Raw genomic sequence first — 281981 nt, 5'->3', positions numbered from 1 at the left:
GATGTGTCAAGACAGATGAAGAAACCACACGACAGGAAGACATGAACTTTACCAAAATAAAAGAGGAAGTGAAAATTAAACACACACCAAAGGTGACATGAACTTAACGTGACTTTAAACACAAACACTAACAGATCTGACGCCTCGTGACAACTTTGGGGACTAAATGCCTGTAAAATAACTACTTGGCTAAAAGAAAAAGCAGTAATTTTTAAGTTTAAAGGATGCACAGTAAATATTAACAGTACAAGCACGTATCTCATTTGTCTTCGTAAGGAGCTGCTGATTAAAGACAACGTCCACATTATTGTTAGCTTAAGGCAGCAAACGTGGGTTCTTGTTTCTGACTGAAGACATTTAAGAAGATCAAGTTTTGGCCCAAATATTCTATTGCTTACGAAACAAATTGGCCACATTTATCCACTACATTTACTTGCCGATCCCTGCTGTAGTCGATCAGATAAAAAAACAAAAACAAAAAACAAAAGCTTGACTTCATCGACATCCTGCAATTGAGCTAAACTAGACAAGTGTAATAAATTGGCGCAAGACGCCGGGAGTTTGCTGTGGGTTGAGATTTAGCAACTCGTCTGCCTCTAATTTGCCACAGTTAAACTATTTATGAAGGCAATTTTCAAACACTCTAAATATTAACAACTCTTATCCGACTCCACACACACACACACAGCAGTTTACACTCTTTGTCCCCCCCCCCCGTTCGCGGTTCAGCTGAGGTTCAGCTTGTGCTGCCTTTCCTGCATAATGAACTCAAACATTTAAAACATTATCTCTCGTTGTAAACAGCGAGCCTCTCAGCTGTATTGTATTAAGAGCCTGAAATAATGGAAGGATCACAATATCAAATGTGTTTATATCTAATATAAACTCACAACTGTGAAGAAATATATGATCCGACGGAGATACTGGACCAGCTGGATGCTGTTATGCAAATAAATTACATTACACACCCCTTTCATTTCTTCCCTGGAGCTCTGAGCCAGAATTGTTGTGCAACTCAAGACCTGGCAGCTTTGTGCTTCGGGAGAACCTGCACTGCTGCACATATGACTTTGCTTAAAAGATAGTTTTCAGTTTGGGCTGCTCAAAGGTTTAAGTTACCACTCTGGAGTTCTGATACAATACTGTTATTATCAGCTATAATCTGACAGAACAGCGATGTAGTCGCTGATCTGCTGTCGGAAATATAATACGATTGACGTCCTGCATGATTTGAATCATTGTACAGTTTGTTACTGAAACACATCCGTCCCACGCTTTCATACACTGCTCTAATTTGATTGAAAGTTGTGCTCGCACACGTCTTATAGATGTCAGTTAGAAAGAGGGGGAAAAGCAACGTGAGTTAAAGACGTCCGTGAGTCTAATGCGATCAGATATGGAGGACATAATCTTGAGTTTAAAGTTTATGGTTGTTTCTTAGTGTAGTGTAAATCCAAAAGAAAGTATATACTATATATATATATACTATAAAAAACGTTGTCAAAGTTCATAACTGGTGTCATGATGTGATTTTTAAGTCTTTTACAGATAAAGATTACTACAAAGTGCAAATTGTTTCTGTGCATTTTACCCCAAAATGAAAGTAATGTAAACGTAGTATGTTTTCATGCAGAGGTGGAAAGAGTACTGAAATATTCTACTCCAGTAAAAGTACAAGTAAAAGTACTGGTCTAAGGTTGGGGTTCTTTCTTGTGTCGTGCAAAAAGGACAAGGGGACACAAATCTCACATGAATTGTTTTTAATTAAAGGTAAACTTTTACACATTAATATTTTTATTTTTACACAAAATAAAATATGTAAACACATAATGTGTCAGTCAAAAATGGGTCAAAGGTCACAAATGCTATAACTTTCTCACTCATTCTGGGACCTTAATTAACGCCAGTTCACCTGTCCTCCTCATTCACTTGTCCTCATCATTCATTCACCTGTCCTCATCATTCACTGCCAAAGTTTCCGGTGCATGATTTTTATTTATTTATTTTTATTTCAGGCCAAAAACACACTAACATACACATTTTAAAAATTACACATTTTAAAAAAACCTACTAAATTACAGTAAAGTAAGCAAATGTAATTCATTACTTGCCACCTCTGGTCTTTTGTCATCATCATAATTATTATTATTATTATTATTGTTATTATCATTATTATTATTATTATTATTATTATGATTATTACCATTATTACTACAACAACAAAATGTTGTTTCGGGGCAACCTGTGGCCAAGAGGAAAGGAATTGGGCTTGTAAATGAAGGGTCACCAGTTAAAATCCTGGGCCAGGGGTGCCCCTGAGCAAGGCGTCCAATCCCCATTACTAATTCACTATCACAAAATGTGTGTGTGCAAAATTAATTCATTCTAATTCATGAGGGCATCTCTCTGTTGTGCAACAAGGTGTTGTTGCTGCATGTGACCACTGGAGGGCAGCAGCACTCAGCCTCTCAGCATCACAGTAACCTTCACGTCTGTCTTTAACAGTGATTAAAAAAGTAAGTGCACAAGTGCAATGGATATTTGAGAACTTTGTTGTGCCTTTAAATAAAATCAAATATAATCAAACCTCTCCACAGAGTTCGTCCTTTGGGGGGAGGAGGGGGGAGATGATTTTTGATTTTTACATCAAACACCAAAAGCTCAAAGCCTGAGCAACAACAAAGGGAGAAGCCCTAACTGAGACAAGTCTAATGTCTGGTTAAAATTCTTTGTCAATCGTGTCACACTTGACTGGAATATAAATTGGGACATGATAATGGTGGACGTGTGTGTGTGTGTGTGTGTGTGTGTGTGTGTGTGTGTGTGTGTGTTTGAGAAGAGACACCACAACCCGCCGTGTCCCTCACGAGCCTGGAGGAGGAGGAGGAAGAGGCCGCGGTGGCGGCCGACAGCCAGGTTCACTGAGAGGTCTGAGTGGAAAGTCTGCGAGTACACAGACACCGGGTGACACACACACACACACACACACACACTCACTGTATTCATGTCACTTTCACAGACCCCGGCTGTGCATTTCCACCCCCAACACCTCCAGAGAACACTTGGCCACGAGCAGCAGCAGCAGCAGCAGCAGCAGCAGCAGCAGCCTCTGCCGCCTGTTTCATGTCTGGACGTCACAGCTTGTATTCGCTCGGTATAAAACAGTGCTGCATTTAGAGCCTGCTCTCGCCGGGGCAGTAAATAACAGATGATGTTCACTCTGGACTCAGGTCTACATACCACAACTCTAAACACTTTCTCCCTGAGTTATAGCTGTTTACTAAAAGCCCTCGCCTTTGTTATTCATGTAGTATATGGCAGGATGTTAGTCATGTATACTATTGTGAGGATGGATTGGGTTGGACGTGTGAGAGATGGCTGCCTCTCTGTTCTTTAACTCTTGTCCAATTTGACTTGGGGAGGAGGTAATTGCACTGATGCGTCCTCATGTCCTCATGTCCTCCCTCCCCTCCCCTCCTCTCGTCTCCTGCTTCTGAACCAGAGTGACTTCAGTCTCCTGCTGTGCATAAAAATCTGATAAAGATTATAGCTGTGAAATGGAAACCGGTCAGTCTTAATTTCATTTTATTACAGTCTCACTCAAATGCCAAAAAAAATGAAATGAAAAGAACAGGCACAAGTGACTCAGACTTTGACTTTATTTACCAAACATGAACAAAACTCTGAAACATCTCAAAACATAGAATATAAATCCCAAAGTCCAGGAAACCAAAGGTACTGAGCTCGATTTCTATGTGCACAAAGCTCAACATCACAGAGGTAACGCCGTCTTCACCACATCACAAAGTCAAGAGAACGGCAATATGCACAAAATTTAACACACATCATTTTTCACCAACTCATATTTGTGCCAATTCTGAACATTATTATTCCTTCCATATTTGTTGTTATAATTCAAATGTTTTACGTTTTTGGGGAAATACGCTCGCTCTTTGCAGAGAATTAGATGAAAAGATGCCTTTAGCATAGATTTAAATCTGCAGGTGGTTACCTTAGCGAAGCTTAAGATACATTTGTACAAACATAAAATCCACACAAAAGAAATAAAAGTGAGACGAGTGCCTGTGTTGGACATTGACTCAGGTCCATGTGCTGATCCAACATTAAAAGACACAAATAGATGATGATTGTATGAAAAAAATTATATATAGCTACTATTGTTTGACTGGTACTGTCCAGGGTGTGACGTTGCCTATATCGCCCTGAGATTTGCACATCACCCCCCCCCCGTAACCCTCCTGTGGAGGATAAAGCGGTAGAAGATGGATGTTTGACTGGTTTCAGATAAACCTTGCTTAGAATAATTCTGTTTGATGTAAATTGGGTCATTGTGCAAAGTAGTTTTGTCATCAACAAAGTGGTGGACCATGGAGAGACTGGATTAAGAGTAGGAGTGTAAATGTTGGATGATTCAAAGGACGTGAAGAAAAAATAAGCATTCATTTGATGAGGGCAGGTAGTGGGAGTGTCTATTTTTGACTCAAACCTCTCCCTCTGAGTGATTCCAGTAATAAAATCTCATTTCTGCAGGATCTCAATCAGCCAATCACGCTGAAACAAGACTGCTCTCTTGTCTCTGTGATTCCCGTGATCATTTCATTGACCCCCTCCTCCTCCATCACATCCACAGCTTTGGTCAATCGTCCACTCATCGTCTCCGTCATCATCTCATCACCTGATGGGCTGAGTGGATGGCGGCGCTGGTTTTCAGCCGCGGTGACATCACGCTGTGCTCTGAGCACAAAAACTGACCCATTTATATCACTTTCTCCTCCTCCTGTCAAAGCTGTCGATAAAACCTGTTCCCTTTGTCAATTCACGTCTCTGCAAAATGAGTTGAACTAGATAAATTGAGCAGACGGCGACACAGAGCAACAGCAACTGTCCACCCGGTGACTCTGATTACAATATTACCGCTTTTTCAGCTCCGTTTTGTGGAGGAAAGTCCGTCTCTTTATCTGCTCATGCTGCACTCTGTTGTCCTGTCTGTGTCCTCTGGTGCTGGTGGTATCAGATCAGTGCTGTGATCACACAGTGAACCAAAACAGAAAAGTTATGGACTACCAAAACCTTAGATTACAGCTCACTGAAGCTGCAGGTGAAGGTGAAACTTTGTATAAACACTTAAGTTACGTAGCTAAGCGCTCTGACATTGGGTCATTTTATCACTTTATTCTGATTTATATCATTGTAATTTCTTTTCTGAGATTTTGTAACCAGATTATTCCAGAAATTTAACTTTGTTGCTCTAAATTGACACACTGCAACTGAAACTGTCAATAAATCACCAGTTTTTGTATTTTTAATGCAAATCATCCCTGGACCCCCATGTGTGTCATGGCCCCTAGTTTGGACACCACTTCTCTAAGTTGATAAAGTGTCCTAAATGTGAATCCAACAACTACAGCCCTCGAGTGAATGTATGGGACTAAAAATTAACATTTCCTTCTGAATTGTAGTGTTTAATTTGGGAATACAGTTGGAAATAAAGTACAAATACATAAAAATAAAACCGTAGAGAGTGAAGGCACTTCACTTGTTAAATCCCACCACTGAAGACAGATATTGACTGATCGTCTCATCTAATTCTCCCACAAATTAGCATATTTCCCAAAACCAATCATTAAAAACAACCATCGCTCGTCCTTCAAGTGAAAATCAGCTGACACGAAAAAAAAAAAATGCTCTGTATTATTCTTCGCCTGTTTGTTTTTGACGATGCAGCTCAAGGAAATTATTCTAAAGTCATACACATACAACCCAACAGTGATAGTTCTTTATAGTAGCATTGACAAAAATAAATAAACCTCATAATGTACAGCTAAACGTTATATCCATCAATACCATCATTTTCTATCAGAAAAAGAACAAAGCACAACATGTTATTAATGGTAGGTCATATTTGGTCAGGAAGAAAATAAAACAGAAGATAATATAAAAGTATTTGGGGGCAGGAGAGGGGAGGGGGAGGGGCTTCTGAAGCACAACAAAATTCCAGTATAATGCAACGCAGTGACAAACAGGACAAGGCAGCATTAAAGCATTTTAAAGCATTTCATCTCGGGCATCTTCACGCACTGATATTTAAAAAGGGATCATTCTGGTTTTGTGTGGTTGAAAACGGCTGGAACCTGAAGTTTAACCTCCTGCACCAAACCCCAGAGAGAAAACCAGTGTTTTTAGCTCACAGGAACACTGGACTCGTTGGTCTACTGCTACCTAGTTTTGGTAAGTTTATGTCACGTAGTTAAATCTAAACAAGAGATTTCAAACACAGAAGTCACCAAAAACACATTTAAACTTAGAGATGAAGGCAGCAGGGCGTTACCAACCCCTGTGTGCTGTGATGTAAAATTGCTGATTTTCTCTATGGAGTTTGGTTCCTTCAGTAAAGACCGCGTTACGTCGAGAATAAACCAGAATGATCACTTTAGGCGCAGAGACCTCAGAGACCTCACAACCACGCGAGAGCGATGTTAACACATGACCGTCGACCTCCTGATTTTTATGGCGAGGAGTGTCGTCGGTCCAGACTTCTCTTCTCAAAGGCACACGAGGAAACTTCACCGCTGTACGACATAATTGCCAGTCAAAGCGGCGAGTTGACGGAGCTTAAAACGTAAAAAAAAACCCAAAAACAATTAGCAATTACTACTTAACAAACTACGGAGTAATGGTTCAGCGAGGCCAAAACAACACCTGGAAATAGCGCGGCAATTTAAATCAGTGCATAATGCACGAGATTAGTCGAGTGGAAATGTCCTTGGGAGTTTATTTATATCGACACGAGCAGCAGCAGCACTGACAAAGTGATTCTCACAATGTCCCGCAAACAACACGCTACATCATCGTCACCGAGTTTTACGGGTTTATTTTCCACCTGGAGACGCAGTGTACAGAAATAATGTTCTTAATGAAAGAGGAGTGAGTCACCTGAAGTACGCACAGCCATCTGTGGCTTCAACAATTCATCACACAGCCTTTTCAGAACCAAAGGTTTATTATTTATTTGACTTTTGTCTCTGAGCGGAGCGTCCAGACACCAAACCTATGCATGTCCCACATTTGACAGGCGTTCGTAACGACAAACCTCTGCTGCGTCTGGTTTGGCCTGTGAGAGCAAACACTGTCTCTGCACCTAAACACTGTCCGCAGACGTGTAGCAAAGGTTCCCCCTCTTCCTGCAACTGTCCGCGTCCTAAACTTACAACATCCTCCCTCATCCCTCCCTCGTCGCTGATTTACGTATATCCTCATTTCACCGCCAGCGTGACCTTCTATGGCGACAACACTCACACTTCTTTTTTTCTTGTTTAGCCTTCGCACAATCTCCCCCTGCTTTAAGTTCACTGAACAGAGCTGCTCGTGTAATATATGCCAGACATCATTTCATGTATTACACAACTGAGAAGTTAAAGCTGCAGTGCGTAACTTTGTCAACAGAAAGGATGAAACACGATAAACTAACCCTAACCCTAACCCTAAACGTCTTATCTTGACTACTCGAGCTTCATCAACTCATTCAGTTCATTTTGTGAACTGTTAATACTCAAAATTACGCACCACAGCTTTAAGGGCTCGGGTTAAACCATTTTCTTGTGTTTTGTGGCAGAAGAACCACTTTCTAACTCCTTCCTCTCAACCCTCACTGGAAAGTGGAACCTTCCTGGGGAATCAAATACAACGATCTTATCTTGATTTTTCTTTTTTTTTTCCATGTTCCACTTTTAGGGGACAATTAATTCTTCTTGTAAAGCAGCATTTGTTTTGACCCAAAACGCTTCGTGACAAGCGGAGAAGAAGCAGCTGGAGAAACGGTGGATTTACTCTCCCTCATTTCTTCCGCAGCTCTGGACAATTTTACTTCCTCTGAAACAGACGCGGGAGAATATTGTGTCTGCATGTGGGACACAATAAACAGCCTTTATCAGATTTACCCTCTCTCTCTTCAAAGCATGCACAGAGTCACTCGTGGGTCGTAGTTTCAGTCGACGACTCTGTGGTTTTTCATGGTCTCCAGTGGAGTTCATGAGTGTGGGACCACTATGAAATGTCCAGGTGATGGCGTTTAAAGTCCTGCTGTTGTGTACCTGAGCCAAAACAACCACGCTTTTCACGTGTGCTGCGTCCATCTACGCAAAGTCTTTCATGGCTTTGACAGTCGCCCAGCGCCGATTTCCTGATGGTGCGAGAGAGACTACATGCTCCTGTACGTCTTGATGATGTCTTTGATCGTCCTCCGACAGATGGGACAGGACGCGTTGTCCATCTTCTTGAGTTTGAGGCCGCAGGAGTAGCAGAGACACATGTGTCCGCAGGCGTAGAGGACCGTGTCCACCACGTTCTCGTAGCAAATGGTGCACTCGTCGCTCCACGAGCCCGAGCACGGGGGGAAGTTGGGTGACTCTGGGTGGCCGGAGAAAGGAGAGCTCGGGGTCGTACCTGCGGTGATGAGCGAGAAAAGACATTAGCGAGGTGTGAATGAGTGTGAAAGGAGAGAAACCAAATGGAAAAAGGTGCCAAAGGGAGACGGGAGGAAAGCTTTCAGGTAGTTCAGGCGGACAACGCGCGCCGACACCCTCTGCTCACTGCATCATATACGTGACACACCTTTTATTTACTCTGTCAATACGCCGCCAACTGCTACTCCCTGCTAATGAAGTGTCAGGACGACTTTATCGAGGAATAATTGTCCCTGCGCGGCCTCCCGCACCCCTCCTCCCGCTGTCATTCCGTCTGCAGCAGTGTCAAGAGATCAGTGCTTCACATCGCCGGGGTAAATATTTGCTCCATGAGATAACTAGCATATCGCCCTGGTGCTGTTGAGTCAGCGCCGCCGGCTGCATTTTAATCAGTTTCATAAACAAAAATCTCATAAACACAGAGAGAGAAAAAGGACAATCAAGACAATTTGGGTGTGGAATGCACAGCACAGAAATCCTTGAACTCAGAGGCCAAGGATGTGGCTTTTATAGATTTTTCTCATAATGAGTATGTGGTTATTATTAGGACGCTTTGATTGTGGGGACCGTTGGACATTAACCCAGGAGGAACTCACGGAGAGACAGAGAGAGGATGAATACATCACACAAACCTGTGGAGGAAGAAAAGACTGCGTGGTAGCTGGAGTTGAAGCTCGAATTGAGGTTGATGTTCAGCGGCGCGTCGAGGCTGGACTCCGAGTTGCCACCGCAAAGCATTGTGGGGGTGTTGGGTGAGCAGGACGGGGAGCTGGGTATCGAAGGACCACGCGGATCTGGGTGCTGAGATGAGCCTGGAGGTACAGAAGAGACCATTTACGCAGATGAATTAATTATAGTAAGTGTAATAACTGTGTAGTTGTTGGGTGTACTCGCTCAAACAAAAACAAGAACAACAAGAGTAAACACTGACAATGGGGAGAACACCCTTGGCTGACGGACAGCCTCAAACTTAATTTGATTGCCCAAAGTCTTTGCTGGAATATTTACAAAAAAAGTTTAACATTTCTCAACTTGTACTCGGCGTGCAAAACACAAACAATGCATCACATTACAGATCTGGCAACCCACGGCGTAAAAAAGAAAAAAAAATGACATCAGCCAATTCCAAGTGAATGAGCAGCAGTTTCAGTTTGAAACACACGTGTGAAAAGTCTTTGTTTCCTCAGTGAAGTCAATCAGGAAGTAAGGATATACTGAACAGCCACCAGGAGGCAACAATGCTGGTTGTAAACTAATAAAAAAACAATTAGTCTACTTCTCACCTGATTTAAAACGTCAGTAATATGATGATTAAGTGAGCACACATGAGTGGACACTAGGGGTGGGTCAAAATATCGATTTGGTGAGATATCGTCGTCCTTCCTCGTGCAATGAATAAATTAAGGCCAGTTTCACTCGTCAGGGGGCGTCACTACTTCACGTCACCACACGGCGGCGCTGCTCAAATGAATGAAGGGAAACTTGGGTGGAAGTTACCTGGCCGAAGAGGAGGGAGTTTACAGTGGGATAATGCTAAGTTAAGAGATGCATACAAGAATGCATACAATAGATCCATCCATAGACTTTATGCACTTTGTTCTCTATGTTGTGAATAAACAGAGAAGTAGTGCACTTTTAACTTTTCATGGACGTTTTATTCATGACTGTCTTAATATATATTGATTATCACAGAATCGTGATATTATTTGATATCGTGGATCATAATGCGAGGGACCCTGTGATTCCAAACCCCTAGTGGACACCAGTAGGTACCAGTGACAGCTGGTATGGTCCAATAGGAGCCCGCCTGCAGGTGACGCCTCTAAACTTTCCGCAGGCTTCATATGGGAGTCCAGATTCTGTGTCGTCTCATCAGAGAAACCCAGCACCCATTCCTCCGTCCTCCCTCATGAGCCCCTGATCCCTGTGGCTGGGACACAAAATGCCCCGGCGGTCAATCCGTTGTCTTTCCCCCACCCCCGGTTTGATCCGTCCTGAGCTGCGTCCCCCCCACCCCCTCCCCATAACCACCCAGCTCTGGCATGAGATCACATATTGGCAGCTCATGTCTCCTCACAGATGAACATACTGACCCTGATTCCACAAACAAAATTCTGAACCGCTTTGGCCTGCCAGTCACACTGCATCATTGTTTACATATTGTCCTTCAACTGACCATGGCGGAAATAATCCTACACTGCCCGCCTGGCTATTCGCTTGGCACCGGCCTCCTTCCATGTGTCAAACAAACCAATATCGGTAGTTTACATCCGATGCCACAATTGTGTTCTCCTACAATGACTACAGTGTGTATTGGACCACAGACGGTGAGAAATTACAGGGAAAAACAGAACAGAGAGAGACATCAGTGTGGTCCGCACTTGGCAAGAGAATGTACACAGTTGCGTTGCATAACTCCGGCTATGTCATGTGACCTCATCCATCGCGCTGAACTGTGCTGCCTTCTCTCTGGACCACTTCAGCTACCACAGTCTCAGTTTTCATCTACATATATAAACAAATCATAGTAGCTTTTTAAGTCCATGCAACAAGAGTCACTCTGCGGCGAAAGCAGTCAACAGTTTCTGCACGAGCATAGCACCTCTGGTAATCCATACTAGTCAAGACTGTATATTTATTTATTCTTCCATTACCCACTTAACATGACCAATGTGGCAGCCCGGCGATGAGCAAATACCGCCGCCATCTCTAATAAGGCACGATGGATAACCTTCGTGTCTATTCATGCACCCTCTCATCAGGGATACCTCTCATCTTTTACCCCCGTGTTATGAATTTATCGCTGCCTTTGTGAGTATGCGAGTGTCTCTAGCTGTTGCAGGACGTTTATTTGTGGCGGAGCATGTGCATGGAGGCTTTCACCACTCACTTATCAAAGAGAATCTCGGAGAGAATTCGCCCTCGAGGGACCCCCCCCCCCCACACATCAGGCTGTTTTTGTTTCAGATTAATAACTGGATTATTTCTAACGCTCATCAGCTGATTCTTTTGGTCACTTGTGATCTATGAGGAGAGCCACGTAAACACACCACAGACAATAACATCGCTGTGACGGCTGCTGCAGAAGGGCGGACGCAATTACTCGATGAATAGATGATCAGTTTGAGTGTTTTTTTTAAAGAATTTAAACCAAGTTTTCTGATTTCTTCTGCTTCTTAAATGTGAATATTTTCAATTTCGAGATTTGAAAAATGCTAATCAATATTTTTCAACATTTTCTGGACCAAACGATTACTAAATAATCCACAGATTAACGCTTATGTTCTCCTCTCACTCCACTGGCCCTGATCTCGTCTTCAGTTAATATCTTGAAGTGCTTGAAGCAGTGAGTACAAGGACCAGGAGCAAGTGCTACAGTGACCTTTCCAAGACCTCACTTTTGCTCCCAGTGGCAAAATGTAACTGTACTTTTCTTCTTTATTGAAAAAGGTTTTTTATTTCTGCTTGAAGAAAAGTGTTACATTTCTCCCAGAAAAAGGTCAGAGGTTGTGGTTTGGGAAACGAACAAAACACTGCAACAAATGGGCCATTGGGTGGTGGAAGGAATAAAAGTCCCAGTGATGCTATCAAAATGATGGATGAGCAAAAAAACTGGACCCAAAAAAGAGAGAGAAAAAACACAGAGGGAACAAAATAAACGACCGTGAGGAAAAGCACACTTGCAAAAGACAAGCAACTCTTGATTTTCATTCTAAACAGAAACACAGAAGGTGTGTCGACCTTCTGGAGCCACAAAACCCAACAGAGCAGAGAATCTCCGCCTGAATATATAACCTCCCTCCCGTCCAGGGTGATTGTCCACAGGTGTGGCAGAGAACACAGGTGAACCCAATCACTCCTGATACTCAAAAAACAAAGCAGTGGCCTGGATTCTGTTTTCCTTACATAACGTTGTACTGGAAAAAAGTGGTCTTTGATGGAAATATCATTTTACTAAGAGGAAAATGGTTACAATACAGGTTATGTAGGTCACTTCCACATTAAATGTCAAGTGTAGTGCAGCCAGATTTAGTCGAGTGTTTAAAAGCAAGTTTTAATAGATATTAACTCTGTTTTTGAGGTATTTATATCACTGAGAGGGACAAAAAAGAATAAGCACTAAACACAGAGGATAGTACGAAAGCATCTTACACATGGAGATCAACTCTACATGTTTACTAAGTGCATAAAAGCACAATAAGGTATTTGTTTTTGTTGACTTGCTCTCATCTTTGGTGCAAATGTGGGAACAAACATCAGCCAAAACAAAATATGACGTTTGACAAACTTTGTTTGAATGTTCTTTTTGAGTTAAATTCTAAATTATAATAACTCATTTCCATACTTGTGAGCACTGTGGCCTGACTTCAGTTCTGAACGGACTTTTCTGCCGCCCACAACAAAACTTAATCTTATCACAACTCTTATAAACTCACACATTCCTCTCTCTCTCTCTCCACCATCAGTCACTCGTGCCAAACCCAGCACATAATGAATTAATGAATTATTCCATCATTTGGTTCCCACCCTATTGTCAGAGAGATTTTCCGGAGTCAACACTTTAGTGACACCTATTATACTGAGATTGTTGCAAAACAATCTGGATAAAGAAGAATATAAAGCTCCTTTTTTAAAACAACTTTTAGTGGCCTAACGACCCACTTGCAGTTCCGTCACAGCCCACTAGAAGGCAATGGTCCACACTGTGTGAAAATAATGATCCAAACAATGAACAGAAAGATTGATTTGGGAGCTGCACAGTTTGGATGAAAGTTTCCTTCCTCTTTCATTTATTACATAAAAAGCAGCTTCAGCAGGACACGTGTCATGAGGGCACCCACGATTACCACAGAGGCCATCACATGACTCTCTGATGGAATCATGAAATCTTTAATTCCTGCGACAACACTGACAAAGATGACCGAGCGAGAGTCGCAGACTCCCATCTGTTCCACTTCACAGGCTCCGACAACGCCCCAGCCATGACAACCTGTCACTTGCCTCGGTGGATGGATGTTTCCATGGCAACTCGTGGCAACGCGGCTGCAGCGCGTGGGCGAGCGGAGACGTCACAAACCCATTCCCCCCCCCCCCCACAGATGGATTGGGTAATGGCTCAAAGAGCGCTCACACCCCATTGAATCGAAGGGGGGGAAATGTAAGAGGAAAAGAGGACGGACAGAGCTCAGTGGAGGACCAATGATAAGTGGAAGGACTGTGGGTGGAAAAGCCAGCATCTCAAACCTCCCTGCATTTACATTTTAATAATACATTATAAAGAACATCATAAGGAGCTATCACGGACCCCCTCCTGATACATAATGCTGGGTGTGAGGAACCCACGCAAGACAGAAATAACCTCGTCAGCCCGGTCTGACTGACTACATGAAAGAGAGAGAGGAGGAGGAGGAGGAGGAGGAGGAGGAGGACGTGAAATCCAAAAATGAATTATGAGAGAAAATAAACCCAGAAACTTTGATCATCTGTGGAGGAAAATCTTCACCTACAATTATTGATTTCTTGCAAAAAAATAAATAAATAAAAAAAATCATAATCAACTGAACCAGAATAGAAACGAAACACACGCTTTGGAACGTGAATGTTTTTCAAAGACTTGAGATGAACAAACGCCTGAAGCCGCGGCAACTGTAAACAAATCAAAGGCAGCCACATCTGCTCGCGGCCCTATTTCACACTCACATGGTCAGATACTGAGTTCAAGTCATGCCTCGGCTCCATCTTATGAAAAATAGAGAATTAAAAAAAAACCTCTTTAAGTGTTCAAACTTACCATGTCAGAGTAAATGTTTTATTTAAACTTCAATTACACTTGCAGAGCAGAATGTGGGGAAGTAAAAGCATTTTCACGTTGTTGCCAACATTCACACCCGGGGGATGAGTGGTCTAATTGGTTGTCTTTTAACTGCAAGGTTGGGAGTTTAATCCCCAGACCTTATGCACATATGACAGATGTGAAATGAGAGGAAAAAAAACACATACATGTGCTTTATGAATGTGTGGTGTTTGTGGTCATCAAGGCTAGAAAAGAGCTTTATAAACACATACATATTTACCTTTTCACCAAAGCTCTACGTCTCTTTATTTTTCTTTTGAAATTCTCTAAACTGGTCTCTAAAGTTGCCACAGCGAACTGTAATTACCGCATGCACAAATAAACAGTTTAACAATAAAATAACCTGTCGATCGTCACTGAGAGACAAAACCAGAAAAGCCTGTTTGGTTCCACACATCATCTAAAGCATAATCTTCCACATGTTTGTATTCCGGGCCTGTGATCACCACCGCAGCGTTTCGACGGTACATGTATGGTTTGACTTAGAGACTGAAGAATAAACACAGCGCGGGACGTCTTCATGAGAAGGAAATTATCGCACGGCTCCTGAACCTGTTAGCCATTAAATGTTCTTATTCTGCTAGTTTTCGAGTCAGACAGTCATAAACTGTGCATGCAAGGCTGAGAGAAAGCCTTCTTAACCACAGCTTCAAAGTCAACAGTCGTATGCAAACTGCGGGGGCAGAAGTAAATCCCACAGATATAAGAGTTGATAAAAAGAAAAGTCAGAGAGCTCAGCCATTTCATGACTTGGCCGAATGAATGCTCCAAAGGTCGTTCAAGGACAATGGACCGCATTATCTCCTGAATGGCTTTCCAATGACATAAGGTCTGAGGAACATGTTTCAGATTCATCAGTTTATTCAACTATTAAAGTCACTTTAAAGATTAACATTGATGAAACCTGGTATTTCTTTGTTTTGAATAGGTGAATAAGTGACATTATTTATTAAACTGAACACTGCATTTTCTCAATTAATCGATGAGTTATTTGGTAAAATGTCAGAAAATGTTAAAAAAAATGTTCATTAGTTCTTCCCAAACCTCAAAACAATGACGTCTTGTTTTGTCCACAATCCAAAACTATACAGTTTTTAATGATTTACTGATTATGTGGAGCAAAGCTGTTAATTACTAAAAACACTCATCATTTATCAAAAGACTTATGAATTGTTGCCCTAGCAGGTACCATGTTGTGCTGTGTCATAATAAACATCCCTGTGTGTAAAAAACACAATAAATACCAGGTGAAAGGTGTCGTCTTCTTTGTTTTGCAGTTACCTTGAGCCATAAATCAGATTTCTGCCACCATCCCAGAAAATATATAAAAACAAGGCTAACCAGGGATCAACATAAACATGATTTGTGTAATTTCTCTATTACAAAACCATAAAACGTTGTCTTGTCTTTCTTCAAGTACATCTTAGGTTAAAATTGTGTTTTTCTTACATGTCTCCGTGTCCAAGAACATAGGAAAGGTCACGCTATTGGTCTCCTTTAAAACTAGAGCAGCTTTTGTTGTGGGTGTGTTGCTTTCCCAAGCTAGTTCTGTCCCAATCACAGTCTTTTATTGCACTTTCCTTAAGTTTCACATCTAAAAAGACTTGTTTTTTAATTAGAAGGTTAGAAATCTGTTTTATTCATTCATTTACTACTGCTTATCCTCTTAATGGTCACAGGGGGAGCTACAGTCAATCCCAGTATTTTACTGGGCCAACACCTGTTTCAGGTTGTAATAAATATATTACTACGACTTCTAAAAGAGAAAAGGTGAACATACCTAAAATCCTGAGTTGTGTGACGGTGCCGTGTAGACCGTAAAACATCCACAGAGGTCTGGAGTTGTCGACACACAGCTGCATCCCTGCGCTGACGCCATTATGGCTCATTACGACCTCCCCGTCTGAGTTCACCAGAAAGCCCAGGATATCCCCACTGTGGAGCGGCACCCCGACTCGACACATGGCCCAGAATTCCTTGCGGTCAACCAGAGACTCTGGGTTGGATGGGAGGTCGCTGGGCCTCAGGGTGGCCGGGTCACAGGACGTCACGCCGTAAGAAAGACAAGCGGGCCGCGAGGCGCCGGACTTCACCTTCAGGAACACAGTCTCGGAGCAGCGCATGGGCCTGCTGGTGAACACCAGGGTCCTCTCGTCACCGCGGTGATCCAGCCGTGCGACTGTATGCTTATCCAGCGCGGTAACATGGCTGCCATGCACCGAGTGGAAGTGGAGATCGGTGTCCAAATGGCTGGGCAGCAGCGAACACTGCTGCAAGTTCTGAGAGTTTTGGGGAACATGGCAAGAGGTGGAGCTTAAGGGTTGTAGTCGCTCTTCGTCCTCTTCATTATCTTCCTCCAGATGCTGCAGGCTCAGGTCACACAGGCTGATGGAAAGGTGAGGCTCGTCGCTGCTTCGCTGAATAGACGCATGGTGGGTGGTTGCAAAAGACCGAGGGCGCAGGCAGTCCAGAGGGACCATCTCGCTGTCTGTGAAAACAAACAAAAAAAAGCACATAGAGGTTATGTAAACCCTTGTTGTGTTTAGAAATGAATAATCCTAAATACATTTTTATTTGGATAAAGCTGTATTTGGAAGTGGGCTATTATTAACTGTGGAGAAAATCTAACCCATGCACCTGCTATGTATTCTTCATTTCCCCTTGTACAACACTCTGTATTCATTGTCTGCACACTGTTCATTCATCATACCTGTCACTGAAAAGAATCTGTGGCCTCTGGCTTGCTCGTTGTGTAACTGTAATGCACTCAGTGCGTGACACTTAGGCTTGTTGCTGAGCAATATAAAGAAAACATGTCAGAGTTTATACGTTTTAAATACATATCAGGGCCGTAAGTGGTGGCATACTGTAGCTGCAGGCCAGTGGCTACATCACAGTAAAAGTTTCATAATGGCTTTGTGCAGCGCAGAAGTGAGAGGAGATGTACAGTATCAACTATTTTTGAACCTCCTACTCTTTGTTGTCATTGCAAGTTCCTGTTATTTTCATTTGTGTGTTAAAAAGCACTAGTGCTAATCCCCGCTGACACAGGGCCAGTCCATCACAGGGCCACATGGAGACAAACAACCATCATCTCTCACACTCACACCTCCACTCAATTTTGAGTGTCCAATTTGCCAAATCCCCAAATCTGCATGTTTTTGGACTGTGGGAGGAAACCGGAGAACCTGGCTAGCACCCACACACACGGGGAGAACATGCAAACTCCAACACAGTTGGAAACCTGGGTCTTCTTGCTGCAAAGATTTTGTAACTAACTTTTAAAAATACTGCTCATGAAGTGGAAATAAAGAACTGACCACTATTACTATGGGTTTATTTATTTTTATATTTTCGGCAAGATTTGACATAACAATCAAAGTTGTTATTCTGGATTTGATAAAAAAAATACTTCACATTTTTGTGCAGCTGTGTGAAAAAGCTGCAGAGACACAGGGGACTTTAATTTCTAAAGGAACCCTCAGACTTAGGCAGCTACTGGAGTCTGGCTACAGTAGATGCTAACATCAACCACTGATGCCACAGTGTCTGGCTATAGTAGCTGCTAATGTCAAACAAGTGGTGCCAGGGTGTCTGGCGATACAATAGATGCTAACATCAAACACTGATGCCTTGGCGTCCAGCTACAGTAGCTGCTAACGTCAAACACTGGTGCCATGCCATCTGGCTACAGTCGCTTCTTACGTCAAACACTGGTGCCAGGGCGTCTGGCTACAGTACATGCTAACATCAAACACCGATGCCGCGGCATCAGGCCACGGTATATATGTTGTTGTCAAACACCAATGCCATGGCGATTGGCTTCATCGCTGATGCCACAGCATCTGGCAACAGTAGCTGCTAAATGTTTGCAGCTACTGTGAAACACAGATGCTACTACGCCAATGCTGTTGTTGGCAGCTATCGTACTTTGATGTTAGCAGCTAACATCTTAGCAGTAGCTACCGTCTTCAGTAGTTAACTGTAGGCAAACCTAAAGTTGGGGACACACTACACAACTTTTACTGTCGTAACTGATTTTGAAAGTACACACTAACCGATTTCAGCAAAAGAACTGAAAGACTGGGGGATCACACATTTGTCAAACCAACCAAACACATCAAACTCTTGTGAGAGTGACCATGTCTACGAGAGAGACAGTTTAATTAAAGGGTAAACAAACATAGCCATCGTTGTTTTGATATACCCGCGACTTTCCTGTCGCATCCGTCTCCTGACGCTATTTCCCGTGTCCTACTTACTGTTTATTCATTGGCTGTTGGCAACATGTGTTTGCAGTTGGGTCAGTAACCAGTAGACACTACCCGTCTGCATCCAGAGTCGGTTAAAAAAACATGTTTGATTGACTGAGGTTGGGTCAGGTCTGTACGCCTGCACTTGCCGATTTGAGTCTTTACCCATCAACAGATTTCTGTGCCAACTAGCCATACTGACTGTCACCAACTAGTGTTGACTGGTGCAGACTCTGCCGACTGTGAATTGTGGGTAAAATCAGGCAAACAAATTCTTGTAGTGTGTCTCCAGCTTAACTCAAGAAGTCAGACCAACTGAAGACATTTTGCAAATGTTGGACCTTCCAGGGGCTTCCACAATATTTCTGAATTCCCTTGTGAAATTAATGAAAATATCATTTTAAATAATACATTTAAATTTGTGGTCATAGATCACCCGTGAATCCCACAAACAAAGCTCCTTTGTCATCAGTCGTTCCTGGAAGTTTAATGTACGGATACAAAACCCTCGGTTTTAAAGAGCTGTAAGGAGCTGTCATGAGTTATAGGTGTTTATATAACCCCCCTGTTTTAGCTGCAGTGACTTAATGTGCTGTACTCTGTCCACGCACACATTTGTAGTTGTGTCTGGGTGCTAAAAGAAGACCTTCTTTCCGATCACTGAAACAGGAAAGGCATTCTCAAAACTGTATCGAGTGTCTGCTCATGCTCTATCGCCAACTCAGAAATAACTCTTCCTATGCTAATTCTGCTCTGTAAAATAGAAGCCACATGGGAACATCGCCGCGGAAATGAAAACAAGAGTTATAGCGTGTCTTTCCATGAACAAGGTTGGTACAAACGGATCAGCACCGTGCCACGTTTAGGGACGTGCTGCCAAATTTAACATAGCCCTGTAACACAGGCTAAAATTAGCCTAATTGGACATTTGAAGAGAGCTGGGAGGGGAAAGGCCGAGGGATGAGTGACACTGTGGCTTAGTTGTGGGGCTCTTAGTCTCCATGTGCTCTGGGCTTCCCCAAGTAGATGGAGAGTAGAGTGTGACAGTGAAGTAAAACATGAAAAATGGGTGGGGTAGACACTTGAGAGTAAAGGCATACCTCACAAGCTCCTCTTTATCATACAAGGGCAGCAAATCTCCGGTCAGCCTCTGATAAACTGCTTGAACGTAATTACTTCCTCTGTCAAGAGTGTCCAGAACCAAGTATGAAGCTCTTATTATTAGGAGCCTTATCATCTTCAAGGCAACACGAGCCAACTTTGGGGATGCACGAGATAATCTCTGTTCTCCCTGCTGTCATGGCTTCCTGCAGTTCACAGTTTCTGTTTATGAGTAGTGCAACAGTCAAAACAAGTTATGAAGTGAATTGCTTTAAAAAAAACAAAAAACAGAAACAACATTTTTTTTTTTAGATTGTGGAAAAAGATTCAAGAGGAATAAATATGACAAAACCATTAAATACATATGTGCAACGTTTCCCTCTGTTTGGTCTCACAGGAGTCTGGGATAGAATTTCACACATAAAACATCTGACAAATATGAAAAGCATCAAGTCCCCAGTGCTTGAAATACACAATACACTGTGTGGTTATGTGTGCACATGAACATTCATAACATGTCTGCAGCTCTCCTAGCATATCAACAAATAAACATACTGGAAAACAGAAAATGGTTGACCAAACTTACAAAGAACTACTTCAACTCAACACTCGGAATAAGTCCAGGGTCAGCGAGTTATATGAAATTGTCCTTATAAAACTTTCTAGGTTGAGTTTGTATGAACTTCATTAATTTGAATGTCACCAAGAGTTTTTTGTGTTAAGTTTGTCAACCAATTCCTGCCTGAGCACCTGCAGGTACTAACATTTAATTAAAAGAATATAGAGTCCAATGTAACACAGCACCACAGGTCCTTAGTGAACCTTCAAGAAACTTGCAATAAACGTGTGGAATGGCATAAATGTTCAGATTCTTCTCTACATGCTCTTAAGTTGCACACTTAATCAAACCAAACTTGACAATGACAGTGAAATTGCACATTGCATAAATATTGCAATTACATCCACTTCAACAGTGCAAATAATTAAATGATATCCACTTTATGGGCTGTGTGGGTTTAAAGTCGTCCCTCATTCACATGTCGCTCCCACGCAGACACGTGCTGTTCTGACTAATGTTAGGGAATTAGGTTTAAAACCCACTGAAAGACATTTGCTGTTGCTCTGATGGTTTTTCAATCCCAGGTACTGAACACAGCGCTGATTTTATTCCCCTTTAAAATGGCAAACTTGAAGACCCCGAGGCTCTTGAACAGCAAACGCAAAGTCTGAGTCACTTTTCTCAGGCACGTAAACAATACAGATGTGATTAACTGCATGGCTGAGACTGCCCCACTAAAATTAAGTGGTCTTTGAACAGTTCCAGCAACTCAATCTCAAGAGAAAAGCTTCATTTAAACAGAGGAACACATACCAGTCTGACACCGCTCTGCAGGGTCAGCAGCTGACCTCTTAACTTTGCTTTGGCTTTTTATTAAGTACAGTAAAAAAAAGAAAGAAAAAAAGACTTCTTAGGGAGGAATTTCTTGGCTTCATGGATATTAAAACACACCCAATGCCAAAACACACACATAGGAAGGGAAAACACATGGAGAGGTGTTCAAGGTTTACCCATTCAAACAACCTACAGAAACTCTCCAAACGTTATCTGGGAAAACTGGTTCCACATCTCAGCAAGGGATAATGTCCAGGATACAAGTGAAAAAAAAAACCCAAAACTGGCATCCTGTTTCACTTTGAACACATGCCCAAATGACAACTAATGCACTGAGGTTCAAAAGCTGTTTGTAAAAATGCACCACCAAAAAGAAGCAGGTTGGCTCCACCTCACACTGAAACGTATTTTGGAGAGGCCTGCATGTGTTACAGTAGACCATTACTGGTAAATTCCTACGATTTAGTTGAGGATTTTTATGAATTCTATGCCTTTTTGGTCTCAGTCATGCATTGTATTGAATAGGTTTCAGTTTATTCCTTGGGCTGGTGGAGCAGGATTAGGAGGCTTTTAGGGTTTTTGTACTGGCGCTTCAACTTCCATACAAGTTCAGCTGTACCCATTGTGTCTCTGATACTCTGATACCCCATTCCCACTGGTAAACATTAATGGATTAAATGCAGCAGACATTTTATTTTATTTATATTCAACGTTACAAACGACAGCATTAATGTTTATTCAGAACTGTTTCCTGGGGCAGTGCTCCATTATCCTTTATTCCATTAATCAGAACATTTAAACAAGATTGATTTAAAGAGAGAACGAAGTAAACAATGAAAGTAGAATTCAATGGAACATTATCACTGAGACTTATGTTGTTGTTTTTTTTGTCTTGTTGTCTCAACAAAAGACAGTACAGGGCAGAACATGCAATCTGTTGGCGGCTTTACTCAGGTTTAAAATCACGTACATACCTGCTTATTTTAGTGTAAAAGAAGCTTGAGTGTCAGCGTGTGTGTGTCTTTGGGGATTTGCCTTAACTATGCATGTGTAAGGGGCCTATCCTGGGCTTTGCCTAGAATGAGTGAGTGAAGTCATCTGTCATGAGAAAGTAGGCTGGGGGTGGGGGACGGTTGTGTGCTTATCCCAAAAAGGAGAGGGATAAGCCTTTACTTATCAAAGGAGAAAGAAAATAGAAAACAGGCTCCAGAGGGAAATCTGCATTGATGAGCTTTTAAGGAGAGGTATCCCAGTCAAGATAATGGCACAACTATACAAGTGTGAAGCAGCAGCAGCAGCAGCAGCAGGGTCTAGAAGGCACGAGTGTGCTATGATATAGTTATACAGCAGAGGTCCAACAGTTTGAGTGTCTGAGATGGCATGTGCAACAGGAGCCACGTACTGTATGTGGAGTATTCAAGAGATCAAGGCGAGTCGCTGGTTTGGTGCCAGATGTTCCCGAGTTTTTGGACCGCGATGGTGGAAAGAAGACGGAACGAGCGAAGGTGACAAATGGCAGCAGTTAAAACGACGCCCAGCAGGCACCTCAGGGATGCCACAAGATCCCCGTGTCTCTGAGGCCAGTTAAAAGACACTTGACCTCAGTTTACAGTGTCTCTGCACCACTTTACACACCAAAAAAAGCCCTTTATTTTCAAATAGAGAAAACATGCTTCATTAAAATTACATTTATATACCAGATCATTCTTCCTATTAATATAATAAAGTGTCAGTTTGCTTGAATTGATGTTAAAAGTGGAAGTTGCCAATGTTGACAATGCCATGTCCGCTTAATTGCATAGATCAGCTTTACTCCGTATTACATAATGTCATCTTCCACACGACTAAAAACACAACGGTAACCTAAAAAGTAAGACATGGAAACACACTCCAAGTATCCACACAAACACAAGGAAGTCCAGAATTGAAAAGAAGAAAGCATGATCTCATTCTATTAGTTAATGTAAGTCATTTGTAATATCATGCATACAAAGCAATATCCACATAAGTAATCTTTACTTCAATAAATCCACTTTCTTGTACTGTTATGACACCCAGAGTCACTGGTGCCAATTTTTGAAATACAATTATTACATTTAAAAAACCAAACATATGACCATTATATAAAAAGATGAACTGTTTTAGTTTTCAAGTTGTGGTTTCCAAGGTTTTAGGCACATACCTCTCACAAATGCTCGCCTGTTCAGATGCCAGACTTGTTAACTGTTACTCCAAAGAGAGGTCACTGCCTTTAATTTGCTTGGCTGATTTCATTTAATTAACTGGAAGAGGTAAATTTCACGATTAACAGCCAAGACTTGGGAGGAGGTTAAACTGAAAATCAGACATTTGTTTATTTTTCTACTTTCTTCCACCATTAATCATCTCATGACCCCTCAGGTTTATCTTGTGACACTTTTTATGGTGGCTGACGGAATTAATGGACCACTACTCAAATACACACGGCGGAATGCTTAACTGAAACGCTTCTTATTCATTTTGAAAGGAGCAGCGTCAATTGCTGCTGAACTGCATTGTGGGTCTGTTCCCGAGCGGCAGAAGTTTAGAAATGTTCAACTTTCCAAGCATCAATTAAATCATGGTATCTTGTAAATATTCCAGCAGCGGTGGTAGTACAAAGTACAAAGTACAAAGTAGCTCAAACACTAAACAGCCCAAAAATAACTTTTTGTCTTGGACAATTGTTTCCCCCCGCTACCAAGGATTTTTATTGAGCAAATGGCTTGGCTCTACTCGGTTTGGTCAGTCACGTCATTTTTCCATGACTTCATAGTACCTCCTCAATGTGGGCGTGGTCGTCATACATGATGTCGTTTTTTACAAAAACTAGTGACAGTTGTTTTTGGTGGAACTGAATCATTAGAATCATTTACTTAAAAAGATTTGTTCACTTAACTGAAATACGGCTAAACGATTGCCGGCTTTCAGCAGTGGTGTCGCTAAATACACCAAACTCCTCTGTTAAATATTGGGATTTAAGAAATGTCCTCGCTAAATGTTGTAGATGTCTTTTTAAACTGACCACTCTCTGACCATCATGGCTAACAGTCTGTTGATGTCACATTTTAGTATCGGCTCAGCTCGCTTTGGAACATCTCCAAGTACCAGGTACCATCACTAATGGAGAGTAGAGTCGTGCCAAGCTGAGCTTGAACTATATAATGGAAAAGTGCCAAAATTGCTCCCAAAAATGGCGGACATAACACCACCATCACTTTAGCAACATTAGCAACCCTTGCTATGTAGTTAGCAATGACAGACAGCACTCTGCTAACCTCTGATAGCGACCTCTAGCACCAATCATCAGACGAGTCCACCGCCAGGCGTTAACGCGACACGCACGTGTGACTCCAGTGTTACTTCCTGACATTGTTATATATGAATTATTAGTCATATGTGGCACATTCGACCGTGAAACGAGCGCTTTTACTTCTGATACTTTTGCTTGTCTATGTTGCTGTTAGCGCTGATCTCAAACACATTTCACCAATTATAGATTCATCCCATTGTTTTGGTCATGGCGTTATGAGGAAACTACACACTAAACACACACACACAATTCACACAACACAGTCACGTCCTCACTGGGACTATAGACAGCTCATCTGAAAGTGATTAGCCTCTCTGACAATCCCCCCCCCCCGAGAACAGCCCAGCTCCCAGTATCCAGACCTGACAGGCTCCATTACGATCTCTATTTTGATTTCTACGCAAATCTGTTCAATTCCATTTGGGCCGATTAAATCCCAGCTGAGGCACTATACAGTCTGTCCAACGGCATTTATTTTAGTTCAACAAATCAAATGAATTCCAAGCACTGAGATCACTTGAAACAGAGCTCTCATAAATACATGGACTCTAATCCCGGTTGTGTACATGCTGGCAGATGTTGGGTCAAAGGACAGTCCTCCAAAAGTTTTTAGTTTGCACCAGGCCTCTCATTTCACTGCAACCAACTGACAAAATGACTCAACTTCAGTTATAATAAGTGTCCAAAGGAGAAATTAAAGGAAAATCAAGATATTTTGGCAGCCAGGTTTGTGCATGACAAATTAGCTTTAACATCTGGAATGGGGATGAGGTTGCTGGTTACTCTTTGGTTTAGTTATAGCCCTGCAACCCAGAGATGAGTGAGTATAAAGTGACTACAATCAGTTTTGTCCTTTTTTCCCCCACTATGCCCAGTGGATTAAACAAATATGTGCGCTGTGTGAGGGGTTGTACATAGAGACAAGCCCACAGAGCGTTAGCATCCATCCGCAGTCCATGTGCTGCTCTTCAGAGGTTTCTGATAACTCACTGTTCTTATCAGGCAGTGGCTTTTAGTGAACAAACTCAAAAATAAAAAAAGGACTGTGCGCTATCAGCTCAGCAACAACCTGCACAGTTATCAATGATCTCTTGAACATAATGGAGCATTTAGCAACTAAAGGGCCAGATATTTCCCCAGGAGCTGGATTTTGGTAGAGAACAAAATCACAGCTAAAATTAGAGTTGTTATTGGGCCCAGATTTATCAGGTGGTTCAACACATAATTCTGAAAGAATGACAATGTTGTTCTATAAATGCAGGGTATGGCTCGTCAATTGAAATGTGACGATTCATTATGTATGGCATGTTCACATTTTGTTTTCGACAGTACACAAATGGGCTAAAGTTGGTTATTGCAAAGTTTAAAGATATAGTGGAACAGAAAATAGGATTTTTCTTGAAAACAGACGAGTCCAGAATTCAAAGAATCAGCAGCAAATAGACTTATAGATTTCTTGGAGACATTTCATCAATGACGCAAGAGGCTTCTTCAGTTCATGAGTGGACACCAGTGTAATTGAAAGCTAGTATCTTCCAAAATCTTGTCTGACGTCGGTCTGTGAACTTCTGTTTTCAAAAAAGGATTGACAACAGGAGTTTGTTTTGCAACTGGAAGACCACGCCCTCCTTTTATATACAGTATGTGACAAGAAGTCCAAATTTCAATTGGTCTCAACATAAAATACCCAAAGTTATCAGTTTTACTAGGGAACCAATCCAGATGGGCTGCTGCTGACATTAACACTGAACTCTCCCACTGGACAGTTCGAATTTAAAAGCATCTAATTTAACCAAAACCGTCCATTACTGTTACTAAACACAGGAGATGAGAGGGTGGAAGATGAGTTTCTACTGACGCCGATCATGTGTGATGATTATAACATACGTGTGGTATTTTCAGTATCCTTAATGTTGTATTTCAAATGCTTCTAATATCCTTTTACACAAGCGCAATCCTCTTTTATACTGTAAATATTAAGGTCATACTGTTAATATTCTCTATGTATATACTGTAGTCTATATCTTTCTAAACTCTACATTCATAGATGTGGACATACATGCTGCTGTGACTCTGTAAATTCTCCTATTGTGGGATGAATAATGAATTATCTTATCTTTTTTTAATCTTTTCTTAATGCATATTACAAAAACTGCTAGCTTTACAAAGAGGCTGAATATTCAGGGTTATAGATAGTGATAGAGCAAGGTGCTAGAAATAACTCTCACAAAAGCACAAAGCTACAGTTGGATGAAACAATGTTAGAATTGGACAAGGTTATGTCGGGCCACGATAATCTCTGGCCTTACACAGTTTCTACCCAAAAAAGGCATCGTCATGCCTGGGCATTAACTGTCCTCTTCTCTTGGACGTAAGCTTCTTGAACGGGCTTCACTCATTTCCAAAAAGGGAGAAGTTGGGGAAAGTGCCATAGTCTTTGCGAAATGTGAATGTGACTACAATCAGGTTTTAAACGTCCTGTCCCATGAAAAATGACTACTTTTCATGAGATTTATGAGTGCGATCAGAAAACAAAGAGAATGCTCGAGGACAGAGTAAAAAAACAGAGCGCTAGGAACTGTGTAGTATGATTCATGATTTGAGGCAAATTCTGCCAAAAGACTTGAGCTCAAGGAAATTGCTAAATGTTTACAATATGGAGACGTTGAACATCTCTTTGTGCAATTCTCCCTCACTGTCTGCTATTTGCCTTTGGCTGGAAACTGACTTTTGACAGATGACTCTGCACATTGTTATTACCATGCTGAATTTCCACTTTATTGTTTTTGGAGGATTCCGCCGTGAGCAACAGACCCAAAATTACACATATTAGTACAACATCCATTTGCAGTACTTCGGGGGTAATCAGAACCTATCGCAGATCATCAATCAAAATGAACAGCATTTAGTTTTACTTAAACAGCTCTATAATGACAACACAAATACACATGTAAATATGGCGTGAAACTTATTTTCAGCAGTTTATATTCTTCATTCTGTCCTTCACCGTGTGGTACTGAGCCATTTTTACCTGCACTGTTTCCAAGCTGACTTCACACTGTATATCTGGCCACTTGTGTCAGACTACACCCCGCTGACCTCTCTATATTTAAAACACTTTTATCCACAAATCAAAACCACATGAAACTCCACATAATCTATGTTGACAAGTGAAACAATAGGTGAGATGTGTGGTGAGTAAGTGTGAGGTGCGCCGAGTGAGCGCGGACAGAAATAGACACAAAGCAAAGGGAAGTGCAGCACAGTTCAGGCCACCTCAACACGTTTGTGCATAACAACGTGTTTCAAGCATTTTAGAAACATTTTCTTTTACCTGTTTACAATATGTGTAAAAAGTACAGCAATCTGATAAAGGTCTACATGAGTGTTTAATTTTGTCAGATTATGAAATACATTATAAAAATGCTAAATAACATGCTGAATAAAAAAAGAAAAGGGAAAGCACATCGGAAGACTACAATATCTTTGCACACCAGAAAGGATGTTGTTTGTCTTTGTTTGCGTATTAAACCTCTACTTCAAAATGGCTGCTGTAGGAACTCAAGATGGCTGCTTCTATGAAGCAACGCTCCTATGTAAAGAACATACAAATTCTACGGCAGGGGTCTCAGTTTGGTCAGGAAGTTGCTGGTCAAGTCCACTTTTCAGTAGGAACAGTACAAAATATGTCACTTTATACTCACTCATCTCTTGGTTTCAGGGCTATAACTTAACCAAAGAGTAACCTGGAACCTCATCCCCATCAGATGTTAAAGCTACTTTGTCATGCACAAATCTAGCTATAAAAATATCTTCATTTTCCTTTAATTTCTCATTTGGACACTTATTATAACTGAAGTTAGCAACAAGGACATTTGTGATGATATTTTACATCATTTCAAAATAAAAGTGATTTGATTGACATTTTCTGGACTATAAATGTTATCAATAAACAAAAAAAACCCAAATTATTTGTTGTCATTAATTAAGCTAATCATTAGTTGCAGCGTCATATTTTGAGTGTATTGTCTTAAATTTTTTTTTTAATACTTGAACAATATGGAAACTTCTATTTCTTTGGCATTTAATTCACATCTGGGGACTTATTGGCATTTTCAGCCATCTTGCTTACTTAGCACAATGTTACTATTGCGCTTCCTCCTTGCCTCCATCGGTATTAATGTTACACTAATCACTTCCTATGTGCAGCGGGGAATAGCAAATCCTTGGAACGTAAAGGACATTTCATTCAATTGTATTTAAAAGTCATGCACTGCAGCTTTAACCTGCTTTAGGCTGGAGATGAGCAAATCATGGACGTCTGTAAAGAATTTGTTGGGACGCTTTACTCACAAAAACAAATGATTAGGCTTCATCCCCTTCAGACAGTGGATGTCTGTGCAAAGTTTCATTGGCACGCAAACCTGTAAGGAGTGACATGTGGCATCTACCATTCCGCCAAGCCATTATGCAAAAACCTGCGTCTATGTAAACATTTTTCAAATATACAGACACGGCTTCCTCCATAAACCTGTTCCCTCCGTCCCCTGGAGTGGAAATGTCAGTGGTGTGTCTCTCAGAATGTTAATAAGCATGAATAGCATACAGCGGGAGGTTTTCCCTGCCATAAAGCTCTACAGGCTGAATGCATCGCAGTGCCGTGTGCAGAGATGATTGATGTCAACACCCTCCTCTTAATCACCTGAGAGCTATGCAGCCTCTTGGAGGTCTGGGAGCCATTTTGGATTCTTCTCTAATGACTGAAGAGACAGATTGCAGAGGATGTAAGCTGATGCAAGTCTCGCGGATCACTACCATCACATCAGTGATTAAGTGACTCATCTACGTCTGGTAGACAAACCCCCAGTGGAGCATCTTGTATCCATCAAAACATGCCTTTAGATTCCACTTATCTAACTTGGAAGGAATCCATCATATACCTGCACAAAACCGTGGATGCTGTGTGGTCTCTCGTGATTTTTTTCCCACAAACAAACACGTTGTGATACTGCAGCCATACATGTGTAAGTGGAGAAGAACTTTTTTCTTTTTCTTTGGGTCTATATAGAAAGGGATACCATTCCCATGTGTATCGCTTCTGGGAAACACAGTAACTGAAAACACTCATTATTAGTGACCTGATTTCTGGAGCCTTTACAACAAACAACTTGATCAAACTCAAAAAGTGAACCATCAAGAAGAAGAAGATGCAAGTGATGTCATCTTTGCCATTTTTCAACAACCGTCATGGGCCAATTCTTACTTATTTTCTTACATTTAGCCAGAAACATGATAAATGAGTCATACTTACACTAATTTTATCATTTTCATATTTGATTTATACTTTATTTTCATTTTAATTCATACTGTAAGTGCACTGCAATGCACAGATTGGAGAGACAAGACATTTACTATAGGATATTAGGAAATGTGTCTTTGTGCAAAAGCCAAGTTAACCTCAACAAAAAAAGACTTAGACTTTCATACATTATTTAAAAAAAAGTGATTGTATTTTTGTGAAAAGGTTCTACATAATACTCCCCAGAGAAATACGAGTAAACAAGGATAATTGTGAAAATACTGGAATAATCAAATCAAGCTTTGAATACAGTTCTGCTGCTTGAGACATAATATACACTTGAGGATGTAAGTCTGTAAGTCCCTCAGCAGAGACATGCAGATGCTCGAAAGGCCGTTCTGTACAAAACCCAAGCAGGGCACTTTAGCCAGTATTGATAGCCGTGTGTGTATGTGTGTGTGTGTGTGTGTGAGTCGGACAAATGTGGTGATGTAACAGATCTTTTCTTAAATTGCAAAGGCAGCATTGTTGGGTCCGGACATCCCCCGAGGCTCAGTTTGATTTTAGAGGATTCATTTGGCTTCCTCACTTACATAACAGCATCTCAGCTTTCAGGCAGCCTCACTGATCTCAGGCTCACCTTTGACTCCTTGCATGGGCGGCAAGCTACTGAACTGCACTCCCATGATAACAACTCAGAGGGGAAACACCACTCTTGAAAAGATCCTTAACCAATCGGAAAAAGACCTGATGTCAAGCAAACTGTTCAGAAACAATATGTTCCAATTCAGTTTTGGTAAGATTCTACCCATTGATGATGTCATAAAGAGATGATCATAATTTCCAGAAATCCCCATCAAGGGCAAAACTGTTGAAAAAGACACATCAGTTAAAGTCACATCTCTGTTAAAACTCATCGGATTTGACCAACAGACCAAGTTTCATCATGATCTACCATACCATTTCAATAATCCAAACCCTAATCCTGTGTTTTACGATGGGTAGGTAATCCCCCAACTAAATACTTGTTTAAATTTGGTAAGAATCTAACCACATATCATGTCAACATCAACATCCCTATCTCCATAACCCAAATCCTAACCCTAACCCTAGTCCTGTATGTCTGGCCCTCTTGTCCCAACTATTGTTAGGGCAAGGTGATTCTGAACCCAAGAGCAGGCAGTTTACTGAAGAAAGGTTTCACAGACGAGATGAGCAAAGCAGGAACCGGAGGTGAAGGCAAAGATCTGATCCAGACAGTAGAGAAGGTAAGCGTCAGTGACATCATGCAGCAAACACAAGCAGAGTAAAGTGTCTAAAAGTAAATAATTAGACACTAGAGAACTGCGATATCTTCGAGAGAGCCGTGACGTTTACCACACGGGTCTGTGGCGACAATGTGGTACGAATCCAACCCCTATCTCTTATAATGGGCAAAACAGCAAAATAAATCATATCTATGCCAAAACTCATCGGATATGAACGACAATTGGAGTAGGTATAGAGAATCAGACACTCTACCAACAGACCATGTTTCACCCAGCCAAAAACTACGATTTCCAGAACCCTAACCCTACCTCGTTAACTTTGGCCTTCTGTTAGCAACTTCCTGTCTACAGTTTTTGATGGATGAACCTGATTTTTTTGTCATGGGTAAGTATTTCCTTGGAAAGAAGAAATGCTATCTCTATAATGGGCAAAACTGTAAAAAACAAAACAAAAAACAACCCACATCGCTGATAAAATTAGTCAGATTTGGACCACAGTAGGCGATTGTATAGGATCAGACACTCAACAAACCATGTTTCACACTGCCACCCCTACCATTTCCATAACCCTAACCCTAACTCTGTAATGTTGGCCTGTTAGCACAACAGCTCTTTAAAAGACCAAAACATAAACAAATGTACGGGAATCCAGTGGACGAACAGTTTGAAAATAACCACCATTGCTTTGGTGTTATACAGAAATATTCACCCCGATAAAAGATCACAGAAACCAAATAAAATTCAAGCAAAACAATCCAAAAAGATTTTTATCAGCGGAGCAATGACGCACTGTGCACTGCAACACAAGTCCCATTTACACAGCCTGTTCAACACGACGGCACGCTGCCCTTATTCCACCCTGCCATTCCGAACAAAAGGTACAAACAGGGAACATGGGCTATTGATGTTCTGCCTGATGCAGTAACAGAGCGAGATCTGTGCAAAAGAGACACAGATGACCCAATCTATTAAATCAAACCTCACGTATCCGGTTTGTTATGCAGCAGATAAAGCTGCAGTAGGCAGGATCTTGAGAAAAAAAAAACATTTGATTGTTTTCCATCTATTGATGTTAGCACAGACTGGGGCTGTCACTTTTCCCCAAAATAATCATTCTGTATCATTGAAGATATTTGGATATTTATCTACCCACTGCACACACAGGCACACGCGTGTGTCGACAGACGTTCAACATCCATCAACTCTGTTTGCTGTTAGCTCCACCAACTCAACTACATCTAACAGCTATGCTAACAGCCGAGTCTGCGGATTTGTTAGTTACTTTGCCAACAATGGATGTAGTAGCAGAAATATTTTCACATGCTGATTTTCAGGCACTTTGGTGTCATCATTGTCTTTTGGGAGGATAGTTTGTGTCCTCCATATCGTCACTGTTGTCTTCTATCACCTTTGTGCCATCTGTTGTACAATTCTGTAATTACTTCAGAGTCTGCAGCACTTGTAAGCTGTAAATTTGGAACCCCAACAGGTTTTTAGACTTTCCTGTCCCAAATTTCATATGAAAAAAGGGGGCCCATACGACAGATGACTCAAGCTAATCTCTCCATCTCTGACAATGCTGGCACGTGTTTCATTGTGATTATTGTCCAGCGTTCCTATAAAGTAGATTCTACTTTTTTTGGGTTTCTTTGCAGTCTTTATTTCCTTATCTTATTTCTCATTTTCTACATTGTTGTGATTGTATGCTGCTGTAACACTGCAAATTTCCCCATGTGGGATGGATAAAGGATTATCTTACCTTATCTCTTATCTTAATAGAACAACCAATAGTGTGCACTTTCTCTCTCTGACCCACCTCAAGATTGGTCAGTGATTTAAGTGATTTACAGCACATTATGCTGAAAGGTTAATATGGCATTATTGATCAATATGTGGTTTATATTTGGGCTGACTAATATGGGTTCCAAGCAGGTTTGTCCTTTTTTTCCATGGTGGCCCCACCCGTGTTTGCCCTCTCCAAGCCCATTTTCGTTTAGTACCCTTTTCAGTCTCCATGGGTAGAAAGTAGGTACTGATAAAGTATGGTTTCAGTAACATTTGGTCAAACACTGGTGGGGCCACCATGGAAACAATGGAGAAACCCACTCGGGACCCATAATGACAGCCCAAATGTAACCCTTATGGGGCCCACACAGACCTGCTCGCCAACAAAGACATCCTGCATTCTGCACTGTTGAGTAAATGTAACTCTCTGCTCAATGCCAATTATTGTTTTGAAATATGTGTAATAGGTGTGTCTCCTGCGTTACACCTTTTGCAATGGAAGAGGTACCGTGACTTTTTCATCCCCATGTTTTGTGCTGTGCCTTCCTTATTTATCCCTTTTCTTTCATTATGTCATGTGTCAACGTGGTTTTCATCATTTCATTCGTTTAGTGGCTCCACATGTGTCTGACTGCTGTGTTTTTTTGTTTGTTTGTTTGTTTTATGCACTTTCTGTCAGACATTAAACCTCCAAAAGAGTTTGTGGTCCAGCCCTGGCTTTTTTTAATTTTATTTTTACTTGACTCAACTCAATGTTTTAAACTGATGATCTTCTTGTGAACACACTATCTCACTGAGTCTGCAAAGGCATGTTACTGAAGTCAACAGCCTTTACAATCAGTGATCTGTCATCATTTTTTCTTTTTTTTTACTGTGGATGTGTGGACATTTATCAAAAAAGCCAAATCAGAGTCTACAAAGCAACCATTGTCTTCGCTCCATGGAGCTCATTTACAGCTCCAAGCTCCATTAGTCATGTATATAAAAAGAAAAACAACTGCAGCAGTTCTGTAATTCCCACCTGGACAGATTGTGTGATAACAAACCCACAACAGGTGAAATTTGGCTGAAATTATCAGCTGGTGTAGCATTAAGGTGTAAGCATCATTAAGAATCAAAATCCACCCTCCCGCTAACGGAAAGTTTGCACATGTGCCAGGTTTGCAACGCCACACTTTGACGTGTTCACCCTTATTTCAGAGCTTAAGTGTCTACTGAGCTGCAGCCAACCTTCTGAGACAATACCGGAGCCTTTGATATACGCCGCGCTCTCGAGGAGTGACGGACGGTCTTTGGGCTGTAGGGGAAAGCTGATAGTAGCCAAGTGATCTGTCAGCTGAAGCTTTTCCGTGTAAGACATCAATGTGCGGATGACGGTGATCAATGTGGGAAACGCGGAGGAGAAATAGTTGGATTTTGAGGCAGCTGGTCTCATTCACGAGCAAAGATGGCATTTAAAGTTCAGCCACAAACTGCCCGAAAGTCTTGCATGATTTATACTCTGTTACACCTTTAAATGTAGCAAGCGACAGAAAAAACTTTGATACCTTTTGACCATATTTACCCCCGAGCGTATCGCTTGCGCAAGTGCACTTTGCATTGCCGTGTTTACGCGACGGTTTGTGCTATCGGAAAAATTCCACCGGTTTTGTACATTGTTACACTGTTAATACACTTTTTCACGATTTCAACATGCAGAGAACTGTAAATAACTGCCAGATAATGAAAGTTATTGAAAACTGGGCAAAAGCACTTAACACACAGGGCAGTTAATCTAAGCAAGAAAGGCTTAGGTGTTAAAGGCTTGTAGACTATTTCATTACACATTATACACATTATACACATATATCTGTATCATAAGCGTGTAATACAGATCATAAACAGTAGATATTTTATTTTAGAGTTTCACTCTTTGAGAAGCGCAAACATCTCAAAAGAAATCTTTTCACGAGTCCAGAGAAACAACCCGTGTGCATCCTTCCATCCCGATATCTCTCGTATATCTGGATATCAGCTAAGAATATCCAGATTTGTATTCATAAGCCATGTCGCCAAGCCTCACTCAACATGACTGCATGTGACTCTGTCATAGCGGTCGGTGACTTCATAGTGACCGCATGCCGAGCGAAGTCAAATTAAGACTTGGATCCACAGAGTGAGACATTCCACAAGCGCGATTGTCCTGGGGGGAAAAAAACCCACCGCAGACATGTCATTACCTGACATCACCCCTCTCCCTGCGATGACCAACACGCTCCTCGCGTTCTGCGACAAGAGCTGTGTGCCGGTCAGCGCCACAAGGCCAGTGAACCCCAGATAGTCGCACTCTGGCGCTGGATACCGAGCAGCCCATCACGAGATAGCACGCCTCCCGTTGTCAAACACACCACAAGAAATGAGGTTAAATGACACTATCTACACAATATGGTAGCCTCTTCTATTTTTATTACCGGCGCTGACAGCCTCTATTCTTTTTGAAAGAGGCAGCACAGATTCTTGGAAACAGTTATAAATAGACACTCAGGCAACTGCAGGATTCCTATTTATCTGTTTTGCATATTTTGTATTGATTCAGAAAAAAAATAGGAGGCAGCTGTTTTGGACACATTGGGGACAACATGTTTGATAAAATTTGTAAAGTGTGAATGGAAGATGGTCCAGTCCAGTTCTGTGCATTTACTTCTAAAAGATTACGACATGTGAAACATCACATAATCTACTTATCTGTTACTTCAAATTTGTTCTGCGTTGCCTCTAATCCATGCTGTGTTTTCATCTGTGCTGCTTAATCCCAGATGATTAGACACGATTGAAAAAATATTCACAGATCGACGACTCACGAGCGGTAAGTAGTGAAAATGCAAAACAACAACAAAAATAAACCCAAACTAATTTCATTCATATTCATCTTGTTTGCACCAGATTCATTTCTCACATCAACGGTCGACCAGTGATTACACTGCAGCTCGTGCTTTTGTGTCATTTTGGTGAAATGTCATAACTCTGCCTCTAATGCAGTAAAGTGTAACCAAAAGTTATTTCACACATTAAAAACCTTCTACTGGTTGGAACTTTTTTTTTGTATTAATTTGATTGGATTTGCATTGGATATTATATTCAGGAACTTATATCTCATATAATCAAGTAATAAAAGTCACTTAACACCCCTTTTTAAGTTAAATATAGATAATAAAATATCCATATCTGTGATAAAAGAATAATATTGGTTACTGGTACTGGTTTAACATTTTTCAAGGATGAATGAGTCTAAGGAGAGATCGAATAGGAAATGTTGTAGTAGCATTAACAAGAATTTAAAAATACTTTCACCCCGGTGTTCATGTAATTCAGTCTACAATTTAAATTGTCCACCTTCCGTAAAAGAAATAGCTGTAAATGATTCTGTACGACCTGTTTGCTTCCTGATGTCTCAAACCTTTTTAAACCAAACTGTGAAAGAACTTGGTAGAGTGGATTTCAGTCATTGTGAAGTTTTCTTTGATACTAACGACCGTGGTAACTATACAATCAGCTTAATCTCCCCACCATCTTTTTCCACTGAACTATTTGGAGGGTTTGTTGGGGGGGGGGGGGGGGGGCAAAACAGGGCCACTGCAACATCACCTTTAATCACTCACAGAGGAGGTACAGCAGATGCACACAATTTACAGCGGTAAAGCGTGATTGTGAAAATCACCCAGTGAAAGAAGGAAAGAAAGCCAAATACTACTGCGATATAACAATATTCCTCATTCACTATAGTTCAAAAAATTGAACCGAGTGACCTGCGTATTTGTATGTGAGTTTTTAGCGCTTTCATTACTTGTTTCATATTTCATTGTGGCTTTTTTGTTCATATACTTTCATGATGTTTTTTATACATTAGCTTTTATTTCTTTAAAATAAATGCAATTGTACGTATCTTTGGAGTGCTTCATCATGAAAAGTGCTTTACTTTGAATGACTAAGTGAACGACTAGAAGAATTCCCTCAGAATTCAGACAAGTGTTTTCAAATTTAGACCCAAATCCGAGCAGATGTCTTGCCCTTCTTTCTTCATGGAGAGAATAAAAAGGTAAGTCCCTCAGTTTGAGTGTATGAAGTTACTCCCTACTCTTAAAAAAAATGCAAGAGTGATTGGAGTTGAAGTTTTTATATATATATATATATATATATATATATATACATATAGATATATATCTATATCTATATGTATACACATATATAATAGAAATTATACATCTATTTTTGCTCAAATAATGATATGAAAAGAAAAGAGAATATTACTCACACAGCAGCTGGACTCCTCTGGTGAGGCCGTAGACGTCTATGAGAGCCCACAGAGGTTCGGCGACGTGCACCCCACTGAAGAACAGCATGGGACTTGAGTTGTTGATGCGGTAAAACACCCGGCCCTTCTCGTCCACCCAGAAGGCGATGACGTTTCCCTCGTTGGAGAGTTCCTCGGGCAGAGCTTTGGCCCAGAAGCCGCTCTGGGAGACCAGGTCGGGACAGGCGTACTTGGGCAAAGTGTCCGGGTTGATCCGTGAAGGGTCTTTGCATGTAAATCCAAGACGCAGGGCGCCACTCCAGCAACACTGCTTTTTAGTAATCTGCAGAGAACAGAGTTTTTGAAGAGGGTCAGAGTCAGATATTGTGTTGTTTTCTCTTTTGTTAAATTAACTGTAACAGAAAAAGACCAATGAAACGCCACCAAAGCTCTCTGTCGACAAAGAAGTGGTGGGAGTATTTTTATTTACAATGCTAGCATGTGCTAGTTAGCACTAAAGCTAAGTCCTTTTCCTTTGCCAAGTGCAATCTGTAAAATAAAAAGTAAAAATTGCATTATGGGAAGAAAAAGTTAGTGTCTAAAAAAACACAAAAAAAGAGAAGAGCACTTGTTTAGTTCAGGAGTTTGAAGTTCTGATATGTAAACACAAGACATTTGTTTATTCAAAAACAAAGCACTACAGCTTTAAATGTTACGACTTCACAGGTTGCACTTAAAGACAGTTTGAAGATTTGAGGAAGGTTCCATTTCTCTGTAAACAGTACCAGCTGCGCGAATCTGAATGCTTTTGCCACAACACACACTCTGATCGGTTAGATATCTACCTCACTTTAAAAAAAACAAGACAAAAACAAGCAAACAAATAAAAACCACAATATCGCTCAGTGAAATTCTGAAATTCTGCAAAAAAAAAAAAAAAGGTTCCAAATGGGCAAAGGCCTTTAATTTGTAGCCCGGGGTGAAATGTCGTTCATTTTGCAGGCTTCTGGCCACAAACCACTTTCACATGATGACAAATGAAACAAGTTCTTCTGTGACAAAAGCCTGAGGGGGGAACATAAAGTTGCTGAGATGTTGCACTGGCATGGCTTAAAAAACAACAACACATTTTCTTTTAAACTAACTTAAAAACTACCTTCGCTACCTTGGTATGTTTATCACCTGCAAGTGATTTTTGTCTTATTTGGAACCTCTATTTGCTTTGCATTTTACTGTACATGATAACAAGTATTCCTCACATGGCAATCATTGCCCTGCTCTCTCACTTTCGAGACATAGATGGGCTGATAAGTGAAGTGGAAACTTGTTCTAAGCTGCTGCCGCTGTGGCCCACACAAGAGCAGAGAGAGAGAGAGAGAGAGAGAGGGAGAAAGGGAAAGAGAAGGAGGGTGAAGAAAAACATACGGAGAAAGAAAAGTGACAGTATCACAGACTCTTCTAATATTACAAAATACAATATGAACTAATGATAACACTGATGTTTCTTGGCATTGGTGTACAAGTAAATCGGAAACTGTCTCGTGTTAAATGAAGCGATGAATTTTAGAGGAAATTACGGACGTCAACGCGTTGACTAATGTTCGTCACGCTGCCAACCTAGCATAATGTTTCAGAAATGAATGCTAATTGAATATATATGGATCGTGTATGCTCATGCATTCATTTTGATTAGTGCAACATGTCAAAGTGAGAGAGAGAGAGAGGAAATGTATCTCTAGATATTCATATTAATGTGTTTAAATGAGAAAGGGTTGTGGAGTATAGGTATAGTTCTTAAATTTTTGACTATTTTCTGACCTAGTCGGATGTTTCACCCCGCTAGGTCAGACTTCCAACTCGGAAAGTCTTAGTGAAAACACTTCACTACTTCAACTGTTAACTGCACTTCTGTCTTATTTGTTTCCCATTGACTCAGTTGTACACATATGGCACTTTTCCATTGTACTCTTCTACTTGACTTGACTCTACTCATTTAAGTATCCATTTTAATGGATTTCACTCATTTTAGTATTTAAGTATTATTTTAGTCATTTCCTGGAGATTAACGCAGGTCTTCAGGATTTTTAAGTCTTTTTAAGTGATCTGCAGTTCAGCATTGTTTTCTTTGATTCCTGTGTCGGACGTCGCACTCATGACTCTTCCATTGACGACACTCTCTGACCAATCAGTTACTGGCAGTCTGTCAACGTCACATTTTAGTGTCGGCTCAGTTCGTGTGAAACCTCACCAGAGCAGGTGGTTAGCACTGTTAGCACCAGGTTCTATCACTAATGGAAAAAGCAAAATAACCAAGTTGAGTTGAGCTGTGATACCACAGCCTTTAGTATCTTCTGATACTGATATCAGTCTGATTAAGTCTTTACATTTTTACACAAGTAAGCTTTGTGATGCGTTTACTCCCTTGTCACAACCAGTAAGCTCAAAAACTGTTGCTGCTATTATTTAATTTATTTTTTATGTTTTTGTTTCATATCAGATTCACGCTTACGTCACATCTAATGCAGTGGTTTTGACCAGAATCAGACCTATACTGAGTATGTTATGTCATTTTAAAGTGTCACAATAACAAACTGGTTTAAACAGCCAAGTTTCCACTATACCTTGAGTCGAACTTGCTCGTACACAGCAATAGGTCTGTTGCTGAAGGTGATGCCGTTACAGAAGCTTCCCTGTCTCTTGACGGTCCTCTGGGACATGTCCATGACGATCTGTGAGCCTTTGGTGGTCGGGTGGAAGTGCAGCGGGATGGACGACAAATTCCCACATGGCTGCATGGGCAGGCACCGCCTGGGTTTGTAGTGGCATCGGTGGGATGTTGCAGGAAATGGTCCGTTCAGAGTATCTGTGTAGAGGAGGAAAAAAGTGACAGCTTGGTTTGGTGAACAGTAATTTTACCAAAATTTTCACCATACTCTTTGTTCCACATTCTCATCATTTCATATACTTTTGTTTTCTCCCTGCACCTGTCACATCCAATTAAGAGAGAAAAATCATTAAAATGATCCAATGCGCTCACATTTTATTTCTACTCTCCCCAACCACACACCTACAGAAACAATATGTTAAGTAAATTACTGACAAAAATGTCCTTGATGGAAAAATAAAATCACAAAGACACAATTGCTCACTTGCTTGTGTAATTACAGAGAACAAAACAGCTGCGAGGAGTTCATACAAAATGGTCTAATTTCAGTAAATGGTCATTTCCAGTAACACTCGTCGGTATTTGCTATTCTTCCTCTTGCCAAATTCAAACTGGTGAGTGTTTATTTGTGGTTTACTTCTTTCCATGCTGGAACACGTCCGTACAATAGCAAGTAAAAAAGTGAGAAAAGTAAGAAGGAGGAGAAGGATAAAATAAAATACAAGGTGTGAACACCGCAACTGTTCTAAATATGAGATGTTATTGACCCAAATAAATTGTATTAACAATATTATTGCAATAACTGCAATAATTGAAAAATTTGGAAAAGTTTATTTGGTTTGACTGACAAAAGTTTCAAAATGATATTATTTTTGTTTGTTACTAATGTTACTAATAGTCATATTCATTGTTTTTAGTGAACATTTTAAAGTGAAAAACAAGACCACAATAAAACACGAGGTTCGGCAATGACACAGGCTCCCCTTTGTGGCACTACAAAGTAAATGACTAGGCCTGTATGATGGTGATCTAGACAAAACTCTGACACTGACAAAAAAGGTCACTATTAAAATAACATTGAGTTAATTAATGACTGTCCTGATAATGATAATTTACAAAGCCATCAATCCATCCATCCATCCTTTGAGCTGACATTGGGGCTATTAATTACTTAAATGTTAACTATTCACTCAGTGTGTTTACATGCATGTTAAAAGTCTGATTTTAGTCAGATTATGACAATATTTGTTGTCTTTTTGTTTTTGTTGTCGACACGTTAGTCCGACTAAAATCAAGCTAGTCTTAGTCGGACTAACATACCTGGAGAATGGGATTCATAGTTTTAGTCTAATTAATCTAATTTGTATCACAATTAACATGAACAGCAGGTGCGAAACATACAGAACCACAGCACGATCCATCTCACCGTCCATCTCGATGTTCACTGTTTGTTTTTCTGTGATTTACAGAGAAATACAGCTCCTCCGCATGTATAGTTGGACTTGGCACGGTTTTCTAGTTGCCTGTCTAAGTCAGACTATCTTAGCCTTAGCTCGATTAAACTGTGCATGTAAACGTACTGAGTGATATTCCCACCCTGATTCCTTGATCAACTGTTCCCATCGCACTTTTCTACACACTACAGATTTGTGACCATGCATTATGACTGATCTAATAAGTAATCGACTCAAAAGATCTTTTTTTCTCACCACCATCAGATCTATGATAAAGAATTTGCTAGGAGTCATCATGAGTCTGTCTTCACACTCACTCTCTTTCATTATGACCAACAACGCGTCCCATTAAAGCACAAAGCTGATAGGTCACTTTGGTTTAATGAGGGAGACATTGTCTCCCAGACTCTGGGGTTCTCATGAAATCCAAGTCAGGGTTATTACACGATGAACAAATATCAAGGGATTTTATAGTTTCCTTTCTTACAATGCTTTAGTCATCTCTAAAAATGACATTTTAAGGTTTTAATGTGCCGCGAAATCGAGACAATCTGCCAAGATGGGATGGCAAATAAATAATTCAGGCCTGATTAACACTTCCATGTCCCTGAGAACTGCTTGTGTTTTCACACTTAAGATTTGTGTGGGAGCTTCTCGCCTGTGAGAGAAGAAGAAGAAGAAGATGACTGTATTTATAAGCCTTTGCTGAAAGACAGCAATTCTTGTGATTCATTGTATGACCTTTAAGGGTCAAGAGTGGAGACAAATCAGTTCGGACTGTCAGGATTGGCAGTGACTGATCAAATGACTTGAGGCAGCAGGTTTGTCATATTTGTCATTGTGTTGATTCCAGAGAAGAAGACAAAGCTTATTATTGAGTGAGCTTAGAAAAAAACTGAATGATCGTCTTCATCTGACTAAATCAGACTTCTGGAATACATGTAAACACATTAGTGCCAATGGAATTGTACCAAATTTAATTCCTCAAAGATAATATGTCTGGGATATGTATTCAGTCTGACCAGAGTCAAACTCATAAGCTAGTCTGAGGGCTCAACTGAAACCCAGAAATAATAAAAACAAAAAAACACGAGACGAAAACCAAGCTATTAAGGTTTTTGGATCGTCAAGGAGACAGATTTTATGTTGAGTCAGCTTCAAAAATGTGATATTTTTAAGTGAATGGATGGTAAGAAGACTAGGGGTGGTGCTCAACATGCTAAATAGCCGCTAGCTTAACCAGAAACCACCTAATACAAACTGGGGGGAAAGAGGTGCGCCATCCCCTAGGACTTTACTGTGCATGAAAATCACTGACTACTTGTGTTAGTCAAACTAAAAACTGAAATTGTGCTAAATCAACTTCGTCAAAGTCGGACACCTAGAAAAATAATAGAAATAATAGAACAACAAGAAAAACATGGAGTTTATCTTCTGTTAGCATAAAGAATTAAATATTTTGAAGTTAATGGATGGTAGAAAGACATGAAATGGCGCTTGACAATGACTAACTGCCAGCTAAAGCTTTTGTGAGCTCAATCAATTCTCCCGCTAGTGTTTGGGAAGGATAAGGAAAGGACCTTTATTGTCATTATACAACTGGAATTGCGAAAAAAGATTCCGAGGTCAGATGCTGCTGCGACTGACCGTGCCGCCACAATGGATACAACCTGACCGAATGTGTCTAACATTTACATATAGACACGGGGACAACATCCAAACTCCGTACAGCTGTGAAGCAACAGTGCTAACCACTGATCCACTGTGCCGCCCCTGGAACAAGGTCAGTCGTCCAATTACAACGAGATTTGTAGCTCGACTGGACATGGAAACCCGCTGATAGAAACATTTAAAATCTGTCGTCTTTGCCTGTAAATCACAATCAGAGGCTCTGCCAAGTGTTCTGGGCTCAGCGCAGTGTGATTGTTAAGATCTTCAAATGCTCTCGCATCAAGCAGAACAATGCTGAATTGTACTCAGCGCATAACATTGGTCTTACATGAAGTCATAACAAATCCTTTGACCATATTACATCCATGATGTCACATCAGACATGATGTCCTCGGGGGGAAAAATACACAAAAACAGGAACGTATTGTCCTCAGCACTCACCAGACCGAACACTGTTCTCCTGTGCACTGTGAAAAAGAGCTGTAACATTATTTCTGCTGTCCTTTCTAATGCATTTACAACATTTGCTGCAAGAAGATAGGGATAAACAGTGACCAGAACACCTTGACATAGTGTCAAGGTGTTGACTCTATGTCCTGCTTGTTTGACAACAAGCAATTTAAGGAAGGGTAATGTAATTAATGCACCACCAACACCATCACAGCACACAAAACCTGACTGCCTTTGTTGTCATTAACTGGAAGGACAAACAATTCACTTTCAATGACCAGAATCCCTCCATCTCCCAACACTCGTCTGTGTTTTGTCCTCGAAACAATTGTCCTAACGCAGCGTGACGTAGGCATCAAGGTGACTGTAGCACATTGGCAGCTGCATGAGGAGCCACAGGGCAAGTCTTTGTTTTCTGCTTCAGCACATGTTATTCATAGGTTGTGCGTGATTTACAAATAAAAATGTAAAAAAGTTCTAGTGCCTGAGTAATTGTTACATCTAATGGTGAGATTGTAACAAAGGGAGGACTCTTCTTTAGGACTTTAGAGGACCTTCTCTAAAGTGCATATAGGCTACAAAAGGGCTACTTTGTAGTGGTCATACAATTACAAACATAATAAATCCTCCTAAATGTTAAATGCATTTACTGGAACTAGAACTTTAATTAAATACAATATAATAAAACAAACATAAACTGCCATTTTGAATGTGTCCAAGGGCTGTAAACCAACATTTCACAGCTGCATTTTTACAGCAGTCGTTTGACTTCTTTAGCAGTTGCCGCTTCCTCCAAATCTCAACACTCAATCAACAATGGTCCGACCCGAGGTCATACGCTGAAACATCGACAGTACAATCAGGCAGCTTTGCCAAATGTCAACAGGTGAGAGCTGAATGATTCATGAGTCCTTTTGCTGGACGGAGCCTCTGACACATGACAGGGGTTATAGATATTTACATCGTCGGGGCCCGGGCTGAGTTCTTGTCAGAAGGCCAAGAAAATCTTGCAGCGCCCCTGTCTGCACCTGCATCTACTGTATGTGGATTGGCCCGTGTCCATAAGACCATCTGGGAAATGAGTAATGTTTACCGTTACCAGGTACTGTCCTGTATAACATCAACCAGAACAAGTCAAAACTATGGATTAATTATACAGTAATACTGCATGTGCATGCTTTATAAGCAAGCCAAATAATTAAGCGTAGTTCCTGACTGTGAACAGTGGACATCCCGTAATATCACTGAAGGCCAACCTCATTAGCATTCACTAAAAGCTGCTCTGTGTCCGACAAGACGTAAGGTGCAGTCCATTAGCTCGGCATCTAATTCCACTACTTCTATCTTGTGAATATATTGTGCAATCCATGATTAAGTCATTATTTTCTTATATAAATTGTCAGAAAAAAGACAAAGTGTTGTTGTTTTGTTCAAACAAACAGACAGATACAGTAGCCTGGACTTGATTTGCAGTAATATAAATCCAAGTATAGAAAACAATATCAGAAAGCATTGTTCCCTCTCCAGAGACTTGAGGTTGTCAGGAGGTTTGAAGATCTAGTTCCACACAAGCTGAAAGATGAATCTAGGAGGAGAAGTCAGCTGACCATTGTCATCAGAGAACACAGTGTTAACTACTTTTATTTTACAATACAGTGACGAAGTCTGACATGTTGGGATCAGTAAGAAATAGCCTCTAGATCATCTGCCAAAGCTGCTCAGTTTCCCACAGTGACACGCCCCTGTCTCACAAGGTGAACAATCGTTAAAAAAGAAAAAAACCTAAACAAACTGAATCTGGATCACGACCAAAATCTGATAAGTTCTTCCACGGAGCCGGAGAATTTCATCTAAATCTGCCCCCATTTGTTGAGCAATACTGTTCACAAGAAAACAAACAGACAAACACGGCCACAAAAACATAACCTTGGCTGAGTAAAGCTATTGTGGCCTGAAAATTCAAGCCACGCCATCAACTTCAAACTGCAACGCATGAATACATGAAAGCATCCCGTGCACCTGTTACCTGTGAGACATACAGCTCATACTCGTGTGAGTTGAATCAAAAGACATGATGTTGTGACATGTGCCAACATGTTGAGCGTGATCACTTGACACAACTGAATGTGGGCCAAACAAAACAAAACAAAGAAAAACGCCAAAGAGCCAAGCAGGTGGAGAAAAGCAACCGTGTTGGCAAACAGCCGGATTCCGTTTGCTCACTGGATTATCCTGGTTTTCAGCCAAAGACGCAGATGTGTTCAACACAACTGGTGTCTGCAGAAGTTACCAAGAGTAAAAGGCTGTGCTCTGCTCTAGTTCTCTCACAACGCTTAAGTTTAAATGGCTTTTTAATTTTAGGCCATGATGAATCCCTCAGGGCTAACAACTAAAACAATTACTGTAAAATGGCACTTTTCCATTATACAGTTCTAGCACGACTCTTGTCGGTTTATTTACTTTTCCATTCCGGATGGTACCTGGTCCCTGGTGCTTTTTTTGGTAACTGCTCTGGCGAGGCTCTAAGCGAGCTGAGCCGATCGACAGACTGCCGGCCACTGATTGGTCATGAGTGCGACGTCCAATACAAGAATCAAACTGAACAATGTTGAATTGTAGATCAGTTAAAAAGACTTAAAAATCCCGAAAACATGCGTTCATCTCCAACATTTAGCAAAGGAAATGTCTAAAATCTCAATACTTAACAGAGGAGTCCGGCGATCACAACCCATTGAGCCGTATTTCAGTTCAGCGACTGTGTCAGGACTGAACGATTCAAGTGAATAAATCCTGAATAAATGAACTGATTCTAATTATTTAATTACATCGAAAACAGTCACTAGTTTGTGTCGTGTATTAAACCAAATCACAACAGTTTCACGCAGCTGTGCCATGATGACCACGCCCACATTGAGGAGGTACTATGACGTGATGAAAAACAATGTGACTGATACCAAACCGAGTAGAGTCAAGCTGAGTAGTTCTAGAATTGTATAATAAAAAAGCGCAATAAAGACAATGTAAACGTTTTCAACCTATATCAGAAATTCTAATCTCTAACATTTGCTTTCAAATTCAAATTTTCCCCTTAGCTGGTTTCTATTTTAATATGCTTTTCAAACTCACAGTATGTATACTTAAGTATACTTTAAGCCACTCGGGGTCTCTCAAAACATCCCACAGAGTTTGATGACATCAGGAAGCAGTGTGGGACTTTATGTCTTGTTTGTTTTCACTGTGCATTTGTATTTTACAGGGAAAAGTTTCGAGTCAAATGCAATAAAACAAAAAACAACAACACACTGGCTAACTCGTAGTACAGAATATTTCTTTCTTCACTCCGGAAGTTATAGCCGAGACAATTAAAGTGGATGATGTCCACAACACTACTTAACAAAATACTAATTAGTCTTGTCGCTTTTACATATTTTAATGCAGAAATGTTACATATTATATCTTATGTAACTGTATGCAAACGTCAGAAACATACATCTGAGGTGTGTCTCCTATGAGAATTGAATTTAATTGCACTGAAAGCTTCATTGTCATTGTATAAATGCAAAAGAGAGAGAAAAAACATTTTAGAGAGCTGAGAATCTTTTTTTTTTTTAAAATGTTTTCTATTAATAATTTATAAAAATTCCTTATGGCCAGAAAACAATTAAGACTTGTGAAAGAGACACATTTCACACGTCTGAGGTGAGACATGAACGCAATTATGTGTTGTAGCTTAATGTGTGTTTGCATATAAACATTATACACTGCAATGAGTCTATTAAACCTTTCTCTAACTGCTATTAATGACATAAATAAAGATAAATCATTCTCCATCACCCAATCATTTCTCACTTAATGTTACTGCTGTTTATTATGACAGTTTTTGAATTTTATAATACAATCAACTTTTTCTGCATTTCTATAAGTTGTACCATTTGAAAATGTATGATAAATGTTGCTGTTGTTTTGTTTTTTGTTTTTGTTTGCTGCGTTTGTTGTTTTATTATAGCCCAAGTGTCTCCATGGTGATCAACAACGTGATTTCCTGTGATTATTCTTTCATTCAGAGGCAGTCGTGACTTACAGTAGGTGTTGAAACTTGGCGAGAGCAGCAGCTACTTTGACTTCTCATTTATTTTAAGCATCCAGGGCGCCTGTGCAGTTTCCATGCAGGCAGATACACAGGGCTGCACGAGCGCAGGTCTACACTTATCACACCGGCTTCTTCTTCCGTTATTACATCCATTAATAAGAAGTATAAGTATATGGTGAAGTGATGCCACGCGCTCTTACCGTAGATGGTGTTTCTGGTGATCTGACCTCCCATGGCTGGATGCAAGGTGCGTTCACCGCCTCTGTCAAAGCGCCTGGATGATCCACAGTCACTCACACGCAGCTGCGCGGCGTCCACAGCGGCGACATTGTGCGCACACGACACCGCTTACGCAAAAGTCCGGACAGTCAGTCAGTGAGTGAGTGAGTGATCGGCGGGTTGTTGAGTGTGTGTGTGTGTGTGTGTGTGTGTGAGAGAGACTCGGTTGTCTGAGCCGCATCCGACATGAAACAGCAGCAGCTGATCTACAACACACAGAGAGCGCGGCTCCTTCCAGAGCGCGCATGGTTCATCATCATCATCATCATCATCATCACGCTCAAATTAACATAAAAGGTGGTGGAGGTGGAGCTTCCCAGGAATATTTACGATGGAGAACCAAAAAGAGAGAGAGAGAGAGAACTCCAAGCCTACTCAAGCTCTAAATCAACACTTAAGTGCATTGATTCCCAAAGTCTGGGTCCTGACCCACAGATGGACATGCAAAGGTTGTATGAAGGTTTTGACAAAGTAACGTTAAGGGAACGTTAGGAAAACTTTCCATATCAACCACAGGAGAACCTTCAGGGAATGTTCCCACAACCAAAAGTCTAACTTTCCCAGAATGTTCTGGGAACCAGAATTTGTTAGCTGGATGGGATCAGAATATCCCAACCCTTTAGTAAAGATATCTAAAGAAATATAAATAACACGCATAAAAAAAAGTTGAATAATTAATTTATCAAGCATCTCTTGAAAAGGATTTGGGTCACAATAGTTCGTCATTGTAAAAAAGTCAGTGTTTGGGAAACACTACCTGCAGGGTCGGTTGCCTGGGGATTAGGCAAATTGGACCCTCTGATTTGACCATAGGTGTGAGAGTGAATAGTTGTTTGTCTCTATGTGGCCCTGTGATGGACTGACGACCTGTCCATGGTGTACCCCACCTTTTTGCCCTATGTCAGCTGGGATTGGCACCAGCAACCCCTGCAACCCTGATGTGGAGGATATAGCAGTAGAAGATGGATGGGACCTGATACATGCTGCAAAGTCACTAAAACTAAATATTATCGTCCAAATATTAATTTACCACAGTTGATTTTTTTTGAGGACCTGCTTTGTGTATATTTAAAGCTTCAGTATGAGTCATACACTCAACACTGACGTCAGGCTTTCCTAACACAATGTAGCTGTTGCCTCTGTCTGTCTGTCTGTCTGTCTGTCTGTCCTGCTGTAAAATAAACAGCTTCCTGTGTGCATGAAGTAATGTCAATGACAAGCCCTAAACAAGATACACAGGAGCTCTTGAGTGTGAGTTTTGTGGAAGGTTCCATAGAAATAAACTTCACATACTCTCACTATTGTCATCTTTATTAAGCTGGGAGTTGCAGACATAACAATTACAACAAAAATAACCATACTATTATCATGTTATTATAAACTGTACTGTAGGGGCTCCTCACTGATGTATGTCCTAATTTGCCCCATTTTGCATTGTGTGCAGTCTGTGTCAAACAGGTTGTATTCAGGTTTTTTTTTTTCCCATTTCCACCACTTGATGAACCTGTTTGTTGCCCCGATTATTTAAAAGAAAACAAAAAAAACAAAAGAGAGGTGTTGTTTACATTTAGAGTCACATCTAGGAACTCAGACATGCAAGCACTTGAACCAGTGGATGGGGAGAACTACTACAGTGTATTATCTACTGGCAGATGCTCACTGAGACAAAGGAGCCAGTGTGAATAAATGAATGAAACTAGAAGATGGGTCGTGATTCTTCCCACCAGTTAATGTTTTAAGTGATAGTTTATAATTCTGAATGATGCTGAGCTGAGGAGGTACGCATGCTCAGTGATACCAGATAGTTGATGTAGATGTGAAAAACACATTTTTGTCCATTCAGGTTCCTGTAGAAACCGACTCTGTCATCACCTAAAGTGCATACTGTACGAAAACCAAAAGATATTTTTTATTTTAAAGCAGTAATAAGTGTTTACTGATATCCAATCATATCCAGCTTTATTTATAAAGCACTTTAAAACAACCACTGTGGACCAAGTATAGTACAAATAATAAAGAAAAGCTCACACGGGGGAATGAAAAACAAATAAAATAAATTCAAAGACATAAAACATGGTTAAGGTAACAACAATACAATAAAACACAACAAAAACTAATACAATGAATAAATCTAAACTTAGAAGACGACATATACTCACGGTACTATCTTCACTTTATGTTAATGACATCTCTTTAAATGTGACACACACATCCTTTCACAAAATAATCACCTAATAATAATGTATACTCCGCATACACATTTGATAATTGTTCCTTTACAATATTGTGTAGCACAATGCTTTCAAATTAACGGCCCATTAAAAACAGTAATCTTTTGTAACCGCATCACCTTCCACTGGCTCTTTCTGACAGGTACAGTCTGTTACTGGTGCTTTGTTCATTTGTTTTTAATTATAATAACTGTTGAATTGTCAGAAAATATTTTGAATTTACCGAGGACGACGGGAGCAAAACAGTTGAGACAAACAAGGAGATTAAGTTTTGTTCTTGTAGTTGATGACGAAACAAGCACATCAGCACATCCCAGATGTTTGAGTTTCAGGTTATAATATCTTGTTCCTCACTTTACTTGACTGCTCACTGACCACAAAAGGGATCTTGAGTATTTACTGATACCCATATTAGTCCGATACACTTATTTTAGACCATTTAGGAACGTATGAAGCTGTTAGCAACAATTTATGCTGAGCCATTTCAAAGACATACTTCTCCAACTTCTCCCAAAAACAAGAAATAAACAGCCCAAACATGACCCAGCTAAAAATGCTTTTACTGATTTTTAATTCAGGGACTAATAATAATAATTTCAAACACCAATGTCACAAAATAACACAATTTGAACTGGATCGACACTTCCTGCGTGCCCAGATGTAGAACTCTCACGACCACACTTCATCAAAAATCTTAAACTATGCCTATAAGGGTTTGTTAAGTATGTTATTCTCAGTGATTCAGGATTGACTTGGTCGTTTGTGAGACGCTGACGTGTATATTGGAGTTGCAACGTTGACCAAGCTTAGGCCCAGAAGACTGTAGTGTAAATATAGCTCAGTTTTAGTTTTATAATGTTGTTTCTTTGTTGGTCTTTGGGGTGAAACGTGATTATGTAACAAAACCTGTATAGTGGTCCAGCAAGAAATACTGGACCACTGCCACATATGACGTCACAATATACCATCAAAATTGAAATTTCACCTTTTCTATAAAGTAAAGCAACAACCAGCCTCCTCTTTGGATTTCTGCGAGGCGCTGTATTGGTTTGGTAGCAAACACTATATTCTTCTTCTTGTTTATACAAACTGATTGCAGTCAGTTTGTCTGTCTGTCTGTCTGTAAGCAATTTACAGCATGAAGGGTAAAGCCATACAGTACAACTTGTTTTATTTCTTTTCTCCATGCAGCATTTATGTAGTGATTTCGAGCAAAAAAGCAGTCAAGCAATCTCTGTTTGTTTTTCATAAGAAATTGAGTCGAACTAAAAATATCAGCGCAAGGAGTGTGGACAGAACACTGAGGAATTTATGAAATGGACCCTGTAGCGATGGCAGTCACACTTAATGGAGTTTGACATGCCACCTGATCACAGCCCTGTCAAAATCTGTAACACAGAGAAAAGGATTGTTCACTGCGAGGTGATATATCACGATGCCCTGAGTCCTGCTTTGATATCAAAGCAACGTGCTCTGAGAAGATTCCCCAATGTCAAGACATTAAAAAAAATATATGTTATTACAAAGTAAAAATGGTTTTATTTTATACATTCAGACATTTGAAATAGAATTCAGTATATAGTTCTTTCGTATACATCATCTCTTACCATGTCATGTGATCAGAATATCAGGCCATAAATCTGTAAGACACATGATTGTCTAATTGAAATTTCATACATTATTGGCGTTCAATAACCTGAGTTTCTAAAAACAATAGAGCAGAGGTGAGAGATCCTGACAACAAACTATTGGGATGTTCCTCTTAAGAAAACAGCAAAACTGTCTATGTTGTTGTTGTCCTCTCACAAAATAGTTTGTTGTCAAAAAGTTTTGCTGTTCTTTTTTTTTTTTACAGGTACTTCTCAAAATCAAGATTCCTCCCTTGCCCAAAGGAGATCCTTCCATGACTGGTCTTGCAGAGATGAGGCAAGACTTCATTCAAGCATACAAGGTTCCCACGGATCCTTGAAGTCATTGAAAGTCTGTCAAGTTGTAATCATTAGTGGTGTTGTGGACACTGTCCACTCTCTCTCTCTCTCTCTGCCATTGAAACATTGAACGAGTAACGTTAAGCGAGAGATGACGACGTGATGTCTGGCAAGATCTCAAATGACAAAGACTGATTTTGACCAAGATCCCAAGGACAATCACTTGTCCAGATGCAAATCAATAAAAGTGGACGCCATCATGGACGAAACCGCGCTTAAAAGTTTGTGAATTTGATGTCATCCAAGGTGTGGGAACCCTGCAGATATATGTAGATGGTAACTCTGTCTCACTGCATCACTGATTTTGACTTATTTCATATGTTGTGTACAAGCAATTTGTGGAGTATTTATGCTAACTAGCGATGTCAGCTAACATCAGCTAAACATAAGCATTACAGCTAAAGAAAGTGTCTTCTTGCCCCTTTTGCTTGATCTCCATGGAGGTAAAGTGGGCAGTGAACTCACAGACAACTTGAAACCGACATTTGACGCCATTCATTTTGCATACGTTTTTTCCTGCCACCATGGTGGCATAAACAAACCTGAGTCACGTGACGGCTGGAGCTCTACACGCAGGATATTTAACATTTAGTATGTATAAGCTTGTAGAAACTTTCACTCTGTCTTTAAGTGCTAAAAGCGAAGGCAACTGGACCTCTGTTAGGTTTCTAGAAGACATTTCGTCTCTCATGAAGAAGCCTTTTGAAACGTCAGAAGTCCGCTTGCCTTTGTTTTTAGCACTTAAAAACTACCATGACTTGAATGACTGAGAACCTTCACAGACGACTTTCACTGTGAAGGTTCTGGATATAGCTGTAAACCCTGACTATAGCTGAAAACAGACTGACATATCCTCCCATAGCAGATTATTTGTAGATGGGCGCCTGGCAGGCAGCAGCTGTCTGGTGGGGTGTTCTGGCCTGGACATCTTGACAGCCTCGTTTGAGGCAGTTATTCTCTTCGGGGATGATCCATTTTGAACAAAAACACCATTCAACTCTGAGTTTGGCCCCTCGCCCCGGAGCCATATGCAAAACATTACAGAGCAACACAAGAGCATCATATGATCCTCGACATGGGGGCGTCTACAGAAAAGGAACCCCACCCAGCAGGCGTGAACCCGAGGTCAAATCGAGTTGTCACCTTGTATTGAAAAGTGACTGTGACTCATAGGTAAAGTGTAGCAGGAAGGGAACCACAGCATCCATCTAAAATGACTGTATAGTCACGTTTATTTATTGGGAAACTATGTTAACAGAATGGTTCGCAGTGTACCGAGATGCAGTGCCAAAATGTGCAGATAAACAAACAGACGTTCAGATGTAACACTAGCAAATAGGCACACAAAAAAATCCCAGCTCACCACAAGTCATTATTACATTCCACAGTGGGTTTGAGTGGAGATTTTCAGTTTGAGATCCACTCTTATTTTCCCCCACTTACTGACATAAACTCATCCAGGGGCTTCATCTGTTTTTCTAGATCTGAGGAGGAGAACATAACAGTATTATGAGCTTGGTTTAAATTTTATTTAGCCTGGCGTACGATGGTGTGCGGCGATCCAGGAAATGTGGAGCTGATCATCGTTGGTGTCAAGCCGATCACAACTCGACTCCTGGATCGAGACAAATGTTTTCCGGCAAATGGGAAATAGAACCGCAGGGTAGATATTGTGTTGAAATATTAGGAAATTTACAGTATACCGTTGTTAACACTGTTTGGGAAAACACTGTACTGGTTGGTCTACACTTCATTTTTGTATGGGTCATTCATATTATCAATTATTTGAATATATATTGGAGGTTGTTTATACCGTTTGTAACACTCTTATTTGTGTGCCTGTGGCAACTCATGAATAAATAAATTCTACATGAAACTTTGCATTTTAACGACATTTTTACACATTTGCATCACATGGGCGAGGCTGTCATGAGACTGTGACCTGATAAACATGCTGTACTCACATGTACTTAAGTGCTTCATTCAAATCTGCTTTTAAAGGTGCAGTGTGTAAAATTTAGCAAAATTTTTTGGCAAAGTTGCAGCTGAATATCCTTCACCTCACTCTTCCCCTTCCAAGTGTGTTGGAGAACCTTTGTAGCCTTCACTTAACATCAAAATCTTTTTCTTTTTTTTTTACTTTGTCCATTTTGGGCTATTGTAACGACATAGTTGTCCAAAATAGAGCTAATCTGGCTCCTTATATGAATATGGAAAATGCAATTTTAAAATGAAAACATAGTAGCATGGATGCAGCTTGTGAGATGAACACCCAGCCTGCTTTAGAGAAAGTCTTGAGCTGCTCTCACACATGTACGGAACATTTTTCCCAAGTCCAGGTTAATTTCCTGCAAGTGCCTTGGCCAAATGCTCTTCTGGGAAGGGGGATATCAGAGAAGTATTAAAAGGTGCTTGATCGTTGGCGCCTTGGGTCACCTCCCCGGTTCATCTGTCAAACCAGCTGAGTCTTGTCTGTTAGTCTCTGGATACACAGGTCAGGGCAACCCTCACCACATTTAATTTCATGATGCAAAAAAACCTGACAGGGCAGATAGAGAATGTTTACGAGCAGCTCAATGAACTGGCGAGAATAACATCATCTGCGGCGTAAAATTGCGCCTCGGTGTGCAGGCCAAGAGGCGGCTGTGTGAGATTAATGTCTCAGTCCATCTTGTGCCGATCCAGTGAGGTGTGTAAGGCAGTGGTTAGCAGTCATTAAACCAGAGGGGGAATGCAGTCCAAAAAAGGGGATTCTTACAAATACTGCTAATGTCATTGTAAATAACGTTATTGCACCGTTCTCTTACAGCTAAGAGGTTTTGTGAATAGGCCTTTTATCGTTTGCTGGGAACTTGAATCACATCTACAGGATTATTTTTGGAAATGAAACATTTCTAAGAATTTTCATGACTTCCGTCCCTTGAATTAAATGTGTGTTCAATGAGGTTTCATGTTTGTTGCTGCAGGCTTCTCACAGGCCCGTGCTCTTTTGGATGTTATCATATTATGTCAATCAATACTATCGTTTCCATAAGAGACTGAGAGCCATGATTAACAGCCTCCCTACTGCAACTTTAATTACGTCTATAGCCTGTGTTTACAGTAAATCCTTATCCCTGTTATTTGTTAAGAGATAATCCACATTCAAAGACATGTATGCGATGTTGCCCTTACACGGAGATGACATAATCCCTGTTAAACCCTTGTTATGAACAAACATTCTTACATTTTTTTGATAATTTCACACTCCACTTGTTCTACAGCTGGAGTCTGTGTGACCCCCAAAAACAAAGATTCCGCCATTTTCCTATTAAATGAGGAACATGCATGAAGTATGAAGTATGCAAATCATGTGAAGATCATTAAACTATTTTTTTTTTTAGTGTGTTTCTGTGGTCATGGTCTCCAGAACGAATGGGTTATGTGAGAAGAGGATATTCAATTTCCTCCAAGTTCTTTTTCTATAATATATCCCATATTCGCCCCTTCTTGTTATACATTAGTTAACATACTGTAAAAAACACCTACAATTGCGGATCATTCTGTCAGGTGCTCTGTGAGGGTAAGTCCTCAAATAGCTGCCGACAGTGAGGATGCAGAATTATTGTGCATTTTTGTGCAATTGTGGAGTCTTTAACCGCCGCATGGTGCCCTTAATATAAAAAATAACCAGATATGACCTTTGTGGAACATTTACTGGCGCTTGTTAAAACAGCATCTGAAAGGAGGCCTTTGGTGACTTATATTACCATGCAGGTTCCCATGATTACAATTTATCTCCTCATCCAGGGAGAGTAAAATTCAAGCCAGATCAAAAAAAAGATCCTTGTAATTACAGGAGCAAGATCACGTCTACAGTTTTCCTCAGCAAATTCTAAGGTGAATTCAAGAGTGATGTATTATCATGTGGAAAGTAATATATGCTGCCCCAGACGTTATGTCGGGCTAATAAAGCAGGATCATAATCAAAAGGCTCGGCAAACGGTTCTGAACAGGAGGGATTTGGCTAATTAGTGTCTAAATGTGTCTTTTGTGTAAGTTATTATGCATTCACATGCAAGGATCACTGCGGGAGCTGTGGCTGAAATCAAGCACCAGCCACTCCACAGATGTTCCCATCTGCACAGTTTGCGGTTCGCCTGATGCAACACAAAATGCAAATCTATTGATTTTAGTGCAGCATTTTTCTTTCCCTTCAAACAGCATCTGCACCAGCTCCACGTGCAGAGGGACTGAACAGACACAAGCGCTGTATGATACTGCCGTATGGTGATGGCGATACGACAAGGCACGAATCAACAAATACTTACGCATACGGTGTTTACGTCTTTCTGCTTTGAGTTCTCTGCTAACATAGACTCATTCAGTGAGTGATGTATAAGCGGAACAAGGAACCCTCCCCCAAAATGCATTATTTTCATTCGAAATGAGATTCATTTCTGCAAGATTTATGTTGCAAATTGATTTTTCTGGTTGAATCAAAGAGTGTGCTTGTATGTGTTACCTCTTGAGGACCTTTTCTGGCATAAACACTGACCTTGTCAGGACCAGTAGTCCTCGTGGAGACCAAAACCTGATCCTAATGAGGCAAAAATGAATTTCCGAGGAACTGTTGAAGTTTAGGGCTCAGATTCACTGCAAAAATGCCTCTAAAACACACAAGAAATATAACCACTATTAGGGGAAAATAACTTGTTTCAAGCAAAATGATCTGCCAGTGCAGCAAGAAAACGGCACTTGTTATGTTTTCTTGAAAAAGAAAAAAAAATACCTTGAAACAATTCAAATTATCTTAAGTATCTTCAGCCTTAATAAGTACAAAGTCCAAACAATGGTGTGATTAGATATATACACTGAATTCTAGTCAATTAAACTCGTACATATTTTAATTTTTTGCAGAATTGTAGTCGAGTGCATGGTTATCGTCCTCTTTGGACTGTTGTGTGTTACAGGGAGCATGCTTTAAGGGGCGTGTATGATCTTCATAGTCACAGTGAGGGTGATTGCGTATGTCCTCAAATATTCTGTGCCTATCACTCACTATGTTTACATGCACCGTTTAATCAAGCTAAGACCATAGTCCGACTAAGATGAAAAATATGGGAGAACTTGCCGAGTCCGAGTAGACACGCAGAGGAGAAAATCGGTTTATTGGCCGTGTATGCCTGACTCCGCCTCTGTAGGTGTTGCTGTTGCTGTAGCTCTTTATAAGCTTGTGTGTATTAAATCAGTTTCCTGTTGACCTTTACGTCACAGAAAAAGAGAGAACGGCGGGATGGACGGTGAGAAGGATCGTACTGTGGTTCTGTATTTTTGTACTGGCTGTAATTCAATAATAACATGTGTCATGTTAATCATGACACAAGTTATTATTAGTTGTCTGAAGAAAGACACCGCCGCCGTCTGATTTCCACCAGCACTGCAGTTATACATAATCTCCTTCTACTTCTGGGTCAAAGACCGGGAAGGACATTTTGGTGCATGTGCAGAACGCCAAGTCCAACTCCAGTCCGAATAAGCATATACATGCAGGAGTAATCGGACTATGACTCGCATTATCCAGGTATACGTTAGTCCGACTAAGACTAGTTTAAGTTTACATGACATTAAGAAGAGGGAATTATTGTCTTAGATGACAACATCTATGTCACATGACCATAGTTGTCCTCATTTGCCATTCTAACAGTGTCATGTGACCAGTGTGACCCAAAGCAGAGGGGCTTTAAAGTGGCTACTTTCTACACAGCCCTGAAACACCATCACATTTAAATCCTGGTGTGCGATGAACAAAATGCCATAGTGAAGTGCAGCTGTTTAGAGTCTCTCAAACCATTGTTAGCAGTGTATTATAAACTGTTTAAACCTTCACTAATATAGAGCCTGTAAAGCACTGTGACTATAAACATGTTGGAACGCTAACTGAAGCAAAGAGTAAACCGACCCTGAATGAAGACGGTTTATAATGAAATATGACATTTTATAATCAATAAATATTTAAGGTGGTCCCCCCCCCTCAGCTTTGAACCGATGCATAATTAAAGCACTTTGCATGAATTTATGATGACGTAATGACAACGGAGGACATAACACAAACAATGTCTGTCTGTGTTCGTCTAACATTGTGATCTAATAGAGCCTACAGCCGCTCACTCTGTGTTTTGGTAAAACACAAACATATGGGGACTTGGACGGGCTACAACGGCGTTTTATGGGGATTTTTATCTCTGAATGACGACAATAAAGCCACGATCCAAACGACATATAGGGGACATTATGAGATTGAGTCACAGAGTCACCAAATTTAAAGTGGACGGGCCGTCATTTTGTCAGTTTCCTGGACAGAGGACAGAGCGTTAAGGATTAATATTTACACTAGGTCCCTGAATAATAACAATAAGTTTGCAAACATTTGTCCAGGTGCGGGAGGTAGAGTTTACCAAATGTTTGAACTGCAAATAATTTGTTTTCTAATGAGCGGTAAATGTAATCAGTTTGGAAAATGTTTGCTTTATGATGTCACATTGTTGAGTTTATTCATAGAGCTTACTGTGAAGAAGAAAGCAGCCAAGAATTTAAAGTCTCAGGTCGCTTTGTCCCCGTTTTTTTTTTTTTGTGCCGCAGATTTATTTGCTGCATAGCAAAGGAAATAATTTTTAAGGGATAATTAAATGTCTGTTCAATTAACATATTTATTTGCAGCACTGTGACATTTGGCAAGGATTTGTGCAGTTTTGAGGGACTGAGCTGGAAGGCATAAGAAGGAACAGATGGATTTCGAAAATAAGGGCTTTGGTTAATTTACAAAAAAAAAGCTCATAAGTTTTGGGTACATAAAAACACGTCAACAGAACTAAGACTTCTTTTTTTTTTAAAGTAATTAAAAAACAACTAAACAAAACCAAACTTATAGAGTTTGAACTAGAGGACCCTGAGGCTTCTGCCCATTCTGTGTCACTTCTTGGTAAAAAAGCAGGAGACATGAAAGGGAATCACATAAAAAAATCATATATAAAAAAGTCTAATGAAATACTAAAGTAACATTAGGTCAAACATCCATCAGCCGGACCGCTAATCCTTCACAGGAGGACCAGAGCCAAGTCCAGGGGAGTGAGAAGCAGGGATGCTCCACTACAGGCCTGACACACAGAGACAGATCCTGCAGCTGCCCCCAACAACATGTTCAGCTACATCCCAGAAAAGAAAACATGGGTTTCTTTGATGTATCACGAGATTAAATGATGAGTTTAGTTTGTGAAGTGCAGAAAACACAAGTATGGACATGAGGTGAATATAAAAACAGTGCTAACTTCTGAATCTTGGGACTGTTTTGGGACATTTAGGCCCCTTTATCTCCAATAAAGGACAATCTTAACTCTTCAGCATATCAAGACATTTTGGACAATGCTTTGCTTCCAACAGTTTGAGGAAGACCCTTTTCTCTTCCAACATGACTGTGTCCGTGTGCACAAAGCAAGGACTATAAAGACATGGTTTGACTTGTGTGTGGATGAACTGGAACAGAGATTATGAGCCAGGTCTTCTCGAAAGTCTTCCAAGAAGAGTGGAAGCTGTTATAGCAGCAAAAGGCGGACTAACTGCATATGTATGTATTTGAATATGTCATTACAGTCTCACAGTTGGTCATGGTCAGGCGTCCCAGTACTTTTGTCCATATAATGGATGAAGGTAAAATTGACTGTGGATATTGGCAGAAATCCAATGTACTTTTATAAGAGTATAACCACTTGGTTTTTGCAGTCTTACATGACAAATTATTCACATCTATCTTTTTTTAAAGTGTCTTGGGATCATTTTTTTTTATTTAAATGCACAATTTTCCAAAACCCTGCATATTCCTGCCAGAAGATAAGACAAGGGGAGAGGCTATGTCTTCTTCTTCTTCTTTTTACCATCAACGATGCCAATGCCAGTAGAAATATACTTGTTTGGGCACTCTTGAGATTAATTCACTGTGTTTATTGGCAGAAATTGAATAAACTACCCATAATAATATTTGTATAAGAGTTTAATTTGTTTTTTTGTAGCCTTTCATAACAAATTGTGTCACATATATGACTTTTAACAGGATCTTTTTACCATTTTTTACCTTTTTACCAGGATTTTTTTTCCATCAAGTGACATTACATTACACCTCCAAGAACTACTTTCACCTCTAAATAAACTTTTTTTGTATTTTAATAGATTTTTAATGTGTGAGCATAAATATGACTGCATAATAAAGTCAAAAACTTCACTGTGAGGATTAACATCCCAATAGTCGTGACATTTAAAGTTACTGAGATGGTGGAATATATCATGACAGTATTGAAGTTAGAGACAGGATGAGCTTTTGCTTCTAGTGCCAAAAGAAAAGAAAACTCTGTGGTGTCAGCGTTGGTGACAATGGAAGTGCGAGTAGAGACATGACAGGCGTGGGATCTGATGGTGTTTACCGAGTTTTTACATGGCACATATACCGCAGGCAAAGACAAGTTAGAACACGGATCAACTTAATTCTTTTTTTTTTTTCCCATCACACACAAGATTAACTTTGAATAACATGTATCTTAAAGCCTTTCTCCAGCTCCAGCATGAACACAATACTGACGAGTAAATGCAGTTTTGGGTGAAATGAGAAGATCGACAATCAGAGGCAATGTTTTGTTTTGATGACTGAAACACACCCATCAGCCTTTGAATGGCTCACAAAAGGAGGACTGAAGAATGTTGTCTCTCTTTGTGTTGAATTAGCATGAGTTCCTGAATTAGCAGGGACATGCAACGCAAACAACACAGGCCAATCCATCCCTGAAAAATAACAACACTGTGCAGACTCACTCATCTGTTGAGCGGGCCTGTCCATGCTCTCCTGGAGAGATGAGCTGAGGACTTAAAGAGATGATCCTGCAGTGTCAGTATTTTAAAGCTCCAGTGCGTAACTCCAGATTACCTCAGATGACGACTCTAGGTCCATATTACCTCACTCATTCCTTAATTTAAAGTCAGCTGTTGTGTCATGGTACAAGTGTAGTTCTCATACGTTCTGCCTTCCCTCCATCAGTCTCCAAAGACATGAAAACAAAACACTGCGATACCGAGAATCACTGTCATTTGACAACGTGTTGCTTGTAAATAGACATTTATTTATATGGAAAAGTTGCATACTACAGTTTCAATGAACTACGCTGGCCGGCACGAAAGAAGTTCAGTCACGTCCTCTAATATTTTGCTTAGTAGTTACCGTACAAGCCTGTGGGAGCAGTGTTGATGTTTGCTGACTACATAAAAAATACTGTATGACATGTTTTATGACGAAAGGACCAAGATTTATTGGGCTCAAATTTGCGAACAAATGTTTGTTTGGGAGCATGAGTCATCATTTCCATCATAAATGAATGAAATAAACTGTGTGTGGCTAAACATGGTCCAGGACATCTCCACAGTGGTTCTCAAACTTTTTATACCAAGTACCAACTGAGACGTGGTGTAAATAAGTCGAGCAAAGTCAGCTATACGGACATTTTACAGGAGGCTGATTTATTCCCAATAAGAAGATTTGCTCTCTCGTCATCCTCCTCCTCTTCCTCACACATACTTCACACACTGGTATAGTGACATTAGAATATGATGGTGTTTGTTTCACTTTCTTCGCACTCTGGTCAAAATTCCTCAGCTCCACTCAGATCACATACCCTGGTATATGTACAAAACAACAGTATTTCAGATTTTCCTCCATGTTCCACCAGAGGAAGCTCGTGTACACATACCACAGCTGAAGAAGCATGGCTCTAGCAAACTTGCCTAATGCAGCTTTTAAAACCATGTTTATTATGACAACACTGTCCTTTGTAGTGTTTGTTTGCAATCAAAATATAGATGAATGAATCATTCACACATGTACTGTATACATGTATACAGTACAGACAATGTCTGCACATATTGGCATCTTATACTACCAGCAGATTGAATATGATGTATTTAAGCCACTTGAGTGACAAATGCAGATATGACACAGATTGCAAGACCAAAATCTTTCCACTCCTGCATAAATCACTTCATGACAGAGGAGGGAGAGAGAGAGAGAGAGAGAGTGAGAGGCACAAGAAGTGGCTAATGGAGCAACAAGTCCATCGTCTGTCACCTCTCAGCTGAGGCACGTTTAAAATGCATCTACTATACACATTTTAGACTTGTTTCTCCAAACTTTCTGGAAGCCACTGGCATTCGCACCTGGCCATCCAGCTGGAAACTAACTTGATGAGCTCAGAGCATTTATCGTTGTCATGGAAGAAGCTCTGAAAATGGATATGTATTTGCAGTTCTGGTTGAGAAAGCATGCAGCTCTGGAAAGTCACCCTAGATGTACTTGTTGTGACTCGAAAATTTACCCTGCAGAGGACAGTTTTCCACATTACTCACTCAGAACCGCGTGAAAACACGAGAAACAAAAAAAACTAAAGTGACACCCGGCGTTTGTCTGTGGCTGGAGAACCATCTGCCTCAAATTTAAATGTGTCGTGCATTCAGGGATGTTCTTCTCCATATCTTAGTTTTAATAAGAGATTATTTGAATTGAACTATTGTGGAGTCAGCAGTGGGTGAAAATCCCAGTAGATCAGCAGTGTCTGAAATAAGACCAGCTAGACTTAGACTTAGACTTCCTTTTATTGTCATTGCACAGAAAACACAGCAGTGAAAACTGGCAACGAAATTTCGTTGCTTGGCAAGCAGATAAAAACCAACACATAGCATTGGATTTTGAGGTAGATTATTGTATGCTATGATTAATACAAAAATAAATAAGTAAGTGTTTATGTATATAAATATATATTTATATTTATATCTGGCAACAACCACGCCACATTCAAAGTAACTTAAATCATGTTTCTTTCTCATTCTGATGTGCATGTAACCTTGTCTACATGCACACATGCACTGAGTACTACAATGTGAGTGGCTGACTGGATATTTACGTTGAAGCTCCTGTGGACATGCACTTTTTAGTTCAGGTGCATAAAGACAAAATAAATGATGAACAAGTAGTGAGGACGCACTCTCTCTCACACACACACACACACACACACACACGGTTGGTATGAATGTACAGGTAAAAGATCGGCTTCTTGCACTAAAACCTGCCCTTAATCCTGAGAAAGCACAGACTATACAAGTGTTCCTCAGTCCTAGTGCTCGAGACCCACAGCCTTGCATGCCTTGTAAAGGTTTCTCTGCTCCAACACACCTGACTCAAATAAATGGCTCGTGCGGTGCTTGTTGACGAGCTGACTATTTGAATCAGGTGTGTTGGAGCAGGGATACGTGGACCCGGATTGAGAAACACTGGATTGGATGATCCAGTGAAGATGCAGGAACACACACACACAGTGTTTAATTACATGATTTCTGGGAGGAGATTCCAGGAACTCACAGAAACAACTGTGATTTAATGTGACTTCAGTAGATAAGTGACATGGAGGCGGACTGTCTGCATTTTCATTTAATTAGTTAATAATGTTGTGTTTGCAACTGTGGATGAAGTCATGGATGAGAAGTTATGGTTCTAAACAAAGTTACACGACATCCGTTTCCCGGTCAACTCACGCTCATTGGTTATTGCGGGGTTCTGCAACATGTTTAGTACTTACAATTTATGTCCAATGACATTAAAATCTTGTCTGTTAATCCTTCACACTACAGGATAATTTAGACAGATAATCTGTTCAAATCAGCCTAAAATCAGAAGACACACATGATTGCCGAAAGGGCCAGATCAGGACTGAAATCTGGCCAATTATCCTCCTGTGTGGGACGGGCTTTACTCAGTTTATGTATGTATGATGTGTAATTACATTCTGTATCATCACAGTTGAACATTAAATACTAAATCACCCTCTTTTTAATTGCTCATTTTCCCCAGACAGCACGTTTGAAATTCCAACAAAAAAAACAAAAAAACACACACATGAAAGCTGTTGATACGGACTCTCATTTAAAATGTCAGACCATAATTTAAGCTGGAGCCTCAACGCCCATGAGCACTCCCTTGTATCATTACCCTTTTCTCCACATCCAGGATGAAGCAGTGCTTTTTTTTTTATTATAACAAGATTAACGACGCTTCACTCCAGAGTATTGATTCCTTCGTGTCATAAACAGATGCTCTGTCTTTGGATGTGACTCACAATCATACAATCATACGCTGACAAGAAGGTGAAGGCCGTGTTAGGAGGGAATGACAGTTTGTCTCCTATAGATACAAATAAGTTCATATGTCTTACCTGTATATACCTGCCTCTCTTCACATCTCAGCACATAAACAAATATATATATTTTTTTTACATCTGTTGCAAATCATTTTTAGTGTCACACGCGCGTGACGTGTGGATTTTAATTCTGTCAGACCTCCACTTGAGTCAGCGCGTGATTCTTTCCGTTGTTGTGTCTGTTTAGGGTCGTAATTCGAGGCTGCGTGACAATGTGCAAACTGTCTGGTCCAGATTTCCACTCTTGTTCTGCCTCTTGTTTTCATGCTCTCCAAACAGATGCTCCATCAAATCTCTTCAGACTTGACTGAGCAACGGGATTCACTGCACTGTCACTGCACGCCCCCCCCCCCCCCCCCCCATTCAAAGACACTCAATATCTCAGCTGTCATTCATCATGAGTGTGTGACTGCCTGCTATAGAACATATGCTGTTGTTGTTTTTCCTTGCATGTTATGGTGCACCCCTTTATTTTATAAAATTGTTCCTAATTCAAACTGCCAGTGATTTAATAATGTTTATACTGTATGTTTATTTGCATCTGGTCTTAATCCAGACATGACAGCACTGTAGAATGGTTGTTTGTCTCCGTGTGGTCCTGTGATGGAGGACCTGTCCAGGGTGTGACCCCACCTTTTGGCCTATGTCAGCTGGGATTGGCACCAGCAGCCCTGGCTGTGACCCTCGTATGGGGGATAAAGTGGTAGACAATGAAAGGATGAATGAATGACAGCACTGTTAAAAAACAATCACCGTCGAGCTCACTGCAGTGAAAAAAACCTATTCTGTGTCGTCCCCATGTTTCCCTGCTCCAGCAAACCAGATTTAAATGGGTCGTTACCAGTCCTTCCGCAGTGCTCGTTCAAGAGCTGACTATATGGTATCAGGTATGTTGGAGCAGAGGGAAACATCGAAAACATGCAGGACAGTGTGTCTTAAGGACCGGGATTGAGAATCAAGTAGCTTCAAGTAGTTTTAATCAGAGGCTGCTACGGCAATATGAAAATCACGTAAAAGACGATCCATCATCCGCTATAAACGGCTGATTCTGAACAAACTACTCACACGTTCTAATCATGTTTTGAAATGTAAAAACAGAATAAAGTGCTTATATATGTAAAAATAAAACGTCAATTTCTGCCCAGTAGCATTTAAAATTGCCATTGCAATCCAAATTCAAAGTATTTGACAGTATTGTCCCTCCTGTGTTCATGCACAGACACATATGTGACCTGTGTCTCATGTAAATTCATCTCTTTAAACTGGACAATTTGGTGTTAACAGCAGGTTTATTCCACTCTACATACGCCCGCCCACTGCTCCATTGACTCCCAGAGAAGCTGAGCTTCCATGGAAGTGCCGTTTTTCTCCATAGAGACGTGGTTTTAAAGCAGAAGCTGTTACGGGAATACAAAAATCACGTAAGATGATCCACTCTACATACAACAATGGACAAGAGAGTAGAGGAGTCTGTGATTTGTTGTGGATAGCATGATGCTAGCATTAGTTTCCACAATCTACAGACTCCTGTCTACAAAACACATAAAGAAAAAAGACAGTATGACTTGTACATCATTTTCAACTTTCAATTTTGTGCGTAGACTTTCACAGACTTTGAGGGTTACCCACAATCCTTTGCAACTACTATTCATGCAGGTACTAATTTACAGTAGATAGTGTAATTATCCCATTTAGCACATATTAAACTGAATATTTATAACTATGTTGCACATACATATTTGTCCCACAGTCTTTTATTTTTATTTTTTGTAAACATCAAAACTATTTGATTAGTTTTCACGTGACAGGTGTGGAAATACTGTATTTGATCACTGCTAATTTTTCTGCCACTGACTGTTGTGATCAACTTTTCATGAACGCATCAGATCAATACCTTAAAATGCTGGATACGGCATATCACTGTTATAACACCGGTTATCGAAATCACATTCATTACTGTATTCTGTAAAAAGCTGAATGCCCGTCTTTGTACGTCAGAAGAAGTCTGTCACACTGGTTAACTTCTTCACTTCTCCCCTTGTATTTCTGTGAACTCTTTTGTGTGTTATCAAACTCACTATTCGCTCCGTTCTCAAAGTTCTCTTCTGATGCTGATCCCGAGAGTGAGCAACAGAGCTTCTGTCATCCTGGAGCCACTTTCAAAAGGACTTGAAAATGTCTGAACTGATCACCCTGGGTGAATTTAAATCAATTTTAAACAGTGGCAGTTCCTGATCTTTGAAACAAGAGAAGCTCATTTCAGGCCCATTTATTTATTCATACATAAACTCTTACATAAGTTTTGCGAACGAAACAAAAAAACACGATAATTATGTAAAAGTGAAACTTTTATTCATATGAAAATGGGCTATATGGACAACGACCAGCTGTTTGTTTACAGACTCTGCAAAATCCATGCAGGACTGAGGCAGAAAAGGCTCCACTGATGTCGTGTATGTTTCTGCAAAGCTGTCAATTAAATAACTGGCTCAGCCTTAAACAGTTCCTCCAATCATCATGCAGAAGGCCAGCGTCCATCGACTCCCAGAGAAGCTGAGCTTCCATGGAAGTGCCATTTTTCTGTGTCATCCTATGGAGAACAGTTGAAGCTGAGCTTTAAGTGGTTTTAAAGCGGAGGCTCTTATGGCAATACGAAAATCACGTAAGACGATCTGTCATCCGTGGTAAACGAATCACGTTCTAGCGCACGTTTCATTTTGAAATGTAAATACAACACAGTACACAGCATTAGCTCAAGGGGAATCATAGCCACAATGCGTAAAATAAAAAAAATGCTGCTTGTTGTCTTAGAGAAATCACCACTGATTCTAAGGGAAAAAAAATAAGGGATATGTCATGAGGTTTAGTAACAGCTGATTGTGTTTCAATACCTCTTCCTTTAACCTTGTTGTCGAAGTGTCATGAGCTGCATGATTGACAAGGGGTTAAAAACATAAATACAGTTTGTCGGCTGCAAATTAAATTAAAATTTCAGTTTCTTTAAAGCCTTAAAAGCGAGACATGTCTTACATAAAAGTACCTTTATCCTCATATAAAGCCGACTCTGTGACCTCTGTTACATTTTTCAAAACTCCCTCTTATCTAACTCACCCAGTAATTATAATTTTTCTATCAGTGTGATTTAAAAAAGAAAAAGAAAAAGAAAAAGAAAAGCTTGATTTAGTAGCTGTGTGTGTGTGTGTGTGTGTGGGCTGTTTGGCTTTCACTAATAGAGCTCTTTTGTATTAACAGTGCATCTGAGTGTCATCTGGTTACCCATAATAACATGAACTGTACTCAGAGGAATCATTGCAGACATGAAAGGAATCAGCTGCTCTCTTGGGGAAGGTCATAACCCCTGTTTCAAGCTCCCTCAACCCACCCAAAATAGACTAATGCTAAGTTAGACAAAGGGTTTTCAAAGTCACTCTGCCGCCCGCCTCACTCTGATTTTGTGTATAATCCACAGCGGACTACCTGACTCAAACGCCTCTCAGATTAAATTTTTTTAAGCACACATTTATCACGCTTCGACATTAGCGGCTCCTGTTTCTGCAGCATCATTATTCCAGCCTGGAAAAATAATACTGACTTTGATTGAAATGCTACACTGAGACCTCTGACATATAAAAGATGTGCTGTAGATTTATGGGACAATAATAGACTCACTTCTTATTCAGCAGTTCTCCACTTTCTCCTCTTCTCTGGTGTCTCTGACATATGTAATTACAGTGACACAAAAAAACGAGACAAAACATTAAATGGCACTGAAAATTAGCTGATTTCCCACTTCCAGAGGATAAAACCCATTAAACGCGTGTAAAACGTCACCCGTGGAAAGTCATTAGCGCTTCCTGTGTGCGTGTACATCCATGGACAAACAGACAAATGTGTGATTATGACAGTGAAGAAAAATTATGATTTGCAGCCAAGTTTTGGATCATTTATTTTCCTATGGTGAGCAGAGATTTGGGGGTTTGTTTACGATGGGTTTTAGATTTGTATAATTTATCCAAATCTCATGTCTGTTCATAAGCTTGAGTAATTTCTAGGAAGAGTTTTGTTTCTGATAGTTGACTATTGCAATATGATTTGTGATATAATTTCCAAAAACTGAGCTTCAGTCAAATAAAACCCAGTGTAATGAATGTGATGGAGCATTAAAACATGAAATACCATTAAAATACAGTGTTAATGAGTCTATATACAACCACAAGGCATTCTCAACAAGTGACAACGGGTCATGACGTCACTTCTGGCACCATGTTGATGTTTTGCAACCAGGATATTAAAGACGTCACCTACAACCAGGCTCTTATTGAATGATACCGGCCGTCAATCAAGCTGGTTTTCAGTCATTTGTGCCTATTTTCCTCTTAATGGGATCAAATTTAACAAAACCGACAGTTTTTAATGAATAAAACCTAAAACTAGCATTTGAAACCATTAACTACTAAAATGTTTACTGACATTGTTTTTGTTGCATCCAGTGGAGTTGCCCTCTGGTGGCCACTCAATATATTCCTTCTTCAGAGTTGGCTTCAGCTTATCTAACAATCTAACATTTTCATAAAAGCTGTGACTGTTAGACAAAGAAAGCAAAAAATAAGGAAAAGGGATTTTTCTAAACAATATCTGACATTAAAATAAACTTTTAACGGTACATAAGAAGTAAAATTTAAACCCTGGGTCCCATGTGCTATGAATAACATCATAGTTGGAGCTATTTATGTTGTTTTTAGGTATGATTTCCATTTAAAAATGATTAAATATTCCATTAAATAAAACCCTGCTTGTTTAAACCAGCAACATGCACCTGTTGTTGTTTATATTTGTGCCTCACCTCGTGAGCTCGCTGATTAAAAAACCCCAGAGACACAGTCTCATTCTCATTTTATTGCTTTATTGTTGAAAAACTGAGAAAAAAAAAATGTCACATACGACTGCTCAAAAGTGTGACATTTAGAAGTTGTTGGAATGAGTTCATAGTCCATGATGCCAGGCTGCTGTTGCCACTGATCCAATCTCATCAACCTTGTGTTTTATTCTTAGTCGTCGGTCTCGTAAAAGCAGCACAAGTTACATTTTTCAAAGAATAATGAGTGTGTAAATGCAAACGGAGCAGCACTTTTGTGCAACACGGTGCATTGTTTCCACACTCATGACACAGTCTGTCTTCAGCACATCTGTCTTTACTCACACTGTAACACTGACATCATCCCCACATGTCCACCCCCCCTCCCCCAGCACCAGCAGCAGCAGCAGCAGCAGCACAGCCTCTGTGGATACTGCTGCCACACATGGATGGAGGCAGGGTAAATAAATCAAAATCAACAAGAGGCATCTGTTTGAAACGGTTGACACGATCCAGGATGAAGCCCTTAAACGCAGGGGTCAACCGACGCAGAGACAGACAAAAAAACACAATACTGTCTCTGTCTTTTTTATAGTCCTACGTTGTTCTTCTTCATAAATCACACTAATAACAGTCCAGCTTAATCACCAGGGATACAGATCAAAAAAATAAAAATGGCTGAGATGATGATGCACTCTGTTGTCAAGGAAACCAGTCTTTGGCCTTGGAAGCTCACAGCAAGCTGATCAACAGGAGGAACTAAATCTATAGCCTGTTGTATTTTTCCCTACAAGATAAATGATGAACTACTTATTATAGTTTGTACTGTAACATGTCATCATATACTGTCATTAATGTTTCATTCAAAGCCGAAACACAGAGAATGAGCTGGAGTTGTTGACCCTGTGGAGACATGGAAAGCAACTGAGCAGGGAATCTCCAGCCTATATATAGACTATATCATGTCCTCAGCCAGGCTGATTGTCCTCAGCTGTGAGGGAGAACAAAGGTGAACCCAATCTCGCTCCTGATTAACAAAGAAACCCGTGACCTAGATTCTCTGTCCGTGGCACTTTAAAAATATCTGTCATTGAGGCTAATTATGAACAATTAAGGATCCCAGTGCTTCAGAATTACTGACCTCTAACGGCGAGACTGCACATTGGAATAATAGTCCCTATAGTGTGAACATGAAGACTGTTATTCTTCTTTGTTTGTGTTGTAAGTTTCCACTTTAAAATGAGGAACACACACTCATGGCTATAATCTCTCTGTTTATATTAGTTGATGTGATTTTCAGACATTAATGAGCCAGGTTGTAGCCATATACAGGCTAATTTACATCCCTAGGCAGGTTGATGTAACATAATTATCACATAAATATGCACAGTAATGTAAACATACTGATGTTCATAATCACATTTTATGTCTATGGAATGGTTAATACACTATAGTGTGTAGAAGCTCTAACAAAAATGTACATTTTTAATGCTAAAATACGATTATTATTGTTATCCATGAATTTTCAATTTTAAAAACCATGAAAAAAATAGTAAAGCACATTATTATTTCTTGTTTAAGATGTCAAATTATAGTTATTTACTTGCAGTGGTTGAATGTAATTTTAGATTTTAGATTCAACTTCATTGTCATTACACGTGTACAAGTACAGGCAACAAAATGAACACAGTTTAACATCCAGTCTGAAGTGCAAAGAGCAGCAAGTGAAGTATATACAGTATGTGCAGTTAAAGAGCACTTATGTACAGCAGTATAGTAAGAGCAGAATAGATGTGGTAGGGATATATTAACAAGACATACGATATACATGAAATACAGAAGTATAAATACATGAACTATGAATAAAATGCACAAGCTGCTTATTCACAAATACTGCGGATTCCCAAAAACACCAGCAAGTTCTAAAACACCAGTAAGTTTACTGTGCGGTAACCCTTTCTTTTACTGGTTGTTTTTATTGTGTATTTTTCTTTCTTTCTTTTTTATTGTAAACCACTTTTCAACAACAACGCATTTCATTGTGCAATATGAATAAACTTGCATATGCAAACTTGTATATAAAGTGCATCTTTGATTGCATAGTTTATTAGTGCACACTGTGCCGGTGGCACAAGATGGCGGACTATGTAAAGCAAGGCCCTTGACTAAAGTACCTAAAATGCATTTGTCTTAGGCTACAAAACCCACACATTATTAATTTCACAGTGATTATACACTTGTACATACATACTTATGGGCAGTATATTCCATTTCATCCACACAAACCCTCCTTAATGTCACACACTGCACCTTTAATTACATGTCACAATACTTATTATAAGTCATAAATTAGATGATGTGAAACTGGGAGTTGAAATGTGACTATTTTGGCCAGAAAATGGTGACGTATAGAAACATCTAGCAGCTCGATAAGAGTGACAACAGACTCATTTCTTCATGTCAGTGTCTTTGATGCATGTAATTACAGTGATGCACGAGTCGGAACACAGAAAACGACACTGTTGTCAAACTTATTTGCATCTTCGAGAGATTAAAACCCATTTGATATGTTTTTAACAATAATGAACAGACAACATTATAACCTTGTGCTGTCACTGCCATTTAACATAACACATGTGACGTGTGTGACAACTAAAAAAAAACACCAAAATATACAAATTACAATAATACAAACCTCTGCAAAAAAAAAGGGGAAAAGAAAGACTTTAAGTGAGTGAAAAATTGTTGCAGCAGCGATGATGCTGCTGACATTAAACTGTCACTTTATGGATGAGATATTGCCGAGCGTGTGCGTGCAGAATAATTCATGTCAGCCGTGTCAGTGTGAAAGTGTGTGTTCACAGACGCCGACGATTCACGTCTGTGAAGGAGGCAGCAGCAGATAATGATGTAAGCCGAGTAAACACCTGGCAAAAAACAAACAAAACAATGATTTTCTGTTTCTGGTGACCAAACTGAATTTTGCCTTAAATCTTCTGCAAAACACGAGGATATTTCACGATAAAAACCTACATTCTCACTCCGACAATTAATGAGACTTTTCTCCCTGTGGAAGGCAATTAAACAACGGCCGCTGTGTTCCACTTCCTTGCCAATATTCTTACAGTTTCCCCGTCTCTATCAACACAAAACTATCTAACTCCAATTAGCTTCTGTCTGTTCAAATACATGCAAATTAAAGTTGCTGCAAATTAACTGACTTTTCCCAGCTTATCCCGGGCAGTCAAGTGTGTCCATATCTTTTTATATTGTTATTATTTCATCCCCCCCCATTCACAGTCAATTCACTCTCAAGGGTAATATGATGAGAACGGAATTAACCTGACCCAACTCGTGGTATTATCTGATACAGCTGACAGTGATGAAGCTGTTTATTTATTATGTGTGACTAAAGGAAGACAATCCTATCTCTCTCTCTCTCTCTCTCTCCATGGAAGGAAGGAAGGAAGGAAGGAAGACAGAGAGAGTCTTATAAGTGTAAAAATATGACAGGGGGAAACATGACCGGACCACTTTGTGTGATTGTAATCAGCTCGTACTTAATAGAATCACTTGCTCCTAATGATCTAGCCCCATCTAGTGTGTAAAGAAATGATCATGAGGACGGGAAGTCCTGCCTCAGACCCCCCCCACCACCCCCCCTTTACACACAGTCCTCATACATCATGCAACAGATATTTTCAGTGTAGTTTTGAAGTAGTTATACACAAGAAAGACATAGATTTTCGGTGAATCCTGATTCCCTAATACCTCTCCCCCCCCTGCAGTCACTCTTTGCCCTCAGCAGCTCACAGTAGCTTCTGGTTCTGCCGTTGCACTCATATTTTTGCTCTCCTCACTCATCGACCGCTTATAGACACAGGGAAGGCTTTGAAACCACTAGGGGGCACTATGAAACAACCCAGCCATTAGCAAATTAGCAGGCGAGTCATAAAGGCTTTGCTTATTCCTCCTGCATTGATGTGTTACTGAAAATGAAATTCAAAAAAAACACCAAACAGGTTTTTTTCGTTCACTTTCCCCCTCCACTCTCCCCTGCTATTCCTTCAATTCGCCCTCATACAGCTTTTTTTCTTTTCTCTTTCTAATTTTTTTTTATTTTTTTTAAACCAAGCGATGGTTATGTTGTTTGGAATATGCTAATCTGCTATGCACTGGCAACTCCCTGGGTGAGGATCACTTATTAAAAGCATAGTTTGGGGGGGTTTATGCAAATGCAGTCAAATCAAAAGAAAGACTTTCCCTTCGTCGGTAACCTCCCCCTTTTGCATGCACACATATTTTTTTATTCCTGATGTACTTTAATTTCGTGTGACACCTGTGCCTCTTTCACGTCACCACTGAGCTTTATTGATCTTTGCTTTTGCACTCTTGTTTGTGTGTATTTTTTTTTTTTATTAAAGATACCTGTGTGTTGCTGTAGACAAACAGTTTACCCCGTCTGCAAAAACAAAAAAAGAAAGTTTCATTTCCCGTGATTGGATTGACAGATTTGTTAGAAGGAAAAGATGGATAATATCCGCTGTGGCCAAAGGCTGCTGTGAAGTAGTCTGACACAGACACTGATTAAGCCTCTTGAGATCTGAAGGGATTGTGGGGTCTTATAGTTGAAAGGGAGGAGGAAAAAAAAAAGAGGAGTAACAAAAGAAGGAGGAGTGAAACAGGCTGGAGAACAAAACTGCAAATTGGACTGAATGAGATGCAAGTGTCCTGTGGGTGTGCTGGATTTTCTGGAACGTTTTGTTTAGGTTGTGCTTCCGTGACTCCGGTGCAGGAGAGGAGGGATAAGCAGATAAAAACAGCGCATCGTTTGTGGGAGGTTGTGTTTTGTCTTGTGATTCTGGGTCATTATTCAGCCGTGCCCATTCTGCACCTATAGCCCAGTATTATAATGAAGAACCTAATTGGACCTCCTGACATGGGTCTATGTTTATGCCACATTCGCGCAAACACACCCGACGTCTTCTTCGATCACCTCCTGAGCTCACCTCGTGCTGCGGAACGGCAGAGGTCAAAGGTGAAGACCCCGTGTTCCATATTTATATGTGCGACAGTAAATTAAGTTAACGAGCAGAGGTCAGTATCTCCGCTCGTGGCGAATGTGCAGACTCTTCAGTCTTGTGTTGGTTTCTTGTGTACCCTTGAAAACCTGTTACTGATTCAGGTCAGTCGTGGTCAAACTGAGGATTTTCTTGGAAAATAACAACAAAACACAACATTAATCAACTCAGTGTACACAAACGCATGTTAACTGGGGCAGAGGTCAAACTCACGGCCACATATAACTGTTTCTGTATGTTCCTGATGAAATTCTGTGAAATATCACTACTTATATTGTTATTGTGATATCATTTTAAGATCGTATCGCCCACGCTTCATAGAAAATGAGCGTCTAGTCTAAAGCAAAAAAAATGGAAAAAATCAACTGTTCACTAGCGGGATAGCAATATGAGCTTAAATATTCCATCATAATATCCCCAATAAAAATATTGTTTTGTAATTGTTTGTTTTAAAATGGAACAGTGTATAGTACAACAACAATAATGCCAAAATAAATCAAAATTAATATCAAAATCTGAGAAATAAACCTCAAAGTAAGTAAATAAAACACCAAGCTTATATATGTCATTTGAAGTTGAATGGAATGCTTTTAATAACGTGATAATTGCAACTAAAATGTCTCACTATTATAAAATTATAAAATTATAACAAACATATTAAGTATTATATGTATGTTTTGGCCCTAAGGGTTAAACATAAAACCCTTTGTGCCGGGTCCAATATTAGTCACACTTTACCTAAATCTGACCTAATTATTGATATAATACATTTTTACGCTTTTAATGCCAGGTGTTTGTCATGATGACACCTTGTTTTAGATAACAGGAAAAACAGAAAATATGAATTATTTTGAATAGACTGCATGCAAAGTAAATATTCTTACACCTTGGGATAAATGTCAGTGATTAGCAGCAACACCTGTGACAGTTTCTTGGTCAAAAATGTAATCTGATGGAGAGTAGTAAAAATGATCACATCCAAGGCAAAAGTCCAGATTGACACTCATTTTGAATGAGTTTCTATGGCGTGACACTTTTGCACTTAAAGGTGTGAGTGTAACACTTATTTGTACATAGTGTATTTTAGCGTTACTGCACAAGCCGAGCTGGAAATAACAACATTAAAATACACAATCTTGCCAAAATCCACGACATATGCACAAAGACAGACAAAATGAACTAAAGACAAAGAATGGTTAAATGCGTAAAATGTGCACAACCGTCCCGAGGAGATTGCGGACATTAAGTGTTTAGCCTGATTCATTTATCAGAAACAAAGCTGAAGATGATTCCTGTGTAACGTTAATCAACCAAGTGTGATTAAAGTCTGATTGCAGTGAGTGACCACGGAGGCAGAAACACATGTTAAGTCATGCTTTATGAATGATTTATTACTATGATTATGTAGGAACTATATTATTCACACACATACTCTGTGATTATTTTAATACGCTTGGAGCTGATTTCTCTACCTTTAATTACACCAGACCTATGTCACATCACACTCTGTCTAAATATTACTAATACACTGACTATATGGGAATCATACCTGGATTAACCTCATTAAAACAAAACATTGGACATTGTATGCACCAGTCAGTTTAACCTTTATTTTTGCTTAATATTACAACTTCATTCTCAATAGATTCAATATTTTTTCTTCAGTATGCGACTCTTATATTCAGTTGTAGTTTTTTGAAGGTGATGTTTTAAATTAAGAGAAAGTATTTACCCTGAGTGACTAAGTGCTTTTGCCCAGTTTTCGTTCAATATCTGGCAGTTATTTACAGTTTTACTGCATGTTAAAATTTAAAATGAAGAAAAACAAAAAGTTTTAATTAGAAATAAATCCCACTGTAGTTGTACATGAACACCATATTTTGTGTGTTAAATTTGACATTTTAACACGTATTAAATCTGTGTTAAAATTTCAAATTTAGCATTTAAACAAACCTTTGAGTCTTTGTCTCAATGTGCAAAAACAGACCAAAACAATGGAAATTTAGTTTTTCCAACTCTCTCCTTTCTGGTGACAAAGACGCTGATCCGCAGAAACCGTCGTGTGCGATACGCTCGGTGTTAAAGGGTTCAGTTTCTTTATCAGGAAAACCACCAAAATCTAATAATTTCTCCCTTGGGCCGCATCATCAGAACAATTCTTCCAAACCTGTTGTTTACCTTTTGAGGTAAACAACTTAGAACAAGAGAGACGGACAGACAAACAGACAAACACGGGCGGGAAAACTTAATCTCCATGGTGGAAGCAATAAAAGCAAAAACCCAACCCAACAGGAGGAAGATAACCGTGTAGCTTCACTATAGCCGCCCGTTGTGTCGACATATTCTGTCAGACAGTCGCATTCCTCCATGTCTTTGCAGGTCAATTTGGCGAGATTTGGACAATGAGGGAATCACTTGAGCACATTTCAGTGTTTAACCCGAGTAAAACCCCATCAGCACAGCAGAGGCAGCGCTGGATGATTCCTTAATCCGAGCAGACACCGAGCGAGGGATTCATAAAGACCGAGAGGCTTCCAGTGGCAGCATCCCCACCGCACACCAGCGGGGGACCAAAATTCCCCAGTGTGAATGCAGAAGGGTTTGCTGATTGCAAAGTCTAATTGCAATATTAATCAATTACAGAGAATAAAAAGCTTATTTTTATGCGAGCCATGGGAGGCATGACGTGACGACTTCCTGTCGTCTTTACTCACCGTGTGAGGTTGTGAGAAAATTAAATTATCCCACTTTACTTTGCTATTTTGCATACGGCCTCTAAACCAGCATGGTTCTATTCATATGGTATAGTATAATTTCACACAGATGTGGAGCATAATGAATGTTTTCTGGACTAATATAGGGGGCGCTGTTTGTAAATCAGCAGTATTTTTGCCAGATTTAACTCCAAATTCTAACAAAATAAATTACTTTGAAGACCAAAACATTTAAATTTATTTGGGGGAAAAGCAACTGTTCAGTAGGTATGGGTAATATTAGGTTAAAATTATAGAGCGATATTCCATAATTTGATCACAGTAATGTTATTGGTGACCATATTTCTGAAAAGTTTCAAAATAAAAGTTTGTTTTGTTCTGGAATGATGAATCTAGAAATAATTAAAAACAAACACTTAATCATGAGCTCTAATTTAAGAAATTTTTTTTTATCAAGAATTTTAGTAATATTTGCATAAAAACACAATTTAAATATATTTTGTCAAATGTTAAATCTAAATGTTAAATGTAAATACTGTGGCATGACTCATTTGCATATTTTTGCGCAAGTTCATTGAGAATCCAAAAACAAATAATAAATACAATTTCATGAATCCATGATCGGATATGAGGAGACTAAAACATTGAATTTCAACATTTAACCCCTAAGATTTGAAAGAATTAGCATCATTTGCATTAAAATCTTATTTTAAGTTTAGATATTTTTGTATTTTTCAGTTTGCAAATATTGCCGAACAAGTGACCTAAATAAAGCGACACCATTGATTTTGACATGGTTTGGAGTCCACTGTGGCAAAAGAAATGCTGCTGTTCAAATTCAGCCAGAGCAACCCATAGTTAATACAGTTACACAGAATCAGGCCTGCATTAATGGTGAACGCTGTTCAATAATGTCTCAGTCTGGATGAAAGCAGCCCCCTCCATAAAAACCATCAGAGGGCAATCGATGTGCTTTCATCCCCAGGACGGAAATTGCACTCATATGGCTCAGACTCTATGAAGGTCCCAGATCCAAAGCCAAATCATTAACATCAAACTTGCAGGAAAGAAATCAAAATGTCAGTCTGCCCTCCAATATCTGGGCAGATGAGTACTGCCTCCATTTCTTAAACAATTTCATTCCCCTCATATCTGCCCACAGCGTGGCCTATTGTTGGACTATATCTTTTCCTTCCAGCTTCATCCGACTGCGCTGGATGTGAAGACAGTCGTGCATATCTGGAGGAATTATTGAACACCTGCTCCTGAAACAAACTCCGATATGTACGGACAGATTATTGTGAAGCTGCTGCCCTAAATTCTCCAGACTTCATTATATTGGGTACATGTTTCATTCAATTTATTAAGTTAATAAATCAGTTTTGTTAAAAATGATGATGATCGAACAACAACAACGACAACAGCAAAGAAACGGGAATACACGGTGACGTTGGGAAAGAGACGGAGGATCAATCACTCTGAACGACGGTGAGAAATAAATCCAATTCATTTGATTCCCAGTCAAAATACACTGGTCAGAGTCACTGTACAGTGTTAATATGGACTGTTGTGGATAGCAAATGAATTGAATTTTAATTTGTTTTGACAGCCACGATAATAACCTGTGAAATGATTATTGTAGCAGATAATAGTTTGGGTTTGGTGTCTTGACCTCATTAGTCTCACCGAAGGGACTGATGAACAAATGTCTCTCAAAGGAACTGACTGTATCAGGTTTTTGAACATGTCGTTGAATAAGGTGTTCCGACTGACCTTTATAGGAGCCAAAAACATGATCACTTGCTAAAAATATAGCTGCTAGCAGGGACAGAAGAGAAAAATAGACTTTGGCCAGGTAAGCAATATCTTCTGAATATGGTTGCCACATTTATTTTCTCAGTTTCAACTGAATTCTGTAAACCATACATAATCCATACAGAAAATCAAAGATTACATCACAGCAAACAGGAGTTGCTAATCTACTACAACCTCCATCAAGTAGTTTCAAATGTGTTATCTTGTGACTTTGATGTTTAAATGGTTTGATGGTTTTACTTCAGTGGCTCTAATGTAGACCAGCAGATCACTGTGAGCTAAAAACATAGATTTTCTCTATGGACTTTGGTGCGGGAGAGCGATTGGTTCACAGACTTCAGTTTACAGCCAGAAAAAGGTTGTGGTTAAATAAAGCACTGAACTCACTCCTATGGGTCCTTGAAAGTCCTTGAAAGAAGTTGATATTTAGGTAAATGTCTCCCTTGTTTGTTACGATGCCACCTACTTTTTCATGCCCTGCATAGACAGCAGTGTTGTGGACACTGTCCACTGTCTCCACGTTGACGTGAGATTCCGCGCAGAACGATGAGCGAGTAACGTTAAACGCAAGAGAGAGAAAGTGACGACGGGATGCCTGGGAAACGAAAATCGCAAAAGTGTCTCTGTCGCAAGCGAGAAAATTACAGAGACTGACTTTGACCCAAGATCCCAAGGACAATCACTTGTCCAGATGCAGAGTCTGTTGCAAATCAATAAAAGTGGACACTCTTACAAGTGGCCCTCCCATCTTAAGCTGTATTGGCACATTTGGTCCTTGAATTTAAGAGAATTTGTCTTGGAAGTCCTTGAATTTGACGTGTGGGAACCCTGTCCTGCGGTATCATAGACTTCAGCAGCAGGATGATGCATTATTTAGATGAAAATCAGTCCCATTTGTGTTCTAGCCACTAGACAAGTCCACATAAAACCACAGCTTGTAAATAGTCATTTAAATAGAGCAACAAACCAAGGAGAGCGAGACATGTGACTGTTTGGACTTCAATTCTCTTCTTCAATGACTTTATTTTGTCTCCTTCTCTCCTGAAACCTACACACAAAGTCAGATAATAAAAGCCTCGTGATTGACATGAACTGATCTCTTGTGTTGACAACTCCGAAAATACAGTAATTACCGCTTTTTAAAGATTATGGAGATCCTTTGTCATCATGGCTACAACAACAACAATAACCCCTCCGTGTCCGGATGAATGTCGTCTGCGAGGGAACGTTTGAAAACGAGAGTGAAACAATACCTGCTTTTCTGCCAGCGTCATGCAGACTCCGCGTTCTGAGATTGTTTGTAATAATCTCGGTAAAAAAAAAAGAATATTGCAGTGTACTTGTCAGCTTTTTGTCTGCCGCTTCAAAACCCGACCAAACGAGATGTTAATTTATTGGAAACCCTGTGGATTTTCAAACGGTGTCGAGCGATCACTTTAGCATTCATCCTTTTGATCATCTGGTTTTTTTTTTAGTTCAATGTAAGCCAAGGCCTCCTGTGATGCAAACACAAATATCTACACAAATACAAACTCTTCCCTTCTTTCCTCCGCGAGCTCCTCTCATTACTTTCCACAAGTTTTCCTCCCCGCCGTCGTCATGAGTGGATAAATCTACTTGTGCGTCTGAAACAGTTACTTGTCCTTGTGCCCGGTCCAATATTAGTCGATGTGTGTTTTTTGCTCTTCTCTCTCCCCCCCTCCCACAGGCAAATTGCTGGGACACTATATTGTCACAAATGCAATTAGCCACCCTAAACACAACACTTGCTTGCTCTAGTGCTAAATTGGAAAAAAAGATTAAGAATCAATGGCAGATGACATGTAATTGCCATAATTACACAATAATGACAACTCCTTTAATCATAGTATGTAGCAGTGTTTTTCTTCCCCTCTTAGATCATGATTGGCATAACCCACTATCTTCAGTCAGTCAGTGTCTGATTGGAGCATCACTTGTTGTTTTTTTTTATCCTTTTTTTCTCGGTCCCATCTCTTTATGACTTCCCACGCCTTGTTTGAAAAGTTGAACTTTGTTTATTCTAATTTTTGAAATGGTGGCGTTCACAATAGATCTGGAAAGTTCTTCAGATCTCAAACACTTGCTGTTACATGTTGCATGAACACGCCCCTAATTTGGGGGAAGCATGAGAGTCAGAAACGTTTCTAAATTTAATCCGCTCCTCTAAGGGACAGCATGGAAATTACAACAGTGAGAGGAGGCTCAGAAAAGGGAGGTTATTTTTGGGATATCTTTCCTTCTCTGATGGAGGCAATTACAGTAACTACAGTACTGTACAGCTCTCTCTCTTTTTTAATTAATTGCTATTTTCTGTGCTAATTGTTGACAGTGGAAATGTTTTATTACATTAAGGTTTAGAATCAATATTTTTTAAAAAGTGACAATGTTTTAAATGGAAATGTAAAAACAAAGCCACTGCTATACAAACTAATACCTTTGTATTTCACTTCAGCCACAATAATATCATCATAACCTCCGCTGTGAAAGAGTGAGTGACATCTAGTGGTGAGAGTGCAGATTGCACCAACACACTTCTGCTTAGTTAGCTTCTGTTTAGAAACTCTCTGCAGTTTGTCCATTTGGGCTCCTGTAGGATACAATAGTGGCACAAGATGGCCGTCCCGTTAAAGCAAGGCCCCTGCTTAGTTCATAGGTTCATATGACAAGCTAAAAATAACCCATACAATTTTCATTTTAAAAAGATTAAACACATACACAAAATGTACTTTAATAGCGATAGTATGTAAATGTTCTAAATGTTACACTCTGGAGCTTTAAGTTAACTTTTCTCCAGAGTTCCTTGAACCCTGGTGTCCATGGCCTAATGTGACTGGAATTTCATTCATTCATTCATTCATTGTATATATGAACACACATGAACACAGACAATAGTCATTTTGTCCTGTTTTACCTTTCTTTAATCCCTTGCTTGTATTGTGTTGTCTTATATTGCCGTCTCCACACGTTGCTGCTGTCAAGTCAATTTCCCCTTTGAGGAATAAATAAAGTTTATCTTATTGTATCTTAACTGCTTTTAGCCACATGTTATTATATTATATTTTATTTATATCCTTTAAACAATCATCTAGTGGTTGATTAGTGTAACTACAAGTGACAAGGACCAAACATTAAGGGTGTTTGTAATATTGTGTCTGTGTGTGAGAGAGAGGTAAATATGTGTACATGAGAATGTTTTCCATCTGTTGGATGAACATAATATTCTTTTGCTCGTTCATTTCCAATGGCGGCCGTTTTTGACAGTAAGTAAATTGTGACTAATTTGAATAGAACCTGGAATTCATTTCAAGAGGTGAGGTTTAGGTTTTTGAAATGTATTAATGGACTGATGTAAAACGTGTTAATGTTATGTAAAGATAGGATATTTAAAATGGGTCTTGTGTTCAGTACCATCGGTTGGATATTAAGATAAGAGACAATTTAAGCAACAGCACACACACAGTCTGGTTTCCATGACTTACAGTACATCAATTTCCCAGAGACTTAATCTAACTTTAACCATAACTACTACAGGCCTGACACTAACCTTAACTCACATTAACTAAAAGTAATCATTTACACTTTTGTATTTGTCCCCATAAGGAAGACAAGTCTCCACTGGTCCCGACAACATGAGTAATACCTGGAACCTTCACACACACACACATCCACACTTATCAGGGACAAAGATAGAATCATTTTTTGACATGAATCAATGTTGACATTTTCTTATTTCCAGAGATATGGGTTTTTTTTTTCCCCCTCCAAACTCTGTGCTGCATCGGCTGGCGCGGGCGACACAGCTGCCTCGGTCAATAGGCCAGAGCTGCTCATGGACTGAGCAGCAAAAGCACAGGAGCAGATGGCAGCGTCGACGGCGCCGGATCAAACAGCTTGATCTGTAAACGCCCTGACTCAAGACACAAATTGACTGGAGGTCCAGCGGGGGAGAGGACATCTTCCTCACTCAGATAACTTTCACAGTTCATAGACACAGGGAGGGACACACATTTTGGAGTTTGCCACAGTCATTAAATCCGGGCTATTTCTGCACTCTGCACACGCATCTGCTGAGGATCTGTCACCTTGATTCTGATAACACGGGAGGGCGGTATCACCTCTGCCCCCGGCTCTGTCCCGTGTTGGTGATGGAGGGACTTATGCTATTTGACACCACGGGAAGGGATTTCACTCTTGTTAAACCCGGCTGATGATTGAACACCACACTGCTATCAGTTACCAGGAGAGTGGTCTGCTGCCAGCGGCGCTTCTCGTGGTAGTAGATTATTTCGCCTGCACTCAGATGGATGTACTTTACGTGACATTAAACAGGAGCAATAACCTGAGGGATATGCCCTATCCCGTCTCCTCCCCATCCCTCCACTTGGGAAGGGAATTTCATGCACGATTCATCTCATAAATCCTCTAATCAGTGATTTTTATTTAAGGGGGGTGGGGGCGGGGGGACGTAATGCAGAATTTATGGACTTAAAGCAACAAAGATAATGTTTGCACGTGTGTCTACAAATTGGCAGTCGTGCGTCTTGAAATGAAAATTGGATCCGTTTCCAGGGAGGAATGTTAAAAACATGCATCAGCGCGGCGTTGACGTGGCAGCTACTCTGGGCACGCAAAGTGTTACAAATGTCTAGGGAGATAGGAAATAAAGAGCCTAATGTGTTCTAATGCACACGTCTAAATTAGACGTGTCAGGAGAACACATTCCTCTCCCCTCCTTGCAGCTTTTTTTTTTTTTTTTCTGCTGTGATGTTGTGCACTTGTTTGTTTTGCATTCAAGGGACCGCTTGGAAGTGGGAAATGATAGTGATGTCTCATCAAATGTAATGACTCCCTCTTTGGAAATCTTAAATATGTGCAATGTGTATCCAGAGAAGCTCCGGGTCTGGATAAGTGTTATTATAAATATTACCTCTATATGTATCTTTACAGCTTAAATTTACACAGCTGCTCATCTTCCCTCTCTCTCCCCTGAATTCTTTCCTTTTTCATGGCTGACAGCTGCGTCTGTTGAAGGTTTTCTATTTTTCCACCACCGTAGCCAAGTGTTTGCTCATTGTGTGAACTGCTGGGTTTCTCTAGATAGATATTTATATATATAAAAAAAGATAGACATACTTAATTGATCCCAAAAAACAAGGGAGAGTTTTGTTTTACAGCAGCGATTAAAAGATATGAACAAAATGTCTGTTACATTTTAAAACCAAATGAGTTCACACAAAAGCTAATTAAGTCTGTTCCAGCTCCATGTGACTCTACAACCAAAATAGTGTGCTTGTAGAAGCATCTACGAAAAGTTTTAGAAGTAAATTCTACTGCTACAAAAGAAACGGCCCTGCACTGCTGGTGTACACACACAAACGCTCCCTCAGCCAGGTCTGATAGTTTTGCATGACAGAGCCTGTCTTCAGATGAAGGACGCGTACAAAAAAATGTTGAATCATTTCTGTGTACAGTGAATAAAACAATACAAACACATTTTATAGTTTACTTCGTGTAAAAATAAACACATTTTCCAAAACTGTGCATCACCAAGCAGAATTATCCAACTTCCAAATCCAATCCAACTTTATTTATAAAGCACTTTAAAACAACAACAGCTGAATCAAGGTGCTGTATATCAGAGATAAATAAAATTAAATGTAAACATGTGAGACGTAACAGACCTAAGAACAAACAGTGAATCAATAAAATAATGACGAAAGTATAAAAACAACACAAATAAACAATAAAATGATTTAAAAAAGCATCTCATACTGACAAAATATGAATTTGAGAGTCTAATAAAGTGTATTTTTAATGTAAATTGTGGAGTTTATATGAGGCAGTCCAAGTACACTATATGAATCATTTAACATAACATCATTTAGTTTGGACAAAGTAAGACACAAGTTGTTGGGATTAGTTACACAACAATATTGTGTATTACTCATGCAGCCGCAGCAGTGCAACACATCACAGACTCACACTGGAGCAGAATAAAGAAATGCACTTTTCACATCCTCTGGTAAGTGCTGGCAGACATAAAAAAGGAAGAAAAAAATAGAAATATGCACTTTCATAACTAATGCATTTATTTCAACTTTTAAAGTAAAATATGTATAACGGCAACCTTTATTAAAATGGTTATTGCAGTGTCAACTGGAAACATTGCATGGGCGTAATTGTCAGATTTTCGGAAAATATATATGGAAGCTATTTGGCTAATTGTGACATGGCAGCAACCGGTGGAGATTGAAAGTATATTGTAAATGTGTCTGCTTTGGAGCAGCAACAGAGAATTAACAGGAGAAAATGTCGAGGATGTTAACTTCCTATTTTTTGCTTTCATTCGTCTACATTTGAACGTCTCTCCACTTTAGATCCTTGTTTTTCTTCTTCTCTGGTCAAGACATCTTGACATCCTCTGAGAGGAGGCAGCAACAAGTCAACAGGAAACTGATTCCATGCATACTAGCTTATTGAGGGATACAGCTAGTACTACTTGAATGTGCAGTAAATTGTAAATAACTGCCAAGTATTTAAACTTATTCTTAAGAAATGGGCAAAAGCACTTAGGTACAGCACATTTTCTGGCCCTTTTATAATAAGCAATTTATAATAAGCAAAAAAAAAAAAAAGAGTCTTGTAAATGAAACTTTATTTCATGAATATACTGGCTGCACCATTGTTTTCAATGAAGTCAGTATTTTAATTCAACACATTTTCTCATTCCTTATTTCTTCTCATGACACATTTTATGTCTTACTATAATATAATATCATTTCTTACATATAGCACCTTTAAAGGGAATCTTGGTGTTAGAAATCAGGTTTGCACGACTTCAGCATTGTATGCTTTTATTTCCTGTCGTTGGCAACAGCTGAAAACGAATAACTCGATGTTGTTAATGAACCTTAAAAAGTTATTTATAAAGAGGATAAGATGTGCTGTATATGGTGCAACACAAAATAATTGTACTGTTGATAAACGATTTTCAAAAAAAAAGGGTGCCCCTAATATATACTTAAAGATTTTGTAAACCATTTAATTACACATTATTAAAATTCACTGGCAGTAGCTGGCGCTTTATAAGAAAAAAACATTTTTTCAGCTGTAGTTGTAATAATTAAAATGTCCTCAAGTGGAGTTTTTTCCCGAAATGGGCTCCACAGAGCATATGAATGAGGCGCCCAGGTTGGACTGAAGCTCCTCTGGATAGAAGGGGAAGGGGATTCATTAATGTAACTCATAAAGCAATTATGAAACGTGTATGTGGAACACACTGCGTCAGCTTGATGAAAGTCTGTCCTTTTTCGCGACTGCTGGTTTTAGCAGTGACATTTTAATTGGTGATTTTCAGCTCTTGTTCTGCGGCGCACACAAAAGTTTCTAGGACATAAAAAGGGAGAAAAACCCTTAGCTTCTAAGCTGGTCTGTCTCTCTCTCTCTCACTCACACACACACACACGCACACTGAAGACATTGAAATTGAGTAGTCTGACTGAGTCTTGTGTGGGCTCAGTGACAGCGTTGATTAAACATTAAGGAAGAGATATAATGCCACTTTACCACTGTGAGTTATCCAACCCCTTTGTACTATCATTTCATCTTTGCCCTTGAACTCAAACACATTGCCGACTGACAGGATAGAGAGAATAATGATAATGAATTATGCATAAATGAGAGCTCGAATTCATCTTTATCCAACTTTGGGAAGTTGGTGCGTTTGAGCACCCCTGAGTGTTATTTGTCACGCGGGCTGACAGGAAACACTGCAGTTGGTATTTTTCTTTTTAATGCGAGGCTCGTGGGCCAAAACAGAGCAGTTTTTTAGCAGAGCATTGTGGGCCGTGACACTTATCCCCCTCATCTTGTGCAAGACGGTGAGCAACACAGAGAATCGACTATCTACAAGTTTCCATTTTCCCATTTTTTAGTAGCAGTGGATGTAGACCAAACAATTCCACACTCTTAGATATGCCTGACTTATATTATCACCCAAAAAATATACTACTATCTACAGGAAAACAGATACAAGATATATAACTTAAAGAAGAAAAGATACATATATCCATACATGTACATACAACTAACCGATACTGTAACATTGGAAATACTTGGCCTTTTGTACAATAACATGTATTAGCTTTGAATATAAGTATATAAATATAGTATATAAATTTGAATCCGCAAAACCTTCCAACAACTTTTTGCCACGTTTTTTATGTTGGTACAACAAACACACTCAGTAGGGTGCAAATTGCCAAAATGGACATCAAAATTCAAAATGGCCGACTTCCTGTTGAGTTGAGGCCATGGTTCCAATAGACTTTTTTGTTCATCTTGGGCTATAACATCTTTCGGGAAAGTTTCGGGAAATTCGGAGGAACTTGGAATTTGGCCTCTGTTTTCACCTTACACTAGTAAACCATTCATCCATTCATTTGTGGGGGTAGCAGCTTGAGAAGCCCAGACACACTAAGAAGCATATATAACTCCTGCACTGTGTGTTAAATCTCACATAACTGCCATTTTGTGTGACGTAAAATATCTGCATATCTTTGAAGGAAATCTGAGTCACCTAATATTTGTTCAAACTTAACTTTTGGAAAAAAAATAGCACCATAGTCTCCAGTATCATACTGTAGCACACAGACTCAGACATGATTCACAGAGGAAGAGGCGTTAAATTGATTCCTGTTTTGTCTTAAGGATTTCTGCTCCATCACACTGTCACTATGTTCAATAAAAACTAAATCCTGCATGTTTTCCAATAAGACAAGACACAAAACTCATGAGTTTTTGGACAATTATAACACTAACACACTGATATTTTCATTGCTTCATTTCCACCCAGGTCTCACACTTCTCGCTTTCATTTTGGCTAAGATATTGCTGTCGGCACAATGTGTCGTCTTCTCGGCACGTCCTTGAATTTCCTGGATATCTTATCATCGGTGCCCCTTAATATTACGAAGTTTGGAGTTTGATATGAAATCTGGTTTCATGTACTTCCTGCAGACACTGTTTAACACTGTTACTTCAGTAGCGTGTTCATATCTTTACTAACACGCCAGTGTTTCTGTTGCAGGGTGAAAACCTACATGATGTACGCAACAACAAAACACTTGTATGTATATATATGTATATACATACACATATATATATATATATACACACACTATTATGTCTGCTAACCACAGTGTAATAGGTCACACTGGGAAACAGGTAGCAGGACTGTGCTCCAACTCTGCATTAGCAGTAAGGTGGAAAAAAGTGCATGCAATAGAGAACGATCAGAACAATAATTCATATTTTTATTTCAGAAAACTAAATTTGGAGCACAGCTTTTAATAAGATAAAGTAAAAACCTCAAAAATCTGATAACTTGGGGTCAGATCTGTTTGGCACTGTCATCCCGTGTTGGTTTTAAAGCGCTAGTGTGAAAAAACAAAGACCACCGCTGACATTGTGTGAACTCATCATCAGTGTGGGTCTTTCTGTAGGTTAAACAACTCCCTGTAAACACAGGCCTTAATGTAGAAATGGATGCAGCTTTCTGGTTTGAAGAGTGAAGCCCAGGAAGTAGGATGGAAGTAGCAGCTGGTTGAAAAAATGACTCAGCAAAAACGTTGCTTCCACAGAAGCTCAGCTTCTCTGGGAGTCAATAGAGCAGTGGGCGGGGCATGGACACTGGGCTTCTGCTTGATGATTGGACGAAGTGTTTGAAAAGCAGAGCCTTTTCTGCCTTAGCCCTGTAGGGATTTTGCGAGGCAAGTCTGTGGACGGTGGTTTTGTGTTATTTGCTCGGCGATATAGACCATTTTAATTTCTACATATACACTGTAAATAAAACCACTATTATAGCATGCCCTTTTACATAATTATCTGGTTTTCTTGTTCTAATTGCTTGTTTTGTTCGAATTTATATAACTGCATCTGAAATTACCAGCAACCGCCACTGTCTATTTTGAGGAAAATAAACAATTAGGCACAGCATATACCATTTTTTTGTATCCAATACTGATAGCGATATCAGAAACTCGAGTATCTACAGATATCATTTGTTTTAACTCATTTCTAAGACATAATTAATCAACTGTGTAATAAATATTCTTCTCCCGTATGATGAAATAAACAGCCCACAACATGACTCAGCTAAAATGCTATTGCTGTTGTTTATTTACATGTTTATAAGCTCTTTTTTTGGATTGTATCCTATATCCGATCCGGTGATTTTGACCAGGATCGTATCGTATGAGCTCATCCGGAACTAAAATGCGGTCCGTCAAATCTTGAGTGTGTTTTGTGTCTGGAAGACTATATGTCCATATCTTATACACATGTCTGAGGCTGAAAACAAAGTCTAGAGGAGGTGCAGAAGTGTCAGATCACTTGATATGGAATCATTGATAAATAAAGCAACACATATCCCGCTTACTATACCTCTGACAGACTGATTTCTACAGGTTTAATTAAATTCAACACGTTTCAATATTCAGATTCAGAAGCAGAGAAAATGGAAATGTTCACACTGAAGCTTCGATTCGATCACTGACCTTCACAACATATCAGTGGGATGTTTTGTATTATTACTATGTATAACTCTTAAACTCGACCTACGGTGTCTTTTTTAAGTAGGAAACATAACCCACTTGACAATTAGGCCAAATCATTATGTGTATTGCAACTACTTGAACCATAAAGCCCGGGGCCATTTAATATACAAGAAATTGCCCCTTCCTAACCTTAGCCATGATTATTCCTTACAGCAAAACTCTGCAGTGCATCACATTGTTGCAGATGCGCAGCGTTTGTAATTTACCGGCGAACAAGGAGAGCCCAGCTTGATGAAGATGCAATCATCCTCGATAATTATCATGACGCACACACACACACATGCAAAGAATATATAATATGGTATATAGAGTCCTCTGTTAGATTGAAGACCACTTTAATAGACTCCCTGTAAGAGTTGGAGTGGTGGCTTAATGTAATTGGTGCAAGACGACATGTGTGTGTGGGGGGCGGCGTCACAAAAAATGAGTCGGATTTTTTTTTTTAAAAAGAAGCTCTGTGTGAGTTTTTCTGTCTCCTGCTGAGGCTTTATTTGTCCAGACTAATCACTCCGGTCCTGTGATCTCACAAGTGCGTCATATAGATGGCTGGTGCATTGTGTTTATTTCCCCCCCATCCATAATACATAGGGTATCTAAATCCTACTGGCATGTGCAGGAATCACACACACACACACACACACACACTCAGAGACACACAGAGAGAGAGGTGGCTTGCTAATGGTGTGAGTCATAAAGTCTGAGAACAAAGTGGCAGAAATACATACACATAAGCCAAGAAGAGCCGGAGCGGCCACACACACACACACACACACACACACACACACACACACGATGGTCTACTGAACGAGAAGCGGTGATTTGAGAGTTTCGGAGCTTTTGCAAAAGCTTCAGGCCCGAGTTTGATGTGCCCCTGCTCGCTCAGTATTAAGAAGTATTACCTCTTGCTCACCTAACTGCAAGGTCACCCAAACCCACGTTGTAATTTGCTCCTCCCTGGTGTAACCGCTTATCTTTCTTTATCCAGCAGCTACAGCTACAGAGAACGCTCCGTCCTCCAGCACCAACATTTCCACGCTGGATTCTTTTTTTTTTTTTTTTTTACAGACACGGTGTTTTGTTTCAAACAAGAACAAACACACACACACACACACAAAAATGTTGAATTTTCCATGTGTTTGAGTGCACAAGCTGAGCACCGAATACTATTTTGTGATTTTGTGACTTACAAAATAGATACCACATAGTACATCTAAATGTTGTGGTGGTTACATCAATAAGTAAACACATGTATCTCCAATGGGCAGCAGTTTATTATATATATTTTAAGAAAGTCAGTTTGAAAATCCCAGTAGAGTTCAACTTTCTACATTCTAGAAAAAGACAAACTTACTTTAATAGCTTCAATAAGACCCAAATTAAATCAAGTTAGCATGTAATATAAACACAAACCAAAAGTTTGAATTAATTGAATTTGTGAAGGTGTTGTTTGAGGTTGTTTGAGGTCTGAGGTTGTTGGCTCAATCCGCAGCTCCACTAGTTCACATGCCAGTTTGACCCTGCACAAGTTGCTCCTGTTTCAACAGCGTATAAATGGGAATGATAGAAAAACAACTTCATGGAAATGTGAGTGAATGGGTGTGAAAACTTTGTTAAGCAGCTCTTTCTTTGGCTGACAAATCATAATCGAACCAGGTAGAAAACATGTGAATCCAAACTCTGTGTGGTTTTGAAAATAATTAATAATTCATCCACAGGTTTTCTACTGTGAAGCTTAAGACTGGACTCAACAATGTAAACACTGGTAAAAAGTTTCAACTATTAAACTGCAATACATAGTTGATAAAGTTAATGATTTGTCCAGGTAAGCCTAATTATGGGTATCTGTGGTTCCAGAAGTCCAGGTAAGTGGGTTAGGGATGAGCAAAGTGTCGGTTTCTTGGAAGGACCCAGAGACCAGCTGGACATGATAAGCGGTCAAAGTGGCCAAGGCAGATGATCTGAAGCAGCTAATTTAAAAGCACATTAGGCAAAATATCCGTCAGGAGGCAAAAAAGACACAAAAACAAGATATTTGAAGCTGAGGTTGGCCGTGACATAACCAACTGAGGATTATCAAGAGTCTGGCAACAACTAGAGCTGAAGACCGGGTATTTATAGCAGGTGGTGAAGAGTGGCAATCAGTGGAATGAGCAGCAGGTGTGTTTGACAGTTGCAGGAGGAGGAGGAGGAGGAGGATAGGTCAGTCACACCCAGCCAGCAACAGATACAGACAAACAGGTGGAGACAGAGACCATCCATCTATTTTCTACTGCTTTATCCTCCTCATGAGGGTCGCAGGGGGGACTGGAACCAATCCCAGCTGACATAGGACCGGTCACCAGTCCATCACATGGGTCAACATACAGAGACAAACAACCATTCACTCTCAGGAGACAGACACACATACAAATAACACAAAGAGAAACGGGGAAAACAGTAGGAGATAGAAGTGGAGACTAGGAGACTTGTTTGCTGTAACAGGCCAATAATATTACAGGGTAACTAAACCCTCCCTTCTGAAGGTAACTCCACCCAATTCCTGGTTTTAAAAAATGCCAGGAAGTGGGCTGAGAGCTGAGTAAGGGGGGGAGAGTGGGGAGCAGTGCAGGGTCTGGCGGTAAAATTGCAGAGAAAGGTGATGAAATAACAGCTCGAGTATTTTTTTAAAAGGGGGAGGAGTCTTGTGCAACAAACAAAGCGAATGATGAAAGCATGTACCAGTGATGAGAAAACCAATGGTAAAATTTGACTGAAGTAGCTGGTGCTTGACCACAGAGGCAGTAGATACACAGATTTGTATGCATAATTTAGAATATTTGTGTCTGGATCAGCAGAAAACTATTACTAGATACACATATACGCTTCATTTTCACCTGGGAAATAAAGATAGTGTCAGGGTTTTGGTTCCACTTTAAACCCCAAAACATCAAATTTGGAGAGAAATACAAACTCAGGTTCCTTCCCCTGTTAGTGCACCGCGTATTTAGTTTCACTATTATTCTCACTTCATTGCCCCGGAATGTGACAAATCCCTCAGTGCCACACGTTATCATCTTTTCCCTGCGCCGCAGCGGCCGTCAGAGTCGACTTTCCTCTGTTGACTGAAAACAATCCCCCCTCTCTCTCTTCTCCACTCATTTGCTGCGAGCCTGCATGACTAACTGCCCCGTGTCGGACTGCTAAGCTCTTTCTGCGTCCTCGTTCATCTGCCCTCGAAGTGCAACATTCAAAGAACATTTCAGCCTCTCACCTACAGCTATGTGATATCGGTGGAACATGAATGTCATCTGTTTCAGAGAGATTATTAAAAGAAATAAAAATTTGCCTCTGTGCCGCCCTCTGAATATGCCCACAGTGAACAACAGGCAAAATCCCAGTCTGTTGTTTTCCCTGCTTATTTTCTGTCCTGTGAGGAGGATTTTAATTTTTCACTTTTTATTTGTGTGTGTGTGTGTGTGTGTGTGTCTCGCAGCAGAGCTTTATGTTTAAGCCGTGGCTGAGAAAAACATGCTTCCTCTTCTTGGTTCCCTGCTGGTGTTGCACAGCAAAGCCAGGATAAACAGGTGCCCGTTTTAAGATTAGTGTTAGTGAACCGTTTGGAGCTGAACAACACGTTCCCCCTACTTCTCTGTAGAATTTGTGCAAAAACTGAAAAACTGTTTGTGTTTTCACCTTGAATTTAAACACGGTACCGTGCCGTGAACTTAAAAGACACAAGGAAACAGAAGAGTTTTGTGTTTTTCCCCTCACATGTCTGTCTGATCCCAGATTTGTCCAAAGGCATTAACTGTGATTTGATAAAGCTGTCATAAGTCACATATGAGAAGATGCAAGATCAAAGGCTGTTTGAATCTGTCAGTGCATTCAGGAGATTCTGTTTTGTTCCACTTGTTTGACGCCTTCAAAGAAACCGAGTAATTATTCTTTAAAAACTAATGCTTTTTTCCACCACTTTCCACAGCCCGCGCGCGCCATGCACCCGAGAAACCCAATCTAGGCTCACATGAATGACAGGGAGGCAAAAAACTGTGGGAAAAAGGAAAAATGAGAGTGACTGAACTGGAATGGAAGTGTCGTGGTGAGAAGATGGATTCCTGTGCTTTCAGTGGAGAGCTGTCATAACAGTCCTCAGCAGCTGTTCTGAGAGCAGCTAGGAATCGCTGGAAATATGTCACACACACACACACACACACCTCCATCCCTCTGTACAGGCCCAGGCAGGAGTCCCACCTCACTGTGTCACATTTCCATCTCATTGTAGTGAAAGCCGCCCAGCAGCGAGGGAGAGGAGCACAGAGGAGACAGGGCGCAGGGGGAAGAGCCTTTAATTTAGTCACAGAGGAAAGCTTAAAGCCTCCGTCCCACCGGGGAGGGAGAGCACAGTGTGAAGCGCCGCAGCTTTATGTTGCCCTCTCACATCTTTCACTTCCATCGCAGCGACGCCATCAGATCGGCTGCGACGAGGAGTGATTGTGTAATGAGTGAGAACATATAGCCTCGGTGCCGTGGATCCTCGCTCAGTGTAAGAATGTGTGACTGGTGCGTTTCCGTCTCAGCATGGATTTTTAAAAAAAATGTAAAGCATTAGACTTTACAACAGCGAGCAGTCGGGGGAATCCAGAGAAAGTAAAAGTCATGTCATCCCTGATAATACTCTGCCTCTGGCCCCTACAGGAGGCGAGTTTAAACTTTTGGAAATTACCAATGCCCACCAGACTCTTTTAACATGATTTCTGCCCTCAGTCTGAAAAAAAAAAAAGCTCTGCACCAGCAAATCCGCTTTGCTCCAGTAGCTTGTAATAACAATGTTGGCAAAAAAAAGAAAGAAAGAAAGTAAAAAACACCAGCAAATTAAATGTGATCCTTCATTTATTCCATCTCAGTATGTTTGAAGGATATATGTGTTCAATATGTATTCAAATATGTCTCTAATAAAGCTGTCGTATGTGCTATAGACCAGTATGCTGCGCGCACACACACACACACTGTGTTTTATGTGTTTTACATACAGAGTGTACTGTATAATGAGCATTATTCAAAACCATAAAGCAACACATGCAGAAGATGAGGATTTCGCCTCACAACTCAATATGATGTTGATGCTCTGTGGGGATTTTTGTCACACATACAGTGTATGTTAGCTGCTAAATTGGGATCCAATGTCAATACTGATATAGGAATGACAAAGAAATGTAACCGAGGCTTGATATTGACTCTTTGACCATAAAAATGCAGCAACATACTGTACATGTTGTTGTTATATCACTGCTATATAATTATATAACCAAACCATATACAGAAGCAACTCTAATGCACATCTGCACATAATTTAACCCCCGAGATTGAATCACAAGTACTTTTTAAATTGTGTTTCCCTCTTAAATGATATCCCCCTCGTCCCTCTGAAAACAATTTCTTTATTTCATTTGGAACTAATCAGATCCGGAAATTTTAGAGCTCGTATTTTCACGATGAGTAGGATCTTATAGATGAAACTAAAATGTTTGTTTTTGGTATATAATTAGCCAACATAAGCAGGCATATCCACATAACCCTACTGTCACCGTTATACTTGTTCTATATTTCTATTATGCTTATAAAAATCTTATAAATCCTATTATTTGCTGTCACTTTTTTCTGCTTCACTTGCCATTATTATTTATCTCCCACTGCATTTTCGCCTGTGCCGCTGCGTCAATCTGAATTTCCAACTTGAGGAATCAATACCCATGGCACATCTCACCTTGTAATCTATTAAATTCAATACTATGTTCATTGGCTATAATAACTGTGCAGCTGTTCCCATGCACTGAGAAATGGTGCACAGTGGGCTTTTAGAGCTTTTCCCACTGAAAACGGCTTCCTGCTGTACAGTTGACAACATCGCTGTGTGTGAGTGGTCAGAATAGAAACACTGTGGCCTTGGAAAAAAAAAAAACCCAAACCATTAAAAGATATTAATTGCTTTGAGGAGTGTCATTAATTCAGGTGATAATTACCGCGTCACACGTCCGACTCCTCTTCTGTTATTATAAAAATATTGACCAGGAGCAGCTGTAAGTTGAAACCGTTTAATTTGCACAGCGTTTCACGATCGTCAGGATCATGACCGCGAGACTCAAATGTTTAGATATTCCCAAGATGTTGCCGCTCCTTTATTGCTATTTAATTATCATAATGAGTTTCCAAGCACGTATATGGCTCCTAAAGACCACTCTCCATAAAAATTTGTGTGTTTAAAAACACACAAAAAAAACGCACCCAAATGTATTTGGTGCTGCGAGTTAAAGAGCAGAATTTGTCATTTGAAGATTAATTGATGGAATCAAAACGTACTTGCATCACAACTTTAAGCTGTGCTCACTTTGATTTATTCAGTCCATTACAGTTACTTGTCAGTTTTACAGATTATACGCGATGAATTAAGCGTGAGTGATTACTGGAGTCGTTATGCTGGAAATTTGTCAAACAAAAGAATTGTTTTATCATTGGACGAGGATTAATAGGCTGTGGGGGTTAAAGAGCATGTGGCCACTGACGACAGCTGCAAGAGTTCACACTTTTTCCTTCTCTTAATTCATGTGTCCTTTCCCTGTGGTTTTATTAGAGCCTTAAAAGAGTTTAAAATATGTCGTCTTGTATTTTATGTCAATTTCAGATGCATAGCTGCAGGATGAAGTACAACAAACACAGAATTGATTATTCAGAATGAAAAACACACGCAAAAAAGGGAGTTTGCTAATGAGAAAACACCAGTGAAAACAAAAATGAATGAATTAGAAAAAGAATTATGAATTAAGCCCTACTAATAAACAAGCATTATAATAGGATGAACCAACCAACCGACCACCCAAACAACCAACCAACTAACCAACCAACCCACCACTCAACCAACCGACTACCTAACCAACCAAACAACAAACCATGTGACAGACCAACCAACCAGCCGACCTACCAACCACCCAACCAACCTATCAACCAGCCGACCTACCAACCACCCAACCAACCTATCAACCAGCCGACCTACCAACCACCCAACCAACCTATCAACCAGCCAACCTACCAGCCACCCAACCAACAAACCTACCAACCTACCAACCTACCAACCTACCAACCAACCAAATAACCCACAAACCAAACAACCAACTCACCGACCTACCTCCCTCCCTTCCTCTTTCTCTCTGGCTTTCTTTCTTTCTTTTCTTTCATGGTCAACAGGCGGACAGTGGGTCTAACAAACTAGGACAACTCATGACAAAAAAAAAACAAAGACAAACTGGCAGAAGGGAAGGACAGATATATATATATATATATATATATATATATATTTATATATTCATATAGGTACATACAGTATGTCTGGAACCAAAGGGGCGGGAAACACAGAAGGACAGAAGGGAAGACACCTCAAATATGGAAGAACTGGATGAGACAAAATCATGGTAAAATAGCCACGAGGCATACAAGCTAATAATATAACTAAAGGGACAAATAAGTGCGTAGTTGTTCAGTTAAAAGCCAGAATAAAAGTGAGACTCATTTTGAGTCTTGAGTCTCGTTTTTTCAAAAGTGTCCTGTGGGCTCAACTGACGCTACAGCTTCTGCCCACGTGACACTGTCTCATCTCCCGCAGCCCGAATCTAATGATGCATTCAGGTAATTCCCCCCCTCAAACTTAAAGGCAAACATTAACATTACAAAGAATCTAATGATGCCTCAGTTCTCAGTGTGAGAGTGTGCTGAACAAGATTTCAAGATTTTTTTTTTTACAGCCCTAATGTGCTTTGGCGGAGCTGTGTTTATTTCAATTTAAAAACTAAAAAGTGACCATTAGCATGTTGTGCTGCCTTAACATCTGAGTGTGTGTGTGTTTCCTTCCAGGAGCGACGGACACAAAGTGGACCTGAGGAAATGGGAATGGAGCCACCCACACAGAAACTGGTCCAGTGATGAATTACCTGTTGTTATCGCTGAATTAACAGCCTCGGCTAATTTATTCAGTGTGACTCAATCTGTCATCCTTTTGAAAATTATAAAAAAATATCCTGAAATGCTGAAGCTGAGGAGAGGGATGATATCGTTACAGTCTCCTGTTCAAAGACAACCACAGAAGTTCCATCAAATTTTCCACTGCTTTGGATTCAAGCCTGATTTATACTCAGTCGCTCTACACTTTTGGTAATTGTCACTTGACTAAATTTGATGAGTCATGCTGCATTTCCAGTGCGTGTTTTGGTTAAAAGGTTTCAGTCATCGCCATGGTAACTGCCGTACACACACTCTCTGGCCAGCTCTTCCAGTTTCATCACCCTATATTGTTCTGTCAGTGTAGCTTGTTTATTTCTTGTATCTCATGTGTTGCTACTTTTTTCGGTTTGTTTTGGTGACATTGCTGAGATACAGTACGCGAGGAGGAAGAGATTTAAACTTACTCCTAGAGCACGAGGCGAGGAGGTGGTCGCTTCTTGTGTTGTGGAAAAACACATCCATCACTAAAGTGTGGCTAAAGCACTGAGTGGTGTTTGGGGAACAATAATATAAAATAGTCTTTTTATGCCAGGGCACATTTAATCCCATGGAACAGCATTATACCAAATTCTACTAAATCAAATATCACAGTTGCCCCGCTAATATTATGAAGTCCTTTGTCAGTATTTATTTATCTTTGTTGTTAGTCTCCTTACTTTGTTTTTTACAGTCGACCATTACATCTATTTAAATCTAAAATCAAGAAACGTCAGATTATGTTATACTGCTCTACCGTCACCCAGTGACCTACTGCAAGTGTTTTACCCATGTGCCAAACAAGACCTCTGTGGATTAAATCAATGCTTTTCACAATTTAAGATTACATTTCACAGCACTTCTTCAACAGTAGTTAGAAAACACAAATGTCTGATGCTGTGTGGTTAAGATTTGTCTTAAAATCAGAAGCATAGTCGAAAACAGTCATTCCCAGAGACCTACTGGTGGGTCATGGGAGAAACCAACCAAACCAACCAACCAACCAACCAACCACCTGACCTACTAAACGACCACCCAACTAACCAACCAACCAAATAAACAACCAACTGACCACCCTACCAACCAACCAACCGACCTACCATCCATCCAAACAACCAACCAACCAACCAACCAATCATCAACCAACCAACCAATCAATCAATCAATCAACCAACCAACCAATCAATCAACCAACCAACCAACCAAACAGACAACCAATCAACCTACCATCCAAACAACCAACCACCCAAACAATCAACCTATCATCCAAACAACCAACCAACCAAATAACCAACCAACCAGCCAAATAACCAACTGACCTCCCTCCCTCTCTCTCTCCCTCCCTTCCTTCCTTCCTTTCTAAACAAAAATGTAAATGTCTGTTTGAATCAAATAAGAGTAACATTAGAGGTGGTAAACATAATCAGAAACATGCACAGATTTGCTTTGCTTAATTTGAGTGATAATTCATATTGGGAATTTTTTCACAGTAGTTTATTATAAATCTTAAAAAAGGGGGTCCCCATGTAAATGAAGCAGTTATTATAGGATTCAGTGTCCATACAGTCACATCTGTGCAGCATGTCTGTTCGCCTCAGACACTCTCATCCTCTTTCCTTTTCATTTGTCTCCATGTTCCAGCTTGAATTGACCCTGGCTTTATAATGAGCTCTGTTCTGATCTGCTCTTCTAGGTACAGTCTGCGTGGTTTTTTTTCCCTCCTCACTGTGGGAACTGCTGTGAGAACTGAGAGAACTTTATTATATCCTACTCACTTTCTTTATCTGAACTGCTTTATCATGTGATTCACAGCGGAGCATGTAAATGTGACAGCTCGACGTATTCCAACTAAAAAAACGGGGTATTTTTATTTAAAAAATAAAAAAAATAAAGAATAAAGATGCAACTGTGACTATCAAGTCTGTCTCATCGCATGCGATTCACCAGTCGACTCCAGTGCATGAGTATGAAAAGGTACTGGAACGATGCCAGATGAGATAATGATGCAGATGCAAAAAAGTAACGGTGGCAGCCGGAGTGGATGAATGCTGACATTTTCAGTTAGTATTCATTCCGGTGACAGTTCAATAAGAGTAGAAATAGGGTCGAGCAGGATAACAAGCCCAGTTTTACTGCCTCATTCATTTGACTCCTGCTGCATTCATCGCAGAAAAAAAGGCCTGAGATCCTGAAAGCCTGTTTTTGACCAGGGGCCATCCCCTCTGAGTGTGACATACAGGAAGTAAGACAGGCTTCTTCTTTCTTCTTCTTCTTCTGGAGAACCACTTCACTTTGTATCCTTTCTTGACATTTCCCCCCGATTACTCGAGGTTTTAAAATATCTCAGAACAGGTGGCCACTCAAGTGCTTTAGATCAAAGTTCAGCTCAGAAAGTAAACTTTCATTTTTATGCTGCAGACGATAATCCACTTAAAGGAGCTGCATGTAAGAAATCTAATGTATGAAGTCATAAAGTGGCTGTCAGAGATAAAGAAAACATTGTCACACTGAAATACTGGCAACGGGACACCCAGTATATTCACAATTTTTTTCAAGTTTAACTTGTAGCCTTATATCTTTTAATGTTATAAACAAGTTAGACTTGGCAGTAATGTTCACCAGCATGTTTTTCTGCTTTTCCATTTTACAGTTATGGCCCTACTTGGCTTGATTTTTGCTTTTCCATTAGTGATAGTACCTGGTGCTTTATTTGACACCAGTATTTGACACCAGTATCGTCTCAAGCGAGCTGAGCCGATACTAAAATGCAACGTCAACAGACTGCCGTGTATCGTGTAGTGTCGTCACTGAAAGAGTCGTGATGAGCGTGGCGTCCGACACAAGAATCAAACCCGCCATTTATTTAAAAAAAAAAAAAACAGGCAAAAGCATTACAGTGAGCCACAGATGGAGCAGCAAGTACAGTACACCATCGCATCGATGTCCTCCATAGTTTGTGTTGTAGAGCCGGGTATAGCACGAGAACTGCACCTCCAAAGCATGACATTACAGGATTCAAATTGGGAACATTCAGTTTACAAGGACAAACTAATTGGATATCAAATCCAAGAGGTTGTCAAAAAAAAACTAAAACAAAAAAATGGCAAAGTAAGTAAAGTCTATTTATATAGCACTTTTCACAGATATAAAATCACAAAGTGGAAAACAAAGTAACAAAAACACAGATTCAAAGCCATAAAATCCCTTGTCTATCTAAAAGTCTGGTTGAATAAAAGAGTTTTAGCTGCTTTTTGAATGAATCCACACATTTTAGGCAACTTGAGAACAGAGGCAAGCGCGTTCCACATGAAGCCACCAGAGTTAGTTTTGGGAACAACTAACAGCCTCTGACATAAGACTAAAAGGTCCTGGTATACTTCCACACACAGTGGAGTATAAGCCCTGCTCACCAAGCAGAAAAAAACATTTTGACAACAGAAAAAGTAACCTCCAAGGATGGTCATCAGAGCCTTGATGACCATCGAACTGACGGACACCCCAGACTCCCCTGCTCTGACGAGCCTTTCAGAGGGAGCTGTAGCATCGTTCTCTTCTTCTTTGGTAGGAATGCGTCCTATTCCCTGGTCAGGACCCTGACACACAAGTCCATACCAGGGCCTTTAGGGTCAGAAGTCAGAAGACAGAAGAGAACTATACATTCTGGAGAACTAGGAATCGTCCATATTCAAATAAAATGATATTATATATAAAGTATATACTGAGGCAACTGTAAACAGGAGAGAAAAACCACCAGGCTGAATCTTTTTTCGTTTGGTTTCTGTGACTCAGATCTGTGAAGACGTAAACATCAGATCGTCTTGTACGATTCCCAAATCAGATCTGTGTCACTTCAGTATCAAATATTTGCCTACATGTGCTGAGTGTTGTTTTCTTTGACCTGCAACCGCAGCACAATATGTGCTGAGTGATGATGTTATCAACCCACGCACCGTGGAAGTGCGGCAAAATCAAACAGTGGAGAAGATTGCCATCTGTCTGAACAATGTGGTTGGTAATCTGACTTTAGCCGCAGTGTAAACCATTACAAGATTGGTGAGGATTGGAATGAGCCGCCTCTTTTTTTTCTTCTTCCCACCTCTTTGTCTTCTTCAGCATCTTATAACCAAGCAGTGGTCTCTGCAAAGCAAAGCGAGACAAAGGCACGGTGATTCACCGACGATGGTCCACATCAATCTGACGCTAACACTTAGAGTCACTGTTCACGGCATGGATTTTTAACTCGGCTTCTTCAGATGTGCTGATTGGTCTCACAGCCTGTGGCAGGGAGGTGCTCCTTCTCCCTGTCTATGTATCACTCTCTCATTGGCTCTGTGTGTCTATCACAACACTGAACCTCATTTAGTGTTCACTTTTCCTTTTTAAAGGAATCAAGAAGTGGTGAATTGCTTCTCTGTGTCTCTGTTCTTTTGTCCCACTGTTTGTCCCTCGACAGGGACCAACACGTCCACCACATTTCCCTCTCATTTTTCTTTCTCTCGACAAGCCCACTGCGCTGTGACCTTCTTCAGCAGAGTGGAAACGTTGGTGTCCATAAATGTTTATTTTTGAGCTGTTCATGGACGTTGTCATGTTTGTGCTTTAGACCTTGTTCCACCTGGTGAAAAACATATTGCTCGTATCGACTGAACATCTGCCACTGTAGTTTTTAAGGAATTTCACTCGAGAAAACTACCAACCTAAAAGCACTCGCAAGGCTAATACTGTCAATCAATTTAATAACATGATTGCCTATAGTTTACTTGACTTAATTGTGCATTTTTTTTTAATCTGCTCTAAATGTACCATCAAGGAATATTTTTCATGAGAGTGGACAAATATGCTTTATTTATGCAAAGATGTTCGTTATTATTCAGAAGGAGATGTGTGCTGGTACACTTGCACATCTTCTGTCAGTCACAGTCACACTCTGAAATAAAAGAATAATGTGTGAGGTACAGAATGGGGATTGAGGTTTGGCTGCAGCACTAACACCTTTCTTTTTCCCGTCCTCGTTAAGACTGCGGTGAAGGCAGAAGAAGAAGAAATCTCACACTGCTGGGTCGCAGAGAGTCACTGTCCTTTTAGTTCAACAGAGGTCTCAAACTTGCGGCCCGTGGGCCACATGCAGCCCAACAAGCGCTTTCTTGTGACCCGCCACTTAGTTTTGAGTTATGATGAGGTATTTAAGTATGTTTTCTTTCATGAAAATATACAATATATCGTTCCAGATCAACACAAATACTTTTAATTTGAAATTTGGTGAAATACCGTCACAAATATTCACCCACCTTTACTGAAACAGTTGTTTTTCCCCCCCCCCAGAAAAACATGGCCGGCCCACTTCTGACCATTAGAGTTTGACACCACGCTTTAGAATGTGTGTGTGTTAATCACACTTTTTGACAAACCTTATATAAATATACAACGCACCACGGAGCAACATGGAAAACTGAGCTCCAGCACGTCGGACAGAAAACCGTGCTGCATTAAAGTCGAGCAGCAAAGATTGTCTTTGAAAATGAAACTGAAGGGTCGTCCTCAGCTGGACGCCTTGAACTACTTTGACTGCCAAGCAGCTTGTTACTTGTGTCTTTTTGGTAATGAGAACTCCAGGAGGTGGTGGTGGTATGTATTGATTGCACTGTATCAAAGTGGAGCCAACAAGCGTCTCCACACTTAACTCTAACCCTGTTTTGAACGTCATTTCGATGAAGCAATGGCACTTTCCTTAAGCTGAGCTGCATGTTTGTCATTGTACCCGTGAAAAAACCTGGTAATCCTGACACCATGTGTGTGGACATGCTCGTATGAACCATTTCAGAGGAGATTTGGTAGAATGCAATGCATCCTTCATGTGAAGAAAGGCTCTGTCAAGCAATACTATCAGACCTGAATGTGGGAGCATTTGTGAGTATACAGTGCATACAAAAAGCCATTATTGTTGAATGAATAGTAGAATTCACTTCTGATAGTTGCACTTTACTAGCACCATGTTGCTGCTGCCTCTGTTTGTCTTCATGTTCAACAAATCACTTCCTGTGTGCAGCACCAGATTGTTGTCGGGCCACAAGATTTCTAAAAACAACAATACTCATAAACACAGTCATGTGGATCTAATAGACTTCATCAGCACTGTGTGAACTTATTTTAAAAGGCTTTTTTAAATGTAAATGGACATGCATTACTACGTATTACAGTATTAATACTTCATTAGAGTAGCTGTGTTTCATTTTGAAATGTTTAAAACAAAACATCTACTGCTATTTGCATGTTTCTTCTATGTTCTTTGCTGTTTTGTTGCAGATTGTAAACCTTTAGTCAGACTTCAGATGCCATGATTACGTGAAGATTTTAAACACCGAGGCTTTAAAAATGTTGATTGTTCGATGACTTTGCCACTGAACAGAATCCAGGGTTTAAAGAATGGCATTTAATAAAGTATGTGCACTGTATGTGTTGTTCTGAGCCAAAAAAAACAAACTATTTTGCTTGAATATGGATATTTACGTGTCATTATTTATGTACATTTGAGAATCAGAATTAGATTTATTGCCAAGTAAATCTTTCACGATACCTGGAATGTGTTTTGGGCGATGGTAGGGACGACACAGTACCGCTTTTTTGTGTCCAATACTGATTCCCATATCACAAACTAGAATATATACAGTTAAAGATATCAGATGTCATTTTACACCTTTCAAACTATGAGGCTACAAATATCCTTCTTTAATAAAGAAGAAATAAACAGTACACAACATGACCCAGCTAAAATGCTGTTGAAGATTTATTTTGACATTTTTACAGTCTGTGTAGAGTAAAGCATGCAATGCACAGTATAGGGTTTTTCAATTTAATCGAACTGTCCAATACCTGATCCAGGGATTTTGACCAATATCAGATCAATACCATCACTGAGTATCGTAATGGCTCATCCGTAGTCGACGGTGCAAAAAACAAGTGCAAAAACATTAGAAATGTCGATGGAAATAAAGGTAAGACCGAGAAAATAAAGACGAGAGTGCCATAAAGACACTATACATATGCAATGTCAACATCAGAATATAGGAGACAATGTGCAACCTGCAGTTGAAAGTAATACAATGTGTGAGAGTGGGTGTGCAAAGATGTACATGCAATGATGTGTGCATGCAACTTGTATCGGTTTGGTGTGAGAGACTGAGAGACTGAGACGAAAAATCACTTCTCACGTCGCGGTGGACAGTGTAGATTTTTTGATTAACAGCCGTAATCGAACTTGAGCCCCTCTTTCTCAGCCATTTCCCCTCGGCTGCCCAGAAAAAAGAGCCGCGCTGGATCTTGAGCTGTCTCAGACTTCAAAAGGGGGCGAGATTGGGAAAGAAGCGAGGAAGTGCAAGTGGAGACATATAGACAGAGAGGGTGGGGTGGAGTGGGGTGGGAAAGCACTTGAAAGGGAGATGGAAAGACCGCGAGGAGAGAAAGAGGAAGACAAAAAGCCAAAATGTGTGTGTTTCTGTGTCTGTGAGTGTGTGTGTGTGTGTGTGGTGGGAGGAAAATGGTTGTTGGTGGTAAGCAATTGCCTGCCAATAGACTCAAAAAAAAAAAGAAAAGAAGTAAGGGGGAGCATAGAACACATCACCTTTGGCCAAGTTCTCAAGTGCTCATTTAGAGAATCTTGCAAAAGTTGCTGAGCGTTTTAAAGAGAATCGACTTTCCCTTTCAGCCTGGGAGCAAAGCCTGAAGGAAGCCTACACTCAAAGTCCGACTTACACAGAAAATGTGCACATGTGGGACAAAATCCATAACGAGGGAGACGTTGTTTTTTTCTTCCCTTTTTCTCCCTGACTTCACCATAAAATATAACACGACAGTAAACTGATACAAGCGTTACGCGTTTATGATGGAGCGGCAGGGGAGACGGAGAGGACAAGCTTTTATTCTCTTTTTTTTTCAAATCAGTTCTCATTAAAATCACATACTGGGTCCATTTAATTTGTCATTTTATGACTTACTTCTATAAATCTGCCCCAAAACTTCACACTAATGCAAACAAGGGAACAAGGGAATTTGGAGGCACTCTTATTGTCTTATTTTTTTGTTTTTGTTTTTCTCTAATCGGATGTATTCCTGCATGTTGTGTGCCTTCAACTCACACTGGCACCCGCTCAAACAAGAACACCACTCACATTTAAATCCATGCATGAATATATTACACCCACAGTATGATCTGACACCCTCGGCAGGCATTAGTGACCATAAAGATTCCTTAAAGACAGAAAGTATATATGATGATAGCGTTTGTGTGAAAACAGAGGTCACTTTGTGGATTCGGAGACAAATCCGTTAACATAAAAGTTGCCTGAAAATAATAATAATAATGATGATAATAAAAACATTTATGTAGAAATTAAACAAGCTACATTCTTACCCTGCGGGAAGAGGCGCCAGATGAGAAGTTACTTTGTCTTCTCCACACTGATTCTCTTAATTTTGCTCTTCCACATACTGTACTGCAATTACGCACAAGTACGGCGTCACTGTCTGTGAAAAAGGGGTTCATTATCCAAGAATACGGCCTCACAGGTTTGAGCCGTTTCTCTCTTCTTCTCTCTTTCTAATTTTAAAACTAAGTTCATTCAGTCAGACGAACTGTTAGCACAGTTGTCTTGGGCGTAGACGGAGGACGGTTGCCTGGATTATGCAGACATATGGACTGTGAGGTTCACGCGAGATGATATGTTCATTTATGCAAGTGGAAATTGCATTCGGCATAAGACTGCTGGCGTTTTCCCTTTAGTAAACAAATCTGGTCTTTTTTCCAAAGTGGGTCAAGGAATTTCAGTTTGATAGCAGATGGCGTTCGCTCTCCAGTGGCGGGGAACAAACGTGCTTGTTTGAAACCAACACAGCAGCTTCATGACTGCATTGTTATCGGCGTGTTCGTTTATAATTTGCCGGGTCAGGTCGTGATTAAAAAGAAGAGCGGAGCCATCATTTTATAGTTGTTTAACCTTTCCTTCAACGCCAGGTCTCATTTGACCAATTTAACAAATCTCCCAAAGCCTCAAAAATGTGTTTTTTCATCCTTTAGACTCAAAAAATAAACTCCACACTAAGCATTTTAACAAATTAAATGTCCACCTGTGGTGTTCTTGGTTAAATAAGACCACCAGAGACAATAAATGGATAAGACTATAAGGTAACATGTGACGCTACAGTACAGTAACAATATGGTAATATAATACTGAGAGTAAAAACTTTATATTTCTATAGCAATTACTACATAACAGCTTGATAATAAGAATGGAAAGTGTGTGAGAGGGTATAAATATAAATGTTTAATCCTAACACTGATGTAGTCTATAGTAATTCTCATGACTAAGGTACCGCTCACATATAATTAAGTAATGAACCATCCTATTTTCTCCTCATTACCACACTGTTACCATTATAATTACCAAGGTGGAAATTACATTAGAAATAATAAGTTTTTCCCCATAATTTTACATTCAATTGCAAATCATTACCATACTATTACCACGTTGTCACTGTAATGTCATTTAAAGTGTTACTGACTTTATTATGTGCATCCAAAAGATGGAAAAGATTAATCTAGACATACACAAGCAATGTATGGTTCACTGGTCATATTAGACTGAAGTACAGGGATCATGGCGTAAGGTTTTAATGGAAGAAAAAAAAAAAACATTTATTCATTTCTCACCATAAACCTCACCCCAACTTTGTGTCTTCTCCAAGTGTTCGCCACGAGACAGGAAGCCAGCCCTGCAAAGATTGTCAGTCCATCATGTCGCCGACAGAGACAGACAGCCGCACACATTCCTCACAAGATATATGTCAATTTCGAGGATAAATGTCACCTGACTTGAATGTGGGAGCAGCGCTGAGGGAACATATGCAAACTCAGTCCTGCCGTATATGAGAAAAAAAAGACATCCAGCCCTGTAAATCAGAAATGACGGCATTTTCCGCATAGGTACAGCAACACTCCTTCTTACAGGATTGTTCTGTTCTTGTTGTGCTTAAAGGTGATATAAAACAGTGTGGGTGCTAATGTCATTGGTGGACTCTGGGAGTGCAGTGAGAGAGAAGTCAGATGAGGCAAAGAAACAGTAACGTGACTGTGCTTAAAAACCTGAAAATACACTTTTCCTTTTTCAATGAAGCACCCTACATACTAGTAATTTAGGTTCTTTTAGTTTCTGTTTATTAGCAATTTGTTTTGCCAATTGCATCTTGAGGCTAAGTTAATAGCTTTAATTGGATTTTGTTCCCAATCAATTTTTTCCGAGTGAAGGACGTGTAACAGATATGTGTAGAGTGTAATTTAGGGAAGTGAAATTCAAGGACACTGAGGTTTGAATGCTTTGTTCTGTCTGTGGTTGACGTTACGATCACTCAGTAATGTTTACATGCACAGTTTAATCCAGCTAAGGCCGTAGTCTGACTAAGACAGGCAATCGGATAACTTGCTGAGTCAGAGTATACATGCGGAGAAGACAATGGGTTTATTGGCTGTGTACGTTTGACTCCGCCTCTGTAGGTGGCGACCATTGTGTCACAGAGAACAGCATGATCGAAGGTGAGATGGATCGTGGCTTGGACCCGGGAAGGATATTTTGGTGCATGCGCAGAACACCAAGTCCGACTCCAGTCTGACTAAGGGTATACATGCAGGAGTAATCGGACTATGACTCCAAGTACTTGTCGGACTAACATGTTTACATGACATTAAGAAAACCAAATTATTGTCTTAGTCCGGCTAAAATTGGACTTCTAACATGCAGGTAAACACACTAAGTGATTTGTTTCTTCACTTTCTCCAATGTTCCTTAAACCCTCCCTTATTTCAGTACCTATGTCCTAATGCCAGACCACATCTCAATCTTATTTGAGATTGAGTATGAGTCTGGAAAGGGTGTAATCAACTCAATTGGAGGCAATTGGATAGACCAACAACCAGTCGCTTAAAAATGGAAGCAACAGTCGAATCGAGAGACAGCTCCTCTTCAGCGGCCGCCATGTCGGATGTTTACAAAATCTGCCAGACATCAACTCTCCGTTGTCATCGTGTCAAACTCTCCTCTAAAGCACCACGGGGAGAAAATCCAGTTTGTGATTGGTTCTCCTTTTTTCTGGGACTCAGTAGTTGGCTGGATTCACCCAGGCTGTCATGTGACCCATGTATACCTTTGTATCTAATGGTTGACGTGTGCAACTGCAACGGACAAAGGAAGCTTTGCATTCGGGGTCTAGAAGAAGACGTGACACTGAGAGTTACCTGCAACTTAACTCACTGTAAATACATCATAATGGAAGCATGAGAATGTGATGGGGATGGTTTGGGGGAGACGGTTGGTTAGGAAAGTGTGTTTAAATTGGAATGTGTCCTAACACGTGTGAATAAAGCACTCAAATTTCAATGACCGGTGTTTCTCGCCAATCGTATCTGATCAGACGATCCGTGAGGAGGTGATCACGTGTTCTTGATGCAGTAAGATGCAAAAAAAGAAGAAGAAAACATTATTTATGCTTTGGGAAAAGTGGAGAATCTGTCAGCTGTGAGACAGAACACTGGAGGAAGCTAAAAAAGCTGGAATCCCTCACAGTACTGTATCACACATACCAATCATTTTAATTGGCCGGTGCCCCTGGCTGACACTAACCCACCTGTCTGCTCGCTGCAATTTGCACACTGCCCGTGATCATGTTAGTGGAATCTTCACAACAAACCACAGAAGCAGAGACATTAACTGGAAGTTAGCGAGCTGCTCGTAGGGGGGGGGGGGGGAGAAAAGTGCAGCTAAAATTCACACTTTCGCTTCAGACGTCATGTGCCAGGGTTTTGAGGGCCAAACTTTGACGAGAGGACTGACAGGTAGAGGTAGAGGATGCATCGGTCCCAGTTTTTCAAAGTGCAGCCTGTTATTGCGACAGCTCTGTCAGACTTACAGACCCCAGCTTTAAATGTTTGGATTTTATTTTTTTTAAAAGTGGTGTTAATAAAAATAAGCACTTCCTGGTAAGTTTTACTTTCTGCAAAATCACTTACTTTTCCTAAGCGCCGGCATTAAACCAAAAACTAATCCGGTTTAATTGCTAATACTGGATGTTTTATTGCAAGAGTGGGTATTGTACTGTAGAAAGAGCAAATTAAATACCTTAAGGTAAGCAAGGTTTTATAAATATAGGCACAGGATTACTGTTTAAAGGAAGTCACTGTTCTTTTTCCCCTTTTTTATTTAAAGAAAATTTAATTCACTTGACTCCACATTTCCTTACAAAGCTGGCTCAATGTCACTTAATTGATATATTTTAAAGATACGGACTGAACAATTCAATCAGCAAATCTCAAAGGCTGCATTTTAATTCTTCAGTTTCTGAAGAATTGTATTCAGATATTTGCCTTAACTATTATTTCCTTAATAAATAATGGATTATTACATTCATGTTCATGTTTTACCAACAGAAAAAGGTTCAGATGTTAAATTTTCTCTGTGAAGTCAATCAGGAAGTAGGAATTTGTTGAAAAGCCACCATAGGGCGACTCTGCTGGGTGCAAAAAGGAAGTCTGTTGGACTAAATGGACCTTGGTTATTGGGAAAATTAGCCTACTTTAATGTCAATAACCATTTTAAATGCAGTTTTAAAAGTTTATTGATGAATGGGTTTTCAGATGCAGGAAGGGAAGTTGAAGTTCTGAGCACAGGAGTTAACAAAGCAGAGGACATAACTAAGCACTAGAGAACTGAGATATCTTCAAGAGAGAGCCGTGGCGTTCACCACACAGAGGTCTGTAACAATCGGGCAATGAGAGGCTGGAGAACCTGGGAAATAAGTAGAGGCTTGATGATGAGATTGTGAGCAGGTGTGCTCCTGTCGCAGGTGAACTGATTGCATGCTGAGGCGATTGCAGGAGAGAAAGGAGGAGACACAGGCGGAGCATGACATTAATGGTCTCAATCTTTGCTTTCAGGTCTTCTTCAATCGTCAATTCTGTAAATTATGTTCCCATTTTGAGGAAAGCAGACAATAAATGATAACACATATGAGCGAGCACCAGCCTAATTGACCAAATCATGATTCTGGAGGCTTCATAACCAGAGTTGACATTCTCATGGCTGACGTTGCTACCATTTACCAGTTGGTTCAGATAATCTGAGTGATTATTTATTTTGTTTTAATGAATAAGAAAAACCTCGTGTCGACGTTGGTTGAACGATCAAAAACTATAACCGACCCAAATCAGGTGAGAAAATCCTCCAAAACAGACGTGTGAGGTCGAGTATACGCTGCAGTGATGTCTCGACAGACTCATCCCTGTGTTCATCTTGTACAAGCAAAGGCTCGAGAACAAAGACATCAAATAGATAATAGTAATATAGCGATTCACGCGTGAGGAGAGTTGTATTTCCAGTGACAGGGCCAGTTTATTGCCGAGGCAAACGATCCTAAACTACCCCTCCCACTGTGATTTTAAAAGGCCTTTATTTCATCTCGGCAATGAAGGAGGTACAAAATAAGTGTTTTGCCATCTGCAGTAAAAGAAAGTTTCTCTTTTTAATGGCATGGGTATCGTCGAGTGGGGAGTGCACCTTGCTGTTCATCTCCTGCATGCGAGTGCGAGCTGTCTGGGTGATGGCCATTATGGTTCCTGCTACTGCCTGTGCGTCCGCTCCGCCGGGATCACTGAAGTGTTGGAACTAACAAGCTTGGGATGCAGACAGCGGATGCACAAATGGGATTTTGTCCTGAAAGCCTCAGAGTTTGCTCCCTGTGTTCAGTCGAAACAGGAGTGAGTGTGTGTGAGAGGTGGAGAGAGAGAGAGCGCGGTGCAGATTGCAGGGACTGTCGCCAGAATGCGATGATTACCTGAGATAATGCTTCTAATGATCTACACTGGCGAAGGAGAGCACATAAAATTGAACGAGCTACAGTGATATGCGCTGTTTTCCGTCTTGTCCTCCCTCTCATCTCTCTTCTTTTCTTATTCTCTTTCACTGTGTTTTTTTTTTTTAGATTTATGCAGAATCACAAATGCCCTGCACACGGGGAGATCTGCAGGATTCCTTGTCACTTTAAGCACATGTAGGATGTGGAGCACAGAGAGACGTTTCCTTCACATTTAGGGACAGAAGCGCTCTGTAACTGACCAAAGACTGCAGACAAGAAATTGACGTAGCCTTTTAGTTTGAAATGTGAAGCCAAGTAAATAGGACATAGAGTAACACATACTCACCAGGGACCGATTACATAAAATATGTCGCAAATCAAATCGTAATTGCAATATCTGGTGGAAAAAAAATTGCACTTGGATATTTTCCCCCGAAATTGCTCAGCCCTGATAAACATGCAAATTCCAAGAGATGGATTATTAGATTCAGATCATGGACCTCATTTAAAAAAGGGCAGCGTCGACCAGTTTCTGTTGTGAATTAAATCAGGTAAGTAGCCACTAGGCGGTGACTCCACATGTTGCATTTGAAAATATTGAAGTCTAAGGGAAATATGCTTCTACATCTCACATGATTTATAACTTCAGTAAACAGGAGTTAATGGTCTCAATTGCTAGTTTTAGCCCTTCTTCAATAGTTCAATAGAACAATATGTCAATTTTGTTCAAATTTAGAGTAAAATAGACGATAAAGCACTATATGATACGATATGAGCCTGGTATCATCCAATATGAGTCTGATCGCAGGTGACATTTGAACGTCAACAAACACTTTACTGGTGGTAAAATCGCAGAATGGGAGTTCCTTTTGCAAGTGGAAGACTACGTCCATATATATTATATATAGTAGGGATGGCACAGTACAACTTTTGTTGTGTTAATGTAGCGATACCAATATCACACACTTGAAAACGATATCAGTCCGATGCTGTCATTTTAGACACACATTTGTTCTCCCCATTTTAAATATTCTTCTCCCATAGAGAGGAGGCTGCACCATGACTCGGCTAAAGTTCTGCTGTTGATGTTTATTTACATTTTAACAGTCTGTGCATAGTGAAGCAGGATTTTTGTTTTTTATCTGATTTCACACTTTTATCTTTTATGAGTATCGTATCAGCTCAAACCCTAATATATAGTCAGTGGTTCTCAAAATGTTTATACCAATTAACCACCTGAGAAATCATTGAGCTCCTGAACTAACACCATGATCACCAACGTTAAATAGTCGAGCTACAGAGTTTTCTCAGGAGCAGATTTATTCATTCCCAATAAGATCATTTGCTCCCTCATCATCCTCTTCCTCACATACACTGGTATAGTGATGTTAGATAAAGATGGAGCGAGTCAAAATCCCTCAGCTCCACTACCATCACATATATTCTGATTTTCCTCCAAGTACCACCAGAGGAAGCGTGCGTACCACTGATGGTACACACACCACAGTTTGAGAACCACTCGGGGGGGGCTCTGTTTACCTGACAGACGTGTCGGCATGGAGACACAAACACAGTGAAATGTGCTCGGTGCGCAGCGGGCTGAAGGTTAGCGCAGATTGAAAGACGTGTCATTGATGGAAGAGGCTTCTCCTCCCTCGTCGCTCTGTCACTGTACGTTTGGGAACAGCCCACTTCATTCCAGCAGCATGGGTAAACAGAGTGTGATCAGTCCAATTACCCCCTCATTGCAGAGGCGTTCTGGCAGGGATGGGGGCTGTAGAGACACAGAGAGAGACAGAGAGACTATCAGTGCGAGGCGAAGCAGCAACAGTAGCACCTGCTGCCCGCAGACCTCACCTGTGAGGATCTCAATTTGTTTGAGCAGCCAAAAAAAAAGCTGTGACCATGAGGCGAAGCCTCTGACCACGCTATCACCACACTGGCTTTCCACGTGTGATTCAGAAGGTGCAGCAAAGTCAGCTCAGTGTCCTTCACCAAGTACAGTTCTGTGCTCGGTTCTCGCTGTGAGGCTTTCAAGGATGGTAAATTTTCCCTATTCCCCAAATACTCGGCGTTTTACAGCTCAGCAGATGCCTGATTTTGCAGCTCGCAGTTTATCCACAGCACAGTAACAAGCTGCAGCAGCAAATCTGACTCCTGGTGAGGTGTATGATGTGTTTTTTGCCTGTTTCGCACGAGTGTGCATCTCTTAGAGGTCGAATCGATACATATACATGTGATTCAGAGAAGAGAACACATTCTTTTAACAGTCCAGGGAGAAACTTTAGGTGGAAAGTTTACACACTGTAGTTTTACCACACATTTTATTGTTATACAAGTTAATTCACTATATTTTCTCCATGCTGTTTCCATGCAGAATTGCATTACTGGTGACAATGTTGCACAGTTTCTTAAGTACATGACGACAAATATTCTGGAATATGATTCGATGCATTTTGATTACAGTTTAGAATAAAGAAAACTCATCATTTACCCTCAAACAGTTATTTCATAATCGTGCAGGGAATTCTGTGTACATTTATTTTTCATTTTATGACAGAAATAACACTCTGAAGGTTCATGAGTCACTTTAGAACTAACTTCCCGTGACTGTGTTTACATTGTATCAAATTTGTATTGTATTTAAAGCTGCAGTGTGTAACTTGCGGCGTGTTCTTCTGTCGACCATATTCTACATGAGATCGTGAAAAGAAACTGAAACATTGTTTTTTTATGCTGCGTGAAAGCAAAACTATCAGACCTGACTGAGGGAGCGTTTGTGTGTACACACAAGCACCACAGAGGCGGGTGGGGACAAGAATCTTAGAGTTTTTTTAAACATGGAATGTGACGCGAGCTGATAAATCATCACTGTGTGAACTCATTACATTAGTATTAATGTTGCAGAAATGTCCTTATCTTCAGCCAGATAATTTCAATTTAGTAATCCACAGTGAGATCCAGATTAAAAACAAAGGTGTTACGGTGTTACGAGTCTCAGGAGGGTTTTTTAACACAAGCGATGCTATGAGGAACTAACTAAGTCATGATATTAAATGGCGGGACATCGATTGGTTCACTACATATCAGTGTAATGTGCTGCTTTTTACTTAACAGCCAATTACCAGTTTGTGCTGGTTAATTTTCACACTCCGACTGTTTCAGATATTATGAACACAGCTGAGCGGGGAGCGAGACGGGGGACATTTGCAGCGAAACAATCTTCGCCTCCTCCTCATGACAAATGCTCAAGTCTGTACTTACATTGTGTTGTGTTTCCACCGTGTGCCTTTAACCTTGTGGATACGAGTAATTGCTCCCTCCGTATTCTTACATCTTCCCTTAGATTACAAGGACAGAGCTAGTTAAATTTACCCGTGATCCAAAACATGTGTTGTCCTTGAAGACGATGGAAATCCTTCTTTTTATGGCCTCCCTTGGGATGTAAATATAATGTAATGTGTGTTTCTGTTTCTTATTGCCGGGCATAATAAAATAAATATTCAGCTTCTTTTTTTTTTTCTTTTTTTCAAACAAAACAAAACAAGATTGGCACATGATTTATGCAACAACTGACTCAGAGCTCTGTCAGCAGGAAACAGAGATAGCCCTTCAGGAGTCATTCGGCCCCACTAATTGAAACTAATACCTTTTAAATAGTATATTGATTCAGAGGGGAAAGCAGAGTTTCATTTCACATGTGCACTGTAAAAAATACATGGAAAGTAAGACGTGAGAGGGTAAAATGGAGGGTGCTCGTCGCCGGCGTGACACCACCAGTCAGGAAGATGACAGCAAACATATCAAAAGATGACTTCAAAAGCGCCTCTTGTTTCCAGAGCTGTTGTGTCGCACACGGCCCGAGGCAAACTCTCTGTGTGGCCCAATTAATGAAAGACACATAGAGGCGAGGGAAATGCAGGTGAATCAGCTCCATGCATCCAAATGGTCCGCGAGGAACGAAGGTGCATCCATGTCCGAGGTACGTCACAATGTACAGATGTTTTTAACTGATTTTAACTAAGCCTTCATTTGTTAAACACTTGTACTTGAATCTATTTACCATCTCTTTATTTCTTACATGTGTGACAATGATGTTGCTTTTAACCCCTCTGTGACCATCCCTTCTTCACTGACAGGATTTGGCATGCATACTTTACTTTACCATAACTCCTGTAGAGGATAAAGCGGTAGAAGATGCATGGATGGATCACGGAAAGCAGAGCAGTAGAGCTTTAATTGCACCCATACACTTGTCATTACGGTAGAACGTCAGGACTTCTGCAGAACGACTGTCCAAACGCAGACAAAGATTCACCAGCGCGTCACACGTTTGTGACGTCAGCTTCTCAGTACCGTAATTCCTAAACAGTTGAATAACTGCCAGATATCGAGAGTGAGGGTTATCTTTGAAAAAGGGGCAGAAGAACTCGATCACTGAAGCTTTTTTTGACAATTCTACAGCCATAAAATCAAAATAAATCCAGGCGGCCTGATTATCATGATGGTCATAAAAGGGTCAATAATATAAATGTTTTAAGAACATATACTGGAGAGAATATAAAGCAACAACAGAACCAGTTCTACTAAAACAGCTGCAGTTTTCTATCACACAAATACTTCTACTTAAATGCAACATTCACGTATCTGTACTTGACTTTGTTATTTATATTTCTTTTTTTAACACTTTTACTTCTAAAACTCAAGTACATTTTATATCAGAGAATACATTTTGATACTTAAGTACAGTAAATTTCATAATTTAAGACTTTTACTTAAGTAATAGTATCAAAAACTTCCACCTTAGTAATTTTCTGGTAAGATACTTGTACTTTGACTCAAGTATCCTTTTAAGGTCTATCTTAATTATAAGATAAAGCTTAATATCTTGAGTGAGAATGGTCAGCCTTCACAAGAAGTAAAGCCAATCAACATGAGGAGATAACAGTTCCTTTCACACTTAAGTCATATTCTTCTTTTTACAGCAGTTGAAATGAAGATGGGTTTTATACGGCTGATGCTGATCTTGCGAAATCTGAGTTTTTGGTGCTGATATGTTTTTAACCCTTCATCTAATAAAAAATCATATCACTCCGTTGCCCCGCAGGCTGTGTTTTATGTTTGTACTGCAGTGCACTTATATCTTTAAAGGTACAATGTGTCAAATTTAACAGCATTTGTTGCTGAAGTCGCGGCTGAACGGTTAGCATAGTGTGGGCTACTGTAAAAACGTGTTGGTCCAAAATGGCCGCCTGTGTCTAACCGATTCATCTCCGGTTGAAAATCTAAATTAAACAGGTTAACAGTAAACTTTTGGATTGAAGCAAAACAAACAAAATCATGAAATAATAACCAGATGGTGTTGATTATTAGATTCCCCCCCCAAAAAATTTAAAAAATACCATATTGCATTACTGCCTCCCTCTGGATTAAATAATCCCAGTCTTCGTTTTCTTTGCAAAGGCAAATGCAGATCACTTGTGCTTATGGATGTGAACTGTCAAATAAATCTGATCTGTTTCTGGATCAGGTTTGAACCAGAAATGAGCAGTGAGGCTGCTCATGTGTCATTTTACTCCCCACACGGCGCGTGCACACGCTGACAGGTGAATCCGGTGTTGACTGATACAAACAAACGACCGTTTCTCTTTTTCTGCCACAGTGTGAACACGAAAGGTTTGGCTCAATCAAGTGCTATAACTTTGTTAAGACGATGCTGAATAAAATATAAATTCATCATTTCAACATGATTTCGCGCTATATTTGGCAGCCGTTTCCCCCTCCTCTTCTATATTGAACATCCTGAACAATGAGGTGGAACCGCTCCTGCAGTCACTCTCCGTCGGTGCGCTCGCCTGATGCGCAGCGCCTCCCCAACTGGTTCCTCACTTTGTCAAAGTCCTGTACGTGAGCAGGTCTGCTGAACGGCTCCCTCACTGCGCGTAAAAGATGAAACCTTGAATTTCTTTTTACAGAAGTTGAAGCGCTGTGACACAAGACGGGGTGAACACAATGGGGCTCGGGTCATTTTGGAGTTTTCCTCTCTTGGCTTTCGTGTTTCTCTTTCGCCACAAGTTTGTGGCTCAGGCGGAAATAACTTCTCTGAGAGCAAACGACAGGTTTCATCACCTGCAGGTTTTGCCACTTGAAGAGCGTGAAACCGGAGAATCTGCGGAGGTCAGAGAATCACTGAAAGTCGACGTTCGCGCAAAAGTTTTAAACGGGCGTGAAACGGAACCAGACGGTGATTTGAATCCAAGGGATGACAAACAAATGGGAGTTGAGACGCAGAGCGGACTTGGAAGCGAGGCGCCGATCGGCATCGAAACAGCACCAGGCGATTCCAGTCGTCTCAAAATACCTGATCAAAAGTATGCTTACATGTCTGAGGGCAAGCACGCGCGAGATACGGAGAATATTTCCCCAAGAAAGAAGGCAAAAAGGAGTGTGGTCGCATCATACAGCGAGGATGTGGATAGGAGCATAAGCGGAAGAGAGAGATATGTGGAGACTGTGCAAGGTGTTCCCAACTCCAGAGTCGAGTACCGGCGCAGCGGGGACGAAGCCAGAGGTTCTAACCCCAAACAGAGTGAGCCATACCTGGACACTTCTACTTTTGCTCTGTCGGGAGACTCCGCGCACAACCAGGCGATGGTGCACTGGTCTGGACACAACAGCAGCGTGAGTTTCTTTGAGTGTTTGAAGCACAAACATACAATAACACATGTGGTTTGATAAACACGAAGCTAGTCATAATAATATGTTAATGTTTTTTGACAGAAATGCAGATTTTGGCACATTTTTACGCACAGCTGTTTCAGTGCGCACGAGAGGAACTCGGTGCCACAGATAAATCAACTCAACCTTTTGATATTAAAACAATACATTTTCTAGTTTTCTCATTCATGAAGAGGTTCCCTGTTGTTGTATATGCACATATTATTATATCCATATGCGCAGAGCGCACCTACCTCGTGGGAGATGACTGCGCACTTGACAGGATTCCGTAAGAGTATAAATATTTATTTCGACAAAACTTTAAATTAAAGCTTAATCCCCCAAGTAAATGAAGATGACGTAGAGCCACGAGAGTGTGCAGGCATTTTTATTTATTTTTTGGCAACAATCACAACACATTAATTATGCATGAAATCCTGGAATGATGAAAGTCCATCACCAAGGTGCACAGCTACATTTAAAAGGGGGGTTCGTGTCCAACCTGGTCTTTAATGTGACGCTGATGAGACACAGTCCGACCTTTTGGGCAAATGAGCCATGCCTTTTGTCGTTTGACATTTGGAAGTCATCTAACAAGCCCGAATGAAAACAGCATCGCAACATGTTAGTTTTTTTTTTTTTTTTTAAATGGTGCCACGCTTTTGCACTTCAAAACAAGTTAATGGGGATGTGCAAATGAGAGAAAAGACTTTGCAGCAGCCATCCAGGCCCCCACTCACACACTCACCACACAACCCAGTCCCTGTTTTCTCTTATTTTACATCCATGATGAAGTGTCTGCAAGCACCAGCATTTATAAAAACCAAGAACAAAACAAGAGAGTAACTCAAGGTATTTCACATAATCCTATTCTGTGTTGTGTGTGCATGTGACAGCAACATTAATCTGAGACCACATCTGCAGATATTTGTGTCCCAGAAACAAGTGTGTGTTTATTCGAGAAACAGATATATTTCACTGGGTGGATTTCATTATTCCACCTCCAATTGTGTGTGTGTGTGTGTGTGTGTTTCCCCTCGTGTGGCTTATTATCCTCTTTGCAATAAATATAATGTTAGAGATGACAGGGATTTTTGTGATGTGTTGCTGCAGACGGTTTCTGCCAAAATACACCAGGTATGCACCCAGTAAAGTGTGATTTGTGGGACGTTTTGTGAAATATGCTTGAGACGTCTCCTTCAACGGTGGCCTTTTGTGCCGCACAACACTCCTCACTGGATCATCACTGATGGGCTTGTCACCGCAGCCAGTCAACACACTTGATTTATACAGGCTGAATCTCTCTCTCTGTCTGTGGCCCCAAAAGTGCAACTGAAGCCGCGCCTTAAATTGATGGCATTTTATGACTGTATGTTAGAGCTCAGGCTGTATTAGATCCAAATTACAGATAATAAATCCAATCTGAGAGGCACATTTGAATGAAAATGACTTCACTCCTGTAGCATGTTGGGGAGGGGGGGGGGGGTTCCATCAAATATTCACTTCAGGACTTTTTGCCTGTGATCTGACGAAGGTGCAAAATCTCACGGGGGAGTGAAAATGAGAGAGAGACGTGTGTGGAGGGCCAGCGGGGGATCTTGAGAGTTCAGACACGATGAAGAGAGAATGCCATCGCGAGAGCAAGAACCTGGAATCTGTCCACAGAACTGTTATTTGATTTCTGTGATTGTCTGAGACATGAAAGCCCGGGGTCATATTTCTCTGCTCTCTGACTGAAGCAGAGATAACATTGATTGGACTCAACCATGGGTATAAAACATATACTGCACAAATGCCCTTTAAAATTCATGCTTCTTAACCACATGTAGTATTGATTGACTGCATGTTCCTCCTCAAATCTGCCCTGAATGTGAATGGGGATCGAGATTTAAATATTGATGTTTTATAACAGTGTGTGTAACCCACCATTAAGTACCACGGGTGTAAAAGTTAACTGATATAAATTGGTAATCGCTCATAAAGTAAATTGGAATTCATTGATATGTGAACCATGAGCAAATCAATGACTTTTGACGATACAGTGAAGCTGCTGCGCTGTTACTGCGTCATTGTCACTTGAAACTGTCGTAACAACTCAATCATTGAATTAATTTGGCTCAAGACTTTATTTATAACGTCAAAAACAAAACAGGTTGGTTGTTTCGAAAATACTCATGCTTTGAAGTAGAACCTGCGATGCACAGGTCGACCGATGTCTTTTCTTCAACAGCTGATGCCAAACTTTGGAAATCAGAGCAGCTAAGAGCCAACATATGATGCTACTTACTGAACGATATGTTAAAATAACTTCATCTGATCAAAATATAACAAAATTTACAAGAAATTTACATTTAATGTGCATCACCTTTGGCCTTTTAAAAAAAGAAAAAAATAATATTTAACGGTAATATAAAAGTTAATAATTAATTACATGAAAAAAAAGAAACCCTGTCAAATTAAGTTTTGGATGAAAAAAATATAATTTAATTAGTGACCTGTCTCACATTAATTAAAAATGACATAAAATCTGCAGATTATTCTGTCGTTGTGACTCATTTTATGTCATAAATTTTAAATCTGTGGTTCCATGATAGAAAGTATCTTCTCTGACTTAGTGATGTGATGTGATGTCCAACATGTCTGCCAATGTTGAGTAAAAAAAAATTAGGAAACCCGGAAAGCAATATTATCCAAGGGCTGGACGATGAAGTGATTGGCTAATGTCAGGACTGGAATATCTGCATCATGTGTTTTGATTGCCTGACACGTGAGTTTCCATGTTTAAAGTTGAATATTTCTCAACCTTTCTCCATTCAAAGTGAATAAGGAACATTTCAGTTGGGTAGTCAGTATGAGTGGGTTGTATGGATTAGTCGTAGTCCTTATTTTTGAATGCAGAGGTAACTCGGGGTCCGACTTCCTATTTACAGTACAGCACTTGCGGTATTAGTTTTCTTTCTTAACAAAGTCGTGGGAACAGTCAGAACTACCGATAACGGACGACATGAGGACACGGCCTCATATAACGTATGTGGATATTTGTAATTGTGCTGTTGCTCAGTGAACGACTGAAATTAAATAATGAATGAATTAAGGTCGGCAATTGACTTGGTTTTAATTAGGGATGAGCAAATACGATACGGGTCAAAATCACTAAAATGACACTGGCATTAGTGCACACGTGAGTTTGTAATATTGGTATCGTATCGGACACAAAAAAGTGGTATCATGCCATCCCTAGTTTTAATTACACAACTATAAACTGTTGCTTTGGACACCAAACACTTACAACAATCATGATAATCTGTAGCTGCTGACGTCACAATTCTGACATTGTCAACAAAGTTGAGTCTGGTTGTGTCAGAGCCAGGTTGGTATACTTGCAGTTGATGAGGATTGATTGAAGACAGCTGCAAAGGGGGAGGAGATTTGGCCACACCCACACAAGGTGGGGGTGGGGAGAGGGGAGTTGGAGGACTGAGAACATCCTGACAATGAGGAAACAGGAGAACCCGGAGAAGCCCTCAAACACATGGGGAGAACATGCAAACTCCATGCAGAACCCGGGTCTTCTTGCTGCAAAGGCAAGAGTGTTAACCACTACACTAACACATTTAAGGGCTTTCCATGAAAGTGTCCCTCCCTCAGGGAACACTGGCCTGCATGTGTTAGATGTCGCCCACGCTACAACACACCTGATTGGAATGAATGGCTCGTTATCAGGCTTCTGCAGAGCTGGATGACGAGCTGACCATTTGAACCAGGTTTGTTGGGGCGTGGGCGACATCTACCACATGCAGGGCAGTGTTCCCTGAGGACAAGGGTTGGGAAACACTGCACTCGGCAACTGGACTTGCTTGAGTCCAGTTTCCTATCACTAACTCCTAAAGATGACTCTGTCCAGGAAGACTGAGAACCGTAAACTAATACGAAAAAACTCTAATAAATACACTCAGCTGGGTAAATCCTGTACGGAAAATTTTTTATTTTTAGTCCTTTGCCTCGCATGGGTGTTCAAGCTGTGATATGACTACGCTAGTAATCAGTTTAAAGACCCATCACAGCACTATATACTGAATGGAAACAGACCCCCCCCCCCTCCCTCTCCCTGGAGGCACAAGTATGGGAGCCAGCTGGTGATCAGGGAGTTATTGGCAACCAAATGATTGAAAACTCCTCATTGACCTTTTTTTGTATTTTTTTGCGAGCTCCCCTCAGACAGCTGACCAAACGACGACACTGTGTCGAAGATAATGAGCGTCTTTATTGACGTTGTTGGTGTCCAGGGTGTCCAGGGGACATGGGAATAAAGGTGTGGTCGTCCTCTTTAGAGTTTGACTTGAGGCGGAGGAGGACATTGAGGAGGCCCAGCTGTTGCTTCCTGACCGCGGTGTAAATGTCTCACGTTCTTGGCGGCGAGAGTCGAGCCATGTCTGTCGGCGCCGCGGCGTCGTACCCCTTTCTTCTTTGCCGCCACACGGGCCACATTGTCCGCATGCTTAATCAGGACAAGCGCGTTTATGGGTTGCACATCATCTCATTGGTATAAATATACAATAAAAAAAGAGGAAATGACACCGCCCTGGGGGGACACGTGTTTAATACCAGTTCATTAGATAGACAGCCATTCCGTTTAGCATGCGAGAGCCGGGACGCCGAGAAACTCCTTGATCCATAAAATCAAATGGAATGGGTTCCCAATTCACAAAAGGCATTTTAGTGGAGTTTGCGGGGGTGTTACGGGATGATGAAAAGTACATTAAATTAAGCTGCCTCTGTTGAGGTGTTACACACACAACAAAGAGAAATATTCAAAATATTCAATACACAGTCTTTTTTGACGGAGATATAATTTGGCTATCATACTTTAGAAGAAGGGTCTAATATGTGACCTTGTAAAACCTTTTATCCGTGCACTTTAATCATCCTCTCTCTCTCCCCCCCCCCCCCTGTTGCTGCCTCAGAGGGATTTTAACCCATACTTTGTTTGATGAAAATCTTAGACGGTTGAAGATTTCAACATTTCAGCTCGGATTGTGGTCTCTCTCTTTCCGAAACACGTCGAATTTGAATATTTCATTGCAACTCAGCATTTGGAAATGTTTCCTTTCTCACCAGGGCCTTTTCTCCATGTTAATTAAATGTGGATTTCAGAGTGGGAACCAGTGGAAACAAAGCAAATATAGAGATCATTCTTTCTTTTCTATTTTTTTGTCTCCTACCTCCTCGTCCTGCAGGGTGTCAGCACTATACATCTCAAGCCTTTAGGGCTGCACTGTCCTCAGATGTGATTGTAAGATGTTGATAGGAACTGCAGCAACCCTGCGAGCATTGAGAGAGAGTGTTGGGCTGCTGTTACTACAGGCAAAAACAATCACACAGGAGCAGCGGATGGTAAAAGAAAAAGAAAAAGAAAAAAATGGGAAATAACTCCCGTCGTTGCTTTTCTGCCTCCAGTTTTATTTCATGGTGAACAATTTTCACTCTTCTCTCGAGTAATAATTCAGTGAAATCCCAGTTTTTACTCTTCAGATGACATGCATGTGTGGCCTTTTTTTTATCATGAATCATTTGTGCTCAGGGACCATAATGCATCACATCATTACGGGCTGTGAGCACTTCCTCGCCACTTACACTGTAGTTTTGCTTCACAAAGTGCATTTTAAGCAGCAAATAAAGGTCTGCCTTCGGTTGACTGTTAAAGCAGAGTCGTCTGCGTATCTCCCCGTCTTCTTTATTTCTTTCTCTCTGGTTACAGCCATACAGTGCTGCTCTGTTTTCATTTAAAAAATGCAGAAATTCCTCTGTGCCCCCCTGTCATCCATGTTACCCCAGTGTTTTAGAGCCACAAATACAGAGAAGTTGGAAAATGCTGAGGTCTGAGTTTCGTTTGAAAACTCTCGGGCTGAGACCTTTGGAAACGATGCTGCAGTCACCTGCACAATTTTATCAGCTGTGGCTGGAAATCCTTGTTTTACTTTTAACGATTGCATTTTTTTTTTGCTTAGTTTAAAAAAGTACAGCAAACAAAATATGACAGAGGAGAGAAACAACCAATTTTTTTTATATAGGCGTATTAGTATGGACCCAGATGACTCCTGAAAAGAGCTAAAACTTATCTGAAAATGTTGCACCTCTCTCTCTCTCTATCACATACACACATACACACACACACACAGACTTAATCAAGGTGATAAAGAGCGTGCAGAATCATATTTGACAAGCATGCATGTGATTAATTAGTCTAATAAGTGTCGCAGTGAGGTCGACACATACTATAGCTGTGATTAGGTTATAGGTGTAAACACATTCATGTATTGTCCTGATTGGGAAAAATTATACAATCTGTATTCAAATTAGGTTTACGTGTTTGGTTTTGTACTTTACTTTCATTACTGCCGATATAAAGCTGACCATGTGACCTGCGGTTATTTTACATTTGCATCACATTTTACTGGAAACAACACTGTCATGTTTACAGAATTGGGTAAAATTTGGGTAAAATTGGGTAAAAATTGGGTAAAAAGTAAAATCATTTATCTTCCTTAAACCCTAATGTTGATTACACTCCCATTCACTTTGAATGGAGCGTTGCCAAAAGTTGCCAAACTGAATTGTGAATCATTTTCTTCTTTTTTACTCGTGTTTCATGCAGCAAATGTTAAAAAATGTGCAACTTCCCCAAGCATCAACCAATGAATTCACTTTATGCAAATATCAGAATCACAATTAGCATTAGGCAAACACTCTGCAACAAACTGAGCTCTCAGACAAGTTTGTTTTACTTGTTACACAAGTGTTTTTGTTGGAAAAAGCGCACCCAACAGTGGACATGGCACATTATCATCATCATCTCTTTAGAAATATTATAAACTGCTTACACGTCTCTGTTAACAGCTACTTACCTCCACCAACGGCTATCACATCTGCCAAATGTGTTTGTTGAGTTTGTTGTTGCATACAGTTTGTGTGAATACACCAGTATTGTGACACATGTCTCCACCTGATCCATGGTGGAAAACCAAGTGTTGATAAGATATATAAGATACATACAGTTTATAGGGCTCAGGGTTAGAGTTACTTCTTTACTTTTATGGCGGGCGGCAAACACGACTGTCATGAAACCATAACAACGGTAACAGGAAGTTAATTGCTGCAATATAATCGGACAAATCGGTTTTTCCAGTACAAGCTGGATACAGACAACATGAAAGAGAGATGTTTCCACCACTTCCTGGCCAACTGTTCACGTTACATATTGCAAGTGATCAGATCCAGTTCTGCGTGTGTCCATATGGACATTGTCTCATCTAAGTCTTCCACATGGATTTTTATAGATACAGGCCAGGAAAAAGTAGTCTAAAGAAAATTATTGTTGTTCCCGTCCTTGATTTCTTTGTACTTGGTTTTGAGGTATTATATGGATTTATTTTCGGTATGTCCCTTCTAATATCTTCTGAACAGGTGAATCCTGTGCTGCGAGTGATGCAGAAGACACTTTGAAATCTTATCTGAGCAACCGAGACGTTCAGATTGAAACCGATCTGTAAAATCGCATTTTAAGCCATTTGAAAAATCAGATCTCATGTGTTTTTCAGCTGTCCAGACTGCCAAAAAAATCAAGCTCCAAACAATCTGGATATGCTTAAAGTTCAGATTTGGGCTGCAGTCTTAACGAGGCCGCATTAACAGCTAAATCGTTTAAAGCAAAGTAAAGTACAGTACACCACTGATATTGGTATCAGCAGGAATTCCAGGTTCAAAAAACATAAAAAAAACATTGCATTGGTTTCACTTGGTAGTTTGCAGTGACAGGAGTATATTGGTTTATTCAGAATGCGCACATCTGCTCACATGCATTACAAACACACACTGTGTAATCAATGGAGATGATGGAAAACCCCTAAATACACAAAAACAATGACACAATGAAAAAAACCCAGAATACTCAATGAATGTCCTGGAACTCAGAAATAAAAACAAAAGCGTTACGTGAAATTAGGAAAATATTTCTCAGACGTTTGATCGTTTGTTGAGTGCACAGAGTATTAATTGGCATCAACCCAAAAAGTCATGATTGTAATGTGTAATCTCTTTTCACCACGTTCAGTTCTACAAAAAAGAAATCTAATTGCGTTCCAGCTTTACTTCGTCCTCCATTTCACTCCAGAATCTTTTAATTCCCGATTTCACGCTGTGCTTTGTGACTCTCGCAGTCAAATTGTGTTGTTCACAAAGTTTAAATAAGCGTCTTTCATTATTTCTACCTTTCCTTTGCCACGGCTGCTTTGTTGTTTGTTCTGTGTCTCGCTCAGCTGGATAAAAATCCACCTCATTTTCGTTTGTCGTTTTACGATATAAAAGAACACGCTGTAAGTCGAGATTGGGTCAGATGTTAAACATCACATTTCAGACTGCGATAAATATGAATCAGTCTCTGTAATTATTCGTCATCAAGGAGCAAGAAAACAAAAATAAGCACAAACAAAAGAAAGGAAAGTCTCATAATGTCACGTTATCCATCCGTGTGTCGTGATTCTTTTAATGAATCTGTGATTCCATGAACCAAACTTTACTTTATTCTAGGGAAATTGAACAGTAAAACGTCAGATTAAAAATATAATAAAAATATCAGATCATAGAACGCAAAAGCATGCTGAAATTATCATGCGACTACATGTTTAGTGACATATTTACATTTTTTACAGCAGCAGAAAGCACAGTGTGGTCCTGCAGTCTTTAAATATCTGGACTTTGAGGGCTAGCACCAGATTGTCTTTCCTTTTTTTTGACTGCCTCCAATTATTTCAACATATTTAAAGTAACAAATCCACAAATAGGTACAAAACTGCAGATTCCCCTTCAAATCATCACTTTAGGGCTTCATCCATCGGTTTGAGCATTTTTTCAACAATTAAAACAAGTTTTCTGATTTTTCAGCTTCTTAAATGTGAACATGTTCTGGTTTCTTTGCTCCTTATAAGAAAATAAACCAAATAAAACTCAATCATTTTTGACGTTTGTGGACAAAACAAGGCATTAGAGAACATCATCATTTCCAGATTTGGTCAACATTTTTCAACATTTTTACAGACCAAACAAGTACTCGTGTAATGGATAATGAAATTATACTTAACAATATTAACAAGTAATACTTTAATATTATTGACGTTATTAATAGCAGTGTAAAAGTGAACGTCACAGATTTAGCCATTCTCTGCCCATTCACGAGAGGAAATAAAGCAAATAAGTGACACAAGGAAATTCTGAGTCTGAGCACTGTTGGCAGAGAACTGGGTCTGAGGTGAAGGACTTTCTCTTCCAAATCTCAATTTGGAGCCACTCAAGCCATTGGCTCCACCTCAGACATTCCCTTAAGCAGAAGCCGAGCCATTAAGAGCCAAAGAGTGTGTGAAGGGACTGGAAATTGTGTTACACTGCTAAATGTTCTCCGGGATCCTAATTTAAGATAAGAACTTCATGTTCCCTAAGATTTTCTTGTTATTACATTTAACATTTAACGGAAATCTCTTGTTATAGTCAATGGCTTTAATTAATCACAGGATTAGGGTTAGAATAAAAAAAAAAAAAGCACTGAATATGAGCAAACAGAGGCTGTGAAAGTAAAAATGCTAATGTTGTCATTTTTGTTGTTCTCCACACGACTTGCGATGCAGCAAATTAATTTCCAATCGCAAGGTATGTGAATAAAGCTCTGTCAAATGTGTCAGATCAATTAAACGGCTTCTAAAAATTGCCATCAAATCTGTCCTTGAGTGTTGTGTTTCCGCCTTTTTGTTCAAAGTGTAGGACAAACATCAAAATACACACACACACACATATATGTTTATATATATATACAGTATATATATGTCATAAGGGTGGTGCATATTTTTGTACGTACTCCGATTTGCTCCAATTTACTCCATTTTGGCTGCTTTTTTTCCATTACTATGTTAAAACATTATAGTATATACACAGTGTGAGTATAAGAAGTGTCTTATATCCTTTTTTTCTGCACAATATAGGTAATCTGATGGGAAAAAAGGTCATTTTGGCCGACTATATAAACATACCTGAGCAAACAGTACTCAAAATATTTAAAATCAGGATTGAATTTGTGAAATTTGTGAAATACGTCACAGTTTCAAAGTTCACTTGGTTCGTTTTTACAAACAAAACAATAAGTAAAGAAAAACACGTCTATTTTGTGACTTCTGCACAATTATTGCTACTTTATATCACTACTAAAAATGCGATATATAAAATGAAACACAACTTTGACTCAACAACACACAAGGAGACGAAAACCCCCTGCATTTTTTAAAGCCTGAGTATATGACCTTTAAGCCCACGCCCCCAGGATATACATATAAGGAGTTGTGTATTATTCCCACAGCTTAGGGTTAAACTTATTTCGCTGACATTTTCCCACAACCTTTCTTTAGAAAGTGCACCAGTCCCTGTCCTGTTTTTTTTAATCACCAATAATGGCGAACACCACATTTGATTGTGTATTTGTTGTCAGCAGACATCACTCGCCCACAAAATCTCCCCACAATGGAGCTGGGATTTGAAGTGAAACCCCTTTTATATGCAGCCCATTTCATTAATTTCCCCTCCCTTAATGGATGAAATTGATCGGCGAAACCTCTCAAGCTCAGAGCTTCAGAGTTATACGACCAAGGCTCGGGAGTCGAGAGGACGAGCAAACATATAGACAGCAGACTAATGCACGGGTGGTGGTGGTGGTGGTGGGGGTGGAGGTGGGGGGGACCTTTAGCTGGGCTTTAGTGGATGAGCGCAGCCTCCCCGGAGCATGTTTTCACCCACAAAAGTACAAACAATCAATTTGGTCCTCGGAGAAGATGAGGACAGACTGAGGCTTTGCCTTGACCGCCGTCGTTCCTCTTCAAAGACGTTTGTCTTTGCCCCTAAGTGCTCCACTTTGTAGACGTCCTCGCCGCAGCCACAATCAAGTTGTCGTGTTTTGTTTATTTATTTATTTATTTATTTATTTATTTATTTCGCCGCCCACTCGCGGGTGCATCTTGATTCTGGCCTTCGCCGCTCGTCGAGCCTCTAAGTAATTTATGCAAATGTGCAGCTAATACCGTATTTCTTCTCCTCTGCAGGTGTTTGCATCAGATAATTGCTAATGGATGCATGAATATCTTTTACTCTTTAATCCGAGTTACAATTCGTGTCTGTGTTTGGCGTCGTGATGAATCGTTAACCACAGGTAGATTCTTGCCTTTATGTTTTTTTTCTTGGAGTATATTTGGCTCAGCAAAGGTGTTTGTGGAGATGTGGTCGTATTTTTCCCTTTTGTGGTGCATTTGAAATGTTCCGTGACATAAGGTTTTCCTTTTGTTTCTTTTTTTACATTTTTTTTTTTTAAAGAAAACAGCGCTTGTCAAATGGCTCCAATGATTCATTTATCCTCGGTTCCCTGTCTTCCGTCTCTTAATGAAGTCGAGAACATAATGAGCTTAACAACAAATGAAGGAGGTTTTTATTTTTGCATCCACATGATTGCATCTGTGTGCTGGTGAGATGCAGTGAAGTGAAGTAAACATGGGGGAGTCTCAGCGCTCAAATTGATATGCCAGGTTTTTTGTTGTGTGATAATGACCACGATGCATTAGCGAGCCTCCATGGATTTGCGCTATTTTGTCGTCCTGGCTCTTGCCACTTGGTCCAGGTCCACTTTCAGACCACTTTTTTTCTCCTCGAGACGCACGTCAGCTGAATAAATGCAGCAATGTCACTTTGATCTTTGACGTTAGATTTTGCTTTTGATGCAGTTTGAAGACAAGTCCACGCTCTGTGACTTTCAAAGTTGCAAGACAGACGGCTGCGCAATTTACGCCACACGACTTTGGCTCGGTCCCATTTCAAGCGCAGCCCCGACCACTTACATCCACACGCCTCTCTTGTTTAGCTCGCGCATGCGGAGGCAGAGGGTGTTCTGATACTTGCTGATGTAGCAGGGCAGGGTAAAGTATGAGGGCGGACTTCAAACGGAGATCTTTCAGGAGCGCGTTCACTTCAGACTGAAGGTTATGAGGTTTTTTTTTTTTTCAAGGTTAATCGAATCCAGGGAAACTAATGTCACCGTCATAAAGCCAACCGTGGTTATGAAGTTGTGTGGCTTCACAAATGACAACATTTGTTTGTAGGTTGATAGCAGTTTGATTAGGTGCTGCTGCTGTATAAACACAAATGCTCCCTCAGTCAGGTCTGATAGTATTGCTGGGGTTCAGTGGTATACAGGGTTCTTAAAATATAGCAAGGTTTTGTCAGATGTCAGATGTGGTTCAGGTATTATACTGTAATACCTTAAGGCAGAGGTGTCAAATAGGGGGCCCATGGACCAAAGGTTGAACACATTATGTCACTTTAAAGTCACATTCAACTTTGCCTCTTCAGACGAGAGAAGAGCCGAGTTATTCTTACTAAAATGGAAACACCGGAATTACCTCAATTACGCCACAGTTTGTGCGGAAAAATCCCAACGGATTCTGAACGCTGAGAAGTTGCCCGTCAAAGCCAATGTGTTTTTATCACGGTAACTTTACTCACGCTGTTGCAGGAAGCTGGCCAATCAGTGTCTTTGTCAACAGAGAGGAGAGAGCTGGAAAAACACCTGTACATAGTTTTTCAAAACTCAATCAAATGTTATTTTAAACATGTTATATAATGTTCAAATTCTAAATTTAACATGCAAAAAGTGGTGTTCATGTACAACTGAGTTTTTCGAAATACAATTTTTAATACGCTATTGTAACATGCAATAAATTGTAAATAACTGCCAGATATTGAAAGTTATTCTGGAAAAACGGGCAAAAGCACTTAACTCACAGGACATTTTCTGGCCCTTTTATGGTTAAAATAAGCAAAAGAAAAGTCCAGACGGACATTTTGCGGGTTAATGTGTACAGGTTGACCATTAATCCATTATTATATTAGTGCTGTCTGTGATCTCTGCCATTGTCTTGGCATTATAATCCTCTCCCTTCTCCCTCTTCTGTGTGATGACCCAGTGATCAGGTCCACATCCCCTAGTCCCAGCCCCCGATTGGTTGGGGTGAGTTGTCACAGACTTGCTGTCACAGATGCTTTAAATGAGATTGTGACGCATCGGTGGATCTGTATTTAATCCTTTTTTTAAACATTTATATGAAACATTTAAAGACCTGCTGGTCGTGTGCCAATCAAACTTGTCGGCGACTGCAAAAAAAGGAGCTGAAAATCATGTTGGCGTGCGCTCCCTCCAGGTGCTGCCACCTTTATCGTCCTCATTAATGTCTCATTAATGCCGCAAGGTTCACTATTTGACATTTGGTTTGAATCAAAACACAGAATCCTGCATCTTGTAGGTCAACTCTCTCACATCACCTCAGCCCTGTGCTGTGACGTGGATCAAACCCATTTCGTTTATAGTTGCGTCTGATTAAGTATTGATAATTACAATTTCTTCTTCGGGTGTTCTACTTGAACACGGACACTGCCGTTGATATGCTCACATGCATCACATGAGGGGAGAATCATGTTTTCATACTGAACATACAGGGTTTAACAAATTGATAAGACCACTGCCCTAAATTAACAGCACTGGAAATTATCAAAATAATTTGTTATGTTTCTGTAATGGTTAATACACCGGTTTGTAGAAGCTCTTTAACTGAAATTATATATTTAATGCTAAAATATAATTATCATGTACAGTTTTACAAAAAAAAACCAGAGGAAATAGTAAAACACATTATTATTTCTTGATTAAGATGTCAAATTATAGTTATTAACTTGCGTTCCTGAACAGGAAATATTTGTTTTGGTGGTTAAATATTATGCTTGATTTATTTCTGGCTCAAATTTGGGTTTAGAAAATGTGAATTTGCTTTGCTATTTGTCAAATAAATAACTATAAAATGTTTAGTTTTCTTGTGGTCTAATAAATTTGTTCAGCACTTCATATGGAAAGGGTGAAAAAGTCGTTTATGGCACTAATTTGATCTATGACAAAGGTTTTTGGGCTCAAAAGACATGTTTTTAATGGTATGGAAGCTCATTTATTTAGATTTAAGAGTTATTTGTTTCATTTGTGAAGCCTGATTGATACTGAGGTTATCGCTTAGTACCTTGTGAGTCATTAGGGACGTTTTATAAACTTTTTGTTGGCTACATATTTCAACATATGGGCTTGTGTTAGTGTTCTTTTTTCTTATTATTATTATTTGTATTGTTGATGTTGTTAATTATCATGTTGTATAGGCCGTCAAACTTTCCATTATAAAAACTGCACAAAATGCATCGTATCTGTGCATTTAAACATAAACGGACTGTTTTTTTAATTGATACAAGCTTTTCAAATCCAATAAGACCTCCAGACAGCTGACAGAAAAAAACATGTCTCATCATAAAGGCCTGTGCATTGGAGAAATTATTTAATTAGTGTTGACACGTCCAACACTTTCGATGCCGTGTTTAGTCTCAGAGGACGGTGAACTGACACGGCTCCGTCCCCGGGAGACGTCTCTTCGTACGGACGTCTTTACTCTACAGTGCAGTACACACACGCTTGTGTGTATTCATGAGGATGTAAATGTGCGTCAGTGTCGCGGTGAACTTTCCGGCGCATGCAAAAAAGTAAATAAAACCGAGATGTGTGTCGGCGCTTCACTCAGCACGAGCCGCTATCACAAAGAGCCTCACATCGTTCACTGTTTTCAACTTTGTCGGTCCCTTGGAAATTAATTTAGATCCTTCACTTGTCCCCCCCCCCCTCTGGTAAGGTTCAAAAACAGTGGCAGATCCACATGAAAGTGGCTGCATTTCTCGTATTCTTTTACGTTCTCATGGCGTGGAGCACAAAAGAAGCAGCAATCCTGAGGTCTACCCAATTAGACAGAAATAATGTTTGTGGGGTGGCGTCCTAATGATGTTTTACTGCGGCGCTGAAGAAGCAACAGGTTCCATTTGAAGTGTTCTGTCAGAAAGCACAACGGAAACCTGCGTGGATGTGCAGCAGCGGCCTATTTCAGTTTATTAACAGCCAAATTACACTTCTGACACTGGTGATTCATAGATAAATTGCAAAAAATCTTCTGTGCGCCAACACGGTGTCGAGATGCCTCTCATGTCCCACTGAAGCACTTGACATATTTTAGCATTTCACCAAAAAAAAGAAAGGAAAGAATAAAACCACAACAGTAAAACAGACTGGGAATTAGTGAAGAATTCATTGTGGTTTCTCTGTCAATGTGCCGCTACATGTTTAGGTACATATGGAACACTTTTAAAGAAGCAAATAAATAAAATATCCATTTAATCATTCAAATATATTGTATTTTATTGTTTGAAAATACACTTGTTTTTTGCGCCGTGGTTTTTTGTTTGCGATTCTGACCTTGGGGCGGGGCCTAAGGAAGCGGCCTGCTGATTGGCCATAAGGTCATTGCAAATGTCACGTCCATATAGAGCAACAACAAATGATAATTTTCATAACTGATGGTTATGATTTCTTTGCAAAATGAAGCAATGAAACCAGAAAATATTCAAATTTAAGACATTTAAGCTGAAAAATCAAAAAGCTTGTGAATAATCGGTTAATAATCATTACAGCCCCTACATCCATGTATGTACCTATTTTATGTGCTTTGTGAAAAGTGTGTGAAAATATTGACACAAGTCTAATTCCATAGGTACATGGATGTCACGATTATTAATCGATTACTAAAATGACTCATTTTTCAGCGCCTTAAATGTGAATATTTTCTGGTTTCATTGCTTCATTTTTACAAAGAAATCATACAAAAGATCTGAGAATGTCGTCATTTCCAGTTCTGACAAACACCATCAACATTTTTCAACATTCTGACATTTTATGGACCCAACAAATCCTCGATTTATTGAGAAAATAACCAACCAGATGAATCAATTATGAAAATAATCATTAGTTGCTGCTCTATATGGACGAGACATTTGTATGGCAGTAACAGCTGTGCTGCCATGGAGGCTGCTTATCCACGCATCGAAACCAATCAATATCTCCCCCAAACAACTCCTTATTGTGATTATATTTATTTAAAAAAGAAAAAGAAAAACACGAAAAAAAGCACCTTCTCTGTGGCCTGATTTAAAAAGAGAGAAATAAAAGTGGAAAATTAAAAAAAAGGAAGCAAGAGAGGAGGAAAAGGGAAAGAAAGAGACGAGAATAGAGTGTTGGGATAAAAGGATGACTAAACCCAACTCCTCCGAGGGTGAGAGCCAATCTGAAAAATGATTGGTTGACTTTCCCGGGGCAAAGCTCTCTTTGCTCACATCAATAAAACATAAACATGAATAAATGCACTGCATTTGGCCTTCCAGGGTCCTTACTTAATTTCATGTATGCAAGTGAGCGATGATGTGCATGGAGAATTGTATTTACCTCCGAGGCTTGAAATAATTCTGGGAGCCATTTTGTGTTTGTTGTTTGTTGCATTTACATAAACGCAAGACTCCGCCATAAACTCGAAGAATTCGGGTTTAATGCCGCTTCATTTGTGTGGCTCTCGTCGTGTGTGCTCTCTCTCTCTCCCTCTCTCCCTCTCCCTCTCTCCCTCTCTCTCTCTCTCTCTCTCTCTCGCAGTGTTTGCATGTATATTAGTTGCTCCCTATTGACTCGCGCCACAGATGCACATCAATATTGTTGAAGACGTCTGGCTTTTTTTGGAGACGCACTCTTGACGTATCCACTTAGGGACAAATCATCCAAACAGTCATGTGCTTAACTAGTGTGTCGGTCCCTGAGGTAGATCCTCACTGACCCAATTCACTGGGTCAGCTTTTGTTAATGAGCCGACGAGCAAACACATTGACAGCTAAGACAACCCCCCCCAGTGGCAAACACACCTCGGATGCTGCTGAGAAGCTATTTACTGTCACGTTTTACAGTTGGGGACTATTTTTACAGGTTATTTTACATCTTTATCTCAAGTTCTTAGCGTCTCTTTCAGTGATTGAGACCCATAAAACGGAGGCTGTCTACTTGTTCACGCCGCTAATTTGCTATGCTATTTGAATCCCTTTGGTTTGAAGCGAGCTGCTGATAAAATCGATTCCGCATTCAATTTGCCCTAAAGTATTTTATAACGTCTCGAGCCATTGTTGTGAGGAGAAGAGAACTGAGGAGACAAACGATCAACAGTTTGGCAGAGTCTTTCTCTCGTATCTATTTTTCAGAACAGGCAATTAGGCCCAACATCACAGCCATTTAACTAAGTCTGCGCTCCAAATTGATTCAGACTCCAGTGTTGGACCTCGAAGACATGGCGCATTTAGTTATGCAAATGCTTATCTCTCCGTTTGATTGGTTAATTAACCTGCAACACAGATAGTCCCAGCCGTGCACCGTGGCCGTTTGATGGCTAAATTGTGGGTCAATTGGGTTTTTAACATTTTCAAAGCAGACTCAGAGGCATGTCTTTGTTCCTCCAAGTCTTGTGTGGCTTTTCTCGGTTTAATGACTCGCTCCGTCAGGTCCCATAAGGTTAATGTGCTAAAACTCACTGTAATTGAGCTTCTGACCTATCTTTCAGGCTTTAAAAAAAAAAAAAATTATATTATGCTGCATTTTTGCCGCTTGATTATTAGTGTCTATCATTCTTCTCCGTTCTTTCATGCCCTGCCTCACACTCTTTCTACCCCGTCCTTCTCTACACAGAGTTACGAGCATTCCCATGGGAAGTCATTTATAATGCCGTTGGAGTGACAATAATGCGTTTGCACACCATTTCACTCTGCCCCCATGTGCCTTGGCAGGTTTTTTATGGTCCACATTTCTTTTTTTCCCTCAGAGACACATCGTCCAACCGTTCGTCACATGCAACACGCAAAAGCGGTCGGACCAACAGGAGCTGGACGTCTCCCAAAATGTAAACTAATACGTCTTACAGCGGCGCGTGAGATTAACATTTGTTGGTGATTCTGCAGCAATTTATTTGTTTTACTTATTGCACATTAGAGGGAGGGAAATAAATGTGAATACATATGCATACAGTACTAAAAATACTAGAGGAAGAAAAGAAATGAGTGGGAGGAACCAAAACAGGGCTGTGCCCTTTTATACCATAAAACACTTAATTAAATTAGTGTAAAATACACAAGTAGACTCAAGAAAACAAAATAATAACTTGAATGTCCACGAAAGACAACATATTTTTAGTATAAGTTATTTATGTAGTACTTTCACAGGATTTCACATAATCGATGAAAGCAACCGTCATATGGCTGGTAATATATCATTATAAACATCAATGAAGATGTTAAGAAGTGAGGAAATATGATGGTGAGGACAGCACTGAATCACTTTAAAATGATTTTATTGTGGTGGAATATCTGATATGATAGTGAAAGTCATCGGAATCTAATGCAAAATATGGGAAAAGTGAGTTTAGAAGATTATTAACTGTCCTTTTGTTACAATTATGGATTTAAAATCAGAGCTGCTGAGACTGAGCGACGCCACAATGGACCAATCTGACCGAATGTGTCTAAGACATTGAAAAACAAAACAACAAATTTGAAGATACAGACAGTTTAAGCAACTGAACGATTGCTCATTCAACTCGGCAGATAGACGATAGGATCCCAAGAAAAACTTGGCTTAAGAGCTTTGAGAGAAACACAGTTAAACTAAACATACAAGAACATGGAAAACCTAGTATTTGGTTAACCTCATCATAGTGTCTATGGTAAAAAACATGCATTATGCTAATGGTTAGCACTGGCCGTGATTGCAAACAGTTAGAAATTCAGTTACGTATTTAAGACGAAATTTAACTTTTATTTGCATCACTTACAGTCTTTACAAACAAGAAGAAGAACAAGAAGTGACATTAAATCTATACCAACGTCTGGGCAAACTATGGCAACAATGAAAGTACACCAAAAATACCATACAGCACAGTACAGAAGATTAAACATAATGTGTTTCTTAAAGTATAAAAATACTATAAAGATAATTTGTCATCATTGTTATGTTATGATTAAAATAGATCAGTTAATTTCTGTCAACAATCTCTGCTGCTGCATGTATAAATGGACAATGTAGTACTATAAATATGTCATAACCAATTCCCCACCTCTCTTCTGTCCCCCCATTTTTCCATTTCACCCCAGCCTGTCTAGGCACATGGCTGCACATCTTTGAGCATTATTTCTCTCCATTGATGCCTAGTGTTTACTCTATACAAAGAAAACTGAATTAAATTCTGCTTTCTCTTACAGTGTAGCAGTGTGAAATGTGCAGACTGCATAAATTAAGACAGATTTTTCTGGATAACAAATGTCATATTTCTTTAATGAATGTTCCGTCTAATGTTGCTAAACTACGTCACTGTTCTGAAGGTAAAATTTATCTCTAAAAAAAAAAGAAGAAGAAGAGGGGAATGAAAGAGGCTGATGTGGTGCAGCCACTTAACTGCATCTGGCCTCATTGTTCACTGAACAATTATGTTCAGATTTTACTGTCATGTAAGTATCATTCCACATGAGATACGGACACAACTCTTGACAGACCGCATGGCTTTTTTCCCCCGTGCTGACTGACGTCTCCTGACAACACAACGATCTCTTGTCAACGTGATGACATACTGTACGAGGCTGATATTTATTAGTCACAGGATGTAACAGACATGCCTGTCGTCTTCATTCCACACCATTAGATGCATAATATATGCTTTGAGAGGAAACAGGCTTTTTTAGCGCAGACCTTGACAGGTGGCTAAATATGTCTGTCACTACTTTTGTTGCAGGTGATCCTGATCTTGACGAAGCTGTACGACTTCAACCTGGGAGCTGTTACTGAGAGCTCCCTCTGGAGGTGAGCCCTTTGCTATTTTCCCCTTTTTTCTTCCCTGTTCATAAAAAGATCATGTTGTTGTTGTTGTTGCAAGAATCTTATGAAGGTGCATAAGTGCATCCCTTAAAATCAATAAGAGTAATATATTCATAATGGTTGCATTACACTAAGTGTGATTTATTGCTTTCATCCTCGCTGGGATATGAACAGTCAAGTGAGAACTGGGGCCTGATAAAAAGATATGAAGCAGGCGAAAATGAAGAATTGAAGCACATGAAAGACAAGTTTAAACTTGGATATGTCAAACATCAGCTTTAGAACCTTCCCAATTCCAGCGTACCTGTGGGATTCCATCCTTTATAGAACATTTACATTTAAAATTGCCTTTTTAAGCAGGCAAACAAACAAAAAAATCTAATTCCCGACAAGCGTTTTAGCACAGAATAATCTATACTAACATAGCAGAAAGTACAATGGCCATTCCTCAGGCTAACTCTCGGCTGAACGGGTTGTGACCCAGCTCATGATCGCTGTCTTTCAGCAGTGACTCCTCTGTTAAATATTGAGATCTCGGACATTTCCTTAGCTAAATGTTGGAGATTAACGAATGTTTTCAGGATTTTTAAGTCTTTTTAACTGATCTGTAGTTTGGCATTGTTCGGTTTGTTTCTTGTGTCGGACGTCTTGCTCTTCCAGTGATTATTTTCATAATTGTGTACATGTTGGGTCCATAAAATGTCAGAAAATGTTGATCAGTGTTTTTCTAAACGTTGAAATGATGATGTTCTCAGGTGTCCAAAAATCCAGATTTAAGGTAAAAAGTGACAGCATGAATGTCGCCCTCTCTTGACTGAGGTTTTTCGATTGATTTTCATCCATAAACTTTATGTTTTAGAAGTATTTGAAGTGCTATTACTACTGTATAGCAGTCAGTACATACTGAGAGGGGAGAGCTCTGTCAGGTCATAAATAAGAATGGAATTCATTAAGGATTACACCACGGAGGCCAATCTGGCCTCTGATATGCCTCTTTTTCTCACCTCTCCCGTTGCCTGCAGAGAACTAATTTCATTCTGAAATACACGAGGAAAAGGAGACCCTAAGTCTGCCAAGCATAGAGTTTCAAATTAATATCTGTTTCACCAGCGGCGCCATAAAGATTTACACCTGACTTGATATGTTGTGAAACCCCATATTGTGTACAGGAGGTCTTCCATCATCGAGGTGTCTGCTTAACATTGGCACCTTTGAGTAAATTACAGTGCACCGCAGGGCTTGCAAAAAGGCTCTTAGGATGGGTTTTGGAAATGCAGAAATTTGAACGTTATGAAAAGGAACAGGTGTGAATGATTTTTTTTTTTTTTTGGTGAACGCACAATAAATGATTTATGACTACAGCTGCAGGCCTTTGTTGGTGGCCCAATTGCAACGTGCAGATCGACGGGTGACTCGCACAAAGTATCTGAACATGCGTTGAGTCAAGTGTGTTTGGGGGATGACTGCTGCTTTTTCTGAAAACTCCCAATGTAATAACAGCATGTAAAATATGTGTAACACTCGTGGTAAAATGGTTTACTGGAATCCAAGTTCAACACAAAATTGTTTTAGTTTTATATACTTTAAACTAAGGCTGGGCAACATGGGGATATTTTTTATAATTTGATAGCTATTGAAATCAAATCAATACTGCTGTGAGGCTGGCTTATGAATAATATCTCGATAATGAAAACTTTTCTCTTGAGATGTTTGCACTTATCAAAATAAAATATCTACTGTTTCTATCTGTATTATAATGATTAAAATCCAATACCCCGCTTATTTCTTTGGCTTTTTAATGTTATATGATGTATATTTGTTTGAGTTAGAAACAATAAAATAGCCTATAAATATGGGCAAAGAAGTGTTATAAAGTGACTTTTTATCATATTTAAGTAATATTTTGTGTATTTCACAATTCCGTCAATATAATAAATACTGTGATAGATAAAATATCGATATATTGCGTCCTACTGCGTCCTAGGGACAGTGTTCATTGATCAACATTTCCATTTAACCCTAAAATGTAAAATGTACCAGACTTAGCAGTTGAGCTAATTTTCACCTGTGGCCTTTTACGATACGCTACATACGATACGATACGATACGATACGATACATACGATATGATACAATACGACACGGCACGATACGGTATGGTACAGTACAGTACAACACGATACAATACGATACAGTACAACATAATACGATACGATACAATAAGATACGATACAGGTGTTACAATGCTATAATAACACAATTCCAAGTACTGTCATGATTAGGTCTTATCAAGAAGCAGCACAAAGATATGGCAAGTTGGTAATTTATGATTGCAAGTTTGTCTTTTAAGTTTAGTTTTAAAGAAACTGAATATTTTATACTTTCTCTAATATCGACACAAAGACTATTCCTTAGTTGGAGACCCTTACTGAGAAAACTGTTTGCTCCTCCGCTTGTTGCCCTCGTTAAACGATAACTACTACTGCTGCTGCTGCTGTCTTTCTTCTTTACAAACTCACTCAGTGGTGGAGGTGCAAGCCCATTTAATATTTTAAAAACAGAACGTTAAGTAAATTGTATTTTTTTATTTGTTTAATTGATTTTCACACACCGGCAGACAGAGATTGAAAGCCAAAGTGCGTCTGTTCCAGAGAAGCATCACAGAGATCTCACATGATGAGAGAGGACAACAGTAATGGACTGTAAAGACGTTTCTGTCTATTATAAATTGCTCTCTGTATATCTGCTCTTCTTCAGAGGGGTTTTAACCCTTTAACACTGAGTGTATCACAAGCACACTTCACATGACCACATTTCACAACGGTTTGTGCTATTGAAGAAATTTCAGAAGTTTCTGTAAGCTGAGAAGTTACACGTCAATTACTATATTACTATAATATTAATTTCACTTGCAGTGTTTCAGGAAGCCGGTGAATCAGTGTCTGTGTCGCCAGAGAGGAGAGAGTTGGAAAAACACCTGGACATAAGTTTCCATTTTTTGGCCTGTTTTTGGACATTGAGACAAAGACTCAAACAAATGTGTTTGTAAATATGTTTCATACTGTTGAAATTTCAAATTTAACACGCAAAATTGTTTTTTGTTTTTTTTTGTTTTTCTTCATTTTAAATTGTTAATACACCATATTATCATGCAGTAAATTGTAAATAACTGCCAGATATTGAAAGTTACTCTGGAAAAATGGACAAAAGCAAACATTTTCTGGTCCTTTTTATGATTAAAATAAGCAAAAAATTCCAGATGGACATTTTGAGGCTTAGGTATTAAAGGGTTAAAGCTCTTTTAGGTTTGTTAACGTCTCATAGCCGCAGCCTGCTGTGTTGGACTGGCAACAGACCATAACAACAAAACACTGTGTGGCCCACAAATGAACATTTTTATCGTACTTCAGTGAAGCCAATATTTCAATTTCACATGTTTTCTCAGTGTCTGATGACACATGAAATAATCGTCTTCACGTGTCGCCCCCTTTAAGAGACGCTCTCCCACCTCCGCAGTCACAGACAGATATGCCGTCTGAGAGCAGTACTTAGGTGCAAATACAAACGTGTTTACGGGTAAGTCAAAGTCAACAACGGAACGGTTCAGATTAATGCACAGACAACGATAGCAGACTCCGCATATCTATCCAATTATGTGGTGAAATTACATTTGGAGGCACTCAGGTAGAACTGAGAGCGTGGACTGTGTGTGGGGAGAAATCAGACTTGAGTGACAAACACATCTACCCTTGTCATGTGAGGGAAATGTGTTTTTTTTTTTATGAAAATATGGTTTAAATACAAGCCACTGAAGTCATTTCTGTCTTTATACCCTTTGTACAACATACAGGTGCTGTATGTCACCTTGAATCTGTGTTATTCTTGCTTATGTGTTGTTGCATAATTATGCTGTCCTTGCTTAAAAAGACCACAAAGAGGATGTAACTAAATGGTTGAATCCACTAAAATAAAAAAGGCCATACAAGCGTTAATTCAATATTTTTTTTAAATCCTGTTTGAAAGGGGATTGAAAAGAACACGGTTAAATTCCTGCCTCACTGTTTTCAAACAGCTTCTAGTACATAATGGGATGTAACAATATGTTCATCCCTTGTTGGGTGTTTTGGCACAAAATTCACTTGAATGTTTAATGTACTCATATTAACGATGACCGTTATTGGAAAAACAACATTCCCGAAGTTCATAATTTGGGTTTCTACCTCGGAGGCGGCCACGGCTTTCATTACACATCAGCGTGTCTGGAAACTCAGGCTGCAAAGGCTCGCCTGACATTTGTAATGACAATGTTTACTTTGCATACTGTGCTTGTCAGAGGTGCTTTATTGCTGAATGGTGTTGTGGTTTCACATTGAAACTGCCTAATGAAGGTGTCAAGCTTCATAGTAATGCAGAATGTCACCCGCTTTATGCTGCTTGATATCCATATCTACGAGAGCTGTAGAGTAGCGAGAGAATTTGCAGGAGGGGGATTTGCCGCCGTATGTGAAAACGTTACTGCACAACGATGACGGTAGAATCTTCCCAAAAATGTTGCTAAAACATTTGTGTGAATTGTTGTGGATCCTCGTCGTCTGACAAACGTGTGAAATGCATTTCCTCTCCTCATGAAATATTTGCAAGGCCAATTTGTTTTCTGGAATATTTTGGAAGCTGCATTGTTTACGCTCCCGCTGACATCATTAGCATTTCAGTGCTTCCTTACCTTTGTCAGGCACAAATACATTACTGTCACCAATTATTTACCATTGTGTAAACTGTTGGGTGTCATGAAAGTGTAACAAAACACCGCCCCCCCCCCCGTTCCCTTTACTTCAGCTGCTGCTTCACCTTCACCAGCTTGCTCATCTCTCTATTTCACATGCAGCCATGATACATTTGCATGTTCTTGTCACCTGTGTACATGCATGTGTGCGTCCTCAAACCAGCGTGTTTGAATGTATCGAGGTTTTCTTGTAGCTTAGCCTGTTTTAGGTTAAGAACCAAGTAACAAATCTGTTAAAGTCGAACTATGGAGGATTTTTACAGCTTTGGAGTCATTGTGAGGGTTAAATGTCTTGTTGCGGGGGAGATTGGAGGGTTGTCTCCACTGCCCCCTATTGTCTGTTAGTGGAAAACTAGCCTTGCAAGATCAGGTGCTGCCAACCTGGAGTCCTCAGAATCAGGAGGTTTACATAGTCAGAAAGTACAGGCTATAAGATCAAGGTCATAAGCAAAGAAAACTGTTGTCGGAGGAAACTTCTGCTTTAAAATCCCTTGAAAGTGATAAAAATCTCATGTCCAACTTTGTCATGCCACAGAAACATGTGTTACTAACCACCATACCAAATTTTAATGATTAAAAAAGTAGTTGTGTTTAAAAAAAATTGATTTCAAATCATATGCAATTCTGCTAAATTCTCTGCTCTGAAATACACAAACTGTTTTACTCGCTTTAGTGTGGACCAAAGTCCTTGAATGTTCGTCTGTGTTTGTACAGAATAATAATAATGTAAACGCTCCGGGATCAAACCACCTGTTTAACAAACATAAGAAGCCACATTTTCACTCGTTTTTAAAAATCCTAATTTTTGCAGTGAATATAGTTGAGCATCTGAGTCGGTCAAGGTTTTTTTTTTTTTTTTTACAACTTTATTTTAATTTTGCACATCAAATCATATTTTTAAACGTGGAGGTGCTGGTTGTGTGGGGGGTCGGTACGGTCACCTCACACTGTCACGATGATTCCAGATCTCAGTGTGGAGTCGGTTCTGCTCATGTACGTGTGAGTTTTCTCCATGTTTAGTTTGGCTTCCTCTCACTTTTCAAATTAGTTTAAATGGAGACTTGAACTCTTTTAGGTGTCAATTATGAACATGAATAGCTGTTTGTCTCTGTTGACTCTGTGAAAATGTGGCGTTCTGTCTCCAGCAAGGCTCTCAAACTCATATGACCTGGGCGCCAAGGAGTATCTAGTCTGACCAGTAGGGCGGTTTCCCTGAATTTCAAAATAAAAGTGTCTCCGTTGATATGGACTGATACACAAAATGAATATATTACCTAAAAAAAACATACAAAACTAATGAAATTATAACTTGATTATAACTATGTCATTGGTGGGCCGCATAGGCCTGTGTGAGACTTCTCTCACTCATTGTCAACTGGGATTGGCTCCAGTTCTCCTCAGCAGTCAGGGATGAATGAATGAGTGAATAAAATGAAGCCGTGATCCAAAATGAGGTGTTGCAGAAATGGCAGTTAAAAAAAGAAAAAAAGAAAGTTTGAAACGTTACAATGTGCATAAATTTGCGCTTGTCACGATTTATATTCCATAAATTGGGTCACAATAGTTAATCATCTTTAAAAAGTGGGTCCCCCATATGAGAAGTTTGGAAAACACAATGCATGAATGAATGAATGAATGAATGAATCCCTAAACTGCTCTGCTTTTATGGGATGCCATCTGTCCCACTTTCCACCTTAATGCTTTATAATATCTAGGTTTTAGCACACAGAGGGAGAGCGAGAGAGAGCGAGGGAGAGAGAGACCGTCACCTCGCAGGTGCTGTGTAATTTCTTAGCCGTGTTTGCATTGATTAAAAATACGGAAGATAATTAATTTAACTGTCTAGGATTTCTGGTGAGGCTGTAGCGAGGACGGGCTGCGCGTGTTTATTGTCCATGCACCGTTATTGATTGAGCGTGTCACGGCCGGCACACTTTGCACAAATATGTTGAAAACAACACACACACGGACAGATTTTGAGTGTATTTTTATCACGATTAGTTTTGCTTTATATTCCTGCTGTACCTATAAAACACTTTGGTCAACCTTGGCTTTTCCATTATACAGTTCTATCTCTACTCAACTCGACGACTCAGTTTTCTTAGTACCTGCTCTGACGAGGTTGCAAGGGAACTAAGCCGATACTAAAATGTAACAGGAAGTTTTCCTTCCTCAGAACTGTTACTTGATGTTAGGCAGTGACTGGGGGAGCAACCGCAGGAGGCGTGGTCGACCTGTCAAATCTGACAGGAAGATCACGCCTCTGTAATATCACCACCTAACATCAGGTCACAGTTCTGAGGAAGGCGGAAGATACACGCAGAAACTGGTTAAAAAGGTAAAGGGAAACTTAGTGTCGTCTAAAAAAACGAACCAAAAAAACCAAGTTCAATCAGTACTGAAATGTGACGTCAACAGACTGCCGGCCACTGAAGAGCCATGAGCGTGACGTACAACACAAGCATCAAAGCAAACATGGACGAACTCTAGCTCAGTTAAAAATCCTGAAAACGTGCGTTAATCGCCAACATTTAGCCAAATCTCAATATTTAACAGAGGAGTCTGGTTGTATTTAGCAACATCCGACAATCGTGAGCCGAATCACAACCCGTTCACTTGTATTTCAGATCAGAGGCTGTGTCAGACGGAGTCTGTGCTCCGGTCGAACAAATCTGTTTAAGTGACTGATTGTAATGATTCAGTTACACTTTGTGTCGCGTGTAAAACAACGTCGCGGCCGTGCTACGACGGCTCCGCCCATCTTGAGGAGGAAAGCTATGCGGCTGACTGAGCAGAGTCAACTCGAGTAGAGGGCTACAACTAGAACTGTATCATGGAAAAATCGGCAACAGTGTTACACATTTCTTGTTGTGCAACACAAACAAAATACACTGCTTTTTGCCAGTTGATCCCCTCTTCACAGCCTGCGTGAATGGTAGAAAAATCAATCTAAGCACATATGGTATACTTTGCAGATGCAGCCATGTATAGAATAACTGATTTGCAGTTAATGGACTAAAACATGCTAAACTGGTAGAGAGTGCTTTAAAATCTGTTCCGAGCAGGTTTTCTGCTCTTTGATGGATTTTTCTTTTTAATCAAACAGACTCATTTTGTTCTCTCCCACCAGATCCACCGATTATGGAAGCACCTACAACAAACTCAACGACAGAGTGGGTTCAAGGACAGTTTTAAGTTACCTGTATGTCTGCCCAACCAACAAGCAGAAGGTCAGCAGTATTATTTATTTTTTTATTTCCCACTCATGCTTCATCTCTTATTTCTTAAAAGCTTAACGTTGACATCAAATTAACGTCAAACAACTCTCTTTCTCTCTCCATCGTCTCATCCCGGGCGACATCCCTGCACCGCGTGGCCTGCTGTACTTTAGATAATGATGCTCAGTGACCCGGAGGTAGAGAGCGCCGTGCTCATCAGCTCAGATGAAGGAGCCAGCTTTGAGAAATATCCCGTCAACTTCAACATCCTGAGCATGCTCTTCCACCCGACGCAGGAGAACTGGATTCTAGGCTACAGTCACGATAGCAAGGTAAACACCTGAGACTTATCACGATATTTATGTTATAAATAATGGTGTGTGTGATTGCTTATATTAAAATATTAAGGTTGGCGTTCATAACGCACGTTTCTTTTTATTTATTACCTTTCTTTTTTAACTATATTTGCTGCTATATTTGAGTATTTTTACTGTATGTGGATGTGATTATAGCTGGGGTGTCACTTACTAAAGGTCCAGTGTGTGAGAAATAGTGACATCTAATGGTAAGGCGACATATTGCAACAATCTCCGTTCCCTCCTTTGTTTCCAGTGTGTCGGGGGAATTACAATGGTCTTCAAACACCCAAAAAATGGAATGTAAACACCCTTTTGAAATACTTTCCAGCCTTTACTTTCAGCCTTTGTTGATTTAAGACTTGGGATTATGTTGGCAGAGCCATTTAGTGACATGAGATTCTGCTTTAAAACGTGAAATATACATTCTTGGCTACGTGGTTTGTCCTTTTCGGGCAGTGCAAAAAAAGCAAATACGTGTAAAAACCTTATTTTGAGGACACATTTTGTTTATTTTTGAGCAATTATACAACTATAACAGGGCTCGCTGCCAGGGTGAATTTTTTTCCACTGACGCACAAAAATAATCAACATTAACATATGACATTAGGGGCTGTTGTCTTTGCCTCTCAGGAACACGTGTCCAGTTTGTATAAAAACATCAGTAAAAGTAAAACATCCCTCTGGTACTGCATGTCAAGGGAAGAGCATAATTAGAAACAGAGCACCTGATTGCCACGCCCCCCTCCTCCTCTTCCTCCTCCTCCTGCTGACTGCCAGCCACGCCCACCTCCATGTACACGTCTATCTTTAGATACAAGGAACGCCTCTGTGGTAATTGCATAACTGTCCTGGTTGCTTGACAGGCTTCAGATGTAGCAGGTGACTTATCGGGGTCAGCGGTGTGCGTGCCGTGGTGACACTGATGTTGGTTGGATTAAAATGAGACACATATATCGAAAGAAACAAATGCATATTAATGAATGGTGCGCTAGTTTGTACACACAATCTGGTTAGTTCCGTTCCTGCTGCTGTAGAAACAAAGCATGCTGTTTGACCCGAGTACATACAAAAGGAGTGATTATACACTAAATAGAAACATACATAGAAGTCGTATGTTAGTTTCCTGACAATAACAATTTAATGACCTTTTTCTTCTGTCTTGCAGCTGTACAGTTCACTGGACTTTGGAAGGAAGTGGCAGCTTGTCCACGACAACGTGATGCCAGGCCGATTCTACTGGTACGATTATGTCGGAAATGTATTTTTGAACTTTTTTTTTTTTCCTTTGTACGGTGATTGAATTTTTTTTCCGATTTGCATAATGATAGTGTTTGTGACCCTGTGCTGTTCGGAGGATCCGGCGACCTCCTGTCAAAAAATCCGATCTCCTCATCCATGTCACGTCAACTTTTTATTTTTTGCTCATTTTTTTCCCCCGTGCTGTTTTTGTTGCCGCTGTCATTTAGCAATCTCGACGGCTCGGGCACAATGCGGTGAATATTGATGTGGGCCTGTTTATCCCGCTTTGCCGGAGCATGTGTCAAACCCTTGTGTTTTTTAGCGGGTGATGAAAGGACATCGGTTGGAGGACATCTTGTCCACATGCATGAATAGCGAGACATTTGAAAAATAAGATGGGTGCGGCAGGTATAAGCGTCAGTAGGAAACACAACGCATTGTTTGTGCTTCTGAAAACAATTGCTTCACGCATATTATATTATATTATTGTTGTTTTTTTTCTCTCCTCAAAATAGTGGTGCAGCCACATCATAATAACACACATTTTGCTTTAGTGCATATTTATGGGAATAGTTCATGTTCCTCCCCTGCTTTGTTGTTTCCTCTATTAATGCTTTTGAGATGATGTGCCGCTATAGAGCTGCAGATCCTTTACTGACTCATTTACAAGAAAATAAAACCATCTTCTCCTGGTTTCACACAGTAATGACGTCCCTTTAGCAGCCCATTCCACGGCGCGATGTGTTGCACTCGCCGTCAAAAACTGCAGACACATGTGAGGTCATGTTTGTGAACCAACAGCACACGGTATTTACGTCTTTACAGACATGCATCGCTTGCGGTCTGTCCAGCCAAAACCTTCAAGATCTTGGTGTCACCTGCGTAACATTTCCAAACTGTGACTGTTGTGTCAAAGGCTGAATTAGAAATGATCCAACGTGCTTTTATCTCATCTCGCGTCGACTATTGCAGTAGTTTTATTTGTAGGAGAAGGAGCTTGACCCTCTGCAGACTTGACGAGAGCACATATCTCCCCTCTTTAAATAACGACAGGTGGTGAGATGATGGTGCAGAAAGCGATAGAACAAAGGTTTGTATAGAAAAAAGAGAACTTTATTGTTGCAAGCCAGCATCAGTTCGGACCCTGCAGGTGTCCGACAGAGTTTCAGCTGAATCCTAGAAAACTCTGCCCCTGTTTTCCCGTAACCACACATTTTAAAGCCTCTCAGTCATCCTAGGCTGATCTTTTCATGCTCTTTTTTGACCTTTTGAACATAAATTTCCAATGCATGACAACAAATTTGACAATAGCAACATGTTTGTTGCCCATACATAAAACAGCACCTGGGTTCTCTCCCATCAGATCTAAGCATCCCTTCGTTAACTCCCTTTCGGGTTTTATATGGATTCTGATTAATTTCATATTATGTGTATGTGTATGCGATGGCCCCTCGACTCAATTCCACGTACTCAAGGTCCTTGTCTTTTAAAAAGCAGCTGAAAACCTGGCTTTATAAACAAGTTTATAAATTGGTTTTAAATGATTGTAGTGGATTATGTTTAGTTTACTTAATTTATTCATGGCAGAATTAAGGAGACAAAGGTGGTGTTTGTGCAGTCTGTGCCACCAAGCCAATTTCTTCTGTGCTTGAACAACAAAATGTGGCTACTTCCTGTTGAAATTGGCTAATTCCTGTCAAAACAAACACTTTAGGGCAAATCATGAGAGGTTTCCCGAAAAAGAACTTCTTTCCAGAACTTCATAATGTCTAACATCTGTGTGCAGTCAACAAGAAATTTGAATCAAGGAGGGGAAAAAGGCCAAATAAGTCGTTGTCATACAGCGTATTGGCCGTCAGCTGCATTGATTTCTGAGGATCAGCGTTGCTAATAGAAAAGCCGATATTGATCGACCTCTAACTTAAATACTTGAGAACTCTGTCCTTTTACAAGTGTTGACATGTCGCATAAAGCTAAACGATTTGGGTCTTTTTTTTGGGGGGCAAATATTGCAAGTTGAGTTGTGTATTTGCTGTGTTATTAATGTGCATTACCACATGAGACATGGTTTTTTCCAGCCTCCTCCTCCTCTCATCTTCTCACTCCTTTTTGTACTTCTCTTCCAACTCTTCCTCCCTGCTCGTCTCTATCTTCTTCTGAAGGGCGGTAATGGGGCTGGACAAAGAATCCGACGTGGTCCACATAGAGACGCGCATCGCGAAAGGCCGTGAGTGCAGCGCTGCAGTCCGCCACAGTAGCAGGACCCCCAGGACCCCTTTGTCTCTCATTTACAGCGAGGTCACTGGGAAGATGAGACTTGTTCTGCTGAATCAGATTGGCCCCTGCAGCCCAGTAAAGCAGAATCTGTGTCTCCTGACAAAAACGGAGAGTTTTAGCGAGCTGATGGATGTTTCTTAGCCGTAATCTATCCCCAGTGTCTCGTACTCAAACCCCGGCTCTCCACTTATAAACAGCGTGGTTCTGTCACAATTATAGGGTTTTTCCACCTTTGGGAAAAAAGATACTGATATTGCTCTTGTGGTGAGAAAATATGAATCTGAGTTGATATCAATCACTCTTTTGCCTCTCACATCACACCCAGAATGTATTGTTTATTAGGGAAAGGTGGAAAAGCTTAAACCACAGGATCAATTAATTGATTATGAATCAATAATAACATTTACATCATAATCAGTTAATTGGGTCCCAGTAGATTTTTGTTTTTATTTGCTTCTCTATGAAATTAAATAATCAAACAATCATAGTTAAATGATTAAACAACTATTTGATTAGTTGGGAACAGAGTGAACAGATTAATCATTGATGAAGTTAAGCTTGAATCTTGCCTTATTTATTTTTGTAAGATGCCCACTCACTCAATTGTGAACTATTTTGACGATCTCTTAATTCACTTTTTCATGCAAGAACATTTTTTTTTTGTAAATCTAAGACAGTAAAATGGCACAATAAAAATAATCTAATATGTTTTCAGAAAATAATCAACAGAGGAATCAATTATGCAACTAATCATTCGATGCTGAGACCAAAATCTCAGCTAATTTGCACTTTGAGGAGGTCAGTGGCTTAAAAGCCACAGCTGAACCACAAATTATCAGAATATTTCATTTCTGACAGCGAGTGCATTAAAAACAGTCACATGTTGAGCCTCTCAATCAATGAAATAATAAAAATAAGTGAACATTTCACAAGAAAACACAACTGAAAGCACATATATGACACATTATGTCAGGTAAAACAATATAAAGGGGAAATTTTACTACCTTTGATCACATTATACAAAACAATAATTGTCATTTTTAGCGTTTGCTTCATATTCTCACATAAAAACGTTCTTTCAGTAACAGCAAACTTAAAGGGTTAGGGTTAATTATCACAAACATACCGTGTATTTGCTTCAGTGCGTACAAAACACAGTCCTGACAGTAAATGCTTTTAATTGACTTTTTTTTTTGATTGATTTCCTTCTTCACAGGAGCTCAGTATGTGAAGTGCAGAGCCCAGCGATGCACAGAAGGCAACCGACAGCACCTCTTCCCTGGAGATGTGGACACCAACTCACTGGTGGTGCAGGATGAATACGTCTTCACACAGGTTTGCCTCTAGTGACAGATTACTTTTTCTAAATTAAAGGGCGGGGAAAAAGATGAAAAAAAACAACTGTTTTCTTCATCCTTTTCTGTGTCTGTGAACTTTTTTTTTTTCCCTTCTAAGGAAGATGAAGGTTTGTTTTATTTGTATTTTTGTCCCTTTGTGCGACCAATTTACGTTTTTCCATCACAACCTACGTAATGGGTTTCTCCTAACACACCTGTTCCCCACTGGCCCTGTGTGTGTGTGTGTGTGTGTGTGTGTGTGTGTGTGGTGATAACGTGTCATCTCGTCCATGTCACGGCACGGAAAAAGAAAAAAGCGTGCGTGTGTCAGAGCAGCTGTGAATATGCAGGTTTGTGCCCTTATTATCACTCAGTCTGACTTTGACTCCAATTAGACAGCGGCAGTCGGGGTCATTATCAGAAATTCAATTTTCAGACGCCCTCAACTGTCATTGATTTCCATCCGCGGCTAAGTCATTTTCTCCTTCTTTGTCAGCCTTGACACACCCGCGAGAAGAAAATGTGAGGATGAAAAAAGAAGACATATTCTAAATTTGTAGTAAATACGGTTATTGACTTCAAACACAAGTGTTTGTTGTAAATAACACTCTCTCTCTCTCTCTCACACACACACACACACACACGTGTTTGCTGTTGAGTTTATCTCCCGATTTAATCTTCTGATATGATATAATGTTGATGTGGTGTATTGTTCTCAGCCATGGCCCAGTTTCTGCACACTTAATCCACAAAGTTGACTGGAGTGGCTGCAATATCAGAATGAAACAAATAATACAGTGCATCACAGCAGGATTCAGAAATGCTGATTCGATAAAAAAAAAAAAAAAAAAAAAAATTGCATTTAGCCGAGACGAGAGTGACATGAGGCAGAGGAGACCGGACGGCACACACATGGGGGAGAGAGTGTCTGTGGTTGGCACAGATGACTTTCTTGTGACTTTCATTGCTTGGGGCAGTTGGATTTAACTTGACAAAGAGTAATGAGGTTATCGATCGGGGCTACAACGAAATAAGCAGTCTTCAACACCTCCAAAGTCTCCTGGGAGAGAAGGAACAGCCAAGTGCAACATCCTCAAAAATGTGGCCTGGGAAAATGCAGCCCATTGATTTTCGATAGATTATTCCATTAGGGCCCTAATGTAGTGTGTTGGGGGACAAACACCATCCTTCTACTTGATTAGAAAATAAGCAATCAAGTAGCGTTGGCCCTGCCTGTAAGTTGATGGAAAAGTGGTAGTGCATTAAGATCTCCAAGCCGCTCTGTAGATAAAGCAAACGCAATCTTCAGCGCCTCTAAGCTGCAGACTAATTGAGATAATGATAATTATTTCTGTTGTGCTTGCAATTTCGCTCTCCGCTCTCCTCGCCGCGGAAAACAGACTATAATTTTTTTTTACAAACGTTTTATCCACTCAGTCATGCGTCCTGAATCAAAACACCACTTCTGAGAAATGGTAAAGTAACACAGTGTAGGATTTCCACATTTAAATGACGTCTCCAAGATCTTTTTGATCACCTGTGATTGGCAGTAAGGATGTTCTGGTTTTGGGTCGGCACCATGATGCCATAAAAATCTACTTTACAGCATATTTCACAGTCACAAGCTACGTAAACTTAAGCACTATCATTGTTTTGTCGTTTTTTCTGGGTAAGTCTTGAATAAAATGCTATAAGATAGGCTACTGTACCTATTTTAAAGACATGGTTGTTTGTACATTAGGAGTCCTGCCACGACATATATCTTACAACAGTTATACCAAACTATACTGCAAATTCTTCTTTGTGTTACTTTAACCCTTTAAACCTCAAAATGTGCGTCTGGAGTTTTTTTTTGTTGTTGCTTAATTTAACTATAAAAGGACCAGAGAATGTCCTGTAACTAAGTGCTTATGTCCATTTCTCCAGAATAACGTCCAATATCTGGCAGTTATGTTAAAATATCAATTAAAAATGAAGAAAAACAAAAAGGTTTATTGAGAATAGCACTGCAGTTGTACATGAACAACAGATTTAGTGTTCATTTAGTGAATTAGTGTTCAATTGGAACAGTATGAAACATTTTCAATTGCATTTTTTGAGTGTTGTCTCTAAATGTGAAATATGTAGGGTGATATTTTACTATTTCAAAGTAAAAGTGTTTGTTTTGATACGTAGTTAAAAAAAATATATATATTTATGATGCAAAATTAATCTGTAAATCAAGATAATATATAGACAGTTGTAATTAAAACACTAGACGTGCTTTTATGTAATTAAATGTATTGTTATTATTATAAAAACATTGTTTCGCTGTTGGTCAGTTTTGGTTAGTTTTCATTATAATTTTAAAATAAGTGTAGGCCATGAGTTTGAGACCTCTGTTTCTTGAGGAAACTCAGCAGTTCAACTCAATAGAGCACAGTTTGAAATATTATAGTAAACGGTAAACAAATGACAATAATGGAGCTTTCTGTGTTCTTTCCTTGTGGCATAAAACTCTTTGTTTCTCTGTTGTAATGCACAGTTTATCTAAAAATCCTGCATTTTTCCCCGTTCCATTCCATTGTCGTAAGTTTTCTGCGGATTCTCTGTCAGACAGTTTGTCTTCTTTCAAACTCGTATCCATGACAACTTTTGACAAAGGAAATACAAATAAATAAGTAACACACCAAACTGACCCAAACAATGGAACAAAGCAGTACGCAATTTGTGTTGTTTTGACTGTCAAAAGCGGCGAAGTGTACGTAGCTTAGCCGTCGAGCACTTAAATGGTGACACGTAAGTGCCATTGATTGGTAAGACATTTTTTCTATATACTCTGTTTAACAGCCGAGAAGAGATTCAAGGCAATTTGTGTTTCTTTTTTTTTCTTGCCTTGAGCTACAGATTGAAATTAGCTAATAGCTAAATCTGGTACTTTGTTCTTGTTCTTCTTTCTTTTACTGAGATGAATGTTTTTTTTTTTCCCATTCAATAAACTATTGAGTCACAGTCTTTATTCTTTGAATTTACAGGCAGGCCGCGCTGTTTCACGCTCGCATGTTGTTGTTTGTAGGTTTTTCATGTTTGCACTGTTGTCGTAGCGCTTCCTCTGAAAATCTAACTTATTGCATCAGTCAAAATGGAAATGTACAAAAAATAATAATAAAAAAAGTTGTTTGCTGAAGTGACAGTGAAATATGTAGGTGGTTTCTATCCAACAGCAAAGTGTCTCTGACGTGGTTACACATGACCGGCCAATAACACAGCTTCACTCCTTTATATCTCGGCGTACGCGTTGACAGAACGTTACCTTGGAACTCTCACGCTGACTGGCGGTTTGCTCACGACTCTGCCGGAGATTGTATTTTCCACGGCGACTGCATCTGCATATAGAGTCAATCATAAAAAACATGTTTACGTTCTATCCGGCGAGTGTCATCAGATGTCTCGTATCTGTCTGTCGCTTCTGAATCCGAGCCGACAAAGTTGGTCCAGACGGCGCTGAAACTCGACAAAGACAAACAACAGAGGTCGACGCTGTAAATAATCAGTTTGAAATCCCATTTGTCCCAAATCTCAATCTCAACTTTTAGCAGTGGCCTAAAATAAGGAGTTAATAATCACATGGAAATTGCATTCAGATTGTCCCCTCTTTTTATTTATTTATTTCTGTATTTATTTCTCCCGTCTTTGAGACTTTTTTGATTTTCATTCCACATGGTTTTGTGTGATGTCTTTGTTGTTGTTGTTTTTCTGCTTTTATGTTTGCACGTCTGGTGTTGTATGCTAATGGTACAAAAAGCCGTGTTTTCCCAACAAGGACAATCTGTCCATGTGTGTGTCTGTCTGTCTATTGTTGCAAAGGTAACCAAGTCAGGACGACCCAGCTACTTTGTCTCCTACATGAGGGAGTCCTTCAGGCAGATGCAGTTACCTAAATACTGTCTACCCAAGGTAAGACACAAAATAAAGGAGCATTATTATGTGTTTTTTCATGTGGAGAAGAAGAAAAAAATCTGCTCAATAAGTGTCTTTTAAATCTGGCATTCGTCTCTCACCTGTCTCTGTGTCTCTGTCTCTCACCCACACCCTCCAGGACATGCACATCATCAGCACAGACGAGAAGCAGGTTTTTGCTGCAGTCCAGGAATGGAATCAGAACAACACTTACAGCCTCTATATCTCAGACTCCCCGGGGGTCTACTTCACCCTCTCATTAGAGAATCTCAGAACCAGCAGAGGACCCGCTGGTAACCTCCTGGTCGACTTTTACAAGGCAAGTAGTTCGTCTTTTTCATAGACTGCTGCTGCCACCGATTCCCCCTACACTGTAGACCCAAAAAAAAAGATGGAATTTACTCGAAAACGCTACAGTTTTAGTCATTAAAGTCGTGTTTATTTTTATGATCATTAATTAGTTTGACTGTAAAATAGTCTGTTAAAGCAACATGAACTATGTAGTTTTCATCTTGATTAATGCTGATTATTGTTAATTGGTCCTTAACCCTTTGAAACCTAGGTCGTTTTTGCTTATTTTAATCTTAAAAGGGCCAGAAAATGTCTGATGAGTAAGTGCTTTTGCCAATTTTGTTTCCATAATACTTAGAACTACTCAGTATCTGGCAGTTATTTACCATTGAAAATTGTACATAAACAACTGATTTTGCATGCTCATTTTGTAAAATGTGATCAAAGTATGAAACATAGTTACAATAACATGTTTTGAGTTTTAAATATAGCACAAACCGTTGTGAAATGATCAAATCAAATTAAAATACTTTTTAAGTTAAATATTGTGCTTTACCTTCCCTATTTATTCCAGTGTAAGTTTCCTCATGTTATATTGAGAAGGGAAATATCACTGTACTCACACACTCTGATCATCTTCAACGTCACGTTGTTTCCCCCCCTCGTGTATTAAAGCATTTAATGAGATGATAATATGTACAAATATGAATCATTTGATGCTTTGTTTTAAAACCACCCTTGGGGTGATTTTAATGTAAATCACAAATCGCATCAATCACCTAAATGTGCTGCCATCTTATTGAATCAACAGTAATGATCTAAAACTAAATAAATAAATAACACAAACAATAACAACACTTTCATTAAATTTTCTTTAATTCATTATTAGGTTAATTTAAGGAGAACTGCACAGCAATAACCCAACGCAGTGCTTTAAAGCATTTGTAGCAGCTGATACTTTTCCAAAGGGCCTTAAATGGTTTGTAAAATATGTCATATCTGTACCCAAAAGCATTATACACGATATGCTGTATTTCACATGACTTGAGTTCATGTTTTCATCCTAGTAATAATTTAAATCAAATTCTTAAATATAATTTCAGGAAACATTGATTAAATGAGGAAAATTAACCAAAATATATGCTGTGTGTAAAAGTAATTTTTTTTTAAAAATCCAGAATTTGCTCTTTTAACTGGATCCTTAACTGGTTCATGTTTCATTTGTCCACTAAAAGTGCTGACAAATTACCAGACAAAGTGACAAATTGTGAGGTCAAAGTATAACATATTTAGCAGAGCTAACCAGAGAATATATTAGTAATGACATAAAATTAAGAATTTCTACAATTACTGTACAAAATCTCAGTCTGAAAGGCATAAACATTACACATCTGCACCATAAATGTAATGTGTTCTTCTCTGGTTTAAGTCTGGTCCCATTGGTTCAGTACTACTTGTTTTGACTTAATCCTACTGACATATGACCAAGCTAACTAACAAATGCATAGGTTAGAATTACAATATATCACTAATGAAATAAAGCTAATGATTTCTAAAAACAAAAAAACAGTCTTTTAGATATTTCAGAATTTGCTCTTTTGTCTTTGACTTGCACCACAGTTGAATTCTTATCTGGTTTGTGCTCTATTTCTACACTAAATGTGGTTCAGTACTTAATCCTTCTGACAAATGACCAGACAATGATACAAATTCTTAGGTGAAAGCAGAACCTCTTGAGTAGAGCTAACTATAGAACATGTTACAACATGAAATAAAACTAAGAATTATATGAAATGACTGTACAAAATCTCTGCCTAAAAGTCACAATTTAATGGGTTTTCTTTCTTAGCTCATGCCCTTTCTCTCCACTTAGTGTGGTCCCAATTGGTTCAGTACTTAATCCGACTGACAAATGACCAAAGTAACAAATGCATGGGTGAAAACAGAACCTTCTCAATAGAGCTGACTTTAACACATATCACTAATCAAATAAAGCTAATAATTAGAAGAATTACTGAAAAATAAATCCCTGTCTAAGAGTCAGAATGTGCTCTTTTTTCTTTGACTTGCACCAAAGGTTAATGGCGTCTTCTCTGGTTTATGCTCCATTTCTCCACTAAGTGTGGTCCCAGTAGGTTCAGTACTTTTTCTTTTTTTTTTACTTAATCCTTCTGACAAATCACCAAACAAAACTAACAAATGCCTGGGTGAGAACAGAACCTTCGTTTGCACAGTGAACTCTATAAGACATATTGCTCCTGAAATAAGGCTAAGAATTTTCTGAAGTTACTGTTCTATTTCTGTTTTTTTACCCTTTCACAGGTTGAGGGAATTAATGGCATGTATCTCGCCAACAAACTGCTGGATAATCGCATCAAGACTTTTATTACCTACAACAAAGGACAGACATGGGCCCTCCTGCCAGCTCCTGGCACTGACGTGGCTGGGAATAACCTGCACTGCGTTCTGGTGAGCGCAAGGCGTTTGGGGGGGCGAGAGTGACTAAATGCTCCTTTTCATGCGAAATGATGCTTATGACAAACATCGTTCATCTAATCTTTCCGACTCATCGGCCACGCACTGGATGTTGTATTCTTTTTTTGATTCACGGCCACATTTGCTCAAGGCCAAGATCTGAGCGGCGTAATAGCCTCCTAAATAGCAGGGGAGATGCTCCGCCGGAATATTCTTATTATTAGTATGAAGGCACAGCGTGTCATCATGTGCAGTTTCCAGGGGTCCAGACTTTCCATTAACCTTTGTGATTGAATTTACCTGTAGTCATACTGGACTAATGAGTGTAAGGTTACACCAAATTACATTAAGCAGGCTGTGTTGTTAGTTTAGCAGGTATGATCGTCACCTAATCTTTTCTGTGCATTCTTTAGAGACTGTTCAAAACGGGGTGGTTTGTTTCCGTTAAAAGCAGCTTAGTCGTTCACTGCAGTGTCACACAGGTGGCCATTACGCTCTTGTCTGCTTTCTGACTCCCACCACTCCCCCCCCTGTCCCTCCAACCTCGCCTCTTTGAAAAGCCTTATTGATGTTTTTCAGCGTGCTTTACTCTGAGAGATGAGAGAAATGATTTGAATCAATTTTGCCAGTTTTATCAGAGCATCTTGGGGAATTTTAATTAGGTGCCTTGTTTGCTTTAGGATGAAACAATTAAAATGCCCTCTGTGTCCTCTCAGCCTTTTTCTTCTTTCTTTGTTTCTCCTTTTTTTTGGGCAGAGCAAATGAAAGGAATCTTTGTTTCATAAATTGACTGAAAATGTTAGCACTTTTCACTCAATGGGGAGAGCACCGTGAAAGACAGAGTTAATTATAATTGTGCCTGTTGAGATCTGTTTGATACATATTGTTTCAACGCGCGCCTTCATTGGAATCTGTTGTGTTGACAGCCATTTTGTTCGCTGCATCTTCATCTGGAGATGTCGGAGAATCCGTACACCTCTGGGCCCATCACCAGCAAAAAGTCTGTACCGGGAATCATCGTGGCCACAGGTGGGGGCTCCTAAACCACTGTGTGTGATTATCAGGTCAAATTGATCAAATTAGACCAGAAAAAGTGTTTATTTTGTACTGTATTGTACATCAAAAGTAGGGATGGACACAAATATTCCATTACTCGCTTGAAATTTGATCAGTTACACATTTTTTATCCATGATTCCATTCATAAAACAAATCTTTCTATTCCAGTGACCTCCAGTGTTTGCAGAAGTGATGAAATTCACTCCGGTTGGCTCAACTGGTCTTGAAACCTGCATTATTTTCACTAGCTGCTATGTGCTATGTCCATCCCTAGTTAAAAGCAACTGGAATTGAGCCAAAGTGTTTTACCAAAACACTAGTTTAGACGAAGAGACAGAAGATGACACACAGTACAAATAACACTTGTCATTTGTACAACCGTCGATGGTTTGTGATTGAAGACATGTTATTTTGTGAGACTAGTAGATAAAACTGAGTGTTGTGTGCATAAATTAGTAGGAGACAAGTTTTTTTTTATGATAAAGCCCAGGAGGAGCAAGTTTATTGGAAATAAAAGTGGGCCTAAGATTGACCCTTGAGGTATACCACAGTTCAAATCATATCAATTACTTTCTCTTGTGGAAATCACCACAATTAAACATTATGTTACATTTTGGGTGCGATTATTAGCTGGAAAGTCATAAATATGTCGTTCTACCGCTAATTAAGATGCACACAAATTGTTGGACAAATACATGGACTGAAATTCTTCACATTTATGTGCTCAGGAAATATCGGAACAGAACTGTCCTCCACCAGCCTTGGGATGTTTATAACAGCTGATGCAGGGAATAGCTGGAGACAGGTTAGAGCCATCTGTGTCTACACAAAGCATGTGTTTACCTTATTCGGAATATTTGTTTGTCATAAGTGTGAAGTGTAAATCTGTTCTTCTCCCCCCTTCCTTATATCGATGTAGATATTTGACGAAGAGCACAACATTTGGTTTCTCGACAACGGCGGGGCTTTGCTGGCGGTCTTACAGGCAGCGACACCGATCCGACACTTGTGGTAGGTGTAGCAACCCCGTAGCGTCGTAATCACCGCAACTAGGCTCCGTAAATGCCAGAGCCACTGTGGAAAATTAAAGGTGGGGTGAGATGATGTGGTGCATGATTATACTTAATGTTTTGAAAGTTTGCATGATTATTGTATTTCTGCTGCAGCCTCGAAAAAAAACAGAGTCAGAACCACCTCCAACAGAAGAGATTGTGTGAAAGCTTTGTTCTCTTGGTGGGATATGGTGGTTCGAGTGCTTTTATGTAAATGAGAGGCAGAGCGGGGTGGAAATATGAGACTGAGGATGCCCTTCTAACTCCCTCATATTTGAGCAGCTTTGTAACACTACCTACTTTGATGTGCCTGCACACCACAGCCCTGTCGAAAGTGATTAAGCTCGAGAAAGGGTGATTTGAAAAAACCCTCAAATCTATGTCTAATGTTGCAGTCGGAGCCTCATTTCTGCTTTTTTGTTCTTATGTAAGCTTTAAACATTTTCTGGGGTCAAGGAACATTTGCTCTTTTGTTCAGTTTTTTGTTCGAGACCCTCAGGTGTTTCGTTTTGTAAAAAGTTAAACGATATGAAAATGACCTGACGTCTTTCATGTTTACCCCGTTTTTTCAGTGCTCCACTTATGTGTTTGTGCTGGGAAAAATGTGTTTATGGATATTAACAGCTGTTGTCTTATAAAATACAGGATCAGTCTCGATGAAGGAAAGAAGTGGGACCGTCACAGTTTCTCTTTGGCACCTCTGTATGTGGACGGCGTTTTGATGGACCCAGAATCAGACAATCACATTATCACGTAAGCAGAATAAATATACATAAATATCAGGCTTGAAGTTTGAGCTTGTCTTGAGATGTAAACAAAGAGAACTCCCTTGTGGCTTTTCATTAAAGGGAACATTATCTTTCTGTCAGGATAAATGTCAGACTTCAGATTTGCAGTTGCTCTTTATATACGCCATCATATCTAGAATCTGTATCTTGAGATCCTGTGTCAAATTTGCATTTTAGGTTTTTTGGCCACTTCAGCCATCGGTCAGAGTGGCAGCTGATCAAGATCGACTACCTGGGCCTCTTCAGCAGGAGATGCATGGACGGAGATTATCAGATGTGGAACCTGCACAACAAGGTTACGGCAATATTAAACTTTATTGATCTATTTCCAAGATGCATGTTTGTCCCGTTTTTCAATGGACTTAAAGCATGAGCAAGAGATTTTTCTCATTTTTTTCTCAAGCTTCTATCTGGAGTGTGAAAAAGTGGCACATCTGTTTCTTTGTTTGACAGGGGGAGCTGTGTGTCATGGGCGAAAAGCAGATCTTTATGAAACGCAGACCAGGCAACCGCTGTATGCTGGCCCAAGACTATTCCAGAATCTATTCCTCAGAGCCATGCCTCTGCACAGCCTTTGATTTTGAATGGTAATGACTTCCTCTTTCTCAGCTTGCCCACCTGGGACTAAACTGTAACACACACACACACACTTTTATCCTCATTTTTTATCATTACATGTTTACAAAACAGCCCCTTCTCGATTGAACGTATAATTCAATTGTACTTCATTAAGGGCAGCTTGTAGACATTTGTAATCAGAAACAGACGTATCAGTTTGCTGGACTTCATACGCCTTAATATCCGTCTTGCGTTGCATTCGTATATATGTTGGATATACAATACGAGCACAGTCAGGTAATCTAGTTATAGTTTGAAACTGTAGATGGGAGTAACTTTTCATCGTGCGTCTGTAATTTGCATAATGTCAAATGACTTATTAGAATTCAATTCATAATGAATTGCGTGATTAATTTTAAATATGTCTGGAATTCTCTTTGATCCTGTTTGTCTGACAGTCATGTCTCCAGTTATGGCCATAAATATGTCACAAATCACACTTAATGTGAAGCGTTTGCCCCACAACAAAAGCTGGATTATTTGAGATGCGGTGTTTATCATTTCATGAAGTGTCATGTTTTTGGGTTTTTTTTGGCAGTGATTACGGGTGGGAGCGCCAGCCAGATGGGAAGTGCTCCCCTGCTTTTTGGTTTAATCCAAATGGTGCAGCTAAAAGCTGTAGCACCAGCCACAGCTTCCTTAACAGCACAGGGTAAGTGGCCCCAAATGTTCAACCCATCACAAAACAATATTATTTAATTCCAGCTTGTTTGTCATGGTATCTCGAGCACAAACAGAAAATAATGGTGTGCCTCTACAATGGTTCAACAACAAAAGCTCCGCGTCGAGCTGAGAACACTGACCCTCACTGTGTCCCACTTCCACAAATCAGAATAATGCATAACAGGTGTTGGATAGACAATATGTTCACGCTTGAAAAGTGACGAAATCAAGAATACTCAAAAGAGGTAAATATGCATTTTATCGGTGTGCTGCCAATGGGCTCTATTGTTCCACAAATGATTGCAGAGAGGACATTTTTTTTTTTTTGCATCGCGTAGAAATTGAATACATTATAATAAATTCTGCATTGTTGTAGAACAGCTTGAGGGACATCGAAATTGAAGACGATTATCAAATGTTACAAACATATTGTTGTTTCTTTTGTGAAGTTAAATTGACTTGGGCGTCCCAGAGTTGCAATTTAAGCATATTGTGTTTCTGTTGTTTTGTTTTTTTAAGTATATTTTTTTATTACTGATGTTTTACGATGACTTATATTGCTGGGGGTTCACAGAATTTCACTGTCATTGCTTGTTGCTTGTGACGTGCCATTAACATTGAAGCAATCTATCCATCTCTAAAAACACTCAACCAATGTTGAAACTTGTTCTCTCACTCTGTTTTAGTCCATTTCCTTTTTTTGTTGTTGTTTCTTTGTTGTGCAGTTGTTGCTGATGCTGGAGTGATGATTTCTAGTATCGGTATTTGCAGTAGAACAACCAATAGAAGCACCTTTGCTCTCTGAACTATCTGTAATGGACAATTATGCACTGAGCGTCACATTCTCCTAAAACCCTAGTTCTCAAACTGTCATACATGTACCACCTTGTGTACATGGACCACCTTTCCAAATACTGTTCTACTTTATACCAGGTTATGTGAAAAGTGCGGAGTGGGTAGAAAAAGTAAATAGCAAAGAGTTATAATAACTTAAGTAATAATAACCTTATCTCTCACTCCATCTTCATCTAATTCCACTATACCAGTGTCTGAAGTATACAGTATGTGAGTTTCTGTGAGCTCAATATTTTCTTTCATGGTATTTGGTTTAAAATGTTTGAGAACCACTGCCCTAAAATCAGTTGACGTGAATGGGGGAAACTTGAACTTTTTGAGGTAGCGTTAGCATGTTGTTTTAGTAGTTACCCCTTGGGGATTAAAAATGGCCTAAAATTAAAATGTCGTTAAAATTGAAGCGTCCTGAGGGGACAAAAGTGGAGCACTGCTGGATCCCTCGATGCACAGACTCCACTAAATTCTGAAATTCACCACTAAATAACTTCTGCAGACACTGACTGAAGAGCATCGTTGGCTGACAGCTTACTGGGAATAGTAGGGCTGGCTTATTGAAAACCAGGAACCGTGCATGTCGTCAATTGGTCAAAGTATCTGATGCCAGATTAAGAAAAACAAATCGTAGAGGAGGTGCAGACGTGTCGCTGTCTCTCTCAGGTCACTTGAAATTCATTGTGGAAGTAACAACCAAAACATCTTCAATTGGTGGAATTCATTGTATACAATTAAAAAAATACATGGACACAATACATGGACACAAACACAAAGCCTACGTCTGATTGTGTAATCTTAATCTGTTTAAGGTATCGGAAAGTTTTGTCCAATAACTGTAAGGAGGGCGGGAAGAACGTGTACTCGCCGAAGAGGCAGGTGTGTCGTACCCGGCCGCCCCGAGGCCTCCGACTAACCACCAGTCATGGAGAGCTCAGCGCCCTGGTGGGGAGCAATGTTACCTTCATGGTCTACCTCGATGATGTAAGTCACACCACTTTATGAATGTAGTATTACAGTTATTTACAGTTGATTTAACCAAATAGTCATAAACTTTGCCCTCGTTGTCTTTAGCTCATCCTCTGATCTCACTGTTTTTAACAGAACTACTGTATGACACATATTCTGTATTTAGATAGTTTTTGTTTCTGTGTGGACACTGAAACTGAATCTAGGAAGACAAAAACATTGTTTCTGTGAATATAATTTCACAAAATGTAATTTTATTTACGAATGAGAACACTACAAATGACTTAACCAGGTATATCTAAGCATGGGGAAAATAAAATGCATAGATGCTGTTGGGGGCTAGTTTGAAAATGTGTTGGTTTGAAATATGGGATTTTCTGGATTTGTTTGGATGATTCTATGGTCCAAAAATTGATCTTTCAAACTTTTGAAAACTTCTCAAAGAATTGAATTTGCCTCAATAACTTTTTTACTTTACAAAGAATTGAGCTTGTGTCTCCCTCCATTCAAAACCACCCACAGTACAAATGGTTTGTGACAGACGGCTGATACAACATCTCAGCCTGAGCACTTTGGCTGTGGCCTTTGCTTGCTTCACTTGGTGGTGGTCTAATTGAAGTATCTGGGCCTAAGTCGTGCTGACAGATGCCATGTCATGCCATCCGTCCACAGGGAGGCTCACTGGGGACAAGCATCCATCTAGACTTTGGGGACGGCATCAAGATCATATACTCCAATCTGAGCAGGACAGATGATGGCATCAAGCACATCTACAGAACGACTGGGATTTACCGAGTGACGGCTTCAGCTGAGAACAGCCAGGGATCTGACAGCAGCACCCTGTTTTTACACATCACCAGTATGTGAATAAGAAACATCATTAGTCATTCCTGCGGCAGTGCATGTGGCATGAATGTTTTTTTCTCTTTCATGGATAGTCGCACTCCCACTCTGCTGAATTTCATTTCAGTCATGGTTGCATTACTTTTATGCCTTTTTAGCTGCGGGGAATGCAAAAGCACACACCTGGAGCTAAAATATACATACATCAGCTGCGATCGCAGTAATGCTGTGGAATCTTGTTTATTCTGTATGTATGTATGGATGGATGTGTGTGTGTCGCCTCAGGTCCAGTGGAGCGTATATATCTCTCCGCTCCCATTGTAGCCATCAGGGGGAGGGAGGCTAATCTGACGGCCGTGGTTTGGCCGAGTCACACCAGAACGCTGACCTTCTTCTGGTGGTTTGACAACAGCTCCGAGGTGAGAAGCTTCTCCTCCTCCCACTGTTGTTCCACGCTCACTTTCTGTCCCGTTTCCCCTGCAGCCTTTTTTCCATTCCCCAGCTCTTCTCTTGATGTCCTTGTGTTGCTAGATAAATCAGTAGGGCTTTAAAGCAAATCATATAAAATTTAACTGCACATGGCCGCCTTGCATCTTCCTAGAAGAGCTTAGATGGCTGGCCATATTTATTTATCATGTCAGTTGTGCTCACTGCAGAACCCCCTCATTATAAAGTAAGTGTGTGAAGGCCTGCATGTGCATAAATAAGACTCAGCTTTGACAAAAAGGGGCTTTCCTGTTTGTTTTTTTTCCTTTTGCAATCCAGCCCATTATAACCTTGGAGGGAAGCATCTCATACACATTTCAGAGAGAGGGAAAAAACAAGGTCACGGTCCAGGTTGCTTCTGGGAGCAACATCGTGCAGGATTCAAAAGTTATAACAGTTAAAGGTGAGTGGCAGAGTCAGTTTTCAAAACACTTAAATTGGTGCCACACACATTACATGAATATGTAATGCGCTTTCTCAGAGAAAAGCATGAAGCCTCACAGTCCACGCCGCAAACAGCGTTGTGTCGATGTCAACGTGGACTCATCTAATAAATAAAATGTCACGGCGTAAACGAACACGAGATCTCAAGGTGCAATTAACTTCAAGGCGCACGTTGCCAAATGAAAGAAGACAAAACTGCACATCAGATTAATGAAAAACTAAACCAGAGGCAGCACTCATATTCTAACAGACATCGCTGCACTGTTTTCTTTTTGCAGAGATCTTTAGGTCGCTGCTGTTGTCGTTCTCGCCGGCGCTTGACGAGCACAATCCTGACATCTCTGAGTGGAGGGAGGACATAGGCCGCGTGGTGCGGACAGCTCTGTCACAGGTACATCAAGTCCCTGTTGCTCTGAGATCTTTGCTGCAGCCAACAGCAGCCACCAGCGGCCGTCGGGGTCATTACTTTTTCATTCGTGTTTGCAGTATTGAAAGTGCTGTCATGATGTTTGATGGTGCATGTGAGATGTTTCTCCAATGTATAGTTAACCTATGATGACAGTGACTAGACATGGTCCAAGCTCTATTTTTATTCTGATTCTGATTTTATTCTGACAATTTTGAAAGTATTTTTTGAACAAAACAAATGATCAACATCTCTATGTTCAAATGAACTATGGAAATTCTTGACAGCAATTTCAAATCTGCCTTTCCAAGTATGGACAGCCCATAATCTGCCCCCGGTGGTTGTTTTAGCCACTGAGGTTGTGAGTTGCCACTTTGAAATCAGGCAGAATTGCTCATCGTCTTTTTGTGACAGAAAAAGTGTTAACCGTATGACAGTGTGGAATTTGGACTTACTTAAATACTTCATCGCTGTGAGGTTACAGCAGAAACATGAACTAGTGCAATCAATCAATCAAAAAAAATCAATCCATCTTTATTTATAAAGCAGGTAAAACAATTATTTAAAGAAAAAGAAAGTGCTTCACATAAAAACTACCTGAGGAAACACTAACTTACCAATGCTAAGCGCAAATGGGGAAACAGCAGAGGTGATAAATTAAATATAATTTAAAAAATTAAGTTAAATAAATAGGCAAACAAATAAATAAATGTACTATTAAATCCTAAAAATTATTACAAGAATTACAAGAATTACAAGAAAATGTGTTAATAGTAAAATCTAGATATTTACCTTTTTATTATTATTTTACTGTTTTACTTTTATGTTTTTATGTTTTATACTCTGTTGTTGTGCCTTTTACTTTGCAAAGCACTATGGTCAACCATGGTTGTTTTAATGTATACTCTAGAAATAAAGTTTATGTACACATCATGTTACACAAACTGCTTCACATTAACGTGAGGTGAGAAAACTTACCAACTCTAACTGCAAATGAGGAAAACACCAGAGGTCCAGGATAGTTATGCGTACATAAATATATATTTAAAAACAAGATACAATAAATGCGCTTAAGAAATCCTAAAACAACTAATTAGCAAAAGATAGTAGCCTGAAATAAATGAGTGATTGTGTAAGAATGTGATGTTGCTGCAGGTGTCGGGGGTTCCTGAAGATCAGCTGCTGGTGTCACTATACCCGGGTCTCCCAACCACAGCAGAGCTCTTCATCCTTCCTGTCGAACACACTTCGAGCACGGCGGAGTCTCTGGAAATGGTGAGAACCCATGAAATCCCGAAAACATCGAAATCAGTCATCACGCGAACCTTAATTAAAAAAGCCGCCTCACTGCGTCTGGTATGACACATTCAATAATGAGATATGACCAGGTATTAAACAGTATACGTGGAGGCCCTCGCCAAAATAAATCCACAAGTAAACAGTGAGATTAATTGGTTTTGGCTTTTAATGTGGCGTTTTACACCAGCCGCTATTTTAAGGAGCCGGAAAAACCAGAAGGTTCATAAAGTTTTATGCCCTTTTATTCACTTCTTTTGCGGAGATTGGTTGAATAAAAACTCACCAAAGACATGGTAATAACTTAACAACACATTGTGTCTCATTTGTAACACAATATGAATGCAAATTGAATGTTATTGAAGCTATTTTCTTCCTTCTTTAAGCCGTGTAGTTAAGCTAATCAAGCTCCATCGTCGGTGTAGAGACACTTGGGTTTAATTCTTAACGTTAACATATGGATGTATTGTATGACAATTTTCTTTATTGAAACTACAGATATCGGACATTTTCGTCACTGCCCTGAACCAAGGCCTGATCCAGTTTGAGCTGAAAGCTGATGTTCACATCATTGTATACATGACTCAGCAAACTTTGGGTAAGTTTCGTATCGTTTCCACACACTAAGGTCAGGGTAATTGTTATATATAACAATTTGGTTTTTCTGTGCAGACATACAAATAAAGTAGCCAATGTGTCCTTGGGTTTAATTTATTCCAGTTTAGAACCGTATATCTACACTCACACACTCAGACACAGTGAATTTGTTCTGCTCAATGATCTGCAAAACATAAGCCACGTATCTTTCTTGGGATTATCTGATATTGATTTGTACCCTTAATGCTGTAAATAAATAAATAAATAAAAGAAAGAAAGCAAAAGACAGTCAGTTTTCCCAGATTGCGATCCATATGATACTGTATATGTTGGGATTTAATTCACTTTTGCACCTGAGGCAGTAAGATGGCAGCTCACTCCCAAATCAGCCAAATCAATGGCATGATTGACAAATCAGGTGTTTGGTATGCACTGAGGAAATCGGCAGGGTCACTGTGTCATTAGTGTATCGCAAGAGATGTGTCGATCAGTCCCTCATGGCTTTACCCTTTTCATCCACCGATGGATCTGTCTTCATTTGTGTCTGCATACAAAGGTCTGGGTTGCCTTTAAAATGATCCAGAAAGGTCATAGACTTCATAGGATTCTCTTTGTTGGAGAGAAAGATGGGCGCGGAGGAGGAAATATGGCGTCTCAGCGTTTAAAAAAAGCCATGACTATGCATAAGCTACCTGTATGATGGACCCCAGGGAGAGACAGCACACCTCCTAAAGGTTCCTTTTAATACCCAGAGGGGAGAACATGCAGAGAGCAGCTCCTCACACTGTGCCCGCAGGTGTTACATGACATGGGGTAATAAAAGTCGTCTGTTAGGAATAAGGCATGGCTTAGGAAAAAATCAGAGATTTAACCAAGTGGAAAGTGGGTTTGACATCACTCATAAGATGCTGAACTCCCATTTTTAAGCCTCCAGAATCATGATTTAGTTGGCGGACGCTGCTGGCAGTACAGTAGATGATATCAGTATTTGGTTGATTATTGTCCCAAGGTATCTGTACATGTATGTTTCCACCCTCTCCATTGGATGATTGTTGACAGTCAGAGTGGGCATGCTGGAGGGAAGCTTGTGGAAGCCTTTACAGAGCACTCATTGGAGTTATTGGAGGATAAAACAAGACTTTGTTTCCTTTTGTTAAAATCAAGGTCCATGAAGGTACGGTACATGAGTATATTCAAGAAAAACACAAATAAAGTGAAAGGAACAGTGTTTACCGATCCTGATCCTCAGGGACTGCTGTCCTGCATGTTTTAGATGTTTCCCTGCTCCAACACACCTGATTGATTTTTATCAACTGACCATCTTTAGTTTCTGAGATATTACCGCAGATGCAGGAGAACATGACCGATCCGTATGACCACACTTTTTTCTACAACTGAACTTCACTGATGTTTCGAGTGCCACAGACCTCAAATTTCACAAAGATGCTTTATGTGAAGTAGCTGGATCTCTGTTTCTAAGATTTTGTGGTAACACACTGTAACACAGTTTTGAGTGTCTATGGAAGTTACCAAATGTAGTTCTTTGCCCGGTAAAGGGTTAACAGTTATTTGGTCCTTGTGGTGTTCAGGTCAAGGCAGTTCCGTCTGCATCATTCCGCAAAAGTGGCCAGTTCGGACTGTACCTAATCCAGTGAGGTAGTGGAGTCCATGATAACAGTGTTGCCAGAGTACTTAATGTTATGTCCGGGATTGTTATCTTATCATAACCTTGTATTACACCGTATCTTGCATCTTTTCTTAATTTTTCTCTTGTCTTAACTTATGGTATCATATCACGTCTTATTATATCTTGTATATGGACTTCTCCAGCATAATCACCCCTAGTGGCTATTCAATATATTCTTATTTCCTGGTTGGCTTCAGGAGGAACTGTGATGAAATGTCTTTGACATGTTTGTCTTTCAGCGCCACTTGTGGATTCAAACTCCATCCACAGTGGGTCGGCCATGCTGATGCTGCTCACTGTGGTATTTGTTGGTTTGGCTGCGTTCTTCATCTACAAGTTCAAAAGGTCTGTGCACTCAGATCAAGATTTCAGCTGTAATTTGTTATAACGAATCAACAAATGAGTTGTTGTTGTTGTTGTTGTTGTTAGTGAAAACCTGTTGTTCCTCTGGTGTCTCGTTGTGTTCAGGAAAATCCCTTGGATCCACGTTCAGACTGAAGACAGTCACGAGAAAGAACCGGAAGTGATCAGCACGGTCGGTCAGAACGACAACATGTCGAAGGTGAAGCTCAACGAGTTTCCTTCTCCGAAAGAGCTCATGGTGAAGGATCTGGAGGCGAGGAGCAGAGTGACATCAGGTACACATTCATTTCTACTACAACTATTATCAGTGGTCAGCAACTGGTGGCCCACTGGTGGCCCAAACTTGGCCACCAGCATTAATATCTGGCCCGGTAGATTAAATATGTTTCCAATCATTTGCATATCTTTACAAAAACAACACATTTGTGCAGAATTCAGTGCCTATTATTCTGCAAAATATGAACTGTTGCTAGAATTGACAATTACATTTATTATATTATTATAGTCAGGCACAGAGGAGAAGCAGTAATTCTCAGGGTCCCAGATTCTTTTTTGAAAAATGCCAAGAAGTGGGATGTGAGCTGAGTGAGGTTAGGAGGAGGGAGAGTGCCAAGACTGGGTATCTATTACATTTTTAGCTGTTTAATTCACTGTATTAGGATTTGCATTGTTTTTATATGCTGGTATACACTGTTACAATTTCCATATGCAAAGTAGCTGCACTACATAGTACTACATAAATTAATTTAGTTAAAACAGTCTTTTACGGAATTTCTCATAAAGTATTTCCCTCTGAAATGTGAATATAAACTAGTATAAGATTTAAATAATCAATGTGCTTACAGTTTATAAATAAATGTGCTGTTAGGGAGCAGTATGTTTGGATGTTTTATGCAAAGACTAAATTAAGCACTTTCTCTTATGAAGAATGATATTTCACATTAGCAGTGTATTGCCCTTAAACACATCACTGAGCATCTGCTTTGAAGACAGTTTAACTGACTGTGGTGAAGAGACAGAAAGTCGTCTGTATTTCAGGCTTCAGGTTTGTCGTTGAGCGATGCTCCCGCACATGAAAATATGTAGCAGGACTGACGTCTTTATCAATGCAGGATGTCACTTTGGCAAATTGTGCACCGCACGTACAACTGCAGCATCTGCACAGTTACCAGATATCACAGTGACAAATTAACTTTTCTGACGGCTGTGCCTGACACCCACAGCGATATCTTTTAAATGAGAGCTGTTCGGCCCCTGCGGTTGGTGTGGAATCTTTGACGACAGTAGCATTGCAGTGCTCCTGACACATACGTGTGGGCTACAGACGGTATTTTTCTGGTCGCTCAGCACTTCTGGCTATTCCTCATTTCTCAGCTGTTTCTCCTTCTCCTCACTCCTTTGCTGAGCTGAAACAAATTAGATCTTTTTCGGTTGCTTTCAGAAGTGTTTATTTACAAAAGGGCAGCACAGCAAGCGACCTTTTGATTTGGCGCGTGTTCCGCTAATCGAATTTACAACCGACTGTTTAAAGATTTCATTTATCCTAAAAAAATCCTTTTCAATTCGCTCTGATTTTACACCGTGTTCTTAATGTTAAACTCTGATATGCAGATTTAACTGTGTTGTTGAAACATTTCCTGCTGTCCGTGAGGCAGGTCTTGCTCCGGCCACTGGGAGACATGCCCCCTACCTGAAGGAAAAACATTGACCAGGTTTAATTTAATTAACGTTTGGGTTCAGTGATTTTTATGTGTTCTCATTTTAGTGCAAATGGCTTTACAAGCTCTTAGAAGAAAAATAACCTGCTGGTCACTGATAGTTATCACAGTGCAGCTCCAAAGCTATGGATTTGACTCAAACATGTAAAAATTAAGAATTCATCATTTAAAGGTGGTAATTAAAGGGTAACTATCCCCATCTTTGGAAGCTAACTCTGCCCAATGCCATCCATCCATCAACTGCCAACCACTTATCTGAGATCAGGTCTCGGGGGGCCGTAGCAGGGGGCCCCAGACTTCCCTTTCCCTGTCCACATCGTCCAACTCTGGCTGTGGGATCCCCAGGCCAGCGAGGAGATATAATATCTCCACCTAGTGCTTGGTCTGCCCCTCGGTCTCCTCCCAGTTGGACGTGCCATGAACACCTGCCTAGGGAAGCGCCCTGTTGGCATCTTTACCCTGTGCCCAAACCACCGTTTAAAGCGCTAACACCACACTTTATAAACGGTGGAGAGAGAACAACAACAAAGCAACCGTGCCAGTGTTTATAAAAGGGGGCGGAGCCTCACACTGATTAGACAAGACAAAAGCTTGTACCAGTGACGCAAGCATGGACTGAGAAAGTCAATGGGAAAATTTGAATGCAGTAGTTTGACCAGAGAGGCAGTAGACATGCCAATTTTCTTTATCACAATATAATTATGAGTTTATACTTTGCCAGATTTGACAGATAATCTAAATGACACTCTGTACACTGTTTTGTTTTCATAAAGGTTAATTGTCCCGTTTTAGCGACAGGTAAAGACTAAAAGTGAAAGTGTGTCTGCTTTAGAGCAGCAGCAGAGAATCCACGCAGCATGAGAGGAGACGACAAGGTGTCAATAACAAACTGTAATAACATTAGATAAGATAAACATCCAGCAACAAAGTGAAAAAGAAAGAAGCCGAAGCTTAAGGTCCCCATGCGACTTTTCTGTTCCGAAGAAAAGTATCCACAGCAGCGTATCTGTTCCGCTTCGTTGTCAGCCTCCTCTCCTCTTTCTATATTTTAATGCATCTCCACTGCAGACCCTTGTTTTTCCTTGTCTTTTTGGTCACAACATTTATACCGGGGCTTTGAAGGTTTTGTTATCGTTCGGCATTACTGACGCTCAGTATGATCCAATGTGCTGACGTGCTATGACCAAAACACCAAACTAAAACACAAATAAAAAGGTATTTTCTGCACCATCTTCATTAGTGAAGCCAGTATTTGAATTTAACATGTTTTTTTTAATTCTCTGATGACACATCATGGTCAGTTAATGTCTCATTATTATACATTTCTCATATATTTAATGCAGGATTGAAGTGATTAAATCATATGAAATGTTCTGTCCCAGAAGTAGAAAATGGAGGACCTAAACAAACAAAAAGAGTCTTTAATAGAACAAACTAATGAAAAGTAAAACACTAACAAGAGAATAACAAAATTGTTCAAACACATGGGAAACAGGACCTGGAATGTATGAAACAAAACACACCAGAAAAAATGTGACCTGAAGAAAAAAAAGAAATGAACCAGCAAAGACACTGTGGAGGCAGGGATAATCAGACACAGGTGAAACTAATGAGACACAGGTGAGACACGTTAGGGCGGGGCAGACAATCAGGAGGGAAGACAGGAAGATACACACAAGGAGAAACTACAAAAGAGGAGAATCAAAGGAAAAGGAAGCATCAACAAAAGGTCCACACAGAATAAATGCTCCATGGATAAATCCAGTGATCTGAATTTGACTTCTATTGTTTTCCAGTGATTGACACGAGAGCTCACACATGCTCATGTCTCATTTCAATTCAGTTTAGCTAAGAAATGAAGCTGTAAGAGAGTCAGGGTTTTTTTTTCTGCGTGATGAATTGCACCAGGCAGGAGGTCGTCAGCACAGGTCAACAACTTAAAAACCAAGTCTTTAGAAAAATGAATGCTATGAATAAAAATTCTGCAAACACAGTTCTCAACAAAGACTTTATTTGAATTTATCAAACCTCGAAATAAAGAACACTGATGAATGAGCTAAAGAGTCAGTATCATGCATGTGAAATTTATTCAATCTTTATTAAAGTTTACTTCTAGTGTAAAAATATTGCCTCCAGCGATGTTTGTGACCCCAGAATCTCACACTTCACTCATTGTGATGTATTTTCAGGAATAGCAGAGGCTGCACAAGTTTGATTTTCATTGAATGTGAAGTTGATAAGAATGCAATTTTAGTCACACAGAGTTTTATGGCTTTGTTTTCCTACCAACACACCAACATCATATCATGTTTACAGATTACTGAAGTGCTACTTAAGATATAATAACTGTGGCCTCAAGTTTGTATATCTTAGTGAAGATAATGCATTCCCTATAGCCCCTTAACCTTACCTTAACATCACAACTAATGGTCACAGGAAGAGACGTCCGACACAAGAATCAAGCCGAACAATGCAGAACTGTAGATCAGTTAAAAAGACTTACGATCCTAAAAAAACGTGGGTTAATCTCCAACAATCACCAGGGAAATGTCTAAAATTTCAATTTAACTGGGGAATCTGGTGTATTTAGTGACGGCACTGCTGATCGCGAGCACAGGCGTGTGACATCACAAACCCTGCTGCTGTATTTTGTATTCTGAGTCTGTGCTCCAGTCATGGAGGAAGTTCTGAACATATAGTTTTTAATTAACTGATTCTAATGATTCGGTTACACCGAAAACAACTGCTTTACAAGTCACTAGTCACTTGTTTGTGTGTAAAACAAAGTCAGGGCAGTTTCATGCAGCAGTACTATTTTGCCTTTTAACCTTGCCATGCCGAGGCGAGTCGAGCTGGGACCATTGGTGGAAAAGGGGCTTAAGTGTCTTCAAGTAGTTCAAGTTCAAGTAGTTTTTTTATTTGTCAAATGTACTATATGTACGACATACAGCACAGATGAAATTGCAGTCCTCTCAGACCCACGGTGCAAAACAGTCTTACCTTAACCCTAACCCTAAAACCATGTGAAAAAGCCCTGTGAAAAAAAGTTGTGGAGCCCAGACAAAATGTCCCAACAAAGACAGGTGTGTACGTTTATTGGACATAACAAAGATATAAATACATGTACACGCACACACACACACACACAGTAAAATAATCACATTACTAATTAACCAGTAGTTTAATTCCTTAAGAAAATCCTCATATTTCATTATGTTCCGTTCTCGTTTTCATTTGTGATAAAAACAAACCGTAAAGTCGCTGTAATAGATGTATAAAACATGATAGTGTGTGGAATGACAATGTGACTGCAATCATGAATCTGTAGCTAATTTATTTATAGGGTTTCATAGTGAGTTTCAGGCATTTTCAGTTTGTTTGATTGTTTGTTTGGTTGGTTGGTTCAGAATAAGCTCTGTTGTTGATTGAGCTGCTGAACATAATGAACATGTAGCAGCCAAAGATCCAAACATTTCCTTCCTCTGGGATTTAATGCCAACCGAAAGATATATAGAAAAATAGAAAATTGAAAAGGAAAATTGTTAAAACATCCCGAAACACGCTCAAAATAAATGAATGTTTTTTTTGAGATGTAAATAAAACACGTTGCCTCAGAACTGCTCGTCATGTAGAGAAGCTTGTTTTTTATCGTCTGTCTTTCATCTGCCTTCAACAAGCCCAACAAAAACATGCAGATTCAATATATGCGGTGGCTGTTAACATATGAAATGAATGTACAACGTGATTATACAGTAAAAAGCAATTATTTTACACTGAAATGAAAGAAGATGAAGAGAAAACATCTGTTTTATACTCTCAAATCCTGAACTGAATATAGTATTTTAACCCTTAACACCTAAGCCTCAAAATGTCCATCTGGACTTTCTTTTTTTTTTTGCTTATTTTAACCATCAAAGGGCCAGAAAATGTGCTTTTGCCTAGTTTTCCAGAATATCTTTCAATATTTGGAAGTTATTTACAGCTTACTGCATGTTGAAATAGTGCATTAACAAAGATGCTGATTCGCCGGCTTCCTGCAACAGCGTGAGTGAAATGAGCGTAATAACCACACGTTGGTTTTGACATGCAACTTTTATACATATTTGTTATGATAGCACAAACCGTTAATTTACCGTGTAATTACGGTAATGCAGATTGCACTTACACAAACGTGTCGTCTGCGATACACTCGGTGTTATAGGGTTAAGCAGCTTTATACCAACACTTTACTCTTGTTCTTTTCACACTCTGTGTTTCTGTGCTGTGGTATTGATTGATTGGTAGCACACTTTAAGTATGCCTCATATTAAAGAAGTTAAAACCTCATTAATCATATTTTATTTGGCAAATCTCACCTGACGGATATTTACCTTGATGAATCTACTGCCAGGCCATTAGTCGTAATGGTGAACATCAAATTTTGGCTGCGCTACAGTTTTGCTCTGTTGAAAATGTGCATGTCAGTGCATGGCATTGTCACATTAAAGGGAAATGGGATTCAGCAAGACGAAGACAAATCCACACGATGTGTTGTTGTTATTGTTGTGTGACACAGAAAGTGCAGAGAGTTAGTTTAGTTGATGAGTTCCAGAGAAGGGCTGTAAGGCTGAAGGCTCTGGATGTCGTGGTTGAGAGATAGGCAGGAGGTGTGGTGAGGAGCAAGGAGGAGGAAGATCGGAGAGGGTGTGTAGATGTGAAGGAGGTCAGAAAGTTACGGAGGTGCAAGGTTGTGGAAAGCCATGAATCTGAGAAGGAGAATGCCATATTTCAGAGAAAGCCAGTAGAGATTTTGAAGGACAGGGGTGTTATGATCTAAGGACGGGGTTCTGGAGATGATCCAGGCAGCTCAATTCTGGACCAGTTGGAGTTTATGGAGAAGATTGAGTGATAGACAAGAGAGGAGAGAGTTACAGTGGTCTTAACAGGATGTGACCAGGGCATTAACAAGGATGGCGGTGCTGAGACGGTTGGTGTGCAGGTGAAAGTATGTTGACCGAGTGAGATTATTGACGTGAGCTGTCGAGGATGACTCCCAGGCTCTTTACTTGGGGGGGAGGGAGAAACTATGGAGCTGTCGATTGTAATAGAGAAATTGTCAGAGTTGATTTGGAGGCAACAAGGAGAACTTCAGTTTTTATTTCTATTGACTAAATGTTTCTGAAAATGTGACCAAAAGATAGGAGAGGTAGATGATGAAAGGGGAGAGGACCCTAAGACAGAGCCCTGGGGAACACCTGTAGTGACTGGGGAGAGCTGAGATCTGAAGTTTTTACATATTGTTTTAGTACTTGCTCTTTGAAAATATAATACACATGTTTATGTTATCTTTCGTTTTAGGAGTGTAACTGAGCAGTTACATGCATACATGCATACTCAAAACAATGTACATATGCCAGTCCTGTAAGTGGCGCTGTAGCGCTGCACTGAAAATGTAGAAGAAGCCGTTATACACATATTACTATACTACTGACAGAGTTGATAATGATGATAATAATGTCACCTTTGAAGAAGAAAAAAACACAGAAAACACCAGCGTGTGCACAATCCGAGCGTCTCCTCCTGTCACAGCAGTCCACGTCTTATCATCCCTGCATCACCCGCACAGACGTGGCCACGTTTCCCTTTTGTCGAGACAACAGGGGTCTTTTCAACCAAACGACCTCGGCGATGAATTTCTAATTAAGTGTAAAAGCGTGTTCAAACCGTTTGATCTTCAAGGAGAAAAAAAGATTAGAGAAATCCAGATAGAACTTGGAGTCGTGTGATGGATGTTGAAAAAGCTGTTATTACTTCACCCCCTAAAATCAGTGTCAGCGAGATAAAGCCAAACTATCACAGATACTAGGAACTTGTGATGTGTGATGTGCGTGTGAAGTCGGAGGAGTTGACATGTCCCTGTGTTCTCGTCTCTTTTTTTTGCATGTTTTCAGGAGGAATGGGACGCAGCATGGAGAGAATTGTAACCAGGGAGTTTCCAAATTGTACTAATGTCTAAAGACGCTCTGTGACTGAGTAAGTACAGGTTGTTGTGTCGCGATTGTGCAGAAACTGTTTTGCTTTGTCAGCATTTATTGATTTCACAATCATAGCTGCTATCGTTCAAAGGTTTTTTTTACATATTATGGGTAGAGTTAGTGAGTATAGTTCAAAATGTGATGAAGATCATACACTGAACCAGATTCAAAGGCCTCCAGTTTGAGGGCGGTGAATACCTGAGAAATCTGCTGAGAAAACAACGGGGCCCTGACACAAAAGGGTCCAATTGGCACCGGGAATGTCTTGTTCTCTACCACTGTAATGTTATGACTGTTCAGCTGATACTGGCACCTTTTTTCACTCACTGTGGCAGCAAGTGTGATTCTTTATCAGGGTAATAATAGACAGTGTCAAAATATCTCAGAATCCTGAGAAAATATTGATATAATGTAAATGAGAAATGGTCATTAGTGAAAGTATGTATGTGTTTCACTGCCTACGTTTAATGTATTCACTTTAAATAAGCATTAAAGGGGACATATTATGCAAAATCAACTTTTTAACCATTTCAATACTCATATTTGGGACTCTGGAGGCCCTACCAGTCGCCAAAGTGTGGAAAAAGAATACTCAGTCATGTTTTCGTGGTCCCCCTTAGTGTAAGTATAGGCGATAAAACACTCGATGTTGAATTCCCTCCGCTTATGACGGCAGCATGCACATTTCACCGCGAATGTTACCGCCCCACCAGTAAGTTTACCTCGAGAGCTCCACCTTAGCGCCACCTTGTCCCTGCGAGAGTGCAGGCGAGGGAGGAAGAGCAGTATTATGTCAACGCGGAGGGACAAGTGTGCTGTTACACAAACTTCCAGCCTCAGAGGATTTTATATATGAAGCTAATGTGCCGGATAAAGTCAGCAAACGTGTGTTTGTGTGTTCGCACCACTTCACATCAGACTGCGGCCAGCGGTCGCCGTATTTAGTCACCAACGTACAAACACACACATTGTTAAGAAAAGGTCACATAGAGCTCATAACTGACCATTCTGACACGTCCTAATTAAAAATATTTGTTCAGTACGTCCTCCATGACCGGAGCACAGACTCAGTCTGATACAGTCACATACAGCAGCAGTTTATGCAGCTCACCGCTGGTGATCAGCGGTGCTGCACTCTCTGTGAAAATCAGTTAAAAAGACATAGGGACAGCACCGAGCTGCCTAAACTGCCGCTGTGTGTGACTGATCGCCAGCTCCGGAGCATACAGTCACCGGTCTGATACAGTCACATACAGCTGCAGTTTATGCAGCTCGCCGCTGGCGATCAGCGGTGGCGAGGTCTCCGGAGCACAGTCACCGGTCTGATACAGTCACATACAGCGGCAGTCAGCGGTGCTGTCCCTATGTCTTTTTAACTGATTTTCACAGTGAGTGCAGCACAGCTGATCGGCACTGTTGGGCTCGATCCTTATGTAGGAAGTCTCTTCCTGTGACGGCACTCTCGCTGTTTTCTGTGCACGCTGCCATGTTGATATTGTCAGAGAACTAGTGGAGGGAGGGGGAGACGAATGGAGCAGAGGGAACAGGATCTGAGCGAGTGAGCGCTGTAAAGAGGACAAATCAGAAACCCCCTGGAAGAAGTGGGTGTGTCTCATTTGCATGTAAAGGGACCACGCACAAAACCGAGCGTTCTGAAAGGGGCGGGTTAAGCAGGGTTATTAAACTGCTATGGTGCTTCATCCTTTTGGTATTTTGACCAAAGCATGTCACTGACATGTTCATTAGGACACCAGGGAACTATTTTAATGGGGGAAATAGGGTATAATATGTCCCCTTTAAGTTACATTTATATAGTATTTTAAGGATTACTGAGGCCCTTTGAGGCGCATTGTTTCATTACCGGGTGCCCTACCGTCATATGAGAGACATATAATTAATAGACCGTTTTAGGTTTAACTTTCATACTGTTATGACACTTTTCATTTCGCTCTGGATAAACTGTGCGTCACCGTTTACTGCCCCCATAACTAGAGGTCTTTGAGTTGCGTATATATATATATATAATGAATATATGTAAAAATGTCAAATCTGACAAAATGTGAAAGCTTCTGGGAAATAATTGAATAGACATAGTTTTTTTTTGTCTCTCTTCGCTTTGTAAGACGACATGGTGCTTTCAATGACTGTCTCCTTGATATATATATATACATATATATCTATACATATACATACACACAGTATATGGACATGAAAGTCTGGCCTTACAGGTGGAAATACTGACAAGTTGTACATAAAATGAGATGGAATGTAAATCTATACAGTAGCTTCATTCTTTCACTGTAAAGTCGAGTCACGGGCATCATGACCTTCTGTTCACAACACGCTGTATGTCCTTTATCCTATACTTTTATTTTTATTTTATACAGTAGCATGCTCTAATCATCTGTGATAACACGCTTAAGACTAATGACTTCTATATATATATATATATATACATATATGCACACACTGTATATGTGTATATACTGTATATATAAAGGTCATTTTAAGGTTTACTTGTCACATTTAACTTGATACATTAATAGTCCAGTTGTGCAATGGCCAAAAACTTGTGCATGATCTATGATATTGTTCCTTTTTGTCGATGATAAGAGAAAAAAACAACAACAACGTCTTGTTTCGAATCACATTTCTTACTGTGAACAAATTGCCATTTTAAAAATTGTTCAAAAATAAATGTATTTTTATATGGTATACTGTATGTATTCTGAATATGTATGGTTTTAATACAACGTACACTCTTTGATGCCAAGACCTTTTTTTTGTCCCCCCCCCCGTCAGTGAATGAGATAAACCTGAAAACAAACGGGCTGATGAAGCGTGTTTTTTACAACCTATAGTGTCTTTGTTATCTGAGGCTCAGGTGCATTGTCTCAACTCACCATTTCTAATGATCCCCGAGGAGGATCTGAGGCTGGGTTTTTAATGGACAGAAGTGTGATGACGCCCACGTGCAGATTCCCATCTGACACCGAGAGACTCAGCTTCATTTTACTCCCCCCATCCCCCCCCCCCCCCCCCATCTACACTCAAGTTACCATTTACAGATGGTTTCTATTTAATGGGAACAATTACAGGGGCTGTCATGGAGTAATGAGACACACACACACACACACAAGTTTGTAAAGAAGAATTTGTGGCATTCTCACGTTCACAAAAGTCTTTCAAATGAACGCGGCAGAGTGACACTCAGGACTGTGGACGGGATTTCGTGCTTGATTGGCTGAAGCTCAGCAGCAGCAGCAGCAGCAGCAGCAGCAGCAGCAACGAGCCCCTTGTTTCTTCTTGTTTTGCATTTCGTTTTGCCACTTGAGCAGCTTTCATATCGCACACCAATCTTCATCACTCCAGCAGCCGTCGGCGCCCCGAGAGTCTCGTAGTTGCTCCCGCTCTCAGTCTGAATTAACACCAGGGCCGCTTCCTAACTGCGCCGAGACGTTCGGCAGCGCACAATCAAATTGAACGGTGACAATCACTAATGGGTGACTCGCAGCAGCCAGACACTGTAATGTAGCACTCAATGAAAGGAAACATGCTCATCAATTTCACACTGTGGCTAACACAATATTGCTGTGGGTTATTGTTGTGGGACATTTTTCATCCAAGGTGTTACCCAGTCTGGGAAATACTTCCACGATTGTGGGCGTACGCATGCGTGTGTGTCGATTTCCCGGAGAGGAGATAATTAATTTGTAGCACAGTGGGAGTGCCAAGGAACTAGCCCATTAGAATCACTCCAGGCCACTTGGTGCTTTTCATTGTCCTCGCCGCTCGGCCCCCACTGAATCATGCAAACGGCTGCGCTGAAACTTTGGGGCCACCTGAGTTGCAATTTACACAGACAAAATTGAACAACGCAGAACTGCGTGTCAGTCACGTGACTGGCTCAGAGTCAGCAGGGACGGAGTTGCTTAGTTTTGCTCTTCATGGAGTCTCAAAAACTATTAAAACCTCAATTAAACACACAGATATTAATTGGGTTGTATGTAAAATATGTGTTGTCTCGCCTCCTCAGGCTCATTGCGTCATTCAGTTTCCACCCACTGTATTCATGCACATATATATTTGTTTTATTCATTTTCTACCGCCTTATCCTCCACAACGCTCCGGGGTCCTCGGTCAGGGCTGGAGCCAGGGCGTCCAAGTACACCCTGAAAAGGTCGCCTGTTTTATTTCATAAATATTGAACCTACATTTGGCTCATTTTCACGTCTCAGCAACAGGTGGAGATCAAAAAATTAAAAGGTTTCTTCTGTGAGCACCAGCAGCAGCAGCAGCAGAGAATCGTGACATGATGATAAATAAGCGACAAGGTCACACTAAGTGGAGGAAAAACATTTTTTACATTAAATATCCACTGACAATGTATATGAGAGAGAGAGAGGGAGAGAGGGAGAGACCTTGGCTGAAGCTCATTTTTCATTTTTATACCAACTCCAAAGCAGACCCTTGTGTTTCTTCTCCTCTGGTCTGGATGTTATTTTATATAGACGGGGTTGCAACATAAGGGGGTTGCATACATAGCAAGTTTTGAGGAGCTAATTATTGGGTGCAGCAGGGGCCAAAAGACAATATATCAACTGTGAATAAACCAGCTATACCTTTGTTATCAATGAAACCACTGAATTAAACATGTTCCAACATAGCAGGTTAGTTTTTACGTCACGTATTTTGAACAGATCAAAGACAGAAGAGCATTTTCCCTCCAGCCACGTTGCACTGATGCTTTGTTTCCGCTTTATTCCGCAGCCACGGTTACTGTTGGCAAGATGATGAAAAACCACAGTAACAACCTACTGATTAATCACGTCACTCGTAATGAAAGAGTTGTCGAACCAAATAAAACAAAACAGAAAGGGAAAAAAAACTAAAACACTGCGGTTCACATTTCATTCTTCTCCTAATTAAGACATATTTTCAAGTATCTTGAAGTAGAAAGAGAAAACTGTCATGCAAATATGTTCACAGTCATATTCACAGGTTGAGAAGTGGGGCAACAACAACAGCAACAACAAAAAGGAAAAATCTTTGTCAAATAAATATCGAGCACAAAGTAAGACTCCTCTGGTGATCGGAACGGGGGAGACAGAGTTCATTTGATCGCTTGTTTTTTTAATGCTTCGGGCTCAAAATGGAGGATTGAAGGGGGAGAAGGGGGAGACGTATGGAGCAGCCTGTAGTCAATTCGTCTTCCTGACACATAACGCTGACAGCACTTAATAAGAAAAGTTTGATGAAGTAAAAACTTCAGTACTTATCCCAAAGAAACAGCAGCTGACCAAAGCTCTGTGTGTAGGCTGAGCCTTATAGACCGGAGATACGTCTCCCTCTATGGCTCCGTGTCCCTCGCAGCCAAGGAGATGAACAAATGTGCAGCCTTTTTGTCCGCCGAGTCCCCCTGGATCAAACCGAGAACAGACACTGTGACCTCCTCCGCTTTCTTTTTTAACTGTAAACTGAGGGAATGCCATGTGCAGATGCTGGTATCATCGTGGTTAATATGAACAGTCGAGGAAGAGCTCACAGCTGTTTCCATTTTTTTTAAGCTGAAAGAAAAGTGGTGGAGTTTCAGCGATGGACTTTGGACCACAACCTTCACAGTGAGATCAGTCCAAAGCCGCTCCAAAGGTGTGAGAAGTTTTTGGAACTGTGCCCAAGCGGTCGTTTAAATGTGTGGCTCTAAATAAACACCAGTTTTAAAGGTCCAGTGTGTAACATTTACGAGGCTTTATTGGCAGAATCTATTTTAGCATTAAAAAAATAAGCCTTTTTTTATGAGATTTTCCATGGGAGTGACCAGAGTGGACAGGATTTAAAAAAAGAAACGAACATAATGAGGAACAGCTCAGGCTGAACCGTTTGGAAATAAAGTAAAGAGTCAGGGTTGAGATGGTTTGTCAGCGATGGAGCTGCCGGGCACGAGGAAAAGAGCAAGACCACAAAGAACGTTAATGGATGCTGTGAAGGACGCGAGGACAGTTGATGTAACAGAAGAGGACACAAGGGAGAGGACAGGATGGAGGCGGATGATCTGCTGTGGTGACCCCTAAAGGGATGATACATTTATTTATAAAGGCCTTGGGGCTGTCACTTTTCTTTTTCACCAGAATCAAGTTTGAAGCTGAAATGGGAGTCGGCAGATTTGCCATAAAACCGCATTTTTACAGAAAAACACAACATCGACACATTACAGCATAACTGAGCTCCATTTGTAGTCGGAACGCGGAAGTTCTTCAACGGGATTGAAGAATTTGTCGGATTTGCATCCATTCATGGCACCTCTGTTTGTGTGCGCACCAAATACGTTGTAGAGATTGTGATCAACTGGCGTCCATGGGTCTTTCGGACTCCTCTCCGGAACGTGGTGAATTTGGAGGCGACATCACTGTAAATGTAACGCGGCACTATTTCTATGATGGATTCAAAGTGGATCCAAGTCAAGTGGCACTCACTCAAATAAGTTTTTAAGGTGTGAATTTGAACTTTCCCGCTCAGAATTGGTTAAAAAGTGACAGCCCTAGAAGACGCCAATGGACACTTCACATAATAAGGAACCAAGTTTCAAACTGATAACGACGACATCCTTTTTTGGTACACAAAGGCCACTGTAGTCCCCTGGCACTCATGTCTCACCATTAGATGTCACTAATTCTTACACACTGGACCTTTTAACTCATCAAAAACACGACATTCTGCTGCAAGACTGTCAGAGGAAAAAAAAGTTCTCCTGGAAACAAGAATGTACAAGTAACGCTCCCGGCGACGTATAATCACAAAAGTACAAGTCATTGCTTTGTTCCACTGTAAATCAAATCACATACAATATTTCCACTGCAATAATAATGCATATGTATGAATTAGGTAGGTTTAATCTCTTTTAAAGTGGGCGTATCGTGTCAGATTATTCCAGCATCACTGAAACCAGTTAAGGTCTCCGAAACAAGAGGAATTGTTGAGCTTCCTGTCCGCTGTAGGTACCTATCTTCAATCTTCTGTTTCTTATTTTTGTTATGACATACGTATATAACATTTGGAGCAGCGGAGCGACAGATTTGATGGAACGCACTGATCGGGGACTGGAGGCCCTCCCTCCTTCGTCTCCTGGATATTGCAAGCTTTCATTTGATGAGAAGCTTGTGATAAGATTTACTGATTGTTCTTGGGGGCTTAATGAATCTGCTCCACTCACTGTCTTCACTCAGAATAAGCAAACTTCCCCACACAGGAAAAACAAAGACACACAAACACAACACCCCCAAAAGAGCAGGATTAAAAGCATATTTGTTTTTAAAGATATTATTACACATCACTTCTGTTGCCGCCCATTTAGGTATTTCCATGTTCGAGCGGAGACAAATGACTTCCACTGCCTCCATTATGAACGTCGTTATTTACATAAAAAGATCAGATCGGTGTCCTTGCAAAAATACAAGTATTTTCAGTCAAAAAGTGTCCCTTTTTTTTTTTCCTCTTCCAAGAAGCAAGTATAAATCTGTACAGTCTCCTCAGAGGGATTAGGCAGCACAGTGTGAACTGGTCCATCCATGCATGGGTAGGAAAACACTCGAGACCATTCATTGTGACCGTGGTTTCATCGCTCGCTGGAAGTAACTGCCAAAGAAGATGTATTGCTTTTGAGTCGGTCATAGACTCTCAACATTAAAACACATGGGGCGCTTCATCAGAGAGCTTGATGTCTGTGTGAGATGGCAGGTAGCCTGGCGAGGGAGGAGAAAAAAAGACAGAGGGAATTTTATGTAGCTATTTGCATGCGGGTGTATTTTTTTTACAGGCAAACACATTTATCTTGGACGGGTCGATTGTTTAGCTGCGGGTGGAGGTAAATCAGCCGGAACCTCATAGATATTTCTTGATGAAAATGCTTTCACCACGCCGCCACTTCCTCGACGCACTAATTATTTTATTGGGTCAAATAATTCACGCAGACATTTCATCACTTTGGCTGGGACTTGATTGTGCTTCACTTACCTGTGAATACTAATACCTCACTATGTCAAAACCCGAGGTGGCAAATATATAAATGTACAGCGGGAAGAGTAATGACCGTATCCTGGCAACTCAGGGGATCACACAAAGAGGAGGAAGAGTTGCATCAGTGCCGAACACCAGATGAATATCAGATGTAGTTTCACAATAAAAGTTACAATAAAAACACTGGTTCACTTTTTGACTGTGCATCAAGGAGTTTTGCTTTTTAAGCACTGCCACACAAAGGAGATGCATTTATTCTTATTCCTTGTTGTAAGTTTGATCTAAAAAGTGAGCGTTTATGGCACATTACAATTGTGATTTTAGTCGAGGAACAAAAGTATTTACTGTGTGTTTAGATGGAGGTATAACACATGGGATACAGTCAAAATATGACCTGCTAATTCACATTTATGAACTGCCATAGAATTTAACAACTGAAAGTGCTTGTTTTCTTTCTTTTCTTTAGTGAGATTTGGATTAGGAAATGTTTTATTGTTTATTACTAGTAACAATGTCCTAGTAAGGGGTTCACGTTTGTTTTGTTTTTTTAAGGAACAAATAGAGAATACAGCCATTTTAAGGCAAGTATCTCACATTTTTTAAACTTTTGTAACTTTGCAAACCATCCTATCTATCTATCTATCTATCTATCTATCTATCTATCTATCTATCTATTATCTAACCTACCTACCTACCTACCTATCTACTGTACCTGAAATGTAGTCTGTTTCTCAGATATCTGTTCTTTACTTGAGTACTTAGTGGCGCTTTTCCATTAAACAGTTCTAGCACTACTCGGCTCGACTCCGCTCTGATTTAGCTTTTTCATTAGTGATAGTATCTGGTACCAGGTGCTTTTGTTAGTACCTGCTCTGGCGAGTTGAGCCGATACTAAAATGTGACGTCAACAGACTGTCGGCCACTGGTTGGTCAGAGAGTGTCGTCACTGGAAGAGTCACGAGCGCAACGTCTGACACAAGAATCAAAGTGAACAATGTCTACCTGTAGATCAGTCAAAAAGAGGAAATAAAGGAAATGTCTTAAATCTCAATATTTACCAGAGGAGGCTGGTGTTTTTAGTGTCAGACGGAGTCTGTGCTCGGGTCATGTGAACAATTCTGTGAACAAAACAGATTCTAATGATTCAGTTACAACTGCTTTACAAGTCATTAGTTTGTGTGGTTGTCAATGTCACGGCAGCTTTACACAGCCATGCTATGATGCCCCGTCGAACGATGGAGGAACGATGAAGTCATGGAAAACGACGACACCAAACCAAACCGAGTAGAGTAGTGCTAGAACTATATAATGGAAAAGCACCATTAGTCTTTTTATTTTTCTCCCCATATTTAAACCCAAATATCTTTACTTTCCACTGCTTATATTCTCAAAACGCACGATATTTATAATGCATGTAATGGGAATTATTGATTCTATTTGTATTGCTCTCTGGACGGCGCCTTCGCCACATCAATACTGATTTCATCTTACATGAATGATAACACAACGTAGACGATGTAACAACACGGAGAGAGGGAAAGTCAACCGTGGAGAGAGAAGGTGTCACCAGCAGCGACAGGGATGAAGAAACCGAGCCAAAGTTTTACAACGTAACAGAGTCAGTGAAGCAAGACTGAAGATTTTTCCTATTTTTCTGTGCCTAAAATTTAACTTTGTGGAGATATCAAAAAATATTGTGTATCACTGAAGTTTATGGAAAATCGTGAATAATAAACTGTGTTCCTAAATTTGATATTTCTTCTTCAGACTTTGTCAAATCTGGCTCCAGTGTGTTGCAGAAATGTAAAGAAATAATAATTTATCTTAAAATGTGAGCAAAATAAAGGTAAAAAAAGGTAGAATTGACCCTGAAAAGAATTTGCTCCTGTTTTGGTCCCTTTGTATCTAATTAAATGTCTCTTAAATGGTTACATTTAAAGGTCCATTAGGTAATCATTCATTTGGCAGAATTTAAAGATATAAAAGAGTACAATCACCTGATTGAATCTCAATTTGTTCTTTGCATGTGTGACGTTACATCCTGTCGAAACAATTAATGGCAGTTTAAGGGCTTTTAAATACTACAAATACTTAAATAATGTTGGTTAGGGGGTTAGGGGTTGGTGTGTTTTTTAGTAACCATTGTCAAACTGAGGCAACAGGAAGTGGAACAAAAAGGGTTTCAGGTAGGTAGTGACAAGGTCTATGGAGACTGCCATTTCAGACCAACCATGGTTTTACATTAGCACAAATTAATTTTTTAAGCACAGAAATAGAAACAACAAATAGTAAACGGTGTGTTAGTGTAGTTATCGTGTTAGTTTAGGTTTAAAGTCACGTTAAGTTCATGTCACTTTTGGTGTGGGTTTGAGTTTCACTGCCCTTTTTATTTTGGTAAATGTCATGACTTCCTGTCTTGTAGTTTCCTCACTTGTTTTGACACATCTCCCCTAATTCCCTCATGCACTTCACCTGGTGATCCTTAAGTAATCACTCGCACACTCTCTCCTATATAGTGTTCCCAGTTCCTTTGCCTTTTGCCAGTGCGTCGTTTATGATCCTAAAGTTCACGTCAGGTCACAAGTTTGCTTTGCCTTAGTGCAAGATCCAAGTCAAGTCTTGTTTGTTTTCCTTTCCTGCAAAGAAGTGATTTTTGTTTTCTTCTAGCTTAGTCTAGTTCAGGTTTTTCCTTCTGTAAAGAAGTGATTTTTGTATTTGTCTGCCATCAAGAGTTAATTAAGACTCTTGAGCCATTCGTCCTGCCTCCTGTCTTGTGCATTTGGGTCCAAGCAGTGTATTCTCCATTCATAACAACCAATTAATATCATAAAAGAATAAAAAATAACAAGAAATAAAAGACAAGCTCAACTGCTATGAAAAGCCAAAGCCAATAAACAGGTTTTTAGCATGTTTAGCCTGAATATAGTCAGACAGACTGTTCTACACTTCAGTGTCTGCCACTGAAAAGACTCTGTCCCCTGGAGTTTTAAAGCCTGGGGCGAGAAAACGTCCAGGAGACGCTGAGTTGCTGACCTCAGAGCTCTGACTGGAAGATGAAGGTCACAGTCGTAGAAGGTGGTGCGTTATTTTGCAAGGGTTTCAAAACCAGCAGTACAATTTGGATCTCGACCCTGTAGGTGACAGAACGACAGTGTAGTGAAGCCCACGATGGACAAATTAAGTATTTTTTTTAGTTTTGATGCTAAGTGGAGAGGTGAGGGACATTCGACGATATACATTTTACACATAGATAGCGATTATAGGAGATTACACTCCTTTCACCTGATACAGTATATATTAAATGTATGTTTTTATTTGTGTATAATTGCTTTAAAATAAAAATCCTTCAGTTGTTGCAGCCTTAGACCATGTGTCTACACCTTATTAGCCATAGACCTTTTTTTATGTGTACTTTATGCATCCAGTATAAGAGTGTGAAAATAAACATCTGATATTCTTGACACACACACAGGATTTTAGGTTTAAATGAGACAAATTGATGAAATGAATACCTCTGCTGTTTGAGTTCAACTGTACGTCCACGTGTTCCAGCGAGGTCAGCTTATCCCCCTCGGGATCCGAGCTGGCGATGGAGGCCACTGTCGGGATGACCTCTTGTTCTTTGTCGGGCTGCTCTGCTGTGTACGTGTGGATGCCGGGGAACTTCCTGTGATGAGTGGAGAGTGGAAGAAAAAAATAAAAAATAAAAAGGGCAAGTTAATGGAAACCTGCCAGGTCTGTTTCACTAATGTTTCCACTGGACCTAATGTGCGGTGGGGTATTTTTAACTGGTACGGTTTGGGAGAGGATCACTTAAAAAGCTGGAGACTGGGGTGTTTTGCATTCCATTGGGCATCTGTCTCTCTCTCACACACACACACACTTTTCATATTGTTCACCTCAGTTTTCAATCAATTTTTCATTCCCACAGATGCAACGCCCCACACCCTCCCCTTCAACACCCACACACACCACCACCACCACCACCAATTTTGCTTAAGAATAACATCTTGCATTTCTAATTTCAGATTCCCCCCCTTGTGGTTTTGTGACACAGCTGCTGCCGTGACATCTGAGTTGATTTCTTGATGTGGTAATTACTGAAAGTTAAGTAGTGTGTTTTTTAACTTCATGATGACTAAAATTCTCCCAACTGCCGCACGGAGTGAGCCCTCGCGGAGCCCCGTGATTGGCGTGGGATTACCTGCAGCCGAGGATGCTATTTACTGTATGTCCCCCGCTGTATAATGTATGTGTTCTCGGGACTTATCTCCTCAACCTTTCCTGCCACTCTGCAGAGTCTGCCTCACCTTGAATGGCTGTGTTTAGCATTTTCCGAAAGGTCAGCCCTCACATTGTCAGATAGATGAATATTGATAACTGCAGGACCATGACACCCATTCAGCACTCTGGGAGAATTGATTAGGCTGTCATTCCCCGTAATATTCTGCAGATTGAGACAGAGGGGGGAATCGTCTTATTCCGCAAGCTATTATTGTGCTGCGGACGTCCATAACTCAGAGATATATAGAGTCTGAATACTTCGGGAAAAGTTTTAAGGAGTTCACCATTGAGGTGCTTGCTTGTAGATTATGGGGCCGAACTCTATACGGGGCCATTATGCAAATGAAATCCACACAATCCACCCACACAAACACACACATACACAAATAAAACGGCAATACCATTATGTTGCTGTTGATATTGCCAATGATGTGCTTTCACACGTCCTGCCAAACAGTTTCCCCGCTCCCCTGTGTGGTTACAATACATTATTATATCCACGGTAGGGAGTGCAAGAGCGACTGCGTTACCTTTTGAATGTATATATCATGAAGATGGCCAAGCCCATCAGCGCGCCCGAAACGAGCAGGATGACTGCGGTGCTGCTGTGGCCGCTCACACTGCTGTCCACAAGAGGAGCTTTGGGGGGGGGGGGAATGAGAGCACATACAGTACGTGATGTAATAATCCTATTATATAACAAAGGAGAATCAAAATTGGCTTGGTTCGCTGACAAGAACTCTTTTTTTTCATGATTTAGTGCACTCAATTTGACCAAGATACCAACATTCGCTCATTATGAATATTTCTCTCCAGTCTTTCTTTACCTGCATGCATAGGGCTGGATAAAAACGACCAAAAAAATTAATAAAAAATAATACAAATCATACGTGTTGATACCAATAATTATCATGTTTAATGTCTAATAATCAAATAAGGATTTTAAAAAAAAGTTAAGAGGTCCAGCGTGTGACATTTAAGCAGGTTTAATGTCAGATTTTGAATATAGCACCCATACGTATGTTTGTATAAGAGTCTGTTTATCACAAAGCTGTCAAACTGTTCATTAGGCAGACGACTTACTCAGGGCACCAGTGTCTACACTGTATTACGCTGTCTGGATAAAAAACAATGCAAGAGAACTCAGTGGAAAACTGAACAGTTGATCGGCTCCAAACTTGGCAGGTGACACCAGTGTGTTCAGTGCCAAATTTGACGTTGTATGGATAAGAAATGGAAGAGAACATGTGCGGGCTACTGCACCAGTTCACAAGAATATCAGCTGTTTAAGAAATTGCAGTAAAAAATATTATATAAATTATGAAAATGTTGGTCTAGATACATATTGTGAACTGGGTCGCGATGATTTGTCTTCTTATGAAAAGTTTGGGAAACAGCATCTGAATATGAAACTAGTGACTTAAAAATAAAAATCATGAATCATATTCTTGGAATAAGGCTTTACAAAGGGCTACCGTCTAGTGTCAACATGTTTTCCTGGTGTACAGGGAAAGACAGCGGTCAGCAGAGTGTATTAATAAACACACTGGACCTTGAATTGTAGCCAAAAAGAATGAAATGAAAACAAAAAGATTGTTTTTTTTATAAAAGTTCACAGAGTGCATTTGCAAAAAGGACAAAGCACAGAAACTACCTCCTCTGTCATCTTTGATCCTTTGACAAATTATTCTTCTGTAATTATGTGCATTTCCCATTGTTCAATCATATGGTACGAGAGTCGGCCCATTTCTCTAAAAGCCAATTTTTTTTTCCCCACCAATTATAGATCTCAAGTCAACCTCAATGATGCAGCCTTCCATAACAACACACTAAGACAACACGCTAACAACACTGTCCTTCATAATCCAGTCATGTTTCATATGATGTTTTATCTTTAAACAAACCACAGATCCATGATTTAATACGATTAGTTCACTGTGTTTCTTCCTAAATCCTCCTAAATCAAAATCAAATACACGATGAATTGTGTTAAAAAATTAAGTGTCTAATTGTATTAAGTGGTTAATTGTACCACTGTGTTTTTTTGCAATAACACTTTTTTTAAGTCAAGTTGAAGTAAATATTTACTGCATTTATAATCATTTAAAACAAAGTGGAGCATTACCACATTAGCTACCATCAACATATGAACCACGTTTCTCTCATACATTTGTTTTTTATTGAAAATAACATAGAAAAAAATCAAAAATAGAATAAGTAAATTGCAGCCTTTGAGTTTTGATCCTGATTTGAAAACCCAGCGACAAAACAATATTTATTTATTGATCTATCAATTATATAAAAACAGTCCTAACACAATATACAATATTTAGAATTTGACTGGCACCATGTTGAGGTTTACAGCTACATTTACAATTTACAGATATCTCATATTGGACAATACCAACTGTCATTATCATCATTTTACAAAACTGTCATCATGTTCATCTAAATAAAAAATTGTGCTTAAGTACAGTAACAAAGTATTTATCCACTGTTTCTACTTCTACAACCCTTTTCTACAGTTCTAGTTCTACTCGACTCAGCTCTATTCGGTTTCAGTATCAGGTACGTCGCGTTCCATTACTTCATTATTTCGCCTCAATGTGGACGTTTTACATCCACACTCTTGCTGGATCCTCTCGTCAGCCACCAAACACAGGAACATCTCTGCCTTAACGTCGGACCACGGTGTATTTTTGCCGGACAGCAACACTGTTGCCGGTTTGATTCTTGTGTCGCTCATATGACTCGTCCAGTGACGATCAATCAGTGGTCAGATCAGGTCACATTTAAGTATCGGCATCAACTCGACCAGAACAGTTGCCAAAAAAAGCACCAGGTACCAGGTGGAAAAGCAAAGGTCGAGTGGAGCCAAGTTGTGCTAGAACTGCATAATGGAAAAGCCATGCTGCATAATGCAAAATGTCCACTTTTTATATAGGGTCTATAGCTGAAAAAAAAGAGCTTAAAATAAAAGCGGACTTACTCCTGGTAAACTAAAGGTCAAATAAAATGACGATATAATGATAGTGAATTACTGTCCAGCCCTTATTTGCTTCTAGTCCCTTTTTTCTTCTGCTACTCCAAATTGGTAGAATTGCACACTCTCGCCCTAAAAATGGACTCCGTGCAGCACACTCACCTGGAGACAGCCGCGTGGCATATACGTTAACCTGCACCCCCGGCTTGAGTGTGAACTGAACGAGGTCCTGGTTCAGAGCACTTAGCAGAACCTGTGAAAGCTGTGAGGGGGAGTGACAGAGCAGAGGAAGCCTCCGTTAACAGCCGCCGCGCAGCAATATTCCACAGTCATCAATATTTCAGCCGCAGTCATTTCATCCAACAGCTTGAATTATGAATCGCAATTTTTTTTTCTGTCTAAAGAGGAGCAAATGTTGATGTGACACTCAAACCTGCTGCAAAAAAAATAAAAAAATAGAACATTATCAGGTCTAAAAGGGCATGTGCTGACAGTGTGGGAGTGACATTAAACTCCTATTTCTGTCACAACCCATATGTGTGTGTACTCTGAAGACTGCAGAAGTTGTATTGTAAATCAAAGTGCGTGCTAATAAAATAAAAAATTGCAGTTTTTAATTTTCCTCCCTCAGGGGCCTCGTGTTCGGGGCTGGGTTTTCTCGCCGAGATGAAGCAGTCATTTCACAAGCCAACAAAAAAAAATGCCTTTCCCTGAGCCCATTTGAGTCCTTAGCGATGCCTCACTAATTCCATCTTGCTCTTTCTAAAAAATCTTTCCACTGGTTAAAATTAGACCGCTCCACACAGTATGAATAATTACTTTTTGTTCTAGTGGCATATCAGGGTCAGTAAATCTATTACACATTTTAATAAGCCGCTCCGCACACACGTACACACACGTGTGTGGGCACATGCTCGCTCACTCGCTCACTCCACGTTGCAAGTCATTCACAGGAGATGGGGGAAGAGTGAAGTGAAGATTTATTACCCTATTGTCTGTGAGGTTCTGCCAGGTAATCACACAGGCTTTAGATAAATACATCTCTTTAATTCCCAATCCGGGGCCGCCTGCCCCAGTTTGTCTCCTTCCACGACGCTGCCAATTATATGATGCATCAATGTAATTAAATACCTATTAACGTAGTTCAAGACTGACTATGAGCCGGCAAAATGATGTTTACTGGTGATACATGGAGGACTCGCACCGTTATGATGAATAAATGAGCTTGTCGAGCTGCCCGCTTTGAAAAACAGCCCCTGCTAATTGCTTTGTTTACATATCGAGTGGCTTCTCTATAACATGGTAGGACAGAGATTTTCAAGTTTTATTTTTGATTGTAATAAATAAAAACAATCATGATGCACGGGGGCTTGGAATTGTTCAACTTTTCTTTTCACTTGAAGTTCTTAAACTTCTAAAGAGGTGACACAGAGTGAGGCGTTCATTTCTCTGATGGATTCTGCCTCAGTGCTCTCGCATGGAAAGACATTGCCCTCTGGTGTTGACACTGTGCATTACTCTTTATTATTACAATATTAGTATTGGGGAAATTAAAACACAGTGGAGAGGACATTACACAAAGGAGACACAAAGTCGGTGCAATTAGGGAAAATGTCGGGTTAAGAATTCATGACTTGTGAAGTTTGTATCGCATGTGAAGTAAAACCATAAGGAACAACTTGGAAAATTAAACAGTAGAGGTATGAATGGATGAATTTTCAGTTTGTTTTGCAAAAATTATGAATTACCTACAGTATATTAATTTAAAATATATATAAATGGCTGCAATGACAGAGACGGACCATGATAACACTGGTTTAATGTGCAAAAATCTCAGGGAATCACCAGCTTTGTTGTTTTAACCCTTTAACACTTAAGTATAACATATATTTAAAATAACATTTGTTTGATTTTTTGTGTCAATATCCAAAAACAGGTCAAAAAAATGAAAAGTATGTACAGGCGCAAACGTGTCGCCTGCGATACGCTCGGTGTTAAAGGTCAATGTCGGTCAAATTAGCGTTTTGGATTGGAATCATGTGACTGCAAGTTGGTCAAATCAAGGAGTTTAATTATTAAAAGAGCTTTTCATCACAGCAGGACAAACAGGTCTAAACAATAACATGATTCCACTTTAGGTTTAAGAGAGTCAGGGTCGTGCTGTTGTTCAAGTGTAAGTGTAAGAAAAATAATTATACTGTATGATCCTTAAAGCTTTGCTAAAACAACAAATCCAATGGTCGTGTATAAGAAATCTGCATCATATATCATAAATATCATGTATAAAATCAGCTGTACTGAGTTCAAACTCTAATTAACAGTGGAACTATGGGCTATTCCTCTTCTCCTCTGTATTTGCACTTCATGGACCACACTGGTAGTTTTTTTTTTGTATTTTTCACCCCAATTACAACCGAAATGTGCAGTCTTCATTACCGCTGACCTTTACCGAGGAATAATACAGCGTCTTACCTCCATAACAAAAAGCCATTGGTGTCCATTTATTTCACTTTGAGATGAGAAAACAATCTGCAGAGAATTTAAACTCGGGGGCCTGGACTTTGATCATCCATCACACAGCGACTTGTCTCATGTCTGCCTTTGTTTCTGTCGGCGTTAACCTTAATGCTGCACGTCGACCCCGAGAGCAGACTTTCCAAATGAGGCCGCTGCACTTAACGCGGCGTTACCACGCGTCGATAGTGTAACTCGGAACAAAAATGAATGCAGACGTGATCCTCATTGCGATGCATTTGCTGCACCCACACGAGACGGAATACTCCACGAGTCGATTTTCACAAACAGAGTGAAATGATAGAAACGAGAGAGAGGGAGAGGCCGCCTGCATGAGAGGGGGAAAGTGATTCAAATGTATACCAAAGAAATGTTCTCATAAAACAACTGTCAAGTTCATAAATTATGACTCGGAATTACATTTTGAAGCTCAACCTCTTGCCTAAGAGATTCTGAATCTGCGATATTCATATAAAAACAGCAGTTAACAATGTTTCTGAAAGCAAGTGTGAGTATTTGCCCTCTTTCTTTGATTAAGATAAGATGTTATATGATAATAAAAGATGTAACAAAATAAGACAAGTAAAAAAAGGAATAAGACAAGAAAGGAAAAGACACAAGGTAGAAGATAAATTAAGAAAATATGCAAGATAAGATACGATAACAAGGGAAAAACATGCAATATAAACATGAATATTGTAAAATAAACATACTTTGAGTGCTGTGGAAGAAAGGTTGAGATAGGAAAAGATACACATTAAGAGAAAAATTAAGAAAATGTGCTAATATAAGAAAAGATAGGATAAGATAAAAGAAGATAAGCTACAATACAAAGCAAGATAATATAAGATAGGATGAGATAAGGTAAGATAAGATAAGATAAGATACAGTACAAAGCAACATAAGATAAGATAAGATAAGTTGAAAAATGATAAGACAAGATAGGATAAGATAAAAGGTAAGTAAAAAAATAAGAACATACAAATGTGCTCCTCTCTGTTGTGAGAGATTGGAGTAAAAACATTTTTACTTTCATTATTCGATATTTTCTTTGCTTTGAATTTACTGCCATCTTATTTTGTAGCTTTGTCATAACTTCCTGTTTTATTTTGTATCCATGCTCGTGTCACGTTTCTTTCTGCTCCTCTGAACTTCCTCATGTTGCTCATTTCTTGATGACCTTCACCTGTGTTAAATCACGCACACCTGTTCCTTGTTTTCAGCACTTCATATATTCTTCACTCTGCTGCTCAGGTTGTCTTGTTTGTTCCTTCTGTTCTCTTTGTGGGGGTTGTTTTGTTTTTTTAAGCCTTCTACTTATTGTCTTTGATCATTTGTGCTTGTGGGACTGCCTTGTGTTTCCTCAATCCCGCATTGCTTCATTAAATTTAGTTGGGTTTTTTTTTTTTCCTGCAATTTCACAGAAATATCCTCACTGAAGTGATATGTGGAAAAGCCACACATATACAAAGATGTGCATCAAAAAAGATGAAAGAAGGTCATGTGGGTTTTGAGAAAGCTAGGACCGCTCGTAGGACTCAAAGATTTCAAAAAGTACTTTTCCTGCCATATTTACGTCAACTTTGTTGGAGTGCTGAAGCCACGCCTTCTGACGTAAAGAAAATCCTTTTGATAACTTTTAATCGTTAACGTGTCTGGAACACAATGCAACTCGCTCAAATGTGCTAGGACCAGTTTGTTCAAATGCGTAGACTAGCCATTTTTGTTTTTACAAAATGGCTGACTTCTGGGTGGGCGGAGCTAATGGAAGTACATTAGAGATTTGTTTGGAATCATGAGAGCAACAAGTGCACCAAGTTTGGTTAAAATCGGAACCACTCTGGAATAAATATATATTAAAAATGTTGCATTAAAGCAATTTTGGCCACTTTCTCTCATGTCAAAAATTCCCCAAAAAATCCTCAAGAAACTTTGGAGTAAGCCGGACAAACTCACCAAATTTCGTCCTGATCTGATGATTTTTTTATCTGACCACGATCTGACTTCTGGGGGGTGGTGCTATAGAGCCCTGGGGCCATGAATGTGTACATACCCTATGCCACTATCGCATTTTTCACCAACCCGACCATCTGTGCCAGATTTCAAGAGTTTTCATGCACGTTAATCCCCTCAAAAATGATCGCAAAGGTCGGAGAAAAACAATAATCGCGCAAGTGCTCGGGCTCTAATAATGTATTGATAATTGTTACTTCATACACTTGTAAGGCTACAAGCAGTAAAGGTATCATTAGCTGCAGAACAAATGACAACTAAACAAAGTGCTGCAGAATCTCACCTTCAACACACAGTCTATAATATGAATTATATATCAAAGGATATAAATGTCTGGTCAAAGTAAATCTAATTACATTTGTCATTACGCTTGAAAAATACACACATATAAATATATATATATATATGTGTGTATGTAAAAATCTGCTCAAAGGAATGTAACCCTTTGCACAGAGAGATGTTCAAACATCATTTTTAATAAAACGACGATACAACGCTCTAAAGTAAAGAACACCTTCTCCGGGGACGTTTCTCTCCAGTCTCTTTATGTCCTCGGCTCACTTTTTATGCGTCTTTAATTATCACAGGAGGAAAGAGAGAAAAAAAAGAGAGCCCACATTGTGCCGAGCATCTGCCAGAGGCCGTTAAAAATGATTTGAGGAGACAGTACCTGATCCAGGTGCGCCCACTTTTCATGCACGGCTCCTCCGTCTCTCGACCTCTTCTCAGGCACGATGAAAATCTCCGCCGTGGTCGGTAAACCTGGAAGCACCGTGACGAGGAGCTGATCCTCGCTGATTCCCGTGACCTTTAATAAGAAAAACAAAACTTCATTTAAGGGGTTTCGATTGGCACTGTTTGAGGTGTCATCGCCTCACTCTGGTGCTGAAATACGATTTTCTGGGGTCACTCGTATTAATGAGCTCCACATATCATTTCCTTTAGTGCCTGTCTCTGTCAGGATATGATGCACGGATCAACTAAACACGCAAGTGCAATTTGACAGCCTTTGGAAAAGGCCGAGGCTTTTAGTGCATTACGCCATAACAAGGGGTCTGCTGTCAGTTTTCAGGTGTAAACCATGGTACAATCTGACAAGACAGAAGGTCAAAGTGAATGTTTCATACGGAGGGCGACTGCAGGATATATAAAGAGAGCTTGGTGTCTTTGTTTTTACATAACCTGCAGCTTTTTTTCTTCTTTTTTTTATACCCACAGTGACCAAGAGGAAAATCGGATGCACTTAACTGCAGCGACGCGGCTTTTACTTGAGGTTTTGGTGTTCTCTCGAGGCCATAGTGCTCAGCCTTTTAAAAGCAAAATGGCAGCTGCTCGTCAGACTGTGTTTGAAGGTTCTCAGCCATGCAGGGTCACTGTAATCCCAGGAGTGTGGACAGTGCACGGGCCTGAGTTTTCTTCAAGACGTTTCATCTCTCATTCAGGAGGCTGTCTTTAGTTCTGACTCTCCAGTGGGAAACTCCTAGTTGGCTGATTAGCTGTCTCGATGTTCCCTTATATCTCAAGGACAAAGGACACTCTTTTGGGGGTTGAGAATTTAAACATTCTGACCACAGAAGATCAGTGGATAAGTGAAAATCTGTGTTCAACCACATAATTCCAGGAACCTTAGGTACAAGGAACTAAACTCCAGAACATATTGAGTACATTTTATTGAGGACATTTCACCTCTAAACCAAGAAGCTCCTCCAGTTCTGAAGGTTTGTGGTGAAACCAAGGAAACTGTAAAAAGTGGGCAGTGTTCACTGTAACTCCATTGTGCTCTAATAACAGTGGAAGAACCTGTGGAAGAACCTGTGGAAGAACCTGTCATTTCACGTCAATTTCAGTCTTTGGAGAGCTGCAAACAGTCTGTCTCTCAATCCATGTGTCTCAGTACACTCATGGTTTTGTGGTGTTGGGCTAGGAAGACTTCATGTGACAGCAGTCCACTGTCTGTTGCTACTGGTTCAGTGCTGGGCGGCATCTTCCCAAGTGGCAGGGTTGATGTCGAAGGACTTGAGCTCTTGTTTACAGATGTCTTTATAACGACGCTGAGGTCAGCCAGTGGGTCTTTATTCATCCAGCTCCGAATGAAGAATGTCCTTCGGGTTCTTTCGTCATCAATCCGCTGGAGCCGTCAGAGAGAGAACATGCTTGGAAGTGTTAAAGTGACATGGAATTCTCGTGTTCACAAGAAGCTAAATTACAGAAGTTGTCGATTCTCCTGGGAGAGATGAAAGAGCAGAATTGTAAGGTGAGGTCACAGACCTCCACCTCTGCTCGGATTAGAGATGATTTCTCATTTTTGACATAGAAGGCTGCATGGATCGATGGATCAAGCACTCCTGGATGACAGGTAAAAAAAAAAAACTCTTCAAGAAAACTTCAAGTCGAGTTGTTACCAACTATATTTTCAAATAACTGTTAATGAATGAGAATCTTTTCAGACGTGGGGAATTAAAATGTGAGTCCACTCCAATCCACCAGGTAGCAGTAATGTAAAAGATTATACAACAGCAATGTCACTATTTGTTTACTACATGAATTATCAGAATATTCTATTTAGGGGCTTTATATGAACTGATTCCTTCTCCAGTCACGGCGGGAGATGGTGAGTGAAACGCACGCACGTGTTTGAACAAGTAATTACGCAGCGAGCAAGGTTAAAGCCATAGCAGGGAGTCGAGTGCCCCACTTGACACGAGATCACATGTATTCATTACAAACACAGCATAACCAAGAATGGAAATGTCACTGACTCTGGGGAAACCCAGACTCCTTTCCCCCTCCTGCTGCAAGGCCACTGATTGACACAATCTGAGGAGTTGAGGTCAGTGGTTGTTCGTCTGCACTCTTTACATAGTCACAGCGAGCAGATGAGGGACTGACCTGAACCACGGAGTTCTTCACCACTCGGCAGATGTCCTCTCTCCACTCCTGGACCCCGGGGTTCAGCTCGTCCAAGTTGGAAGAAAAGGCCAAAACGTGTGACCGGAAATAATCTGCAAGAGTCGGGAATCAAGTTCAGCGAAAATGTGTCTTCTCCGTTCTGTGGAGATGCTCTTATAAAACAATCCACTTCAGCTATGAAATGCCATTGTATGTAAGAGTTGAAAGCCAATTCTGTGAATTTACTCCCTCATTGTGAGTGTAAAACTGTTTCAGTACTAAGAAGTAGAATTATTACCAGAGGAGAGAAAGCAATAAATACACTGCTACTGTACTTAAGTACATTTTTCAGGAGTCTGCATTTAATTTGAGTATTTATTTCACTTTTTACTTTCACTGCTAACCACTTCCTACTTTTTACATTCTCAAAAGTGGCTGATTACATTAGTTGTACTGCAGTAACAAAGAAAACTATTCTTTGTTGTGTGCCACGAGCCAACAGAAGTATCCTGTATAATCGGTCGATTATTTTCTCGATTAATCGAGTAATCGTTTGTTCCATAAAATGCCGAAAAAAAATGGTGATCAGTGTTTGCCAAACCTTTTAAAGATTTCTTTGTTATGTGGAGCAAAGAAACGAAGAAAATATTCACATTTAAGAAGCTGAAACAATCAGAAATCTTGTTTTAATCGTGAGAAAACCTTCAAACGGATTAATCGAATAACTCTTACAAGATCTGCTTACTTGAGTTGGAAGCCACATCTCATGGCCTTCATTAGCAAATTGGTCATAATACTCCCAGACGCAAAGACCTTTTATCAAACTAAATATGGAACACCATCAAGAAGTCCAAAAAAAAAGGGTAAAAAAGGCTGAGAGATTAAAAAAAATCTTTTGAAATTGCGTTCCTGTCACGCAACTCCTGAGTCAAAAAAACTTGACAGGTGTCAAAACGTCATTCTCAAAATCCATTAGCTCCAGGTCCTACTTTACCAGGGCCACTCGGGTCAATCTGACATACATTAAGACATTTGGTCCACACAGACGGGTTTAAAGAGACAACGATGAGGACGGTAACTATGGAAACATGCCTGAGGTTATGTGAGGAAGGCACATGTACATCAGTGTCAGTGTTCAAAGAAAACAAATGATAAACTGCCACTGCTGGAGTGGAATATGAGATTGGTCGTGTGCCCTCGTGGACCATAAGTATCAGCGGAAACACACTGGCTTGTTCGAGGAAACGGGACACAGTGAGTTTGACCCGGACCTTATCATCTGGTGATGAATCAGCCTGGGGGGGGGGGGGGGGGGGGGTTCAGGGCAGGGCCAATATCTCACGGCTTTCTGTTCAAACAGGAAATGTTTGAGCCAAAAGATTAATTTCCCATTTATACTCTGATTTACTGTCACATTGTGAGATATCAGATTAAGTTTCCATTGAGCAGTGAGAATATTTAGCTCATCTACATTGACAGCAAACTACACATAAAGGCAGATCAGTTAAAAAAACCTTAATGTAGATGAATTTCTCATTTAATTGCTCTGGCACGTTTACTGTTTACCTGTAAGTGACCAAACCTGCTCAAATGTGATTGGTCAAACCAAACCTTTACTCTTTTGTGATAATCTCTATATTCTGATTGTCCATGGGGAGAATCTATCGGGTAATAGTAATAATCTGGTAATACGATGTTAATTCTACCACCTTGAAATTGTAAACTGGGACCTAACGGAGGATGCACTTTATGAAAATGGTATTAATCCATTTTGATTCCCAGAACATTTTCCATATAAAGGTATAACACTAACGGTAGCACATTGTATTTCTCATTACCAAGCTGTTACAATATGATATTACTACAATATTGCCTCCCAAATACCACATTTTTACCATATATTATCATTTTGTCACGTAACTTTAAGGTAAAAATGTTGAAAAAATTGAATTGAATAGGCTTTATTTTTTTTTAAGAAGAGGAATGTAAGATGATAAAATCACCATAAACTGCCACAGTCATCTGGTCCTGATGTACAGTATTGCCAACCGAAGCCTGAACAGTAACAGTGTAACTTCCCTTCTTGGAGAAAATTAAGGACATTGTTCCGTCCAGAGTCACAGTCGGCTGAGAGAGAGAGAGAGAGACGCAGAGAAATGTTCAGCACATTCAGCAAATAAAAGAAGATCGATAATAAACGATAATAAACGGTAAGAAATGAAGAATCCTCACCTCTGTTTTGTTATCCAACCACCAGTAATAGATGACGGTCCCCACGGTGCCGGGACGTAACACTGTGGTGAAGTTTACCGCTTTGTTCTTGACGACCACGGCAGGAGCCGACAGCTGGACCTGTTCGAGTTGACCTTTTGGAGAGGAAGAGAAAAGTTTCACAAGTTTTAAGGGAAAATAGGACCAATATCTTAAGTGAAACTTTCAGCAGAAGGAAAAACTGCATGTTGGGCACAATTCTGGGCACGAGTAGCAGTGGCTTTCTGGAACACCGCGAGCACACGGACGGATGGCTGTGTGGTGGAGAGAAGATGTTGTTTGACAAGTGCCTGTGGATAGTTTTGATGCTGTTTTTTTGCTGCCATGAAAGTGTCACCATATAATGAGCGGAATCCAAAGAGACAAACGTCGCTCTCCTCTGTCATAAGGAGACAACAAACAGTCGCTTTTAAAGCCTACACATGGTGGGTGAGTGACACTCAAGGCTTTGGATGGAGAAGACGTCGACATCGGCTCTCGCTTTAATGAGCCGGTTTTGAAGTTTGAGCAGAGTCACAAGCACATTTTTGCCCAAGTGCTTCCAATTATATTGTGTTTTTTTTGTTTGTTTCTTCTTAAGTTAGAAGTATTTTGACCTATTTTTGAGGCTGATGGATGATTAGTTGTGATACTAACGAAAAATACAGTCAGATCCTCACAAATTAACCCTATTATGTGGCAGGTACGATGAACCCTTTTTACATTAATTCAATACTTGGGAGTAAATGGGACTCCAATTAAGAGATTACAAAAACATAAACATCTTTGCCAGAACAGCAACATTTGTGCGACTCACAGGAGACGTGCAGGTAGAGAATCACTCTGTCAAAGCCCAGCGTGTTGCTCGCTGTCGCAGAGACCTGGTAAATGCCGACTTTACTGTAGATGTGCTTGACCCCGTCCTCGATGGAGCTTATGTTGACGTAGGATATGGCCGTTCCGTCGCCAAAGTCCACCGTTATACTCGTCGTGAAGCCGAGGCCCTTCGGAAAAAGAAGACACGGTCGTTTACTGGTTGTTCTCACGGACAAGAGAGAGTGCATTTTCCATATCCTAGATACTGTCTGCAGATACCATGATGGGCAGAAGTACTGGTGATTATAAAGTACAGCATAGTGTGTTGTTTCTGAGAATAAATTAAGGATAATAAATGGAGCGAGGTGAGGTGGGAAAGGTGAAGTTATAATGGAATGAGGTGAAAGTTGCAAATCATGTCTGCATATACTCATTAGATATGCAGGGGCTCCGGTATGTTAATACAGAGAAAAGAAAACCACCGTTTGGACATTCTGCCGAGATCGTCTCGAGAAGAAGCTGTGAGAGAACGAAAATGTCCTCAAGAATCACCCTGGAGATTCTCCTGATACCTTGTCCAAATCTCCAGATAGTGCTCGAGCGGTAACAGTCCTAAAAATCATAATGAGAGTACAAGATTTGTCTGCCTTTGAATTGTTTGCATTAAGGTCCTAATCCTCTGTAGATTTTGTAGGTGGAAGAAAGACAGCAAAGACTTGACTTGATTTAAATGTCTTGCGTCCTCATCTGAACAGTGCAGAGAGTCTTCTATGTCTCAAGCTCTGTCCCAAACTAGAGGATAATTGGCCATATTTCAGTCCCAATCCGGCCTTTCTGACAGTCGCCTGAGTCTCGCCATTTTAGGCTGTTGAACAGATTATCTGGCCAAATTATCCTGTAGTGTGAGGTGATTAAGAGACGTGATTTTAACTTCATTGGACGTATCAGATTCTTCGAACCGTAACTTGTACAATTCATGTCTGTTTATATTATGAATTCCTGGAATCTCCTCCCTGAAAGTGTGTTCCTGTGTCTTGACTGGATCGTCTAGTCTGTGCTTTCTCAGGATTAAAACATTGAAAATGTGTGACAAAGTTTCTTGTGTGTGTGTGTGTGTGTCTGAAATAAAGTCAGATTTGAAAATCCTCAAAAGTGTGGGGCAGGCCTGACAATACGTTCTTATATCATCTACCAACACTTGGAGGATGTCAGAACCTAATTATCCAACAGTTTCAGCTACAAATGCAAAGTCTGCACCTCTTCCAGAAAAACCAAGAAGGTGACATTCTTCCCCAGGGTTGCCACCAGTGTTCCCTCGCTGGTGAAGAGCTGTAGACCCCTTGGGGCCTGAGTGGGACACTTTTGACGCCTGGGGCTGTACTTCAGCAGAGTTCCTTCAGTGCAGTTGTTTGACAGAGCCCTGCGATATCTGGGGGTTCATGAAAGACAGAAAAAAAATAAGAACACTAAGATGCACGTAATAGCAGGTCTGGAGAGTTGAGCTTGAACATAACCACCCACTAATCTAATGCCTGTGTCAGTGCAAGTGAGTCAGATTACCCTGTGGTGTTGAGGAAGCTCTCCCCCGTGATGCAGTCCCTTGATACCGCCGAAGGGACGAACCAGAAAGCCGGCGTGCAGCTCCCGTCAGTCTGCCTCTCAAACCCATAGTCGCTGTTTCATGTTTTTTTGGGGGGGGGGAAATATGCTATTAGTTAATAATTGATTTAAAATACCAAATATGAGTGTGAGTCTAGTGTGAAAGAAGCCACAGCTTTTCCCGAGTAATTAAGATTTAGTGATTCATGTATGAAATGTCTCGAGAAAGGATTGCTTATTTTTACACGACACCAGTTCCATGTCTTTCTCAGCAAATGACTGCGTATTTACAGTAAATTAACACATCCTACATGCTGTTTACTGTCGTGTGTGTGTGTGTATAAATACTCACACTATATTTAAATCAAAGCATGCATCCAAGTGACGAGCCAGTAAAACATAAAAATACCAAATTATATCCTTAATTATCACTGCTGCGATGATAAGGACTATGTCATTTATTGCAAATTTTCAAGGTACAGCCTGTGAAGTCCTGGCAACGATTGACAGCGTGTAAATATAATGAACCTCAGCAAAAAGAAGTCAGAGGGAACGTGTCATAGAGACGTTCTTGTTATCGTGATGAGGGAAACAACAGATTTAGAAAGTCTCGATCGACTGATTAGGTGTCGTAGCGCGCAGCGCGGTTGTCAGCGCTCGACATATTTAAGAGCAGAGGAGACGGATGAAGTGAATTATTAGATGTGAAATGATGTTGGAGAAGTTCTGGTCTGAAGCGATACTCGTGCTACGTGAGAGAAGTATCTTATAATTGAGTCTGAGGTTGCGATTCACTTTAATAAACATTCAAGTGCACTTGATATATAAATGGGAGGATGCATTAGCGGGAATCCCATCACATACTGTATCCGTCGGTGTCTGCTGGGACGTCGCTCTCGACTTATACATAATATGCGACGTGTCAAAGATTGATAGTGGGCGGGTCTGACACTTGCTGGAAGCAGCGATGCAGACTTACGCGAGAATTGTGTGTACTTGAGCTGCTAATGTGTCTAAAGTGCCGGTGATTTAATGCGGTGACTTTCTATAAGGAGACGCACTCTTTGAAGACGTGACCTAAACCACAATCATGTAAATCATGTCGTCGAGAGCTAATTTGTGCATAAAATAGCAACTAATTTCCCTGCCATATATTTATCATTTTGAGTTCTCTGAGAGATGTTTGTTAAATGAAATAAAACTTTATTTCATGCATGTTATGTAAAAACATATGTACATAACATCTTGGTGTTACGGCTGCTGGACATCGTTCCTCCCTAGAGTTAGCTATGCAAACTAACTCTGGATGGGCGGAGTCACAGGTGGACTGGACAGCGATTGGTGCGGCCGCAGAACCTCCAGCTGTCTCACTCTCACCATGGAATTGTTGTTTTCCTTAAAGTTAATTCATTTAAAGAGATGTCGTATTTCTGTATTTGACGAATAAGTAGTTAAGCTCTTTCTTTTAAAGAGTCCTTTTTCCTTTCGTTTGAACAGCATCCTCTGCCCATTTTCCATTGTTTGCCAGATTTCTTTTATTTAACCATTTTACATCTGGGTTGTTTATGTTGCTTCACCTTCCATCCCTGACGAGCGGGGACGTAACAAACACTTGGCTAAAAGTTTGGGGGCCAAAACCAATCTCCCGTGACCCATCTGTGGGTCAGGACCCAGTGTTTGGGATTCACTCACGTAATATCTGCCATGTCTGCTGTTGTTAGGTGCTCTGACACCCTTGTCAGAGAGCTCAGTTTGAGTCGTGCAGTGTCTGAATTAAACTGTTAAACGTGATTTGATTGGTTTTGAATATTTCTCAACTTCTGCTGCGCACAACACAAGCAAAGTGAATGAGAAGCTTTTCAGTTGATGCCTCCTATACACACATGTATTCAAAATGATCTATATTGCACTATAGGAACTTTTAATACACATTTAAAAATAAAATAAATTAAACCCACAATCGTCACAAAAAACTAAGACACAGAACATGTGACGCCATGTTGTTGCAGGCGTCAGAAGTAAGAATAACAAGTAGTGAATTATAAAAGAGTCTTCAAACACTCGGTCTTGTTGTGTCTTCAGATTTACTTCACAGACCTGGCCTCGGGAGGCTGATAAAGTGTGGTACACTGAATTTAATGAAAAGAAAAGAAAAAAAATAAGGGAACTCACCACTCAAAATCTGCGTCTGTGCACGGGCAAGAGTCTGACATCAGGGAAACGTACTGATCTCTGGCCTTGACACATCGAACGTTTGTTTTAAGTTTCTGGAAGATTCTCTTCATTCCCATGATGCACACTTCGCCCTGTGATGAATAATGCATCATAAACTCTTCAGACGGTCTTTTTATTTCCCTCTTTATTGTGTGATGGAATTAAAGGCACTGGAGATTAATCAATGGGCAGTATGTTCGTCCAATCAGGCGCCGAGAAGCGGCGAGATCCTCTTACCTCATTGTGCAGCTGCCAGGACTGATAATCGTCCGATGTGCAGCGGTGTTGAAAAATGGACCGGAAGTCGATTTTGACGAGTTGCCACTCGGAGCGATGACTGAAGTGACCGAATATTCTGCACACACAAAAAAGTATAAAGTACATGGAAGTTATTTTATAGATAATGCATGTGTAGGATTCAACACGACAATCTGGACATATTTCAAGTTTAATCACGAAATTTCAAGTTTAATCTCGACATGATAATCCAACTTTATTCTGGAAGATTTCGAGTTGAATCTCAACATCATATTCCAACTTTATTCTGGAAGATTTCCAGTTTAATCTCAACCTGATATTCCAACTTTATTCTCGAAGATTTCGAGTTTAATCTCAACATGATAATCCAACTTTATTCTGGAAGATTTCGAGTTTAATCTCAACATGATATTAAATAATATTTAAATCTTGACATGACGTTCCAACTTTTATCTTCAAGATTAATCTCTTCATGGCAATTTTCTTTTTCATGCGTGGCCCTAATAATCCATTGTGTACAATACAGATTCTATTCTAAAAGGGTAAAAATTTAATATAATTTGGGATTACGAAACACTTTCAACACAAATTTAATAAAACCTGCTATATCGTTCTTCATTTACTAAGAGACAAATTTATCAAGAACAGAGCTGAGGTAACCACATCCCTTTTCAAACGATTAGATAATGAGAATCAACTCAACCTCCACAAATGAAAGAATGAACCAATTACATGAATCACATGAATCCACCTTGACCCGGATCACTGATGAAAACCATGTCAAGAAGCCAGTTTGGGTTGATTTATGGAAGTATATTGCAATTTCCCAGTGAGATTTTAATGTTGCCTCGCTCTGACGCTGGTTTTTAATCTACTCCTTTATTTACATATTTGAGTTTCATTACATTTCTTTGATTAAAGTTATTATTCTGGCCCTCTCTTGGTAACGGCTTGTCTCTGCCGATGCCAAGGAGGTTTCTCATTTTAACGCGTCACGTACGGAGCCGCTGAAAACCCAATGGGCACTCAAATTATATAAAATAAATAAATAAAAACATAAACTTCCAAGTCTTTAATTTGGGTAATGTTCAATTAACTAATGCAGCAACAAGAGAAGACATTGTTTCCTTACGTCATGATGAGGGTGTCCTCTCCAGGCTCCCCCAGGACGCCATCCACATAGAGTGGAGAGGAGGTGAAGCTATATTTGTCCCAGTTTCTGCCCTCATCAAAACTCAGCCTGAGGGACAGAGGGAAGGAGTTGAATCACACGCACAAGACCAAAACCCCACAACTGGAGCAGGATTGGGGGCGTGAGACGTCTCGGCAGGAAAACAGTCTTACATCTTGTTTTGATGATGGAGTGTGGTCTCTAAAAAGATGCAGCGCAACCCTCAGAGAGGGGGGACAGAGAGAGGAGGGAGCCTTACCAAATGTGTCTAATTGGCAGAGGTGTGTGTCGGATGGCCACCAGAGATCCACCTTGATTCAAGAAGAACACGCTGTACTCCTCCTGAAAAACCTGCACACACACACACACACATACAAACACACGACCCGCCAGCTTTACTTTACCTCACCAGAGACAACAAAAACAAGACTGTGACATTAGAAACATGTCTCCTTTTACACAATAGTCTCAGTTGTGTGAATAAATAACATCAAGCGAGTGTCGCTCTCTCTTTATCGGAGTATGAAGCCGAGCGGTGGGAGGAAAGGAAAGAAAATAAGAAAAAATGTGTTTGCTTAACAGATCACAGCTGCGCGTCTCGCACAAGGTGAGATGTCAAATCATTTATTCTTGAATTCCTCTTTCCTGACTGTGGCATCATGAGCTAAAAGGAAGTATTAGATTTTTAAAAAGGTCAAATTCCTACTTTTCTTTGTGTAGATCGTGTCTAAGTGAAGCGTGTTTTCATTTAGCTCTTAGAAGGAGTTAATAGGAGAGGCCACACTTTGCTGCTCGGGAGGAGTTCACCCATTCAACAGTGTCTCTATATGAGAGTATCTCTATATTTTATAGAAAATGTGAGGTATTCAAAAGGTAAATTTGGTGAATCTGCACCAAGCACTGTGCAAAAATGTGCTAAATTAACCATACAGTGTAGATACAATCGACACTACGGCAGCCAATGGGAGCCGAGGGGAAGGGAATTCGGCTTATAAACGGAGGGTCGCCGGTTTGTCCTGCTGTGAAATTGATGTTTTATGAGATAAACTCAATGCCAGCGTCCTAATAAGAGAACTTTCAGTCACATGCTTCCAATCCAGATGCCAATGATCTCAGAATTTGACAGACATAAAAACAACCTAAGACTTTTGCACAATTTACACTCTGGTTTCCACCTCACTGATAGAATCCATTCTCACTTTCAACATCTCATCCTAGTACAGCTCCCTCTCCATCAAACACAAAACCAAACTTCTTTTCTCTACAGTTAATCAGGCCGGCAAGACTATTGGTTCACCACAAACACCACTCTGTATCCGCGCTGCATCCATCGCACCTCCTCCATCAGGTAGATGCTGAAGTCCCACAGGCCCATAAGAACATCTACAATAAATCCTTTATTTGTCTGCAGAAGCTGCCCTGAACAAAATCAAATAGCCATCACACTGCACATGATTTTACCTTCTTTTTTTTTAACCTGTTTGATGTTTTTATGTTGTGAATTTGAACATGTTTTTGAATTTGAACATGCAGAATCCAGAGCTGTGTACCTCTCTCCAGGTGTTTCCAGCGTCAGATGTGATGAAAATACTGACATTATTGCTGGTGAGCTCAGGTCCAACGACACCTGAGGCAAAACAACAACAACAACAAAACAAAAAAACTCTTTCATTCTAAAGAAACTAAACGTGTAATCAAGTACAACATGACATGACAGAGAACAGAAACTCAGACTGATTTAATAACTGTTTTGAGGTGAAAAGGTCACAACGATAGAAGCAGAGCGAAAAAACAAAGAAAAGAAAAAACCCATTTCACTGACTGAGAGAATAAAGATCATCTTTTTACCTGATGCTATTATAATTCCCGGCGCTGAGTCTTTGCTGACAATGTTTCCCGACGTGTAAGGATTCTCCGACACATGAAGGTGCAGATGTAACGAACAGAGCGGCTGAGGAATGCAAAAGCAGATCAGTTTACGTGGTGAAAAAAAGAAGAAGAGTTTGATTCACACACAACATCAGCCTCTGAAATAGTCGTGACCTTACACTACAAAACTGTAAAACGCTAGAAGGTCTGCTGGGCTTTATTATGGGCTGTAAAGATAATATTGTTAATTAATTTAATCTAATTTAAAAAGAAAAGAAAAAGGTAACTGGAGAATTGATTCTGCATAAACAAAATATGTAACAGGAAGTTAGATATTGGCATTAAACATAACTTTTGTGGTGCATTAAAGAAATAAATAAAAGCAGCAACCTCCTCAATTTAATGAAACTGATGAATTATGATTAAATGAATCGCTGAATTTTGATTTATGCTGCTTCAAACGTGGCAAATTAAATTCTTGGATGCTTTCATCTGTATATAGGACTGTAGAAAACATTTTGTTTATGTTATTTTTGGCTTATATAATGATTATTTTCTTTAATATCTACAACAATACTGAAACTTCAGCAAATCTTTCAGTCTTTTAGTGTCGAATGTGACATGATTCACGTTGAGCTAATCCATTAAATCATCTATCAGACTTCTGCAGCATATTGTGACATATTATATCAAAGTAATACACGTGTACTGCCACCAATCCTGCTAATAACACAAATAACTCAAAAAAACAGTAGGTATATAGATGTATTTAACTGTATCTGATGTGATACAGATTTAAAACAACCTTCTGACCACAATCTGAAACGACGCAGTGTCGATTTATTTATTTATTTTTTTGAGCACATGAAAGAAAATCCAAAAACCAGCCCAGAATCCCTCCTCTTGTCAGTGGCCCACTTACCTGCTCACAATAAACCGCGTTTCCCTGGAGATCGGTTGTAGGAGCCTGAAGAAGACGCCAGTCTCTCCCCTTGTTGTAGGTGATATAAGTTTTCACTTGGTTCTCGACAACTTTATTTGACAGGAACACCCCTTTAATCCCAGCAACCTGCGAACATGAGAGACACAGAGAGAGAGAGAGTGAGAGGGGGAGAAAAAGTGAAAAAAAATAAAAAATAAAAACTTAAATTATTCAAACTTAAGGAGAAGCTGAAGGCCTATATAGTTTGACAAGGGAAGTGAAGTCTGAAAGTGATACTTTTTCTGACAGGGAGCACTATTTTGGACCATCTGTAGGACTTTGTAGAATCAAAACAACATATGGTGCAGCCCTGAGTTATTTCTCTTAGTGTCTTAGTGTTTCATGTGCTCAAACTTGGCGACGTAGACAAGGAGCCGTCGCTTGACTTCACATTTCTCTCTTCCCCTGTTTTTAAAGAGCACAAAACATACAAAATGTCATATAAAAATAACTGCTGCTTCTTATTTTTCAACAGTCAAACGGCTGGTATGGAGCCCCATTGTGTTGCGGTCAGTGAACACACACACACACACACACACATGCTGGGCTAGAGAATGCATCATAGACATAATGCATTCTCTAGCCGAGGGGCGTGAAACTCATTGTAAGTCAGGGGCCACATACAGAGCAGTTTGGTCTCAAGTGGGCCGGACGAGTAAAATAATAGCGTAATAACCAATGTTTTCCTTTTGTTTTACATTCAATTCAATTTATATAAATGCGACCCCAGGGGACAAATTAGGAATGACTGTATGTATAACTACATAATTGTGGTTGATTATCTTCAATCTAGTGTCAACTTTCCTGCTCTGTTTCTGGACAGTGCTCGGAGGTGAAGCGCAGGGGGGAGATGTTACCTTCAGGGCTGGAGCTGTGGCTTAACATCCTTACTTATACAGATAAGGGATGAACAGGCGGACACTCAGGTTGATCTGGAAGAGTCTGGGCATTTATTTCTCTAAACAGGCTTACACATACACTTTGCAGCATTCTTACAACAGTAGTTTACACAAATTCATCTTGCGGGCCAGATTGGACCTCCTGGTGGGCCGGTTCTGGCCCCCGGGGCCATATGTTTGACACCCCTGCCCTAGCCCCTTAATCCGTGACCTAAACCATCACAACTAAATACTTAGAACCAGGTCTTAATCCTCAAAAAGACAACTGGTCCACACAGCATACTTAAGACATGTACACACACACACACACACAAACTTGTTTTTATATCTTAGTGAGGACACATCATAGACATAAGGCTTTCCTTAGCCCCTTTACCCTAAACCAGGTCTTCACCCAGAAAAAACACGGACAAATAATGTCTCCACAACGATAGGTTTGTACGTTTACACACACACACACACACACACACTGTACGTTGGTAGCAGATGCAGATTAGAATAATCTCAATCAGTCATCCCCACAGACTGGGTCAGGACCCACAAATGGATTCTTCTGGCGGGGCAGGTTTGCCAAATAACTTTGGAGAATTTTTTTTTTTTCCCCCAATCTGTAGGTAGTTAAAGCTCTAGTACGTAACCTTTGGTGATTTTGTTATTATTCTGCCTTTGTTTAGTCTTTGTGAAAGAGAAAGGATATCAAGGTATTTAGATGCCACAGTGCTTAACTATTGGAATCTATATTTTATTCCACTATATTACTCTACTTTACTATGTAATGTACTTTTTTTTACTGTATACATGCTTATTGTTGTGCTCTGTAGGTGTCTCAGGGAGTGTAGATGGAAAATTAGCTCAGGGTGCTATTTGGTACAAAGCATATTTTCCTCTGTGATTAATGTTCAATCAAATAAATAAGCTAAACTATAGATGATGCATTGAGGTCTCAAACGTGCGCCACTCCGTATCAAGTTATTATGAAGTACTTATTTATTTACAGACTTCATATTGCAACATGAATACATTTATTATTGTGGGTTCCAATATCATTTTAAGCTGTGTATGTGTATATACATATACATATATGTATGTGTATATACATATATATATATATATATATATATATATATATATATATATATATATATATACAGATACATATATGAGCCAACATCAGCAGTCTAAGCATGGTTAAGGCTCGGGCTCGGTGGGAGAAGCTCAGTCCACCCTGGACTAGAAAAGCAGGCATGAACAAACGTGTAGATTGATGGAATACTCTGAGGGATAAATATTTCATGATTTGCTTCTTACGGGGTGCCCAAAAAAATGCAGTGTATATCAAATCGAATAGATCCATTAATATCTAATATTCCTCCTTTGGAAAACGTTACATTAGCATTCCAGTCATTTAAAAGCACAGGTTCATTTGTGGAAGCAGAATCAAGCGCCGCTAAAGAAACGGATGCACGACATAACTAAAATAGTAGGTCAAGGATTTTCTGCCAACTTCTCACTAATGATTCATTAATTTCAGCTCTGTTATATATAATTTGTGACTAAATGTGAGAGGAAGTATGGGCAGGCGTTGGAATAGGCAGAATAGTCGATGTGGGCTGTATACTGTGTGTAGGAGTGTGGCACAAAAACAACGTGATGCGATAATCCATATGAGCATATAATTGGACCAATTAATGACACAACAAGAACACTCGGAGAGCACAGACCTCCACTCACGCTTAAACACTTTTTAAAATATGTGTTTTACATACCAGCACCTGATATTTTTACCTTTCAATCCAAAGGATCCAGAACTTTACCTCCTTATAATTATTACCATCTTACATAAGCACGGCAGAAGTCGTCCTGATCTGTTCACATACACATCTGAATTTGTTCAATGGGACTGAACCATCCATCCATCCATCCACTCATTCTACTGCTTTATCCTCCACATGAGGGTCACGGGGGGAGCTGTGCCAATCTCCACTGACATAGGGAGATGGGCGGGGTCACACCTTGGACAGTGTGCCAGTCCATCACAGAGACACATGTGGAGACAAACAACAATTCACTCTCACACCTACAGTCAATTTAGAGTGTCCAATTTACCTAATCCCCACGGGGAGAACATGCAAGCTCCATGCAGAAAAACCCTTGTTCCGACCAGACTGGACTAGACTGTTTGTGATATCTCAAAAATTCAAAAACTATGGACTGGTGATCTGACCATGCCTTTCGCCCTACGTCAGCTGAGATTGGCACAGCACATGTGGAGGATAAAGTGGTAGAAGATGGATAGATGGATACCTGAAAGCAGAGAAATAAAGCTTTAATTGCGCCCATATACTTCTCATTATGGTAGAACCTCAGGAATTCCGCGGAACGACCGTCCAACCACAGTCGTAATTCCTAAACGGTTGAATAACTGCCAGATATCGAAAGTGAAAATTATCTTGGAAAAAGGAGCAGAAGACGACTCACTCATTGAACATTTTTTTGGGCAATTATACAGCCATAAAATCAAGATAAATCCAGACAGCGTCATTATTCTCAAACAGTGGTACCCCTCTGGTGGTACTTGGAGGAAAATCAGAAATACTGTCCTACTGTACTGTATCTACCAGGGTATGTGATCTGAGTGGAGCTGAGGAATTCTGAGTAAATTTCAGAATAAATCTGCCTCCTGTGAAAAGTCTGTAGCTGACTTTGCTCGACCCGTTTCCGCCACTGTATTTCAACGTTGGCGATAATGGTGTTACTTCAAGAGGTTTAAGAGGTTTGAGAACCACCTCTAATGGGAATGGGTGATCACCTACCTATCACAACAAGGTTCTGCTGAAAATGTAACCTGAATAAACAGATGATGACATCATCATCACCCCGACGTCACTGCCTACCTCGTACAGGTCGATCATGATGTTTCCCTCAGGCCCTCGACTGCTCACGACGTCCTCCAGCATCAGGGTGAAGAGAAGTCCTCTGGACTCGGACATGTACAGGTTGTAGGAGTCGTTCTGGTGCTGGTCCTGAATCGCTGCCACCACCTGGTTATCGTCGGTGCTGATTATCTGCAAGTCCTACGTCCATGACATTCAGGAGAGGAACAAGGTTTTATATGGAAGTGGTGCTGCAACGATTATTCGATGAAACCATTATTTATCGACCTTTGCTTGTTTTTCCAATAAATAAAACATGTTTTGTGTTTTCTCAGCTTCTTAATAGTGAATACTGTCTGGTTTCGTTGCTGCATAAAACAAAGAAAGCATGAAAACTGAATTTGACATTTGAGAACATCATCATTTCCAGGTTTTGGGGAAAAAAATTCAACATTTTATGACATTTTATGGACCAAATAAGTATTAGATAATGATTATAATCCTTTTATTGTAACTCAGTTTCTCTTTATGAGATAAATTGTCATAAAAACATACATTTCTGCTGTTTTCCTGCATTGCCAACACTTTAAATAAACAATGTTTAAATTACAGCTCTGTTTTTCTGAATTAACAAAATACTAAAAAACACATTTTCAGACATTTTTTGAGTAATTATATATTTTTTTTTTAAAAAAAAGGCCAGATAATCATTCCTTTAAAAAATAAAAAAATATATTTTTATAAAAATGCTAAATTCTGCTTTGTTTTCCCAAATTACCGAGATCATTTCATCATAAAAAATATTTCTCCTTCGCTTTCTTCTGCATTGACGGGATCATTTTTCAAAATGGAGCCGAAATGTGTTCATTATTTATTTATTGGTAAATGCTATACACATTCATTAAACTGAGCTCTTAGTAAGAAAATAAAATGAAAGTATCCCATTAATTCAGAAAAAAAAACTTTTGTCTTTTATACTTTTTTAACAAATTAATGCAATAACATCTCTGCAAGTCTCATTAAATCACTTCTTTCAACATTAAGGGTGAATCCAGATGTGTGCACATTATTACAATATTACATCATTCAGTCAGGATCGGCAGAAATTAGATCCCAGGCGTTTCATGCCGTGCACTAAAAAATGAATACGCTCCATAATGAAGAGTGAATTTTCCTCCTCTCTTTGGAGTTTGGGCGAGACGGGAGGTGCGCGTGTCCTTCTCAAAGAAAATTTTGACTGTACACGGTTGAGCGGGTGGTTGGACAGATTGATTGAAATAACACGGTGAGCACTAAGTCTCCTGTTGTTATGACACGGTGTCTCAAAACCATTACGCCGCCCTGCTGTGCCTTTTAGTGGATGTAAATTAGGGCAGAACTCCATTTTGTGCAAATGCAAATGGATGTTTTCTGCTTCAGAAAACTTCCACCCGAGTTCTGGAGGAGGGGGAGGAGAGGGGGGAGGAACACCAACCACGCGAGTCCACATTTTACTTTTGAAGTAAATATTTGTTGATACAGTGGGGTGGGGGGGCACTGATTAAAAACAACAACATCTGAAGGTGTGATGAATATGCATCGCTGAATCAATTATCAGAGGGATATTAACGTGCGGAGAACAATTAATCAGATTTGTCGGCAAACATTATGTGGATCTGTGAACGACCCGGGCTTGAAATCATTTGAAAAATCAGCCCACGTTAAGTCAACATGATTCCACAAAACAGCCTGAAGGAAAATATGTTTGAGTTTCACAGTAATATTAAAGCCCCTGTGAAGCAAATGTAGAATTTCTCCTCTTTAAACATGATATATAAATGTTTGAATAAAGTGGCTGAGAACATGTGAAACAAGTCAGAACGGTGGAAATAAAGACTGAAAACAGTTTCTGTTAAGGATTTCTTAGGTGTGTCTAAAAATATGACACCATGAGGCAGTGTAACAATATAAAAACCCTGAGTGAGCTTTATTATTATTTTACTGTTCACCTGCTCCTACACTAGTGTCTTTGGTTTCCTAACTAGTTGAGATATCTTTGTCCTGAAAATGTCTTTTACCTCAATGCAAAAGCAAATAGAAAGGCTGTCACTTTAGACTCAGCTTCAGACTCGTTGTGAGGGTTAAATGGGGTTCTGTCTCTTAAAAAAGAAGCAGAGACAACCGTTGTCAGAAGAGGAGGAGACGACTGTTTGACCGAGTGAGAGACCACACGCGAGTAATTATTGGACCGTTTGTTTTGAAAATGGCGAGAATTGAGAAATATGTGTGCAAAATGGACATGGGTACGGCGAGGAGAGGGGCGCATCAGCAGTGAGTTTTTATGATAGTGAGGATAAAGAGGTAGACAGTGGATGTATGGATGTTGACGGTGGTGTCGTAAAACTACGTACTCCGGAACTGTAGGGGGAGCTCCGTAGAGAAAAAAAACAGACTTGCAAAATTCTATTATAAAATCTTCTCAAAATAAGGAAGAAAAGAACAAAAGGAGGGCAGACTCCTGCTGTGGGGCTGCAGTACCACTAAAAGAGAAGGAGGGCGACAGAGCTAAACCAGCTCTGTGTTTGTGTCCAGTGTCATTAATCTGCCATGAAATTTATGAAAATGTCACTTCTCTCTCTACATGTTGATAAAATTTGATACCGGAGTGTTTACGTTAAAGGACACTTTGGGTGTGTTAAAGACTTTGGTCCCCGCTTAAGTGAGTGGACCAGTATGTGTGTGTGTGTGTTATACTGCTCTAGTGGACACTTCCCCAGCGTCTCAGAGCAGAGAACATTGCTGATTTTTACATGATTTGAAAACATTAATTTTTCAAATACTTTTTTACTCACATAAATTTTGGCACGGCGGTTAGCGACACATTCCTCTGAGGCATTTTTATTTCATTACAAAGACTCTACTTGTCTTTGCCGCTTGTGCTCATCAAAACAAACCAAACACTCTCTTTTGTCTCCGGCGTCGTCTTACCTTTGGCAGAGTGTACTTGGGAAGCTTCATCGGGTAGAAAGCATTTCTCCTGTAGGACACGTAATGGACGGACTGGCCGCTGACTGGCACCTAGTACAGAAACACAGAGAGAGAAATCTGCGTTATATCCTAAATATACATTTATATACATATCACAAAGTCTGCTTGATACATTTAGGCCTTGTTTAGACTCCAGCCCAGCTCGGACTTTTGAAGCATATCCATATTGTATCCAGATTGATGTTTTTGGCAGTCTGAACAGCTAAAAACACACATGAGATGTGATTTTTCCAAAGATGATACAAACAACATACGGAGGTGGTTTTTCAAACGCAACTCTGATCGCATTTTTACAGATCTGCTTAAATCTGAACGTTCTGGGTGCTCAGATAGGATTTCAAAGGGTTTTTCTGCAGTTGAATGTTGGCGACGTGGCGCCACATTAGCATTTGAGACAGAAACAGACACAAATTTCTGTCGTCTATTTAGTTTATTTTGTTTAGACTACTTGTTTTTCTACCTATCACTATAGAAATCCATGTGAAAGACTAGACAACGTCAACATGGACACACGCAGATCATATTGGATCACTTGGAATGTATAATGTGATCAGATTCTGATCAGATGTGCTTACAAATCCAATTTGAGCAGCAATCTAAACACGGCATATAACCTTTTTGCTTATTTTAACCATAAAAGGGTCAGAAAATGTCCTGTGAGTAAGTGCCTTTTTTTCCAGAATAACTTTCAATATCTGGCAGTTATTTTGCATGTTAAAATAGTGTATTTAAACAATTTAAAATGAAGAAAAATAAAAAGGTTTCTCTCGGAAAAACACAAACAAACAACAAAGGCGCTGATTCGCCGACTTCCTACAACAGTGTGAGTGAAATGACCGTAATAACCACACGTTGACTTTTCAGCTTTCAGAAAGCATTGGAACTTTTCAGATGGCACAAACCGTTGTGTAAACGTGTCGTCTGAGATACGCTCGCTGTTAAAGGGTTAAGTGTTTCTTCTGCTTGTTTTCTTTGGGCCAAGAAATTAAAATACATGAAGGATATTGTGTTTTTTCTTTTTATTTTAAAATTAAAAAGTTGATATACTTATATAGGCCTACATACATAACTTCACTTGGTAACAACCTAAAATAATAGAGTTAATTCAAATTAAAGTGAGGTTTAGATGTTAAATTCAGTTTGAATAACCTTAAATCATTACGTTTATTCACCATTTTCCTGTTTTTAGTGCCTGTTATCGGAGAGGAAATAATCCATCTTCATGCTTTAGTGTGTTCTGCACGTACTGCTGCACAATGAATCATTTTCAAATGCTTTATTTACAATTTATAGTATTTGAACCGTAGCTATTTCAGGGTTAGCCATGTTTACATTACGGCCCTATTATCTTTTAATTAGACTGAGTTACTCATTCAACCGCAGATGTGATAACTGTTCTATTTTTGTATGTTTTGTATGACAATTGATCAAATGTTGTACACACGTGTTGGCATATCTTTAAGTATCTTGTCCCTACATTAAAATGCAGAATAGTTCTTATATTAAACCTTTTTCACAGTGAATATTGATAACAAATTAACTGTATAACAAGTTAAGTTGAAATATCTGTGAGGAAAAAAAATCGCAATTAGATATTTTCCCCAAGCAGAACGACATTAACACCATGTATCTGATAATTGTTTTAAATATATAAGCACATACAGCATGTTTTTATTTATATATATATATATATATATATATATATATATATATATATATTTATTGCAGCCCTAATCTGCATAACATTTAAGGTGAAAATACAAACACTGATCACTAACAGCTTTTATCAAAACTCTGGGCTTTGCTGTAATTATAACGTCTGTGCATGAGGGCAAAGCAGGGCTCCAAAATAATACACAACACGCACACAAAACAGCGATTTCACCTCGACGCCTGCAGGATAATGGGCCTTTTTAGTTAATGAAATGACAGTACATTAAGATGCAATCGAATGCAGCGGTGCAGCGTTTAATTGTCTTTTAATGAAGCCCGATATCGCAATAAAAACCCACCTGGATGAAAACGTACTCGTCCTGAACCACCAGGGAGTTGGGGATGATAAATCCTGGGAAAGGTTTGCCCTTGTTTCCGTCGGAGCAGTTCTGAAGTTTGCACGTTATGTACTGTGACCCTGCGCGGGAGCAGAAAATGAGAAAATACAAAACCATGTGGTATAGTTTTGAGAGAGACAAAGGAAAAGGATGGGGGGATATTTAGAAGGTGGACTGTCCTGGTGTGTTAGAATCAGCCAAATGAGGCAGTCCCCCCCCCCCCCCCCCCCCACCACCACCACCACCCCGGGAGACAGAGCATTAACACACATGGCCTTATGGAAGTGCCCGTCTCGCTCTCTGCACCGCCACCAACGAAAGAGCCAAGTCACAGTCGTGGCTCTTGAAAAATGAATTAGCTTAATCGGATCAGATCTGTGTCTCCACACTCTCGGTTCACATGAGGGAGGCGACTCCTTCACTGTCAGCGACGTCTGAGGGTTTGTTTCTCAGAATTACATCAAATATTAAACAAAAACACAATTCCTCAATTACACATATACTTGGTTCTCAAACTGTGGAACGTGTACAACCAGTGGTACACGAGCTTTCTCTGGTGGTACTTGGAGGAGAATCAGATTTACTGTTCTGCTGTATATAGCAGGGTATGTGATTCTATGCAATGGCCTTAAATCTGATTTCACTATACCAGTGTGTGAAATATATTGTATGTGAGGAAGATTATTTGAAATAAATCTGGTTCCTGTGAAAAGTCCATCGTTGACTTCATCCATTCGTCCTGTTTACATCACTGTATTTTAATGTTGGTGATAATGGTGTTTCTTGGTATAAAAAGTCTGAGAACATTAAAAAACATTACTATGTATTGTATGTATATTACTATTACTATTACTATTAATAGTGGTATTATTTTGTTACTCACGTCCGTCAGAGACGCTGATCTCCAGGTGAATCATCCCCTGCTCTTTGTCTAAGCCCAGTCTGGACCTGTGACATCAGAACAAACATCAGTTACAAACGTGCTGATTACTGTTCTTGTTTACTTGGGATCATGCGCATCATTATTTATTGAAATCAAATGAATCTCGGTGGTTTCTCCTCATGAATCAAATGAAATGAAATCAAATCTCGACAATCAGACTCATAAAGTACAATTAAAAAAACAAAGAAATCAAATGATGAGACACAAATGTTAAATAATGACACTGGGTGGGGGTTACAAAGCACCACAATAATGACACGTTTATTTTTTTAATTTAAACATAAAAAGCGCTTACGGTCTTGTTTAAAACATGAGCTGTAACTGTGAGCATGAATGTTTTAATGACGTCATTTACTGAACTCAGCACCAAATGTGAATATTTTTCAAAGAAAAGGATATTAATCACCTTTTCTCATGTGATTATGAGTTCTTTTAAAGCATTTAAAATTTTAATTTTCTACACTTTACATTCTGTCTTTATCATCATATTTTAGAAACTTTTTGTTTTTTATTATTGACATTAAGCATGAAACGTGCCGCACAAATAACGCTGCCTTGCCTTCACAATGACCTCATACTCTTTTTTTGCACTTCAAAACTGTGTTTATTTAAATAATAACTGTGTTTTATTTCATTAAAATGAAAGAAGTTCTCGTTCCCCACATCTCACGTCGAAGTCAGAAATAACCACGTGAAAGATTTACACCAAACCAAATGAAAATAACTCAAATCCCACAACAATTTAACGTGTTTTACACATTTACACATACGTTTAAACAGTTTTATTAGTGTGACCTGATTTTAATCACTTAACTGTAAATACTCCAGAAATGATTTTTCTTGTGATTTCAATGTATTTGTATTAATTTTGGACACAAAGTGGCTCTTTAGTTAAGGTGTTGAAGTTTCTCTGCCGTCACATTAACGCAAATCTCAAGATTAGTAATCTTAAATTAAATGGTTGTTTAATCATATTCTCTTGTTTTGTTTTGACAGTGAAATTAAGCCGCTTTGCCTGGACGATGTTCGTCGTAACGTGAGGTCGTGTTAACAGTGAGAAGCAAAAGCCAGGAATTTCTTTTTAAGCAAGAACAAAGGGAAGTCTCTGAAGGACAAAAAATAAATAAAATCAAAGACTCACTTCACATTTTATCAGAATAACTGGCGTTAAAACTTCGAAACCTCTGAGCTACAACGACCTCACAGACATTTGACCTCCACTACTCTTTATGTGTCAGGTGCACTTTTGCCGTTTCATTCACTCCCGGCACAGATTCTTCATGATAGTTGCTAAGTGCAGAGCGACAGCGGCGACCACTTGTCATATTAATAGCAGCTGTTGTGACGCAAGATGGGTTTCTGCTCATTCTCCACCACACGTCTGAAGTATAATATAAAAAACCCGGCGTCCTGCTTCCCTCAGCACTCTGTAATTGCCTCAAAGCTTCATCTCTTTTAATGGACTTTCTGTCAAACGCTTCATCCAGCTCTCTCGGTGAGCAGCCGCAGCGCTGGCTCTTAAATAAACCGCTGTGATGTGACACACTTGTTCCACTGTGACGCTGTGTGAGTTAACATGTGGTTCCCACTCATAATATTGTGTTCGACTTGTGTCCTGGAGGACAGAAGAAAGAAAGGGCATGCAGTATTTTGGCCTTATCGCTACACCAGAGGCACCAAACTGGCAGCCCGCAGGCTTTTTATTGTGAAAACAAGTACTTTTACTTTGAAATTCGGTGAAATATCATCATGAATATCTTAATTACGATGTCATGATGGAATATTGTGTTTTAATTTTAAGCTCATGCTCCTGAACAGTTGTTTTTATTTCCCCCACGTTTTGTTCTCTAGACCAGAATAGACCCGTTGGTCCCCAGGTCATTTGAGTTTGACACCCCTGCTCTATAAGATCTTCAAGAGGTCTCAAACTTGCGGCCCCCCACTTGCTTTTATTCATCGCACCCCTTAATATCAAGATATAATGAGAACTGGCCCACGACCTCCTTCACCTGTAACAAGATTACAGACAGAATAGAGTAATAAATATTATTTTTAGCTTTTGTCATAACTAGTGAGTAATATTTTTTTATTATAATAATAATAATAACACCTAAGTTTATATGACTCACACTTTTAAATGTATTTATGAATATATGAGCATGTTTAACGTTTTTATTACAGTTGTCCATGTGTTATTTTTTTGATTTCAATTAGCATCATAAATGTTTTTTTTTTTTTACACTTTTACTTTGAAATTCTGTGAAATATCACCAATCATTTCATTATTGCGTTATCATGATGTGATTTTGAGCTCATTTTTTTTTCTCACATGACCGGCCCCCTCATGACCAGACTGGACACTCATTGGCCCCTGGGTCTTTTGAGTTTGAGACTTTTACATTCTTAAAAAGTTTCAGATAAACACGGCATTGTTTCAAGACATTCTTACACACCAGACCTACCAAACCAACTCTAAACACTGTAGTATATATGCCAGGCCTGTATGAGGCGCTGTATGCAGAGAAGAAGACGTGGAACATGTATGTCACCACCTGATTTGTGAACCAGTCAACTGGACTCTTGGCTTTTCCGCCCTGTAGGGGTCGCCACAGCACATCACATCCCGCCACTTTGATTGTCTGCCCCGCCCCTGATTGCTTTCACCTGTTACCACTTACTTCTGGTATAAATAGTCCTGGTCTTTATGTCGCCAGTTCTTATTGTTTGGTCCATGAGTTACGTTGTCAAGTTCTTTCATAGCAAGTTATTCATGTTTCCCTGGTTTTGTTTACTTGTGTCGAGATTTGTTTGATCCTCCTGATGAGCGCTTTTTGTTAATGTTCTTACTAAGTAAACCTTTTGTTAAACTTTACATTGACGTTGTCGTGCATTTGAGTCCTCCAGTCTCGTGTCTAAAAGCTTAACAAAAACATTGTCCCTCTGGACTGGAGACACGAGTAAAATCCCTCACATTTTGTTTAGATATTTATTCTATTAAGAATCTAACTGAACACATAACTTGAGTTTTTTCACATTTCATGACAAGCAATTTTCATATTTCCAGTAACATAGTAATAATAAATTCCGTTAATGTTTCATCACTGCGGCTGAATTCCACGCGTGTTGTTCAGTAAACTCACAGAAGCGTAACTAAGGAAACTCTGCAGACTCATAAGTCACCTTCACAGCACATTGTTTTCTCATGTAGAAGTTTGCAACGGCTGTAAATTAAATAATCTTAAAGCGTGGGAGTCACGTCCATGTTCCTTTGCTGCATTAGACGAGGAACAGTTGTTCTACTTTGTTTTCCTCCCACGTGTGATTTTCCTACTCACACTAACATTATTAACACATTGGCTCATTTTAATCTTCAAAGATTAATGTATAACAGATATATATCTGCACCGGAGGTCACTCCAGCCGCCTCAAGTAATCCACGTGTTTTTTAATTCTATGGACAAGAGTGTGAAAAAGGATTTTCTGGCCAACAACTATAAAACCCATTATAGGATTTATCCCAGGCCATAATCCCGGTTGCAGCAACAAACTGCTAATAACGCTAAAACACTCCGAGACATCCAGAGACTCTGCTACATCATCACAAGTGATTCTGGGAAACACACTGGAGTGTAGATATAAAACGAAACAACTGAAAAAGTCACGGCTGATGTTTGAATAAGAGATTTGTGTGGATAATTTAATAATTTACATTTTATAATGTAAACTGCTTTCATTTGATCAAATGTTGATTCACATGTGGAAAAACTGAGGCTTATTATGTAACACATAAAAAACATACAGTTACTGTATATAATGTATATAACTGTGTATATAATGTAATTCTGGCACATGTGGCCCTTATCCTTAAAGGGCCATTTTTACCCTTAAAATAACTGAGATTAAACACAAAATTATGAGCCTTTGTTCTTGGAATTCTGACTCTAATCTAATCAGATTTCTTGTTTTATTTGTTTTGTTTGTTTCCAAAAAAATGAAACCACATCTGACGCTAATCCTTAAAGACAGAATCTCAGCGGTTCATCTCAGAATTCTGACTTTTTTCTCAGGATTCAAACTTAATGTGGCCATAATCCTTAATCACAGAGTTTAATCTCAAAATTCTGCCACTTTTCTCAGACTTCTAACTTAATCTCAGATTTCTGTAGTGTTTTTTAAGAAAAAACTTTTTAAATGTGGCTCAAATCCGAACCATAATGTTAAAATAACTACAACTTGAGTTTTAAACCATACATTTATCTCTAAATCTCATAATCCAAGAGATATACAGTATGTGAGAAAACAGATAAAACAGCTCCATCTCAACTGAAGACAAAAGTAAAATCCCCCAATTTTGTTCAGAAACTAAGAATCTAACTCTACACTTAACTTTTTTTGTTTTCCTTCAAAGTTCATGACAAGTAGACTTCACGCCAGATTAGATATGTTAATTGAACATATTAATGTTTATTCGCCATCTGTTTGCTGGCCGTCGTTCTTATATTTTCGAAAGCGTATCAACACATTCCAGCATTGTATCAGTGTGCGTTCTGCAAATGATCTCACCAGTAGAATCTGTTGGGGACGACGCCATCGTGCACAAGCTGCCACCTTCTCCCAAACTCAACCGAGACATAGAGCTGAGGAAAAATTAGGAAAAAATGAAGAACAAATAACAAAGACAAACTTATCACACAGCTTAACATAAGCCAATTATCCAGGAGCTGTCGAGTTAGTGTGTGTGTGTGTGAGTTAGTGTGTGTGGTGTGAAAAGGTCAAGGTTGATTTGACTGTAACACCGTTGACTTAGTTGTGAAAATGCATCAGTGGTGAGAAAATCTAAAAATAAAGGGATGATACGCTGAAGTTTCTCAAAAACAAACAGAAATAATAACAACAAAAAACATTTATTCTCCAGAGAAGTGAAGATAAAACATTGTTTTTATTAAACTATCATGATATAAAGCGTTTGTGTCCAAGAAATTCACAAGGCCTCTAATCTGCCTCTAAAGCATCTTAAGCTCAGGGCTTCAGCAACATACGCAGCATCATCTTGTCTTATCTGAGAGCTTAGAAACTTTTAAAAAAGACATAGCAGATGATCAATAAATGTAAAATGAAACCAAGATGAGGTTAATTTAATCCTGGCAGCTATAAAAAGAGAAAAAAAGACACCGAGAGAGATCTGAAGGTAAACTTCTGTCAAGCGTTGTTTTTTATTCTGACCCACTGATTGACTGAGTCTCGTCTAACGCTTTCATCTTCCTCGCTCAAACATTTTTCACTTCTCAGACCTTGACAGTTTTTTTTCTCTCTCTCTCTCTGAAAATCAAGTCTTTCCAAGAGCAGTCGGGCATCAGAGGATGAGTTTGGTTTGTGTGTGCGTGTGTTAGAGAACACCAACGCTTCCTTCACGCAGCACCAGAGTAATAACGGGTTCATGCTCCCAATTGCAAACAAGTGGTACATATGCTTCCTCTGAAAATAGCAAATGCTGTTCTATTGTATATGCCAGGGTATGTGATCGGAGAGGCACTGAGGAAAGCCGAGTTTGTTCATTTACGAAGCATGCAGGTGGCCAAGATGGATGCCAAATTCAAAACGGCCGACTCCCTGTTGAGTTGATGCCCTGGTCCCAATGGACTTTTTTGTTTGTCTTGGGCTATAACAAGTTCCCACCAAGTTTCCCGAAATTCGGTGGAACTTAATCTTGGCTTGCTCCATCCATGTTTCATAACAGGAGGGTGCTATAGAGGCCTGGTGCCACGCACGGGTCCGAGCACTATGGCAAGATTGCATTTTCATTTTCTTTGGTGCAAAGTTTCAATTGTTTTTATGCACGTTAACACCCACTCAAAAATGACCAGAAAACCATGGATTATTAATAATTAGAGTCACTTTACACTATATGGGCAAAAGTATTTGGCCACACCTGTAAAGTATTGAATTCAGGTGTTTCAATCAGTCTTTAGGACAATCTTCAGCATACCAAGACATTTTGGACAATGCAACTTGATTGTGTCCCAGTGCACAAACAAGGACTATAAAGTAATGGTTTGACTTTGAGTTTGGTGTGGAAGAACTTGACTGGCCCCGTACAGAGCCTTGACCTGAACCCCATGATCAAACACCTTTGGGATGAACTAGAACAGAGCTTGTGAGGCAGACCTTCTCGTCCAACATCAGTGCCTGACCTCATCAATGCTCTACAGAGTGAGTGGGGGATCTACTCCATTTTAAAGTATTTGAATACATCACGTGTCCCAGTACTTTTGTCCATATAGTGTATCTCTCGCTCCATCTTAATCTAATTATCACTATGGTGTGAAAATGTTTAAGAACCACTGGTCTAGGACACGTTCATACAAGGTTAAAGCTTTAGAGCATAATTTTAAAATATAAACAAATGTGTGTTACCTTTGTCAAATGATTTCCCATGATGCTGGGTAACTTATCTGCCCTATATCCTGATTTTCAAAAAATGCCAAGAAGTTGGCTGAGAGCTGGGTGAAGGAGGGCGGACAAAACATGAACGTGAAATGTTAAGTGCAGGATTTCTCTATTTATTCAGAAAACAGAGAACAAAGTGCGTAAAGTCTATGTATTGAACGTGGATGGAGCGTCTCTTAACGTAGCTTTTTCCATCATTATCCTGCTGTAAACTCCCTCTTCTTCTGCCAGGTAACTTCCACCCATGTTTCCCCTCATTCTTTTGAGCAGCGCCGCCATGAGGAGACATGAAGTAGTGAAACTTGCCCTGGCCAATATTTGCCCTGGCGTATGGATTATCTGATTGTTCGAGGAAGGATGACGATATATCACCAAACAACCTGTGTTTTCCTGCTAAAACACATAATGGCTGCTGTGCAAAGAGCTCATTAGCTGATAAAGGACGCAGATGTGACATCGTTTCTGGTCCCAAATTCCAAACAGAGGCACAAAAATAACAAAAACAACAACAAAAATCTGCAAAAGTTACGCACTTGCAGCTTTAAAGTCTGTAGCCAGACTTTATGACTTGTTTATGGGAGCAGGTGATGAGCTGCCACTGTGTAAGTGTCAGATGTCTGAGCTCATGAAGGCAGTGTCCCGAAAAAGCCCCCGCTGTCCTCAAAATGAGTGCCTCTGTTTGCGATCGCAACCTATGTTTTGTTTCACTTTATGACGGTAACATGCTCGCACTATATAATCTGACAGAACATCAATCCATGGAGCCGCGCACACACACCGGCACTGATTTCCATCCAGATTTTGTCACATTTTGCATTTTCACAGTCGCTCTACCTTTTGGTCGTGGCTGTAAGCCAAGATCCAGTCCTCCTGCTCGGGGTGGAAAAGCAGGCTGAGGATATCAAAGGCTAAGCTGTGTTTCTGATAGGACGCCCCCTCGTCGAGGCTAATGAGCAGGCTGCTCTCCACCTCCGGGTCGGTCAGCAGCATGATCTGAGACGAGACAGGGAGAGGAGACGGGAGATTCAGCGAGGCCACACTGACAGCGAGCTTAGCCGCGCTTATGCAATGCACTGCTTTAGAAGAGACACATGGTGCCGATTCCTGCAGAAAGCACGCCGTGTAATGACATCTCTGCAACACGGTGATAACTGACAAGATCTATTCACAAACTGACAAGACAGACAGGACTTCTCGCTCCATCACAGTGCAGAGGCACTCACCTTCCTCTTGTTGTTTGGACTCACGTACAAGTAGCTCAGGACGGTTTTCGGCCCGACTTTCTCGTTAAGCTTCTCGTACGTGGTCCCGTAATCGGTTGACCTAAAATTCAATTATGGGATAACGTTAATAGGCTGTTCCTGCGGAGCACAAAAGGAGAATATAGTTAAAATGCTGATGGCATCATTAAGTGTGTGATGTGAGCAGAAAATTGCAACAGCAGAAGTCATGAGGCAATTTGCTAGATGGATGGAGATTTTCTTAATTATCAAAATAAAGAAGGATATTGGGAGTGGCGGGCAAGGCCAGATAATGAGATGTTATTATTAAAAAAAAAAGTGAAATTATTATCATAGGAGTAGTAGAAGTAAAAATATTATTAGATGGGAATGCAGAGGTGTCATTATTAACTATATTATTATTATTATTATTATTATTATTTGACTTTTCTAGTTGCTATATCCGACTACATGTTTCAGAAGATTTCATCAGTCAGACTATTCTTGCAAGTAATTACGTACTTTCTCAAGCTCATTGCTAGAGAGAGGTCGTCAGTCAAATTTCAAAAGCAATAGAGATTTTTCTCTTTTTTTTTTAAGAAATAAGCAGGGAAATCCACCAGTATTTATATGTTTTTTATGCTTCAGATGTGGCGATCGGTTTCAGCCAAATCACACAATGACATAACAGGACCTACATGAGTTTAAAATACATTGCAAGGTTTTTGGGGGAAAAAAATTCAGCAATTCATAGACAAAACTGATAGATAGATAGATAGATAGATAGATAGATAGATAGATAGATAGATAGATAGATAGATAGATAGATAGATAGATAGATAAATAGATAGATAGATAGATAGATAGATAGATAGATAGATGGATAGACTTCATTCTCTTTATACAGGTATAATAAAATGTAGACTGGCATCTCTCCAATGCTCATAAAAACCCAATTAAAAAAGAAATAAAACGATGAATAAAGTAAACAATAATAAATCAGTGTAAACGTTAATAAATATGTAATCCTGAGCAATCTTACCTCCACAAAGAGCTCTCTGTGACTCTTCCAGTGTTGAAGTCATAGTATTTCGTCAACATGAGAATCACCTGCAGAACAGATCAAACACATTAGCAGCTTTGAAGGGGGCGTAAAAAATACAATATCTGAAAAAAAGAAGAGAAGTGTCACAAACAGGATACGCTGCAACAAAAGATCTGAGCCGCCTCTGCTCGTCTTTTCAACTTCCTGACTGACAGACGGCGGCTTTATTAACACCTCAACAGATCCTTCATGTACGTCAACACGCCGCCCCCCTGCTCATTGTAACGCTGAAACAAGTGTATCCTCTCTGAGCATGAGCTGATGGCACACGTGTGTGGTGCTTTATATTATAGACTTTTAGGGACCTGGTGGAATACCAGCAAAATGCTACTACCAGCGGTGAGCTACGAGTAAATTAATAAATAAGTCAACACCATCAGTCACGCGAGGCGCGGAAATATAGAGCTCATAAATATCGTGGACACCTTCTTTGAAGAGGCTCATAAAAAGTGCCATAGTGCCGCGTGGTTTACAATACACAGGCTTTTACTTAATGTACATGAAAAGCTGTAGATTTCAAGACGCCTTATAAATTACTCCAGATATTAATGAATGACTCAGCGGGGTCATTGATTTTACTCTCTTATTTTGAAGAGAAACTCTGTCCTCAGGAAATAAGCCTTTGTTTCCATACACATATATATATCTTTTTTCTCCTCCTCAGAGAGACGTTAATATAGAACTTATAGTATCTCAAACTTAAAATAATGTGTCTTTATTATAGACACTCGTGTTTTTACATTTTTTTGTTGTTGTTAAATTACTACAGGAAAAATAGTCATTCACCTTGCGTCCTTCGCCCCCAGCGCAAATTAATCTTTGAGGAAAAGCCCAGGCCTTCACTGCAGCCATAAAACCTGCAGATCGTATAGCTCTCTCGGGGAAGCTTCTCTGGGCATCTTTTCATAGATACATTCTAATTATGGAGTGTTATGAGTGTTCGGGGTAACATTCCCCATAACAAGTACGAAACTCCATCACGCAAACAAAAGATTTTAACAATTTTTGTTTTTTTTGGGTTTTTTTTAAGAAAGAAAACCTGCCAACATTGTTTGTAGAATTTCCAAACGTGCTCTCACAGCTAAAGTGAGTGGACACATGAGGGGACACTTCCAGGTCACTTGTCACGTAATTTTCCCTTGGAAAAAAAAAGAAGGAGAGGAGAGGTGAAGGAGAGAGTGCAGACAGGGTGGCGTGGGTGGAGATTAGCGTCACAGAAGCGTGACAGAAGGACAGCGGCAAAAGTGAAAGGGAAGCTTCTACGAGACGGTAGTGAGGACCTGCCGTGATGTATGGTTTGGAGACATCCCCACTGTCTCCAAAGACAGGAAGCAGATATTCTCGTTGTGCATGACCAGGGTGGACGGGATTAGAAGTGAGGGTGTTCGAGGGACAGCTCAGGTCGAACGGTTTGGAGATAAAGTAAGAGAGTCACGGCGGAGATGGTTTGGTCAAGTGCAGACAGAGGGTCAGGGATTATATTGGACATTATAGTGGACAGAGGTAGTCAAACCGTACATCTGTGGGGGGTCGTCAAAATTGTCCCTTTCAATATTAGAGACAGGGCAGTGTGTACATGTGCGTGAATTTACGAGCGTCAATGAATGCAATCACAGCCGAGCAGACGAGAGAGAGAGAGCATGCAGGTGATGTGCTGTTCTGACAACACAGCGTTGAGATTTTAGGGGCAAACCTAAAGCACACAGGCTAATCTGTTTGCCTTCCCCTTTCTCTCTGGCCTGTCCTACTTAACACACATGTTTGTCCATGATCACCCGTTTTTTCTCTTTTGTATCCACCAGTCCAAACTTACACCCTTGACAAAAAACACTATTAATATGCAAGGAATTATGTTTGTTATTATCATGGATATTATTATCAGGGCTTTCTCATGCTCCAAAACTCTCAGATTTTGAATGAGTGCCGTTCGGTGACAAAGCATGGAAAATTGGAAGTGTGGGAGGGGCTATTGAAAATGGAAAAACACTTTCATCAGGTGATATTTTTTTTTTTAAATATTTCGTGTACATGAACGAAAGTTGGTACACGTGTTAATCATGCCAGGGCGGTCCAAAAAGTCAATGCGGACTTTGCCGTAAATCCTACAGGAAGGCCGCCATCTTCAGTTGAACAGCCATTTTTTGGTGGTCAATGGTATTTGAACAAACTTTGAACAAAAGAGCTTTAGTTATTATTTTAATCAAAAACTATGCCATTTTCAATGTAAAGAGTATAATTTACATAAACAAGATACAAATGTGCTGACAGAGACACGTTTTTACTACAAAACCCTGGGACATAGGATGTTGAAGATGGAGCTACCGGGCAGGAGGAGAAGACGAAGACCACAGACAAGGTTCATGTTGTGAAGGAGGACATGAGGGGTGTTGGTGTGTAACAGAAGAGGACACAAGGGAGAGGACAGGATGGAGGCAGATGATCCGCTGAGGGAAAAGTCGAAAGAAGAATTTAAATGAGTTTATTTCACCATGAAACAAAAGGAGTGCGTAACAGCAGTCTTCATACACGGTGTCGTGGTCTGGTGAATTTATTCAGCAGCATCACTAAAGCCAATTAAATCTATGAATCCTTAAATTAGTTCCAGACACAGAGAACTCATGTGAGCTCATCATTTTTATTATGTACAGTGTATTTTTAGCCTATTAAACACCGAATAGTGCCAACAGCTTCTCACAGCCTCAACTTAACATCTTGTTTTCTCCCCCTCCTTCTTACTCAAAGATAATCTGTTTACACTGCATAGAAAAGCAGCAGCAGCAGCAGCTCCCGCACATTAAAAGCTTGAAGGTAAAGCTTTCTAGCTTCTTTTTCTTTTCTTTAAAAACACAGTTAATCAGCCGATCGTTTAAGCGCTGGCATCAAAAATTCACGAGTCAAAAATGAGACACATTCATCGCTATGGTGATTTCTCCCCGAACAAACGTCTTCACCTGCATAATATAGACATTACTGTCGATGATATATCACGTAACCCAATTTAAATCACAAATGCTTGGCCCCAGCGCTGGCGTCTTTCAGCCTGCACCTCTCAAAGGCACACAGCAGCTTTACCAAATGCATGATTACACTGGACGTGTCGGTTATTTCCTTATAAAATAAATTCCATTTAAATGAGGTGCCAAAAAAAACTACAACAAATACAACCAGAGGTTGTTTAAAATGCAGGAATGTCAATACAATCTGAGAGGAATTTTAATATTTGAAAAATGATTGTCTCTCAGTCAGGTGGGTCAAACAAACACAATATTTTTTGCCTTCCAATTTTAAATTAAACATTTCAGCATATGCACAAACTAAAAAGTTACATTTCTGTAATTGCTTTGTTGTCATGCTTGTGCGAAAATTATGATTTTGGCAAAGTGTAATTAACCTTCAGCCCTCACCTATTTCAGTTTATCAATGAAAAAAACAAAACCAAAACAGGTTTTTCAAACTGTGTGAGTTATTTTGTCTTTTAAAAAAAGGGAACAGATGGGAATAAATCATATGATGAGCTGTTGTTAACTCTTAAACACTGAGCGTAACGCAGACAACACGCAAATATGTTTGATACTGTTGAAAATTTCAAATTTACTACGCAAAATCCTCTCATGGATTCTCATGGTTCATGTACAACTACTTTTTGTTCTTTTTTTTCTTCATTTTTGTTAATGCACTATTTTAACATGCAGTAAATTGTAAATAACTGCCAGATATTGACAGTTTTTTCTGGAGAAAATGGGCAAAAACACTGACAGGCCATTTTCTGGCCCTTTTATGGTTAAGCATGGTACAAATAAAGAATGTGTTAAACACCCGTGGAGACTGAAAATTCTGCCCACTCCTGCTCTAAATCCACGTGTCTCCAAATAACCAACTGCTGCTTTGGTGCTATGAGTTTAAACTTTACAGTTTCAGGGCCTCATTTTTCTAATTATTTGCCCCGTGTTTGAAGGCGGAGACCGAGCAAAAACTTCAGCACTGCTCTTAATTTGTGCTGAGTTCATGGAACCCTAGTTCGGAGATAATCCACAAAGCTTGTTATGGTACAAACTGTCCGAACTTGGGCTGCGGATATTAATGGCTTCCAATAAAATGGCCTTTACACCCTCCCAAAGTTGTACTCTCGCATACACTGTCATACACAATAAAACATCCCCACAGCGGCGTGAAAATTAGGACAAATTATATTCCCCCCTCTCCTGTATGGCAATTAACTTTATGCATTTAGTTGGGAAGGATCCAGGATTACAGGCTGATGTAATTTGCATCCACCTTAACGCCAGCTGGGGAAGTGTCTTTTGTTGTGACGGATGCTGCGGTAACACAACAACAAAGCCATAGATTATTTCACTTTGTTGGTGGTTCTGTGTGAAACAAGGCGTGTTTGAGGTTTGATTTGTAGCAACATGTGAATTTAAAAGGTGGGGTGGGAGCATTTTTTACTGTATTGCTTAAAATCCTCTTCACAACCCAAACGGACAGGCGTGTAAAAACACCCTCGCGTACCCCTCTTTGTGTACTAATCGCACATGCTCAAAAGACAACGCTCAGTGGTTAAGACCCGTACCCCGTGTGCAGAGACATCATGGAAACAAGTTCCACTACACCCCTGGCAGGTTGTACTCAATTCCCTTGTCACTTTGGATACAAACGTCTGCTAAATGACATGTAATATGCTAACTTGCTAAATCCAACGAGATGAAATTAAGGGGGAAAAAGGCGATTTTAAACATCCTCATCCAATAAATACACGCCTGTATATAATAATAATACATTTTATTTGTATAGCACTTTACAGTAAGTAAATAAAAACACACACAGTACAATAAAACAAAGTTGAGAAACAGTGCGCCTTCAGCTTCAATTTAAAAAAAACCTCGATAAACTTGAGTCTTCCAGAAACGCAGGAGTTCAGAAAGACAAGGTACGATCGCTAACTTCTTGCTGACCATCCTCACCCTAACCCTGTCCTGTCCTTGTATTATGACCGACAAATATGAGGGCGCAAGACTGTTTAAAATTTCATCAGTGAGGAGTAGAACTTTGAAATCAGACCAATGTCCCTGGTCTGGACAGTGAAGACTGAGTGCATGAAAAATGGATGTTCTGGTTTAAAAAGTGAAGTAGCAGTTTGCCTCCAGGGGGCAACTCCTCAGTTTGGGTCAAAGTCTCTGGCAGAGGTCTCAAACTCGTGGCCCAGTCCACTAAACATCGTTCCATGTCAATACATACACTTTTATTGTGAAATTCTGTGTAATATCTCTGAGACATCATGATGAAATACTGTATTTAATATAATTTTTTACCCATAATATATAATGTATTCCTGATGAGTTAAAGTCTCAATCATTAGTTTCACCAGTGGACTCTGGTGTGATTGACAGCTGGTATCGTCCTGTAGGATTCTGTGAACGTCCAGTATTAAAATCTCACCTGGTTCTGTTTATCTTATTTTTATTAACTGTCTATAATCAATATATGTTTACCTACCTAAAATATGTTTACCTTTATTCCCAAACACTGGGTCGGGACCCAAAATTGGGTTGCAGGAATTTTTTTTGGGTCCCAAAACAGATGCAAATACACTCCCAACCGTTCTGTTAAGATTTAGTTAAGACCAAGGAGATATTTCCTGTTTCCATCAGAGTGGGTTTATCTAAGTTTACCCTCCTATTGGCAGCTTCCTGTCTAGAGTTTTTGGTTGTGTTCTTGGGCCACTCTTTTTCTTTGTTTTTGTTTGTTTATGTTTTTTCTCCTGTGGGTCTGGAGAGACAGAGGCGGGGTTGACCTACTTTCTCTGGAGTGCAATGAGGCTCACCTGGCTGCAAATCCACACACCTGACTCCTATCTACTCCTCAACCTCCCTATATAAGCCAGCTCAGACTTCTCGAGACACTCCAGTGCCAGAGAATTTCCGTCCCCCCCCCCCCAGTTTTGTGACCTATCGTCTAACTCCAATTAGATTTTATGTTTTTTCTCAGATCAGAGACTTCTCAGTTCCTGCCTCCTGCCACTCTTCACCTGCTGAGACATTTTCCAGTTTTTTAGTTTTTCTTCTTCTTTTTGATGAACTTTCCTTGGGAGTCTTTTGGGTCAACTCAGTCCTCCAGGCTGTAACACGGTAGGTGATCAAAACAGCATGAATTCTGAGATTAAAGACTATTATTAGATTATTTTTTCTCAGGATTCATAATATTTAAGTGGCCTTAATACTCTTCCGTATCTTATCTCTAAGAGATAATCATATCTCGGTCAAAACTTATCAGATTTGATATCTAATACCAGACTAAATTTTATCCAGATTGGATCCAGATGATGGGTTTGGCAACGATTTAAATTTAGCATGATTCAGTCCCGTTTAAGTTTAGATGTTTATATCTCAATGAAAAGATGGTATAAGCAGGTAACATGTTACACAGATCCAGAAAGTTCTTATGATTCAGTGGCTTGAAATTGTCTGTAAAACACAGGTGACAAAGTGCTTAAGCCTTGGTCGAGGTCTGTGCTCTCTGAGTGCTTTTGTTAATAATTTACCAAACTTCTCTTGGAAATTATTAATGTCCAAATTCCAAATGATGTTAGGTGTTACAGACATGTCTGTAAAATTAGGCGCTACTTTATGCACAAACTTGTGATTTGGGTCACGATTGTTTTTCCGTCTTTAAAAGTGTGTGCCCGTGTAGAAAGTTAGAGAAAGTGACGCTGTTTTAAAAACACCTTTGTGTTAATGTATTCTCCACCTTTAGCCAAAATCAGCTCACTGAAAGAATTTCTCCAACTGTGTTGCAAATGTTCTTCTCCCATAAATTAGAATTAAACAGCCCACATTATTACAGCCTGTGATCAGCGAAGCATTTATTTAAAACTGTGGGCGTTTTGGATCAGTATCACATTTTACACTTTCACTACCATATCTGCCCTTTGATTTCCAACTAAGGATTTTGGAAGTCGATTTGATCACGGCCACCGACGTTAGGCAGCAGTCGCGGCAACATATTATCTCCAGACTGGATTACCTGACATCCAAAAGCAAGCAAATTGATTTTTCCACCTGTAATCCCTTTGTAAATCTCGAACCTTAGAGTTAAATGGACTGGGATGAGTTTGATCATTATGTAGGAATTAATGGGGGCTTAATGGTAATTTAAGGAGCTTAAGGTGAAGAGATGACTGCTGTGGAATGACTGCATTGGGAGGAGGAGGAGGGGTTATCGGTGGAAGTATAAACAAGATATAAACAGTGTCTTGAAGAAAGATTAAATGGAATGGAGCGACAGCGTTTGCATTATAATTCATTCCCACCCGGCTTTATCAGCTGTTGGAATTAAGTCGCCTCATCAATAAGGCTGTCATCACATTTAGCCACAACAATTAAACAGATGGTCAACTCCATACACGGAATTGATACAGGGATTAGTGACTGGAATACTAATAATGGAGACAAAGGTGTCATACAAACAAATGTGCATATTTTGGAGTATGAGTGTATTTTAATGCGTCACGTCTGTCCGTAGTTTTGATCTGAACCATTTCTGCTGTACAAACACTTGTGCAGACTAATGCACGTGAATGATTTCTTTACATTCCCGTTCATTTATTCTCCAGAGAACTCTTGCCTTTGCAGCAAGAAGACCCGCGTTCACGACCCGGTCGGAACAAGGGCCTTTCTGCATGTGAGTTCACGTGTTCTCCCCGTGTGTGTGTGTGTGTGGGTTTTCTCCGGGTACTCCGGTTTCCTCACACTGTCCAAAGGCATGCAGATTTGGGGATTAGGCAAATTGGACACTCGAAATCAGGTGTGTCAATTACATGCGGCCCTAATGAAAACATGGCCCATGACCTCACCTTCTTTTAAACACAGTGTGCAGCTGAGGCACAGCTGCCTGCGAGGTGATAAAGAATAAAATACACTACTAAATATGTTTGCTAGCAATGTTTTTATAACGGAAATAATCAGACATTCAGTCGTAATTATCACATTATTATCACACAACGTTCAGTTGCATATAAACAGTAAATAGGCTTGTTTGGTGTTACGTACGTCACTTTAAATAATAGATTAATTTTGCATCATAAATGTGTTTTAATTGTGCAGTATACATCAATCAAAACAAGCACTTTTACTTTGAAATTCTGCAAAGTATTCATTATTCTGCACAATTCTGCACATGGGGCGACAGGCGGGGTCACACCCTGGACAGATCGCCAGTCCATATATAGAGACAAATTCAGTCGCACACTCACACCTATGGTCAATGTAGAGTGGTCAATTCACCTGATCCTCATATTGCATGTTTTTGGACTGTGGGAGGAAGCCAGAGAACCTGGAGAAAACCCACACACACACACAGGGGAAAACTCATGCAGAAAGGCCCTTGTTCTATCTATTGCTGCAAAGGCAAGAGTGCTAACCACTACACAACCATGTGAACCCCTGAAATATCATCATGAATATCTTAAAGTTGTTTTTTTCCCCACTTTTTGTTCACCATCATGACAATGTTGGTGGTAGAGTGGTGAACATTAACACACGCAGAGCCTTGATCTATAGTTACACTACGTTTTCATTGGAAAACGGCGTCACCAGACAGAAACAATGCGCGTCCAGTCGAGCGTTTCGGCTCCGAATCAGAAGTAATCTGCATCTTCATTCCTCTGAAGTCGATTGCAATGGATTCAAAAGGCACTGCTAATGAGAAACAACAGAGGGGAGAAAAGTCAGAGCAGGGATTTTTTTGTTATGAAACTAAAGACGTGAAGAGGTGAAAGTGAAACTAAAAGTGTTTTGGTTTTCTTTTTAAATGAGGGTTTTATTTACAGCTAATTAGTCGATTAGACACTGGAGACATCAGCGGGGTAAAAAAAGACTGCATGGTAGTGCGGAATTCACACAATTTCTCTTCAACAGAAAGAATGCACTTGTGAAATAGCAAAAATGTGGACAGTAAATATCATAATCGACGACAGCTCACAGATTTACCCCGAGTAAATCGCTGAGTTCTGATCCCTTTTGTTGTTATTATGCAAACTATAAAACATTTCTCTTTTTGTTCATTATGAGACTGTGGCGGGGCAAATTACTCGAGATAATTAATGGGGAAATATTGTACTGTTTCTAAAAAGGAAATTCTTTTTTTTCCTTGTGACTCGGGCGAACCAACGCTTTTGACATCTTAAAAATACAAATCCAATAACAGAGCTGGTAATTTATTCTCCCCACCGGTTTCTTTTCAAGCTACATTACTGAGCGCAAAACATTTTGAACCGTGCACTCGGCACACACAGCAGGCTCCTTTTTTCTGTATTATCCATGAAAAGTTTTAAGATTTAAAGTGGACTCACCTTATATTTATACTTTAGAGTGGAGATTATTTCTGGAAAACTGGTTTTGTGATGACATTACTCTGATACTGTCACTAAAATGCAGTAACATTAAATAGTCATCATATGAATGACTATTTTTACATACAAATACATGAAAATGGTTGGTTTAATCTGGGGCTGCAGCTATTAATCTGCTGATTTATTTTCTTGATTAATCTGGGATTTGTTTGGTCCATAAAATGTCGGAAAACGTTGATCGCTAATTCCCAAACCTGGAAATAACGATGATCCCAAATTTCTTGTTTTGTCCACAAAGTTTTAGGGTTAGAGTTAGGGGTTAGGGTTAAGGTAAGGGAGACTGTTCACATTTAAGAAGCTGGAATATCAGAAAGATTGTTTTAATTATAAAAAAAAATCAAAATAGTAATTATTTTAGTAATTGCTAAATAATTGATGATATTATATATCAATTATATGTATCAGTATTGGCTGTGGTTTTTAACCCATGTTAAGGGTGTAGATTGTAAAAAAATAAAGCCCTAAAACCGGTGAGGTAATATTCAAATTAGTGGCAACTGGTGACAATGTCACAGCTAAGACAAACGAACCAAGAGGCGGAAGGTGAGAAAACACCTGTCGAAACGATATTAACACCACCAAAGTGTTGACAGCCACATGTGAGACAGTGAATTAAGGACTTTTACAAAAGCAAAGACCCCCCCACCCCCCGAGCTGCCACTGCATTAACCGGAATAAATTTACAGTTTTAGTTTAAAAAAGAACAAAAAAAGGAATTGTCTGTATCCATTACATCATTCCTGCCCCTGCAACTCACTCCACGGGTACAAAGGCCTGCAGGAGAGAGTGCGCACACGCACACGCTCTCACACGCCTCACTATCACCTCAGCGAGACACATCACGCACCGAGTCTTTTTTGTCTGCCACGTCAGTTTATAACACTTCATTAGCGGAGGCAGAGTTTTGCTCGTGGAGCAGATGTTGTGCTGAAGTGAGGCTGTTTGAAGTCGGCGCTGTTGGCTCCACACACACAGTCACCGCAATCATGAATTATAAAGCAGCTTTATACAGTATCACAAAAAACTATGGCAGCAAATCACAGGGATGTGTTGCTCTGTAGTTTGGGGGGGGGGGGGGGGGGGGGGGGTGAAAATGTCTTTGTCGTTCATTTAGTCTGTCGGGGAAACATGGTGGCACAAGATGGATGCCTTCAGAAAAGAACCCTCGCCCACAAAAGTACACAAAAAAGTCTTATTATAGGTCACAAAATGCATTTTCTTCGTCTTATGTGGTGTTCAGTCAAAGTAATTTTTTATATCACGGGAGTAGCAATAATTGTGCACAAAAGTTACAAAATAAACCGTTTTTCTTTGATTTTTGTTCATAAAAAAACAGACTTTGAACTTTGAAAGTATTTCCAAATTTCACAATTTCAATCTGGTTTGTACTTTTTGCTTAGGTATGTTTACATAGTTGGTTAAAATGAATTGCTTATAGGTTGTGCTAGGGAAAATAGGACATAAGATACTTTTAAGTCTGTACAATACATGTTTTAACATAGTCATGGGGAAAAAAAGCATTTAAGAAGTCTTTGTTCGGGTGTTGGCATCAGATTATGGAAAAGTAGTTTGGATTAGTATTGATATCAATGAGCAGTACTGTACGACAGAGCATTAGGGCCAAACCTAAGTAGTTTTTTTTTAATCTTTCAAGAATAAAGTTGTAATATTGTGAGGAAAAATGTAATATTATAAGAATGTAGTCGTAATATTATGAGAATAAAGTCGTAATATTATTCAAGCAAAATCTCAGATGATCAACGTGCATCACGATAAGAAACATGGAGCATTTTGTGAAGTTACAGTAAAGTAAGTAATAGGTAATAAATAATGTGTTTATTTCAAACATGTAAACATGGAATAACAACAAAAACACTGCAAGCTATAAAAAAAGTTATGTTTGGACATTGTTATAGTTCTGCATTTAAACTGTTCCACAATTTCACACCAACATACGGATAAAGAAAAACTTCTTTTGGTCGTCTTAAAACTGTGCATCTTTAGATTTTGTAAACTCCCCGTCTATCGCAAAAAAAGAAATCTAACTGGTTTTTGGCAACAAATTGTTCCTTACATTATACATTATTTGTATAATAATTATACATTATTTGTATAATGTAAGCAACAGCAAGAGTTCAGAGCTTTTGTTCTGAAAAAATATGAACTTCTTCAAATAGATTCTGTTGCTAGAACTGACTGTTAACCTAAAATAAGTGTTTGGTTTGAAAATTACAAATAAAAACACTGCTGTTGTCACAATAACAGCCAGGTTTGGGGGGTAAATGTCTGTAAAATAACTATTTGTACATGTCAGGCTCAAAGACGAAGAATCAGTGATTCTTAAAATTGAAATGAAGCACAAACGAGCTGCTGATTAAAGATGACATCCACATTATGTTAGCTTTAGGCAGCAAACCCTGATCTACATAAAAATAATTTCGGCCCCAACACTGACCCTTGTGGTACACCACAAACGATTAAACGGATTATACACATATCCATATAACTTACTTATACACCATTTCTGCCAGCTTAAATGTTGAGCACAAACACCTTGAAGTGATGATTCTCTGCTGTGTTTGCAGACCATGGTGCAGCATTGATCCGTGAGCATCAAACCAACATTTTAAGCAGATATCAAGCAGATACTTGTGTTTTCCGGCCACAGTTTCCAAGGAAAAACAGCAAGTCTCTGATATTATTGGACTCCTCATGTCAAGAAAACGATCCTGGGTGAGAGCAGCCGCTCGGCTGAGAAGTCAAGCGAAACGGATTCCTTCTTCTTCCGGCTTAACCTCTCACATTATTTGTTTTCTTCACCATAAATAAAAAAGAAAAGGCTCGGGCTAGTCCAGCAGCTCGGCTACGGCAGCCTGCTAAGCCTGGATGCTTCAGCGTGCATGAGCAGGGGGTATGATCAATGCAAGCAAGATTAGACAGCGAGTGGGTATGTTTTCCAACCATACACCAGAAGGCTATGCCGACTGTGCACGACTGTGCAGGGAGGGTTTTTTTTTTTTCCCTCCCCTCTCCCAAAAACCTTTCAACTCACTGGCACTGAATGAGACGGTAAAAGATTGATTGAGTGTTGACAAACTAAAAGCTCCCCGGACTCTTTAACAAAAGTAAGCTACACTTGCTCTGAAATAAATCACCCAAAAAACAGCTGATATGATACATTTGCCGCGGAGGGAATTCCTCTCATCCGTCCATAGGGTACAGTATGTCATATATTAGATGTAGCGTTGGTGTTTGAAAAACCCTCCTTTTGCCATAAAGCATCTCCGTAAATCCACCAGAGGGAACTTCTTACAGCGACGGAATCAAAGTTCTGCTGCGGCCAGATGGTGTAATTCATGGTAACAAAGTAATGCAGGTGGCCAGTGTAAAATGAAAGAGTTCTGCAATACTAAATGAGGCAGCTACAGAGCACCGCTAGTGGAAAAGGGGCTTTTAACACAGTGTATCACAGATGACACGTCTGAGTGACTGATGACTTTGCATTACCGCATAGTTTGTTGCACATCAAAGCCAACATGTGGTTATTACGGTAATTCACCCTGTTGCAGGAAGCCAGCGAATCAGTTTGGCCTGTTTTTGGACATTGAGACAAAGACTAAAACAAGTGTATTTTACTGTTCAAATTTAACACACATAACCTGGTGTCTGTGTACAACTACAGTGTTTTGTCTCATTAAAAATGTTTTTCTTCATTTCAAATTATATAAATTATATATATATATATATATGTGTGTGTGTGTATGTATATATATATATATATATATATATACTGTATATGTGTGTATATATATATATATATATATATATATATATATATATATATATATGTGTGTATGTATACTGGCTATGTGCTGCTCACACAGGATATATTTGTCATTTTAATACAACAATATAACATGTTTACGATGTCCGCTGCTGCAACGCTGCAAATGTCCCCATTGTGCGAGTAATAATGGATAATCTTATCTCATCTTCTTTGCTTTTCACATTTTCTCTCAGAACAGTGGCCGCACACACTGTACTCTTGAATTCCCCCTTGTAGTACAACACCATCATGTCTTAACATGATAGGCAGAGAAATAAGAACATTGGTTATTACTACTATGTTATTGTTATTTTCTATTGTTGTAGTCTTGCAACTTGCAGTCCAGGTAGCATGGACTGTGTGCTGTATTGTAAGTTAAGAATAATAATTTAATTTAGTTAGTTACAAAGTGTGTTAAAAGTTGCTGTTAGTCAACAAAGTGAGACCTCCTTGTGTTTCTTTGGTCTTGGAGATACTGTAAGAGTCAGAGTGAGCGCTCTTACCGCTGTTATCTTTGAATCACCGTGAGGCTAAAAAAGTTAGTTTTTTCTCCTGTGACACAGCAGACAGCGTCCTTTGTAGTTTATGTTGCTTTTAACGTTTTTAATGTTTACACTTCAAATTATTTGTCTGTGAGTACCTGCCTGTATTTTTGTTAAAGATTGTAAGAAAAGAAAAGTTTAGTCACAACTCAGAGTGCAGTACAAGCTAAGCTAGTTGTATTGATTCACCTGCAGGTTGTAGCTGCACATAGAATGTTGTACTGAAATATTTTATGTTAATTTGCCCATTTGTGTTCTCTCTGTAATTTTGCAGTTTTACAAAAACAAAGTCAACCAAATGCACTTTCAGTTTACCATAATTACGCAATGGTTTGTGCATATCGGAAAGATTATAATGGTTTCTGAAAGACGAGAAGTTGCACATAAAAGCCAACGTGTGGTTATTGCGGTAATTTCACTCACGCTGTTGCAGGAAGCCAACGAATCAGAGTCTTCGTTGCCAGAAAGGGAAAAAAGAGGGGAAAATGCCTGTTTCCAGTTTCCAGACATTGAGACAAAAAGTCAAACAAATGATTGTTTTTCTTCATTATAAATTGTTAAACTGCCTGATATTGAAAGTTATTCTAGACAAATATGCAAAAGCACTTACTCATAGGACATTTTCTGACCCTTTTTATGGTTAAAATAAGCAAAAAAACACATTTAGACGGACATTTTGAGGCTTTGGTGTTAAAGGGTTAATGCCACATACTTATTGTTGGACCTACAGTGGACAGTGTTCATGGAGACAGAACCAGAATGCATTGCTTCACTGTGAACAGAGGCAGCATGGAAATGGAAATTGACCAAACTGACATAATCAATAACATTCAAACTCAATACACCACATTTTGAATATTTTCAGCAGTTTATTCTCTCTCTTCTCTTCTGTCAGACGGGGCCCCCTTTTCCTCAGGCACTATTTGTTCTCGACGCATTCCCGTATGTGCACGAGTGGCATGAACAGTCAGGTGCTAAGTGTGACATATAGAGCCAATAAAATGAAATTAAAGGGGCTGCTGTCTGACAATAATATATGGAAAACTGTTCATAACGTAGCACAAGTTTGAGTCGTGCTGTTCAAATAAATGAACTTTATTCTGATCGAGGACACAATCAGTTTCATTTTGGCGGGAATTTCTGCTCTATTGGACAATATTCTAGAGGAGAAGCCCAAGAGGGTACCACGCATGCACACACTCAAACAAAGACAAAAAAAACCTCCAGGATATAAAGGCGTTGAAGGAGAACCTCGCCGCAGGAAGGCTTGATGACTTGGCAGAGCTGAACACAGTCTGCGAGTGGTTTCTGTGCAGAGCCGCATGCTGAACTTTAACAAAAAAATAAATAAAAACCTCTTTATCCATGCAGTGTTAAAGCAGCGCCACATTCACACACACACACACACACACACATACATATATGTGTATACGTCCCGGATATAAATCCTCGGTCGTTGGCTGGGTGTAAGATAAAATCCCTGTCATGTTGTATTCCATGAATTTATTTATGTTTGTTTAAGGAGGAAGTGCGAGGTTCATTCCCCCCCACATACACACCCACGCACCGCCGTACCCCCACGTCCACAGCCTGTCCATCACAGCTACCCAAGAGAGCGGGGGAGGAGGGTGGGGAGACGGCGCCAGAGCGCCATGCCGACAGCATCGGCCACACAGGGTTGTCTGAGCGTGTCAACAGAGCTGTGTGTGGGGAGCTGCATGCATCAGTGTCTAAACAGGGGCTGTTTGTGATGGTGTGCTGAGGAGGCAGAATTAAGATGGGGAACGGGGGTTCAGGCAAGAAAGACACCGTAAAAGAAAAAGCAGCGTGTGGATTTTATATACCGATATATTAAGGGTGTACAAGAAGATGTCATGACACTAAAAGTAGGGATGGCCATTTAAAAAATACAAATTAAAATTCTGTTTGAATATTCAGCGGTGTTGTAAATTTAATGTTTATTGTACGGTGCATGAGAGCTTTTCAGAGTAGTGCAGTGTGTTGAGGTGTGTTTAAAGACCAGATATTTTTGTCAGAATTCTGACTTTGATCTGTGACAAATCTTGAATTCTGACTTTTGTCAGCATTCTGGCATTAATCTCTGACTTTAATCTAATCCTGACTTTGATCTATGGCTTTAATCTCAATTCTGACATTTTTTTTTGTCAGAATTCTGACTGATCTGTGACAAATCTTGAATTCTGACTTTGTCAGCATTCTGGCATTAATCTCTGACTTAAATCTAATTCTGACTTTGATCTGTGACTAATCTCAATTCTGACTTTGATCTGTGACTATATCAATTCTGAATTTTTTTGTCAGAATTCTGATTTATCTATGGCTTTAATCTCAATTCTGAATTTTTTTTGTCAGAATTCTGACTTTGATCTGTGACTAATCTTGAATTCTGACTTGTCAGCATTCTCGCATTAATCTCACTTTAATCTAATCCTGACTTTGATCTGTGACTTTAATCTCAATTCTGATTTTTTTTGTCAGAATTCTGATTTTAAACTCAGAATATGTGAATTTTGGTATCTAATCTTATCCTATCCTTCATGTACCTTATTTTATGTTATTTTATGTCATCTTATCTTATACATCCAGTCTTATCCTACCTTATCTTATCTTATATGTATCTGATCTCATGTTATCTTCTTCGAATTTTCCTTTTAACCACTTATGAACATGCCGCCTGAAGGCATATAGTGTGTTACATGAGAAAAATACATGATTCAAAGTTTAATGTTGAAGTTACCCTTGGGCAGTTTGCTGCACATGCAGTAGTAAACCACACACAAACCAAAAATAACATCAAAAAAATATGATACCATGATTTTTTCATGTCCTCATTTAAGTTACAATGAAATATTTGTGATGCACGTTCTACAAAATATACTCTTTTCTCAACCTGGTTTCATCTCATGATGTATTTAACTGCTGTCTTGGAGTTGATATTTCTTCATATATTTATTTATAAGTGAGATGCATTATACATTAACAGTGTTCTTTCAGTAAGGACACTGTACTTAAAAATAACTACCAGTTTGGCTGTGCTGACAGATGTACTGTGACCTCACAACTTTTTGTTCAGATGTTCAGTGCTTAACACATTAATTACAGCCACAGCTGAATTAACAGCATTGGTAATAATAAATTATCATTTTTAATGTTTCTGTAATGGTTAATACGCCAGTATGTAAAAGCTCTTAAACCAAAATTTACCTTGTTTATTATTGTTATCCATTCATTTTCATATTTGCTGCAATGAAATGGTAAAGCAAATTATTATTTATTGATTAAAATGTTAAAATTATAGTTATTTACTTGTATTTCTGAACAGAACAATTGGTTTTAGTGGTTGAATGTTATTAATTTCCGGCTTCTCAGAGAAGAAGCACAGTGAGCCGGTTCTAATTTGGATTTAATACGGGGGAGTCAGTTTATTTGCTAAATTATTAACTATAATATTGTTCGATTTAAATAAGTTTTTGAAAGTATTTGTCTTTTCTTGTTTTGATCACAGGTGATCTAATACATTTGTTAAGCACTGTATTTTTGTCAAAGAAGAAGAAAAATAAAACATTTTCCTTAGGCTTCTTTATCCAAAATTTTGTTAGACCCTGTTAAAAACCCAAATGGAGGATATTTTGCCTCAAAGTAACCTTAACTTAATCAGAATGACTAAATATATTTTAAGTTTTTTGGTGGCTTTGGTGGCACTGAGTCGTTGACAGAATTCAAATAAAATGAAATGTTGAAACGATTTAAATGTATTTATTTTAAATTTTCCGTCCACTGTGAAGTAGAGAAAACAAAACAGTGTTAACTCTTTTGTCTCCAGCATGTACAGTAAACCTACAGCAGCCTCTCACTTTTTGCGATGAATTATTTAATAAAACTGAGTAATTTCCGCGGAAAAAGTAGTGAATAATAGTGCAAATGTTCAGCACTGAGAGCTCGTTCACCTCACATCTTACTCATCTCTCCTGTCATCTTACTGAAAGCACTCTTGATGCAACATGTCTGCACTATCTCTCTCTCTCTCTCTCTCTCTCTCTCTCTCTCTCTCTCTCTCTCTCTCTCTCTCTCTCTCTCTCTCTCTCTCTCTCTCTCTCTCTCTCTCTCTCTCTCTCTCGAGCACGTTCAGCATTTTCATCTCTAAATGTGGTCAGTTTTCCTTTGTAATGGCCGTAAAGGCCATAATAGAGGCTCAAAACTAAAATTGACAGTACTGTCTATGCAGGGTTTTTTTTCCCACACATGACGGCAGTTTGTTCTCTGCAGACGTTTCTATAACAGAAAGGGCAACAAAGCGCCTCCATGGTTGATGGTAAAAAGATGGTTAAATGCCGGTTACTTGCACAAAAATGTACTAAAGTGATCCCGCGGCACGATAGACTTGATGTGAAAATTTGCCATCAGCGATGACGTGAATTAGAGGCTTTCTTTTATTTTGTGAGCGCAAAAATTAGGAATATTTTGTGTTTTTTTTGTTGTTGGCCGTGATTAATTTAAATTTGTAAAGAAAATGTGAGTAAATGAGTAAAAACGAAGCACGTCAGTATCACAGTTATGGATCTGGTTGCACGGGTTTTAATGACAGGTACGTTATGGCAATGTTAACGGTGACACGTGACAGAAGAACTCGCACTAAGATGAGAAAATCATAACTTTCTCAAATGCAGTGTCCGCTCACAAAGTGTCTTTTAAAACTTATTCCAAAGTAGGTCAAACTTTTCTTTGTCCTTTTCTTTGTAAAAGCTGCTGTGACTTCACTGTCATCATCTTTCTTTTTCCAACGATTTTTTAGATGCTTCGTGTGAACAAAAGCCTTGTTTCTCTCCTCCCGCAGATGTGGGAGAATTTATTGTGCCCTTCAGGCCATGTAATAATATGAAAGTCTTTCTGTACAGCCAGTTTTTTTTGTTTTTTTTGTGATGTGTTTGTTTTAGCTGCCAAGGCGAGTCTAAGACTGGGTGTGTTTGAGCAGCACATTATGGCTGCAGAACATCACTCTTTTCAATTAGGCACTTATAATGAGACTGTTCACTATGTATCAATGTCTACCACAAGTGAGCCTCGTGTCTTGGAGTAAAAACCTATTTTTAACATGAGCTGTGCATCTCACAGCAGAAATGGACAGTTTCAGCATCATAAACACAGCATGAGGTGTTCCTGTTTCAACGTAAAAGCACTACGGAAGTGTATTGCATTCACCTAAAATTATTACAAGTTTTTTTCCGGGTCTGCTTTTATGAAAAATTGCGGGTGTTTTTTTATGAGATTTTTTTTGGGTCTGTTTTTACGTGGGTTTTTTTTTTCCGGGTCTGTTTTTACGAGATTTTTTGGTGTTTTTATGAGATTTTTTTCTGGGGTCTATTTTTTGTTAAAGATAGGATAATCTCCTAATTTCTCATTCAATCAGTAAAACTGATCTCGCCACAAAAAATATTGTAAAAACATACCCCGGAAAAATTATCATTATTATTATTATTATTATTATTATTATTATTATTATGATAATAAATGATTTTAGGTGTATGCAATATCCTTCTTTACCATTCTTCCTCTTTTGTTTGGTTTTATTGTGAAAGGTCTGCAGGACTGATGGATGTAAGGCTTTATGCTGAAGAATGGATACAGAGGAGTGTTTATAAGTATGTTTTATGAACTTCAAAAGCACCTGGTATGAATGACTCACATGACTCATACACACTGAATGTGTGTATGTCCTACACATATTCAGTGTAAAGAAACATGGCATTGTAAGATGGAGGACACTGTGAAAGAGGGTTGGGGTAGAGCTGGAGGCAGGGCACACTGTTCAGGGCCTTCAATCCTTCACAGGACCAACATACAGACAAACAGTCCTTCACCATAACCTTTTTCCTCTGCATATAAATCTTCAATTCTTCAATTTCCTGCTGTGGCAGGGGGCTTTATTTTCACTTGTAGTCTCACCTCTATCTACTGTTCAGTCAGTGAGATGCAACCAAGATCCAAACAGAACAGAACTGCATACCTGGCCCGTCTCCAGTTTGCAGAGGCAGATAAGACCAACTACCGAGTCTCAGTGAAGCGGTTGAAGATGAGAGGGTACATGTCAGGCCGTCAAGAACAAGGTCTGTAAAGACGAGGAGGAGAAGGCTCTTTCCAAGAAAACTGAGCAGAACTGAGCTGAAATATTACAAAGCCGGGACTCGCATGAGCCATAAATAAATATTTACCGGCTAAAACAAAAGAGGGAAAAAGCAGCTGCACCTCAATGTCGCTCAAGACTGAGAAAAAATACATTTTCACTTTCGTAGAAAACCTCTTTACCAAAGATGGGGAAACAGCTGATGTGTGTGTGGCATTTGCAGCTAAAGAAAACTCTGGAATACAATGTGACTTTGAGAATTAGACTGAGCTTAAGTCTCTTATTCAACAAGTGAAATAAATAGTCGGGATGGCCATTTCTAAAAAATATTCTGTTTGAATATTCAGTGGTATTGTTCATTTAATATTTATTATACAGTGCAAGCGAGCTTTTCAGCGTAATGCAGGGTTTACAGTGTGTTGAGCTACCAACGTGCATTCTGATTTTTTTTCTCAGAATTCTGACTTTAATTTCAGAGTTTAGATTTTTGGTCAGAATTCTGACTTTGACCTCTGACTCTAATCTCATAATTCTGACATTTTTCTCTCAGAATTCTGGCTTTAATCTCAGAATTCAGACTTTTCTTTCAACAAATTCTGGCATAATTTTCTTTATTTTGTAGCCAAAAATCCCTAAAGCCCTAATCCTCTTCTATAATTACATATAGTCAATAGTAAATAAGAGAGACAGTGAGAAATAATTCTGCTGATTCTCTGTGACACAGAATCAGTTTAGACTGTTTATTTATACGTATGTGATGTGAACGCTGCCCCCTGTCCAACACTTCAAAGAAGGCAAATAAAGTGGAACTCCTGCAAAGTGCAAATGTCATTAACATTTATGAAGCAGACATTGTTTTCTTTCAAGCTTATTTCACCTCTTTAAATACAAAGTAATGAAATGAATCTGGTAGCCAGTGCATTCATTTGATTCCCACTCACATTACGTTGTGAATATGGACTGAACAGAAGGTCAGGAGACGTCATGGACGTTCATCACACAAAATAAAAAACCTTGATGTTAATCTTTATGTTTCTATATGCTTTTTAACGATATGGAACATTGCACACATGCACCATTGTCATGCGCAGCACTTTTTAAAGCAGCTGGATCAAGTAGAACAATACAGCACAGATGTCTTGAAGGTCAGTCGAGGCTACAGCGTATATATCCCAGCATGCACCGGGGCTGGACATCTGACAGGACTAATACAGAATGACAAACACATTCACACCTGCTGGCAATACTGACTTCCTCACCTTACTTGCATGTGCTTGGACTGTGACAGGAATCTGGATGAATCAAACCCCCCGAGCACGGGGAACTCATGCAAAGCAGAGTAACTTTCAAGCTTTGTCAAGAGACAAAGATTTTATTTGGGGGGTCCCTAAATGAATCTGCAAAAGATTCGCCGACCTTTTATTTGAGATTTATGTGTATATGTATACAATTTGAATTCATTTATCAAACATCTCTCTTGGAAATAATTCACTTTTACACTTCAAACTTGTTTTAGATGTCATGGTTTATTAAAGTGAGTTGGGTCAAGATAGTTTGGGTCCCATTAGGGTTGTAAAGATACATTTCCAGAAATGTTCACATTTCAATGGGAACTTTAGTTTGGGGATTTTGGAACTATTCCAAATTGGAAACTTGGGAATTTATGGAAATGAATGTGAATTAACAAGAAATTTAAAGATACAGTGTCATGTCCAAATTGATTTGTCATAAGAATACATGCATCCCAAATGATACAACGCAGATTTATTTGTATATATGTTTATATATCACTTGTGATGTCATGTGATGGAGGGGGCGTGGCCTCAATAGCCCTGCAGTAAGTAGTGTGCTGTCTGCTATGTGCCTGGAATTGAGGATTAGCATTGATATTCAATTGTATTTGCTTTAAATATGATTGTTTATTTACCACCTATATTTCAGTTCCCAGCCTTCAATTTTCACAAGATTTTCAGTTTATTACCCTTAATGCTCATAGAAAGTTTTACATTTTGAAACTTTTGCAACCCTAATTCTCCCACAGAACTGTTGGGAAACACTGATTTATGGAATTAGCCTGATTTTAACCCAATTCGAAATTTCCCTACCATCTCTTCTCTCTTTGTACGCCGTCATGAAAGATCGGGCTGATCTGCACAGTGGCATGAATTAACACGCCACATATGATTGGTTAAATGCTAATCAACTAAAATGTGTGCATTAATGTCATCAGCCCGTCTTTACCGTTGAGTCCATAATGTTTGATGTCATTGCTTTCTCATGTGTAAGTCATGTTTTTACTGCTTATTAGGGTGGATTATTAACTTGTGTCCATTTCTGCATCAACAAAGAAATAGAGAAAGGATAAGATACAACATGAACTTGCATCACTGGAGTACAAGGTACATCCTGTTCCACTGGAAATATTCAAAATCACATTATATTCATTCTCTAATATTCTGTCCGTCGTTATCAAACCCTTGAAGCGCATCATTTAATTTCTGCGGTTTGATTGTTCACATCCAGTAAGAGCTCGGCAGTCATTGAAACACTTCATGTCATAGATAATGAGCACATGAATGGCAGCGGCACTCGTTTGCATTTCCCCCGCTACTTGAAAAGCCGAAACGTCATTGAGGATCAATTTTCAAACCGTGATAATTGGATAAAAAGGGACGCGTTCACAAATGAAGACGCGCATAGAGATGACAACAAAGGCTTCAGCCGCACACGAATGACACGTGAAGTGAAAGTGAAGTCAACAACGAGGCGCCTTTCACAGACTCTGGGTACAATCTGACCGACGCCCTCTTTATTCATCAGGTTTCACGATCTACAACTAACAGCACAGAAAGCTGCAGAGTTGTTCAAAAATAATAGGTATGGATCGATTCTGCAGAGCCCATAATTCATTTTAGTGACTCATAATAACCTGTTGACTGAACCTGTTGGTTCTAGAAGCCCGAGCTCGACTGCATATGACGTTTTTTTTTTTTTAAATAGAACAATTTCATTTGTAAAGAAATGTTTAAATTCATATATAAGTTAATTTCTATCTGACTGCATACATTCAGTGTTGAAAAAGAAGCCGTGCATGCGCAATAATATGCAAAGTTGAGGATGCAATTCATCATGGAATTAAATCTAAGCACAATGATTGAAATTTAATCGAAGTGTTAGACCACTGAAAATATACTGCCCTTTTGATTCCAATCCAGTCCAATCCAACTTTATTTATAAAGCACATATAAAACACCAAAGTGCTTCACAGTTCTAAATTCTGTACGTATATAGTATGTGCATAAAATAGACTTAAAAACATACAATAAAACACACAAACCTCCATAAAAGGAGTAAAACAACACAAATAAAAGTTCAACTCAACTTACTGTGGTGCAGTAAAAGCTAATGAAAACAAAGATATATATAAAAAACAGGAACCCTGAGAGGAACCCTGCCTCACAGTTAAAGGCAACTTATTCCAGAGCTTGGGATCTGTCCATTATGAAAACTGTATTTCTCATATTTCATTTCAAGTTTCGCGACAACGTCTGTAAGAATCTTAACTCCCATTTTGACGCCGGAATCACCTGCATCCAAGCTCTTATTAAGAGATACCATAAGGAAACTATTGTTTCCTTCACTTTACCAGGCCTGTCGACTGCACTACTGTTGACGCTTTTATTTACCGATTGCATTGCCTTTTTTTTACGTCCCTACTTACTTATTTATTTTATCTACTGCCTTGTCTATTTCGTGAGCTGCCAGATGGGGGGATTCATAAAGTACGTCTTATCTTATCTTATATTCACTTTCTGCCAACAAACCCCTCCTTGATGTTACACACTGGATGTCGGTCTGCAGTCTCGACATCATCACATATACATTTAGACAGGACTTAGATTAAATGTAAAGTAAGATAAAGATAAACTGGGGAAGGACACAAGCTGTCTATTTGCTATATATTATTGTTTATTTTCCTCTAAATGGGAACCAAACATGAAACTAGTGACTATGACCATTAACTCCTAGGGAAAATGTTCACTGATGTTATAAATTGGGTGAGAAGTGCAACCAGTGAAGTCGCCCCCTGGTGGCTATTCAATATATTTTCACATCTTGGTTGATGGGCTATATGAGAGAAAATTATTTTAAGATTAATCTTTAGGTTTACCTTCAATATAAACAGCCATAACTTACACAAGACACAAACTAGGTTCCTTCAAGGTTCCCTCCCTGGATGCCAAGGTGCCAGTCATCTGGACCTGGACTGGATACTCTATCTCAAGGCTTATTAACTATATGAATCAGACCTGGCATGCTGCTTGCCAGGATCTAAGGTGATGCTTCGCTGTTCAGATGCCAGGCATTTGTCTCAGTTCTCTTCGGATCTAAGCTGCCTACAATAAAAATCTTTCAACACCACTGACTCCAGAGGTTCCATCATTGGTCGTCTCATCATCAAAAATCTCTGTAACAGGACACACAGTGGCTAATGCTGTTGCCTCACAGAGAAGGTCCAGGTATGTTCTCCCTGTGTGCACACATGAGGGTTTACCTCCACAATCTAAACCAGGGGTCTCAACCTCAAATGACCTGGGGGCCGCTGAGTGTCCAGTTTGGTCAGTTGGGGGCCGGTCAATTGAAAAAAAAAGTCAAACATTTTGAGAAAAATATATAAAAATAAGCATATTTATAATGATATTTCACAACATTTCAAAATGAAGGTGTTGGATTTCATATGGAATGACAAATACTTCACAATATAAACGTATTTATGACAAACGCGCCAACATAACTCATTATGACTTTATATTAAGTGGTGGGCTTTATATTGATTGGGAGGGCACATGCAGTGACCTCTGCGTAGGTGTGTGAGTGAATGGTTGTTCGTCTCTATACACCATGGACAGGTCCCTGCGATGGACTGGTGAATTGGGATTAGCAACGGCAGCCCCAATAGATGCATCCTGGTTGACTTCACTGAAGAAACCAGAAGACTATATGCGTTTACTGGACCATATGACCATAAGTCAACATGTGATGACAACTCGCTGCAGTGTTGAAACAGGGCAAACACTTTTCCACACAAACTGAGTCACATTCACAAGCCAGGGGAGACATGACATGACGTGTGCACAGACTTTGCAGGCAAATTCAGCCTGTAAGACATGTAAGCTGCCTGCTGACATGCAACTGGTCGCATCAAAGCTCACTTTGAAATCTTCTCATGTTTAAAGCCATGTGGGGGTGAGGGTGTGGCGTGAGGCAGAAGTGGGGAAAACACACACAGAGATGACACTGAGTTGGCAGGATTTGACTCATCCTGTGAGAGAACTATCTAAAGATAAACAAGTCGTGTGACTTAATCATGCACACTGACTGGAAAAACTATTTTCTGAAATATGTGATGTATTAAATATGTTGTATGTCTTTGGATTCTAATACACAGAGAATCCTGATGACATGACATACAGTACATCATAGCTGGAGCAAAGAAGCCAGGACATATTCACACGGAATATGCTTAAAAAAAATCAAAAAATGGAAAATGTTGAAAACGTGTTTCCCAAACTTTGTTCTCAAATGTCTTGTTTTGTCTACTAAACAAAATGATTCAGTTTTAAAGATTTCTTTGAAAGTGAATATTCTGGTTGATTTTACGCCACCTGCTGGTGGTGTGCTGTCATATAATGATGTCCTGTAATTAAGTGCTCCACTGGATAACACATAATATTGAACATATTTGGCTGTGTAGGATGTCACTAAGGCCAGTCTGTGTAAAATGACAGAGTGAGTACTCATTCATTCATTGTGTTATTTGCTGTATTTGTGTTTTAGTGTGTTGCTGCAACTGTAGAATGTGTGCGTGAGAGGGCGCAGGTCAGGTGCTAATGGTAGCTACGTACCTGCTAGCAGTGACTGTGCTTGTATACATCGGCATGTCATGGTGTGAATATGCCGTGTCATGTTCACATTTGTTTATTAATGACATGTTTTTATTCATGTTAAGTGGTTTATAGTTGTGTTAGAATACGAGTAGACCGTGCGTTTAACTTTATTACCTGTGTGGCTAACATTAGCGTAGGCTAGCGGTATTACCGGACGTAGTAGCGGTGCAACCGGAAGTGTAAATATGTATTTCAGAATAAGAGTATCCTGCTAGTCGATGAACAGAATTTGATTTTGAACGTTTTTTGAACAAGTCAAAGAATCAGACAAATAAAGGCATAATAATAAGAATACAACAGAATGAAATAAATTACAAAACAAATATATCAAATAAAAACGCCAAATAATACTACTACATACTAATTTATACTATTAATAATGTTTGAAATACTACATACTGCTTGTTTAATAGCTGGTATTTTGGTACGTTTTTTGAGGCCCCTTTTTAATTCTATTTAGCTATTTTATTTACTTGTATACTTAAATTCTTTCTTTGTAGAAAACCACAGTATAGTCAGCACTATTGTATTGTTGTAAGGCCTGGGATGTCTCTGTGTGTGCATTCAGCAGGAGATAATAAATGGAGACTCAACTATAACCCACATCTCTTTATTTCATTCTCCAGAGTATCTGGCCTTAAGTGGTGTTCTGGCCAACACACCGAGGTGAATCTCGTGATAACCACAGAGTCGACGCCTAGCGCAGTCATGTCGTTAAAATCTCCACTACAAAATGAATCATGGCTCAAAAGTCGGGATGAAAACGCGATTGTATGTAAATTATGGCTCTGCAATATTAGGAAAACATAATATTTAATAACATTGTTAAATGTTGCAATAATTATAGGACTTTTGCGATATGGTAGGTTCTTATCATAGGTTCATATAACAATAATCACATTCAAAGGAAAGATTGCAGTTTAAGCATTCTTTGTGATGTGTCTATACAGTATATCTTTTGCATTATGTATTGTGTGCATGTTGATATCACAATCATGGTGATAAATATTTGATATATTGTGCAGCCTGAATGTAAATGTCATTATACTATAATATAATGTGATCATTTACTATATAGCAGAGAGTTAGAAGAATAGCTGGATGCATCCAGGGCTGGCCCAAGCCTTTATGTGGCCCAAAACTGTATCTGATTTGGGGGGAAAATGCAACAGCAAACATTGCATTTGCTGTAAACTAGTAAACCAGTTTCATAGCCTTGGTTTTTAAAATGTGGAACAGATGCGCACAGATGTATGATACATGCTTTTCAGATATATGAATGTATCTAAAGTTATAGTTATCATTAATATGTTAAAATGTTTTTTCTATTGGGGGGCCCTGGTGATCTACAGGCCCCAAGCAGCCACTTAGTTCAATGATGCCTCGGGCCGGCTCTGGATACCCCTACTGTTTTTGAAAGCTGAATAATAAGCAGAATGTGAGCAGGTGTTAAGCTTGTAGCTTAACATAATGAATGGAAATTAATGGAAAGCCAAGAGAAGTTCCAAAAAACCATAGTCACGTCTCTGTTTTTTTCTCACATCAAACAAAAGAACATACAGAGTAAATCAAATACTTTATCCCTGCCCCTTTGGACTGTTAGCCAAACAAAACATCCACCCATGCTGCTCTGTGGAAAACAAAATTAATTAGTTAAAAAAAAAAGAAGAAGGAATGAGCAGATTATTTGATAATGAAAGAAACTATTTGTTGCAGTCTCACAAAACAAAATACTGTCACTTGGCCTCAAGGACGAATGAAAACCGCTGTGCCAGCATCTTAGATCTCTGTCTCTCTGCATCAAATGAATATGATCTGCCTTCTTTCATTAAAAAATGTTGCCAGGGAGCAATTCCAGCCAACAAGATGCCAAAAAACAACTTCATGCTTACATTTCAAGTCGGACAAACCCCCTACACATTTCACTGGCCTCACTCAAATGTCTCTTCAGGGACTACAGATATCGTAAATTCTGCTGTTTGACTCCTGACCAAAACAATAAAGAGAGTAAGCATATGAGTGTTTGTGGTTTCGGCTGAACTTGTCGCGGGTCCAAGTATCTTTCAGAACGGATTTTTAAGTCCCATTGCTTGTGCATAATGCAGTTAATGGGTGAGCTCACATTGCAGACTCCCTGTTGTTTTTCTAAGTGCCTTCATGTTCACGCGAATCCTCCACTGCGGGTTATTGGGAGTTCAGAACCACAGACAAGACACTTTTTAAATTATTTTAATGTTCTCAAACCGTGGATTTACCAGTCCTCTAAATACAGTATTAGTGTGAGGACTTCAAAGAGCATTTTTATGTAGCAGCGTAAAAACTCTTGGGGTTTCACTGTAACCACTCATCTCATTTGGAGTGTTTCTCTCACTCTGTGCACACATGTCGTGTTCTGTATTTTTTGTTATTATTGTTATTACTATTAAGCGTGCATTATAATAAGGTGCACCTGCTCCACAGCTGTATAAGCATATATAATAATAATCACATTCACCCTTCAGAAGCTGTGTGCTCTCATAGCATCTGCTCAGCGAGAGAGCCGAATGCTTACCCAGCCTTTTACAGCATCACTCATACTTTGAGCAAAACATAAAGCACTAACAAGACGATATGTGGGTTCATTGATCTCATTTATTTAATAAAGTATTCCCATACACAAGTGCCAGCACAACAGACTCGCGTGTGTGTACTTGTATTTGTTGCCTTTCTAGGACCTTCTCTGGCATTATCACTAACCTTGTTAGGACCAGTAGTCCTCAAGGAGAGCCAAACCTGGTCCTAATGAGGCAGGACCTCATTTCTGATGTGAGCTGTGGTAAGGGTTGGGTAAAAACTCGTTATAGTTAAGGAGTTAAGGTGGTTATGGTTAGTGCTATGTGTTGAGTTAGGCTGCCCACATTGTGTGTGTGTGTGTGTGTGTGTGTGTGTGTGTGTGTGTGTTTCTGTGGATCTTGTCAGGACCAGTAGTCCTCATGGAGACCACAAACATGGTCCTTATGAGGCCCAACCTCATCTCTGAGGAACTCTTGATTTGTGGTTAGGTTAAGGTTTGGCTTTAACTGGTTACGGTTAGGGATTAGGGATGATGCTCTGGTTATGGCTGTAACCAGCTAAATGGAAGCCACTGCAGAGAAGAATAGCAGCACAAGTGTCTGTGTGTAAATGTGTGTGTCTGTGAAGGCACTATCTAATGAGTCTAATCTACATTTGTTGGGACATTTTGGGTTGGTCCTCACAAATTTAAAGGGCTTTTTGATGGTTAAGACTTGGTTTAAGTGTTATGGATCCAATTGGGTTTAGGTTAGGGATGTGTGTGTGAGATAGAGAGAGGCTGAGTCAGTCATATTATGACAAATGGCAAAAAGTCCACATAATGTAAGACATTACATCATAACATTAAAAGGTAAAGTTCGGTTTCAGGATTTAGGGTTTCATGGCTCAATCAGCCTAAAGTAAATATCCAGAAAAGAGATCAGTCACGTACTTCTGGAGGAAATCATGCACAAAATACTAATTCCCACAAATTAAAAATCACAATTTTATTGACTCTATATTGTCATATTGACTCTATTGACTTGTTATAATCAACCAACAAAACCTTTAAATGCCACAAGTGATCACACAAGAGTGTGAGTGAAGACTGGAACACACTGCGTCAAAGCAGCTCCGTGCGTAAAAATGTGGAGAGAATGAGCAAACTTACGCTGCTGTTCTGTCCGGACCAGTGCACCATCGCCTGGTTGTGAGCCGTGTCTCCGCTCAGAGCAAACGTAGAACTTGTAAGCTGAAACTCCTCCGGGTCCGAGAAGGAAACCTCATCCTCGCCCTCTTCTCTAAACCCGGGCCAAGTCTCTGCGCTCCTGCGCGTTCGTCTCCAACTGGCCACATCCGTGTCCTCGCTTGCCTCCTCGTGCTCCACATTTTCTCCGTGGGAGCTTCGTGCGTGACCGCTGTTCTTCTCTGGCTCATTTTCAGGCGCGTGAAAAAACTCTTCCGAGTTGGAAAGTTTGTCTTTTACTGCGTCCTCCAGGCGGACACTTGTTCCGTTTCCCCGCAACAGCGCATGCACTTGGGACGAACTTTCTTCGCTCGTAAATTCCGCAACGCTGTGCTTGTCGTCGGCGCCGGCGGGGCAGGGTTTGGGGCACGGGAGGTCCTCGTTAGATCCAGCGAACTGTTCCTCTGGTGCGTCGCCAAAATGAGCCAAATCCAGCGTAGAGAGTTCCCAGGGAAGTGATGCTGCTGCTGTGAGCGGCAGCTGGCAGGACGGAATGCACCTTACCTCCGCGTTTGTTCCGTCCAGGATGGAAGTTAGGGTGAAGAGCCAGATCCACTCATAATAAATGATCAAAAGCCAGTGACCGAGGCGCATCTCCATTCTACGTGAATTGCGACTTTTAAAAACACATCATTTTCACTGCCGCGCGTCCGCCCGTCATCACCTGGTGAAGTGGAGTCAGTGAATGAGCTGTTGGGAGGTGCAGCAGTGCGCGGAGAAGTGCTCCTTCCTTCCAAAGTACTGATGCAAACGATGCATCAGAGGAGGAGCTGGAGGCTGGATCCTGCACGAGAGCAGAGGAGATCCACATCTCAATCTAGATGAAAAAGAAATTACAATAAAAACATTTTATACACACACACATACATACATGATATCAGTGCAAAACTGTGATACCATGAAAAACCCTGTTGTTAATCATAAATTAATTTAATTATTTTGCTAATCGGTTTGAGTGTTCTTTTAAAGAATTTAAACAAGTTTTCAAGATTTTTGCCTTTTCGTGGACCAAGCAAATACCTTGAATCGAGAAAATAATCGACATTATGAAAATAATAGTTAGTTAGCCCTAAAGAGATTAGAGTTTTTAAACTACTGCATCAGACTAATATTAACAGAGGCAACCAGTTGTGACATCATCCATGAGAATCAAAATGTGAGATTTGCCCGGCACCATGTTGAGGTTTTGTGACTGGAAATTCAAAGACGTCACCGGCAACCACACACCTGTACTGTTCCAGCTGTCAATCACACTAATGCCTGCTATTTTCTGTGCTTTAGAATATGTTCGAGTGAATAAGACCGGAAACAAGCATTTGAGACCACAAGCTCCAAAGAAGCTAATTTTCCCATTCACATTGAGCTATTTTTGCAAACCGTGGACCCTGGTTGCTAATCAGTATATTCATACTCTCTGGTTAGCTTCAATCAGCAATCCAGAAGATGACGTTCGATTTTTTTTTATGTACAGTTTCTGGTTGTGATATTGAAATCACTGTCAGTGCCACTTGACTGTCAACACAGACCAAGATCTAGATTTTTTTTTTACCAAACTCTGCAATAACACAACACTCACCAGCCACTTCATTAGTAGCATCTGGCGTGTTCTTCTGCTGCTGCTGCTGCTGCTGTAGCCCGTCTGTGTGTACGTTGCTGTGGCTTTGTCTATCACTTCAAACTAGTCTTGCCGTTCTCCTCTGACCTCCGGCATCAACAGGGCACTTTCACCCGCAGAACTGCAGCTCGCTGGATATTTTCCTCTTTTTCAGACCACTCTCTCTGTCAACTATAGTGAAGGCTGTGCAGGAAAATCCCAGTAGATCAGCACTTTTGGAAATACTCAGACCAGCCCATTTTGTCTACTTGCTTAACACGCCATCTCGATTGTGTTAAGACTAGCAGTTGAACAGGTGTACCTAATAAAATGGCTATCATCTGAAAGCTAATCAGAGAAAGCTAAACTGCAATGTTACAGTTTTCCACAGTGTCAGTATGGATCAAGATCCAGATTTTGACCAAACTACTTCATTCATTCATCGTCTACCGCTTTATCCTCCACATGAGGGTCGCGGGGCTACTGCTGCCAATCCCAGCCGACATTGGAGCGAAAGGCGCCGGTGCCACACGGAGACAAACATCCATTCACTCTCACATTCACACCAACGGTATCAGAATCCGGAGAAACCCACACACACACAGCTAGAACATGCAAACTCCACACAGAATTACATTCAATTCAATTTCTTTTATAAAGTGCCAAATCACAACACACATTAACTCAAGGCACTGTACATAGACAACATCATCGAAAGCAGAGAAACCCAACAGTTTAATCACGATAATCAAGCACGAGGCAACAACAGAAGCAGACTCAAAGATGTGCAGCCATCTGCCTCGACCGGTTGGGGTGAAAGGAAAAATGGGTGACAGAGGAGAAGTGGGGGAGAGGAAGAACAAGAGGGAGGTGAGGTAGAGACAGAAGAATGAGACCAGGACCAGATATACAACAGAAAGGCACGGAAAATCTAATCATTTCTTTCCATCCTTTACTTTTTGACTAACGCTGCTCACAGGCAGAACATTACCTCCTTGGTGGAGGTAAATATCAGGACGTCATCACCCCAAAGATAATTATTCATTGAATTAAAAACAGTCGGTGAGGTCTTTAAATGTTTCCGTCCCTGGGGAAAGATCTAGAAACATTAATGCTTCTGCCTCTGGAAGTCTTTGTGTGGCAACATCCCTGACAGCGGCTTTGTGGAAGATACAATGGGGCTTTGCATTTTCCATTACCGCGGGCCTCGGTAATCAATTAACAGGATCTCCTGTGTTCACTGTCAATTATGCCATGCAGGTATAATGGCTCTGTTGTGGGCCGCCCGTGAAATGGCCTGGAGATTGTTCCACTTTAGTGGCACATGCTGTATTATCCATTCAATGCAGATTTTACTCAAAATCTTGTTTCTCTGTCTTTGTGTGTGTGTGTGCGTGTGCCCTTTTTATAGGTTAATGTGGGGTTGCCTGACAGAAAATTATGAAAAGTGAGCAAGTTGTCATTCATCAGCCTCCTCTGCTGTATTTAGATGCTGTTCATACATGCCTCTGTACTTTGGGCTGTGTTCCATTCAGCTAATGGTAAACTATTAGGAGGACTAGTGCCTGCCCAAACCCCCGTGATTAGATTCTGTTTCTGGGCAACATTTAGTCAATAGGATGAGGACACTGTTGACTGGTGACTGATGCTGAAGAGACTGTCTCTATTGAGCCGCGTTTCTCCCCATCGCTCCGAGCTGCGACGTGATCCTCTTCCACATACGGGTCAAATGCTCAGAGTCGTCTTTCACTGGCAGCCATTAGCGATGCAGTGAGCAAGAGCTGTCTCAATCTGTTTCAGTTAGCCCCCACCAGACATGGGGAAACCAGTCTATAATGCAGATTGATAGCTGACTGTGAATTTCAATCACGGAGAACAATGGCTAAAAAGCTCTAGTTCTGACTGTGACGCAGAGCCAAATTCTGGTCCAGCTGTTACAATGCAGACCACATGAGAAATGATGTTGATGCTTCGTGTGTGGCACCTATTGGACTTTTTACATGTATTTTTCACTGGCTGTTGTCAGCGATACATCTGCACTGACATCGTGGAATGATTGTAATGGATTTCAGTCTGAGCTGTCGGCTTCGTTTAGACATGGATGATTGTGCACATGCGGCTTGGGTTGTATAAGTCTGGTTTGGTATATTGCCTGTTTTTTTTAAGCTTGTAACATTACAGTCTTACATTTGCAAATCCTGTCCATTGGTACAATTGATTACAACTGATTATTTTATGATATAACTAATTAAATATGTTATTGTCAGAAAATGTGGACCAAGGTAACGTTGTGACGTTGTCTAATTTCCAATCATGTAAATTAGGAAAAAGCATCACTTAAATGCTGAAATAATGTTTTTTTTTTTTAATTGGAGCAACAGTGGAAGGAGGTAGATGTAAAATCATTAAGTAGGAACATGACTATTATCTTCTGTAAAGCATGGCTCATACTATCCACTGTGTGGTTTCACCACATTCTCATTCAAAGACCATTATAGCTAAAAATTTTAAATAACAATACAGTGGAAAAGTGGAAGTAGACGTGCGGTTTTCCCATTTGAGGTCAACCCAGAAGTAATAATTTATTGAATTTCCAGCAGGGGGCAACTGTGCTGGTTACAGAAAGAATATCTGTTGGAAATCTGCTTCTACTTCTTACTTAATTTATAATGTCACTTAACATTTTCCTTAGGAGTCAATTGTCTCTATTGGTAGTTTCAGGTCTTCACTCACTCATCTTCTACCGCTTTATCCTCCACATGAGAGTGAAGCTGCTGGTGCAAATCCCAGCTGACACCTGAGGCGAATGGCAGGTCACACACTGAACAGTTCGTCCAGTCCATCGTCCAGGGACAACATATAGAGACGAACAACCATTCATTCACACGCTCACACCTCTCAAGGCTTCAAATCGAGAGTTCATATTCTTAGAAATGAAGTTTGCCACCCAGCATTGACACCCACTAATATCTGATTTATGTCTGCAGTAGGGATGAGCATAAACGACGTTAACTACTGATTCAAACGACTCCACAATAACATCGTTTTCTTTTATCGGCTGTGATTGGCAATGATGGAGACATGGCAGTAACTTCTTCTTCTATTAGGCAACTTTATTTTGGCAGTCTTGACGCTGACTCTGCACCTTTTCCACTGTGACTTTATTATGCACACAGTTCCAGCAGGGACTTAGAATAATGTAGTTGCCATTCAGTTTGAGAGACGGACGACAAAGATGTAAGACTGCATGTCCCTCTGCGCCGACGTATTCATTGACTACAGCACAATTGTGACGTCAAAAACAACTCGTCAGTGGAAAAACAAACAAACGCAAATCCTCTGCTGGCAATGGGAACCTTTGGACTCATACAGAGGAAACTTTTTCTTTCTTCATGCTTGCTGACAGTTGCATTCATGTTTACGGTCACACGTACTGTACATTCACATGATTCTATTCAAAAACCCAGGGTGGGCCGCCGACAACAGTGACAGATTGGTTGACATAGGACAGCAGCTGAAGATTCCAGCACACCATCACAGCCACCACACTCAGGCCAGACATGGTCTTGATGTGTGAGTGCTTCTGGAGTTAACACTCCTTTGGGAAGACAGGGTGGAAGAGGCACAAGACAGGAAGAGAGCCAAATATGGAAGCAGAGTGTCAGAGGGAGGGTTTGACAGCTCGCCTATTGATGTGGGCTGCATGTGTTTTGCGGGGCATTCTCTTCAGCGGGTCCTGGGGGCCTTTGGGAATCCATGGACCATAGAGATGATGAGACATCAAGAAGATCTTGGAAGGAGCTGAGAAAGTCTTCTGTTGGCTCTGGATTAAGACTGGTGATGAGTGGCAAAGTGAGATACCTGGACACACCCTTTGATATGAAGTGCTCCATACAGCGATGTCAGGACATATTCTTTCTCTAGTAAGACTCTTATTAATGCAGTCCAAAGTTATACACAAGCATTGCATGCTGTCTGAATCAACATTTAGTGACCAAGCAGTTTTTTTGCACATGTGCACAAGCAGATCTGTACTGAATAAAGAATCCCCGGTTATAAATTCTGCACACCTGCAGGTAGTTCAGGCACTTCAATTTCTTTTGTATTAGCCCCCAACTGGCACCTGTTATATACCATATGTTGAGTATTGGTACAATATGTAGTTTCACCAGTTCAAAGTATTAGCTGTAAATAAGCTTGTAAAAATAATTCTGAATCATACTTTGTATCATAAAATTGGTTTTGGATTGTAAATTACCTCATGAAGACTAGGTTAGTGTTAGTCTCAATCCGTCATGGCATCTAAATTTGCTGTTTAACAAGTTGGTGACATTGGTGTACACAGCATGTATAATGTACTATAATAAAGGGAAAGATCCTGTGGGTCACCCGGAGGATGGTGTCAGATGAAAAGACCCGAAACTATGGACGGTTGCCACACTTGTGTACAACTGGTACAGATGTTTCTTCTAAAGGCAGTTTGTTTGCGCATGTGTGGCAGTTTTCTGAAAGAAAATTGAAGCCTTGACTGACAGAGAAAACACACTTTATGCAAATGGTTTCTCTCAGGTCTGTGGAAAAACACGCCTGGACGTCAGCCAGTGAAAAAGTTCAGCTGGAAAAGAAAAGTGGGCTATTTATTCATTTAAAAGAAATTTAGCCATAAAAAACTGTGGGCTTTAAAGAAAAAAAAAGATCTATTTAAGAATGTAAACTACTAATGTCTTGTGTATTGCTTGTTTTGGATACAAACTAATGCCGCTTCTTTGTGTCATATAAATGGAGTAGTTATTCAAAGAAAACTGCGTCATGGTAACCAAGAGAATAACAGTGAAAGCAGGACTCACAGGAGACCTGTGTTGACAAGGATGTTTCTCTCTCTATTATGCTGTTTCACTCAGTGTATCACATAATAATGACAATTTTCGGCCGAAATGCTGTCCATTTCATCTTTCATCAGTCGGATCAAGGTTAAAAATAGTTTCTGCATTTGACTTTATTTGTGTATTTATTGGTTCGTTTTATTTTTAACTTAGTAAAAATGAAAACATTGGGTGAAATGTATATATGTATGTATGTATGTATGTATATATATATATATATATATATAACACTGGCAAGTTAAATCCAAACTGACTTTGTGAGAAGTAAAGGAGGATCTTTCTGACTTTCTCACAGACTTTAAATTTCATTTTGCAAGGTGACAGATTTCAGCACTGATATCACATAGCACATTTATGTGCACAACAGGGCAACTGAGTGGAATTATTGTCTTTCGACAGACAAGATTGCTGCTTTCCCCTCGTCACACCGACTGAATACAAACTGTGTTATGCTCCGGGAGCTCATACTTCGATGATGGGACCTTGTGAGCAGACCGTGTGACAAGCACACAAAAGAGTAGGACAGCCGCAATCCATGTTGGTGCATTATTCTGTGTTCTTTTTAATTAAATAGAATTCAATGGAGGAAGAAAAGAGCAGGACATATCCTCTGCAGCCCCCTTTCAGACATTCTCCACTTAGATTCTGATTACTCTGGTCCTCATAACATTTTAAACAGGACCAAAGACCCAACGGACATTTGTCATGCATAACACATTGTGCAACATTTCTTTTCAAACTAAGAAGCTAACATCTGCCTCCATCACAGTTTAAGCATTGAGTATAAGTAGCAGCAGCAGCAGCAGTATGTGTACAACAATATGTTTATTTACTGTATATAGCACCTGTAGTAGCCGTCTGTCCAAGTCTGCTTCTCTTACTTAGGGCCACTCAGGTGCAAACAACTTGCATGATGCCCACACCCAAAGGTCATATTAAATAACAAAAAGTCAGATATGCTCAAAGAAACTGTTAATTTAACAACAAAAATATACCTATAGGAAGAACTAATAAAATACTGATAATTAAAAATGAACAAGCCCTCACATAGTGTGTCGCATTGCATGTCATATATCGCAGACCCTGGTTTACTTGTGCGTCAGGGTCCCTTCATATCCCACTTCACCATCGGGCGGTTGTACAATTCTGGACACATTCCTACCAAAGAAGAACGATGCTGCAGCTCCCGCCGGCATGTCTGGTTCGAGCGGCTCACAGCTGAAAGGCCCGTCGGTCAGGAGAGTGCGGGTGTCAGCCGATTCGAGGGTCGCCTGGTCGAGGCTCGGGTGACTATCATTGGCGAGTACTTGTTCTGTTGAAATGTTTTTTTCTGCTTGGTGAACAGGGCTTAATACTCCACCTATTGGTGAGGTGGTAGTTCAGTTTGCGCATGCGCTGTGTTATTGCTATTGCGTGCGGTTTCAAAATCCACACTGTGCGCGTTGGGCCTTTATGCATGTCAGGGTGTGGAGTGACTGCAATAACCAATAGGCCACCAATAATTTGTTCTGTCAATGTATTGCAATTGTAGACCACACTCTGAAAGCTTAGCGTAAATTAAATAATGTTTCTTACTGAAGCGTACTTCCTGTTCTTAGTAGGTGGTGCAATGTATGGCTTTACTTAAGTTTAAGTTCTTACATACTGTACACCAAGAGGTACAATGCTCCCCTCTACAGTTCAAAGTTCCCAATCACATTTTGAAGTCCGTAATCACTGGCCAAAACACACTTTTGGCCACTGCTATGGTTGCCATGTTTACTCGTATACAAGGAAGGTGAGGGAGGTGGAAGCCTGCTGCAGGGCTAGTGGGAACACAAAATGTGAAAAGGTGTTTTTAACTATAATTCCTGCTAAATTCTCGGGGAGAGCGCAATCTTCGCAGTTCCAGACGTGCACGTGTTTTCATGCTTGGCAAGGCGCTTAAAAGTGCACTCAAAGAGTAAGTCCAACAAAAAGATGATAAAAAAAAAGTCTAATCAGATTGGAGGCCCTAAATAATCTACTCAAATCAATAATAACACCATAAAACCATATCTAAATGCCATAACAAACTAATAGCTCCTACAGCAACTATATAACAGAACCAATGTCACAAAGTGCTACACAAAGGAAATTAAGAGACATAGACCAATATCACTGTTAAAAAAACAACACAGCAAACACAAAGCAATTAAAGAAAGGCAAGCCCGGACAAATGGGCCTTAAGACGCTTCTTAAAAATGTCCACAGTGTCCACAGATCTAAGAGACTGAGTTTCTCCTCCTCACACATTAAATATGTTAGAAAGAAAATAGTGGCAGAGAACATGTGGAAAAAAATAATTACAACTGTGGAGAAAAGACTGAAAACAGTTTCTCTCCAGTATTTAGGAAGAGCTGTCTAAAATGTGTAGCAGCTGGGGTGGTCAACATGTTTTCTCCAGAGGGCTGCTCTGGCATAACAAATGTAGCCTTCAGTTAGCGTCAAAACTCAAAAACGGACGTGCAGGTTACGGTGAAAACATGGTTGTCCAAAATAGCAGCCTCCGTAGAGCTGACCAGCTCCTGGTATTAGGGATGGGAATCAGTATCTGTTCATTAACAGAAAAGACGGTGCGTCGATAAGTCATGTGAGGAGGAGACTAGTCCCATGGGCTTGTGTACACAATACAATCTCTCTGATGTAATTGAGAGTCGGCGCACGGGCCACAGATACCACACCGTGCTGGGGTTAGAGGTTCTTAGTGTGGCAGCAGGCGGTCCGGTGGGGGAGGCGATGCCGCCGGGTCCATCGGACCTGAGCGGGGGGGGGGGGGGTATATGTTGGGGACACTGAGCTTTGGTGGGGGGTTTTGGGGGAGGGGTGGGAGAGATCTTAATCACCTAAAATTACCTGAAAATTCAAGGTATGAGCCTATGTTTTGTTATGTTTAAATGTCTTGACTGTGTTGACTGTGACATGTTTACTATACATGCTAATGTTACAGAGAATTTGAATAGAAGTTGCTCATTGCGTGTCAATGTGATGACTTCATCACATGACTTGTCGACTCGACTTTATTGATCTGAATAACTAAGACGTCATTAATGCCCTAGTAACTGGTCAAAATCACTTGATCGGATATTGGATGGGTAAAACATTTAAATCCAATCCAAAAAGCCTGTACATCGCATATAGAAAATCAGCAAAAGCATTTTAGCTGAGTCGTGTTTGGGGTGTTGGTATTTAACTCAGTTTTTGATATCAATATCGGACACCCAAAAAAAATGGGATTGTCCCATCCCGGTCCTGATAAAAAAAGCAAAAACAACTATTCATATAATCAGGTAATTGTACACATCTTTAATTTCTGCCAAATGAAAACAATTTCACCTAGATTTTACACACTGGACCCTTAAAACACGACATTGCGGGGCAACTTTTCTGTTTCTGTCATCCCACCGTTCATTTCAGGTAACTCATGAAGACGTTGCGTGCCGGATAAAACTGTTTTATGGGCCAGATCCAGCCCCAGGGCCATACGTTGCTTATGTGTGAAAGCCTAATGCATACATTAGCCTTAAATGACCAAAGCCAAACACAGCTGCTATCAAGTGATTTTTATCCAGTCTGCAAAGATAATGTACATCCTAATCCTCATGTTCAAAAAACTTACATTTCACAGAAAATGTGAAAATCCTGTGGAGGTTTTTTTTTTTGTCATTAGGCTTTCCTGCAGATGGTGTGACAGAAATATTCATGCTCTGTCAGAAAGGTGCTGATGTAGCATACAGCCTATAGCTCAATATAATGATGGACACCTGAGACATCCACTTCAATTAGAGCTGAATACACCTCTGGGGCAGTGGGAGAGAAAATCGCCTTTTTCAAACGATGATTTCCAACGACGTTATTAAGACATGTCGGTGAAATGTAATACAAGCTGTAGGTTAAAAATCCCTGACCCCATTGAAATGTTGTAGTTTCCCCTCATTTAATGCCACACATCCTTTAGTTACTCTTCACATATGTGATGCACTGTAAGGTTTCTGTGCTTATCAGAAAGATGCTGACACGCTGCTACTCACCGCTATAAAAAGAAACCATCTGTACAGCACATTATTATCTCGAAATACACCAAATGTACCGCTGTCATTCCCTTCGTTGATTTCTTTTGTGCTCGTTTTATAATTCTGTAGATGTGACTTTAATTCCCTGGGTTGTGGCTCCTAATGGTTTGAAAGGTTTGATTCAAAACATAATTTACTCAGCATTGATTTAGTAATAAGTGAAGTAGTCTCCCCCTGTTGAATTTCCCTCTTCGACGTTATGTTGATTTTCATGTTTCCTAATTTCTCATTTGATATGAAGTGCTCCGAATTTGCCACGGCGCGGCTCGGTGCGACGGCGGCAGCAGCTTAATAAGATCACAAAAGTCACATTAATCCAGGTTTTTTAGAAGGTGCACCGCATTCACACAATGTGAGGAGGAACTTTAAGATACTCAGCGGTTTTTTTTTGGACCTCATTTCACTCCCAACCAAAGCCACCGACTTGCACTGATGCGTGACTGTCACTGGAAATGACAGAGGACATAAGGTTTATGCTATATTAAAATACAGCAGAGGAAACCAGGTTTAAGGTGTGTGTGGGGGGGGGTTATCACAAGTATTAGGGCCAAACTTATGAGAATAAAGTCATAATATTACGAGAATAAATTGGTAAAAAATGATTCAAACTAAATCTCAGCTGCGACCTGCGTCAAGATAAAGACTTCTCTTTTGTAAAATCCATCTCTTTTGCGGAGGAGGAAATGTCTGGCAGTGGTCGACTGCAAGGTTACATCTGCGTTCTGTTGCTATTTAATCATATAAATAATAGATTTAATTAAATAATGATTAAACTCATCAGTTTGGCTCTAATACACCGTCATAATATTTCGTACTGTAGATATATTTTTATTGACGGGTTTAAAAATCAGTTTCAAAGTCATTTTTAATCATACTTCATTTTCCTTTGAATTACATCTTCATCATCATGAGCTGGGTATACTTTTGCAGACTTTGTTCCCATGCCATCTGTATCCATTTCCCCCTGTAGCTAAGCAAACAATACCTACGCAGTAGTAGTGCCTTAATGCATTGATTCCAGTGTCAGGTATTGGTCTAATATTAGGTGCATGTGCCAGACGTCATCTCCTATACATACAAACCAGGTACTGCAGTGTTTCCCCTCAGCGGCGGCGGCGGCACAAAACAATCACACAATCATTAATATCAACCAATTCTTGTGTTTCCTCTGGTATTAATTTGGGCGGCACTTGTTTTAATTCAGTCGAGTGAGTGCGTCTGTAGAGACTTTCAACATTTTACCTCATCCTTCCTTTTTCCTGCTCCTCCACTCTCTCTTTTACACACATTCTTGTAGTGCATCCTTAGTAGGCACACCAAGACACTAATGCATTCCCTAGCCCCTTACCCTTACCTTAACCATCACAACCAAATGCCTAACCCCTAACCTTTAACCTAACACTGACCTAAAACCAATTTTAACATTTTTTGTCAAATGGAGCAAAGAAACCAGAACATATTCACATTTAAGAAACTGAAAAATCAGAAAGCTTGTATTAATTGTATTAAAAATGTTCAATATCAACATATCAATTTAGATATATACAACGTGAGTAAACAAAAACTTCCTGAGGAGTTAATGGTCTTGATCACTAGTGTCACGCCTCCTTCAATAGCACATGCCAATTTTGTAAATAGTGTGACCATTTACTGGACAACAAAAGTACAAAAGTGCGGCAAATATGAGTGGACACCAGTGTGATTGACAGCTGTCAAATAGGAGGATGCAGGTGATGTCGCTGAACCTCCGGTTACAAAACATCTACCTGACGTGGGCTAAATGGGATTTCACATTCTTTCAATTCAATTTTATTTGTATAGCGCCAAATCACAACATACGTTATCTCAAGGCAAAAAAAACCTTTACAATGTTATAGAGAGCAGAGAAACCCAACAATTCACACAATGAACAAACACTAGGCATCCACGGAGAGGAAAAAACTCCCTTTAAGGGAAGAAATCTTTGACAGAAGCAGACACCAGTGAGATTGAGTATGATGTAGCCCAAGAGTCATTGAGCAAATGTAAAGCTATTCAACACTGATTTTAACACAAATATAACCCAGGCATCAGCTTTAATTCTGGCAAAGAGTGCATTCCCTAAAAAAAGATAGATCATTCCCCTAAACTGGACTGACACAACCTTTTGAAAGACGCCCAGTTTTGGCAACAACACACCCGACTTGTGTCTCTCCTTGCAAAGCAGTTGTCTCTCGGTCTCCCTATCGGATCCCCTGGATTAATTAGTCATGGACAGACATATATGAGAAGGTCATTTTTGTTGTTTAGCATACAGATGGAAACCTCAGCACACAGATCACTAGCTTCATGTGCTGGCCAGTTGCCACTAATGAGGTCAACACAGCCTTTTCCTTTGCGAGTCTAAAGGCCACGGCAAACATAAAAACACCAAACCTTTGCACAATAACAAGGGAGCCCGGGAGGGTGGAGCGAGAACTCCCACATAGTGCATCAGTAATTCACAAAGTGAAATATTTCATCCTGCCGAAGACCCCTCTTATTTTCAGGAATGTCATTTTTGAGTTCTGTGAAGGAGCTACAGAGAGAGAGAGAGAGAGAGAGACATCCTTCCAGACATCAATTATTAACTAAAGCTTATATCACAACCTCACAGATCAAAACAGCACGCTGGTGAGATACTAGAGGGCATCACATATATTTAGCGCTGCCAGAAAAACACAAACGTCGGACAGAAAGGTTGGGCGTTTGAAATCTGACGCGAGCTCACAAGCCTTTGTAATTTCCCTGACAGGTACATGATATGGCAGAGGAACACTGTAGGGTATGTGAGTCTATCTTTGTACTCCTCCATCAGACACACAGAGGAATTTTATTTTTTGCAGCAACACAGAATAGTGTTCCTGTGAAAATGAATATTTTATGATATTGCTACCAGGCTATAATTGGTAGCATAGGAGTAGATTTGCATTCCAAACTGCCTGTTGTGCGAAAAAAAGGGGGGGGGGGGGGGAATTACATCATCATTACCGACATCAGGAGACTTTAAATGTACCCAGCTGTTCAAAAACAAGTGGTTGTTTTCTATTGTTTCCCCGTGTGTTTAAAACCACCCAGCTAGGTCAAAATATTTACTCTATAGGTTAGAAGTCTGCAGATCCCTGAATCATTAAAGCCACATTTTGCACTGTGATGATTTCAGAGTACGCCCTCACTCCTGCTGCTGCTGTAATGACAAGAAGATTTCCACTTCTTGGTGATTTGTATTGGTTAGCAGTGTCGTCTCCGGTCTCCTCCCTCGGTCCAAAAACATGCACAGGTTAATTGGACTCTGAATTGGCCGTAGGTGTGAGAGAACATAGTTGATCGTCTCTGTGTGTGTTTGCCCTGCAATGGACTGGCGACCTGTCTGGGGTGTGACTCCGCCTTTGGTCCTGGGATATATGTGGAGGATAAAGCGGTAGACAATGAGTTGGGGTCAACAAGTGTGTGTGGTGTCAAATTGTTGAAGTATTTACTTCTGAATCTTTTCATGGACCCTTCTTTGTGCTTTCAGTGATCCTCAAACAGCCCATTCTCATTCCAAGAGCGCCGTATACTGCCGCTCTGTCACATCCCTCAGCATCGCCTTACAGACACACAAGGGTATCCTACCACATCTGAAAGAGACGTACCAGACGGCGCATTTAAATATCCGTGCTTAAACGTCACTGTATGAAGCATTAAGCTGATACTAAGCATCACTGACAAGGCAAATATATTTGTACCCTATTATTTATAATTATCTGTTGATGATATCTATCCTAGGGTTGGTGTGGTGGTTAGCACTCTTGCCTTTGCAGCAAGAAGACCCTGGGCTCAAGACCCGGGCAGAACAAGGGCCTTTCTGCATAGAGATTGCATGTTCTCCCTGTGTGTATGTGGGTTTTCTATGAGTTCTCCGGTTTCCTCCCACAGTCCAAAAACATGCAATATGGGGATTAGGTCAATTGGACTCTCTAAATTCACCGTAAGTGTCTGGACTGGCGAATTGTCCAGGGTGGACTGCCCTATGTCAGCTGAGATTGGCACAGTGCCCCCCGTGACCCTCATGTGGAGGATGAAAAATGGATGGATGGATCTTAACACTAACTTCATTCCTTTTCCTGGCTCTAACCCTAACCTCATACTCTGACTTTTATTTTACTGCTGCTCTACTCTCACCATCTTAATGCACCACCAGTGAGTTTACATTGAGTCAATTGAAAATCCCAGTGTGTCTCTTTCAGATGTGGAAGGGTATCTTGTGTGTCTGTCAGGTGACAATGAGGGACGGGACAGAGTGGTGGTATATGGTGCTCTCGGCAGAGGCTTAGGATTGGGTAGTCCCTACCAATATCCAGCCTCTGCTGTGTAGTCCCTATCGATACACCCGCTGTCCGTAGTGTTTAGGCAATGATTATGGTACACAAAGGGTTAACAGTCGGTCTCTGCTAGAACCTAACTATCGCTCTCCGATTGGCTCTGGCGGTTTCCCGCAAACGTACATGTGATAGGCCGTCCCCGCTGTCACTATATCGGCTTGTGAACGCTACCTGCAACCTGCTAGTCGGCCAGGACAGGAGTGACAGGAGGCCACAGTACCAGGGCTCTCAAGTCTCACGCATGGAGACTTCTCAGCCGTCTCGCTTTACTAGCGCAATGTTGCTGTTGCCTACGAACATCACTAGGCAACACTGGGATTGTTGCTACACTAAGGAATAACAGAGAGAGTCATGTGGCGTTTAATCAGCATTGTGTTCACTCATGTGACAATGGTTTGAATGTAATAGACATCTGTTTATATTTAGATGTGATGCACTGCAGTTTTAAGGCCCTGTGAGATGTCTAACTACCAATGGAAAGCTGCCATAAAACATAATAGAAATCCTGTCCCGCACTCTTGCAAGACAAAGACATTAGAGGTGAAATTAATAATGAAGAGTGACTTCCCTGTAAGAAGTCTGGATACATGCCTCAAGGGAGGATGTGTCACTTTCTAAACCAGTGTAAACTATATTTGTTTGTTTTAAGAGCCCATTGGGAAGCGGAGCTTGCAACAATGAAACAGGCGATTCATCTTTGTCCTTGTGCTTTTATGCATGAACGTGATTGTCACTTCCCGGCTCAAAGGCCATGGCGTTATGTCAATGTTGAATTCATTTCAGTAAATAAATCAACAAAACGACAGAAAATATAGTGTGACCCGTCAGTATATCAGTCGTGAAAGTGTGGATGTGTGTTCATGGTGTCCTGTCCAGAGAGTTACTGATGAAGCTCTGGACATACAAACTTGACGTCTTTTTGAGACAGTTCCTTGTCATCCTTACGACGGCATGCATGCATGGCCACTGGGCACAGAACACACCCTGACTACCAAGTAAAAGTACTATTCTCAGTTGAAAAGCAAGCCTGACCCAGGACTATACCATTCCAAACCAAATCGTACCATGATGGAAAGACAGCATAATTCTCTACTACTCATTCCTCACTGTCTGCTATCCCTCATTTTTTCCCTCTTCCCCGTCTGTGACATTTGTGTCTGTTCATTATTCATTTTTGGAATGGAAATACATCAGTAACACAATGGAAATACATCAGATTTACGCAGACAAATGATGGCACCAAACCAGGAAGTCATGACACACCAGTGTTCATAGAAACAGTCGGCATACACCGGCCCTCTCATTTGTAATATAATTTGCTTCGAATGGGCTGTTTTAGATCGAAGTTTTCAGATTTGCATGTTTGACATGACATGTTTTTATTCCGACCAGGCTTTTATTACGATTACTTGTGTCCATGTAAACATAGCTAATGATGAAGGGCTAGACATGTACCGGGATGTGAGTGGCTGAACCAGCAGCAACCCGGCAGCTCCAAATCTGGCTGCCTGCTCCAACCTTTGCCTCCAATACCTTGGAAGGGAAAATAAAGAAGCTGTATCACAGATCCCACTGTCAAAGCAGGATACCTCACAGTGATACAGTATCCTAACATCAAACCTCTGAAGTTACTGAAAAAGTTATTTCAACATCTTTTTTGTTTACAGTCATAAATGTGGAAAGTTTTTTTTTTGGAACAGAGTCAGAGAAACCCCATAAATATGTATCTTTTTAGAAAGTCAAAAATAGCCTTGCTGCCTGTGCAGCTTAATCCTGATCCAAAGGACCTGTCACTCCACCTCGTGACACAAACAAAGTGGAACCACCTTAGGTACTCAATGCTGATTTGCATTTTGTATCAAGTTCCTTGGTCCTGTGCCAGCACAAGCATAAAAAGCTCTGCTCCCCTGATATGGAGGCCTTGATTGAAACTGTAGGCACGGAGTAGGCGCGCTCTCTCTGAGAGCGAGAGAGAGAGAGAGAGAGAGAGCGAGCTCATTAGTTGGAGAGACCTGTGAGCTTTGTTGCAACTCTGCAGAGTCAGCGAGGGAGCCACTCATCTTCCAGCACCATCCAGACTCTTGCACATCTGGTCTGTCAGCGTCAGGGTGACCTGCACATGCACACACATAGGCCCAATCTCATTTCTCATTTCTACTCCTACCGCTTCTGCCTGCCCCCTGGAACTGAGTTACAAGGGGTAGTGTTTTAAATCTTCCCCTACGAAATGGCACGTCCCTTCAAGAACGCGGCACTTCGTCAGTGGTCTCTGATGGCTTTTTTACGCAAGCAGACGCGACATTTTTTTTTGCCGGAGTTTCAACATGACGTTGTAAAATATATATAGCTCATGGCTTTTATTATGCGTCTGTCTGCAGGAAGTTATGTTCGAAATATCTTCAACGTCTGGGAATTAGTGTTACAATGTTCAAGACCGTCTGTTACACGTTGTTACACAGTGACAGTGTAACAATGCTCACCAATGTTAGTTTCTTAAATTTGGATTTGGTTAATCTGAGAAACAGTCCTGAAAATAATCTGGTTAAACCCTCACTGTGTGTTCACTCCGAACCAGATTAAAATTTGTTGCGTGAACAAATACATACACAATGAATATGTTTGTTAGAGAAATTGTAGCCAATTGGTGTTGAGATTTGACACTTTTTCCACTCAGTTCTCGACATCATGACATTGTTTCAGAAATGGAGAACAAAATTTTAGTTTGTGGTATGTGGTCATCTGAAGCTCTACGACACTTTTGTGTCAATTGTAGGGGGCAAGTGGTGAAATGGGATTGAGAAGAATGCTGTGTTTCCATCATGGTATGGTTCAGTTTGGTAGTGTACAGTATGGTTTGGAATGGTAAAGCCCTGGGTCAGGCTTGCGTTTCGTCTTCGTAGGCAAGGTGTGGGCTGGCAACAATGGCTGGCTTCTGTTTGCTGGCATCTCTTTCCTTTTCTTCGTAGTGGTACAGTGCTGTTCAAAATTGCCTCGACTTCCTTGGGATATTTACACCAGTCGTAAGGGGGTGACTGCCGTGGGTGGAGCCGATGTAGCTCCAGTCTCACCTTACCGTACCATTTTACTCTGGTACTACTCCCAAGGGAAGGGTGCCAAAAAAATGGGAAGGTTGGGGCTGGTTAATTTGGAACGATTGCTAATGTTCAGCTTTATACCACAGTGTACCAAACCATTCCACATACTACGCTGCAACAAAAGGCTCAAAATCTCCTGGCTGATCTGGCATGCAGAGCCTCGAGGACGAACAAAAAAAGACTGTGTGGATCCTACGCACACACACACACTTACACACAACTGCTGCCCTGTCCTGTCTCGCCTGTGATTTAGTGGCCATTTTACACTCAGCTGAGGTGGCCACCTCCAGCGCTGACCCTGCACTGCTGCTCAGAGACGCAGGTACAGCATTTGGCTGCACTTCCCCAAGAATCCCCAAGCACAGACTGGCAACTATACTGTCAATCTCCATTTATGAAGGTTTTTATTTAGTGGCTTGAAGGTCTAAGTTTCTCCTTTCATATGGGTCAGTCCCTTCACTGCTATTCCCAATTCTCAATGATACTGCACTGCAGCTCCTTCACTCAATTCTATCTGCAACTATGCGTGTGTGTTCTCACAATTCTTTGGCACCCAGGATCTGCAGGAGATAGACAGTGTGCAGGTGACTGTCATGAGTGGCATTTGAATGAGGCAAAAATGAAATAAATCTATTGCACAGCAAGGAAGAAGGCATGCCTCTATTCAGAGCATGTCAGTGTTCACTCTATTGACAGGCTTTTATCCGGCTACATCATTTCCAAGACACGCTGAGCAAAGGAGAAAGTTGAATGGGGAAAAAAAAAAATGAGAACAATGGCCACATATTGACTGTGTATCTGTATAAAATAAATATACTTACTGGACCAGCAGCTGCCATTTCCAAAGACAAAATCGATAAAGTTCATCGGTGCAGCTTTCACAATAATGGCACCCACAGAGAACTGCCATTCAAGATTAAAGTCACCATTAGAAATCAATCGGTTTGAGTCTTTTCACTTCCACTGCCACTGGCAAGACGTGACGGCCGTGGATGGCTCGCAGCGTAGCCACAAAGGTGTGATGAGGTCACCTTCATGATGCAAACATGAGTGTGTGGATGGGACAAATCGTTTTTCCGTCGGGTAAACACTAGTAATTCACCTGTTATTCCACACATCCTGTGATAGCACGCTGAATACAGTTAGCTGTTAATTTGTATCCTTCACACAACCTTCCTCTTGACAGTGAAGTGATGAACAATTTGAAATGATTCTCTGTAGATGTCAAATGTCAAACGTTAACAAATCAGTGAGATTTTTACTTTAGTTTATTCACACCAAGCATTTTTGTCTAAAAAAACCAAACCATTCCACTCAAAAAACACCAGAAATACATTACAACGCATGTTAGTTCTATATAAAACAGTTGATGCCGTTCAAATTACAAAAGCAGACATTATTTGTGAAACTGTTAAGATTTATAGACAAAAATAGCATCACATAGACTGACCATGAAAAACGGAAATAGAAAAATAATCGATTTTAATCAGTAAAGTTTATTTGCAAGTAATGCTGTTTTATCATTTCTTTCAGTCATATAAATCATTTCATTGTTTTAATATCAATTTCCATCCCTGCATTGCTCTGTATCAAGTTATTAGTTATTCGTATGGTGGAATTCTACTGTTTAATCCAATTAGATTAAAGCCGTTGGTTTGGGAATTGTTTTCTTGAAGCCTCAAGTGAAGTATTTTGGCCTGCATGTCCACTTACACCTGCAATTATGCACCTTTTCTTAATAATCACACCATGTCCTTAGTATACAGGGTTAGATATTAGATATTAGTATACAAATATGCCTTGCTTTATGTTCCATTTGACTCAAAATGGGAACACTTGGTATTAGCAGTCGTATCCCGGGTGCACATCAAGATCTGACTGCTTCTCCAATCACAGTCATCCTCCCCCATTATGTCACCTCCCCCTTCTTCTTCTGCAAAAATTTCCAGCAGTAGACTATGACGTGTTGCCATATAAACAACAACAACAAGCTGCAACTAGCTGCACGTAAACTATTGTATGGAATCCTCTTTGACAAGCGGAAAACTTGACAAAAGCAGAGGAAACTGCGCAGTTTTGACTCCGCTTTCACGTTAGCTCTGCTCGGAGCCACCAACGTATAGGGCTGGGGTGTCAAACGTACAGCCCGTGGGCCAGAACTGGCCCCCCAGAGAGTCCGGTCCCGCCTGCTGGATGAATTTATTTAAAATTTCACATCACGTTTAGAATCTGATCGTACTGTGAAATACTATATTTCTCACTTCCTGATACCTGTGACTAAATGTTTTTGCCTTTATAGATCCAGTGTGTTGTGTTAATGATAAAGTTAGGCATAATATTGTTGAAATTGCCCTTATTTTTCCTCAAGAAATGTTCACGTTTTGTAAAAAAAAATACTTCATTAAATGTAAAACAAAGGAATAGTTCCTGTTGTTCATAGGTTATTATGCTATTATTTTACTGGTCCGGCCCACTTGAGATCAAATTGTGCTATTTGACACCCCTGGTATAGGGGGCCTCATTAGATTTACACTTGCGTCTCCAAACACCTCCCGCCCGAAGTTCTGTGGCAGATTGGATAACAATCTGTCCTCGGGTGTATTCACACTTGTACTTGCATGTGGTCGGGCGCTATCTGATTGTATTCCAATCACAGAAAATGCATTTTAAACTCCTGGTCAATTTCGAGTGTCCAATGAACCTCTGCATGTTTTTGAACAGTCACAGGAAACCAGAGAACCCAGAGAAAACCCATGCATACACTGGGAGAACATGCAGAAAGGCCCTCCGTCATACTAAGTCGCATCTGTGGGTCTTTTTCAGCAGTGATTTTATTTGATTTATTTTTTTTATAAAATGTACAAATGTAAAATGGGGAAAGGCACCCGTTTACTACAAATTTTCACAGACCTCGGTTGAGATCCTCAGATTGCACCCATAATTCTCCCTCAAGTTGAGTAGGTTTTTTTGTCATTGGAATAAAAAGCAGGCGGGTGAATATATTTTTGGTGAACACGCTTCACATAAGACAAGTTTGCGAGATCTGTGAAACGACTTCATTTCATTTTTTTCCATCCACACATTTCTCATTGCTTCCTGTCAGCTGATAATAAATAGAGCCACGGCAGATTGAGGAAACAATAGCACCAATCCCCACTCTGCCTTTTCTTAGTCTCCACATCGCAGTGTTCGTCCTGCTTTTGGCTGAGCTCTGCAGGTCTCCCACCAGCTGCAGGTGTGACAAGACACTGGTCTTCATTTTGTGCCAGCAACAACACAAGGGGTGTTTAAGCAGCTTGAGCAGACGTGCTGAAAAGATAAGACCACCTTTGATACGAGCATGCCCAAACAGCTATCACACGTTACTTTTTTATTTATATGTTTTTTCTGTATTCATATCAAACTTAAAATTATCTTTGTGCGGCACAGACGGCAACTTCAGATGAGTTCTTACAACTGCAAATTGTATTCCCAGCCCGTCACAACACCTCTTCTGAAAACCGCTAATTGGGAAGAATCAGACTATTCTCAGTATCCGAGGAACGGGGGAAAAAAAGATGAAGAAGAGAAGAAAAGTGCGAGACTTCGTTGTCCCATGCTCAGCTGTCATACAGCACAAGCACCGCCGCTCCTCTGAGATTTGCCTCTGTGAAAAGAGCGCACAAAGGCTTGCAACTTCTCAGCCGAGTTTTATCGGAGGTGTGAGGGAAGAGAGAGGTGCCAACGCCACCAGGAATGTATTCACATACCTTATGCGAGTTCAAATTAATCCGGTACCGTGACGTAAATCGACTCTCTATTTATGGAAGCATCAGTATTCAGTGTTGTGGTGATGACACTGATAATTTAAATGCAGGCTTTCATTGTTATCCGACTTCTCTCCTGATACTTTCTGTTGTGAAAGACTGGAATAGGAAAACAAATGCGGTACAATGAGGTCACCATGATGGGACACCATCAGAGTTCAATGGCTAATCATAACCTTTGTAATATGACTCTGTAATTGAATTGCAGCATTGTTATGTTCTGCAATTCTCATGAGTCACATGTGTGACATTAAGGATGTGACTCAACATCGATCTTTGAAGGTTCAGTGTGTAACATTTGGGAGGGTTTGCTGACGTCACAACTGGTTTCCATTTGGCTGAGTCTTAAAATATAACCTTCAATTAAAATGTCATCTATTTATATAACGGTAGGTAGGTAGGTAAAATTCACCGTCGTAGGTAGGTAGGTAGGTAGGTAAAATTCACTGCGGTAGGTAGGTTGCTAGCTAGCTAGGTAGGTAAAATTCACTGCGATAGGTAGCTAGCTAGGTAGGTAGGTAGCTAGGTAGGTAGGTAGGTAGGTAAAATTCACTGCGGTAGGTAGGTAAAATTCA

At 40.0% G+C, this 281981-nt stretch overlaps 3 protein-coding genes across 3 annotated transcripts; 1 reads left to right on the top strand and 2 right to left on the bottom strand.

Moving 5' to 3' along the window:
• Positions 1 to 7246: 7246 nt before the first annotated feature.
• On the bottom strand, positions 7247 to 47892 carry LOC131474279 (E3 ubiquitin-protein ligase NEURL1-like). Its single transcript, XM_058652063.1, has 6 exons — positions 47568 to 47892; positions 39659 to 39900; positions 37059 to 37380; positions 16118 to 16825; positions 9116 to 9295; positions 7247 to 8463 (listed from the first exon to the last, which is right to left on the bottom strand). Exons 1-6 carry the CDS (start codon positions 47599 to 47601, stop codon positions 8219 to 8221), a joined length of 1731 nt encoding a protein of 576 aa, XP_058508046.1. The 5' UTR covers positions 47602 to 47892; the 3' UTR covers positions 7247 to 8218.
• Positions 47893 to 116947: 69055 nt separating this feature from the next.
• sorcs3b (sortilin related VPS10 domain containing receptor 3b) lies at positions 116948 to 180208 on the top strand. The gene is made up of 27 exons (XM_058652186.1): positions 116948 to 117808; positions 137647 to 137714; positions 145642 to 145741; positions 145903 to 146061; positions 147254 to 147327; positions 149490 to 149554; positions 150821 to 150939; positions 154788 to 154877; positions 155020 to 155199; positions 157494 to 157640; positions 158573 to 158675; positions 159432 to 159508; positions 159623 to 159714; positions 160401 to 160508; positions 160721 to 160838; positions 160997 to 161130; positions 161700 to 161813; positions 163483 to 163654; positions 164312 to 164498; positions 164768 to 164901; positions 165248 to 165371; positions 165691 to 165803; positions 166974 to 167093; positions 167613 to 167712; positions 169638 to 169743; positions 169867 to 170036; positions 177410 to 180208. The coding sequence occupies exons 1-27, from the start codon at positions 117140 to 117142 to the stop codon at positions 177472 to 177474; spliced, it is 3708 nt and encodes a 1235-aa protein (XP_058508169.1). The 5' UTR covers positions 116948 to 117139; the 3' UTR covers positions 177475 to 180208.
• A 2462-nt stretch (positions 180209 to 182670) lies between these two features.
• LOC131473672 (VPS10 domain-containing receptor SorCS1-like) lies at positions 182671 to 260256 on the bottom strand. Its single transcript, XM_058651099.1, has 27 exons — positions 259481 to 260256; positions 229851 to 229918; positions 228812 to 228911; positions 228423 to 228581; positions 225705 to 225778; positions 221082 to 221146; positions 220160 to 220278; positions 218088 to 218177; positions 215142 to 215321; positions 211289 to 211435; positions 210346 to 210448; positions 210048 to 210124; positions 208757 to 208848; positions 208459 to 208566; positions 207306 to 207423; positions 207027 to 207160; positions 204816 to 204929; positions 204513 to 204684; positions 203257 to 203443; positions 202422 to 202555; positions 202193 to 202316; positions 200190 to 200302; positions 197971 to 198108; positions 192936 to 193035; positions 190321 to 190429; positions 189019 to 189173; positions 182671 to 185232 (listed from the first exon to the last, which is right to left on the bottom strand). Exons 1-27 carry the CDS (start codon positions 260153 to 260155, stop codon positions 185174 to 185176), a joined length of 3714 nt encoding a protein of 1237 aa, XP_058507082.1. The 5' UTR covers positions 260156 to 260256; the 3' UTR covers positions 182671 to 185173.
• Between the last annotated feature and the right edge of the window lie 21725 nt (positions 260257 to 281981).

The sequence above is a fragment of the Solea solea genome, chromosome 15, assembly GCF_958295425.1.
Source record: "Solea solea chromosome 15, fSolSol10.1, whole genome shotgun sequence".
Taxonomy (NCBI): domain Eukaryota; kingdom Metazoa; phylum Chordata; class Actinopteri; order Pleuronectiformes; family Soleidae; genus Solea; species Solea solea.
The sequence above is the reverse complement of the archived record's forward strand: the minus strand, read 5'-3'. Positions and strand labels throughout refer to the sequence as shown.

Bases quoted from the DNA above. Each gene is read 5' to 3' on its own strand.
- LOC131474279 (XM_058652063.1), bottom strand. From the start codon at position 47,601: ATGGGAGGTCAGATCACCAGAAACACCATCTACG. The intron at 16,826-37,058 runs GTGAGTAATATT...TTGTTTTCACAG, and splicing joins CAGAGGAGTCCAGCTGCTGT to ACAGCGAGATGGTCCCTCTG. The intron at 9,296-16,117 runs GTATGTTCACCT...CTGTACCTCCAG, and splicing joins CACACAACTCAGGATTTTAG to GCTCATCTCAGCACCCAGAT.
- sorcs3b (XM_058652186.1), top strand. From the start codon at position 117,140: ATGGGGCTCGGGTCATTTTGGAGTTTTCCTCTCTTGGCTTTCGTGTTT. The intron at 164,902-165,247 runs GTGAGAAGCTTC...TTTGCAATCCAG, and splicing joins GGTTTGACAACAGCTCCGAG to CCCATTATAACCTTGGAGGG. The intron at 165,804-166,973 runs GTACATCAAGTC...ATGTTGCTGCAG, and splicing joins TGCGGACAGCTCTGTCACAG to GTGTCGGGGGTTCCTGAAGA.
- LOC131473672 (XM_058651099.1), bottom strand. From the start codon at position 260,155: ATGGAGATGCGCCTCGGTCACTGGCTTTTGATCATTTATTATGAGTGG. The intron at 208,567-208,756 runs GTAAGGCTCCCT...TCTGTCCCTCAG, and splicing joins CTGCCAATTAGACACATTTG to GCTGAGTTTTGATGAGGGCA. The intron at 193,036-197,970 runs GTACTGTCTCCT...TCCCCCTCACAG, and splicing joins AGTGGGCGCACCTGGATCAG to CTTTCACAGGTTCTGCTAAG.